The sequence below is a fragment of the Panthera leo genome, chromosome B3 (genome assembly GCF_018350215.1).
Source record: "Panthera leo isolate Ple1 chromosome B3, P.leo_Ple1_pat1.1, whole genome shotgun sequence".
NCBI lineage: Eukaryota > Metazoa > Chordata > Mammalia > Carnivora > Felidae > Panthera > Panthera leo.
The window spans coordinates 71,165,110-71,430,719 of record NC_056684.1 but is presented as its reverse complement, the minus strand read 5'-3'; the positions used below and the strand labels follow the sequence as shown (position 1 = coordinate 71,430,719).

Genomic DNA, 265,610 nt, shown 5'->3' with positions numbered 1-265,610 from the left:
CTTAGACTGATTCAGCCCTCATGGAGCAAGTGGGAACACTAACGGGGCACTGAATCTATCTGTCTCAATGGAAAGCACTTCAGTATTGCCTTTGGGACTTGATCCTAAGTGTGGGACAGCCCTCCGCCTGTATGATTCGTGTTTCATGATGGAGGTCCGTACACAGAATTTAGAGAATGAAAACATACTAGATGACTAGTATAGTAACATACCTGGAAGCATCTCAGAATGTTGCCAGGAGTCACTTTCTAGGGGACAAGACCGATAGCACCTCCACAGATCATTCAAGAAATTCACACGTACTTGGGGTTTCTCTGTGGCTTGTAGTAAGTGTGGATGGGTGGGTGTCTTCTCAGCCTCCTCCCTCCAAGCTTATCTCCCTTCTCACTCTCTTATTGTCTCTTAATTAACAATAAAGAAGGAGTCGTTCACCTGAAGGGACAGAGTATCACTGGGCGGCTTCTACTAATGAGTTTGGTGACTATACTTTAAAGTTCATCACTGCTATTCGTCATTCCCTACATTCGTTTTGCTGCAAGTCTGGACAGGGCCTACACACGGGGTCAGTTTCCTTCCTTTTTCACCTTCTTTGAGTATGCAGCCAGGTGGATAATTGGGCCAGGGCACCTGTTTTAGTCCTAGTCCTACTATGAGTTCCCTGTGCCCTGAGGCAAGTCTGTAGCCCTCTTGGGCCACCATTTTCCTCCTTTTCTCTCTTCCTTCCTTCCTTCCTTCCTTTCCTTCCTTCCTTCCTTCCTTCCTTCCTTCCTTCCTTCCTTCCTTTTTCTTTCTTTCTTTCTTTCTTTCTTTCTTTCTTTCTTTCTTTTCTCTTTTCTTTTCTTTTCTTTTCTTTTCTTTTCTTTTCTTTTCTTTCTTATAATCTCTGTACTGAATGTGGGGCTCAAACTCACAACCCTGAGATCAAAAGTTGCATGTTCCACTGACTAAGCCAGCCAAACATTCCTGGACCACAGTGTTCTAATGTGTAAAGCCAGAGGGATGGGTTTGGTAATTTCAAAGTCCCCTCACACTGATGACTTTCTAGGTGAGCAACTATTCCCTTTCTAGCTGTGCCGGCCAGTGGCATGTGGTTTTTGGTTACGTGTGAGAAGGCATCTCTAGAATAGTCACATCATTGAGATCTGGTTTCATTCAGATTTCTTCTCTCATTGTCCTAGCCAACTTCAAGCACCCTTCTAGGGCCGATTTCCCTCTCAGACAACTTTAGACAGTCTCTGAGAGTCAAAGTTGGCAGCTAGCTCCTATCGGGGCTTGTTAGGCTTTCTGGACCCTGACAGCTCATGCGGAGCCAAGATCTGGGCAGCAAACAAGAGAACGCAGAAGTGTGATCTGGAATTTCCTGCGTACCATTGGAAACACGCCTAACAGAAGTTGGGGGGCGCCTGGCCGGCCCAGTCAACAAATGGTGATTCAACATCATAAAGAACCATGCAAACTCCCCTCCCCAAATTTCTACACCCCAAATCTTCCTTCCCCTGCCCTCTGTTTCCACAGAGGCAGTCCAGTGGAGAGACCTATGATATGCTTCTTAGTACTGCACTCAGCAATACTGATACTGTACTGATCAGCTTTCAGCTGGAGATTGTACTGATCAGTATAATACAGTACTGATCGGCTTTCAGCTGGAGATTGTATAAGTGGGAGTGTTGAGGTTGGGGAGGGCAGGCAGTGGAGAAAGCAGAGGAAGTCAGAAGACGGAAGGTAGAAGGAATTAAGGATATGGCATCAAAGAAGTAGGTCTGGAGAGACTTGGAGATAAAAAGGGATAAGAAAACAAGATTAGAAAGGATGGCATAGTTGGGTGCATAGCTCCCTTGGTTCTGTTGACTTTCTGGTCTGGGAAGTTCACTGATCAAATCACTCAGGAGTAGGAAGAAAATCTATTTTTCCTCACAGGAAATATAGCTTCACTTTTCCGGAATTCTACCTTCTTTATTTGGGCTTTTAGGAATGGTGGGCCAACTCTATGGCGAGCCTTGATGTTTTACTTTAGTTCTGTAGGGTGATATCCAGTCCTTGTATTTTTTTTTTTTTTAAATCTGGCTTCTTTTATTTAGCATAAGGTATTTGAAGCTCATCCATGCTGTTGTATGTATCAGTCGTTTGTGTTCCATTATATGGGTATACCACAATTTCTTTACTCATTTGAAGGACATTTGAGATGGTAAATTTTGGCAGTTATGAATAAAGCCTATATAAATATTCAAATATGAACACGTATTTTTTTTTCTCTTGGCTACTTAACAGGATTTGGAATTCTAGATCCTATGGTAAATATATGTTTGACATAATAATAAACTATTCAGCTGTTTTCCAAAGAATCTGTACTATCTTGCCTTCCCATCATTTTCTCTGCATTCTCACCAGCTCTTGGTATTGTTTGTCCTTTTAGTTTTAGCCATTCTGACTGGCATAGGGTGGTGTATCATTGTGGCTGTAATTTGCATTTCTCTAGTGATTAATAATATTGAGCATCTTTTCCTCTGCTTGTCATCCACAACTTGAAGTGTCTATTCAAATCTTTTAACCACTTTTAATTCAGTTTTTCTTACTGTTTTCTTTTTCTTTTTTTTGATTTAAAACAACTTATTTACTACTAGTTCTGGATACAATATGATAAATGTGGTTCCAAAGCAGTTAGAAAATCCTCCCAATTCAGATCTCCCCCACTACTTCCTCAAATCACAAATTATGAGTTTGTCTTAGCTATTCTAGGTCTTCAGCACTTTATTTATTTATTTATTTATTTATTTTTTATTTTTTTAAATTTATATCCCAATTAGCATATAGTGAAACAATGATTTCAGGAGTAGATTCCTTAATTCCTCTTACCCATTTAGCCCATCCCTCCACCCACAACCCCTCCAGTAACCCTCAGTTTGTTCTCCATATTTATGAGTCTCTTCTGTTTTGTCCCCCTCCCTGTTTTTATACTATTTTTGTTTCCCTTCCCTTATGTTCATCTGTTTTGTCTTTTAATGTCCTCATATGAGTGAAGTCACATGATTTTTGTCTTTCTCTGACTAATTTCACTTAGCATAATACCCTCCAGTTCCATCCACGTAGTTGCAAATGGCAAGATTTCATTCTCTTTGATTGATTGCCGAGCAATACTCCATTATATATATATACATATACATATATATATATATCACATCTTCTTTATCCATTCATCCATCGATGGACATTTGGGCTCTTGCCATACTTTGGCTATTCCTGATAGTGCTGCTATAAACATGGGGGTGCATGTATCCCTTCAAAACAGCACACCTATATCCCGTGGATAAATGCCTAGAAGTGCAATTGCTGGGTCGTAGGGTAGTTCTATTTTTAGTTTTTTGAGGAACCTCCATGCTTTTTTCCAGAGTGGCTGCACCAGCTTGCATTGCCACCAACAATGCAAAAGAGATCCTCTTTCTCCACATCCTCACCAACATCTGTTGTTGCCTGAGTTGTTAATATTAGCCATTCTGACAGGTGTAAGGTGGTATCTCATTTTGGTTTTGATTTGTATTTCCCTGATGATGAGTGATGTTGAGCACTTTTTCATGTGTCAGTTGGCCATCTGGATGTCTTCCTTGGAGAAATGGCCCATTTCTTCACTAGATTATTTGTTTTTTGGGTGTTGAGTTTGATCAGTTCTTTATAGATTTTGGATATTAACCCTTTATCTGATATGTCATTTGCAAATATCTTCTCCCATTCTGTCAGTTGCCTTTTAGTTTTGCTGATTGTTTCCTTTACTGTGCAGAAACTTTTTTATTTTGATAAGGTCCCAGTAGTTCATTTTGCAACCCTTGTATTTTTTACAGCACCCATATGCACCTGCATTTCCTTCAGTCAGCCTAGATAATGGGAGATATAAAACCATCATTTCTTTCCTCATTTCTTTACACAACTGCTATCTGTGAAATCCTCAACACTCTTGGTAGCCACCAAATAAACAGCTGTCATAAGAGCAGAGTACAGATTAAATTTATTCATTGTATTCTCATCTCACAGAAGTAGCCAAGCTGTAATTAGAGACTAAAACACATGAATGTCTCACACCATTACTTGGTTTTTAGAGGCTTCTATAAACCACTTTTTAAAAATTTATCCATTTCTTTATACCCTCTGCTATGTGCTGAATTGTATTTTCTCAAAGGCTATATGGTGAAGCCCTAGGTTCTCAGAAACGTTTTGACTGTATCTCTGAATGTGATTATATTTGAAGTTAGGGCCTTTAAAGACATGATTAAGTCAAAATGAGGCCCTTAGGGTGGACCTTAATCCAATGTGACTGGTGTCTTTATAAGAAGAGGAAATTTGAACACACAGAGAAATGTCAGGGGTTCATGTGGGCAGAGAAGACCATGTAAGGGCACAGCAAGAAGGCAGCCTTCTGCAAGCTGCAGAAAGAGGCCTCAGAAGAAACCAAACCTTTCAAAGCCTTGGTTTTGGACTTCTGGTTTCCAGAACTGTGAGAAAATGAACATCTGTTGTTTAAGGCACTCAGTTTGTGGTATCATATTATGGTGGCCCTAGCAAACTAATAACACTCTGTCACCAATTTTTCCAGTTGTCTTGAGTTGAATCTCTTAATTTCTTGGATCAGTGCTCTGTGTGCCACCATTTCATCCCCCAGTCCCTGAAGTAACTCATCCCATCATACATCCTGCACTAAAGCACTGGAACTTGGTGTTAGTGGGGACAGAAGGGAAGGCTCCATGTTTTCCTTCATCTGAGCAATGGGAACAGATTGATGAACATATATTATGCCAAGGTGCCATAGTTTGGGACGTGCATCCTGAACCTCATCAATATTAAAAATAAAAAGATTTGCCAAGAAAATGTAAAGAGAGCTATATAATGTTCATGGGTCTAAAGACTCAGTATTATTAATATGTCAGTTTTCCCCAAATTGATCTATAGAATCAAATCATTCCTAATCAAAATCCCTGGAGGGTAAGATGATTCTAAAATTCACAGGGAAATACAAAGAACCTACAATAGCCAAAACAACTTTAAAAAGAACAAAGTTGAAAGGCTAACACCACTTGGTTTCAAAACTTATTATAAAGTTGGTGTGGGGGTGGGGGCAGTAAATCAGGAGGGAGGGATTATAAAGTAGTAGGAAGAAAATTTGGGGGAAGCATGGATATGTTTACTATCTTGATCATGGTGGTGGTTTCATGAGTGGATGCATAGGTCAAAACTTACCAGACTATACTCTTTAAATACATGTAGCATATGGTGTTTCAGCTCTATGTCAATAAAGCTTTAAACATAACTGTGAACTTCTGTTCTTTAAAAGAAGAATCAGGAGAATGAGTAGACAAGCTACTAACTAGGACAGTATTTGCAAACCAGATATCTGATTTTTATTTTTATTTTTTTAATTTTTTTTTTAAATTAAAAAAAAATTTTTTTTTAACGTTTATTTATTATTTTTGAGACAGAGAGAGAGCGAGCATGAACGGGGGAGGGTCAGAGAGAGAGGCAGACACAGAATCCGAAACAGGCTCCAGGCTCTGAGCGGTCAGCACAGAGCCCGACGCGGGGCTCGAACTCATGGACCGCGAGATCATGACCTGAGCCGAAGTCGGCCGCTTAACCGACTGAGCCACCCAGGCGCCCCTAATTTTTAAAAATATGTATCCAGAGCACATAAAGGAATCTCAAAACTCAACATTTAGTAATAGGAAATCAAACTAGCCAATTGTTCCATAACATCGGTCATTAAGGAAATGCAAATTAGAACCATTACACACTTATTATAGTGGTCAAAATTAAAATGACTGACCATACCACATATCATCAAAGATGTGGAGCGACTGTAACTCGCACACTGCTGCTCGGAAGTGGGAGACTGTGGCGAGTGCGCGCGGGGAGCACGTATCTGAATCCGGACAGAGAGCCTGGGCACAGCCCCTGGCGCACCGCGCCCCTGAAGTCTTCACCGTGGGACCCAAGATCTTTCCTGGACGCTCTTCCCACTGGGCCCTGAAGGGAGGCAGGGGTCCGGGTCTCATCTAACGGGTGCTCCTCAGAGCCAGGGGCTTCCGTGGTCCCCCACCCGGTCCCCGAGGGACGGCTGGCACCCTGAAGCAACCGTGGGAGGAGGTGCGGACCCTGCAGAGGTGCCATGTACCAGACCGACTTTGGCCGTGGGCTGGCCCAGCTGGACACAGATACCCCGGCCTGTGCTTGGCGGACACAACAGGAGGATGCAGGGTGTGATAGACTGCCCGCCCCGCGAACACGGTGGGCATAGGGGCCCTGGTCTCCGTGCACCTGCCAGAACCGGGTCATCTCTACTCTGAAAGCTGCAGGTTAAAAACGTGTCAGTGTGAAAACCAATCAATACATCAATCAATCTATCAATCACTCAGTCCCCCACTTCCAAGGATATTCCGTTGTTTATTCCTACCACAGGTCTTTTCAATGCAAAAGCCAACTATTCCTCTTTGCAGCCTGGGCCCACCAATTAATGACAATTTGAAAGAAAATTTGGTTTAATGTTTATTTATTTATTTTTGAGGGAAGGGGTAAGGGGGGTGGGGGGGGAGAGAATACCAAGCAAGCCCCGTGCTGTCAGCGCAGAGCCTGAGATCATGACCTGAGCCTAAATCAAGAGTCCGAAACTTAACCAACTGAGCCACCCAGGCACCCCAGAAAAGTTGGTTTAAAACTAGGATGATTACATTTTGCAAAACACCTGACCAGTTCTCTACAAAATTATCATGGTCCTCAAAAACAAGGATAGTTTGAAAGACTGTCATAGCCAAGAGGAGCCTAAGGACACATGACAACTAAATATAAAGTGGTGTCTTGGATGGGACCCTGGAACAGAACAAGAACATTGGTAAAATCTAAGGAAATCTGAATGAAGTATGGATTCAGTTAAATAAAAAACAAAGAAGCAAAAAACAAAAAAACAACTAAAACACTCCCCAGCTTTACTCTGTCCTTGATAGTGAACACTCTGAGACTCCTGCATGGTGAACCCTTTGATTAAAACAGTAGCTGAAACATGACATGAATGGACTTTTAGACTTTTAGACACTGAGCTGCAGCCTGCATTGCAATCTTGGCTAACGGCCGTTTATCAACTGTTGTTAGTTAACTGTTGTTAGGAGGGTGCTATACAATATGACCACAAGAGGGGAAAAAAAGAACATTTCTGCATATGTGGTAAAAACTGGGGCCGTAGGCTGTTATATTGCTCAATATTTCCCTTAGAAGGTTTGTGTGAGAAATCTCCCTCCTTTGGGTTTTTTGTTTTGTTTTATTTTGTTATAAAGAAAGGAAAAATTTGAGTGGGTCAGGAATTCAAATAGAACACAGTGAGGGCAGCTTGTCTCTGCTCCCATGTCTGAGGCCACAGCTGGAGGACTCAAAGATTAAGAGCAGGAATCACCTGAAGGCGTGTTCACCACACATGATGAGTGGTTGATAGTGGCTGAGACCTTAGCTGGGCCTGATGGCTGAAATATCTGTACCAGGCTTCTCTGGGTGGCATGAGCTTCTCTATAGCATGGAGATTGTGTCCCAAGACAGAGAAGGACAATGCAGCTGAAGCTGTATCACCTCTTATGACTTGGCGTGGACATTGTGCAGTGCTACTTTGCGTTCTATTTATTAGAAGTGAGTTCCAGGGTCCCTGGGTGGCTTAGGCATTGAGCATCTTATTTTGAATCAGGTCCTGATCTCGTGGGGGTTCGTGACTTCAGGCCCCATATGGGGCTCTCTGCTCTCATTGCGGAACCTGCTTCAAATTCTCTGTCTGTCCTCTTGTCTCTGCACCTCCCCCACTTGTGCTCTTTCTCTCAAAAATAAACATTAAAAAAATAAAATAGAAGTGAGTTCCTAAAACTAACCCATACTCAGGGAAAGGAAATACAGACCATACCTTTTAATAAAGGAGAATCAACATCACACTACAAGAAGAGCATGTAGAATGGGATATGTTGGTGTGGACATCTTTGGAAAATGCAATATGCTACGATCGGTTTGAAGAAAATATGGCAATATTCAGTAAAATTGAAAATATACATATAGCTTGACAATTCCACATCTAAATCTACATTGGTAAACATTTTCTACATATTCATCAACAGAAGATTGAGATTCTATAAGTTGCCTTTTAGTTTCGTTGATTTTTTCCTTTGCTGTGCAGAAGACTTTTATCTTGATCAAGTCCCAGTAGTTCATATTTGCTTTTGTTTCCATTTGTTCTGGAGACGTGTCTAGTAAGAAGTTGCTTCAGCTGAGGTCAAAGAGGTTACTGCCTCTGTTCTCCTCTATGATTTTTATGGTTTCCTATCTCACATATAGGTCTTTCATCCATTTTGAATTTATTTTTGTGTATGATGTAAGAAAGTGGTCCAGTTTCATTCTGCATGTTGCTGTCTAGTTTTCCAAACACCATTTGTTGAAGAGACTGTCTTTTTTTTTTCATTGGACATTCTTTCATGCTTAGTTGAAGACTAGTTGACCGTATAGTTGTGGTTCCATTTCTGGGTTTTCTATTCTATTCCATTGATCTATGTGTCTATTTTTACAGCAGTAACATACTGTCCTGATGACTACAGGTTTGTAATACATCTTGAAGTCCAGAATTGTGATGCCTCCAGGTTTGCTTTTCTTTTTCAGGATTGCTTTGGTTATTTGGGGTCCTTTGTGGCTCCATACAAATTGTAGGATTGTTTGTTCTACCTCTGTAAAAAATGCTGGTGTTCATTTGCAATTATGTGGATGAAACTAGAGGGTGTTATGCTAAGTGAAATTAGTCAGAGAAACACAAATATCAAATGACTTCACTCATATGAGAACTTTAAGACACAAAACAGATGAACATAAGGGACGAGATGCAAAAATAATATAAAAACAGGGAAGGGGAGAAAAACATAAGAGACTCTTAAATATGGAGAACAAACAGAGGGTTACTGGAGGGGTTGTGGGAGGGGGGATGGGCTAAATGGGTAAGTGGCATTAATCTACTCCTGAAATTACTGTTGCACTATATGCTAACTAACTTGGATGTATATTAAAAAAATAAATTAAAAAATGTTGGTGTTATTTTGATAGGGATTGCATTAAATGTGTAGATTGCTTTGGGTAGTATAGAGATTTTAACAATGTTTGTTCTTCCAATCCATGAGCATGGAATGCGTTTCCATTTCTTTGTGTCCTCTTCAATTTCTTTCATAAAGGTTTTATAGTTTTCAGAGTACACGGATCTTTTACTTCGTTGGTTAAATTTATTCCTAAGTATTTTATTGTTTTTGATGCAATTGTAAACGGGATCAATTACTTGATTTCTGCTGCTTCATCATTGTTGTATAGAAAGGCAACAGATTTCTGTATGTTTATTTTATATCCTGTGACTGCGTAATTTGTGTATTAGTTCTAGCAATTTTTTGGTGGAGTCTTTTGGGTTTTCTACATAGAGTATCATGTCATCTGCAAATAGTGAAGGTTTGACTTCTTCCTTGATGATTTGGATGCTTTTATTTCTTTTTGTTGTCTGATTGCTGAGGCTAGGACTTTGAGTACAATGTTAAATAACAATGAGACTGGATTTCCCTGTCTTGTTCCTGATTGTAGAGAAAAAGCTCTCAATTTTTCCTCATTGAGGACAATATTAGCTGCAGGTCTTTTGTATATGGACTTTATGACATTGAGGTATGTTGCCTCTATCCCTACTTTTTTGAGGATTTTTATCAAGAATGGATGCTGTATTTTGTCAAATGCTATTTCTGCATCTATTGAGAGTGTCATATGGTTCTTATCCTTTCTTTCATTAATGTGGTGTATCATATTGGTTGATTTGCAAATATGGAGCCACCCTTTCAGCCCAGCAATAAATCCCACTTGATTGTGGTGACTAATTTTTTAATATACTGTTGGATTTGATTTGCTTGTATCTTGTTACCAATTTTTGCATCCATGTTAATCAGGGATGTTGGCCTATAATTCTGCTTTGTCTGGCTTTGGAATCAAGATAATGCTGGCCTTGTAGAATGAGTTTGGAAGTTTTCTTTCCATTTCTATTTTTTAGAAAAGTTTGAGAAGAATAGATATTAACTCTTTATTTTTGAAAATTTATTTATTTATTTAAAGAGTATGAGTTGGGGAGGGGCAGAGAGAGAATCCCCAAGCAGACTCTGTGCTGTCAGCACAGCCCAGTATGGGGCTTGATCCCATGAACTGTGAGATCATGACCTGAGCCAAAATCAAGAGTCAGATGCTTAACTGACTGAGCCACCCAGATGCCTCTATTTCTTCTTTAAATGTCTGGTAGAATTCTCCTGGGAAGCCATCTGGCCCTGGACTTTTGTTTGTTGGGAGATTTTTGATTGCTGATTCAGTTTGTTTCCTGGTTATGTGTCTCTTCAATTTTTTGTTTCTTCCTGTTTCACTTTTGGTAATTTTTATGTTTCTTGGAAGTTATCCCTTTTTTCCAGATTGCCAAGTTTATTGGCATATAATTTTTCATAATATTCTCTTATAATTCTTACTTTTTCTGTTGTGTTGGTTGTCATCTGTCTTCTTTCATTTGTGATTTTATTTATTTGGGTCCTTTTTCTTTTCTTTTTGCTAAGTCTGGCTAGAGGTTTATCAATTTTATTAATTCTTTCAAAGAACCGGTTCTTAGTTTCATTGATCTGTTCTTCTGTTTTTGTTGTTGTTGTTGTTCCTATTGTTTCTATATCATTTATATCTACTCTATTCTTTATTATTTCCCTTCTTCTGCTGACTTTAGGCTTCATTTGCTTATCCTTTTCTATCTCCTTTAGGTGTAAGGTTAGGCTGTGTATTGAGATTTGTCTTGCTTCTTGATACAGGCCTGTATTGCTATATACTTCCCTCTTAGGACCACCTTTGGGGCATCCCAAAGGTTTTGGACTGTCCTGTTTTCATTTTCATTTGCCTTCCATTTATTTATTTATTTATTTATTCTTTAATTTTCTGGTTAACCCATTCATTCTTCAGAAGGAAGTTCTTTAAGTTCCATGTATTTGCGGTCTTTGCAAATTTTTTCTTGTGGTTGACTTCAAGTTTCATAGTATTGTGGTCTGAAAATATGCATGGCATGATCTCAATCTTTTTGTACTTGTTGAGGCCTGATTTGTGACCCAGTATGTGGTCTATGCTGGAGAATGTTCCACGTGCACTTGAAAAGAATATGTATTCTGCTTCTTTAGGATGAAATGTTTTGAATGGATCTGCTGAGTCCGTGTGGTCCAGTGTGTCATTCAAAGCCATTGTTTCCTTCTTGATTTTCTGCTTAGATGACTTGTCGGTTGCTCTAAGTGGGGGTGTTGAAGTCCCCTACTATTATTGTATTATTATCAATGAGTTTCTGTATGTTTGTGATTAATTGATTTATATATTTGGGTGTTCAAGTTAGGGGCATAAATATTTACAGTTGTTAGATCTTCTTGATGGATATATCCCTTAATTATGATGTAGTGCCCTTCTTCATCTCTTATTGCAGACTTCAGTTTAAAATCTAGTTCATCTGGGGGCACCTGGGCAGCTCAGTCAGTTAAGTGTCCAACTCCTGGGCCTCTGTCCTCCTTCCCCAGAGGAGAACCACTGAGTCGACTAGGCAGAGATGGTGTGTGATGGGGTTTTGGAATGGTGGTGGGGTCTAGAGCCCACAGCCAAGAAAGGATTCTTGAGAGATCTTTGGTGCAAAACGGTGATTTTATTAAAGCACAGGGACAAGACCCGTGGGCAGGAAGAGCCACCCCGGGACCATGAGGAGAGACTGATTATATACTTAGTAGTTGGGGGAGGTAAAGTCAAAGGGAAGTTTCCAAAGGATTTTCATATGCTAAAGAAGACTCACAGGATATTGGAGGCCTAGCTGCTGTCAGGCTAAAGTTGTTTTTCTCTCTAGCAAAGCCTTAACATTAAGACAGTAGGGAGTTCCGGGAGAAATTTTCTACTCTGCTTGCTTCCAGTATCTGTCAATGGGCTGCAGGTCATAAGGAAATATGATTTTATCTGCATTTCCTTCTGCCTTTATTTCCCACATCAGGGCGGACTTCTAAAACTTCAAACTTTGAGATCTGCTGCTTATAAAAACTTGCAATAGTCAGCCCTTCTCCTTTTCTCAGTCAATGGTTTTGGGGAAGAGTTTTTCTTGTGCAATTCCCTATGTGCTACTTTCACTCTTTCTGTCTTGCTTCCTTCTCCATGATCAGGGGTCCCTCCCCTCTGCAGCAGCCTTGATTATTTTCTCCCCCAAATCAACTCTTTGCAGCTCCTAACTACCACGATGTGGCCATTTTTCTCCCTCTGAATGTGCAGTTTTTTCTCTCAGTCCTCAGATTGATTTCTTGGGTGTTTAGAATGAGTTGATCTTTATCTGGCTATGTTGAAGGGACAAGACAAGCATAGGGTCCCCCACTACTGTGCCATCTTAACTCCTACTTCCTAAATTTTTTTCTAAGTTTTACTACTTTTTGGACCATTGTATAATGCTATCAGGTCATTTTAGCTGATTTAGGGATATACCTAAATGAGTATCTGATTTAGTCAATTATCTTGACTCTCCCAGAATACATTATTGAATGCAGAAAATAGCACAAAACTGAGAGACTCCACCATCTAGTCCATTTATTTAGAACTAACACCTTTCATCATAAGAGATTTTCCCAAAGTTATCCTCATTCTTACTCCCTCCTACAATTTCTTCAATCTATGAGTTCCCTTTAATGTATAAATAACTATAGTTGAGTAACAGTGAGTAACTGAGTGGTTTGAGTAAAGGAAATTCAGTCTTTTCTTTCTCCAAGAATCTGTGGAATTGTCCAGGTAATGTTTATGATGAGGGAGTATGAGGCAAGCTGAGGACAAAGCACAAGCTAGCACCCCTGCTCCCCACCAGTGGGATATGTATGATATTCCTCAGCCACTCCTGGCTTCCCAAGAGCAAAAGGAAAGGAAAGGAAACAAGTGGTTGACTGATAGAGATCACAGTCATGCAGGACATATCTCTATCAGTTTACAATCAATAGCCTAATCTATCAGTTTACAATCAATAGCCTAATCTCCCGAAAACTATGGATTTACTTTCCTGGAGGCCCTATTATCACCCTCCCCTCTGTAATGATGTGGGGAATAAAGGCAAGAAGGAAATGGCAGGTAGAATTAAATGTCCTTATAACCTGAGCTCATTGACAAATACTTGAGGCAAATACAGAGTATAACATTTTTCCACAAACCCCTTACCATCCTAATGATAATGCCTTACTAGAGGAAAAAACAACCTGAAGTTGACAATAGCAAGGACTCAGGTATCCCTGGAGTCCTCTTTAGTATATCAGAGTCCTTCTGGAGGCCTGCCTTTTGCCATTACCTCCCCCAACTCTGTAGTATATAACCAGGCACTCTTCACAACCCCAGTGCAGCTCTTTCTGCCCCTGGGTCCTGTCCTTGTGCTTTAATAAAATCAACTTTTTGCACCAAAGACATCTTTAAGAATTATTTCTTGGCTGTCAAGAAATACAGTATTTCTTGGCTGTCAGCTCCAAACCCCCACCACCATTCCCAAACCCCATCATTTATATTGTACATAAGTCCATTCTGATTCCCGATTAGGTCAACGCAGACCATCTGAAGATCCCTTTCCCTGAGGATGATGCTACTTTCTTACACTGGTTTACATCAAGCATGAACACAGATCCTTCTGTCCACTCCCCACAGACTTTACTTGAAGACTGAAACTATACAATGTAAATACAACACTGCTTAAAGATGAATACTATTGAAAGCTGCTCTACACTGGGTGTTGTATGGAAACAAATTTGACAATAAATTTCATATATTGGGGGAAAAAAAAAGAAAGCTGCTCTAAATTGGAGGACTGAAATCCTCTCAGAATTTCCCCTATGGGTACCCACCTTCTCAGATGCCAAGTTGTCCTGCCTTCATTTCTCTTCCCAGTGAGAAGGGCCTTAAATATTTAGCACCCTTGGAATCCATTCTCCTGAAACCTGAAACTTCATATTTCAGTCTTTGTTTCAAAGATATGATATAAATATGTGGCATAAAGGAAAGTGAGCCCAATTAGCACACCTGTTAAAGGAATAGCTTGGTTTGGAAAGAACCATTCTGCAGTACTGGTAATTGACAGACCTGAAACTATTTCAATATGTGGCCTTTCTAATATGCATTGTGTTTGGCTGCTACTCAAAGTCAGATCAGTCTACAAAACACTTTGACTTACACTGGCCTGCTAGCCCAATGAGTCTAGTAGTTGACAAGGAAACTGAAGGGTATGATGTGTAGCAGAATATGCCACCCCAAAATGTGACTCTTTGGCATAAGAATTATTTTAAGCTGCACATTTTGAGACAAAGGAGAAATTCTGAAAGCAGAGTAGAGGTTACCCTTTCATAGAGCAAATTTACATGAGAAAGGGGACCTGTACATGGAAGTGAGCTATAATAGGGATTGCTTTTTCATCTGAGTGGCTCATCAGCATGGCAGGGCAAATTTTGTTTACCAAACATTTCCTCTTCTTACCTTGCTATGAATTGCCTTCCCCCCACTCTTAAAATCCTTGACCCCTATCCTTTCCTTAGCCCAGGATGGTACATAAGCCTCAGCTGGCTGGCTGCTTTTGAGTATCTCATATTTTTGTGGGGCTCCCATATGTATGTACATAATTTAAATGATTTTTGTCTCATTAATCTGCCTTTTTATTATGGGATGGGGAGGGTCTCAGTCAAGAATCTAGGAAGATAGAGGGAAAATTATTCTTCCTCCCCTACATCTAAGACCTAAATTCTTAATCCAGCCTAATTCTTAACCCTAGTCCTTCAATTTCTAAATCCACTACCTGTTCCAAAACGCCATTATTTCTGTGATATTTCAGGATTTATGTAAGGCTTTTTTTAGTTTCCCACTGCTTTTTTTTTCTTGAATTTATGTTTTCTCTTCATTGATTCCAAAAGATTGGGAGAATTGGGGGCACCTGGGTAGCTCAGTCGGTTGAGTGTCTTGATTTCAGCTCAGGTCATGATCTCATGGTTCATGAGATTGAGCCCTCATAGGGCTCTGTGCTAATGACACAGAGCCTGCTTGGGATTCTCTCTCTTCCCCTCTCTCAGCCCCTCCCCTGCTAGTACTCTCTCTCTCAAAATAAATAAATAATCATTTAAAAAATAGTTTTTTAAAAAAATTATAATGGGAAAATTGACGCTAAGCCTATAGTGGATTATTACCCTTACTACTACCTATATTTAAAACATTATCTGATGAAATATAGAAACCAATAGTAAAGATCTACGATGCATCAGTTGTCAGTGTTAGAATCTGTGTGTGAAAGTGCTGTCAAAACAGTCTATGAGGCATCCATGCCACCTACAGATAAACATAGACAATGGTTTTAAGGGAAATATGTAAAATCTATGAACAGAGTTTGAAGGGATAGAGAACTTTCTTGCTCCAAAGTCCCAAAGACGCAGTGGTGAGAGAAGTGGCAGAGGCCCAAGGTTGCTTAATAACCTCTAAGGTTGCCTAAGACCCAAATAGTTCTGAGAATGCTGGCAAATGCAAGTCTAGGTGGCTCCAGAGTGGCAATGATGTACAGGGGCCCCAAACACACATACTCACAGTCGTTACAATGCAAAAGAAAGTGGTTTTATTGCTGTGAACACAGTGCACCAAAGCTTGGCAGAAGTTCCAAGATTAAAAATATGGAAGCCTGTGTCTTTCTTTGCCCTCTTCCCTATTGCCTTCCTTCAAAACACACAGACCTCCCAAAGCAGAAAAGAATCCCATGTCTCTTTGTCCCCAGCGCTGGTCTTGCATCCTTGGCATGTGAATCCCCCCCCCCCGCCCCCCGCCCAGTACCCTCCTTCTTTCTTCTATGGGAACCATGGAAATCAACAAAGGAAAAGAAATAGCAGAGGAGATCATAAGAAAACCTGTGCTGAATGACAGGGAAAGTGATGGAAACTTCAAATAACGTTATCTAAGTGTACAGGAACCAACCGATAGGGAGGGTCGCCCTGCTGAGGGGGATCACAGGCAATAATGAAGAATTTGTACAGGGGAGTATCTTTGTACTTGCAGTTGGGATACTTCCCTGAAGTGAGTGTGCAGTCAGTCATATTAACACGCTGTGGACTCCGGTGGCAGTTATTCATCCGATTTTTGCAGGTCACGTTGGACAAAAGACAGGTATCAGACACGTTCTCGAAGGAGTCATGCAGAAAGGTGTTGTGAACCTTACAGTTCTGAGTATAATTATTGACACCATTCATTTCTGTGTTGCACCTGACAGGGCTTGACCTTACATGCTGAATTTCAAACCACTGGGCCCTGGTGAGGGATTGACGCCAAGCACAAAGTGGACGCACTGGCCCCCATAAAGCCAGCAGCAGCAGGAGGAGAGGAAAGTGTCCCAGAAGATCCAGTCTCATCTTTTCTCTGTAAGAAGAGAGAAAAAAATGAGGTAGTGATAGTAGTAGAAGCAATAAGAGCAAAATTATTATTCACAACCATTTAGATTTTTATTGTGCCTTTTAAGATGGTCATTGGTCTTTCCTTTTTCTTTTTTTTTAGCTATCTTCTTCCTCACTTGAGTCTCACAATCCTATGAAGAGACTGAAGCCCAGTGAGGAGGAATATAAGGTAAGATGTCTTTTCCTCTGATTGGCAGATCATTTTCTTCTCTTTTTCCTATACTTATGCTTACAGAACATTGTTTCTTCCCTCCACCTTCCTGGAATATTTGTCCTCCATCTATTTGACGCAGACCTTCCAGCCATCTTCATTGCTCTACTCCCCAGCTCCCAGGCTTCTCTCCTTACCAGGTCTCCGTGTTGGGGCTCCCGCTGAGAACAGAAGCAGTGGTTAGTCCCAGACTCAGAGGCTTTTGTCTGCTGTTCCCCTCCCAGGTATGCCAGAGCCTCCTGTCCACCTGGGTGCAGATGGGTTCTGGGCCCTAGGAAAGAGAAACCTAGGACTTGAAAGGTGAAATTCTTACACACAGTGTGGATGAAACCCAGACTCTCAAACTCAACTGTTTAAAATCAGTATCACTGCAGACACAGGAGGAGTAAGCCCTATTTAAACAAACAATGTGACTCAAAGAAGTTTTGAGGAACTGATGACTTCCTGATATGGGTTGAGTGTTTCCTTCCTGATCTGAAGCTTCAGTCTTTTGAAGCTCTATGATTTCAGTTCTTTAGGACAAAGCACACCATGTAAATTTGATATAATAATTGTCATGTACTTGATAATATTGTGAATTCCAACAACAGACATGAATGAATTATTTATTTATGTGTATGTTTATTGGGGGCTAGATAATGGCTACTTAGATTCAGGAGCTCATGATTTAATGAAAGAGACAGCCAGATAAATAGAACACTACATTGTATATTAATAAATATAAATAGCATTTGCAGCTCTGGTGGAGGAAACAACAGGGGACTGTGAGGAGTGACCAGAGAGAGGGTCACAACACCTGAACTGAGTTTTGAGGATTAATTAGAAGTTAGGTGAAGAGGTGGGGTAAGGGCACCCCAAAGAGGGAACTGTGTGTGAAGATAAGGCAGGACTATTGGTTTTTGGACCTGTTTTGAAAGCATGAGCAAAACTACAGTTGAATTAATTGCATTGCTAACTCAGTTCCACGTTGTTTTGTTCTGTACTTACTTTTAACGTACCTCTTTTTTTTTTTTTAATTTTTTTTTTAATGTTTATTTGTTTTTGAGACAGAGAGAGACAGAGCATGAGCGGGGGAGGGTCAGAGAGAGGGAGACACAGAATCTGAAACAGGCTCCAGGCTCTGAGCGGTCAGCACAGAGCCCGACGCGGGGCTCGAACTCACGAACCGCGAGATCGTGACCTGAGCCGAAGTCGGACGCTTAGCCGACTGAGCCACCCAGGCGCCCCTTAACGTACCTCTTAACCCCATGCACCATCAGTCAGTTTTTCACCCCTACTCCCTGTTTACCCACCACTTGTAGAAACCTGATAGCGACCGGACAGTAACATCTATCTTGATGTGTCTGATCCCAGATCCCAAATAGTGACTCATTTTCCAGAAGAATGCTTACCTCCAGATTGTTTCAAGGCCCCCCTCCTAACAAGGGGGTTTCTTGAAACCTCATAACTTCCCCTCTCTCATGTATATAAGCTGTAGCTAAGCTCATCAGGGCAAAGCAGCTTTGGGAATGATCCTCTGACTTCTCCCTGGGCTGCCTTTCCTACAATAAAGCTTTCTTTGTTTTAAATCCAGTGTCTCAGAATTTGGCTTACTGTGCATCAGATGCACGGACAAGTTTGAGTTTGGTAACAAAGAGACCCATACACACGAAGGAAAAGGGCAAATTGAGGGTATTTGCGTCTTGAATCTGTTATTACTATTCCACTGGTGCTGCAATACCTTTATTCACAATCTTGTTGTCTCATGGAGGGCTCACATAAAAGCCTCCTGCATGGACTCCCAGCCTCAAGCTTCTTTTCCTTCCAATCTGTTGTACATATCACTCCCAGGTTAGTATTCCTGGAGCATAAATATAATAGTGGGACACTTTTATTTTTAATGGTCTCAGTTACCTACAGGATAAAAATGATGTCTATTTATAGCAAAATTGTAGCATACAAGGTTAATATACAAAAATCAATTGCTTTCTTATATACCAACAATGAACTATTGGAATTTGAAAAAAAATTTTTTTTACATTAGCATCAAAGAAAAATGAAATGTTTAGATATAAATCTAATAAAAATGTACAAGATCAATATGAGGAAAACTATAAAACTCTGATGAAAGAAATTAAAGAAAGTCTAAATAAATGAGGAGATAGTCCTTGTTCATGCTGAAGGAAACCAGACCTCCACCTCAAAATCTGGCTCTTAGACATAAAAATTATTTTTGCAGTAAAGGCAATTAGAATCAGTAAATGCAGAAAAGCTCTCTCTCTCTCTCTCTTTTCCATAAAGGCAGGAAATAAATTCTTTTACTAGAGACAAAGACATACCAGCCAGAGGTGGTACAGAGGAAACTGCAAACAAACCTTGTTAAGCTAGCCCTTGTCTTTCTAGTTACTTCCTCACCATTTAATATCCACAAACCAAACCCCTTTATCTTGTCAATTCTTCACAGATGTTTTGTTTGTTTGTCTAAAAGGTATGAAGTTTCTTGCTCTGGTCATTTCTTCAGCTCTTCATTCCCTTGTGATGGTTCCCATGTACACGTAAAAAATTCAATAAAATTCATATGCTTTTTCTCCTACTAAATCTCTCTTTGTTGGTTTAATTTTCAAACCCAGCCAGAGACCCTTAGGGAGCCAAGGAAAACTTTTTCCTCTCCTACAATGACATTATGCATGGTCGAAACCCATAGAACTATATAATGCAAAAAATTGATCCTAATTAAATTGTGGACTTCAGTTAATAATAATCAGTATGGGTTCATCAATTACAGCAAAAGGAGCACACTAACACAAGATGTTAATAGCAGGAAAACTGTGGACTGTGTGGTTAGGAGAGAGAGGAAGGGAGAAGCATAAGAGAATTTTCTATAATTTCTGCCCAATTTTTCTGCAAACCTAAAATTGCTCTGAACAAATAAGTCTATTAATTGAAAAAGAAAAGAAAAAAGATGTCTATCTGCCTAGCACTCATATATCCAATTGTACAGCCACATGTGTCAGGACAGGACCCCTTTTCTCTGCACTTCCACAACTTGACAGTACCCAAACTCACCAGCAGAGGGAAACTGTATCTGATTACCATGTCCCTAGGCAGGGCTTCCCAACCCTGGCCTCACATCAGAATTGCCTAAAGAGGGGTGCCTTGGGTGGCTCCCTTGGTTAAGTGTCTGACTTCAACTTAGCTCATGATCTCACAGTTGGTGGGTTCAAGCCCCATGTTGAGCTCTGTGCTGACAGCATGGAGCCTGCTTTGGATTCTGCATCTCCCTCTCTCTCTGCCCCTGCTCAAGCTCATGCTCTATCTCAAAAATAAACATAAAAGAAAAAGAATGGTCCAAGAAATTTTTTTTTAAATGCCAATATCCCAGGCCTTCTGAAACAGAATCTTTGGGAATGAGGTCTTTTGCACACCTATGTTTGGTTAACTCCACAGTGAATCTGATACCAATTTCTAGTTGAGAATCATTTTACTTGGCTGACATGGATTTTCACCCATTGCCCAAGTTCTCAAGACTGGGCTTTGCCTGACTCCTGAAATAAAGTTTTCACTTTGTCTTAATTCAGGCAGGTGAATTACTGCCTAGCTACCACAGATAAAGTGCAAGACAGATTGGGGAGGACATGAATGGGAGAGTCTACTTCTCCTATCTATCTTTCTGAAATTATCCCAAATCTTAGAAGTGCAGGAGAGGAAAAATATTTTTTCCTTCTACTCTTTGAAGTTCTTAGCTGGGCTCCCTATAACAACAACAGATTAACAACAGAAAAACATGCACATTTATTTAACATAAGTTTAATGTGAAATGGGAGCCTCGCTAAGGATGTGAAGACCCAAAGAAGTGGTTAAACCTGAGTGTTTTCACGCTAGGTTTGATGACAAGTGGAAAGTTGTGGAAAGATGTGATAGAACAAAGGGTATGAGCGAAGTGTAGTCAACTGGGGGAAACTCAGCAAGAAATTTGTTCTGATTCTTCTCCATGTCTCCATCTTTGGAGATAAGGATGCTCCTTTCCTCTGGGTATAGGGAGAGCACCTCTCGCGTGAGAGTTTCATGGCCTGCTTCAGGGGAAGATCAGAAAGTCTTTTCCTCACCTGTCATTTCTCAAATTTCTTTAGCTTAAAAGATTTGCTATGCCAAGATGCCATATCCTGGAGTAATGTGTCCTGAACACTGTCAGAAGCTCCTTGTGTTGGGAACAGACCCTGGTGGTTGGCTTGGCCCTTGTTCCAGCCCTACAATCGCAAAGCAAGTTTAGGGCATCTGATGTGTCCATTGTGGGCACACCTCACACACCCCGTGTGTATTTAAACACACCTGTGTCTCCTCCACTCTCCTGCTCAGCTGGAAGGGGATAGGCCTGTTATTCAGCCTATTCCTTTCTCTAGACTTATATGCTTGCTGATGGCAATAGTAAGAGTGCCAAATTCTTGTCACAGAGATAACAGATTAGTATCTTAAAAAAAAATGTTTTTAACATTTATTTATTTTTGAGAGACGGAACGTGAGCGGGGGAAGGGCATAAAGAGAGCGGGGGGACACAGAATCTGAAGTAGGTTTCAGGCTCTTAGCTGTCAGCACAAAGCCCGATGCAGGGCTCAAACCCACGGACTGCATGATCATGACCCGAACCAAGTCGAACACTTAACCGACTGAGTCACTCAGGCACCCCAGAAGATTAGTATCTTTAACCAAACAACAATGATGATTATCAGCCATATTCAGACCGCTTAGAACACTCCCCCTTCCATGGTTGCTGAGGTATTTCTGTGTCAGGCATCTGGCCAGTGAGTGGCCAGAACAGTGAGTCAGAAGCTGATGCTACGTGATGAATTCCAAGTTTCTTTGTGAGGTTTGGTTTTATGGTTTCTGCAGAGCTGGCACTCAAAATTGTCCCCAACCTTTAGCCCATTGGTCAATTTGGGCATGTAATGCCTTTTTTTTTTTTTTTTTTTTTTTTGGCCATTTACTAGGTCATACTGTTTCTTATGATTTCCTTCTTCCTTTCCATACCAGTATTAAGGAACTCTATATATTTTCCTGCATAAGTTGTCAGTTTTCCATATCTCCTGAGGGGAAAATTGTCTGAGACTTGGAAATGGACAAAAGAGATTATTGTGTGTCCTCCCATTGGAGTGCCTGGAGTTCTTTAGCAGATCTACAGGGATGGACAGACACTACAGAAGTGTATACCTTTCCTTGACCTGCAGTATAGAAATGAAGTTGTACAAAACTGAATATAATGCAGATGTTTCCTGTTCATCGCAGTGCAACTGAATTTTGTCCAGCAGAAAATATACATTTCTACAAACCAAGATCACACTTGAACCATTTTTAACATGTTACTGATTTCCTTATTAATTAATGAGTCCAATAAAATGGGCTTATTTATGAAGTTATTCAATAACATGGATTTATTTTTAAAATTTTCATGATAGTTACTCTTTTTTACTTTTAGAAAACATTATATTTAAATTTTTTTTTTAATTTATTTTTTGAGAGAGAGACAGAGCAAGCGGAAGAGGGGAAGAGAGAGTGAGAGAGAGAGAAACCCAAGCAGGCTCCACACTGTCAGCATGGAGCCCGACATGGGGCTCGAGCTCAAGATCTGCAACATCATGACCTGAGCCGAAACCAAGAGTTGGATGCTTAACCGACTGAGCTACCCAGGTACCCCGAAAACATTATATTTTAGCACTTCACACTTTCACTGGTGTTGTTTCCTTTGCTGACCTATTCTGACCTATTCTGCTTGATTACTTTTTCTGACCTATTCTGACCTATTCTGCTTGATTACTCACCTATCTTTCTAGGCTGTGCTCAGATACCCTCTCCTCTGATCTTTCCCTTCTCTAGGCACAGAACTATTGTTTCAGCCTTAATGTGTTCAGCTTTTACTAGTGCTCATTGCATTCTACTAAGATTATTAAATTACATTATAATTATACCAAAGTGCAATCAAAGGGTATATTCAGTGAGAAAACTTCACATGTGCTGTCTCACTCTTCTGTTCTTTACTGTAGCTCTTCAAGGCAGGGTGGCTTTTACTAACCACACATTTACACCCAACGCTTTCCTTCCTTCCTTCTAATTGGGTTAGAATTCCTCCGTTAAGCAAATCGATTTCTAACTTACACAGCTTTCCCATAATAAGACTACAGGGGGAAAAAATGTGTGCCTCCTGTACCTGGAATGGAAATTTAGGAATGTTAAGAGAACTGTAAGCTCAAGAGTCACTTATGCTGGGACAAGTCATCCAGCTGGGGCCTAATACCTAACCGAACTGCAATTTCAACCTCTCCCAGAAATGTAGTCTCAACTGGTCGGTTAGGAAATTTCTGGTCAGCACCAAGGCAATAATCGTTCAGATGGGCTCTTTTCACCCCCCAAAGGAAGGTGAGGTAATTGGCATGATAAGCCTCCACTGCTCTTCCCCCTAAAGGAAAGTGACCCTCCCTGAAACAATCCTTTGCTTTCTTTTGCTAAAATTCCCTTGCTCCACAGCCCTGACTAGAAAAGTCTTCCCTTTTGTACAGCTCTTTGGAGCTCCTTTCTGATGTGGTTTTGGGGTGGTGGGGGTCCGGAGCTGAAGGCCAAGAAAGAATTCTTAAGACATTTTTGGTGCAAAAAAGTGATTTTATTAAAGCATGAGGATAGGACCCACGGGCAGGAAGAGCTGCACTGGGGTTGTAAAGGATGACTGATTATATACCTTCATGTTGAGAGGGGGTGTGGGACAGCCTAAGTCTCTAAGGAATTTGGAAGCAAGTTTTCCAGGACCTTGAGGGGCTAGCTGCTGTTAGGAAAAGATCATTTACTACTGTCTAGTAAAATGTTAGCCATGAGACCCTTCAGGTGAATAGCAGTGGGCCATATGCTTGGAAGATGATTCCTAACATATACCTTGGGATGGGTAGAGAAAAAGGAAGTTTCCAAAGGGATTTTCACAGGGTCCTGGAGGCCAGGCTAATGTCAAGCTAAGGTTGCCTTTCGCCTCTAGCAAAGTATGTGCCCCAATTTTTTCCCTATATTTCTTTTGCCTTTGTTCTCCGCATCAGGATGAGTCATTCAATAAGGTGGTATGACTTTGGGCTTACATACTATTTTTAGCTAAAACAAAGGAAGAACAGTGTGAGGCTGGCAGGTTATGGAAAGATGACCAGGAAAAGTATGGTAAACAAAAGTAAAGTTTGTTATGCAGAGTTAAGTTTGTGCCTTCTCCATTGATAAAAAATAATAATCTTTATGCCAAAGAGTCATCTTTTAGGGTGGTATATTCTGGTCTCCTATAAGAAAAAATCCTGTTAGCCTAGCTCGAATCTCATGACCATCATTTGGCCCAGTAGAGGAGATTGGGAACCTTGATGGATAACTCCACCAATACTGCATGATAAGGGAGCATGAGGCAAGCTGAGGGAAAAATACAAGCTGGCATATCCCACTCCCCAGGTGGAATATGTGTGATATTCCTCAGATGCTCCTGGCTACCCAAGAACAAAGGAAAGAGGTTTAAGTGCTTGCCATGGTGATGTGGGAAACTAAGGCAAAAGCAAAATTAAATTCCCTTATTGTAAGCAGCCCATTGACAAGTCTTTGAGACCGGCAGAGTGATCTCCCTACAGGAGCTCAGCTGCCTTGATGATGACACTTTGCTTTGGGCAACAGGAACCTTGGCTTAACATTTTCCAAACCTAGGAGAGCCTGGGTGGCTCAATTGGTTAAGTGTCTGACTTTGGCTTAGGTCATGATCTCGTGGTTTGCAAGTTTGACACCTCAGCTGTGCTGACAGCCTGGACCCTGTTTCAGATTCTGTGTCTCCCTCTCTCTGTCCCTCCCTGGCTCATGCTTTGTCTCTCTCCGTTGCTCTCTCACTCTCAAAAATTACATAAACATTAAAAAATTAAACAAAACAAAACATTATCCCAACCTCCAGGATCCTGTAAGTCTACTTCCTTTATGTCAAGTGCCCCAGGATATATGCTGGCAATCATGCTCCAGGCTTATAGCCCCTCTGATATCCATCTGAAGGGTCTCATGACTGAGGTTTTATTAAATGGTAATAAGTGGTGTTTCCCTAGCAACAGCTAGCCCCTCAAGGTCCTGGAAATCTTGCTTCCAAAATTCCTTACAGACTCTATCCCTGATCCCTTCCAACCTGAGACCCTTCACAACCCCTGTGCAGCTCTTCCTGCCCATGGGTCCTGTCCTCATGCTTTAATAAAATCATCTTTTTGCACCAAAGACATCTTCAAGAATTCTTTCTTGGCCATCAGCTCTGTACCCCATGAACCCCCCCCATCACCCCAAGACTTCACCACTGCACACAAAAAGGGGAAGAATAGGAAGGGGCACATGCACCCCAATATTTATAGCAGCACTATCAACAATAGCCAATGTATGGAAAGAACCCAAATGCCCATAGATGGATGAATGGATAAAGAAGATGTGGTATATATACACAATGGAGTATTGCTTGGCAATCAAAAAGAATGAAATCTTGCCATTTGCAACTACGTGGATGGAACTGGAGGGTGTTATGCTAAGCAAAATTAGTCAGAGAAAGACAAATATCATATGACTTCACTCATATGAGGACTTTAAGAGACAAAACAGATGAACATAACAGAAGGGAAACAAAAATAATATAAAAACAGGGAGGGGGACAAAACAGAAGAGACTCATAAGTATGGAGAACAAACTGAGGGTTACTGGAGGGGTTGTGGGAGGGGGGGATGGGCGAAATGGGTAAAGGGCATCAAGGAATCTACTCCTGAAATTACTGTTTGCAGTATATGCTAACTAACTTGGATGTAAATTAAAAAAATAAATTAAAAGAGGGGGAGAAGAATAGGGGCACCGTTGACTGAGCATCTGACTCTTGGTTTTGGCTCTGGTCATGATCCCAGGGCTGTGGGATGAAGCCCTGAGTTGAGCCCTGTGGAGACCTGTGCTGAGTGTGGAGCCTGCTTAGGATTCTCTCTCTCTCTCTCTCTCTCTCTCTCTCTCTCTCTCTCTCTCTCTCTCTCCCCCTCTCCCTCTCCCTCTCCCTCTCCCTCTCCCTCTCCCTCTCCCTCTCTCTCTCCCTCTCCCTCTCTCCACTGCTTGCACACTCTCTCCCTCTAATAAAAGGATAGTTCCTGACAGGAAATGAATATGCAGCTATTCAAATGGGGTTAAAGAAGTGGATGTGGGAAAACCCAAGCAACAACATAAAGCTATTATACTAATTGGGCTTAAATCCATTTTCCTCCTATACTGTTTTGGACCATCATCTTTTTATTTTCTTTTTATTTTTTTTTATGTTTACTTATTTTTGAGAGAGAGACAGAACATGAGTCGGGGAGGGGCAGAGAGAGAAGGAGACACAGAATCCAAAGCAGGCTCCAGGCTCCGAGCTGTCAGCACAGAGCCCAATGCGGGGCTTGAACTCACGAACTGTGAGATCATGACCTAAGCTGAAGTCAGACACTTAACCGACTAAGCTGCTCAGGTGCTCCTATCATCTTTTAACACTTTAACAAAAGGAACTTTCAAAGTTTTTTAAATGGGGTATTTGTGAAAACTTACTGTGGGTGACCAGAAAAGACCATTCTGAAATATGACTATAGGAAACCAAAATATGCCGCCACAAAATATTCCACTACATTTTTAAAAGTTTATTTATTTATTTTGAGAGAAAGAGAACACAAGCAGGCTAGAGGTAGAGAGGGAGAGAGAGAATCCCACGTTGACAGTGAGGAGCCTGATGTGGGGCTCGAACTCACCATCCTGACCTGAGTCGAAATCAAGAGTGGGACTCTTAACAGGATGAACCACCCAGGCACCCCTGCCATTACATTTTGAAGCAGCTTTTATCAACTGAGAAAAGCAATCAGTATTCCTCCTCATATGTAGATTGATTATTGATACAGAACTACTGGTTTAACACTAATCTCTTGTGAGTTTGGTTTGTATAGGTCATCATCTCCCCACTGTCTGCTCATCCCCAGGTGCACTGAAAAATTGCAAACCTGAGGTGCTGCTCTTGGCACAGGATGACCAACCTAGATTCATTGGCTACTCATTGAGGCCAGACCTCTAGGACTAGGAGCACAGCCACCTCGCTGAAAATGTTCATACCTTGGTCTTTTCTCTGATTGTTTCAGGACTGGAGTCTTTCAACAATGCAAGAGGCTGAAGAACACAAGGTACTTTAGTGTTTAGTATTTCTCCTCCCCATACCTGCCTGAGGCAAAATTATATGAAGTGAAGACTTATCTTTCTCTGAATCTCTCTTCCCCATTTAGCAAACAGAATTCTCGTGGACTCTGCTTACTTGTGTCCTCGACAGTTCATTTTGCAATTCACTTCCTCTTTCCTCCAACAAAATTTAAGTCTTAAGACCCATTCTTGAAGGTTGCATTTTAAAGTCCTGTATTGGACTCTATTTCTCTGCCTAGTGAAAATGGTTATTATCAGGTAAACTCATTTCTGTGATTATCTTCTACTTAATGTATTATTCCTCAAGAAACATAATGCCTTACTTAACCTATCCAAAATGCATGCATTTCCTTAGAGATATGTTTGATGAATGAGTCCAGCAACACACACCTTAACCCTACACTCAGCACAAATCATATCCAAGCATAATCTGTATCACACACCCTGTTACACCTATACCAGTCACAGAAGACATACTCTGCACATATAGCATGTATAAATTTCGTACACATTGGAATGATACAATTTATTTAAGGAAGGGAAGATCATTTAGCGTGGGGAGGTATAAGGAGAGTCATTATCAGGAAAATCCCTGGTTCAGTAAAAAAGAAAAGCCATAAGAGCTAAATCTTAAAAAAAAAAAAAAAAAATGTAAGAGCAAATCAGGTAAATGAGGGCAGAAAGGTATTCAGGGTAGAGAAACAACGCAGGCAGTTTTAATATCAAGAAACCTTGTGGTACATAACTCCAGTCGTGAGAAAACATTAGCAAATACACGCAAAGGAAGGAGTAGCCAGCGCTGTTGATGTAGGCATCAGGCTACCACTTGGGAAGTAATGGGCACTCTACTAAAACCTGGGGGTGTGGGTAGACTTTCTAATTTTTGATGTCTAACAATTGGATGTCCTCTATGCTGTCCACATACCCATTCATGCCACAGTGGAATTCAATGTAGCTGTAGCTGCTATGTTCTCTGTAGCTCTTTTTGTTACCCTCCTGGTAGCACTGGAGGATTTTGAAGGGATGCTGGACCCATATATATACATTTCTGTAACGATCTCTCCACTTCCTGAGGCATATATGCTCGATTTTGTGCCACAAGGTATAGATGAAGGTGTGATAGTTCCTGTCTTTTGGAGCTCCTCTTTCCCTCATGAGATCATCGCATTTGTAGTCGCTGAATTTCCAGTTTGTGCTCAGGTAGTGCTGCTTCATGAATTCCCTCCAGGAAAGGTTCTGGCTGTGTATAAGCAGCCCACATAGGGGAAACAGCAGGGCCAAGATAGGGCCAAGGACCTTTAGAGAGGATGCCATCTCAGTCACCAGGGCCACCTGCGAGTCCACAGCAGGGAGAGAGGAAAGCATTATTTCAGCTGCCCTAAGAGCTGACCTCCAACTTAAAATTCCTTCCCTGCCAGTGTAGGCACTTGGGCCCAATTTTATCATTTTGTTCCCAGGCTTGAAGGTGATGAATCTCGTTAGATAATAAAGTTTATGAGAACTGAAATTATGCTAGAGCCTGAGTGAGACAAACACAAAATTGTAAAAAATAGGTGGAGTTTATTTTGAGGAATTCAAACACCTCCTGTCTGCCCTCTCTTCCACTCCAACCAATCACCCTCCAGCTAATTCTGTCTTAACGGTGCAGATCAGTTCTCAGAAGAGCGTGAGTCTGAAAAAAAAAATGGCATTTTAAGCTGTATGGCTTGAAGTGGAAAGGATTGCCACCTTTTAAGGGAATGCAGAAGATGAGTGAAGACTTGGGTGATATTTTCCAAGCAAGAAGGCTTTGGTTCCCTCAGACCCCAGGCTACAGTTACACTGATTCTGCAAGATGGTGTTTATCTAATCCTGCTTTCCTTATAACACTTCCCCAAAGCCTGTTATCACTTCTGACTACCCACATACCTTCTCAGAGGCCGTTTACCTAGTTATCATAGTTATAAACAATCTTGATCTATTGTTAAGAATGCCATCATATAGGAGCTCCAGTTCTGAAATATCATTTTAATCAATCCTGTACCAAGATTGAAACTACCCTCACAGGAGCTACCCTGGTCAAAATTAGGGCATAGAGGTGTGTGAAAAAGTTTCCCCTTTAAACCAGCTCTCTGTCCTCATTTACCATGGGGAGTGGAACTGGCCCTATGGAATCTCTAACCTGATTCTCAACTCTCTGAGCACTTGTGTCCTCAAATCTGCCTAATAATAGCTGCCTCACAGACTTGTGAGGGACTCTAACAAGATATGCATGTGAGAGCCCTTCTGAGAATTTTGTAGGAACGCAGGGTAGGCCACCCTAAAAGGTGTCACAATAGTATATTGATTGTTTTGAATTGAAGCTACTTGGAAAACAGCCAGTACAAGGACACTCAGACCCTCCTCTGTCCCCCTAAAAGCAGAAAATGAATCTCATATGAAAGGTACCCTCCTTATACTAAGAAATAAAAAGATATTCTTATCACCAAAGATAGAGATTTTACTTGCTTAAAATTATTTTTAAAGTAGGTTCTATGCCCAATGTGGGACTCGAACTTTTAACCCTGAGATCAAGAGTTGCATGCTCCACTAACTGAGCCAGCCAGGCACCCCACCAGAGATTGGAATTTTAAAGCCAAGTAAGCTGAATAAACAAACTTTATTCCTTTTTACTAATCTACTATTTCAGCCCAGATTCTGCTTAGAATTCCTTACTAATTGGAACTCCCAAACATTTGTTTTCTCTCTCCTGTCAATTCCTCACAAATGTATTGTCTCACTATTTAAAATGTATAAAAGCTGCCTGCCTCAGTCAATTACTTGGGGTCTCCATTTCATTACTGGGCCTCCATGTGCACATAATAAAACTTTGGTGTTTTTCCTTCCTGCTAAATCTTATTTCATTTTAATTCTTAAACCAGTTGGAAGTATCTTGAAGGATGGAAGGAAATTTTTTTCCTCCCCTATTGTGTAAAGTGCTACATCGAGCATAGAAGACAGAATAGGCACTTGCTCATTTCTGGCACCCTATACCTGGCCAAAGGTCCTAACCAGGATAAAAGATCAGGATTCAAGTTGCTTCAAAATATTATGCTTGGAAAGATTGGAGGGGTTGACAGGACAGACTGTATCAGAGGGATTACTCCTGAGTTGAATTCAGGTCTTTGCTTCTTACAAACTGGATCACTTTCCAATCTTAACTCTACCGTCTAGAAGTTCAGTCAGGCCCCTTCCAGTGTTCCTGGGCCTTTCCCCTCAAGCATCCTCAGTACCAACCCTAAATCTAACTCACCCTGTTCAGATCCAACACTCACGTGTCACTGGTGGTGGAAATCAGTATGTGGATCTGAAGAGCAGAGAGCCAAGAAGTCTGTAGCAGTGAAGAGAGGAATAGCAGTGAGAGGTACAGCACTCCACTGATTAATAGTGGGGGTGGGGAGAGAGGGAACAGACTTACTAAGTGAACCTGTTCCTGTACCTTCTTATCTAGAACACTTGGGTTCACTCTGAGAATAGCCTGGAGCAAAGGTGTCCAACATCAAAGACTCACTTGAGGGCACAAAGGAATGGCAAGGCTCTGGGGAGAGGTAATACTGAAGAGGGGTTGTCTGGAGTTATCAGGAGACAATCAGAGATTTATCTCCTAAATTCACATCCCAAAAAACCTCTGGGGAAAATTCCCTGGATGACTAGGCTATGGTCTATGGGAACATCAGTGAAAAACAAAACAAAACACCTCTGGAGTTGTGAACTGTGGAATCTTCATTGAGAGATAAAGAGGGTATGTAGTCCAAGGTGCAATTTATGGATAAAGTGAGATCCTTGAATGTGCTTTCCATTAATGAATTTTTTTAACCTTTTTTAATGTTTATTTATTTTTGAGAGAGGGAGAGAGAGAGAGAGAGAGAGAGAGAGAGAGAGAACACGAGCGGGGGAGAGGCAGAGAGAGAAGGAGACACGGAATCCAAAGCAGGCTCCAGGCTCTGAGCTGTCAGCACAGAGCCTGACATGGGTCTCAAACTTGCAAACCATGAGATCATGACCTGAGCCAAAGTTGGATGCTTAACCGACTGAACCACCCAGGCATCCCTATCAATGCATTTCTTTGAGGGCTACTCCCAGCTAAGCCACCTTGGTTGAGTGTCTCACTGGGCCACTTTATCATCAAATTGTCATGAAGGGTAGCAAAGCATGCCACTCCAAATTATACCTCTTTGGCATAAAGATTATTTAAGCTGGTTATTTTTAAGAAGCCACAAGCCCAGGAGAAGCTCTGAAACCCAGGAGTGGAAGTTACCCTTTTGTAAGGGACATTTAGGAAATCTCCATTTGTGAGAGTACCTCACTCTTAGTACCAGGAAGAGAAGGCTGACTCTAAATCACAAGAAACTCTTACCAATGGAGAAGGCACAGACTTAAATATACACGACAAACCTTAACTTTGCTGTGCTTTTCCTCATAACCTCCCTTAACTGGCCTCCCCACTCCCACTGCAATATCTTTCTTTTGTCCTTTTTTTTTTTTTTTTAACATTTATTCATTTTGAAAGACAGAGAGAGAGAGAAAGAGCACTAGAGGTGCAGAAAGAGAGGGAGACACAGAATCCAAAGCAGTCTCTGAGCTGTCAGCACAGAGCCCGACACAGGGCTCAAACTCACAGACTGCAAGATCATGACCTGAGCTGAAGTCAGACGCTTAACTGCTTAACCGACTGAGCCACCCAGCACCCATTTCTTTTGTCTTTAGCTGAAGATGGTATTTAAGGTGGTGGCTTGAGTCATTTTGGGAAGTTTTACTCAGTTTTTCTGACTATCCACAATATATACAAGAGATACACATGTTGTTGAATTTCTGTATGTTTTTCTTTTGTTAATCTGTTTTTATTACAGAGGTAATAAAAGAACATAGACGGTGTCAACCAAAAATTGTAAGGAGGCAATGATTAAGCAAAAGCATTTATTTGAGATCCAGAATTGTAATTTGGGGTGCTCTGATCACACAACCCAAATAGTGTCCCACAAGAGAGCAAAAGTCAGGGATTTTAGAGACAAAAGGGGAATGCTGTTATACATTGTTTACAAAGAATTTTGATTGGTGTTGTTGACAGAAAACTAATATTGGCTAAACATAATTGGTTGCTAAAGCTATCACTATGCAAATGTCCAATTGATACTGTAGCAAGTTGCAGGTGTTCTGCAGAGTCTTTAGAGTATTTATGAGTTGACCCAGTTCAAAAGTTCATGGCTCCACCGATGAGGACATACATAAAGGCCACCTCCTTAATGGTCTCCCTGCTCCATTTTACCCACCCCCTTGACCTAAGTGACTATTTATTTTTGTTTTCAAGTAAACTCTACCCCCAATATGAGGCTCAAACTCATGACCCTAACATCAAGAGTCACAATATGCACCAACTGAGCCAGCTAGTCACCCCATAAGTGACTTTATTTTATTTCACTGTTCACAGAGAGTAAAGGGAAATTTTTTGTTGTTCTTGTTTTATAGTCATCACTTTCAGTTCATACCCAAAGCTTATCTTCAAAGCATATTAGTAGCAATGCCATCCTGGTATATAGTGTCCTGATCTTCTCTTTGAATGGAAGCTATGTCATTAGGATTAGGTAGAGAAGTATTGGCACTTATAGAAACACGTTTGGATTTACAGAAACTCTGGTGCACCTCAAAGCCCAGGTCATGTCAAGTTTTCCTTGAATAATTGGTAATCGTGTGCTGAGAGACTGAATGGGAGTTGTCTCAGGGCGTACTGCAAATCCAATTACTCTCTAGTATTTTTGGGTGAAGAGGGAGAGTAAAAAGGCAGGAATTTGGGGCACCTGGGTTTGGAGGATTTGAAAGATGACTCTGAGAAGAATTAAGGTGGCCATCATGTGGCCGCATATCAACAGCCCTTTCTAACAAGTTCCTGTGATCTGCTGAATCAGGTAGTGACTCAATGAACACAGAGAGAGGCAGTGGGGAGAAACTATGAGGACTATTGTGTGAAGATGCAAGCTCACAAAGAGATCCATGGGTTTCCAATACCGTATATTTTACAGTACATTCTAGGACATGAGTGAGTAATTCTGAGAATTACAGGAAGCAATGCATGGAAAAGTAGCTTTTTTAAATTTTTTTAAAAGTTTTTTTTAAATGTTTATTTATTTTTCAGACAGAGAGAAACAGAGCATGAACGGGGGGAGGGTCAGAGAGAGGGAGACAGAGAATCTGAAACAGGCTCCAGGCTCTGAGCAGTCAGCACAGAGCATGACGTGGGGCTCGAACTCACGACCACAAGATCATGACCTGAGCCGAAGCCAGACGCCTAACCGACTGAGCAACCCAGGCGCCCCAAAAGTAGCTTTTTTAAAAAAAATTTTTTAATGTTTATTTATTTTTGAGACAGAGAGAGACAGAGTGCAAGTGGGGGAGGGGCAGAGAGAGAGGGAGACACAGAATCTGAAACAGCCTCCAGGCTCTGAGCTGTCAGCACAGAGCCCGATGCGGGGCTCAAACCCACGAACCATGAGATCATGACCTGAGCTGAAGTCGGACGCTTAACTGACTGAGCCACCCAGGCACCCCCAAAAGTAGCTTTTTTTAAACAATAAAGTGTTATGTTGATATCAGTTGTTGATAATATTGGTTGATAATATCAGGTTGTTGTAGCCCAGTCATTTCTAGTTTTAACTACTTCATCCAGTGTTTCTGAAGTAAGTGTGATATTCTACTTTTGATGTGGAAAAAAATTGTGAACCAAAGTATACATCCACACATTCAACTATGAGCTAAGCCATAAATTCTACGGCTTCTCTGAAATAAAGCCAGTTGGGAAACAACCTGAACTGAACTGTAGGAACATATCCCTTTATATCTGCAGAAATCAACTACCAAAGCAGCCCAGGAAAGTGAGTTAACCATTGTTTCTGAGAGCTGTTCATTTGGTCTGCTTCCTAGAGTTCTACCAGCTTTTGTAATAGAAGCTGCTTGGGTTGTGGCTTCTGATTTGAGTTCCTAAAGAGATATTATCCTTGAATACAAATTTAAAACCATTTGTTAATTATATTCTTTCTTTAAACATTTTCCTTGACTTTAGCTCCTTCCTATTAATTCCTTGATATATCCTTTTGTTGACCATTATTCAGTTTTTCAGTGTTTTGGTACAGCTGTTTCCCAAAAACATAGTGATAAATTTTCTCATGCAGATGATCATTATGTCTCAGGGTGTCTTAACCTGGAATCCAGGGGCTTCCAAGAACCACAGGAATGGAATTTATAGGATCCATGAACTGGTATGGGGTGTCAACCTTAAAAAACAAAACTACCAGTTATTCTACCAGCAAAAATGGGCTTATTCAGGAATAGCAGAGAATTATAATCAAGGATAAGCAAGCTACAGCAAAACCATAGGCCAGTCCCCTGAACAAAGGAGAGGAACACTTGTTTCTAGAGGAAAGGAAGAAGTTTGGAAGCCTGTTATAAACAAACAGTCCATTGGCGTAAACTAGGAATTGGAGGTGTAGTGGCTTTTCATTGGCTGGGTTGTGACAGTCTTAATTGGCTGGGCTGTTCCCTAGTAGGGAGGGAAAGCCTATCTTCCTGCTGGGATTGTCAAGTACTAAGACTTGCAAAGTAGTCTTTCCCTAGGATCTGTAATTGGCGTGAGTGGCAGGGTATGAGAGCGCCCCCTGCTGGCCTCCCCACGCCATTCTAAACCAGGTTTCCTTTTTATTTTCACGGGGGAAAATTAACATCTTTATTTTCACTAACCTGCAACTGAAATTTAACAATTCTTTCACTTTTGGGGGCGCTTGACTGGTTCAGTCGATACAGCACGTGACCCTTGATCTTGGGGTTTGAGTTCGAGTCTGATGTTGGGTGTAGAGATTACTGTAAAAAAATGAAATTAAAAAACAAAAACAAAAACAAAAAACAAAAAAAACAATTATTCACTTTTGAATTAAAAACAGTGGAAATCTTTGATATCAGTTTATAGTCATTGCAAATATCTCAAAATATTTTGCACTGATCATACTCAAAACTACAGTAGTGATTAGACCCCCATTTAGATATTATTACTTAATGCACTAATAAACACATATATTACTATATCACAAACTTTAAATATTTGATTTAATTTCATTTAAAATCCAATGTATTTTATTTTGTGCATTTAAAAATATTCTCTTGTTCTTAATTATTATTGTTATTCTCAATTATTCATTGGCTTCACCAGAATGCCAAAGGGGTGTATGATACAATTGAGCTTAACACCTCTCCCCTTGGGGATGGCAGAGTAATGTAACAGAAGAAATGGGATTCCTAAATGACTTATACCACTTACCTGGGAATTCTTAAATGGGAGACAAATAAAATGCTTTGTTCTAGCCTTTCCATAATTAACCCCATCTTGATTGTGTGGACAGTTGTGATAAATGTTATCTTTTATTATTCATAATGTTCTAATTAAAATCTTCCATAACTATTTATGCAGAGAGAAATGGTATGTGAGAAAAAAAAAGACAATTCATTATTTTTATTAGGCTTTGGATGAATTTCTGAAGTCTCAGTAAAAACACATTCAGGCAGAAATACACTTGTGACTTAATACTTCTCTTATAATTTCTCTTGCTAATTTGCTTTATGCCAGTTTATTTGTTACAACAGTCAAAGAACCTAGAAACGAAGGAGGGAAAATTTTGCTACCTCTACACTTGAAAACAGTAGGTAATACAGGGTCTGATACATTATTGAAGGATTGAAGGTCAGTAGAACATAAGCAGAGGGCATACAGACAAGAGTCGATGGTAAATTCCACAAGTGAGTTATGTGCCCAGCATGGGTTGTTTCTTTTATTCATTTATTTTTTAAGGTTGCCTTTTTTTTTTAATTGTTTTTTTTTAACGTTTATTTATTTTTGAGACAGAGAGAGACAGAGCATGAACAGGGGAAGGGCAGAGAGAGAGGGAGACACAGAATCTGAAACAGGCTCCAGGCTCTGAGCTGTCAGCACAGAACCCGACGCGGGGCTCGAACTCACGGACCGCGAGATCATGACCTGAGCCGAAGTCGGCCGCCTAACCGACTGAGCCACCCAGGCGCCCCAAGGTTGCCTTTTTTAAAGTAATCTCTACACCCAACATGGGTCTCAAGCTCATGACCCCCAGATCAAAAGTTGTATGCTCTTCCAAGTGAGCCAGCCAGGCACCTCAGATTGTTTCTTTTACTTACCGACTCTCACGACTACTTGGATTGAGCCAAGGACAGAATTCTTTTCTCATCCTTCCTCCTCACTCTAAATATACATTTCCAAACACATCTTTGGGAGGAAAATAGGTAGATTAACAGGAAAAAAAGAAAACAGGTTTAATTGTACACATGCAGGAGCATTGTGATGAGGAGATTCACTGACCAGCTAGAGATAGAAGTTTATAAACCAACTTAGTTAGGGGAAAGAGAGTGGGGAAAGACTTCCAAGGGAAAAACAAATGGGCTTTTAGGGAAGACAAATGAAGGGTTCTGATAAACCTCATTTACACAGTTTCCTTTCCTTTTCTTTCTTTCTTTCTTTCTTTCTTTCTTTCTTTCTTTCTTTCTTTCTTTCTTTCTTTCAGTTTCTTTCGACATTTTATTTATTTATTTTTGAGAGAGAGCCATGCACGAGCTGAGAAGGGACAGAGAGAGAGAGAGGAGAACAGAGGATCTGAAGCGGACTCTATGCTGACAGCAGAGAGCCTGATGTGGGGCTTGAACTCAAGAACTGTGAGATCTTGACCTGAGCTAAAGTGGGATGCTCGACTGACTGAGCCACCCAGGCAACTCTACACAGTTTTTTTGAAACACCTCCTGTCTGGAGACTGCTTTGGAGGGAAGTTAGTGGGGGCCATTTTTTCAGGAGGCTCTGCTTTAGTCAAATGATGGAAATTCAGTTAAGATTTCTTTCTGCTGATGTTCCTTTTGTTTTTTTTCCCCTGTCTTGGCTACTGTGAACAATGCTGCAATGAACATAAAGGTGTGGGTATCTCTTTGAGATCTTGATTTCAATTCCTTTGTATAAACACCCAGAAATGAGATTTCTGGATCAAAGGATAGTTCTATTTTTAATTTTTTGAGGAGTCTTCATGCTTTTTTCCATAATGGCTGCACCAGTTTACATTCCCACCAGTAGTTAGCAGGGTTCTCTTTTCTGTATATCCTCACTCTTTTGTCTTGGACTCAGCTCTTGTATTGTGATGTCATCAACTAGGGATCCCTGGAGGCATGTACATTGCCTGCATGATTTGTGTTGAGCCCCCACAGACATTTCCCCAACCAGAGCCAATCTTGTGGCTGGACTGGCCCTTGTGGCTCTTATTATGATGGCAGGATACATCTCAGCAACAACCATTGTGAACTTTGAAAAAACAAAGCTTATTAATCATATATTCTGGAAGGTACATGGCACACTCAAAGTCCTACAGTGAGCTCTTGTGTAGAGAAGGAGTGTGCAGACTCTGCCTTTGTTGGAGTCATGGGTGGTATGCCTACGATTTTGAGAGTTTAGTTTTTATTGGTGAATTTAAAATATAAGAGGGGGAATTAAAGCTTGGGAAAGGAAAAGCAGGGTCACACAAATGGTCAGTTATCTAGGTCATCCAGGGCTAAAAGGGGAAGTTCATGGGTGGGACAGCATAGCTCCTTATTTAGCTGTAAAGCTAGCAGTATGTTTATTTGAGATGGATGTCTTTGGAATGGATGCCTTGGCAATCAAAAGCTTACTGTCAGGCACCTCTGTTACAATTTAAAAAGCTAATTGTCTGGCACTTTTCACTCACCTATTATTATTTTTATTTTTTATGATGGCCATCCTATAACAGGTGTGAGGTGATATGTCAATGCAGTCTTGATTTGCACTTCCCTGATGGTTAGTGATGTTGAATGGATAAGGAAAGTGTGTGATAAAGAAAATGTGGTATTAATATACAATGGAATGTTATTCAGCCTTAAAAAGGAAGGAAATCCTGTGATTTTTGACAACATGGATGGACGTGGTGGACATTACATTGAGTGAAATAACCTAGACACAGAAAGACAAATACTGTATGATCTCACTTATATGTGGAATCTAAAATAGTCAAACTCATAGAAGCAGAGTACAGTGGTGGTTACTAGGGGCTTGGGAGGGTAGGGGAAATGGGGAGATGTTCATCATGAATAAATAAGTTCTGGAGATCTGATGTATAGCATACTGATTGTAGATATGTTAAAACAAGATAACAGGCCCAAAATGGAGTTGCTTATGCTAAGCCCCACATCATCAAATTGAGACTTAAACTAGTTTTGGCTCTCCCAGAAACCAGAAACTGTTTGATGCACTAGTTAAATAATCTGCCTAATAGATTCCTACCACTCCCTTAAAGAAAGTTACCTTGCAATATAGGACCTGCTTTTTTGCCTAGTATAACATCCTTGTTCCCGCTTCCTCCTGCCTATAAAAGTCTTTAATTTTGTATAGCTCCTTGGAGCTCCTTTCTACCTGTTAGACTGGATGCTGCCTGATCCATGAATCATTGAGTAAAGCCAATAAGATCTTCAAAATGTACTCCGTTAAGGGGCAGCTAGCTGATTCAGTCTGAGGAGTGTACAACTCTTGATCTTGGGGTTGTGGGTTTGAGCTCCATGTTGGGCGTAGAGATTACTAAAAATAAACACACAAGCTAAAAAATTTTACTCAGTTAATTTTTTTGTTTAACAGGTGGCGAAATAGTACTATATACTTGAAATTTGCTAACAGGATAAATCCTAAGTGCTCTTACCACACACACACAAAACAGTGAGGTGACAGATTTGATAATTAGCCTAATTGTAGTGATTATTTCACAATGTATATGTATACCAAATCCATTTATAAAGTGATTTCTTTCTGTATCTGCTGTAACTCAAATGATTTCAGTTTATCCTTACAAACACACACACACACACACACACACACACACACACACACACTTCCTTTCTTTAGCCCTAGCATCTTCATACATCTCCCCAGTTTGTTTAAAACAGTCAGAGGGAGAAGGAAAGGATTTAAGAATTGAGAGGGGTCTCTTCCTCTGAGTAAATGAGACAAAGGTTTCTGTGTCATGGTCATGGATCTGATAGGCATTAGTCTTTGACCAGAATTTATGAGGATATTAAGGTGTGTGCATACTTAAAACTTAAGAATGCAAAGAATTATTCCCTACCCAGAAGGGAAAAAATAATCCCCCCAAAAGAACGACAGCACAGCCTTCCCAGATACCTGCAGTTTATGTCCTTTATTACAAGGAAAACATGAAAAACATTTCAGTCAGGAAGAGTGAATAAGTCATAAATGATCTAGTACATTTTTAATATTCTGACTTATTAGAGTGATTCAAAAGTCGCGGAGAGAGAGAGAAAATTCCTCGCATCATTTCCTGATCTTATTAGAGCCCAGCATAACAAGGGAGCCAAATCACACAGATAGAGTTCTCATTTGCCAGCATACATTTCCAAATTTGTAATGCTTCTCCCAACAGCTGACTCTGGGAAACAACAAAAAGCAGTTACTTTCAAAACGCTCCTTGTGATGAAGTGGAGAAAGCCCTGGATTGGTAGTCAGTTCAACTGGATTTCTGTCTCAGTTATTCCACTAACTTCATGGTCTTCAGCAAATCTCTTAACTTTGTGCTCCTACATACAACAGGCAGCATTACAGGAGTGCTGTGCTATTAAAATGAGATAATTTAGATGAAAGCACTTTGAAATGCTTGAAGTGCTATATAAATACAGATAATGACTAAATTCCAGAGGATAGGATCTGATGAGAGAGCTCAACTGACCAGTATGATAAAAGAAAGCAAAAAAGTTTACTATAGAAAAGCCCAGCCTCATTTTATGTCTCCATTTCTCTTTGATACAATGTGCTTAACAGAATGGGTTATAAAGAGAAAAAGAATAAGAAGTAGAGGAGACAGAGCCTGGGGCAGCTCAAATGCATTACTCATTGCAGTTTACGCATTAAGTTGAAGGCCAAGGGCTGGGTTGTCACCCCTGCAGGATGGTGTCTATCTGTCAAAGTGTACAGGCATCTCGGGGTTACCCTCACAGGCAATGACCACACGCCTGGTGCTTGCCAAGGCCCTATATCTGCAGTTGGGGGTCCTGGAACTTCCTGTCTCCCTGCAGTCTGTGACCTTCACTACACCCTCATGGCAGTTCATCTTGCCATTCTTGCACTGGATATTAGTGGTGCTGCAGATACTACGAATGTTCCAGATGTCTTCGTGGATGAAAGTGTTGACATGTTTGCACTGACGCACAGTCATCTTCCGTCTTTGCATCATCAAGTTGCAGTAGGCATCGTTGCCACCTGTCCCCTCAGGGTCCACATGTTGCCGCAGGAATCGTTGGTACATGCGATCCTGGCCATAGGAGGGCTGCACCAGCACCAGCATGGTCAGCAGCAAGAGCAGAAGCAATGCATGAATCCTCTGGAGAGCCATCACGACCTTGGAGATGCCTAGAGAGAAGCCCAAGGGGAAGGAGAAAGGAAGGTAAGATTTGGGCACCGGAGAGAGGTGAAGAGAATGGCAAACTGTCATTTCCTCAACTCTAGTCTCCTCTTTCCTCCTTATCTGTACCTTATCAGCTCCTCACTCTTCTCTGCTCACGACTTTTCTTGTCTTGCTTTTGCTAGAGCAAAGAGTATGTAAACATGGCTTTTTCTGGAAGCAAGAGTCGTTCTCTTTTATGGAGAGAAGTTGCTGCACTGAGGACAATAACTCAGGATGGACACTGACCGGGTGGCTGTCCATTGTATCTGGCCTGTATGGTTAGAGCGTGAACAGGAAGAAAAGGCAGAGCTAAGTGAAACTGGAGTTGACTATTTCTTGAGGTAATTCTCCAGTCATGTGATCTTTGGAGTGTTGAGTCCTCTGGAGACTCTGATTCCCAAAAATTTGGATAGACTCAGAATATGTCTTTTTTCTCTTCTTTTCTTTTTTTTTTTTTTTTTTTTTTGAGAGAGCAGGGGAGGGGCAGACAGAAGGAGACAGAGAGACAATTCCAAGTAGACTCTGCATGGGCATTGCGGAGCTTGATGGGGGCATGAACTCACGAACTGTGAGATCATGACCTGAGCCAAAATCAAGAGTCAGACACTTAGCACTTAACTGACTGAGCCACCCAGGTGCCACTAGACTCAAGATATGTCAAAGAAAGCTGATGAACTGATTTTAATTCCTTATATCTGGAATTGAAGAAGTACAGAAAAGAGGTCGGGGCAGTATTAGGTATTAGTATTAGTATTAATATTTAATTTTCCTCTTAACTGGCTATTCTCCTATGATATTAAAATCAGGGCCTTTTGGAAATCCTGTTAATATTACATAAAGAAACCCTACAAAAGCAGACTATCAAGTCTCAGTGCACTAAAGGTAGTAAATATTGGCTGAATAAACTAATAAACGAAATGCATGAGCTTGTGAACAAATGAAGTGAAATGGATATAGAGCGCGAAGGTGTTTTCCAGGCTTGTGGAATTAACCAATAAGCTAAGAAACATTAAAAAAAATAAATCTTGGGGGGCCTGGGCGGCTCAGTCGGTTAAGCGTCCCACTTCGGCTCAGGTCATGATCTCACTGTTCGTGGGTTCAAGTCCCACATCGGGCTTTGGGCTGACAGGTCAGATTCAGAGCCTGCTCAGATTATGTCTCCCTCTCTCTCTGCTCCTCCCCCACTCACACTCTGTCTCTCTCTCACAAGAATAAATAAAACATTTAAAACAAAGTTAAAAAAAATAAATGTAGGGGCACCTGGGTGGCTCAGTCGGTTAAGCATCCAACTTCAGCTCAGGTCATGATCTCACGGTTCATGGGTTCAAGCCCCCTGCTTCAGATCCTCTGTGCCCCCTCTCTCTGCCCCTCCCTTGCTCATGCTCTCTCTTTCTCTCTCACTCTTTCAAAAATAAATAAACATTTAAAAATAAATAAAGAAATATAAATAGCACAATCTCCACATAAAAGGATGTGGATTGTGGGGTTTTCTTTTTCTGTTTCTATGTACAACCCAAAAAACTAGGCCCTGCTGATATACTCCATTGTCCTGCATCTATCCTTGATGCTCTGCCTGTCTTGTCAATAGCTGTTGGTAATTCTCTGTATTCTCTGGCTGCAGGATCTTTGTGATGGCACCTCTTGATGGTGGGAAATAAACATTTATTTTACAGAGTCAACAAACAAACACCTCTGGAGCAACAACAAAGAAAGCATTGTGATATAGTTTCAGAACATTGCTGCTAGGGACTAATTAAAGAAAGGAATCCAAGGCCTATCTGGCTCTAAAATCTGTACTCTTTCTGCCATCTTCTAATTGCCTCTCCCACCCCACGTCCCAAATATCCAAGGTACTATAGATGTTTGTGCTCAGAGTTGGTTCTCTCTAGCAACAGAATGTAATCAGGGGTGGAATAGGGTGGGAGTGGAGGTGGGAGTCACTTACCACACTAACTCACTAGCTAGATGCTGCCTTCTGGCTGTCAGTCTGGGACTGACATGAACTCAAACTGTGAACTACTTGACTCTTATGATGAGGCAGGGTTGACTCAGTAGAGGGAAAAAAAAATCTCCAATTCAACAGGGAGTGAGCATCCCAATAGCAAAGGCAATTTTTTTGAGGAAGACTGGCCCATTTCTACATGTGCAGTCCAAGGGCTGGCCTCAGCTGAACCCCTGGGTTGACATATATGGGCACTACTGGCCTTTGTTTGCAAAGGTGCTGCTTCCTGATGCCGGATCACGCGTGTAAGTGACTGAAATGGCTGATGAGGGACCTGCGATCTGTTCCACCTAAAGCCTACACTTTGGTTAGTGGTAATGACAGGATGAAACATAACCATCATTCTTTTACATGCCACCTTCTATGTTCACAGCCACCTTTTGCCTGTGCACAGAAAGTTGTAAAGCTCTATGTCATATTGCTGTGCCTGCAGCTGATATGACAGATGGAGTCAGGAAAAGAGGGAAGTGAAGGAGTCATGGGAAGAAGGATGGATGGGAGAAATGATGCTCAATTTACTCCTCACCCCAGCACCCATGGATACAACTTCTGAAGGCACACTTAGCACTTGGGTAATGGCTTCATCACAATGATGTACTTTGGGTTGTTTTTCCCAGATCTGATCTTGCACCTCTCATCTTGCACAGTTCTGTCTACTTTCTCTCATCCTTCTTTGTGACCAAGATCATGGTTCAGCAAAATAACTGACTACAGAGAAAACTTGAACTATTCATATAAGAACAAACCCATGGCTTCAGCCACAATAACGAACTGATTTAACAAGACACGGGAAAATATTTGTGAACCGAAGTCCAATGTAGATGTCAATGGGTACATCTCAGGGTGCTAGGTACTACAGAAAATCAAATGATGCCTGAATCATCCCAACACATAGTTTTTGGTCAGAGTTTGTCCCAAAGTCTTTCTCCACTGCACCAGATTGACTCTCAATAAGAACTAATTTCTATATGGTGATCCCCAAAACCTAGCTTTGCCACATTAACTGTGTGACCTTGGGGAAATTACTTAATCTCTCAGCCTATTTTCTCATAAGTAAAATGAGCATAATGGTAATACCCACCTCTTAGAGATGTTATGAAGAATTAATGATAAAATCAATGTCAAGTGCTTATCACAACGCCCAGCCCATGATAGTGTTTAGTAAATGTTGGCAATGATCTTTTCATAATTTCCATTCCTCTTGTTTTCCTTTGCTTCCTTCAATCTGATAAAAATAACGCATAACTGCACCAAACTGCATACATTTTGGATCCCTTCCCCCTTATTTTGTAGAGTACCTATATTCCCAAGAAATTACAAGGCCCCTTTTAAGCTGAAATATCTCACCTACTAGCATTTCTGCTGTGTCTCTAGAGAAATTTGTCCTGTCCAAATTGCACTGAAGTTTCTTCCTTGAATGTGACCATTCCTCAAAGGACTTGACATTTTTGAAGTTTTTCTTCTCTTTCCCTTGCAAAGTGAGTAAAGTACAGCTGACCAGTACTGCAACTCCTCAAATGATTCACTCCAGATGAAATGACTTGCCTGTGACTTGACATTTCATTCTAAACACATTTGACGGTGAGAGAACAAGAGACCCAGAGTAAAAAGTGCTAGGATTGGCCACCAAGCTGCTACTAGCTCCAAAAGCAGGACAGGAAGCACCCACAGCCCATTGCCATGTCATCTCCGGGGAAACAGTCATTTGACCCAACACTAGAGCAGAGTTTGCAATGGTAATGCTCTAAGCAGATGTTTGGAGAAGACATGAGTTTTCTCAAATATGGTGTGATCAATATAATAATGGTCTGTGCCTTTAACCTTCTATATCAAGAGAGGGGCAATGATCTGTATGGAAGTCACTTTGCCTCATATCAAGGACATAGTACTGGTTGGAGACCCTGAGAAAGCATCCAAACATTCTACCACAAATTGGAATTTTCTTACTCTTTAAGGAGTTTTTGAGGTTTTATGATAAGGCACATTTTCTAATAAGAAAGGTTCGGAAAATTCTTCTCTCTAATGACAGTGTTTTTAATTTTGAAATAGATAACTCAAGGCAGACAGATTCATGTGCTGAGTATACACCTGTAACCTACTTCTCCATCACTTCCTCCCCAAATCTGAATATTTTCAGGGAGGCTGAGCTCTCCCAGATGGCACCTAGACACTGATCTATAACCAGAGTATTGAGAAACCAGGGTTTTTGGCCCATTTAAGAGCAATGTGGGCAGCAGGGGAGGCCACCACTGGGGATACTGTGACCACGACAGTTATACACTCACAAGATGGCAAACTGTAATTTATAACTGTAATTTATTAACTGCTTTCTAAATAAAATATTGAGGCACCTGTTGATAGGAATTAGGTTAACAGGAAGTTAATCACTTAACCTGTGGACTGATAAGTATATTTTACAAAGAGAATGTCGTTAACTTAAGTTTCTGTTTACTTGAAAACCAAATCTAGTTGAAGAAGAATAAAAAATAAGCTTGGAATCTTTCTATGCCTTCCCAAAGATCTCACAGTTGCCAGACATTAATTGATAAAGTAAGAGATTAGGGAGAAAAGACTGTAATAATGAATGAATGAATGAATGATAAAGTAATCACTTTTTGATCTTTATATAAAATAGCCATGAGAATATCCGGGGAGTATTCCATTCAAGGCAACATAAAAAAATTAGCTCCTGCTTAAGATAAGAGGTGTCTACTCTGCATGGATTTTGGTATCGATGCAAGATTACATGTATGAGTGTGGGAAAGAGAGAAAGTGTGATTAATCTGTTGGTATTTAGTCCTCAACTTTTCTCAAGGTTTAACATTTGTAAAAGTAATATTGGGCTTATTATTTGCCCCTTCTGAAAATTCTGCTTAGTTACCATAAGCCCTGGAATTTTCCTAGTTCTTTCTGTAAGATGAATTTAACCACCTTCTTTTTACAAAAAGCTAAAGTCCACCTCCCTACTGACTAATGAGGAACTGACTGATAAGGAAAAGGGCATTTCTATTGTATCCATTCCTCTCAGGGAGCAGCTGAGTAGAGAAAATGGGGTTTTAATAGATTTATAGGCCAATAGTGAGAAGACTTTGATTCTTACTGATTTCAGAGTCATTTTTATTTCTTAAGCATGTTGTAAAAAGGAAAGCAAGAGATCCAGGCAGGTCATTCTCCGGGCCCCTGGCAATGAATGTTGCCACCACTGTTCTGGGGTGTGGAGGGAAATGCAAGGAAAGGGGAGCAGAGTCAGCTGTGGCCTGCTGGTTATGGACGGAAAAAGGACTCATCAAAGTGGACAGGCAGGCCATTTTCACAGGCAACAGCAATGTGTCTGAAGCCTGGTGTAGCTCTGTACCGGCAGGGAGGCCGGGGAGACCCTCCTACGTGCCTGCAGGTGGTGATCTGGAAAGGAGACTTGCTTAGTCTTAAAGCTTCTCCGTAAGGGTTTCCATTCTTATTTCCACAGATGGCCTTGATGCTGCCCTTGTTGCCATGAATAAAGGTGTTGGTGTCTTTGCAGGGTGTGGTCAGGCCTCGTCTCTCCATCATGCTTTCACAGTATCTGTCATTCCGGCCCTTTGGTTTGGCGTCATAATGCTGGGTCAGGAAGTGCTTGTACCTGGAGTCCTCCTGAGCCAGGGTTGGCGGGGTCAGACCCAGACCCAGCATGAAGACCAACAACAGGGGGCCCTGGCCCATCACCATCTCTTCCAACAGGGGCTCCTGCCAAGGGCAAAAGGAGGTGTGGTCGGGGCACAGAATGGCATTGCCAGATTAGGCTAAAAGGACAGGGACTTTCCTCTCTGACAGAGCTTCTAGAATCAGGTATCCTCAGTCACCTAATTACATCTTTCTTTTCCCTTCCTCATTAATCTCAAATGTTTCATCAGTCCATTCCTTTGCAGAGTCAAATTAAAAGTTTCCTGAACACAACTCCCTGCCCCAACCATTCTTTCCTATCCCTTAGGATCACTATTTACCTTTCTATCAATCACAGCATTACAAAATCCATCCACATTCTTTACTTCACTGATTAACATATTAACAACCTTTATGTAAGTCCCTACTGGGTACCAGACACTGTGCTAGGTCCTGGAACACAAAGACCATCAAGATACACCAAATGCCTCCCTGAAAGAGGATGGTGCATCCAGGGAGAAGGGATGGAGCTCCAATTTCCTGAGATGAGACAGTAAAATAGGAGGCAAGAGCTATGAAGAAGGGGTACTTAGAGGGAACCCTGAGCCCAGGGAAGTGTCGATCAGAGGACTATTGAAGACAGGATGCCAGATACTCAAGTCAGTTAGTAAGCCGGCTGTGAGGAGAGCAGTTGAGAGCAGTTTTATCCTCAGGAGAAAGGAGGCAGACCTAGTTCCCCAAGAAGTAGGTGTTTCATGGCCAAAGGTGGAATTATGAGGTGCTATTTAGAACGAACAGGGAGGAACATGGAAGAACCCATGTAATGCTTGGAATTGGGTCTGGGTCAACTCTTAGAGAGGACTGGAAGAAGAAGAATAAAAGCTTATCCTCAGTTGTTTTATGCATTGGGGACACTTTGAATCATTCTCAGATAACATTTTCTTTTTTTAAAAAAAATATTTATTTTGAGAGAGAGAGAGAGGGAGAGAGAGAGAGTCAGAGTCCCAAGCAGGCTCCAAGCCAAAATCAAGAGTGGGACGCTTAACTGACTGAGCCACCCCGGCGCCCCTCAGAGAATATTTTCTAATTTTTCCTGCACGTGTACACAGACTGTTACACACAGGCAAATGATGTTACCTTGTGATAAAAACAAAAACAAAATAAAAACAACTCCTTAGACACTTTTCCCCCCTTAAACTCTATGGCTCAAACTCACAACCCTGAGATCAAGAGTCCTGCCAGGCACCCCTCCTTAGATTTTTTCAAGTCAAAGGCCTTACAATTTGCTGCAATGATTTCTCAAATTTTTCGCAGAGGAAGAACAAGGAGAATAGGATCACCACCATTCTCTCTCAGGAGCTGTCAATCTCAAACTGTAGAACTCACACATCCCAGGGGCGGTGTGTCAGACACTCAAACACACCCACAGGGTAAACAAGGTGCTTTTTACCTGGAGCATGATGTTTACTCAGTGATAGATAATTAAAAATAGGATTAGGGACGCCTGGGTGGCTCAGTTGGTTAAGCATCCAACTCTTATTTTGGCTCAGGTCCTGATCTCACGGTTGTGAGATCTAGCCATGTCCAGCTGCACACTGGGCATTGGAGCCTGTTTAATATTCTCTCTCTCCCTCTCCCTCCAACCCTCTGCTTGTACTCTCTTTCTCTTTCTCTCTCTCAAGAAAAAAAAAATAGAATTAAACAAGTATAGATGATAGCAAAATAGAGAAGAAATTCTTTATGGACTTTTAAGATTGTATTTCTTATGAAATTTGTAGATTTGAGAATTGAAAGATATTTGGTGTTTGCAGCAAGTAGTTTCTGACTATACCTTTAGTTCTTTGGAGAAAACCTTAAAGAGTATTCAGTGCCTTTTAAAACCATCATAGTCCTTGAAAACAATATTACATTATATGTTTACTATCTAGAATTTAAATAAAAATTTGAGGAAAAAAATCATCTTGATTCTACATAAGTCAGAAAAAAAACCCATAGTCCTACACATTATATCAGATACATGTGAATGCCCCATATCCAACAATAAAAAAAAAATGACTTTTCACTGAATATCTGAAAGTGATTTTTATAATTTTGTTTCTCAAATTGTCTGTGAGTAATTAATTTAATTTATGAACAGCTAGGTTTTTTTGGCAATCATCACACATACTGAGAAATTCTCATAATGGGAGAAAATTTTGACCTTTGAATTATTCTTGAATGTAATATAATTCTTTTGAATACTAAATTTAATAATAGATGGTATATTATCATAGATATTAAATTAATTATTGATTTTTATGTTGTGCTTTTTTGTGTGTAAGTCAATAAACATTATTTTCATATAAAATTATTTTGGTAGACCTTACAGAGGCAATAGGTCCTAGCAGTAAGCCTGTTGCTAAACAGCCCTGGGAGTATGATCCAGGGTTTTGCTGGTTACATGGAAGGCATGTGACAGAGTAAGCAAAGTGAGCTCTCATTCTCATCAACATTTGGCATTGATCCACCTTGTCTGTTTCATAATAACTATAAACAAATTTGGTACACTGCTGAAAAATACCAGATTAGACACCGAGGAATCTTTTGACCATTCTACAATACTGAAATAACCAGCGGCTGAAAAGGTTTCCATTAAGCACACAGAGTATCATTTGTAATAGAATCAAGTGAAATTGTGTTCTTGGAAGTTTAGCAAGAAAGTGGCACATCATTGCAGGGAGGAGAGCCACTCCTAAAAGAATAACAAGTATTCCTACATGGTTGCTGCTCCAATACAGTATCTACCAAGTTCTTTACACTTACATTGAGCTTTTCATTCTCCTGGCTGTGTTTTCTTTTTCTAGTTTTTTTTGGAAGACCTCATCAAAGTTTTATTGACTTGTAATCAACTAAGTTTCCTGTTCAGCAATGCCTTCTAACATCAAAGGTATTGTAGAATAACACGATGTCAAGACAGAAGGGACGTTAGAGACCACACAGTCAACACCTCTCTGCCAGAGAGGGAGAAATCCCAGAGTTAAAAAGAAAAAAAAAAAAAAAAAAAAAAAAAAATCAGGAAGTAGAACCAGAGCTGGTAGTACCCAAAAGAGTCATTAGGTGGCAGTGGTGGATAGGAATGTTGCCAAGGGTTTCCGCGCCAGGGAGGAGACCATGGGTGCTTGTTGGAAGTGCCAGTGTTAACAGGCTGTGGGGCAGATATCACTGCTCACAGAAGGGAGTATGAGCTGGCAGGTCTGCCAAGAGTGTCTGTCCAAACACTCTATGCTTTAGATATTAAGATCAAGGACACTTTACTAGATATAAGTGTTAAAGCAAAAGTCACGAAGCTGATCTGTCCACAAGGATATAATAAAATAAAGGTTATCTCTTGTCAGGTTTCATGGGTGCCATTTCCAAGCCATTATCTATGTGATCTTGGGCCAACAATGACCTGTTTACTTGTCAGTGTTTCCTACTGGTGCGTAATCTATAGGAGGGCAGAGCCGATATTAGTCACCTTGAATCACAGTGTCTGCCTCATGGTAGACCCTCAATAATTATGTTTTTAATGGCTGACTTCATTTTCCTCTCCAGGCCTACTGTATTCATCTGTAAAACTTTTAGGGTTGCTAACTCTAAATGCCTCTTTCTCCGTGGTTCTCATTAAGCATAAAAGCCTTTTCTAGTTCCACCAGGATGGAATTGCAGAGACAAGTTTGTGTCTAAGTGTAGTTGGTGGCACAAGGCACCACCTGGAAGAAACAGACGCTAGGTTGACTGAGACACATCATCTCTTAAGGCTTCACCTCTAGTTAAGACATTGGACTGACATGACACAGGAACTTCACATCCTAAAAAACCGCTTGCTTGTTGGAGCTTGAAGGCCCTCATGTCCTAGCCTTAGAGGTAAGGAATATTTTTGTTTCTGATTTGCAGCATTTGTACATTCATTCTGTAACAACTTAGCTGAGGTTTGCCCAGGTTTACTGCAATCTTAACTCCCTCAGCCACCCAGAAACCAATCCTAGCAAGTATACACTAGGGCCACCAGTAACAACATCTGCTCTCCCACTCATAACTTCCTCACTTATATACTCAATACTAAACTTCCCCTAAAGAGAGGTCAAATGGAATTGGGATAAAACAAGTAAGAGATTATTTGTGGTGGGGAAGCAAATCTGCCTAGGCCAAGGGTACAGAGATCTGGTGGTCAAATTCATTCACATTTGTCCTTCCACACCCAAGCACATAACCATCACATTTTTCTTACTGGAATTTGTCCCACAATTTGTTTTCTAGATTAACTTTACCTTCTGCCTCAAACAATCCTTTAATCTTCACAAAAACTAATATTCTCTCTCCTCACAGGCAATGCTTTGTATTCAAGAGAGATCTATCAAACTTTATTCACTAGGGAGTTAACTAGACAGTTTATGATCAGTGACTATGGTTACAGCTTCCATAAATATGGTCTCACACTTTTATTTGTCCTAGGGCAATATTCTCCAAAGTGGAAGCAGGACACCTAATGCATATTCCTCCCTTGTCCCCTTTCCTTCCTTCTTCTGTTCAACCTGCAGTGTACCTTTTTTTTTTTTTTTTTTGCTTTTGCCATGTGTTGTTCTATTGTGCTTTCAAAAAGACCCAAAACTTTCTTAAGGAAAGAATTAACAGGAAAGATTACAAGAAAACAAATTTAAAATATACTTTGTTTCTTTCCTTGTTAAGCCACAAATGACATCAGGGGCGGAGGGTGGGGGTCCAGATACCCTTCAGCAAATGCTTTTCCCAGATCTGTGGGGACTTTATCACAATTTAGGAAACCCTTCTAAATCTCCACTTGTTCCCAGTATCACTAATTTCCTTTTATTTCTACATTTAGGCTATCCCAGAAGAAATCTGTTTGCATTTTACATTTTAGAATCTGACTTATTTCCTTCTTAATTTGTGAACTTGGACCAAGAGTTTTTAAAAGGGAAAAAATGGTTTCACTGAAGTGGATGGATGTCTATAAATAGTATACATATAAACAAACAGAAAAATAGATTACCCAGGAGGAAGAATCTTACAAAAGTCTGGAAGTTTCCCTCCAACTGAAGATGGGTTCCAGCTGTTTGTTCCTGGAGATGGGTTCCAGCTGTGTGAACCTAGAGGCCCCCCCTTTTGGTTCTGATTATATAGTGATCAGATAAATGGGGTGGGAAGACTAGATCTAAAGATCTCTGATCCTGGCAGAGGCATGAAAACCAAGGACACTGCTCTTGGACAAACAAGGAGAGTCATTCACCTTTTCCCTGGGCATGACTGGGTCAAATATTAACCCATCTGAATGGATTAGAAATTTGTTCTGGAAGGCCAAGTTTGATAAACATGGCCTTTTGTCCCATAGCTGCCTATTTCTGATGTCTGTGGTTCTGACTCTTGCCCATGACAGGACATGCAGTAATCTGGATCCAGAAGATGTTGTTTCTGATCCTATGGGCCATCTCCAAGAACCGCCTTGGAGAAAGCCTGCAGAGTAAGACGATGCTGTTTCACTGTCCTTTGTTCTTACCCACATAATTTTGTTTCATGAAAAATGCTAAGTAGGCTATTTCATCGACTTCACAGAACCAGGAAAGTATTCCCAGAGAAGGTTACGTGACAGCTATTCATACCCTGCCTGTGACCTCAACCTTCCAGCTACTAACCCTCAGAAGTTTCCTGGCTGTATTTCCTGGGCTTCTCCTTCCTTTCATCCTAACCTGTTCACAAGAGATAAATCGCAAGCACTCAATTTTCTGTTCCTTGTAACACAGTTGCGAAATTTATCTCCACCATCAGTGCAACACTGATACTGCATCTACTCACAAAGCAGATTTGGATTTGTTGCTTGAATAGAAACAAGCCAACTGAGCCAAAGGTCACTGGGGTCACTTTATAAAGATCCTATAGTTTCAAATATCAGGTAGCTGCAGGCTGCCAACTGCTTCACAGACCCTCAGCAACCATCTACACTGGTGTGGCATCTCCAACAGGGCTCTTTTTAAAAAAATCCTCAACCCTCCTTTGTCATCCATCCACCTGTTTTCCGCCTGGCTGTCTTTGAGAAGGTGTCAGTAAAGACAGGCTGCCTGCCAATAAAATAACTGTACTTGAAATCATCATAATAATCATAATAATTAGTCATTGCCTTTCGTTTTATGATGCTCTCACATACGTGATCATATTTAACTGTCACCAGGACTGTGTGAGGTAGGTGTTACGTTAAGTCAGGAAGCTCCTAGATCAAACAGCAGGGGAATGGTTTAGGCAGACTTCAAACCCCTCATCTTCGGGGAGCGGATCTACTCATCTTTCCAGACTCAGCATGAGCGGCGCCTTCTCTGAGTCCTGCCAGGTGCTTCACAGTCCCACCCATCCCAGGAGGAGTTGCCCACGTCTTCCTTTGGGGGATTCTCTGTACCCAGGACACACCGTGCTGAGGCCAGCATGGAGCAGGGGTCCCAAGCTGACTCTAGACTTCAGGTGGGTCCTGGTGTGGGTGAAAAGCTAGTGGGTCAGCCCAAGTGAAGCCTATTTGTGTCAGTCTGTGACGCTCCAGGGATGGATTCATCCATAGAGAAAGCCATGATAAGAGGTGGGAGAAAGATGCCAAGGCCGTGGACCGGTGTTGGGCAAGGAATATGGTGTGCTTCATTCACATCCCCTCTGACCTGGCCTCCTGGGGCCTACAGGGAGGGCTCTACAATAAAAAATCAAGGTTGTTTCATGAAATCTCTTTAAGATTCAGGAAGCACACAGCAAACCACTGTAAACAAGTTCACTACATGGTTGACTGCAGGTGGTGTAGGGGGTGGGGCAGGAGGCAAAATACCTTCCTGGAGGAGGCTCCTGTTGAGACAGAGTTGAGTCGAGTCTGGACAAGAACTACAGCAACAGGTCAGACCATGTGCTCTATCAAAAAGGAAGAGGACACTGTGTGTTGGCATCTTCAAGCATTCTCAGCAGTATGGGACCCTTTTAGGGCAGGGATAGACCTCCCCCAGGGAGCTGGAGTAAGAAAGAACCAAATGGCAGCCTCACTATGTTGGCTAAAGGGGCTAGTTTGCAAACATGTTTGCACCCCCTGGGAACTTCAGGAATGCTCAGGGAAGAATGCGAGCTGATCTGGAGTTCTTACAACACGAGTGGGATGGATCTGGCTTTACTTCAGGTTAGGAAACAGGTCGTTAGCCATCACCCTTTGATGATTTCTGTCTCTCCATTAGATGGAATCCTTAGAGAGGAATAATGGTTTCATTCATCTCTGCATTCTTAGTATCTAAAAGAGTGACTAACTCCTAGGCCCCAAGCTTTTTTGTTACCTCTCATTGCTTCTAGAAATATACCATCTGATCTCACTTTGGAAATCCCAACCACAAACTCTCCTGGATTCTCTTACGTCTTACAAACACAATTGGGTTCGGCAACAGCTACTGGACAAGGTGGGCCTGACTCCCACGTAGAGCAGGAAGGCTTCCAAGGTTACCAGGAAGGCTCTGCTTCTGGCTGACGGATAAATCCTGAAAGCCCATGGATAGACCTTCATTTCTTAGGTACTGGTCCCTGTTCCAATGCCAAAATTCCTAGGAGGATAAACTCCTTAAACAGCTGTCTGTGATTCACACATGCTTGGGCATGGGCTTTATGGCCCAGCTGAAGAATGGTTTTAGGCAACTGGAATGGCCCGAGGATTTGAGGAGGAAGAAGAGTGGGCAACACAGAGAGCCTGGAAAAGGACAAACTTCACTGGATTTTCAGCTGTGTTGAGGCCCAGCCCTGCCTGAGCTTCACTTTTTCCCCCGGTTCTCTTCCCTTTTCCCCGCACCTCCCAGCCAAAGTCTGAGCTAAAAGGAAAAAGTCTGGTGCCAAAGTCTGAGCTAAAAGGAAAAAAGTCTGGGGAAGTGAGAAAAGGGCCGAGCACACAACCGCAAACTGCCTCTCCCTCAGTACCTGGTGCCTCAGGGTTACTGAAGTCTCTGGAAAGGAAGGGACAGGCGTGTCCCTGATCCACACGATTGTTCTGCCAAATACCAAAGTTCAAAGTCTGTTAGGTACCAAGAGAATCAACAAGACAAGGGGCCCACAGAGTGGGGACTCTACCTGCACCTAACAGGGTGCCCTAGTCCTCACTTTCCTTTTGTGGGCAAACCTGATATTTGAGAGTGGTACCTATTTTAAATTAATCATATATCACTATTTAAAGAGATGCTGAAGAGCTGAGTTCTAAAAAGTTGTTAATGGGTTGCCTGCGTGGTTCAGCCAGTTAAGCGTCTGACTCTTGATATCAGCTCAGCTGAGGGTCAGGATCTCACGGTTCATGGGATCAAGGCCCATGTTGTTGGTCTGTGCTGGCAGTGTGGAGCCTGCTTGGGATACTCTCTCTCCATCTCTGCCCCTCCCCTGCCTTCTCTCTCTCTGTCTCTCAAAATAAACACATATTAAAAAAAAATTAAAGTTATTAGTCAGTCATTTAGTGGGGAGGACACGGCCAGGCCCATTGCAACACCCCTATGGCCTCAGCAATCCTGGACAGTGAAGCAGTAGCAAACTCCCACAGTCTGTGGAGATCAAGAGGACTTGATTAACAGGATCCTTCTCTGACAAATCACCTAAAACGCGCACGCGCGCGCACACACACACACACACACACACACCCAGTCCCATGGCCTGAAGCACCAGGCCAAACACCAACTCACACAAACAGACCAGCTTCTGATGTTAGCTTTATGCTGTATTGCTGGGAGCAGCCTCAGGCCTCTGCACACAGCCAGGTCCCTTCTTTGCCTGTGGTATTTCACCTGACAACTTGGGGAGAATTAACACCCTCCCCCACATAGGTGACAATGCAAAAAGCCAGTTAGGTGAATGGGGAATGGTTTGCTTTCGGTCCCATGGTTTTTCCTTTCTTTTCAGCTTGGCACAATGTGGTTATGATGAAAAACATAAAAGAAAGGTTTTGGGGGGGGGAGTTTGACTATTTCATTAAAATGCATTTAAGTGCGGGGTGCCTGGGTGGCTCAGTCGGTTGGGCGGCTGACTTCTGCTCAGGTCATGGTCTCATGGTCCGTGAGTTCGAGCCCCGTGTCGGGCTTTGTGCTGACAGCTCAGAGCCTGGAGCCTGTTTTGGATTCTGTGTCTCCCTCTCTCTGACCCTCCCCCATTCATGCTCTCTCTCTCTCTCTATCTCAAAAATAAATAAACGTTAAAAAAAAAAATTTTAAATGCATTTAAGTGCTTACTCATTTGTATTTCTAAATACCTACAACAAGGAATTATATCTATATTTTTCAGTAATTTTAATAGGTGTGAAGTAATTGTCAATTGAGAAAACCCCACTCATATATTTAAAAAATGTTCTGACAGCTTGAATTTGAAAGTCCTTCCCCTCTTCCTGAAATTTTTCTTGTGTCTCTTCTTCACGCCACTAGTTTCCTTGCATGTAGACACAGGAAGCCTAGGGTTCTCCTTCTAAGGACTCAAGTGCTGGTGTCCTTTACCCTTTAGACAGAGTACATATGTTTAATTCTGTCCTTAACACTAATTATAAAATTAGGTGATGGAGAGAAATGACTAATCTCTAAATTTGTTTTAACTCTAACTTTTGTTTAGGTTTATAAGCATGAAACTTATTGACTAACAGAAGTAATGGTTAAAAGAGGATGAAGCTCCAATGAAAAGAAGGATCACATCTCCAGGAATGGGTGGGTGGGGGGGCAGTATGACTGGGGGAAAATAAGCCACACTCTTGCTTACATGCCTGTGTATTTTCAAACAAAGACAAAAATTACACATGTACTGTCAACAAATGTGGGGCTTTGTGCCCATTCTCTCTCCCAGGTATCTCAAGGTGTTCTTCTAAGAATTACTATTAACAGAAATTGCTCTTTGCTCAAATATGGATTAAGTGAAAACTCCTACTGAGGGGTTTTACTGGCCTGATATGGTCCACTTTCTTAGCCATCTACTTTAATTTCTGAATCGCATGGGCAAATGCTTCCAACAATAGCTTGACAAATCTCTTACCTTTGCCTGCTTATAACCTGACATCTGTCCTTTCAACAATAGCCAGAAACATTCTTCTTTTCCTGGAATGGTTTTTCCCCATCTTCTCTGCCAAACTACAGCTCTTCTCCACATTACTAGAGTACCCTCTTTTATATAAGGGTCATTTACACACTGCCACCCCAAGATGTCCTAGAATAAGAAAGAGGGAGACCTGGAGGACTATCAAGGCCTCATTTTACAGATAAGGAAACTGAGGAACAGAGAAAGATAACATGCATTCTCCAAGGAACATCTGGTGTTCCAGGACCTAGAAGCTTTCCAGCACACTGCACAGCTTTCGTATTCCACACTAGCAATTTCTAGAAAATTAAAGCTTATTTTAAAGGTGCCACTGAAAGTTGTTGTTTAAGGGAAACCTATTGACTATTTCCATGAATTTCAAAAATATTTTACTCCCCCTTTATCTGTAAAAGAGTTGCTTAAAATAAAGTGTATCAAAATTGTCCTTCGGCACTAACTAGTTAGTAACTGTAGTTAAGGAGTTCTTTGAATACCTGAGGCTGCTTCTGGGAAGTTAGTTGGCCAGTGCTATTCAGGTAATTATGTCACTTGTGTTTCTAGTGATTACATTTATGACTTGATTATAAGGTTCTTAACAACACAGAGGGAGGGTCTTGCCTCATTTGCGATTTCCCTAGTCCCTGGCATGATGCTAAAACTGTTTTTACTGTCCTTCCTAAATAAAGATGCTCTGTTTCGCCCATGTGTTACCATGTGTTACCATATGACACGCTGTCTCAGAGTAAGAAGGCCAAGGATCCCAACATTCTAGTAAGAAAGCTTGGGGTAGAGGTTGTTCGCAGGGTCTCCAAGAAGTTCAGCCCTGGCTGAGGGTGGGTTAAGGGTGAGGAGACAGGTGTGAGTAACCAGAAAATGAAAACATCAGCCCCAAGTGCCAGTTATGCTGGCAAAAAAGAACAAGGCCTGCTTCATCAATCTGACGATCCACCTGGGTACCAGGTAAAGAATCCTTAGGTTTGAGCAAGTGCAGTCTCCCCCCCCCCCCACCCGCCCCCCACTCCCCGTCTCCATTCTGTCCGCCAATTCTGTGCTCCCCCTCTGAGCCCACATTCTAGGCAACAGATTGTCGTGCTGCCATCTCTGCTCAGCCGCGGGAAGTAAACCTCAGGGCGGGAATGTAGACTCGCTAACTCGTATGAGAACAGGACTTTTACCTTCCTTCCCATTCCTCAGCAGCTCCAACCCGATTCCGCAAACGCCTCCCCGAAGAGCCCCACACTGACTCTGCTAAGAAGGGGCTCCTCGGGCCAAAACGCTCTTGGTAAAACTACTGACAAGGAGGAGGAGCGGAATGTGAACCCACCTCGGCCTCGGAGCAAGGCTGTAGAAACGCGCAGGGCGGCGGAAAGAGAGGTTTTTCTCACCGGCTTCTTCCCCTCCCCTTGTTTGATGATAGGGAGCTGGTAGAAGACGCAAAGACGTTCTTTTGAATCCTGTTTTGGATCCTGGGTGGGGTCAGTTTGCGATTGTGTACACTGCTACACCGACGGGCGGGGGATGCAGCGGAAAGGGGGCGGGGAGGAGGACGGCGTTGGAGCCTCTGTGCAGTTGGGACCGCACCCTGTTTCCCCGAGAGGGCCCTTCCGGCCGGGACCTGCCTCTGGAGCAGGAGCTGCGGGCAGGTCCCTGCCTGGAAAAGGAGAGGGCCTTGGAGACCCGAGCCCCACGCGCCGCGGCCTCTAGGACGCGACCTCCGGGGACAGCGGGCCTTGGGACACCGGTCCCTGCTCCCAGGAGCGAGGCGGTCCCTCCGAAGTGTCCGTTGGCGGAGAGTCCAGGAGACCGGGAAGTTTCTTCCCTCATAGCTCATCAGCCTCACCTGGCACGTGTTCGTCCAGTGCACCTTTCTTTTGCAGAACAGTCGGAAAGTGAGAAAGTTTGTACAGAACTAACTTTGGCGTAGTTTGGAAGGAAGGAAGGAGAAAAAGCAAAAGTCTGGGCTCGTCCGGGATTTGAACCCGGGACCTCTCGCACCCAAAGCGAGAATCATACCCCTAGACCAACGAGCCACGACAGCAAAAGCTTGCCTATGTTTCCTCTGAACATTACTTTTCCATTCACAGTTGGCCGCCAGGCTGCTCCAGAGTTCTGATACATGTGGTGACATTACCTTTTGCCTCGCAGCCCTTTCTCCCATCTTCACAAAGTCTCACCCTTTTGAAAGCTGACACGGGTTCTAGCTTCGCTTATTCTCCCCGATCCACGTTTTGGAGCCCTCCAGAGGCCGGATAGGGTGAAGAGAGGCGACTTTTCAGACCTCAGGCGGCGTGTTGGGCTCCACCGAGCACCGCCAGACGGCTGAAGCTGCGAGCTGGATCCTGGAGAGAGCCTGGCGGGGGCCCGAGGGTCCGAGCCAACCTCGCCTGCGAGGCTGTAGGGTCCTGAGCCCAGGCCGGACACGCGTGCAGCTACCTCGCGCGAGCCTAACACCCTAGGGGCAGGAAATGGTGGGCCTCAACATATGGGGAGCCGAGGTCAGTGGGACGTGCGGCCGTCTGGCGCGTGTGGGGATAGTTCAGGCCCCTAAGGGAGAATGGACTTTTCCATCTCCCCACCTTTGCCTCACTTGTTTCCTGGGTCTGGAATTCTCTCTCCTAGGCTCAGCCCAACTCACGTCCAAACCTGTTGCAGTTAACTGCTCTGGCTCAAAATCTTTTTTGTAAAAGTATAAAAATATATAAAAGTTGTCTTGTAAGGGCCTCCCCCTGAATGGCTGTGTATATAGAGTGCGGGCGAACACTCGGGACAAGGGTCACAGTTTAGGGGTTTTCTTTTGCAAATTGGGGCCTCTCAGCCCGTAGCGCGCAGACATGTGCATACAGCGTTTATAGACAATGTTCTTCTGTACCAAACAGTGGTCTTGGGTTTTCGAACCGTAGACTTCAGGCAGCGATCTAGGATCAAATAGAAGCTAAAAGAACACATGTGAGGGAAAATTAAAATTAGCTCCCAGTCCTTCCAATTCGCTGCCAGAGTTGGCTCGCAGTCGCCTCCTCCCTAGAACCTGTGCCGAACAGGATCCACTTGTTCACACATGCTTGATGAAGCTCAAACTCTTTCTTTGGGACAGGAATAAGGTCTGGACAAAGTAACTCTAGAAGACCCCCCAAAGAAACAAGAGAGCGATGGATTCTTGGGTGACACCAAAACTGGAACTCCTCCTTCGAGCCGGAATCGAACCAGCGACCTAAGGATGACCGCACGGGGAGCGCACTACAGTCCTCCGCTCTACCAGCTGAGCTATCGAAGGGAGCACACGTAGCGCTTCTCCAGAGTCACCTATTCAGGACATCCATAAACAGAGGCGCGTGGGAAAAGATCCTCTGCCAGCGAGCGGACACTTCAGAATCACAAAGCCAGCGTGTGAAAAAAGTCCCGCTTCCGCAGTTCTGGGGACAACCCTTTTAGAGTGGGATTCCCCTCTTTCACCCAGAGGGTTCCAAAGCAGGGCCAACCCATGAGCTCTTCACAGGCACCCCCAGGTCCCTTGCATCACGTGGCCGCGCGGGGCGGGGGCATCTGCTCGCCCGGGGGCCGTTGGCTGCGGCGGTGGGAGACGCGGTTCTAGCCGCGGAACCCGGCGCCAGGCGGAGGGCGGGACTCGAGACTCAAGCCGGCGCCCCTTCCCGTTCCCTCCCTTCCTGCGCTCGCCTCCCAATCCAGGCGCGGCTGCACTGGCGAGCTGCAGCTCTCTTCCGTTTACACGTCCACAGACTCGGGGAGGCGGAGGATGTGGAATATGGCACGTACGGGTAAGCCCGATGTTTCTGTGAGAAGACTTCTGGAGAAAATATTTAAAGGTTTTTGTAAAGAGGAATCCACAGTTCCTTTGAGTCAGTAACAAACTTAGTGACCCAAGTCTCCACCTTACTTTTCCCGCTGGCATACTGAAGGTGTTCGAAAACCCACTGAAACGGTACACCTTGGTGGAGTGCCCACACTCCAGAACCCCTCGCCCGGACGGCTCCTCCCCTTTGGCGAGGGGAGCTTGTTCTGGGCTCCAAGCCTGCCAGAGGGTTGGACCCCATTCTTTTCCCCCACCGCCATCAGCCCCGCTAGGGCTCCCGCCGCCCTCAGAGAGGGCTTTCGCCGCCTGGTCAACAGACTCTGGACTTCCGCGGGGCAGGCAGCGCTTCCCGCCGCTTGTAATGGCCTCCGCCACAATCCAGGCAGCAGAGCTGCACTTGCGCAGTAGCGCCTACGAGGTGGCTTCTCTGCGTGGTTTATTCGGGTTGTCAGCACTGCGGCGAGAAGATATAAGGACCGAATTTCGTCGGAGGTCAAAGTTACTGGAGAGAGAAGGGGTCCAGGAGTGAGAGAGATTTAAAACAATAAGAAAGAACAAGCAGGCCCCAGCGAGATTTGAACTCGCGACCCCTGGTTTACAAGACCAGTGCTCTAACCCCTGAGCTATAGGGCCTCGCGGGCTAATGTCTCGCTTCTTTCTTTGAAAAGGAAAGTTTTTAATGCTGGTTCTTTGTTAGAGGATCAAGTGTAGGAGGCAGATCAAATCCGAATTTCGTTTCAATCAATTTACTTTTGGAATTCGGTCAGCAGGCTCCTGCTAGGGATAACACGGTGTGAAGGCCAGTAACAGCAACCACCACTATTTTAAGATTGGAGAAATCTGCTTAACCCAACACAATCTAACACAGTGAAACAGTCCACCTCCCCGCCCTCACACTGAAAATTAAGAGGGGAAACCAGGCGTAGAGGAAGTTGCCTACCATGGGTCTCTCAGCTGAAACTGGACCTTCCCACTGATTTTCTCTGTGACTCAGGATGGCCGCCGACTTTCAACCGCCTACCTCAAGTTCCTTACATGTAGGGACCTTTCTTACAGCTTGAGTTTCCACGCCAGAGCAAGCATTTGTTAATTCGTTATTTAATTCATTTCTTCATTCAACAGACACTGACTGAACTCTAATTCTGTGCTAGGCACGAGAAACAAGGCATCAGATAGGGTCTTGAACTTGAAGTCCCTGTCATATAGTCTTGTGGAATAAAAGAACTTTACTTTTTTATGAAAGAGAACAGTGAAAAGTAGCTGTGCCAGGTGTGAGGCGGGTAGTGGACAGGGCTGAGCTTGTGCAGATTCACAGTGAGCCATCACAGAGGCAGGCCTTCAGGTGGGGATGGGGTTTGAGCTGCGCTTCGAAGGGAGATTAAGACACAAGTCTGGGGGCGGAGTGATCTCTGGTACAAGAAAATATATGAGCAAAGTTGTGAGAGAGAAAAACTGAGGCATTTAAGGAGCCAAGGCAGAACAGCGGCTGGGGCAGATGTCTGACCTCCTGGAAGCATGGGAAGGTAAGACAGGTTAGTAGGAGACCAAGAGACTTTTGGAATGAGGTTACGCCCTTTAAAAAATTGAAAATGGAAACTCACCAGGCATTGATATGCAGAATGAATTGAAAGGAAGAGAAACCAGAGTCAAAGGAACATCAGAGACTGGCCACGGTACAGGTACTCAACCATAAAGCTGCAAGAGGGTGACAGTTATGGGACTGGAAAGGAAGGAAGGAATGAGGGAGAGAGAGGGAGAGCAGATTCAGCTGAAGTTAAATATGAATAAAGAGTCAGTCCAGAGTCAGGGAGGACTCTCAAATATTATATCTCAAAAAAGCAAGATGATATTTTCAGAGGGGGAAAAAAAAGTCCAAAGGAGAGATAGGTATTTGGAATGGACAGAGGGGTGAGTTGCTGGGATTTAGGTAGGCTGGATTTGAAGTGAGATTGGAGGAGTTTATGGGAATTGTACAATAGCTAGAATACTCGTGTCCTGAAGTCCACAGATTAATAGGCCATGATTAGATCAATTTACATGAATTATCCACTGAGTTAGAGCCTCTAAGAGTCATGTGCTCTTGAAGGAAGAGAGTACAAAAGGAAAACTGAGAAAGTCTGAACATGAACTGAATAGCTCTGTTGCAGGCATTTGTCCTATAAGTGACTCCCCAACATTTTTGAACATTGTCCTTATATTTGGTAATTTCACATAATATAAGTCTGTCTTAGAAAACTTGCTTTCCCAGCTGGGTGGACATGTGACCTAGGTTCCACCAGTAAGATTAATCCAAGGAAGATTTCAATTTAGATGTATAAAACAGGAGTGAATGACACCAGAGGGAAATCCTATGTTTTTTCAATGGTGAGATAAAGGGCTTTCGTAAGTCTGTAGACTGTTATCTTTCTTTGGGTTGGGAAAATTCTTGGTCAACTTTTCAAATGCTGTTTTGCTATATTTTTCTTTCTTCATTTATGAAACTGGAGTTAAACCTTCACACCTCGCCCTTCATTTCTTTTAACTTCTCTTCCATATTTTCTTTTTGTCTCTCCAGGTTGCATTCTGAATAACATACTCGTAATATACTGCTCTCTACAGCTGTGTTCAATCAGCTGTTATATCTGCCTACTGAGTCAATTGTACTTATAAATTCTAATTTTCAATTCTAGAAGTTCTATTTTATTCTTTTTTAAAACTATGAAGCCAAAAATTTTTCCAGTTTTACTGAGATATTATTGACATACATCACTGCATAAGTTTAAGCTGTACAGCATAATGGTTTGACTTCCATACATTGTTAAATGATCACTGCTTTGGCTTAGTAGCATCCATTATCTCATGTAGATACAATAAAAAGAGAGAGGAAAAAAAAGAAAAAAGTTTTCCTTGTGAGGAGAATTCAGGATTTATTCTTTGAGCGATTTTCATATATATCCTAGAACATGGGTAACTGTAGTCATCAGGTGTCCATTACATGTACTTAAGTACTTATTTATCTTGTAACTGGTAATTTGTACCTTTTAACCACCTTTCTCCTATCCCCCTCTCCCCAACCCCTGCCTCTGGTAACCACAAATCTGATCTCTTTTTCTATGATTTTTTTTGGGGGGGGGGGGGTTGTTTGTTTTTGTTTTTAAATTCCACATATAAGTGAGATCATATAGTACTTGCCTTTGTTTGACTAGTTTCACTTAGCATAATGCCCTCAAGGTCCATCCATGTTGTCCTAAATGGCAATATTTCCTCATTTTTATGGCTAAATAATATTCATATATTATTATATTACATGTTGTGTGAGATATTATATATTAGATACTATATATTATATATAACAACTTCTTTATTCATTCATTTGTCAGTGGACACTTAGGTAGTTTTCATGTCTTGGCTGTTGTAAATAATGCTGCCATGAACATGCAATTGCAAGTATTGTTTTAAGCTAGTGCTTTCAGGGGTGCCTGGGTGGCTCAGTCAGTTGAGTGTCTGACTCTCGATCTCAACTTAGGTCTTGATTTCATAGTTGTGACTTCAAGCCCCTGTTGCCCTCTATGCTGAGCGCAAAGCCTACTTAAGAGAAAAAAAGGCAACAAGTTGTTACTTTTGTTTCCTTTGGGTATTTTCCCAGAAGCAGAATTGTTGGATCATATGGTAGTTCTGTTTTTTATTTTTCTGATGATTCTCCATATTGTTTGCTATAGCGGCTGTACTAGTTTATAATCCCACCAACAGTAAAGCCAAATTTTGTAATTTCCTATTCCTTGCAGACATTTACCAGCTTGTTTTTTATTTCTTTAAACATAGTAATTATATTCATTTTAATATCTATAATGGATAATTCCAATAGTATTCTATCTACTGTTTTAGGTAATTCTTACTCAAGTCACTTTGTTTCACTTTGTTTCCTTGTGTAATTGGTCTTTTTCAATGAGCACTGCTCAATGTCTTTTCAAAATTATATGCAGTGAATTTTGGGGGCCAAGATGAAGGAGACTTCCTGGGGAAAAAATGTATATATATATATATATATATATATGTGTATATATATATATATATATATATATATATATATATATACACGTATATACACATATATATATACGTATATATATATATATATATATATATACACATATATGTGTGTATATATATATATATAGCTTCGGTTTCTCCCAGGCACCTGGAGCACCATCAACCTGAAAGGACACTAAAAAAATGTTAGTGGCCAGTCATTTGCTGAGCCTCCAAAATGATGTTACCAAGCTGTAAATCAGGGAGAATGGAAACCTGCAGTCACAGCTTCTCATTCTTTCTGTTTTCCCTTGCTAAGCTCAGCTGATTTCTGCTGAGCTCCATAACCATTATTGGAAGTAGGAGGATAGAGGTAGGTTTACTTCTTGTTCATCTTATGGGAACAGCTCTTTAATATTACGAATTTAAACTTAATATTTGGGGAGAGTGTCTCACCAGACTTTCTATTTTTGCTAGGTGCTGGTTCTTGACATCTGTCCCTCTTGTTTCTCCCACCCAAAGAGGCTGCCAAAATTCTAGCCCAGTTTTGCAGTAATTAGCAAGTGTCTTCAGAGCTACAAAGGTCAATGCTTCCCTTACCTCTCAGATTCTGTCTTTTGTTTAGATTCTGGCCTAGTCGTTGCTTACTACCATTTTAAGTATTTTGATGCTTTTAAGAAGATTTGGTAAAATCTTATCCAATATTCTTATCATTTTTCCTCAAAGAGTTTGGTCCAAATTAATTAGCCCACAATTACTAGAAAGGACATTAGAGTTGGAAGAGCTGTAACATCAATCATATTCTACCACATGAACTGAGAAGCAGAGAAGGCATTACTGTAGGAAGAACACAAGGGAGAGCATGGGGAGGTGATAGTGAGAGAGGGAGCCTGCCTGCACACCTTCTGAGTCCCTGGCTGTGGCCCACTCCAGAGGCCTCAGCATGCTCCACTTTTGGAATCTATGAGATTTTCCTGGATCCTTACAGAAATCCTCCTTTTTTATTTTAGCAAAAATTGTTTTCAACTTAAAGACTCTCAAGTACCCTAAAGTGCTCTCAGTCTGTGCCTCTTTACCTTACCGCTTTTGTCTTCTAATATTCAGATCAACATTTACCCAATGACAGGTGTATATTGACAACAGATCTCTGTCCCAGTCAACTTGATCCACTTATAATTCCCCAAACAGAACTCACACCTTTTTCAGTTGTGATCATTTGCTTATCATTTCTTCAACTAGAGTGATTTCCCCTTTCACCTTACCTGTCAAACACTACTTATCCTGGAAAGACCATCTCACTGTTCTAACTCAGAAAGCCTTTGCTGTTTACCAAATAGATTTCATCTCTTCTCTCCTCTGAAATCCATGATACTTTTTCTTATCCTTGCTGTTCTTTCCATTTCACTCCCACTCTCAAAAGACTGAAGAGGACAGATATAATGGAGGTGACCCATGGCACCTAGGAAGTAAGCATCCAGCCTGACATTACCCACTCAACATATATTCAGTTGCTTATGAAATTATCAAATTGTTCTGTTCCCCTTCCCATATTTCTTCATCTTATATGAAAGACTGTCAAAAGATAACACATATTTTGATTTTATTTTTTAGTCTTCCAGACCTACTTCTAAGTTGTGGTTTCCTATCTATTCCTATTTTTCTTATTTTACTTTTTAAAAAAGATTTTATTTTTAAGTAATCTCTACACCAAGGTGGGGCTTGAATTCACAACCCTGAGATCAAGAGTTGCATGTTCTACCAATGGAGCTATCCAGGCACCCCACCTGTGTCCATCTTTTTGAAAATGCAAAGAAAGACACAAAGAAAGAACAAATGAGAAGGCAAAGGAAAAGGGAAGGAGATTCTAGTGCACTTAGCTATAGACTACTAAGTTTATTTTGTTTTAAGAATCATATGCAAAAAAGTAAAAAAAAAGAATCATATGCATTAACGGGGCACCTGGGTGGCTCAGTTGGTTGAGCATCTGACTTCTAATTTCAGTTCAGGTTGTGATCTCATGGTTTGTTGAATGGAGCCCATGCACTGATGGCAAGGAGCCTGCTTAGGATTCTCTCTCTCTCTGCCCCTTCCCACAAGCATGCATGCTGTCTCTCTCTCTGTCAAAATAAATAAACATTAAAAAATCATATACATTAATATAACGTCCTCAGCTTATACCTCAGCTCCTTGAAGGGAAGGTTGTATGGTTCATACTTCTGAGTCTCCAGCTACCTAGCCAAGAGACCAGCACATCTCAGGGCATTAATAAGTATTTGAAATGGAGAGCTAACAAATGCAGATATATGTGCAAAGAAAAAAGGATATCATAACCCACAGAAATCTGGACTACCATGGAATCTTTTACTTTCCTCTTCCTGGAATTGTTGGTAAAACAAACACTAAAAATCTCCAAGGGCATTCCAGCTCTCATACAGTTTAAGTGTAAATTCCAGGAAACCAGGTGGTACCTGAATTCAGGTGCCAATTCTCATATGTATGTGGTCACTAAATGGTGTGCCAGATACCAGCACACAGAGCATCCTCATGGAAAAGTGGAGAACTTACCTAAACATAAACATATGGTTACCTACTGAGAGTGAGAATCTCTAAGGTAATGTCCTCAACCAAACACTAAGCAAACACTAAGTAGAATCAGTTTGACGTGGCATGTGCCTTCAGCCCTGCTGGGCAGGTTCCCCTGGAAAATGTCTTGCCTCCTCTCTCAAGTTAGTGCATAGTTTCAGACTCCCAAGGAAACATGCTTTCCACTGGGAGAAGCCTCATTCTGTCCTGCTAAGTGGATGACCAGTGCCAGCCACCTTTAGGCTTTTCTTCAGGCCTGAGCAATGCTGGGTGTGGTCTGAGCTGCATCTGGGTGCTCTCAGGTTTGGCAAGTAAGATAGGCAAAGGGGATGTTTCTTGGACTCAGCTTCTACAAAACTCTGCTTTTCTAAGACCTGGAGGGAATGTCCTTCCATCCCAAATAGGTTGAGCTTAATTGCAGGATTTGAGCAAGAGAGTTCATGTTTTTAACAGTGTGAGGAAACTAAGACTGAGTATTTAGGGGATCAGAGCAAATGAAAACACAGTAGAGAATGTCACAAAACTCCCCAGAAACTGACTGAGATGAGAGGCCATGGAAATGCAGGTCCTTTAAAGGATGTGCGGTTCAGTTCTTTGACTCATGATGTGATTCTCATGACATGTGATTCTCACTGTGGACACCAGAGAGCCAGGGTTCAAACCTGTAAGATCCAAACCTATGATGCTTAAACTAAAAACAATAGTTACTTCCCAAGACTTCATTTCTGCATTTCATTAGTGTCCCCACTCCCATTTTGGACCCAACAACCTTGTAAGACTGTTCTGTCCCATCTATTAAAAGATTCAAACTTTGCAGTATCCTAAACACAAAATGGAGAAATGTGGCATATAGCCATACATAACTCAGCCAGAAGAGGGGAGGACAGTAGGGCTTAGTGTATAGCTATCCTTGAGCCGCTGATTCCCTCAACCAGCTGGGGAAGGGTGGCATCTGACTTTATACAAAAGTTGATGGCTTGCTTTTTTAAATTTAAGTTCATTTATTTATTTTTGCGGGGGGAGAGAGAGAGAGAGAGAGAGAGCAAGCAAGCAGGGGAGGGGTGGAGAGAGAATCCCAAACAGGCTCTGTGCTGTCTAAAGGAAATCTTTTAAGAATTGAAAAGTCAAGCCCTACCCTACAAACATTTGCCTGGTGCCCTGGAATTCCTGCTGACTTATTCTGCTTTCCATAGCCCCTTTAAATATCACCTGCAGATTACTCTGGTCTCTGTAAAAAGCTTTCTCTTGCTACTTCTGTTCAGACCTTCCACTACTGTCTTCTTGCCTTTTATTTCTTTCTCCCTACACTGCTCATGGCTGTCCAACTTTTTTTCTATCGGGATCATTTTGTAAGCACTGTTCTCAGGCATTATGCCCAGGTGAACCACAGGAATGCAGAGGGACTGAGTGGCTGGCTAGCTGGCTACCTCACTAGAGGAAGAATGTTTAATGGAACTGAAGTTTTTAGGTATGCGAAAGAGAAAACTTGAGGGACATCATCACCATCCTCAAATACCTGATAGGCTGCCATGAGGAAAGAGGAAATAGAAGTATTCTTGGTGATAAAAGAGAACCAACTCTCAAGTTACAGGAAATTGTTATTTATAGACATGTGTATGCATATACTTCCAAAAAAATCCTTTTTACATTTATTTATTTTTTGAGAGACAGAGCACGAGTGGGGGAGGAGCAGAGAGAGAAGGAGACACAGAATCTGAAACAGACAGCACAGAGCCCAATGTAGGGCTCGAACTCACAAACCACAAGATCATGACCTAAGCCAGGGTTGGACACTTAACCAACTGAGCCACCCAGGTGCTCCTGTATATGCGTATACTTAACTAAATGTGTAAAAGACTCATACACTGAAAATTATAAAACATTAATGAAGGAAACTAAAGAGGACAGAGATAAATAGAAAAACATCCTGTGTCCATGGATTGGAAGAATCCAAACTATCCAAAATTGTTAAAATATCCAAACTGCCCAAAGTGCTCTACAGATTCAAGACAATCCATATCAAAATCCCAATGGCATTCTTTATAGAGATAGAAACAAACAATCTGAAAATTCACAGGAATTCACAAAGGTCCCTAATGTGAACTATGGTTCTGGGTGAGAATGATGTGTCAGTGTTGGTTCATCTATTGTAACAGATACACCACCGTGGTGTGGGATGTTAATAATGGAGGAGGCTGTGTATATGTGGGGGCAGGAGGTATATGGGAACTCTTTATACTTTCTTTAATTTTTTAATGCTTATTTATTTTTGAGAGAGAGACAGTGGGAGCAGGGGAGGGGTAGTGAGAGAGAGGGAGACACAGAATATGAAGCAGGCTTGAGGCTCTGAGCTCTCAGCACAGAGCCCAACGTGGGGCTCTAATCCATGGACTGGATCTCGAGATCATGACCTGAGCAGAAGTTTGACCCTTAACCTACTGAGCCACCCAAGCACCCAAACTCTTTGTACTTTCTAATCAATTTTGCTGTGAACCTAAAACTGCCCTAAAAAATAAACTCTATTTAAAAACCCCACAATATTTCTGGATTTCCATGTATCTAATAATGTAGCTTGTTATAAAACATAAATATAAAAAGCAAAATATAAGAAGCAAATATAAGAAGCAAAATATAAGAAGCATTGTAAGAATAAGATACATAAGACGCAAAAGTTGACAGAACTAAGAGGAGAAATAGAAAAATACACAGTTATCATTGGATATTTCAACAATCCTCTCTCAGTAGGTGTTAAACAAGTAGACAAAATATCAGTAAGGGCATAAAAGGTTTAATCAACACAGTAACCAATAAATATATGGTTGTGAGAGGTAATAGAATAGATTCCTCAATAAATTTTGCATAAATTTTACTATGCATCTTTGAGTAGCTCAGTTGATAGAGTGGAGGACAGTAGGATGCACATCCTGGTAGACATCCTTAGGTCTCTGATTAAGATCAAAGGAGAGTTCAGGTATTGCACACTACTGACAAGGGTGTGGACTCCACCTTGTCTAAGCCCATACAATGGACATGATAAAAAAAACACACTTGGACTTAGAAAATCAAGTGAAATAGATTGTAAATATAAACTGTATTTATAATTTGTTTTTTCTTTGAATACTGGGTACAATTGCAGGATTTCTGCCCCCATAGTCATACAGAAGTCTGTGGTAAGTCTTTGAAATTAGGAGACCAAGTATTCTACTTTTGAGAGTTGAAAAAAAAGGAACCACACAGTAGTGGGTGACATTCCCTGTTCTTGGGCTGAGATCTTGCAGGTGCATTGTTCTGGGACCTCAGCCTTCCCAGGCTTAAAGTCTCTGAAGTTCTTTCACAGATGAGAAAGATCTCCAGCAGCAAGTTTTCTGGGGGCCTCAGGCGATTGTTTTGGGCATGTACTGCACTTTCCAAATGGTCCAGGAGAGGATAAGGCTGCAAGCATTTCTCCTAGTTTCTCCTGCACCCTTGCTTATCATTATGTCTTACCCAGCAGGACAAATAAACATGCCCAGAGATCACAGAAGATAGCACCATTTTCCATTTTCTGTGGTTCATTTGAGATCTCTGTGTTTCTACAGGTGGGTATCCTTAAGTGGAAGCTCTATCGAAATCCCAAAGGGTGGTAAAGTGGCCACTACCATTGTCCAGTATTGGGAAGCCCTTTTCCCTGTCCCTAACATTAGGATTCACTAGGGGTGCCTGGGTGGCTCACTCAGTTAAGCATCTGACACTTGGTTTTGGCTTAGGTCATGATCTCTTGGTTAGTGGATTTGAGCCCCACATCGGACTCTGCACTGGTGGTGAGGAGCCTGCTTGGGATTCTCTCTCTCTCTCTCTCTCTCTCTCTCTCTCTCTCTCTCTCTCTCCCTCTCTCTCTGCCTCTCTCCTGCTTGTGCTCTTGCTCTCTCTCAAAATAAATAAACTTAAAATAATTTTAAAAAAACATTAGGCTTCACTATTTTGCTAAGCTTTTCTCCCTCACTTATAAATTTATTTTATTTGTGATTTCTCATTTATTCCCACTGCTGTCAATTAAGCACACATATCTTCCCTGGACACTGCTCTCAAGAAGTCTCAGGTCTTTGACTTCCTCAATTCTTTTTCCTCACTTCTACCAGAATTCTAAATTACAAAACTGATCTCCAGGGCGGTGGTTCTCAAAGCATGTTCCCTGGCTCAGTAACAGCATCAGCTCGCAACTTATGAGAAATGCAAGTTCTCAGGTTTACTAAATGAGAAATTGCAGGGGTTGTGTCCAGCAATGGCTTTTTAACAAACCCTGCAGGTGATTGGGTGCACGTTAAAGTTTGAGAACCACTGCTCTGTGCTTAAAACCCTGTCCCTCTCTCCAGTTATTTGTCTCCACACAAGTGGCCCCAATGTGCCTACACCTATACCCTTGAAAATGCATTGCAGTTCTTTTTCTGAGAGCCCCACAGAATATGTCAGAGTTAGCATTGCTCTCTTTATGTTGAAGCTTATGGGATTCCAGAAAGAGATCTCTGCCTCTATGCCCTTTTCCCCCTTCTTATAAGGACACCAGTCATATTAGATTAGGGCCCACACTAAAGACCTCATTTTAACTTGATTACCTCTGTATAGACCCTGCTTCTAAATATGGTCACATTTTGAGGTACTGGGGATTTGGACTCTATAGATCTTTTTTTTCGAGGGCGGGGGGCAGGGGAGAGGGGGACAGGATTCCACCCATAACAAGGACCGTAGAATTTTACAGGAGGCTCTTGGGGGGGTGGGGAATATCCTTTATGTGTCCCAACACCACCATGGGATTATTTTTCCCTTCTCTTGGGAAGCATAATTGATTAATAGACAATGACTATTGTCTATTTTTAGGAAAGTAAGCCCGGTCTGGCGGCTTCTTCCCTGACATAGGCTGTATATTTGCAAGAGAGAGGGAAGCATAAAGCATAACCATACACAACCTCCCTGTTTAAAGCTCTTTGTGTAAAGTTGCCCCCAAATATCCTCAATTTTATCAAATAAATAATGTTATCCAAATATGATTGGATGTCACCAGGGAGCCACAATTTCCACCTTCAGAAGGCAGAAAATTAGCCGAAACATCACCCAACCCACATCCCCCAGCCATTCTCTGTGACACAGGCACCTTGTTTTTCTCTGAAGACTAGGCACTAACTGTGAATTTATTTCTCTGCTACTGCCACACACTAGCAAAAGAGACACATCAGCTATTGGCATTCTGTAATTTCCACTTGGATGTAATCAAAAGGAGCATGGAAACCAAAGTTTGGTAGGCCCAGAACAGAAACGCTGACATTTGGAGAACTGAGGTGTGTCTACCTTCCCTGTGTCAAGAAGAGAATAGGTGTGAATCTTTTTTCTCCCCCATTCTGGAACCTGGCTTGGGCTTCCGGGGAAGATGAGAAGAGGGAAGTTCTCCAGAATCCTGGGTGCTAGGAGCCCCCGTGCGGGCTCAGAATCACGGCTCCGTCCCCAGGGAAGGGCGTCTCTGGCTATCTCCGTCCCTAGTCGCCCGTAATAACAGGCGCCACGTGGCTACTACTGATCAGGGGAAAGGGGACCTGTCTGGCAGACGAAGAGTTAGTTCTAAAGAAAGGGACTGAAGGCTTCCCAGCAGCAGGAACCGATCCATTCTGACACAGCCTTCCTTTCGGGCAAGCAGGACGGGGGGAGGAAGACTCTGTAGCCTCTGTTCGGTCCAGACTAGGGAGCTGGCGGAGATTGGCACCGCCTATTTGCAGTTAGGTCTCAAAGGAGCAAAAGGGAACCAGGAGGCAAGCTTTTCTTCTCGGTGGTTTTAATTCACGTCCTACGCTTCCTGGAGACTCGAAGACTTCTCTCCCGGCTTCGGAACCGAAAAGTATCAAACTCAAAATGTAGCAAAAGCTGCTGCTTTGGTCTTCTTTACCCCACCAGCCCCACCCCGAAGCTATCTGGAGTCTAAAAGAGTTCATTCATCCGTTCAATAAATACTTTCTGAGCGCTTACCAGGTGCTAGGCGGAAGCTGACGCGACCCCTGTCTTTGGAATGCTCTTAGGTTCTAGATCCCAAGAGCTTCGCTCCCGGAGCGGATGGTTTGGTTTGAAGATCTTTCCCTTTAGTTACTGGAGTGAGAAGAGCTGTTCCGAGGTGGGCGGATGCAGATTGGAATCCTAGTGGAGCGAAGCAGGGAGGGAAGAGTCTCTTCCTTAGGGTCCTTTGGTGATACCTACAATCTTGGTCCCAGGTTGAAGGTTTAAAGACCAATGCTGAAAAAAGGAGCAGAAATGTATAAGTAGGAAGTGTAGGCAGCCCACTTCCGTGGATTTGGTAGCGTGGCCGAGCGGTCTAAGGCGCTGGATTTAGGCTCCAGTCTCTTCGGGGGCGTGGGTTCGAATCCCACCGCTGCCAGGGTTTTGTTTCTAGTCCTAAGTAGTCACGGCCTTTGCCTTCACTCCAAATAAAACTATAGTACCCCTGCGGGATTTGACCAAAACTCAATGTGTGGATTTTCTGACTACTCGGCTCTTGACTGATGGGGTGGGACTAGTGAATGAAGGACTCCGTTTTACTGGCAGGGAGCTCACAAGCAGATCTTTAAAAGACGCACTCCTCCGGATCCCCGATCCCCCCGCTATTTGGAAGGGAGAGGATAAGGCCTTGCTGGCCAAAGGATGGCATTTAACCTGGGCACTTAGGAGAGGAGAGGTAGTCTTGGAATCTTGACAGAACCTTGAAAGTGCAGTAAACAGGTAAGGTGGGGCACGGAGGGGAGCAGGGAATGAAGTCAGCCTTTGCTCCTAAGGGGTAACTCGGAAAATTTCAGCAGTTCCACTCAGAGCCAAGGTAAAAAAATTCAGACAGTTGCACAGGGCGCCCAAAGTGTCCCTGTGGTCCCCGGTGCTGCCTCTCGGACCCCTAATGCGTTACCTACAGGATGTTCCGTCTTATTTCTCTTTCCAGGTGCCTCTGGTCTCTCTGCTACTACGGCACCCCCTCCCAACCCACACTCTGTCTCTCCCTCCAAGTTCACCACAGGACAGCAAAGGAGATGTGTTAAGCAGGAAGCTTATCGTCAAGGGAGGCAAGTTCTCACCAGCTCAGGTAAGTGATTCAACCACCAGACTTGAGCCAGGCCAGGAAGACCACTCTGACTCTTACCTAGCCCCCAAAGAGTCCTAGGATGGGTTTGAAGTAAGAATTTGAGCACTTTAAGGAACATTCTCACTTTCTGGCCTTTGAGGGCAATGCCTTTCCTGCACCATGTACGTGTATAGCCTTTGGTACCTAGAGGGTGCATTAGGCATGATTTGGATACATACACATGTTTATGAATATATACCGCATTCAGATTTGAATCCAGGCACTGTCCCCTCCTCAAGGCTTTGAGAAGGAGTTCTCTGCTCATTTTAGTAGATGGTGGTGGAACCTGACTGGCCTGTGCCCTAAAGGAGGCAAGAGTTAAGTTTGTCCATGTGGCTTGTTATTCTAGTCAACATCAACAATAGTGACATTTTTGGACCGGATAATTCTTTACTGTGGGGGTCAGAGGTCATGTGTAGTATAGGATGTTTAGCAGTATCCCTGGCCTTTACTCACTGGATACCAGTAATACTGTCTCAGTTATGACAACTGAAAGTGTCTCCAGACATTGTCAATGTCCCTTAGGAGACAAAATCGTTCTTAAAGACTGAGGGTACAACTATTATGTCCCACTTTGTGGCTTGTTTTCTCAGTCTCTCAACAGTGTCTTTGAAGGGCAAAGTCTCCTAATTTTGATGAAGTACAATTAATCATATTTTTCTTTTATGGATCATGCTTTTGGTGTTGCTTCTAAAAAAAATCTTTCCCTGATACAACTTGATAAAGATATCACTCTAAATATTTTATAGTTTGGGTTTATGATCCATTTTGAATTATTTTTTTATGTGGTGTTAAGTAGGGATCAAAATTATTTTTTAACATTATTGAAAAAACTACCTTTCTAAAGAATACATTTATCGTGATGAGCACTGAGTAATGTGTATAGAATTGTTGTATCACTATCTCATACACCTGAAACTAATATAACACTGTGTTAGCTATCCTGGAATTAAAATTAAAAACTTAATAAAAAATAAAAAGTAAATTAAAAAAGACTACCTGTCTCTACTGAATTGCCTTTGAAACTTTGTCAACAATCAATAGATAATTTATGTATGGTTCTATCTCTGTACTCCTGTTTTATAGATCTATTTTTTATATTTTAATACCAATACTATGGTCTTGATTAGAGCAGCTTTTATGAGTCTTGATGTCAGTCAGAGTGAGTTTGCTCCAACTTTGTTCTTCTTTTTAAAGTTGTTTTGGGCATGCTATATCTTTGAATTTCCATAGGAATTTTGGAATCAGCTAGTCAATTTCTAAAACAAAGGAAAAAGAAAAGAAAAGAAAAACCAGAGTCACATGGCTGGCTCAGTTGGAAGCACATGGGACTCTTGATATCATGAGTCATGAGTTTGAGCCCCGTTTTGGGTATAGAGACTACCAAAAATAAATAAACTTTAAATTTAAAAAAACATGTCTTAAAAATACATTTAAAAACCTTGTTATTTTGATTAGGATTGCATTGAATCTACAAATCAACTTAGGGATAATTGATATCTTTTTTTTTTTTTTTTTTTTTTTTTTTTTTTTAAATACAGATTTGAATTTTTTTTTTATTAAATTTTTTTTTTAACGTTTATTTATTTTTGAGACAGAGAGAGACAGAGCATGAACGGGGGAGGGGCAGAGAGAGAGGGAGACATAGAATCGGAAGCAGGCTCCAGGCTCTGAGCCATCGGCCCAGAGCCCGACGCGGGGCTCGAACTCACGGAGTGTGAGATCGTGACCTGAGCTGAAGTCGGACGCCCAACCGACTGAGCCACCCAGGCGCCCCAGGGATAATTGATATCTTAATGATATTGAATCTTCTCATTCACAAACGTGAAATGATCCAAGGATCCTTGTATTTAGGTTTTCTTTTATCCATCTCAGCATTTTTTTTCCTGGTGTACAAATCTTGGACATATTTTGTCCCTAAGTATCTCACATTTAATGTAAATTGGATTGTTTTTAAAATTGTCAGTTTCTGATAGTTCATTGCTAGGTACAATTATATAGATATAGATATAGTATATAGACAGTAATATATGCAATTAATTGTAATATTTACTTTCTATCCAACAACTTTGCTGGATTCACTTATTAGTTACAGCTTTCTGTAGATTCTGTAGGAATTTTACATAGATTTTCATGTTTTCTTGGGATAAAAGATACCTTTACCTGTTTGTTTAAACCTAGATGCCTCCTGGGGCCCCTGGGTGGCTCAGTCGGTTGAGTGTCTGACTTCGGTTCAGGAGCCCCATGCCGGGCTCTGTGCTGACAGCTCAGAGCCTGGAGCCTGTTTCTGATTCTGTGTCTCCCTCTCTCTGCCCCTCCCCCGCTCATGCTCTGTCTCTCTCTCTCTCTCTGTCAAAAATAAACATTAAAAAAAAAAAAACCAAAAAAAAAAACCTAGATGCCTTCCATTTCATTTTTTCCCCCATTTCCCCTGCACCTTGTTGAACAAAAGTGATGAAAGCAGATGTCCATGTTTACTCCCAATCTTACAGGGAAAACATTCAGTCTTTCATCATTGAGCATGATATTAGCAGAAGTTTTTCATAGCTTCCCTTTATCAGGTTGAGGAAGTTTCCTTCTTTTCCTAATTTGCTGTGAGTCTGTGTCTGGAATGAATGTGGACTTTGTCAAATGCTTTGTCTGCATTTTTTGGTAAGATCATATGATTTTTCTTTTTAGTCTGTTGAAATAATAAATCACATTGATTGATTTTGAATATCAAACCAACTTTGCTTTTCTGGGATAAATCCCACTTGATCCAGATGTATTGTTATTTTATATATTGTGGATTCAACTAGCTAAAGTTGTTCAACTAGGAGGAACTGGATTTCATATTTTAGCCCCTGACTGGTGCACTCACTCTTGAGTTACACCTTCTTACCCTATTCTTGTAAGAGAGATCTTCATTTTGTTGATCCACAACCAACAAAACTGGCAGAAGGAAGAAGTAACAAATACTTGTCCTTGGCTCAAGTAATTGCAACTCAACATCCCCAGGCCATCACACTCTAAGACAAAGCCCCCCACTTCCCCCTCATCCCACAACCAGACAGGAACCGAATCTTCTAAAGTGCAACCTGTGCATTTGAGTCTGGAGGAAACCTGAGCTACACTGCCCCCTGGTGTACGATTTATCCTGCACAATATCCATCAGGACCCCTAGTCTCTCCTAATGTGGAAAATCTCTGAAGTGTCCTGCAGATCACTCTAGGAGTGGCACCAAACCCTCCCCCAAGATTCCCCGCCTCCCATAGCCTCCCAGATTCCTGGGCTGAACTTTGGGAAGAACGCTGTGGCGCTGGAAGGGGCTTCTCTGTCCCATCTCTTCTATAAACTGTGTAAAAGGTCATGGAAAAGCCAATACTTTAGAATATATTGATAAAGTCAGCTCTGAGGATTAAATGAATGATTTAAGACCCATGCAATCTTGAACTGGAAGGCCCATTCTCAGCTGTCATTTCGGGTATGTATTTGGTCCTAGAACTAAGGCTAGTTCAGTCCAGAGCTCACTCCAGGTGTGTGGGAGGAGATAAGGAGGTGAGAAGCCTTGGGTCATCCTGAGATACATACAAGAACGAGGCTGAAAGACAAATAGAAGAACATGGAGGGATTAGGGAAGAACCCTTCCGATACGTGGCTCCACATTATAATCTGTGAACAACTTCACCTCTGTTCCAGCACACGGTCCTTACCAAGTCACATGGTCTGGCATGTGGTAGTCAAGCAGCATTGCCACTGCCACTCAGGCATTGAACCTGGCAACTTCTTGGCTGCGTCACAGCAGGTATCCAGAGAAACAGCCTGTGTCAAGCAGGTTTGGACATGACAGGTGGGACAAGTGAGAAGTCCTTAAAAGAAATAGAACTGCTTGTTGGAATATCCTCAGGCACTGGTTTTCTATGTTGGCTGCATGTGAGAAACTATACAATACTGATGCCTGGATACCACCCATAGAGATTATGAGGTAATTGGTCTAGAGCCCAGGTCCACGTCAGAATTTTTAAAAGTTCCACACGTGATTCTAATGCACAGAGCTAAGAACTACTGCTCTAGGGATGTCATGATTATTTTGGCTGTGATGTGCTGGAGCAAAAAACCGACAGAACCCGAAAGCTCTTTTGAAAACTGGAGGCAGCTATCAAATGAAGGCAACTTGTAAACAGGGACAGAGTATCCTGCAATAATAAAAACTGCCTGATGGGAGAGGGGAGCTGCAGGGACTGGCAGTCCCAGTCTGGCCTCTGTGCAGCTGCAGGACCGTCTCCTGTCACTTCTCACTAAAATGTTTTTCTCGGAAAAATGAGCACATCGTGTCCCTGAGCTCAGAGGAAAGCCTGGAGATGACGTTCCTTCCTGGGGCTTGGGCATAGCTCTGCAGTGTGTGTGGAGACCGGCAGAGTTGGTCAGCAGGGAACTTGAGCGCTGCTCTCTCTACTCGCCTGGACATTCCCCTGCACAAATTCTGGAGTGACAGGAGCAGTCTCAGAGGGTTGATTTTGCCATGCTTAGATGCCAATGTGGTGGCCTGGGAAACCACTAAGGTCCTAAAAGCCCTCAGATTCAAAAGAAATGAGCACCCGCTCTATGAGAGCAGAAAGAAGACATCTCCAAGTGTCTTAGGAATGGAGTGTAAAACCATATAAGGGGCTTCGCTTCCTCTGAAGAAATAATTTAGCAGAGACACATGCCTGAACTCTTTGATATCTCACCTAGTAAAAGAAAGGACTGTAGATTTCCACTGGCATCTAGGTTGTTGGTTAGATTCTAGCTCTAAGTAGGTGTTCAGGCATTTGCAAATGCCCTAGATCTCCGTTTGATAAGACATGCTCCCTCGGAGCAAGGATTTTGTGGCTTTAATTAGCTTGAATACTTCATTGATCTTCCCTAAGATATTTGTAGCAAGACGGAGAGGAAGCCAACATAGTCGACACCTGCAAAAGGCCCACAGCCTTCTCTTGTGTTACAAATTTCATTCACTTATTACTCATGTACTCTTCATTCACTCAGTAAAATATTCCTCTTTAAGCCGTGGGTGGGAGATGGACAATCCAGAGTCTGCGAGGAAAGTAAGCTTTCGCGATGAGCCCTACTGGTTCCTCCATCCCTTCCTCCATATGTTCTTGAGATTTGAGACTTCAGAACACAAATCTATGTAATAGAACGGAGATGTAAAGGAAGGTAGTTACCATCAGAAAAAACCAGGCAGAGCCGCCACAAGCCAGCGGTAGCGTGGCCGAGCGGTCTAAGGCGCTGGATTAAGGCTCCAGTCTCTTCGGGGGCGTGGGTTCGAATCCCACCGCTGCCAAGTGGAATTTTTACCAACAGCGGAACTGAGGTCAGAGGATGACGAATAATCACTCCAGTGTCTACATAGGTAGCACCGGAATGGGTCTGGGGTGAGTACACGAGGGTGAACTGTTAGGTCAAGTGCAGAGAGCGCCTGTTTTCTGGCCTGGGTAGCGCTCTGGAAAGTTTTGCCAACCCGCAACGTTTTGATAAGTCTTCAAAGACAAAGTTCACCAGGAGGTTAAGGGACGGCAAGAAACAAATGTTAAGACTTCACAGTGGCAGGTGTGTCCACAGAAGTAGCTGTCACACGCGGATTGATATAAGGATTGATAGAAAGGCTCAGAAAGGACAGGGAGTGCTTTTTTGTTTTACGTTTTTCCCACTCATAAACGGAAACGCACGGAGGCTTTGGAGCCAGTCCAGGAGCAAAACGTCCAGAGGAAACTCCTTTGGCAAGATCACAGGGCTCAGACCCTAGGGCTGTACTGTCGCCCGCACATACCTGCAACTTTTGCGCCGGCTCCTGGGTTCTTAGGTCCCCGTTGGCCTGTTTTCTGGAGCCTTCCGGCTCGCGTTTCTGCCTCCCCACTCTCAAGCCCCGTTTCTGCTATCTCGACTCAGTGTCTCCCGGTTCCTCCAGGTCTTCTCGGCCAGGAAGCGAGAAGGAAGGACACGGCTGAGCGAGACTGTCCGAAGATGCGTCTCGGAAAGGAGGCAATGCCCGCGGGAGGAGGGAGGTGTTTCGGTTTTCGCAGACCTGAGTCGGGGATCCTTGATGACCAACTTGGAAAATAAGCTCACTGCCCCCTAAGCGCTTGCTCTCAGAAAGCCCGAGAAAGTTTCGACCCCAAGTGCGAACTCCTATCAGACATTTTCACGTCTTGAACTGTCAGAACTTCCGGATCTGTGCGTGTGGTTTGGGGCCTCCCCCGAAGAGTGGATGGGTGGAACCCAAGTGCAGTCTAAGATTTGCCCCTCTCACTGTGTCTCTTTGGAGAGATTGTGGTGAGAGCGCTTTTGGGCAACGGGAAGAAACTTCCTTTCGAGGAGGGGGTGAAGAAACGGAGGGGGCCCGTGTCCTTAAAAGAATGACCAAGAGAAACTTCAAGTTTCTGGGCTGCTTCTCCATCTAGGAGTTCGAGTATGGTTGTTCCTCTTTTGCTTAAGCATACTCACTTAACAAAATCACAATCCTTATTTAAAGAAAGCCTTCTGTCCCCGCACTCACCTGGGTCATCTAGAATGGAGAGAAACAGTAATGCTAGACTGGCCTCAATTTAAATTCATGGCGGTGATCTCAAGCGTGTCTGCATGACAATCTTACAAGTTTTTGAGAGTCCTCTACTATATAGGATTCTTAAAGACTGCTGTTTCATCCCTTCTCAAAACAGCCATCACTCCGCATGCATTCTAACGCTCAGCTTTCTCCTTCACCGAGAAAACAGAAGCAGTCACAGGAGAACTTCTACAAGGTCCTCATCCACCTGCTGCTTTCTGAGTATTTTTAGGACTCCCGTTACTGTGGATGATCTATGCGAGATCCTAGCTAAGGCCATCTCTACCCTTGGTGCAGGAGATGCTGTCCTCTCTTGCTTACCCCAAAACATTCTTTCCAACACTTGTTTCTTCTCTGCTCTGCGGGATCATTCCCATCAGCCTACTGGTACGCGGCTATTAAGATCCAATTATCAAATAAAAATAGCACGTTCTGGCAGCAATGATGGGAGCAGATACAAGGCTCGCTTTATACTCACGGTCACTCTAAATCTTCATGCGGCTTTTTCTAGGTCTCTTAGTATCACGCTAATAAGTGGTGCAAAGGCCTGAAATTCGGTTGCATGGGTGGAGTGTGAGAATGGACATTTCTGTTTTCTCCTTAACCTCTTTCACCCCAACGCTGGTAGGAGGTGATGTAGATCAAGATGTATGCATCTTCCACAAATTAGTGAGTGCCTATTTTTTGCCAAGGATTGTCCTTGGCTGGAGGAGGTAAGGTTGTGATCCCAGGGAATTCACTTCCTAGAAGTCAAAGGATTATTTTCTCAAACAAACGGTGATGTTCAACCCAATCACCTTCCATCTAGATTACAAAATATGAAAATAAGTGAAGAGGTTAAGTATGAGGTAGTGTGGCAGAGTGGTCTGAGGTGCAGGGTTTAGGCTATAGTCTCTTGGATTTGTAGGTTTGAATTCCACCACTGCTAATGCTTTGGTGTTTTTAAAATAAAAAAAAAATCCATCCTTTAAACTTCTCTTACGTACTAAAAAGTTAGTACAAAAAAATGTGGTCAACAGCAGGTGTCTAGTCATTGAGGGAGACCCTCACAATCCAGCCAGGTACATATTACTGATCCCTCAGTGAGAAGACATATAAATTTCCTTTTTCTATAATTTACAGAGAAAAGGGAATTGCTGCTCCATGAAATAATTGAAATGTTGTGGTCTCCCAAAACCATTCTGATCAAAAAGAACTAGGCTGATTTCAGGTTTGGGGCAAGAAACATACATGAAGAGCTGGCAAGGAAGCAAGAATTTCTGCAAACTACTAGGCCATGGCAAAAGTTCTCAGGAGCCAACAACAAGTTTCCACTGGCCAAAGATGGAACAAATGGATGACCAAAAGGAATACCTACTCCAAAACATTGAATATAAAAACATATAATGATCTCCTAAAGGCAGAAAGAAAAACAACCCATTGATCACCAGTGGGGACAACCAGGGAGAAAATTATTTAATGTGAAATTCGGCAATTAATGGGTTAGAATCAAGCATTATCCCTACCTATTAAATGTACATTCTGTTTAAGATAACCAAGTAGCCTTAGCTGGTGAATAAAACTTCTGTGAAGAGGAAATCAAGCCAGTAAATATGGATGAAATATAAAATTGGATATCATGATTTAGCTGTGATGATATTAATATTTAAGGATAAGCTGATGGGGCAATTTGCAATGGAGGGATCAGGCTCTCTGTATGTGAACCCACTGATCAACACTAACATTTAAAATTGAAAGATTATGTGACTTTTGAGCTGATACTCAATACGTGAAGTACATAGAATTGCTTCTGAAGTACTTTTGTAAAAACTCTAACCTTAATCAAGAATTGACAGTTAATGTTCTATTTTCAAGAAATGAAAGAGCAGTATAAATTAAAATGAAGGAAAGCATTAGATTTGGAAAAACATATAACATTGTCCAAAACAACTGATTCATTTATTATCTCACTGGCAGAGAGAGAAAAGAGGAGAGACACAGAGACACTGAAAGAGACTGATCCAAAATAGAGGAGATTTACACACAAAGCAAACAAATATATGCGTAAAATCTGTTTCGCTTTTGATTATATTAAAACCTCTATGTGCCATTTTGAGAAAATCAGGGAAATTTCAATATGCATTATGTAATAAATGTTACAAAAGAATGAATATTAATTTTCTTAGGTATAAATTTGTGGATATGTAATAATGTTCATATGATTAGAGAACCATACTGAAATATAAATGGTGATAATACATGATATAGGTTTGTTTTATCATACTTCAGATAAGAGGAAATAGAAGAGGGGACCCAGGCTGGTTCAGCTGGTAAAGCATGAGACTCTTGATCTCAGGATCATGAGTTCAAGCCCCACATCCAGTATGGAGCCTACTTAAAAAAAAAAAAAAAAGAAGAAGAAGAAGAAGAAAAAGGGATAGATAAATTAGTAAAACCCTGAAGATTGTTGAATCTGGATAATGATTATGATTATGGTATCTCACCATTTACTTTATATGAAAATTGATAAAATAAAGATAAAAATGAAATTCTTTTAGACTTGTGAAAATGTTACATTATTATGCTTAGTATTTACAAAAATCTGATGCGAAACATAAACTTCACTTATGTAGTAAAAACATTCTCATTCTCTAGAACCAAGTAAGACTTACTATTCTATTTTTAGTGTCCTGATATGTATCCCCAATGTGTAGGTGTTGTTTATTTTATATTTATCCTGCTCATCTATGATTGGACTATTTCATTGTGCAGATTAGTTCCCATTGGTTCAGATTACTGTTATTTTAACTACGTTTACCAAAGTTTGTACTTCTTACTAAAACTCCTGTAACATTAGTCTTAGATATTCAGGATTAACCACTCATTATTTAAAAAAATTTTTTTAAATATTTATTTATTTTTGAGACAGAGAGAGAGAGAGAGAGCACGAACAGGGGAGGGTCAGAGGAAGAGGGAGACATAGAATCTGAAACAGGCTCCAGGCTCTGAGCTGTCAGCACAGAGCCTGACGCGGGGCTCGAACCCACAGACCGCGAGATCATGACCTGAGCCGAAGCCAGACGCTTAACCGACTGAGCCACCCAGGCGCCCCTAACCACTCATTATTTTAACATTTACATTTTATATTCTATACCTTGTTACTCTTAATGTTTTGGGGAATGGTTCTCTTAGAGATTGGTAAATCAGTATATATACATCTGAATAAATAAAATTAGTCAAATCAATTTATTAATTTTTCAATTAATACACTTTATGTTTGGGGACAGTATTATGTTAAATTAAGCACAGAGTACAGAGTTCCCATATATACTCTAACTGCCCTTCATCCACTGTTGTCTCCTATAATGATAACGTGCACTGCTGTGGTATATTTTGCTGCAGTTGATGAGACAATTTTGAGGGTTTATTAATAATTAAAATCCAAAGACACATTTTCACTATGGCAAAATACCTGGGCTCAAAATCGAAGCTTGCTCCCAACAAGACAAGAGAGGAATGCAGCACAGCCTGAGAGGACCAGAGCATGCAAAACTACAAACCCAGCCTGGCTGACCCTTTCTGCCTGGTACCACACAGAGAGAGTAGTACCGGCTCAAAGGCACTGCCCCTCACCCGGATCCTCGAAGGTGCAGACACACCTGCCGCCCACACACGCTCGAGGCAGGGGCACTTGAGTGTGGCTTGTTGTGCCTCTGGGAGACCTTCGCTGGATGGATGAGATGTCTTGGGGAGCATGGGATCTGAAACGTCTGAAAAAGACGCGGAGCTAAGGCAAAGGAGTCCAACCGGGCTCACGCCGGTGATCTCTGCCACTCTTGTCTTCGGTGCGTCTCCGGGAATCCCACAGAACCGTGAGCTATTTCGGGGAGCAGCCGCCTCCGCCACAGGAATCCAGGTCGGGGGGCAGAGGTGGGGAGACAAGTGCCCAGAATGGCCGCGACGCCGGGGCCCCGTGGCCGTGGTCTCTAAGCCTGGCCCCAGAGCCTTTCCCCATCACTTCCCAGTAAGGGTCCCCACGCCAAAAAGTGAGCCCCACTGGGGGCGCAACGCGGCAGGCGCATGGTGGGTGGGTGGCGTGGGGACGAGGCGGGGGCGGGCACTCACAACACGGGGGAGGCGAGGGCGCTGAGAGGCGTCGTTCCTTCAGGGGCCTCCACCTGAGCCTGAGGTCCTGCGGTTCGCGGCCGCCCACCCGGTGCCCATGGGGTGGGTTCTCCTTTCCCTTGCTCCGCAAGCCCTCCCCACCCGACCCATGCATCTGTTTCGCCAACGCCTCCATCTCCTCCCCCCTCCCTCTTATCCGCTTTCTGGCCCCTGACAGACGGCCTTAGTACTCACCCACCCCCCCACCCCCATTGTATTAAGGAACTCCGGGAGGGGAAATGACGCCACAGGTGAGGGCCCGGGTTGGGTATCTTGAAAATCCCGGTCCCAGGACACCTGACTACCATCACGTGGAAGCGTGTGTTTGGCTCTCTTCAAAGGGACTTTCCGACCAACCCAAGACAAACTGCACCTGTGACGGACCAGTGTCTTGGCTTCGTCATTTCCAGAAAGAGCAGTGACTCAGCTCCAGTGCCGTGCACCCTTCGATAGCTCAGCTGGTAGAGCGGAGGACTGTAGACTAGACGCGATATGGACATCCTTAGGTCGCTGGTTCGATTCCGGCTCGAAGGAGATGCCTGTCATTTTTACTGGCCCTCATGAAGGCCTCCATCGGCTAGTGTCAAAGGCCTCGCAGGAGGGACCAAAGCCAGGAAACACTTTCAGAACTCCTATACAGCTACGTGTGTGCTATCTATCCACAGGGAACACACCTGCACCTCTTTTCCGCAGTCCGCACACCCATGGCCTGCAGCGCGCAGTCTGCTTGGTACTCCTGCCTTATCAAGGAGCCCTGACGCCAGCCCTTTTTATGCACCCGGTGCTCTAGCTCCGGGATCTGCCACCACCGTTTTTGCTAAACATAGATCCCTACCAAACAGGCACTGTCCTGGGCAAGCCCTGGAGGCTGATAAGCACACAGGCCATCACACGGGTCTTGGGCATCCTTCTTGAAAACCCACTCTCTCAACGTCTCAGTCTCCTCCTCAGCTTCCTCCTAGCTTGGTCGCCGTCTCACTTCTGTCTAGCCCAACTTCAGACTCTTGAAATTGTCTTCGGTGCGTCTCCGGGAAGCCCACAGAACTGTGAGCTATTTCGGGGAGCAGCCGTCTCCGCCACAGGAATCCGGGTCTGGGGGCAGAGGCGGGGAGACAAGTGCCCAGACTGGCCGCGACGCCGGAGCCCCATGGCCGTGGTCTCTGAGCCTGGCCCCAGAGCCTTTCCCCATCACTTCCCAGTAAGGCTCCCCGCGCAGAAAAGTGAACCCCGAGGTCCTGGGGGCGCAACGCGGCAGGTGCATGGTGTGTGGGTGGCGTGGGGACGAGGCGGGGGCGGGCACTCACAACCCGGGGGAGGCGAGGGCGCTGAGAGGCGAGATTCCTCCAAGGGGCCTCCACCTGAGCCTGAGGTCCCGCGATTCGCGGCCGCCCACCCAGCGCCCATGGGGTGGGTTCTCCTTTCCCTTGCTCCGCAAGCCCTTCCCACCCGACGCACGCAACCGTTTCGCCAACGTCCCTTCCCCTCCCCCTCTTAATGACTTTCTGGCCCCGACGTAGTCCCCCCATCGTCTCCTCTCCCACTGTATTAAGGAACTCTGGGAGGCGAAAAGACGCAACAGGTGAGGGCCCCAGTCGGGAATCTTGAAAATCGCGGTCCCAGGACAGCCGGCTGCCATCACGTAGCAGCGTGTGTTTCGTTCCCTTCAAAGGCAGCTTCTGACGAATCCAAGGCAAACTGCGCCTGGGGCGGTCCAGTCTTGGCCTCGTCATTTCCAGAAAGAGCGGTGACTCAGCCCCAATGCCGTGCACCCTTCGATAGCTCAGCTGGTAGAGCGGAGGACTGTAGACGCGATGTGGACATCCTTAGGTCGCTGGTTCGATTCCGGCTCGAAGGAGGTGCCTGTCATTTTTACTGGCCCTCATGAAGGCCTCCACCAGGGGCTAGTGCTTAACTCCAAAGCCCTCCTCTGAACCTGGCAGGGTCAGGATTACAGCAAACTCACTCTCACAATCCAAAGCCAGGAGAAGCTTTCGGGAACCCCTGCACAGCCAGGCGTATGCTGTCGTTAAGGAACACCTGCACCATCTTTCTGCAGTCCACAGACGGGTGCCTTGCAGCGCAAAACAGTCCACCCTGCTGGGGCTTTATGGAGGAGCCCTGAGCAGCCACTTCCCACACCATCCAGGGCACTTTACACTCATGCACCCACCCCCTGTGTTCTGGGCTCTGCCACCAACACCAATTTGCCCAGATGGGCAGATCCCTGCCAAAGAGGTGGCCAAATAGGTGCTGCCCAGGGCAAGCCCGGGAGGCCCCCAAGCACACAGGCCAACACAGGGGTTAGAGGACAACCTTGGCATCCTTCTTGGAGACTCACTGTTTCATTCTCTGTATCTGTGCACGGGTGTACTCTGTTCTTTCCTCTATGTTTTTGCTTCCCAATTCCAATGCTGGGTAAATATTTTGACCTACAAAGACAGAAATGGCTCATCTTCGTGCTTAGCGTAGTATTTGTACAGAATTGCCCTTGGAGAACTTTCAAATAATTGCCAATTCTGGACTGCACCTTAGCTGACATTTGTAGGATGCAAATGTAATTTTGTATGTAGTTTGAAAGGGATGATTATAACTCTCAGTGGCCTATTTACGTGGGTGTCTAGATTGTTGCTCCTGACAGACACAGGTTTTATTTGTGTTGCACTTTTTGCCTCTGGAGTTTTGTGGCTTTTGTCATAAGAACAGTGATCTTTCCTACTCTGTTCACACCATTGGGCACACACAGCTGATCTACATGAAGACTTTATAACTCTTTCTCAGCAAAGAGACCTTAGGTTTGAATGTCACCATATGCAGAAATTAGCATTGTGGGATCAACGATGAAATTTTTGGCCTCTCTTTGACACCCGAGAATTCTACTTCTTTGTGCACTCAGCTAATGCTTCCACCATTACATTTAGACTTGCTTTTTCCTGTCTACTGAGAAATGTTCCCTGAGAATATGAACTGAGGCAGGTATTCATCAATAAGGGTATAGTAAGTCCTACATCCTCTTAGCTCAAGAATCTAGGTCATATTGGCTCAAAAAAGCTGTCACTCCTTAAGACTGTGTATGTTTTAGTCACAAACCCTTTAATAGGTACATAATCTGTCCCAACTACTGTGATTGTGCTGGGGAACGAGAGATTAAAACATAGGTCTTGCCCTAAATAGTTTAGTGTTTGTAGGGGACAGACAGATGGAAGCAGATAATTAAAATATAATGTCCTGAAAACTGTAGTAGAGGTACATAGGGCATTCCATGCAAATCTAAAACTAAAACTAACCTTGGAAAGTTTTAATTCAGGCTGGGGTAGAGGTCAGAGTAAAAAATGGGAGAGGTCTCCTGGTAGCACCAATGGCCTGGAGTCAGTTGATTTTTAGAACAGGAGACTAGATCTGTGATCAGGTGAGTTCAGTGGACACAGAACAGCTTTAGAAAAATACACAGAAACCTGAAGAGTGTTGATTTTGTGTGTAACTGTATATAATATCACTAGAGCATACATACAAGTCCAGGACTAGCCAGAAATGAAGTATTGATAATCATGCATGAAATTAACCCAATCTCATCATATCCCTTGGGTTTTAATTGCTACTCACTCCAGAAGCAAGGGGAAGATTTCTCAACATCCTGTTTGTCTTCATAGAGAAAGCACCATGGCTTTATCACTTGATCTATATGTTATTCTAGCAGAATGGCAAGAAGAAGAAAAATGGATAATGTTCATGTACTTCAACATTCGCCTCCACTCCCGTTATCACTTTCTCTGCACATACATTTTTGTTGCTGCCTGGCTTGGGTGAGCTGACAGATAAAGGCAGAAATATTTCTAATGTCGAGAGAGGAAAATCTTATGTTGAATGAAGGCTTTACTTCTTTTTCAGATTTGACTAGAATAGGGAATTGGGAAATTTCCATTCAAGATCTCTTGAGGGGTGCCTGGCTGGCTCAGTTGGCACATGCAATTCCTGATCTTGGGGTTGTGAGTTCAGACCCCACTTTGGGTGTAGAGATTACTTAAAAACAAAGTAAAATAAAAAAAATCCTTTGAAATTGTCTTCTTTCTTTCTTAAACCTCACCATCTCTTTACCACCTGGGTAGCCTTTCTCAGCAAGTACTTCCTCTAACTGGGTTCCTGATGCCTGGATCAATATAATTCTTGAATGCAGGTCACCCCCAGTGGTAACTAAATAGTTCCAAACAGGTTATAAATAAAAAATGTTTACTTTTCACTAATGGGATTAATTAGAAACCAAAGCTTTTGTCACTCTCCTCCATCTCTGCACTTGTGCTAATACCAGCAGTCAAGAAGGATGTAGTCCAAGACTGGCAAAAACAAACAAACAAACAAAATATATACATATATATGTATAAATGCATATATATATGTATAAATGTATATATATGTATAAATATATATATTTATATATGACTATTTGCATGTAAAATCCATAAATGAGAAACCTAAGACCTGACCTCAAGTGGGATATGTTTTCGATCAGTGTGTAAAGGAGAGTGGAAAAATGTCGGCGTCTGTTCAAGATGGAGGACAAGGGATATCTTCCTCTCAGGTACATTTTTGCCTGCTAGTCCTATATTGCACACAGACTGAAATATCTTGGGGCATTTTGTGGCAAAGCCTCCTTATTTAAATAGTAGCTTTTAGAGGGGTGCCTGGCTGGCTCAGTTGGTAGAGCACTGGACTCTTGATCTCAGGGCTTGTGAGTTCAAGCCCCATGTTGGGTGTGGGCCCTACTTTAAAAATGTCAGATAACGTATCAGATAAACTCAGAGCCTACTAAAATCATTGAGCACTGTCCAATAAATAAAACTCTCTGAAACAGGAGAGGGTGAGATCCTAGAAGTTGGTAGCCTTGAGAGATAATACAGTGACTCAGAATCAGAAGGCACCCTCCCCCCTCTTTTTTTTTTTTTTTTTTTTTTTTTAACCAGGCAGAAAAAGTGAATCTGAGAAGCCACACTTGATATTAAAACATAAAAAAACAAGCAGTTTCTTCATAGGCAGGGCTTGGTTTCCTGAGTGCTGTTCCCATCCCTGCAGCCTCACTTTCCCCCTCAGTATGTCAGATAACAGGGCAAGAATCTGGGTCACAAAAAGGGGAAATGAGTTCCTGTCCCTCTGTCCTGTAGCATGACCCACCCTCAGTGGAAGGCCAACACTGTCACAGAAGATGGCAAGTATTGCTCTTTTTACAGGTGGGCTTTTCTGCCTCTCACCTTAATATTCTAACGGGGGTGCCTGGGTGGCTCAGTCAGTTAAGTGTCTGAATTAAGTGTCCCACTTCGACTCAGGTAATGATCTCACCATTCAAATGGGTTGGAGCCCCACATCAAGCCCCGCATCGCACTCCTCACTGACGGAGCAGATCCTCCTCCGGATTCTGTCTCTCTTCTTCTCTCTCTGCCCCTTCTGCACATTCAATTCCATTCCCTCCATTCCCACCTCGGCCCAAGCTCTGTGACTCAGTCAAAATGTACCATGTTTCCTGGCTTACAAACACCAGGTGATGACAAGGTTCTCACTCTGCTTTGATCTCTCTGCCTCATCCTTTATCAAAGTCCTTCCCATTATCTCTGAATCATTTCAGGATCATCTTTTACCACAATCTTCTCCTAGCTCCTCAAGATTCAATTTGGTTCTCCTCCTCTTTGTCTCTTTGGTACTCCTTGATTACTTTCACCTTTCCACCTATCACAACATACTGATGGTATACTTTCACATCCTCTTTAGGAGTGAGCTCCTTGAAATTTGGGGCAATGCTGTATTCATTTTGCATAGGACAGACCCAGCATATATGAAAATATTAACTGGCCTAAGGCATTGCAGCATCAGTTCAAGGAAGATGAGGGTTGTGAATGAATCATTACAACTCGGAGTAATAACTAGAGACCTGCTTTATTGGAAGACCAAAAAAAGCCCCATAATTTCTTCTAAGATAACAACCAGAGATGACATATCCCATGTAAAGAGCCCAGGGTTTTCTGTGATGAAAAGCGAATGAGGAAGCATCTGGGAATCACACAGTAAGATATTCAAATTAACTCTACCCCTGAGGAAATTTGAAAGTTGAAAAAAATACATGAAAATATCTGCTTGATGACATCGGAGAGATAAAACAAATTTAAGGGTTATTTAGCCAAAATATAGGAGTGATAACAACTAGAAATCTACAGTGATATTAACTAGAAACTCCCCACGTATAAGGAAATAATTCATATTATGCTGCCAATGTGAATTGTATGTCAGAAGCAAGCAAGAACATAAGAAAATTACCATGGGCCAGTTTCATTCATAAACATAGATATAAAAAATTGTAAACAGAAAATTAGCAAACCAAATAGTGATATATATAGAAATTATAACTTATCTGACAGAACTGGAACTGTTAGATAAAAGTAGGATTGATTTAACATTAGAAAAATCAATGTTCTTCACTACACTAAGATACCAAAGGAGAAAAATAGATGCAGAAAATTTGTCTAATAAAATCCAATATCTGTCATGGTAAAAATGATAAATAAACTAGGAATAGAAGTCAATTTACTTATTTTGAGGAAGTGTTTCTGCAAAAAGGAAGTCTCATTGTATCTTGTATCTCACAATATATTTAATGGTGCAATGGTGTTAGATTTCTGTTTGAGTCTGAAACACGATTAGGATGCCCACTAATCTGCTGTTTCACATTATACTGAAGGTTTTTGTTAGAAGAAATGAAAATGAAGAAATGATTGAGTAAAAAGAAAATGTGAAGAAATCTATGAAGTAACAATACTGTGGACACCATTTGTAGGATTTAAGATCCACCAACTGAAAATCAATGAATTCCTAGGTGTCTGTCCCTCTTGGTTAGTGGGATGGCTTTTGGTGACAATAGTCTGAAACACCTTCTCTTCTCGCCTCTCTCTTCTCTCTGGTGTCTGTGGTGAGGTGTGAAGGCTCATGTACACCATGACACACACCGCCACACCCCTCCCCCACCCTTGCAGTTAACCTCATCAGTCCTGGCCAGAGATATGTGAGCACAAGTGATATAAGTGTCCTCGTATGCCAACCCTGTGCTCTCCTCCTCATCCTTGGTGACTGTGCAGACCTTACATTGAGGAGCCTGGATCTCCAAGCCACTGCTGCAGCCCACAAGACTGTGAAATGAGTGAGAAATAAATCTTCACTGCATAAAGCCAAAGAAAAAAATCTACAGGTGTATTACTAGAAATAATAAGCAATAGTCAAAGATTACTTACATTCTTCTATGCCATAATCAACTAGTTAGAATGTTAAATTTAAAAAGATTACCTTTATAATAGCATCAAACAATGAAATACCTAGAAACACATCTTTTAAAATGTGCAAAAATATCCAGGCACAAAATGCAAAATATTATTGGAGAATTAAGGGAAAGCTACACAAAGGGAAAGACAGCCCCTGTTTTTTTCCTGTACTGGAAAACTCAATACTATAAAAATGTCAAATCTTAAAGTAATCTATGATCTTAAAATCCAATAAAAATTCCACACTTAGGCAGTGCAACTTGACAATTCTAAAGTATATATGGGCACGCAAAGGGCCAAAACTAGTTTAATAGACTCTTGGAGAAAAACAAATAGAGAAGACTTGCTGTATCAGAAAGTAGTCATAATTATTATGAAGACACAATTTAGTCAGAGTGGTAGTGATATAGGATAGGCAAATATACCAATGGAACAGTACAGTTTAGAAAAATAGACGAATGGTTGGTCGCTGATTTATGACAAAGATTAGTGAGAGAGGGGAGGGAACAGACTTTTCAATAAATGGTGATGGATCATTCACCTAACATAATGGGGGAAATGAATCTTGATTTATTAAAGCACGTATCACATGTAAAATGATAAATGATAAACCCAATTGTGAAGTGTAAAATAGTAAAGCTTATTTTAAAAAACATAAGAGAATGTCTTGATGACCTTGAGACAGGCAAATATTTCTTAAACAAGACCTATAAAAACAAATATAAAGAGATAAATATGATAAATTGGGCTACATTAGAAGTAAAAACTCATTTAAAAAATTCCACTGAAAAAAATAAAAAAAAACAAAAAACAAAAAATTCCATTGAGTGAACAGTCCTGCACAGAGTGGAGAATGTATTTGTGTATACAACAAAGGATTTACATCCCAAATATGTGAAGAATGCCTACAAATTTATAAGGAAAACAATTGATAACCCATCCCAAATGCTTTTTCTTTCATCAGTTTTTAAAGCAATGTAATTCCTGAAATAATATTTTGATGACCTTTTATTCTATTAGAAAAAATAGGTTCTCCTAAAACTTTACAAACAATGTATCTATGTTCCAAAGGTTTTAAATATAACATTTTAAAAGCCTTAAATTTTTCTTTGAGGTTTTATGTGAAACATTTACTTTCTTCAGGAAAATAACTTTTAATATCTAAAGAAAAAGATATTAAACTCAATCATTTTTTTATTAAAAATGTTTTTGTAACACTTTTATTTATTTTTGAGAGACAGAGCATGAAAGGGGGGAGGGGCAAAGAGAGAGAGGTAGACACAGAATCCAAAGCAGTCTCCAGGCTCTGACAGAACAGATCCTGATGCAGGGCTTGAACCCATGAACAGTGAGATGATGACCTGAGCCAAAGTTAGATGGCTAACCAATTGAGCCACCCAAGCATCCCTAAAGTTAACTATTTTTAAAAATGGATGAATGCTCGTACAAAAATAAAAGTGGTTTTATCACCTTTTTCCTAAAGAGAAACACAAACTATTTCACTATCTTTAACAAACTCTCAAACTACAGCTGTTTAAAAACTTGAAATTACATGAATCAAATTTTTCAACTATTATGGAGCCAAAGGTGTTCAGATTTCACCTATTAAAGAACTATCTTATAGTTTTAAATAGCTCAAAAGCCAATAACAAGCAAGTGACATTGTTTCTAGATAGTCAAAAATCAGAAGGAATTGCATGGTTTGAAGGGTATTTTAAGTTATATGAGATCATTGATATCCCATACATAATTCAAGTATGATATTCTAAAGATAGGCAATTAAAAAATAAATATCACTTTACAACACAATACATGACAGTAAAGTCTGGAAACTTAGTTTTTCCTCCACCGTTAATTTATGTTGTTAGATATTGGAGCCTTAAGAATCTCTTAAAAAGTCATTAGACTACTTTTTAGAGCAGTTTTAGGTTTACGGAAAAATTGCATAGAAATTACAAGTCACCATACTCCTCAGGTTTCCCCTATTATTAAAATGTTGCATTAATGTAATACATTTGTTATAATCGATGAACCAATATTGATACATTGATATATAACTAAAGTCTATAGACATTACTCTTTGTGTTGTATAGATTTGAGAAACGCATAATTTCATGTATCCATCATTACAGTAACATACAGAGTAGTTCTTCTGCCCCCCAAATGCCTTGTGCCCCACTTATTCATCCCTCCCTTGTAAACCTCTGACTTTTTTTTTCTTTAAGATTTTTAAGTAATCTACATACCCAACATGGGGTTTGAACTCACAACCTTGAGATCAAGTGTCACATGCTCTACTGACTGAGCCAGCCAGGAACCCGACCACTGACCTTTTTACTTTTCCAATAGTTTTGCCTTTTCTAGAATATCATATTGTTATAATTACACAGTATCCTTTTTAGGCTATTTTCCCTTACTTAGCAATATGCATTTAAGTTTCCCTCCATGTCTTTTTATGGCTTGATAGCTCATTTCTTTTTTAGCACTGATGGATTTATCTGGAAGAATCCCAGTTTATTTATCCCTTCATCTACTGAAGGATATCTTGGTGGATTCTAAGTTTTGGCAGTTATGCATAAAGCTACTATAAATATTCATGTGCAGATTTTTGTGTAGTCATAGTTTTCAACTCATTTGGGTAAATACATAGGAGCATGATTGCTGGATCATATGGTAAGTCTATGTTGAGCTGTGTAAGAAACTGACAAACTGTCTTCCAAAGTGGCTGTATCCTTTTTATCCCTGCCAGCAATGAATTGCTATTCCTATTCCTATTACTAATTGCTATTCCTATTACTGCACACTCTTGTCAGCATTTGGTGTTGTCAGTGTTTTGGATTTCAGCCATTCTACTAGGTATGTAGGGTATCTCATTGTTTTAATTTGCAATTCCTAATGATGTGTGATGCTTTTTCATATGCTTATTTTCCATCTGCGTGTCTTCTTTGGTGAGATGTGTGTTCAGATCTTTTACCCATTTTTAAAACTAGGCTGCTTGTTATTTTATTGTTGAGTTTTAAGAGTTCATTTTATGTTTTGGATACAAGTTCTTTACCACACATATGTTTTGCAAATATTTTCTCCTAGTCTGTGGCTTGTGTTTTCATCCTTCTAACAGTGTCTTTCACAGAGCTAAAGCTTTCAATTTTAATGAAGTCCAATGTATCAATATTTTCTTCATAGTCTGCTTTCTGGGTTGTATTAAAAGACCCAGTGCCAAATGCAAGGTAATTTGGATTTTTTTCCTATGCTATATTCTGGAAATTTTATTTTGCATTTTACATTTAAGTCTATGATCTCTTTTGAGTTCCTTTTTGTGAAAGGTGTAAGATCTGTGTCTAGAGGCTTTTTTTTTTCTTTTGGTATGTGGATGTCTAGTTGAGCACCATTTGTTGAAAAGACTATCCCCTTTCTCTCTCTCTCTCTTTTTTAAAGTGTATTCATTTATATTTTTAGTTATCTCTACACCCAATGATGATCCCAAGATCAAGAATTGCATCCCCTTCTGACTGAGCCAGCCAGGTACCCCAAGACAGTCCCATTGAATTGCCCTTGCTACTTCTTCAAAGTACCCTTCTTCTAATCTTATATTTATGTAGGTCTATTTCTGAGTTTTTTATTCTAATCCATCGATCTGTTTGTCTGTTCTCTTGCCAATTCCATTAGTGTGTTGATCACTGTAGCTGTGTAGTAAGTCTTAAAGTTGGGTAGTGTCAGTCTTCCAACATTGATCTTCAGTGTCATGTGAATTGTGGGCCTTTCCATATAAACTTTAAGTTTTTGATACCACAAAATTTGCTGGGATTTTTATTGGGATTGTGTTGATTCTATAGGTCAAGTTCAGAAGAACTGACACCTTACTATTGAGTCTATGAAGACCCATGTACATAAAATATCTCTCCTTTAATTCTTGTTTGATTTTTTCATCAGCATTTTGTAGTTTTCCTCATACAGATCTTATACATATTTTGTTAGTCTTTCTCTCTTTCTCTCTAGCTCACCTCTCTAAGGTCAGGGCTCCCTCCCCACTCTGCTCCCATGGCTCTTTTCTCCCACAAATCAACTCTCCGCAATTCCTACGTTCCGCAGTGATTTTCCTGTTTGTAGACATGCAGCTTTGCTCTCTAAGACTTCCAATCAATTTCTTAGGTGTGCAGAATGATTTGATATTTATCCAGCTGTTCGGAGAGGAGGCAAGCTTAGGGTTGCTCTACTCCTCCTCCATCTTAACCCTTTCCCCTATACATATTTTGTTAGAATTATACCTAAAGATTTATTTTTTGTTGTGCTAATATAAATGATACTGTGTTTTAAATTTCTTTTTAACGTTTTATTATTATTTTTGAGAGAGAGAGAGAGAGAGAGAGAGAGAGAGCAGGGAGGGGCAGAGAGAGAGGAAGACACAGAACCCAAAGCAGGCTCCAGGCTCCGTCCGTCCGAGCGCAGAGCTCGACAAGGGACTGGGACTCATGAACCGTGAGATCATGATCTGAGCTGAAGTCAGCCACTCTACCGACTGAGCCACCCAGGAGCCCATTAAATTTCAAATCCCAACTGTTCCTATATACTAGCTGGTATAGAGGAAAACAATTGACTTAGGTATTAAACTTGTATCCTGTAATTGTGCTATAATTACTTAGTAATTACAAGAGGACGGTTTTTTGGTCCATTTGGAAATTTCTATATAAACAATTATATCATCAGTGCACAAAGACAGTTTTATTTCTCCCTTCTCTATCTGTATACCTTTATCTTATTGTCTGCATTAGCTAGGACTTCCAGTATGATGTTGAATATGAGTGATGAAAGAGGATATCATTGTTTTTGTTCTTGATGTTAGGGGGAAAGCATCTAGTTCCTCACAATTAAGTATGATATTAGCTATAGGTTTTTTGTAGATATTCTTCATCAAGTTGAGAAAGTTCCCCTCTATTCTTAGTTTACTGGGCATTTTTATCATGAATGAATGATGGATATGTCAGATGCTTTTTCTATATCAACTGATATGATTATATGATATTTCCTCTTTAGGCTGTTGATGTAATGGATTACATTAATTGGTTTTTTGATGTTAAATCTTCATATCTATAATAAATCCCACTTGGTCATGGTGTAAAATACATTGTTGGATTTGATTTGATAATTGTGTTGAAGATTTTTATATCTGTGTTCATGAGAGATATTCGTCGGTAATTTCCATTTATTGTTTTTGTCTGGTTTTCATATCAGGGTAATTTTGGCCTCATGGAATGACTAGGAAGTATTCCTTCTGTTTCTAACTTCTATAAGAGATTGTAGAAAACAGGTATCATTTCTTTCTTAAATGTCTGATAGAATTCACCAGTGAAACCATCCAGGAATGGTGCTTTTTTTTTTAGAAGGTTATAAATTTTTGATTCAATTTCTTTAATATAGAAAGGCCTAATCACAAGACCTACTTCTCCTTGTGTGAGTTTTGGTAAAATGTGTCTGTTAAGGATTTGGCATATTTCACCTAAGTTATCAGATTTACAGGCATAGAATTGTTAATAATATTCCCCTATAATCCTTTTAATGTCCATGAGATGAGTAGTGAATACCTCTATTTCATTTCTGACATTAATAATTTGTGTCTTTTTTCTTTCTTTCTTCCTTTCTTTCTTTCTTTCTTTCTTTCTTTCTTTCTTTCTAGTAATTTGCATCTTTTCAATTTATATTTCACTAAATAGGTTAGCTTATTTAGAAGTTTATAAATGTTACTGATCTTTTCAAAGAACCAGCCTTTGTTTTCACTGGTTTTCTCTACTAATTTCCTGTTTTCAATTTCATTGATATTTGTTCTAATTATTATTATTTCTTTTCTTCTGCTTATTTGGATCTAATTTCCTCTTCTTCTAGTTTCCTAAGATGGAAGCCTAGATTACTGATTTTAGATCTTTCTTCTTTCCTAATATGTGTATTCAATGTAATAAATTTTCCCCTAATCATTGTGTTTTCTGCATTCAACACTTTTTGACAAGCAGTGTTTTCATTTTAATTTAGTTAAAAATATTTTATTTTTATTTAAAAAAATTTTTTTAATGTTTATTTATTTTTGAGACAGAGACAGAGCATGAACGGGGGAGGGTCAGAGAGAGAGGGAGACACAGAATCTGAAACAGGCTCCAAGTGGTCAGCACAGAACCTGACGCAGGGCTGGAACTCACAGACCGCGAGATCATGACCTGAGCCAAAGTCGGACGCTCAACCGACTGAGCCACCCAGGCGCCCCTATTTGGTTTTTTTTAGAGAGAGAGAGTGTGAGCAGGGGAGAGGGGCGGAGGGAGAGAGAATCTTAAGCAGGTTCCCATGCTCAGTGCAGAGCCCAATGCTGGGCCTGATCCCACAACCCTGGGCTCATGACCTAAGCTAAAATCAAGAGTTGGACACTCAACCGACTGAGCTACCCAGGCTCCCCTAGTTCAAAATATTTTAAAACGTCCTTTCATGTTTCTTTTTTGACCCATAAGTCACTTGGAAGTGTGTTGTCCAGTCTACAAATATTTGGGGATTTTCCAGCTATCTTTGTATTATTGCTTTCTGGTTTAATTCCATTGTGGTCTGAGAGAATTATATAGTTTCTATTCTTTTAAAATTGTAAACATGTATTTTATGACCCAGACTGTGGTCCACCAAAATCAGCTTACATCAGTACAGCAAGGAGAGCACTAGAATGATTCTTTTTTTTTCCTAGCCAAAATCCTAAATTGCAAAATCCTTTTCAGTAAGGAAGGAGCTTACTCCTGTCAAACCCAGCAAGAAGGTGTTAAGAAGCTTAAAGTCTCTGGCAGTTAATGCACAATTCAGCCCTAACTCCTGAGAACACAGCCTCTTTACCAGCACCATTTGGGAGAGGTGCTAAAATTGAGATTCAGAGCAAGTTAGGATGGAGGAAACCCAACTCGAATACTTGCCCACCATGTGCAAACAATTCCAACTCCAAATTTAGAGCACAGAGAGACAGCTTGGTCTGAAAGAAACCCTGGCCTGTCAGGCAAGACTCCTACAGGAAACTGGGAATCAGCAGGCCACAGTGATCACGCTCCCTCTAGGAACGTAAGACCTCCATGGTGGCAACCTTGTAAGTCTCAATGGGGATAGACTGCTTTGAGTCAATCAAACCTTCCCCTAGAATCCCTACTAGGCACATCCACCTGGATTCCTGCGTAACAGTTTAGCGAACATATTATAGTTCCTGTGTGGGAGGTTAAGGAGGCTGAACTTCAACTTCAGAGACCATGTTGTCCTCTGGGGATCAAAGGGAAAGAGTCCACACATTCATGAAAGAGATGACTCTCCCTTGGTGGAATATTCACAAACATTATTGCTTCGGAACATGAAGGCTTCTGGTAAGGGTTAGGGACTTCTTGTCCTGTCAGGTGTGATTGGTGGAGAACATAGGTCACATGTGGTCTTAAGAAGCTGAGGCCTTCTTTATTACCCAGGCTAATTGTCATCCCTCTCACTCCCAGCAAGAGACTGGATGGTTTGTCTCTGGAACAGGTAAAGCAGAAAGTCTTTTACCTTTGAAACTAGGGGATTAAATAAATTGTATATACTGGTTACTGTGATGTCTGTTTTAGATGCCACATATTTAGCAGTTAGATAGGAAACTGAAGAATTTTCTTTGCATTATCTGACAAGTCCAAAAGGAAAAGTATGAAGATACTGGCATAGGTGCTTCCTAAGATACAAGCCAGTGGTATCACCATAGAGTGAGGCTGAGAATTATCAAGTACCATCCATGCACTCAGAGCTTCCAAATAACTACTTAGTTTCCCTCTTTTACTATAAACATTTAACCAAGGATCAGCCAATTATTGGGAAAAAATCATCTAATGTGATTTTATTTGTCTGAAACAAGTAAGCGAGAGAAGATAACTTGGAGGAAGCAGTGACCATATAGGGAGAAGATAATTTTACTTAAAAAAATTTTTCTTAAAGATTTTGTTTTTAAGTAAGCTCTACACCCAACGTACATCAAGAGTCACATGCTCAACTAAGCTTGCCAGATGCCCTGATAATTTGAAAGTGTCATTAACAGAGTGCCTGGGTGGCTCAGACGGTTAAGCATCTGACCTCAGCTCAGGTTATGATCTGACAATTTGAGTTCCAGCCCAGCGTCAGGCTCTGTGCTGACAGCTCAGAGCTTAGAGCCTGCTTTGGATTTGGTGTCTCCCTCTCTCTGCCCTCCCCTACTCCGTCTCTCCAAAGTGAATAAACGTTAAAAAAAAAAAAAAAAAAAGAAAAGTCACAGGGGAGCCTGGGTGGCTCGGTCGGTAGGTTGGACGTCTGACTTCGACACAGGTTATGATCTCACTCGGTTTGTGGACTCGAGCTCCGCGTCGGGCTTTGTGCTGATGGCTTGGAGCCTGGAGCCTCCTTTGAATTCTGTGTCTCCTCCTCTCTCTGCACCTCCCATGATCATGCTCTGTCTCTCTCTGTCTCTCAATAATAAATAAACGTTAAAAAAAATTGTTTTTAATGTCATTAATGTTCTCAGAGAGAATATGTTACAATCATAAGACAGAAAAGAGTTTTGCAAAACCAAACCAAACAAAAAAGAATTATATGAATTAAAAAATATGATAGATTTTAAAATGTGCCATAACATAAAGGCAAGTAAAGCAAATACTAATAGAGAATAAGATAGAAAAGGTAAGAACATTTGAGGATCAGTAAAGGAGGTTGTATTTCCAGTTGATAAAAGAAGAGAGGAAAAATGGAGACAGAAAAATTGCCAAAATAATCCCTGAAAATTTACTATATTTCAAGGGCATTAGTTTCTTGATGATGTTGTTTGATATTCAAAAGTCTTTATTGTTGGGGCACCTGGCTGGCTCAGTCAGTAAAGCATGTGACTCTTTTTTTTTTTTTTTTTTTTAGCATTTATTTATTTTTGAGAGACAGAGAGTGAGCAGGGGAGGGGCAGGGAGACAGACACACACACAGAATCCAAAGCAGGCTCCAGGCTCAGAGCTGTCAGCACAGAGCCCGATAAGGGCTCAAACTCACAAACCATGAGATCATGACCTGAGCCAAAGTCAGATGCTTAACTGACTGAGCCACCCAGGCACCCCACATGTGACTCTTGATCTTAGGGTTGTGAATTTGAGCCCCATTTTGGGTGTAGAGATTATTTTTAAAAAGTGTTTATTTTTGCTGAAGTACAATAGATCTATTTTTTAAAATTTTTGATACTTGTGCTTTTGGTGTTACGTCTGAGAGTCTGTTGCCAAACCAAGGTCATGAAGATTTACCCTTATGTTTTCTTTTAGCAGTTTTATAGTTTTAGCTCTCTTGTTTGGGTCTTTGGTCCATTTTGAGTTAATTTTTGTACATGGTGTGAGCTAAAAGTCCAACTTCATTCTTCATTCTTTTGCAACAATTAAATAACTAATTGTTCTAGCACCATTTGTTAAAAGACTTTTCTTCTCTCATTAAGTAGTCTTGGCACTCTTTTTTTTTTAATGTTTATTTATTTATTTTGAGAGAGAACGAATGCAGATGCACAAACTGAGGAGTGGCAGAAGGAGAGGGAGAGAGAATCATGACCTGAGCCCAAATCAAGAGTCAGATATTCAACTGACTAAGCCTCCCAGGCACCCTGGCACTCTTGACTATAGATGTATGGATTAATTTTAGACTCTCAATTCTATTCCATTGATATATATATACACACACCTGTCCTTATGCCAGTACCATACTGTTTTGAGTGCTGTAGCTTTGTAGATGATTTTAAAATCAGGAAATGTGAATCCTCCAACTTTATTTTTATTTTTCAATACTGGCTTGGCTAGTTGGGGTCTCTTGAAACCCCATAAGAATTTTAGAATCAGCATGTCCATTTCTGAAAAAAAAATGCAGTTGAGGTTTTGATAAGGATTGCGTTGAAGCTACAGATTACTTCGGTTAGTAATGCCATCTTAACAATGCAGTTGATCCTTCAACTGCATAGGTCCATTTATATTCAGATTAAAAAAAAAAAAACAAAGTACAGTACTGTAAGTGTTTTTTCTTTTCCCTGTGACTTTTTTTTTTAATTTTTAAAAAATTTTTAAGTAATCTCTACTCTGAACATGAGGCTTGAACTCACAACCCTGACATCAAGAGTCACATGCTCTACCAACTGAGCCAGTCAGGTGCCCCTTATAACTTTATTAATAACATTTTCTTTTGCTTACTCTATTGTAAATATAGCATATAAAAATACATATAACATATAAAATGTGTGTTAATTGACTGTGTATGTTATTCGTCAGGCTTCAGGTTAACAGTATGCTATTAGCAGTTAAGTTTTTAGAGAGTCAAAAATTATACTTGGATTTTCAACTGTGCAGGAGGGCCAGTATCCCTAACCCCAGTGTTGTTCAAGGGTCAACTGTATTAAGTCTTTTAAACCATGAACATGGGATGTCTTTCCATTTAATTAGGGATACTTAAATTTCTCTCAACAATATGTTTAATTTTTAGTGTACAAGTCCTACATCTCCTTGGTTAAATTTTTTTCTAAGTATTTTATTCATTATTATGCTATTGTAAATAGTAGAATTGTTTTCTCAATTTAATTGGATTATTTCTTGTTAGTGTATAGAAATACAAATGATTTTTGTATGTTGACTTTGATACCTACAGCATTGCTGAATTCATTTATTTGCTCTAATTTTTGTGTGAATATGTGTGTGGATTCCTTAGGATTTTCTATATAAAAATCATAAAATCTCCCAGTAGAGATAGTTTTAATTTCTTCCTTTCCAATTTGGATGCACTGTATATATTATATTGTTTTGTTTTGTTTCATCTCATCTTGTGTCATTTCATTGCATAGCATTCCATTCTATTCTATTTGCCTAAATGCCCTGGCTGGAATTTCTAGTTCGATATTGAATAGAAATGAAGAAAATGATCATCCTTGTCTTGTTTCTGATTTAAGGGGGAAAAAATGAAAATGAGCTTTGAAAAAGAGACTGAGATACAAAAAGAAAAGCCAACAAAGAAATTGATTTAAAAAAAGAAAATTCTTCAGTTTCTTATCTAACTGCTAAATATGTGGCATCTAAAACAGACATCACAGTAACCAGTACAAATAATTTATTTAATCCCCTAGTTTCAAAGGTATAAGACCTTCTGCTTTACCTGTCCAGAGACAAACCATCCAGTCTCTTGCTGGGAATGAGGGGGATGACAATTAGCATGGGTAATAGAGAAGGTATGTAGACCCAAACTGCTTCTTAAACATTTTTCATCCAATTCTTAATTTAGCCTTCTACTCACTCCACTTCCAAAAAGAGAGGGAGTCTGGAATAAATTGAACCGATTTTTGTTTCTTCTCACTGCTTGAAGAGAATTCATCTTTTTTGACAAATCTTTTCATGTCAGCCACTGCTAAATTATCTGCTTTTCTTCTTCTGAAATGGTGTCACTACTGTTTCCTTTTCCATGCTATGGTTTTAGTGGGGCTTCAGGAAGGAGTAGATGTAGATTTATGTCTTTTTCAAATTTGAAAAATTAAAGTTTTTTTTTCTACTTTTAAGTACGTGTTTCCTCTAAAGCCACTTGTCCTGTTTTATCCTTCTCTTTCCACTGTGGCTATATTCAAAGCCAGGTGATATTTGAGGGTCAGTTAAAATGTATCAATTAAGGACTATGGAGTGGTTATCTCCTGTTTGTATTTTAGATTTACATTGTATTTTTCTGTTCTTAATTCAATTGTCTGCCATGTTTTTTTCTCCTAGAAGTTCTTTTTACATAAACATTTAGTAGTGGCACTCTGCCTTGTTTTTTTTTTTTAATGTAGTGCAGTTATGTAGTTACCCTTTTAAAAAATGAAAAGGCAAGAAAAAGAAGAAGAGAAAACATAATTTTTATTTCATTTTAAGGAACTTGTCATAGTGAGAAAGATAGGTTTCTGTATTCAGTGTAGTATTTTGATCCAGTCTCCCGATTCTGAACTATGATTGTCTATGTGTGTGTTTTGGCATTGCCTCCATTATTTTTGGATCAGAAAACAGGGTGTTGCTGAGAGACTTGAATTCCTCTTGGAGTTAGTAGTTCATTATAGTTTTACATTTTCTGGCTCTGAGTAGCCCACATGGTATTTGATATTCCCCAGTGGCTACTTGGCTAATTTTGTGGAATTAGAGTTGCTATCTTTAAGAAAGTATTTCTGACATTAATTTTTAACTAATTTCCAAAAACTTAGAATTTTCTTTAGAGATGTGATTGTCATATCTCTGAGGCTTTTTTATTATAAAAAATTTCAAGCATACTAAAAATAGAATAATATAATGAATCACGGTGTAGCCAATGCACAGCTCCATGAATTACCAATTCAGGGCGAAGCTAATTTTACCTATCCCCCCCCCCCCCCAGTCACTTTATTTGGAAGCAAATCCCAGATATATCATTTTGCTATAACTTATTTTTTGACATAGAGTTGCAAGAGCTGCTGCTCTGAAGTTTGGGGTTCAGAGCAGTTTAGTTCACATACCATTATTGAGCACCTAATGTGTGCCAGGCACTGTGCTTGGTGCTAGAAATACAGAGGTCAAAATATAATTCCTGGGGCACCTGTGTGGCTCTGTTAGTTGAATGTCCGACTTCGGCTCAGGTCATGATCTCGCAGTTCCTGAAGTCGAGCCCCACGTCAGGCTCTGTGCTGATAGCTGAGAGCCTGGAGCCTGCTTTGGATTCTGTGTCTCCCTCTCTCTCTGCCCCTCCCCTGCTCATACTCTGTCTGTTTCTCCCTGTCTCTCAAAAAATGAATAAATGTTTTTAAAAAATTAAAAAAATATATAATTCCTACCTAGGAATTTGGAGTCTAACAGGGGATGCAGATGAGAAAGCAGAAATACAAAGAGTTAAGTATGAAGAGTGAGGTCAGCAGAACGTGCCCCAATTCAGGTTGGAGAGCAGGCAGAGTGGTGGGATAGGGAGTGGTGGGTAGGAGAAGATTCTCAGAAGAACTGATATGCACCAGAGTACATGGAGTATGAATAGGAGTTAGTCAAGTTTTCAGCCAGGGGCATAGAGTAGACACAAATGAAAAAAAAATGTGAACAACAGTCCAGAATTCTAAACATTGTTTGGGTGTGTGGTATGGTATATATTACCAGAGGACAAAGTAAAAGACTGGGAGAAGCAGAAGAAGATAGAAATGACATGAGGAATCTTTCCCTATCTTATTATACCCTGAAGGCTCCTATCACTGGCCAACCCAGAATCAAGGGTAGGGATTCCCAATATCACTTTAAGTCCTCAGGGAGAAGACACAATGTCTGTGTTACCTGGGGAGTAAACATTTCCCCTAAGTGCCATGCAGAAGAAAGTTGGATGATGACTATGGTCTTCCACACTTGGTCTGACTCAATTTTTTCTCTCATTCCCACTGTATTGCCCCAAGCCTTTTGGGGCTGCTGGGCTTGAGGGGGTTGGCAGATGGAGGCAGAAACATTCCCAGTCACCTCTTGTTGGATGAAGGATCAGCCTCTTTTTCAGATTTATCAGTAATGGAGTCTGGAAAATTTCCATTGAATTGCGTATCTCCCTTGGGTCTTTTCAGAATTATTTTCTCGTTCTCTCTAATGGTTTTACCTCAACACTTGGGTCTCACTTCTCTAGCAGGTACTGCTGCTAACCAGGCTCCCAATGTCTGGATTAATCAATCCTCATTTTAGGACATCTCCATTGGAAACTGAAGTTATGCACAAAGGATTCTGTCCTACAATACAAGGGTTAGTTAGAAACAAGTCTTCAGGCTTTTCCTTCTCTGCACTTAAGCTAATGCCAGGATTTAGGGAGGATGCATTGTAGAATAGGAAAATTGTGCATAAATGCATCAGCAAAAAAGTGAAGACCTGCCTTTAGATGGAACATTTTTCAACTATTGGAAATGAAAAGAACTATAGGTAAGTGCAGTAAGTCTTTTCATAGCTAGATGAACGATTTGACCCCTCCATATCCACCCTTTGCCTTCCAACCCCATGTTATTCTAGAGTACCATACCTTGGAGCATTGAGAGATCGTGGTCCTTCACTTGAAGTGTGCCTGTTTAAGCCTAAGACAGTGATCACATTGTAGAAGGCACTCTTTTTACAAGGAGGGAAAGGTGGGCCCTGATGGCTGACCTGTACATGGCCATACAAAGGGACAAGTGTGATGCAGCCACCCCAGGATCAGAAAGCCCATTTGTTTACAAGGCAGAATAGCATCAGAGGAATTATGCCCAAGAGGAAAACACAAGAGAAGAAGCAGATTATCTAACTGCTGCCTGTTTTCCCAAATGCTTTGCCCATCCTTAGGAACTCCAGGCTATGGTTAGCCTCACACTACAGGGTATGAAAAGGACCAGGGTGGAGCTGACCATTGGGTCATAAAAAGGGAAAGAGAATCCTTACAAGGTGATCCCCACCCTCATGGAAACATCAAGGACATTCAGGGGTAGGTAGGAGGGATTCCTTCCACATTTAAGGTTGCGACTCATCTTCCTCTTACTTAAGGTATAGTTAGGTTCAGTTCAGTGGAAATATTTTCACAGAGAGCCAGAAAGAGTCCCCTTTGAGGTGACTGGTTCTATCTCATTGCACTCCATGCATTATGTCCTGTGCTTTGGCCCAGATGTACTATGTTCACATGCTGCCCTTTTCCATTAAAAAACCTCTTTTCTCTCCTATCAAATCCATATTCACTTTTTAGTATTTATTTTAGGCATCACCTTTATCCAAAATACTTCCTATCTCTCTAAAGTCTCAGTTTGGATTTTTTCCCATGTACCCCCTTAGACCCTATTCTTACCTGTGACATTCCACCTGTGACACATATTAACTTTTCCATCATTCTCATTAGGCAGTGAGCTACATGAGAGTAGTGACAACATCTCCTTTATTTCTGAATCACCACATATAGCATCTGATACATAATCAATACAGAGCAAGAGTTGAATGATTTTACTGATAGTAAGGCAATTTCTATAGAAGCTGGAGGGACATGAGGCTCTGAATGGAATCCTTAAGGAGAAAGACCATAGAATTGCTTTATCCTAGAGAAAAGGCACAAATATTTTTCTGCTCAGGTAGGACCCACAATTGAGACACTGTAAGTAAAGAGGTTCCTGTTTGCTAGGAGCAAGGACTGCTGCGGTGTGCCAGAGAATAGTAGGGCTGAGAATCAAGGCCTTAAGGTCAAGTCTCATGCTTTGCATGGCTAAAGGGGATCAGTATTCTCCTAATAACTGAGGAGTTTTAAAAACACTTTCAGAATATCATTGATTTGGTCCTTACAACTGTTGGTGGTCTTCAAAACTAGAAGGACTTGAGTCAGATGGCAAGGACTTAATTTCTGATTTCATGAGTGATTTTCAGGAATTCCTATTTCTGTATCTGACAAGTCATCTAATAGAGCCCAAGTTTGTGAAAGGCCTTTGGATTAGTATCATGGACTGGAAAAGCATACGAAATTCATCCTAATATTACCCAGAATACTTAGCTTAAAGTTGACACTAAATAAATAGATGTGGAAACCTGACTGGATGATTCAATGTAGTTTAGCCCTATTCTCCCTTTTAAATATGCCATAACTTGCTTTAGATAGGCAAGCACTTTATGACAAGATTTCAGTTAGACCCTTGGGTTGCTGTGGAAATTCTTCACAAAAAGGGTAATTTTATGTAATAGATGTACTAATGACCTAGATTCTTATGACTCATTTCATAGCTGAACAGTTCAAGGACAAATGAGGTGGATGCATTGAACGCCTTCCAAGGCAAATGGCAAGTCAAGCCTAGAGTCTGGTGCCCTAACTTACAGGGCTTTCTATACCACAGTGTTTGTCGACTAATATCTAGAAACTTTTGAATCCTTTGCACTCTCATTTAACTTGCTTCTTTTAGCAGTTTACAATTGAGGAGCGCAGAAGTGGTTAAGTAACTTTTCTGAGGCTGCTCGGCTAGTAAATGGAGATAATGGAATTCAAAACCAGGCAGTCTGGCTCAAGTCCTGATCCTGGTAGAATGGGAATCATATTCTTCATGAAATAAGTTTTTGATATTTTTGTCCAACTCATATACTCAATGATATCAGTATTATAATAATGGGGCATCACTATTTAAGATCTGAGAAGGAGACTCCTGGCATTTTCATATCTAAGTTTTTGCCACCCTTTCTGGAAAATCTTCTCCAGCTTTAAAAGTAATTAGATGAGGACCTCAGGTTATTCAGATCTTAACAGTGATTGGAGAAAGTGGGGAAATGTGTGCCATATCACGATAAAATAAGTTTCAGGATTGTTCCGGAGATGAAGTGTCCTCGCCACGATCATGTTCATGTTGTTGCACAGGTGAGAAAGATAATGGCTCCTGGGGGGAACCAGAGCATTGGTGTTACAGAGTTCATCCTGGCAGGTTTCCCAAATCTCAACAGCACAAAAGCAGAACTGTTTTCTGCCTTCCTTCTCGTCTATCTGCTGACTCTAACAGGCAACTTGTTGATTGTTGGAGTGGTAAGAGCTGACACTCGCCTGCAGACTCCTATGTACTTCTTTCTGGGTAACTTGTCCTGCCTAGAGATCTTGCTCACTTCTGTCATCATTCCCAAGATGCTGAGCAATTTCCTATCAAGGCAACACACTATTTCCTTTGCTGCATGTATTACCCAGTTCTATTTCTACTTCTTTCTTGGGGCCTCGGAGTTCCTGCTGTTGGCTGCCATGTCTGTGGATCGTTACCTGGCCATCTGTCATCCTCTGCACTACCCCTTGCTCATGAATGGCACTGTGTGCTTTTGGGTGGCCTTGGCCTGCTGGATGGGGGGACTTTTCCCTGTGCTTGGCCCCACAGTGGCTGTGGCCTTACTTCCTTTCTGTGAACAGGACGCCATGGTGCAGCACTTCTTCTGTGACAGTGGTCCACTGCTCCGCCTGGCATGCACCGACACCGAGAAGCTGGAGGAAACAGACTTTGTACTGGCCTTTCTTGTCATTGTATCCTCACTGATGATTACTGCTGTGTCCTATGGTCACATAGTTCTGGCTGTCCTGCGCATCCCCTCTGTTTCAGGCCGACAGAGGGCCTTCTCTACCTGTACCTCCCACTTGATGGTGGTGACCCTCTTCTATGGAAGTGCCATTTTTCTTTATGTGCGACCATCACAGAGTGGCTCTGTGGATACTAACTGGGCAGTGACAGTGGTAACAACATTTGTGACACCACTGATGAATCCATTCATCTATGCCTTACGTAATGAGCGAGTCAAGGAAGCTTTGAAGGATATGTTTAGGAAAGTGGTAGCAGGCTTTTGGGGGGAACTTTTGCTTCCTAAGAGTTTCAGTAGGAAGGAGTGAAGTGAAAGTGAAGGGGGATGTAATAACCAGTCATAAGTCCAAGTCTTCTCCGTTGTCATTCTTTTTCCAGTGGTTATCGTGGACATCACCAAATGACCAAATTCTGTAATCCCAAAAGAATTCCAAAGTCATCAAGTCTACCCTTCTTCTCCTTCAGGCAAAATTTCTTGATTCTATCTCATACATACCCCCATATTATTGATGTATCATGATCAATACCATCATTACATCATAAGATCCTCCAGCCGGTGAGATCTTAACCTAAGAGTTCATGGTCACCAGGGAGTCTAAGGATGGACTTCAGAAAATTTATAAGCTGCCTTACTATTTAAATTTTATGTGTTTGACTTCATATGCATTTGTCTGGGAAGAGGATCCACAGTTTTAATCTAATTCTTGAGAGATCTGTGTGACCTTTGCCAAAAGTTAAAAACTGATTAAAATTTTCAGTAGTATCTTTTGGTTATTTATGAAAAACAAGAATTTTAAGAAAAATTTCCTTATAATCTTAAAAATAAATAAAAATAAAATAAATAGATTACCTGTGTATTTTTGTATACACTTTATGGAAAACATTGCATTTACTGTCAGGTGGAAAAGAGGTAAAGCAAACTGAGTAAGGGGCTTATGCACTTCCCCACAGTAATCCCAGTGTCTTTGCAAAAGCAGATCCAAGAGAAAGTTCATGAATATTAGCATTTAATGTGGTTTTCTAATTTGCATTTTATTATAAAGATGATTTAAAGATGTCACTCATTTTTTCACTGGATTGTGTTCCTTTCCTTTGTCCACTTTTTATATCCTTATATCTGTTGTGTTCAGTCTTGTTTTGTTTTTAGTAAAATTGGAATTGGGACAAGGACCTTTAATATCAAAGAATTACAAATGTCAACTATTGCTGTACCTGCCAGGAACCAGATTTTGTGGTACGTTTTATGTACTTCACTAGATATTTGAAAGGGAGTGAAGATTCCTATTTGTGGTACCCCTGGAAATCTTGGACAAATATTCACTTATTTCTTCATTCACTTATTTTTTTTCCATTTATTTATTCATTTGCTCCGCAAAGGTCTTTTAGGCATCTGACATATGCTATATATCATATATAGTGATATATGCTCAGAGGAACAAGAAATGGTTCCTCACCTCATGCAGCTTTGATTTTAGAGGGGAAGACTGAGAGACAAATAATAATGCAAAGGAATGAGGATGATAAAGGGGTTTATAAAACAACATTGGAAATTATATGAAAACTGATCTACCCTCTCTAGTATTTTCTTGTTAAAGAAATGTTCAGAGGCTGTCATTCATTAAATAGGGATTAATTCCATGTTAGAGTGTGTTTGTATACACAGACAACATATATATAGAAACAGTACATCAACCTCAACATTGGCAAGCTGAGCATTAGCATGCAGAGATAGCCATAAAGCTTCAGTGGGCTCTGGAAATAGTAATGCTTTCATCTAGTTCTATTAATAATACACACAAACACACACTAAATATTTCAATCCCCAAAGATTTCTGAGTGAAAACGAAAGAGATGGAAGGAATGACCAGTGGTTTGAGAGAGAAAAAGAATTCTTCAGGAGTGATCTAGGAGCGCTCCCCAGAGAGCAGATGAACTATTTATTACCTTAAAATCTACCTAATTTCATGAAGCCTAAAAACCTTCAGCCAATCCCAGACACTGACCAAAGAGAGGAATTCGTATCACAGTTTATGATATTTTTGGAAGGAACCACTCCCATATTTTGGCAATAAAGTGTGTTAAACCATCTATTTTCAAAATTATTTTATTGTAGGAAATGACTTTGGACTCAATTCAATAAAAGTTTATCGAATACCATATTCTGGGAAATAAGTTGGTATGGAGAAGTACAAATACATGATCTCTGCCATCAAGGAACTCACAGACTATATAGGTATAAATATTATAATATATAATAAAATTATATTAATAAATACAAATAAAATAAAAGTAATATATATATAACTGTGGGTCAAAATATAATAGACCATTGTAAAATTTAAAAGTGGGTCTGACAAAATGACATTTTACTAACAAAGCATAAGAACAAATATTAGGTAATTGAATGTGATTAAGAATGGAAATATCACAATAAAAATTGTACTAGGGAGCAATCTGTGATTTTATTTTTTCAATCTTACTTTACAAGTTCCTGTTCCATAGGAATTTTTTACTCTTAAAAAAATTTTTTTCTAATGTTTAGTTTTGAGCGGGTTGGTGGGGGGGGGAGGCGGGAGAGAATGAGAGGCAGGGAGAGAGTGAGACACAGAATCTGAAGTAGGCTCCAGGCTCTGAGCTGTCAGCACAGAGCCCCATGCAGGGCTTGAACTCACAAACTACAAGATCATGGAGATCATGAAGATCATGAAGATCATGACCTGAGCCAAAGTTAGACACTTAACCAACTGAGCCACCAAGTTGCCCCATGAATTTTTTACTCTTCATCTTAATCTCAACAGCACTTCGCACAACTGATCTTGGACTTGTATTGAATATAGTTTTGTTCTTTGGTTTCCCTGGGACTGCACTTGCCTGGTTTTCTGTCCACATTTCCAGCTACTTTGTTTTATTTTGCAGGTGTATCCACTTCAATAAAGCTATTAAACATTAGCTAAGTTGTAAAGTTATTTCTAGAAATCACAAATTAAGAGGACGCTGAAAATAAGAATGTATTTCCAACACCTAGAACAGAGCCTGGTCCATTGAATGTAACCAAGAAAAATTTGCTGAATGAATTAGAGACTCATGAGCAGATGATAGCCACAGCCCTGAGAGAGATGCTGAACTCAAGTATCCAGCAGCTTGAGTGTTAGTACTCATTCCCACACTCAGCCCACTCCAGTGACCATTAGAAACTGAACCTCTCACATGTAGCTAGAGCCCTTAGAGGGTTATTAACAGTAGACTAGAAAAAATTTCCTTTGCAGCAATCAACAAATTTTTCTGCCTCTAGGAAAAAGTCATCCTTGAAAATTCTCAACGGAAGCTCTTCCTTGCTACATAAAATTTGTGGCATCTGGGGTTACCAGAGGGCAGGTGGGTGGGGCGATGGGTGAAATAGGTGATGGGGATTAAGGAGTGCACTTGTAATAAGCACTGAGTGATGTACAGAATTGTTGAATCACTATATTGTACACCTGAAACTAATATAACACTGTATGTTAACTACACTAGAGTTAAAACAAAAACTTAATTAAAAAAATAAGGATTATAAAAAAACGTTAAAAATATTTGTGTCATCTGGGACACTGCAAACTAATACATTAATATAACATTATTCCCATTTTCCCAGATGACACAAATATTTTTAATGTTTTTAAAATTTTTAATATTTTAATATTTTTAATGTTCATAGGCAGTATAAATATAAACCTCAAAATGATATGAAGAGACATTTCTCCAAGGAATTTATACAAATAGTCAATAAATACATGAAACTCAGCATTATTAGTCATGAGGGAAATCAAATGAAACCACAATGAGGGACCACTTCCTACCTGCTAAGATGGTTATAATGGAAAAGACATAATAATAAGTAGTGATGAAGATGTGAAAAATTGGAACACTCATAAATTGGGAATGTAAATTCCCACGTTAGAAAACAATATGGCAGCTCCTCAAAAGTTTAAGCATAGTGTTACATATGACTCATCAATTCCACTTCTAGGTATATGCCCAGGAGAAACGAAAATTTTTGTGTCCACACAAAAACTTGGACATGGCATTCATAGCAGCATTAGAATGCCAAAAGTGGAAACAACTCAAGTGCCCGTCAACTGATGAATGGATACATAAAACGTGGTATATCCATACAACAGAATATTGCTTCACAAAAAGGAATGAAGTATTGATACATGCTACATGCAACATGGATGAATCTTAAAAACTTAATGCTAAGTGAAAGAAGCCAGTCATAAAAGACTATACATTGTATGATTCCACTCACCTAAAGTATCCAGAATAGACAAATCTGTATATAGAGAAAGTAGATTAGTAGTTGTCCTGGGCTGCAGGAGAGGGATGGGAGGAAATGAGGAGTGACTTTTAATTGGGTATAATGGGGTTTTTTGGGAGTGACAAAAATGCTGTAAAATTGATTACATTAATCTGAAAATATGCAAATATGTAAAAAACCACATTTGTGTATTTTAAGTGGATAAATTATATCAATAATTCTTATGATGAATCTTATGTTTCATCACTTATAGTGATTCTACTTTGAATCCTGATACATTTTCTCTGGTAATCAGCCCCCATTTTCCCTGTATCCCCATTATTTTTAAAAATGAAGACAGAAACTGGGTCATACCTCAGTTTGTTTTCTTGCCAATCAGAAGAGTACCTGATAATTTGGAACACAGCAAAATCTCATCACATTGTTTTTTGAAAGCACAGATTACATAAGGGTTAAATATGTATCAAATAGTCATGCTCACTGGTGATTTGCTGTGGACCCTTTTGCATGATTCAAGGGGGACAGGTCATGTTCATAATAGTGGAGAGTACTAAAGGCCCACACCAGCTCCCACAAATCAATATTATTTTTTTTTAAGGCAGTTATATTATAAAACACAAGCAATCAGGACTCTAAGAGTAAACAGATAAACAATGAAAAGCAGACTTAGACCGTTAGGAACTTCAGTTAATATAACCATTATTTGGGTTCTGAAACCCGCACTTCTCTCCCACCTAAGATTGTCTTACACCTATTTCTGCTTTTTCAGAACTGGCTTTCCTTCTTTTACCTCCCTCCTCAGGCTGTGAGCTATCATCCCCCTTTAATTGGCTCCTTTCTGCCTTTGTTCCAGTGCTGCTGAGTTCTTCCTGTCTTGATTGTCAGCCCAACCAGTATTCCTGCCTTCTACACAGTAATAGGAGCAGTAATAGTGCCACTTTCATGTGTGCTGGTCTTAAAAGTCCTTACAAGTTCTTGATAACCCACGGAACCTTTAAGGACAGGGAAAGACAAGGACTCACTAAATAATCACGAACTACCCCTAAGACCTTTGAGCCAAACATGTGAAAGGACTAGGTCTTCCCCTTCACAGCCAAGCTCCTATAAAGAATTCTTTACCTACATGGCCACACTTTCCCCCTCATTCTTCAACCCACTCAGCTCTGTCATCTTCCCTATACTTTCTGTTTTAAATGCTGATAAAGGCTGTCAACAGCCCCTGAGTAACCAAATCAGCTGTCAGAGCAAGTGACTGTCAGGAGGCTTCCTTCTCTAGTTCTTCTACTCACTGGATTCCATTCCCAACTTTTTAAACACTGATGATCACCAGGGCTGGTTCTTAAATTCTTTCTCTGCGAATGCTCTTCCCTGCACATTTTTAGCCAAAGCAACATTAACCGTCACCGTGTGTATGTGTATGCGTGTTTAATTGAAGTATAGTTGAAACCCAATATTACATTAGTTTCAGGTGTACAACACAGTGATTCAATAACTCTATACATTATATTGTGCTCACCACCAACGTAGCTACCACCTGTCACCATATATACAATTACGGTGTTTTTAATTCCTAAAATTCCTTCCTTTAGTTTGAATCTTTCTCTGGAACCCCATGCCTTTATATCCAGATTCCTACTGTGCATCTCCCCAGTAGCAAATACATCAAACACAACAAAGCCCAGGCTAGGTGTATCGCATTTCTGACGGGACAACCAACTGGAAGTCAGGGCATCCTGGAAAATTCTACTCTTTATTTTCCCGTCATCCAATAACCAATCACAAAACTCTTTATTCTTGCCTGGCCACATAACGTAACAACTCCGGAAAGGACAAAGATGATGGAGTCAGTCAGAAACTCGAAGATTCCCAGTGTACAAGCAGTTTGGGAAGATAAGTAGGTTTGAAGGCCTATCATTCCAACAGTTCACAGGTTTGGGCCACTTCTACAAGCCGGAATCAACCATACTCTAAGGTTTCAGGTAGACACCTCACACTACAGCCGGCTGGCTTTCCAGGTAAACAATCAAAGAATACCAACGGGGCTCGTGGATTCTTGCTAGAAATGGCAAGACTACTATCACTAGGTTATATTGAGTCTTGGAAAAAATTCAGTTATGCTCTCTTTGAATAGAACGGATGTCTGAGCCTTTGGAGCCCAAGGGTCCCCAGGCCGCAACTTTGCATTATTGGGAAGATTTCCAGGGCACTTGTGACTGTGCGGCAGACGGTGTCCGCAACCAAGAGCACAGCCGCGCTCCTAACCGCGCGGCTGCTCCCAGGCGGGTGCTAGATTCCGCACCGCCCAGGGATCACTGCAGGGGACCAGTGTGGCCCCAGGAAGAGGGTTCTGGCCTGGTATTGTGATCCCAGCACACCTCCAGGTACCACTCTCTTCCGTGTGAAATGCTCTAGTGAGAATTGCACGAGTTTTTTCCCGCGAAATGTGCCTCGCTAAACACTGCCGGAGCAAGCTACTCCTGACAAAAGAGCCCGTCAGAGCCAGACTGGGGCACCCCTATCTCACGAAGCCCTTGGCTCACCAGAGCATCTTCATTGTCCTTGCATCGGTCCACAGAAGTGTCCAACTTGCTCGCAAGCTGATCTCGAAACAGGTCCAGGTTGGAACGGACCTCAGCCTAGGTGGACTTAAGCTTGGGTTGTATTAGCTGTATTTGGCTCTAAAAGGACGGGGAAGAGAAGGGAAAAAACCCAAAAAGAACAGGGCTCGTCCGGGATTTGAACCCGGGACCTCTCGCACCCAAAGCGAGAATCATACCACTAGACCAACGAGCCAGCCCTGAAGGTGGGCTTTCCTCTCTTGGAATGATCATTTATCCTCGTTTGTTGCATCACATTACTGGACCGTTTTTGACGCTTCTCGTAAACCCACTGATTTCTTCCAGACCCCAAGAATATCAATGAGCGCATTCGAAGGAATCTGAGCCACAGCGTCCCAGAGATAGGAATGTTCATTATGGAGCTCAGGCTGAGCCGCGAGTCTGTCCGCGGACCCTCCTGAGGTGGGGTCTGGTTGCTTACAGGGTTAGGACCAGAACCATCGCAGGCGCACCGGGGTGTAAGGACACAGTAAAAATATGAACCACCGAGTTCACTAAGAGGCAAAGGTTACCTCCGGAACCAAGAGAGGAGCTCGACACTATGCCCCCCCCCCCCTTGGAGTCAAATCCCAAAACTACTGCTTTAGTCCACTGAGCTTGCTTTTGCTTGTTCCTTTCAGCTTTATTTAATAAACGTTGTGCTTTAGGTCTAGATTTAAGGCACCCTTCAAAGGTGGGCATAAGGTGACCTTGGGAAAGAGTTGTCCTTTCCATACCCTCTTTTTGAGAAGGCTGGACCCTCCTGCTTCTCTATCACCCAGAAGATGGTGGGTGGAAAGGGAAGGGAGGGCGTTGTCCTTGCTCTGCAGTGCTTTCTGCAAAGGGAAGGATGTTCTTGGGCTCTAGCTTGTCCGCCCTGGTCACACTGTCTACCCTGTGCTGAGCACATTTCTGGCACACTGGGTAAATAGCTACTGAATCTCCTGAACCAGGCCCCAGACTCCTGGGCGGGCTGAGACCAGAGGAGAGAAAAGGAAAAAAGGAGCGTTCCCTTTACAATCCTTTCATGAGCCTCCACTTTGTATTTGTTCTGGACTTCAGGAGAGCCTGGAGGCCCAGAGAGAAGCTGCCTCGGGGGAGTCCACGTTGTTAGCGAAGAGCGTTAAAGGACCGAGGAGAGGGTTACCCTCTTTTAGCCAGCGTCTGCTTCAGGAAACCTGGAGGAGTCTCAGGTCCAGATCGACTATGGCGGGGTCTGATTCCGATGAAAGGCTTGGGGAGGGGGCGAGGGATGTCTGGATGCCTTGGCGCCTTCACTGTGGCGGTCCCCAAATTCTGAGGGTCCGAAGGGTATGAACTGTGCTTAGAGAAAACCATCTCCATTAAAAAAAAAAAAAAAAAAAAAAAAAAGTTTTATGAGTCCAAGCAGATGGGAGACATGAGGTCGCGGACATATCTTGCATCCTCTTCTGTAAGGAGCCCTCACCCTACCCCACTTTACCCCAGGGCTCACTCGAAGCCCAGGTGTTGGCGGAGCTCAGTGACTTGTTAGGACTGAGGCTGAGGAGCCTGTGCTATGGGCTCTACCGGTGGTCTTCTAGAGACCTACATTCGAGTTTAGGCCTAGTCAGGAACATGTTTCTTAGTCATTCTCTTGTTTGAAGATGCTTCCTTCAAAACGAATTTGTTTTCATTTAGATTTATCTATTAAATTTTGTTTAGATGTAAAAGCCAGTTTGGCTGCAGTTTTTAAAACAAGGGATATAACGGTAAAAATGGAGCTGTAGGGCGGCTCCATAGCTCAGGGGTTAGAGCACTGGTCTTGTAAACCAGGGGTCGCGAGTTCAAATCTCGCTGGAGCCTTAGGCGGGTGCTTGTTTTCCCACAACGTCATTCTCCGTTTTTGTCTACTTCTTGACCCAGTCTTGATGGGGGAAGGGGGGGGGGAAGCACTGTGTAATCTTTTTGGTAAAATCAGATCCTGGAGATCTGGGGCGGAGGGTTATAGAATCGGAGCTCCTGGGATCCCAAGGAAAAGACAATGTGTGTGTGTACCTTTCGGTAAATAGGAGAGGAACCAGATTCCTCAAGTTTCTGCTAGAAGACTGGATGGGTTGGCGGAGTCCACACCTCCGTATTTGAGGAAGAGAGCAAATCAGCTCGGGCCCATTGATAGCAGTGACCCCCGGCGGCGTGGAGTCCGGCACACCTCCCAAGTGCATCAGCCGGGCGCCCAGTTTCTCCTGCGCTCCTGGAGAACTGGTTCGTGGGTTAATCGGCCAGCTTAGGCCAAAAACTAGGTAGATAAACCCCAATCGGGCTTCTGCTCTGCTTCCATACTCACTTTCTCCGACTCAGAGTCTGCTTCCTACGCCCCAGGCTACTCCTGGGATTCGATTTATTATAGATTCGACTCTCGGGCGACTTGACGAGCTTCAAGCTTAGTCTGAACCTCAAATACAAAGAAGCCAGACTTCTCACTAGCTGGTACTATATCCACAAAAATCTGCAGTAACGCGCAGGAGTCGCGCCCTTCGATAGCTCAGTTGGTAGAGCGGAGGACTGTAGAGGAACAGCGTCTGCTGTTATCCTTAGGTCGCTGGTTCGACTCCGGCTCGAAGGAGTTGCTTGCTGTTTTGATGTAATCCCGTACTCAAACTTCCTGAAACTTTTGCCCTCCGGTTTCTTTTGATTCTATTTTCAGGCAACAAGAGAAGAGCTTTCCACCTGCCAAGAAACCTAATTTCACTTATCTTTATGATCATGGAGTAGATGTGGTTCACTCAGGAAATGTGAACTAATGGCTTTCATATTAGATTTGAATCTGTTACCTTCTAATCTTTAGAACCAGTTTACATTGATTAAATATTGGGGTAACTGCGCTCCACCTCACCAGATACCTATATTTTTTCATAAGCGCAAATAATGCATACTAGGCAAATCAGGCCTTAAGGAGAAATATATTAGAAAGTCTGCCTTTGGAAAAGGTAAATACACAATAGAGAGCGAGCAATGCAAAAGACTAAATATGCACATGGAGATGTTCTTTCATTAATAAGAAAGAAATACTAATTTAAACAAGAGGATATTGTTTCATCACCAAATCAGAAAATGTTGACTAATATATAATACTGACCAAGATGCAGTGAGGACTTTCTTGTAGAATGGTACTACTTTCTGGAGGACATTGGGTGTTATAAATCAGGAACCTTGGGGTGTCTTGGGGTGACTTCAAGCCCCATGTTGGATGTAGAGATTACTTAAAAAATTTTTTTTAAATCTTTAAAAAAAGTAAATCAGGAACCTTAAAAAGATAATGTTTGATCAAGTATTCTATTCTACTCTTAGAAATTTATCGTTCATACATGAAAAAAGGATATATGGCAAAATAGTTATTTGTGGGTGATTTGTATCTTTATATTTTTATGTATTTTTTTCAAAATATATCACGTGTATACATTACATTAATAAAAAACAGTGTTTTAATCTTACAAAATGAAGTTTAAACATACTCTGTGTCACTGTGGAAGACATTTTAGCATTTTCTTATAAAACTAGACATACTGTTATCATACAATCCAGGAATCATGTTCCTAGGTAACTACTATCCCCAATGGTAGAAAGCTATGTCCACACAGAAACTTGCCCATTTATGTTTATAGCAGCTTTATGCCAAAACTTGGAAGTAATAAAGATGTCCTCTGACAGGTGATCAGGTAAATAAACTATGGTACATTGATACAAATGGAATATTCAGCACTAAGAAGAAATGGGACATTAAGCCATGAAATGATATGGAGAAACTTTAAATGCACATTCACTAAGTGAGAGAAGCCAATCTGAAAAGGCTTCATACTGCATGATTCCAAGTATATGACATTCTGGAAAATGCAAAATTATGGAGACAGTAAAAGTGGCTGCCAATGGTTGAAAGAAGGGAGGGGTGCATTGGCAGAACACAATTTTTAGGGCAGTGAAACTATTGTGTATGATACTACAGTGTACTGGTGGATATATGTCATTACACATTTGTCAAAACTCATGGAGTGCATAATACAAAGAGCAAATCCTAGTGTAAACTTATGTGGAAATGTTGGGGTTCAGAGCCTATGGCCAAGAGACAATTCTTGAGATGTCTTCAGTGCAAAAAGGTGGTTTTATTAAAGCACAGGGACAGGACCCATGGACAGAAAGAGCTGCACTGGGGTTGTGATGGGTGACTGATTATATACCTTCAGATTGGGAGAGTTTAGGGATAGCCTAAGTCTCTAAGGTGTTTTGGAAACAAGGTTTTCAGGATCCTGAGGGGGCTGCCTGTTGTTGGGAAAAGATCGTTTATTACTGTTTAGTAAAAACTCAGTCATGATACCCTTCAGATGTATATCAGGAGGCCATAAGCTTGGAGTATGATTGCCAACATATATCTTGAGGGTGGGGGGGGGGGGTAAGATACAAAGGAAGCTTCCAAAGGGATTTTTATATGTTAAAGTAGACATACAGAATCCTGAGGGGTTGGGAAAATGTTAAGCTAAGACTGCCTTTTGCCCTTAGCAAAGTGTCATCATTGAGGCAGCTGAGCCTCAGAGGAAGGTCACTCTGCCTGTTTCAAGGCTTTGTCAGTGGGCTGTAGGCAGTAAAGGAATTTAATTTTTCATTTGCCTTTGTTTCCCACATCATAAACTATGGACTTTAGTTGATAATGATGTGTAATTGTTAGTTCATTCACTGTAACAAATCTCACTAGTGCAGAATGTTGATGGTAAGGAGGCTGTGGGGTGGGCAGAGAGGAGAGAAGGTACATAGAAACTCTGTATTTTCTTACTCAATTTTGCTATAAACCTAAAACTGCTAGTCATAGTTCAGACTGCTATAACAAAAGTACCATAGACTGGGTGGCTTAAACCAAAAATGTATCGCTCACAGTTCTGGAGACTGGGAAGTCCCAGATCCAGGGGCCAACACATGGTGTCTGACAAATCCCTGCTTTTTGGCTTGTGGACAACTGCCTTGCCTCTGTAGCCTTGCATGGGTAAGAGAGAAATCTCTCAATTTCTGAGAAAAATATGGCCTCTTTTGTGAAAACCTCAGGTGGCAAAGATATTTCTTGGTGAGAGGTGGGTGAAAAGGAAGTGAACATCAAAAAGGAGTCATCAAAGTGACATGAAGGTGGCCTAGGAAACATGGAAGAGGATTTGAATGGGGAGACAGAAAGTAATAAAAAAAAAAAAAAAAAAAAAAAGAAGACACAATAAAAATGTAGCATGAAAAGCCCCAAGACCTTGATTCTTGCAGAGTCCTAGTTCCCTCCTCCATTTATTTCATTCATTCTTCATGACAGTGCTGGGAAATTGCAGGGGATTTCCTTCTTGAGGGGAGCAGCCTGCCCAAATCCAGGAATACTACTGTTAGGAAATAGGGACTGTCATGGCTGAAAAGTGCAGTGGGACAGCCCTTCTGAGAAGACACCACTAAGTAGTCCCTGAGCGTATCTTCTCTTTCCCACACTGAATCAGGTGCTGCACAGTTCTAGCAGTTGAGTGGTTTAGTCTCCAAATCTAAGTAGTCTCCAAGATAAGTAGATTCATTTGGAAGGACAGGGGAGTGGCTAAGTCAACACCATTCACAGCACACACTCCCTGGGCCAGATGCAAGGAGTCAGCCAAGAATCAGCTTGGAAGTGTTTTGGAATCAGAAACCCACCTGCAAATGAAATTCAGAATAACTGTTTACCTATCCAACCCCACCCCCATGAAGCAATCAAGCCTGAGTGAAAGCTTGAAGCCTGGTAAGTATTGGTTTTCTCATTCATTCATCATACTCAATTACAAAAGTAATGTGATTAAAATCCAAATCGGATCTGTGCAGGTTATTTTCGGAGTATAGACCTGCAGCTCTTAAACCAGTGTCAGCAGCAGGCTGATTGGGGCAACCACACAATTTCTGGGAAGTGTTCCTGACCCGATGATGCCTAAACTGGGTCAAAAGAATGTATCAGTGCGAATGTGGATTTTACAAGAGTGAGACCAAAAGAGTTGCCGAGGGAACACAAAAGCAGTGCAAAAGCCGTGACAAGGAGTAAGTCAGGTGCACATACAACCTGGAAGGGAATGTCAGAGGAGCTCGAAGTGGGAGATTATCGTGTAGTAAACCGAGGTGGTTTGATTGCAAACATAGAAATCAGTGTCCGGTGGATGGAGTACGGAAGAACGGAGAAGAGGAATTCCTATGAGTTATGCGAGTTATTGTTACGTAACCCTTCTTTCAGGGCCGAAGAACTCGGCGTTTGTAGCTAGATTAAAACACACCGATGGCAGTGGTGGGATTCGAACCCACGCCTCCGAAGAGACTGGAGCCTAAATCCAGCGCCTTAGACCGCTCGGCCACACTACCGCATGGCATGAAAGGCTTTTTTTTAACCTTTAAGTTATGTACCTATCCAGCATATGAGCTCAAAATTTGGAGTTTTCTTTGCGGTTAGTGGACTTCCCCGCAGGGTTTTCATTCAACCCTACGGATCTGAACAAGAGAGGAGTCATCGTGTTCTCACACGCCTGTGAAGTGAAACATAAAGTAGTCAACGATCATTACAGTGAATGTCCTTAGAAGATTTTTACCTTTTCTGTAACCTAGGCAATAAGACGCAGGAAAAAAAAAAAAAAATCCCGCCGGCGACTTATTGCCGTGATTAGAAGATTGAATAAGGGCCTACTTGCCGTTGCGTCGTTGGTCTGTGGCTGTGAGCCTGAGTGCAAATGGAGTCTGAGTTCAGCTCCAGAAGGAAGCGCCCTTTCCTTTACAGATCTCGCCAGCCTAACACAGAATTCCAGGGAACTCCTTGGTCGCCTCCTCCTGCAGATTCAGTCAGAATGGAGAGATTGGGTCGAGTTGCGGCCTTCTGGGTCAGTAACTACCGCACTGCTGTAGTATCGGAACTATTTCCCTTACGTAGGGACCAAAATGACCCCCCACCCCCACCTCACCAAGGGAGGTTGTGTTCCAGGAGCGTCCCCAGCCCAGGAAGGGGTGGGTTCGGGGCTTCCCTTGGGTGCAAGCGCCCCTAGCTCGTTCAATTTCTTTTAAAAGGAGCAGAGAGAAATCTAGATAAAAGTTTCATGAGTGATACCTGCGGTCTGCTGACCCAAAGTGGGATCTTGTACCTGTACGTGAACTCTACCCGGCTCAAGGCCCTGGATTCTGCCTTAGCTCTATTCTTTGCGGTTTCTGATTGGCCATTTCTGGGTCTTCAGAACCAGAAATTCTCCCAGGAATCTGTTTCCGAACTTCAAGGGCCCCTCCCCACCCACCTCCTCTTGCCTTTCCTTGCCTGAGGGTTTTCCGAGACTTGGTGGCCTGAGGGTCGGGGGCTGGGGGTGCGCCGAGAGAAGCAAAATTGTTCTTCACTGGATCTTCACGGGGCGAGTGTCCCGCTAGCTCCCGCTCTCGCTGCCACGGGTCGGGGACGATGAACAGAAAAGTTCTAGAAAAGTTGCTTGGAAATAGGGTGTCGAGAGCATTTGATGGATGTAGACCCAGGCGGGGAAATGGGGGTAGAAGGCTGGGGTCCGCGAAGGAAGAGTCCTGGACGGTCCAAGGTCAGAGGCGGGGTCTTCTTAGACGCCTCATCAGCAGCCAGGCCCGGCTGTCTGGTGGGTCATCTCCCCTCCACCCCGCCACCTCCACCCTACCCCAACCGGGTCCCTCCTTGCACACAAGAAATTAAGTGCCTCCTGGTTGCTTCTTGCCTCCTGCTTTCCTCTCTCTAGTTCGAGTTCATGGGCAATCTGAGCTCCCTGAGCAGAACTGGGTGTCCCCCAGTAGGCTCCAACCAAGTTCTCTTTCTCTCCAGAAGCTCCCAGAGTTAAGAGTGAGGTGCAGTGGTCAGCTTGGAGGTGGTCAGCATGGGAGGCCAGTGATCCACCGGTCTAGAGGACTGGTCAAGGGTGTGGCTTCTGCTCCCTACTTGCTAGAGGCAGAGGGATTCCAATACCCCTCCCTGGCCCTTTTGGCTGAAGTGTAGGACTTCTAAGAAATTTCACTTTGTGTTTCAGAATCCTCAGAAAAAAGCGAGTGTGAACTGATTGCCTTCAGCAGTGCACAAAAGTCTTTGCCACTTTGGAAAGAATGATGTGGGAAGATTGTTGTTAATCTCAAATTGTGGAGAACATAGAAGTCATGTATAGCCACCTCTGAGTGTAAGATAAGGAAGCATCAGTTTGAAAGAAAGAAAAGACCTTGGGGCTTTTCATTACTTGAAAAAAGTGGGGAGGGAGAGAACAAATATTTAAAATATAGTTTAAGGGGCACCTGGCTGGTTCAATGGGTGGAGAATGCGACCATTGATCTCAGTGACTTTAAGTCCCACGTTGGGCATGAAGCCTACTTAAAATAAAAATATTTAAATGTTAAAATAAAAAATTTAAATATTAATAAATTATTGCTAAAATGTTTTTGAAATATTAAAAATATTTAAACTATTATGCCTCCTACTGAGCCAGATAAGAAACTTGGAGTCTATGGGTAGCTCTTGGGAAGGTCTTTTTTTTTTTCTTTTGGTGATTTGGATGCTTTTTATTTCTTTGTGTTGCCTCATTGCTGCGCCTAAGACTTCCAATACTATGTTGAATTAACCGTGGCGGGAGTGGACATTCCTGTAGTGTTCCTGACCTTAGGAGGAAAGCTCTCAGTTTTTCCCCATTGAGGATGATATTAACATTGGGTCTTTCATATATGGCTTTTATGATCTCAAGGTATGATCCTTCTATCCCTACTTTCTTGAAGGTTTTTATCAAGAAAGGATGCTGTATTTTGTCAAATGCTTTCTCTGCATCTATTGAGAGGATCATGTGATTCTTTTCCTTTATTTTATTGGTGTAATGAATCACATTGTTTCGTGGATATGGAACCAGGCCTACATCCCAGGTATAAATCCCACTTGTTCATGAGTGAATAATTATTTTAATGTATTGTTGGATCCAGTTGGCTAATATCTTGTTGAGGATCTTTGCATCCATGTTCATCAGGGAAATTGGTCTATAGTTCTCCTTTTCAGTGGGGTCTTTGTCTAGTTTTGGAATCAAGGTAATGCTTCGTAGAAAGAGTTTGGAAGTTTTCCTTCCATTTCTATTTTTTGGAACAGCTTCAAGAGAATAGGTGTTAACTCTTCTTTCAATGTTTGGTAGAATTCCCCTGGAAAGCCATCTGGCCCTGGACTCTTGTTTTTTGGGAGATTTTGGATTACTAATTCGATTTCTTTGCTGGTTATGGGTCTGTTCAAATTTTCCATTTCTTCCTGTTTCAGTTTTGGTAGTTTTAGGAATTTGTTCATTTCTTCCAGATTGCCCATTTTATTGGCATGTAATTGCTCATAATATTCTCTTATTACTGTTTGTATTTCTGCTGTGTTTGTTGTGATCTCTCCTCTTTCATTCTTGATTTTATTTGGGTCCTTTCTTTTTTCTTTTTTATCAAACTGGCCAGTGGTTTATCAATTTTGTTGATTCTTTCAAAGAACCAGCTTCTGGTTTCATTGATCTGTTCTACTGTTTTTATTTTGTTTTATTTTGTTTTGGTTTAGATAGCATTAATTTCTGCTCTAATCTTTATTATTTCCTGTCTTCTGCTGGTTTGGGGTTTTATTTGCTGTTCTTTTTCCGGCTCTTTAAGGTGCAGGGTTAGGTTATGCATCTGACCTTCCTTCTTTAGGAAGGCCTGGATTGCTATATGCTTTATTCATATGACCACCTTTGGTGCATCCCAGAAGTTTGGGGCTGTGGTGTTATCATTTTCATTGACTTCTATGTAATTTTTAATTTCCTCTTTAACTTCTTGGTCAGCCCATTCATTCTTTAGTATGATGGTCTTTAGTCTCCAAGTATTTGTTGCCTTTCCAAATTTTTTCTTGTGGTTCATTTCAAGTTTCATAGTGTTGTGGTCTGAAAATATGCACGTATGATCTTTTGTACTTGTTGAGGGCTGATTTGTGTTCCAGTGTGTGATGTGATCTGTTCTGGAGAACATTCCATGTGCACTGGAGAAGAATGTATATTCCACTGCTTTAGGATGAAATGTTCTGAATATATCTGCTAAGTCCATCTGGTCCAATGTGTCATTCAAAGCCACTGTTTCCTTGTTGATTTTCTGTTTAGATGATCTATCTATTGTTGTCAGTGGGGTGTTGAAGTCCCCTACTATTATGGTATTATTATCAATGAGTTTCTTTATGTTTGTGATTAATCGATTTATATATTTGGGTGCTTTCACATTTGGAGCATAAATTTTTACGGTGATAATGCTCTTCTTCATCTCTTGTTACAGTCTTTATTTTAAAGTCTAGATTGTCTGATATAAGGATGGCTACTCCAGCTTTCTTTTGTTGACCATCAATCTGAAGGTGTCTTTAGGTCTAAAGTGGGTCTCTTGTAAACAGCATATAAATGGATCTTGTTTTCTTACCCATTCTGTTACCCTATGTCTTCTGATTCAAGCATTTAGTCCATTGATGTTTAGAGTGAGTACTGAAAGTTATGAATTTATTGCCATTATGTTTCTCATAGAGCTGGAGTTTCTCATGGTTTTCTCTGGTCTTTTCTAGTCTGTTGATTTTGGTCTTTTGTTTTTTTTTCTGTCTTTTCTCCCCTCACAGAGTCCCCCTTAAAATTTCTTGCAGGGCTGGTTTAGTGGTCACAAACTCCTTTAATTTTTGTATGTCTGGGAAAATTTTTATCTCTCCTTCTATTTTGAATGACAGCCTTGCTGGATAAAGAATTATTGGCTGCATATTTTTCTGATTCAGCACATTGAATATATCCTGCCACTCCTTTCTGGCCTGCCAAGTTTCTGTGGATAGGTCTGCTGAACCTTATCTGTCTTCCCTTGTATGTTAGGGACTTTTTTTTCCCTTGCTGCTTTCATGATTCTCTCCTTGCCTGAGTATTTTGTGAATTTGACTATGATATGCCTTGTTGATGGTTGGTTTTTGTTGAATCTAATGGGAGTCCTCTGTGCTTCCTGGATTTTGATGTCTGTGTCTTTCCCCAGGTTAGGAAAGTTTTCCACTATGATTTGCTCACATAACCCTTTTATCCCTTTTTTTCTCTCTTCATCTTCTGGGACTTCTATGATTCTGACGTTCCTTTTTAATGAGTTGCTGATTTCTCTGATTCTTAAATTGGGCTCTTTTGCCTTAGTCTACCTCTTTTTTTTTTCTGCTTCATTATTCTCCATAAATTTGTCCTCTATATCACTGATTCTCTATTCTGCCTCATCTATCCTTGCCACTGCCAAATCCATTAGAGATTGCAGCTCAGTTATAACATTTTTTATTTCATCCCAACTAACTTTTACTTCTTTTATCTCCACACAAAGGGATTCTAAACTATTTTCAACCCCAGCTAATATTATTATTATCATGATTCTGAATTCTGGTTAAGACATCTTGCTTGTATCTGTGTTGATTAAGTCCCTGGCTGTTGTTTCTTCCTGCTTTTTCTTTTGAGGTGAATTTCTTCGTTTCATCATTTTGAAGAAGAAAAGGAATTAATAAGGTAAAAAAATTAAAATTAAAAAATTAAAAACAACACACACACACACACACACAAATCAAATAAATGATGCTAGATCCTAGGTGTGTTTTGGTCTAGGTGTTGAAAGGAGGTTGATAGATTAGAGAAAAAAGGGAAAAAGAAAAAAAAAAGGAAAACGTTTGAAACTGTGAAAAAAAATGATTACAATGAAATAGAATAAAATGAAATGATGGAAGTAAAATAGAATTTGAAAAATTTACAAAAAAGTAAAAAATATACTAGAAAAAAATTTTAAATATTTTAATAAAAATTGAAAATAAAAATAAATTTTTTCTCTTTCTATATTCAAGGAAACGAAAAAGAAAAAAAAAGAAAATTGAATACATGGACCAGTGAACAGACTGAAATACGATTGAAATTACATTGTTTACTCCTAGAAGTTAAACTATGAAGCACTTTAGAGTCTGTAAACTAAGCAGGCGGAGAGACTTGTGGTGTTCCTGAAGAGCGAGGTTGGCCCAGTGGGTGGGGTTAGTGTAACGGCTCAGTTCTCCACTAGATGGCGCTGCTTAGCTTACTGGGGCGGATTGTTGCGGTGCTTGTAGGCGCATAGGCGCGTGCGCGGGAGCGGTCAAAATGGCGTCACCCAACTGCCCCGTCTCTAGTATCTGAACTCCGTTCTCCCCGACCAGCAATCGCACACCTGTCCTTTGTCTCTGGCTTTTGTCCACTCCCCGCGTTTACACTGTCCGTGACCAAGCCATCAGGTTGCCAGGCGGCACCTCCCTCGTGAGTTTTATCCCAGATGCGGCTGTGTTTCCTGGCCCCTCACTTCTGAGAGACTGCGGTTTTGACCCTTTCTGCCCCTCTGTAGGAGGGTGTCAACAAGCAATGGCCAGTGCCGGCTGCACCCAGGAACATTTATGGGACTGTGCTGCTGCTGATGCCCAGAGACTGAGGCTGGGTGCCAGCCCGCCCCAGAAAAAGTTCACGCAGTTGTGTAGCAGCAGTGTTTCAGGAATTGTGGAAAATCACAACATGCATTTGGCACCAGGCTTCACCCTTAAGGAACTTGTTCCAGCACCAGCGAATGCTGTTGTTCTTTGCGGTCAGCTGAGACCTTTGGAATCGCAGAGGTGGCCACACGGACTCTACCAAATGTCCTCCCAGCAGGGGAACCACTTCTCCCCGTGTGGCCCGAGAACTTCCCGGACCCCACTCTGCTCCTGGGAATTCGCCCTTCCCACCAGAGCACCACCAGGTATTGAGCTGAGGAGTTTCAGACTCTGCACTCCCCCTGTTTACAGTCTTAATGAAATTTAAACCCTCTCCTTTCTCCTTTCTCCCTTTTTTGTTCAGTTTCTGTGGCTGTTTCCACTCTTCCACTTTCTCTCCAGCTGCTTTTGGGGGGGGGTGCTTTTCCCGTTCTCTCCCCGCGGCCCTCCCCCCCCCCCCCCCCGCAGTCTCTGTTCTTGCTCTGCAAGCATAAACAGCTCCCCGCCCTCTGCAGCTTCTCTCTCCCCCAGTTAACCTCGCTGTGCTGCGTACCTGTTGAGTTCTGTGGTAAATGTTGTGCAGATTGTTGTGTTAATCCTCAAATCTGTTTTCTAGGTGTGCAGGATGTTTTAGTGTTGATCTGGCTGTATTTCATGAATGTGAGACACAAAAAAAAACTTCCATTCTGTTCCACCATCTTGGCGCCTCCCTTGGGAAGGTCTTTTGATGAGCTCTTACAGATGGGATTATACAGGCACACTTGTGTATGTGTATGTTAGGGCTAATTTGGTAAACACACACATTTAAATAAACCAGAGTTTATGTAACTATGTTTTAACTTAAAACACCACCACCACCAACACGTCATAAGGTGCAAGTGTTCTGGGCCCTTCTTGATCAGGCAATAAAAAGAACCAGTCAACAGGAAAGAACCTGGTTTACAGTAGAGCTCCCCTTGATCCTGGCATGTTGCATTTTCAGCATCCAAACAGACAGACTTGAAATCAGTTTCCTATCAGGAGAGAAAGTATTACCCTCTCTCATACCTGGCTGAAATTCCTTTACTGACCAGTGTGCGTGGCTTCCCCTATTGAATCACTGGATAGTGCTTGAGTACTCCTTGCTTACTTTGAACTCGCTGGATCCTTCAGTGGAGGGAGGATCCTTGGTCTACTTCCCTCAAGAAGTGGTTGCTATGTTGGATTGCACAGTAAAAGAAAGAAATGCCCAGAGACTCATAAGCCAGGTATCTCAGATTTCCTTTGTCACACATTTAATTGTCCAGTATCTGAAGCAAATGCATAACGGCCCCTTTGGAAAGAAGCCTGATACAGATAAATGTGATGGATTTATCTGACACATGGTTATTCCTTCCCTCTTCAACACAGAATGCTAGTATTCTAAGCTCTAGCATTCTGCAATAATGCCGGAGAGTTTACCCCTGAATTTCCTGCTATCTTTACCTTGTTAATAGTCCAAATGATGAAAATTTATTTACAAGCAGTAAATTCAAGACCTTGATACTCAAACTGTGGTCCAGGCACCAGCAGGATCAGCATGTCCTGGTAAGTTATTAGAAATGCAGGGTCTTAGGTCTATTGAATTGGAATCTTAATAAGCTCCCCAAAGGTTAGAGAATTTTGACAGGTACTCTCTGTTCCAATCTATGTATCAAATGCCCCCATGGTCAATTTAGGGCATTTGAAAGTTCCCACCAGAATCCTTTTAGATCAGCAGGAGACTCGCGTTACATTGCAATGTAAGATTCTGTCTCTAGCTCCAGTACAGAGCCAGCCAAGTAGTGGCCTGTACTGTAAAAATAGTGCTCAAAATTAAATACTAGCGAATGATATGTTCCTTTGGATGAATGTAATAGATAGTCTTTTGAGTATTTATTGAGCCCCTACTTAAATATTTAGTTCCTTTATGGTCTCACATGTTAATTACATTGTTCATCATAGTTCTTTTTTTTTTTTTTTTTTTTTTTTTGAGACAGAGAGAGACAGAGCATGAGCAGGGGAGGGGCAGAGAGAGGGGAAGACACAGAATCTGAAACAGGCTCCAGGCTCTGAGCTGTCAACATAGATCCTGACATGGGGCTCGAACTCACAAAGTGTGAGATCATGACCTGAGCTGAAGTCAGACATTAACCAACTGAGCCACCCAGGCGCCCCTACATTGTTCATCATAGTAATGCAAAGCACTGTGATGTACTTATTCTTGCAAGTTTTCTAAAATAAATGTTCAAAGGAAAAGGAGAGAAGGGTAATCACTTTTCTCAGTTTTGACAGGGAGAATCAAACCTCTTCTTTTTTTTTAATTTTTTTTTAATTTTATTTTTATTTAAAAAAAAATTTTTTTTTAACGTTTATTTATTTTTGAGACAGAGAGAGACAGAGCGTGAACAGGGGAGGGGCAGAGAGAGAGGGAGACACAGAATCCGAAACAGGCTCCAGGCTCTGAGCTGTCAGCACAGAGCCCGACGCGGGGCTCGAACTCACAGACTGCGAGATCATGACCTGAGCCGAAGTCGGACACTTAACCGACTGAGCCACCCAGGCGCCCCAAACCTCTTCTTTTTAACTTGTATTTTTCCCTTACAATGTTCATCAGCTCAGGAAACCATCCTACTATCTTTAAGTCAGACTTCTAGGAACTCAGACCACTATCTCTAGTAACAAGCCAGGGAGCCAAGCAAGAATTCTGTAATAATCAGCCCCAAATGGCCAAGACTTGATTAGCAACTGACAGCTTTCCTAATATTTGTCCCTGCTTCCAATTTAGGACCAACCAGAGAAAGCCAAATATGCACCCCTAACCAATCACATAGGATGCTTTGCTTCTAGGTAGACTGTCTATAGCTCCCCCATGCCAATGGCCTCCAATCAAGGCACACCTGAAGCCTTCCGCTATAAAGCTTTCCCACTTTTCTGTCTGCCTTTGAGTCTCTGACAAAACTCAAATGATGATGGCTGACTTCCTTGCTACAGCAAACTCTGAATAAATAGCCGTTGCTGTTGTCATTTACTTGGTCTTCCTTTATTTCCACACTAGAATTAAAACTTTGCACAATAAAAAGTTGAGGGGAAATGGATGAAATACAGACAAATATGCAAAAAAGTAATTAAAAATAATCCTAAGAGGGGCGCCTGGGTGGCTTGGTCGGTTAAGTGTCTGACTTCGGCTCAGGTCATGATCTCACGGTCCCTGAGTTCAAGCCCCGCGTCGGGCTCTGTGCTGACAGCTCAGAGCCTGGAGCCTGTTTCAGATTCTGTGTCTCCCTCTCTCTCTGCCCCTCCCCTGTTCATGCTCTGTCTCTCTCTGTCTCAAAAAATAAATAAATGTTAAAAAAAAAAAAAAATCCTAAGATCCCTACCAGGGGTCAAGTTGTTCTAGAGAACTTCTAATTGGCCAGAACACTCTGGAACAGGCCTTTTTAATGTTGCTCTCTGGACCGGACTAGTGGAGCAGGCTCTTGGAACCTCCTGAGTCAGGCCAACCCAAGTGAGCTGAGGGCAGTGAGTGGCTGGAAGAATGAGAGAGATTGATGTAAGGTCCTGGGACAAACTTCAGGGGTAGGAAATAGACTGAATGTAGATAGGGTCTCTTGGGCAAAGGTTTACTTATCCTGTGAAGAGAGGGAGGACCCTGAACCCAAAGACAGCCTCTGCGAAGGGGAACAAAAACCATCAGGCCCATGGTTGTTGTCCTAGCTTCTCTTTTTGGAGGCTCCTTTGAGCATTTTAAATTCCTTTCAGATGTGTAACAAGCAGTCTACAGTTATAGGGAAGAGTTCAGTCCATACAGAGAATAGAAAAGAATAGAAGCTTGCTCAGTTGTGACAGGGTGAGCATGAGGGAACAGATTTCAGGAAAAGGTTAAGAGGAGCCAAGAATGCAATGGGAGAAAAAGAGAGGAGAAACAGCAAGCAGGGAGGGGATGAGAAAGCTGTTGGGGAGCTGGTTTTGACTGTTTAGCAATTTTGCCTAAGGCCCGTGTCTCTGAATAAAATAATAATAAAGATGGCAATAACCATGATGATAGTAATGAACTCTCATTTCCAAAACAAGGATACAGCAACTTTGCAAGGTTAACTAACTGACCCAGGTGTTTTCTAACCACTATGCTACATACTCAAGTCCAAAGGGATGACCATGCTGATTACCTTGGAAGTTTCTAGCATAAAATGCCTTGTGTAGGCAAATGGGATTCAGTGACCGATTCTTGATTCTCTAAAGCAGAGCAGTCAGTTCAAAGCCTTGTAGTTGTCTTACAGACAAGGAGGATATTGTCTGGAGAAAGACTGAGGTTTGCACACCAAGGGAACATTGGGAGGAATGGCTATTGTCAAGCCACAGAAGATCCTATTACCCTCTTGGCCCTGAACAGTTGGATATGTTCCTCTCGTCTTAGGACAACCTTGTGAGGCCTCTCCGTGACTCATCCCTGAACCAAGAATATCTGCCATAAATGCCTGATTCTGCCTGTATGGAGATTTCTCTTCCTTCAAGATTTGTAAGGTTAGTGGCACCGTGTTTTACATTGATACAATGAAAAATAGTTGTTGCCAGTTGTTGCCAGGTGAACTATGTGTGGTTTCTTTCCTGATTGGATGGGGGCCCCCAAATGTGGGGCAAGGTCAGGTGGAAGCAGGTAGCCTGAGGGGTGAAAGAACACCTGAGGCAAAACAAAGGTGGTAGACATTTATTGAATACACCTCAAGGGAGAAGCAGGAGGAAGAGCAGGGGAGATATTGCTTGCAAGAGGTGGGGGGTGGGGAGGAATGTATCTAAACCGGGAAGGGGAGCATGTATGGACTTTCCCTTTTTGGCAACTGTGCCTATGTGTAAGTAGCCCATTGGTCAGTTAGGGCCTATGGATATTTTGAAGTGGGTCATCTTATGGGCCTGTCTGCATTCAGCCAGAGGGTTACTGCAGGCCCTTTTGCCTTGATCAAGTTTCCATTGCTCAAGCCTGAGCCTGAAAGGGGCCTCTAGGCTGCAGAGACTTGAGGTCCTGGGGCTTAAACCCAGGCAGACCTGAAGAAGTCTTGGAAGGTTCTTGGTCTTGTCATGAAAAATAACCCAAAGACAGAGATGCAACACAGCGGATGAGCGACACAAGCAGGAAAGTTTATTAAAGCAAAAAGTACACTCGAGATATGAGAGCAAGAGCGAATTTGAGAGAGCACTGTGTCCCTGGGGTTTGGGATTCTATCTTTTGTCAGCAGTTGTTAACTAGGGCATAGAATATTCATTACTTGGGGCTGGAAGCAGGGCTTCCCACTTTTTCTTCCTAATTGGGTCAGGGGTTTCCTGTCTTGGCATCCTCCATCTTGGGCCTGTTGGGTTTGGTCCCCCTTCGTATGGAATGCCTCCAGGACAGGCCTCTGACTTTCTTGGATCTGACCATGACTTCCTCCTTGCTGGCCTCCAGGTATCCTGTTAGAATCTAACTACTGCCTACTCTAACACAATGAATCATAAGCTTACAGATAAGCTTACAGATTTCTTAGAAACTTCATGATCTTGGACAAATGAAAACATTAAAAAATAGTGGGCACAAGAACAGGCGTGTGGACAGAGTCGAAATCTTGCTAAACAGAATTGGTCCACTTTTGGGGGTTGCATGAATCAGTGCTTTTTTCCAGTGTTCCCAGCTATGATTATATTTGCAGTAAGAAATAAGTACAAGATCTTTCTTAAATAATTTTTTTGTTCCTGTTTACTAGCTTATATAAACAAGGTTTCTAAAAAGTGAAAATCCTTTTTAAAAAGTTGTATTATTTTCATACCGAAGATGTAGGTAAATCTTCCTTTAAGGAAGGATTAAACTCTTTCTCCCCAACACCCCTTTTCCCGACATGCTCCTACCCCTAAGCCTTTGAGAGAGAGGAATCGATCCCAAAAATACTTAAGGTTTTTAGAAAGGACAAAACCATGATAAATCTTTTTTCACCTTCCCCAGATTTTATCACAATATTAAATGAAAGGAGTGTATTATAATCTGTCCATCAGACACCCTCTATAGGAGTCTCTTACTTCTCAGGTGGGTCTACCATGTGCCCAAATATCTGAGATTCTTATATCTGCATCCTTTCTGTGGCTCCAGATGCACAGGGATGCACTGTCTCAGGAGAGTATCAAGATGAAAGACAAGACAGCCTGGTGGTGGCTCTACTCGAAAGGAACTTTTTTAGAGGGTTGACAGGACATGAAGAAATTCTCATTTTATGGAAGAATATCTTGGATTTTTGCTCTGGTCAAAGTTCTTAGTGCTTTGGGATGTTAGCTTTACTGTGTGCTTCTATAAGATGAGAGGTAGAGAAAGAGCCCACAGGATGAGGCTCCATAGCTCAGGGGTTAGAGCACTGGTCTTGTAAACCAGGGGTCGCGAGTTCAAATCTCGCTGGGGCCTGTGGTCCTTTTTTCCTCCGAAAAAACCTCACTTCCAGACGCCTCAGAAGATATAGGAGGGCAGGACCCGGCAGAACCGAGGACGGTGGGTTCTAAAGCCTCAGAATCTCCCAGGTCCTCCGCACCTACTGAGACGTTGAGGCAATGCCCGATACTTTCCCTGCTTCTGTCTGGTGATTATAGCAGCTGATAAAGGAGTGTTGTGAGGCTTACGCTTTCTGGGTAAACAAACACGGATTCCTTCCAACAGAAGGCACTCGAGTGATACGATTCTGGATACGCTTAGTGACGGGAATGAGCCTTGAGGCAGAGTTAAAAGGCATTCGTAGGCTGGCTCGTTGGTCTAGGGGTATGATTCTCGCTTAGGGTGCGAGAGGTCCCGGGTTCAAATCCCGGACGAGCCCAGTTTTGCTTCCTTCAACTTGTTTACGTTTCTGTCGCTGCATTTTGTCCTCTCTTCTCTGCTTAAAATGATGCAACCGAAGGCTCCCTACGCGATGTGAAATAGCAAAGTAGAGACAGCTCCAAGCTAGCTTTTGGAATTCTGTCCCACGACGTGTTTCCTCACTCCCCTGGGCCGACAGGCCGGCGGGCAGGTCCAAGAGCAGGTCATTCTTTGGCCTCTGAGTGCCTCCATTGTGAAATGGAAATGGTAATGCATTCCCTTCCCCTGCCTGACTCCAGGGACTCATTCAGTCACATAAAACAGTGTACGGGAAATTTCTTGCAAACTTTATATGGTGCCACATATACCGAGCTGTTTTCTTTCCTGAGAGGGAACTGGGGGCTGATGCATGCTAACATTGTCATCGTTTTAAAAATGTACAATGTGTTATCCTTTACAAGGGTTTTTATGTGTTGTCACATAGCGTTGTCTCTTTTTTCCTTTTCCTCCCTCCCTCCCTTTCTCTCTCTCTCTCTTTTTTTCTCCTCCTTCTCAGTCATTCTGTTCTGGCCACACTGGCCCTCTGTTCCTCAAATACATGGCCCTGGTTTCCTGTTCTGAGCTTTACTTTCTGTTTTCTTCTCCTGGAATATTATTTCCTCAGATATTTGTATGACTTCCTCTTTAATTCCTTCTGTGCTCAAATGTCACCTCTTTAGAGACATCTTCCTTGATCACCCTTTCCAAAATAGCCCCCAATTGTCACTATTCCCTACATTATTTTTTTCCTCACAGCACTTATAATTATTTGACATGATTACACACATTTGTTTGTTTCTTTTGTCTTGTCTTTCCCCCCTATTAGGATACAAATTCCAGATATAAAGGCCTAAAGTTTTATTATGCTTGTGGCTGTGCCCTAAGCACTTAGCACTGTATACGATACATAGTAGGTGAAGAATGGATGAATGAATGAATGGATGAATGAATGTTACCATATTCCTGTACATACTTGCTGGCTTCCAGAAGCCACAATTAAACAGCATTTATTTCTGGCTTCTGTAGACTCATATTAAAGTCTTCCCAAAGGGTAGGAACCATGGCAATGAGCTTACATTAAAAATGGAAAGCCTAAACTGATCTTGATCTTTCCACTTGGGCCCAAGTACCCAATTCAGGCTTCTCCTCAGAAAGAAACTACCTAACTGCTTATCTGCAGACACCAGAATTACAAATACCTGTATTGATAATAACAAGACTATCATATAGACTTTTTCACTTCATGTAGCTTTCTGTAGACAATGTTTGATCTTTTATTATTTAATCTGTAGTGGAATTTCAACCCAGATGGGAGAAAAGAAAGGGTAGTCTTAAGTGTGGCAAAATATGTATTTAAGTAATGAAAATACTTAACATTTTTTTGACTGCCAGACTCTGTGCTAAGCACCTTTATATGTATGAACTAATTTTCATAACACTTCCATGACGTGTACAGTATTACCTGTATTTTACATATGAGGAAATTGAGGCATACAGAAGATAAGCCACCTGCCTGACACCACACAGCTAGTAACGTGAGAAATGGAGCTCTGGTAGTCTAACTGCAGAGTCCACTGTCCTCAGCATCCTCCCCAAACCCTCACATTGCCTTCCTTATAGGACATTTGCTTTCTGCTTGATGATGTCTTACCATGGTTCAACACTGTTTTGTAATTGTATGGCTTACTTTTCCAGTTTGGTCAGTGGGCTTCCCTTGTAACAGGCAGGCATTATGTTTTACTCATCTTTCCTGCACCCCTCAATAGAACAGTGCCAAAAACAAGTGATCAAAATATGCTCTTTGATTGAGTGAAGAAAGGCAAAGCAAAGGTTATAGGTATATGATATTAAAGTACTAGTACATGGGTTCAAAGGCATCATTATAATCTTGTGATGGCATCGTTTTTCACTAATAAGAACTTTGAGTTTTGAAAGAGTAAAAAATATGAAGTTACAAAACAACATATACCCATATTCCCACTAACTGGAGAAAGAGGTTGGGGCTCGAAAGGAAGGCGAAGAGATTCAGTGCTCTTATGTGGCCACACCGATGCAAACACTGCTGTCTGTTACAAATTAGCTCAAAAGCATATGGCAGCGGTGGGATTCGAACCCACGCCCCCGAAGAGACTGGAGCCTTAATCCAGCGCCTTAGACCGCTCGGCCACGCTACCTGCTGGCAGAGTGCAAGCACGCGTATTCTCTACCCTTCGATCTCTTCCCGGCTCCCCGCCCTCCACCTTCCGCCCTGTGGTTCGTAGTTTTGTCGTTTCCCCGGGTTCTTCGTATCTCTTTTTTTGCCCATTCCTTCCTGGTTTGTTTTGCTTTCTTTCGTCTTTTAAGCCGCAGTATTTGAGACTGGTGGAAAGAGCTGTAACACACGTCCTGTCCCGAGAGACAGGACCACCTCTGTTAGGTTTAGACGTTCGAAGCACCTGCCCTGGGCCAGGCGCAAGCTGGTCACCAGGAAGAGTCAGGGCCCTCTCCTGTCTCACGGCTTCCCTTCCCACCCAGGGAGGGCGTCACACGGCAGGAGCTGTCTCTCCACGAAGGATACTGAGTTTGGGGTCGTCCGGCTGCAGGGCACCCGGACGCGGCTGGCGGAGACACCACGAGAAAGCTTTCCGGAAAGCACGCTCCGTGGAGTGTGAGGCAGGGCGGGAGATGTTGGAGCGCAGGAATGGTCTGCAGAGTGCCTAGTCCGAAAGGAGCCTCCCCGTTGCCCAGCTCTCCCCCCAACCGCGGGCAGCCCTCCCCACGCCCCCGGGGTCGCCCCGCAGCCCGTGACCGTCCTGGATGCGATGGCCTCCCACCATTCCTGTATAGCATCTTTGGCTCATTCGGAAGCCAAAACGTGACGAAATATTCTCGTTGATGCCTGGGCTTTTTTTCCGAAAAAGATCTGTAGTCGAGGGGCATCGCCTTCCGGAATTTGGGCGAGAGAAACTGCAGTGATCACTTTATCCACCAGGCGTCACCCCGTGCCCACAATTGTAAAGAGGGGACTTTCGGGCCAACTGTCTACGTGGCTAAAATTTTCTTTACTAAACTTTAAAAATGAGAGGGTGGTTCTGTGTGGCTCGTTGGTCTAGGGGTATGATTCTCGCTTAGGGTGCGAGAGGTCCCGGGTTCAAATCCCGGACGAGCCCTGTTTTTCTTCTGTCTGTTGTCTTCCACCCCCAGTAGACCTTCAGCTTTCTTGGTGTTTAAACACCTTCCCACTGAAGGGAGCACCTTCTGTCTGTTGTCTTCCACCCCCAGTAGACCTTCAGCTTTCTTGGTGTTTAAACACCTTCCCACTGAAGGGAGCACCTTCTGTAGCTAAAGTCACTGGATGAAAACCATTGTATACTCTACTACTTCAGGTTTATATACTTAATCCTCAGGCAAATGTTCTTTGTGTTATTAAATCTGGATAAATACCAGATGTTATTACATATCATTTATATGGTCTTTGACAAAAATCACTATTTCTAAAATTGACCAGCATTTCACTTTTGCAGTTTTTTGTTGTTATCCAAAAATTGTTCATTCAGGACTGGGAGAGTTGTATTTTCTCTCAATCATTTTGCATAACCCTCAATTTTCCTCCACTGCAATCATGGGGGCCCTTCTTTGGGTACTGGGACCACAAAGGGTCAGCAAATGCAGCAAGATGTCTTGTCACATAAAGCCTGGGGTCCGTTCTTCCTTCGAGCCTAACATTCCAGGGACTTGGGCTATGTGCCTCTGGGAGTGGGGGAGTCTCAAGCATGGTAGCACCTTGGGAATGAACTTCTAAGCAGGATGCTCAAGCCTGCCAGCTTATTAGTCTCACCTGTGAAGCTTTTTACCATTCACTGGTTTGGGGTCCAACCCATTAAATTGGATTTTGTGAGGATAGGGCCTTGGCATGGCTATTTGTTAAAAGCTCCTCAGCTATAATTAAGGTTGGCCTAGGAACTACAGCAGCTGTGCAGTTGCTCCACAGGCCACAACTGGAGACTCTACCCAGTACCCCCAGTAACTCTACGGATCCTGTATCCCATCCACCCTCCTCAGAATCACTGCCTCCCAGCTGGGACTTCATCTTCCCTGGATAAGGGTAGTTCTGGGAGCAACCACATGCCAAATTTAGTTTCTCTGTGACCCTCCTTACTTCCCCAGGCCACAGAAACAGACTGTGCTAAGAACAGGAAACTCCAAAAGATAAGAGACGGCCCAGTAGTTCAGCCTGCTTGGTTTGAAGGGGACAGGTGGATAGGTGCATGGCTCTCATTCCTCACACAGGGTCGAGACCCTAGCTAACATCAAGCCTTCACCTGCACTCCCTGCCTGCTGGGTGTTTGGTGCTTACGTCCCCCTCAGGCAGATGTGCCCTGACTCACCTGATGAACAAGAGCTAGAAACCACAGGTATTTTTCACCTCACTCTTAGCTATACTGCTGAGTATTTAACTTCTGGTACCTCTTCAACATTTGGAAGAACTGCAAAATAATGTTGGAACCAACCCAAGATTATTTAGCATTCTCACATTCAATCCTTTAACAAATGATGTTGGCTGCACAGTTAGAACATTTCCAGAATCCAAACACTTCTCACCACCTCCACCACCACCACTGTCACATAAGCTGCCACCATTTCTGCCCGTGCTGTTGCAATGGCCCCTTCGCGGGTCTCTCTGGTTGGTCCTTGTGCCCCTTCAGTCCATTCTCAACAGAGCAGACAGAATACTCTTGTTGAAACCTAGGTCAGAGGTGGTCATTGCTTTCCTTAAAACCCTCTGTGCATCTCCATTTCATTCAGCATTAAGTCAAAGCTCCTTGCCATGGCTTAAAAAAATCTCTACATGACTTTGCTGCTTCTTGAACTCCCTTCACTTCACTGACCTCATCTCCTACAGCTCACTCCCTTTGGTGGCTGCATTCCAACTACATTAGCCTTCTGAGCACCTCAGAAATTCCTGCCTCAGTGCCTTTGCACATGCCCTTCTCTCTGTCTTGAATCTTATCTTCCTCCTGCCTGTGTAGCTCAGTTCCTCCCTGCTTTTGAGATCCCTATTCAGATGTTACCTATCAGAGAGGACTTCTCTGACCACCCACGTGAAATAGCATACACCCCCTTTGCTCTCTGTCCCCCCTTCTCTAATTTTGCACACCCCCTTTGCACATGCCACATGATTTTGGCTGCTGCTGCTGTTGCTTTTTTTAATTCTCCTCCCACCCCCCACCACTAGACTGCAAGCTCCAGGAGAACAGGTTTGGGGTTTTTTTGTTTTTTGTTTTCTTTTTCTTTTTCTCTTTCTTTCTTTCTTTCTTTCTTTCTTTCTTTCTTTCTTTTTTACTGCTGAAGTCTCAGAGGCTAGAACAGTTTTTAGCACCTAATAGATACTCAATAAATATTTGGTTAATGAGTTGCAAGAATTACTTTAAATCACAAAGTTATACAGGCTTTTAAAGAATGCCAGATCCTGTTGCACCAGGGGAGACAGGAGCATGGAGGTTCTGGGAACTTGAATAGAGAGAGCACTCTTGCAGTGTGAGGGATGGGTCATCATTGGGGCATGCCTGGAAAATATTCTGTGGCAGCCCCCCTTTTAGGCCATGATATGGCCCTGTCAATATTTTGAAGAAGTGTTGAAAGGTTCTTTTTGGTGGGGATAGGGGTAAACAGCACAGGCACTGCCCTAGATTTGTGTTTTATTAATTTTGAGAGAGAGAGAGAGCATGCACATGCTCACACAAGTGGGGAGGGGCAGAGAGAGAGAGGGAGAGAGAATCCCAAGCAGGCTCCACACTGTCAGCACAGAGCCCAATGTGGGGCTTCATCCCACAAACTGTGGGATCATGACCTGAGCTGAAATCAAGAGTTGGATGCTTAATCAACTGAGCCACCCAGGCACCCCAGAACTAGATTTGTGTTTTAAAAAGATTACTTGGTGGGGGAGGGGGAAGTACCTGGGTGGGTCAGTCGGTTAAGTGTCCAACTTTGTCTCAGGTCATAATCTCACAGTTTGTGACTTCGAGCCCTGCTTTGGCCTCTGTGGTCACAGATAGAGCCTGGAGTCTGCTCCAGATTCTGTGTCTCCCTCTCTGTCCTTTCCCTGTTTGTGTTCTGTCTCTCTCTCTCTCTTGCTTTTTCAAGGATAAATAAACGTTGAAAAAAAAATTTTTTTTAATTAAAAAATTACTGTGGTAGTAAGGTTGACAAAAAGCCACTGGGAGCTCCATTTCTGTGTCTAATAGGCCTAGAGCCCTGCATCAGGAAATGTTATGGCTGGATGTCTTTTGCCAACTCTAAAATTATTAGTTGTTTTCACCTCCTGCTTGTTTTCACCTCGTGCATTCCACCAACTCTGCCAGTTCCCAACCACTTTTAAAGAATGTTGGTGAGAACCACAGAATTAAGCTCAGGGCCACAGAGCTAGTTAGTGGCAGAGCCAGTGTCAAGACAGGAATCCAGCTTTCAGGACTCCCAGGCCGCTGCTCATTCTGCCCTGGCTGGGTGCTTCTGAAAGGGGAGACGGTTTGTTTGCTTGTTTAATGAATCTGGATTCTTTGGGGCCTTGCTGATTATTTGGGCTCGGGGGACAATCATTCATATTCTTTAAGGGCATCTTACTGATTTTCAGGGGAGCTGGAACTGGCCCAGAGAGGAGGGCAGAGACAGGAGTGGTATGAAGGATCTGAATGTCCTTCGAGGTGCTGTGGGGAAGGCTGGGTTAATGGTCCTTCCTCAATGAGGGTGCAGAGGAAGCTGCTGGGGCTCAGTCCAGGGACACACATGAGAAGCCAGATATGCTAAGATCAAAGCATTTTCAGAAGTAGAAATCTAAGGGACAGAGGGCCTACCAAGTAGCTGTTAGAAAGACATGTTTATGCAGCTTCCCTCCACCTGGCCTCCCCTGGGTTATGGCCTGCTGGCAGTCATTTCAGGGACACACATAAAGTTACCAAGAAAAAAAAAAAAAAGGCTTACTTTGCCCCCAAGGGAGAACAGGATCTCCCATGTTCACAGCTTGAGACTTTTAAGTGTAAGGCTGAGATTGATAGCCTCTGATCTGAGTCTGAACATGTCCTGCCCAAGTCAGGAGCTGCTTGTTCTTGGACACATGCAAGCTCTAGGCTGATGGTCTCACCTGGACAAAGAGACAGGTGAGGTGGTGGGAGGGCAGGTTGGCAGCTGGCCAGAGACTTAGAAAGGTATTGCGTGAATCCACTAGTTAACAGTGTGTTTAGGGAATAGCTCTCCAGTTGCCAAAGGTAGCTGATGACCCCACCAGAATAATGGTGCTTCATTCCCCCCCCCCCCTTTTTTTGGCCAATACTTAGTTTTCTTGATTTAGTGTGTGTTCTTTTGACCAAAATGTCAATTTCCTAAGCCATTTCACAGGGCTCCTCCACCTCTACCACATTCCTGAATCAGAGCCCCACCTCCCCACTTCCGGGCCTGGTAGCCAGGCTCCATCTCCGTTTCCCCACTGCTTACCTTGACTCCAGGCCAGGGGGCGGAGACCACATCTCTACCCGCCCTGTGTGTGTGGGGAGGAGAATAGAATTGGTTGCCAGAAATTTGTCGCCTTAAGAGAATAGGAATTGTGTCATTTCAGTTTAGCTCAGAAACTTAGTTTGTGATAGCAGAAAGGAACCTCAGAGTCAAACTCTTCCTTTGTTACCACGTCCGTTTTAGAAATATAGACTCAGACTTGCGAAGGAACACAACTTGCCCAAGATCGCCTAGCTAGTTCATGGCAGAGGGAGAACAAGACCTGAAGTCTTTTACTTTTTCATCTGTTGGCCAACAAAAGACAAAGCAGCAACTGCAGAATAAATGTATGCGCTGATTTGGGGTCTTGGGGATTGCCACCTGGAAGGCGCAGAGTGGAAGAAAAGTGTGCCCCGCAGAGACAATGGAGGTCAGGGTATTTCAAGAGGAAAGAGAATTTACATGAGTTGTTTTCAATGAGGTGTGATTGGTGCTAGCTGCAAAAGTGCTGAGCTGTTAGAATGCTACTGGAGAGTCACATGCAAAGGTTGCAAAAGAGTTTTTCCGGCCTTCTGGCCAAAGTGTATGGATGTTTTCCAGGATGTTGTTTGTACAGTGCTGAGGTTTGGGTTTCATCGGAGTGAGGACGTGCTTCAGACTCACTTCCCCAAAGGCTCCCAGCTCCATTTTATGGCCCCTTAGCATGTCTGACTCCATTTTACGAATTTTCTTTCACATATCCACTCTGCAAACAACTTTTGATCTCTTGTGAAGTACCAGGCAGTGTGCTAGAGCAAACAGGTCCCTTTTCCTGGCTCTCCAGAAGCCCACATGTGGGAAAGAAGGCCAAATAAACCCTTTGCTGCTCCACACAGCAATCACTAAGCCAAATTATGTACAGGGAGTGTGGAGACAGGCTTCTTATGGAGATGCAAGGAGGAGATGGAGGTGGTTAATTGAAAGAAGGCTTCCTGGAGGAGTTGGTAAGGCCTCATGCCCTTTGCCCTGCACTTAGAGATATTTCCTGACACCAGGGCTTTACTTTGGTTGCATGAAAGTTTGTGGGAACCAGCACAAATTTCCTCACCAGCAAGGCCCACTTCCAAGGTTGGAAAGAAACCCATCATCTGACTGTTCACACCAGGATAGGAGGTGAAAATGGTTTGGGAGGGTTCTTTGGTGAAAATGAATAGGGGGGAAAGAAATCAGATCCCAATTTAGAAGTGCTTCCAACCTTTCAGTCTTTAGGGAGGTGCTAAAAGGTGGCATCTGGGTGATAGAAAAGTGGGCACAAAGAAGATTAGAGAATGACGTGGGGGTGGGGGGGGGGGAGGAGTGCACCCTGTGCCCTAAGTGACCTTACTGAATCCAAGCCATTCCCAGCTTCTCACTGCCAGTGCTCTCCACCCCCCACCCCCCAGCCCTGCTTCCAGACCACAGGCATACTGTCACTTCTCCCACACTTATGCCTGGCCCCAGAAACTCTCTCCCTGGTGGAACCCAGATCATCCCAGCTCGTCTATGATCCCTGTGAAATGATCTCCAGATTTGCTGAAAGAACACAGGTAATTGAGGACAACAGCTAAGGAATACAGACCAATCCTTCCTCTTCCAAGGGTGTGGTGCATTTGGGGGCAGGCCCTCCCAGTGTCCAAGGAGGGGGCCCTCTGAGGAGCTGCTTGAGTCATGTGACGTGAGGCACTTGCACAGGCTTTGTGGGATGGAAGCTCTGCAGCAGGGCAGGAATCCAGATGTGGTGCTTTCAGACTGAGGTGTCAGGTACTCTGTATTGTTGTTTTTTTTTTTTTCCGACTGGTGCTTTCAGACTGAGGTGTCAGGTACTCTGTATTGTTGTTTTTTTTTTTTTTTCCGACGTTTTTTATTTATTTTTGGGACAGAGAGAGACAGAGCATGAATGGGGGAGGGGCAGAGAGAGAGGGAGACACAGAATCGGAAACAGGCTCCAGGCTCTGAGCCATCAGCCCAGAGCCTGACGCGGGGCTCGAACTCACGGACCGCGAGATCGTGACCTGGCTGAAGTCGGACGCTTAACCGACTGCGCCATCCAGGCGCCCAGGTACTCTGTATTGTAATGTAAAAGTCAGTTCTATCCTGGGATTGCAAGTCTTTAGAAAGTATTATGCTGCTTACCAATTTGGGGCTCATCTATTGTGGTGACCCTTAAATTTCAGTGTGCATTATAATCACCAGAGATGGCCTACTGATTACAAATGCAGATTCCAGGGCCTTACCTCCAGAGACTTGGATTCAGTAGGTCCAGGGTAAGGCCCAGGTTTCTGTAGTTTTAGTTAGTAGCCAAGAAAGGGACGCTTTCACTTAGAAACCACCTCCATTCACTATATATATTTATACATTTTTTTCTTAATGTTTATTTATTTTGAGAGAGAGAGAGAGAGAATGCCAGCATGGGGAGAGACAGAGAGAGAAGAGAGAGAGAGAGAATCCCAAGCAACCCCCACACTGTTGGCACAGAGCCCAGTGCAGGGCTCAGTCTCACTGACAGTGAGATCATGACCTGAGCCAAAATCCAGAGTCTGACACTTAACCAACTGAGCCACCATATATTTTCTTTCTTTCTTTCTTTCTTTCTTTCTTTCTTTCTTTCTTTCTTTCTTTCTTTCTTTCTTTTCTTTCCTTACTTATTTATTTTTACATGTTTATTTATTTTTGAGAGAGAGAGCACATGCATGTGAGCAGAGAAGGAGCAGAGGGAGACGGAGACAGGATCTGAAGCGGGCTAAGTGCTGACAGCAGAGAGCCCAATGTGGGGTTTGAATTCACGAACTGAACCGTGAGATCATTACCTGAGCTGAAGTTGGATGCTTAACCAACTGATCCACCCAGATGCGCCAAGCAGGGGCAGACTAAGGAGTGGTTAAGGGCTGGTGGTGAGGTCATTAACCCTTCCCTAATAACTCTGCAACCTCCACTCCCATTCTTTCCTATGGGCAGTTCATGTTTCCTCAGCTTTAGGTAAAGCACTCAGAAAATCCATCTTCAAGAAGAGTGCCCCTAGCGCCCTCTTGTGGCATGATCACTGTCTCCTGCACGCTCCTCTATGGGAACTCTGTGGTCACCACTACAAAGACAGAGGGGCCCAGGCCTTGGGGAAGAGGAGATATAAAGCAGAGGATGATAAGGGGAATAAGCAAACCCCATATGAGAATGACCAAGGAAAGGGACATTCAAAGGGAGTTCTAGTGAAGGGCTGCTGATGGCTGCTGGAAGTAGTGCATGTGAGTTAGTGTTAAAGATTTTTTTCTCAGCCCTATATGTGTTTGGTGGGCATTAAAGAAGTTAATGCAGGACTTATAAATTTAAAAAGCACTCCTCAACGAGCTTCTAAAGTGCCTTTGGGAAGGGCACTAAAATTCTAGTAGTAGTGAGTGATGGGGTTTGGATTATTTTTAAATGAATATTGAAGGGCAACCCCCCAAACCAAAAAAAAACCTGGGACTACTTAAGTTACATTCCCTTTGTTTATAGTTTCCTTGGTTTGCACTCTGGTGCCATCTATGGCTCCTAGTGCCTTGCAGCAGTTCCCAAACTGCTATTCCATAGAACCCTGTTCCTTTGGATGCTAACAGTGGTGCCACTCAAATGAAGCTTCATGCTCAAATCAGTTTGTAAAGTTCCAAATCAAAGGAAATTAGTCAAGCCTCTCAGAATCTCATGCTTTGTGAATTTCGTGACTCTTCAAGGGAAGGAATATGATAACAATGTTTCTGAAGCTTTTGATCAGGACAATTTTCTTGAAGCGCACTTATTGCCATTTTCCAGAACACTGTTTACCTGAAGGCAAGTGGGAAAAGCGCCTGCTTTTCCTCCAGTGTTTATTCCCCCTTTCTTTTTAGTAATAACAACCAGAATTTTAGCTGGGCACATGACAACCCAGAATAAATCCAGCGTTTGCCGCTACCCTTTGCAGTTGAATATGACCGTGTGACCAAGTCATTGTCAATGAGATTCAAGTGGAGATGGTGTGTGACACTTTGGGATGTACCTTTAGAAGGCACTGCCATTCCCCTTTTGTGCCTTTCTCCCTGCTGGCTGCTCCCTGCTCCCTGCTGGCTGGAGATGCTAGCTAGGGCTAAAGTGGCCATCTGGACAGTGATGTAGAAGCCACATCCTGGGATAGAAGTCCAGCACCTTGGAGCACCTCACCAATCCGGCACTAACTACCCCTGGCTTTCTTTTACATGAGAAATAAACTTCCATCTTGTTCATACTGCTGTTACTTTGTGTTTTCTGTCATTAGCCGCCATTTGGGAAATGTGTAATGATAATCTCTTTAGATTTTTTTGTAATTTTTTTTTCATGCTTATTTTTGAGAGGCGAGAGAGAGAGAGAGAGAGAGAGCACAAGTGGGGAAGGAGCAGAGAGAGCGAGATGCAGAATCTGAAGCAGGCTCCAGGCTCTGAGCTGTCAGCAAAGGGCCTGATGCGGGGCTCGAAACCACGAACTGTTAGATAATGACACCCCTTTTTTTTCTTTTTAAAAAAATTAAAAAAAAAATTTTTTTAGACAAGAGAGTGAGCGTGATCAGGAGAGGGAGAGAGAGAGAGAGAGAGAGAGAGGGAGAGAGAGAATCTTAAGCAGGCTTCATGCTCAGTACGGAGCCAGACGCAGGACTTGCTCTCATGAATATGATATGATCTGAGTGGAAATTAAGAGTCAGATGCTTAACTGACTGAGCACCTAGGCACCACTGGTTTTGGTTTTTTTTAATATTTTTTCAAAACCAGTTGTGTATTAGGATGTATGTATAGCCTGGGAATGTATATAGAAGCCAACAAAAATAATAAAGGATATTAAGAAAGATTGGAATAAGGCAAGGGCCCTTCCTATTAAAAGCATTTATGATTAAAAGATATATTCTAACAATAAATATGCTAATTGTAATAAATTGGGTTATTGAAAGTATTCTTGTAAAGTTTCTATACATAGAGAGTTTATATAAGGGAAATTAAGAAGAGTGTTTTCCCTTGGTTGGTGCTGTTGGCTAGTACAGGTCCCATAGTGAGAAGGAGCAAGAATTGTTTGCCTTCCAGATTCTCCTGGGCCCCTACCTAGGGAGGAAAAAAGAAACTTAATAATGGCATAAGTTGAATTTCTCCCCAGCTTAGTAGGACAGAAGACTTAGAATTAGATTCAACTTTATATAGAAGCAATTAAGAAATGTAATTTTCTTTCCCATGTTTGTAGAATAAGACTCATATTGGCTAGGTAGCAAAATATTTATTTACTATACTTCACTGATCTTTTAAAGTGACTGGATGCTCAGAAAAGGGTCTTTATTTGGTCATAAGTAGATTGATGGGAAGGTGGGGGGCAGGGAGGGGAAGGTGGAATCCAGGAGACCTCATGAGCTATCCCATCAAGCAAGGGAGGCTCTCAGGACAGGAATGGAGAGAGATGGAGGAGTCAAAAGGGAACTTTTGGGGTTTTTACAGCAGATGGAGATTTATAAACTAGTTTTTATTATTGTTGGTATGATAACCTATACTCTACACCTAAGAACACTTCAGTGGTATCTACAACTTGCTAAAAACTTGTGGAATTAGATTTGCTTTGGGAGATTCAGCAAAGTGATGAGCCCTCTATTCTGTTGATCTACTTGCTGTTTTACAATCACCTTAAAATGGTGACTGACAACAATAAGAATTATGTTGACCCTCAATCTGGAGGCTGACCAAGCTCAGCTAGGCAGTTCTTACTTGAGGTCATGCCTGTTTTTACTCACATGGCGGCTGGAGCTGGATGATCCCACAGGCTTTTTCACTCAGCCATCTGGCATCTGGGCTGAGAAGACCTGAGCATCAGGGAACTGGAACAGGTGGGGCAATCTGAGCATCTCTTTCTATCCATGTGGCATCTCCCTGCAGTGGCCTCAACGTTACCCGACTTCATACTTGGTGGCTGAAGGCACCCAGAGTGAATGCCCCAAGAGAGCCATGGCCAAGCAGACCTAGTCTCAGAAGTCATCAGAAGAGATGGGATTAATTGCACCAGGCTAAATTAGTGGGAGCAGGCACAAAGGCCCACCCAAGTTCTCAGGAAAGACTGTGAACTCTACCTTTTAATAGAGGAGTGGCAAGGTTCTGGAAGAGAATGTGGAATGGAAAACATTTTGTGGCCATTTTTAGAAACTACAACCTGCTCTATAGCCTTAAGTTGAGCATAGCATTGGGCAATTGCAGACGCCTTGCAAGAGTAGCCAACCACATCCACAGGACACTAATGACCTCCACAGTCTCCTGTGGGAGAGCCAAAACCGGGAGAGCTCTTTGAGCACTTCTCTCTATCCAAGTGTCCTCTTCATGCGGTGGCCTCAGCACAGTGGAACTTCGTACACAGCAGCTGAAGGCACCCAGAGTAAGTGCTCACTTCCTCTGCTGTCACTTTGAGACTCTTGCCTGGTATCATGGGATACTGGAGCTGGGTAGTTCCCCAGCTGTCCTGAAGGGCAGCTTATTCATTTGATGAAATGAGTGATTAGGGAATTGCAAATGATGTGTTACATCCTGACACTAATTTTAGTTTCCAGCAGCTATGTGCCTCCTGTAGTCCCTGGCTTTTGCCCCAAAGCTCAGCAAAGGGGGTTGGGATGTGGGGAGGAGTCTTAGGAAAAATTCAATAGTCCAAAAATAGATCCAGTTTTCCCTCCCTTTCCTTCCTTCTTCCTCTTTTTCTTCTTCCTCTTCCCCCTACCCCCTCCTTACCCTTCTCTCCCTCCCCCTCCTGCCCCTCCTCCTTCCTCCCCTCCCTCTCCTTCTGTCCCTCCTCCCCTTCCTCTCTCCCTCCTCCCCCTCCCTCTTTTCCCCTCCCCCCTTTTCCCTTCCCCCCTTCCTTCTTCCCCTCCCCCCTCTCTCCCTCCTCCCCTCCTCCCCTCCTCCCTCTCCTTCTTTCCCTCTTTCCCCTCCTTCTTCCTCCCCTCCCCCTCCCCCTCTCCCTCCTTCAACTCCTCCCTTTTCTCTTCTTCCTCCTCTAGCTCCTCCTCCTCCCCCTTCTCCTCCTCCACCCTCCCTCCATCCTTTCTTCTTTCCTTCCTCCCTTCCCTCTTCAGGCGCACAAAATTGAGTTTATCATATTCTGTTTGTAGCCTATGCTAGGCCTTTCCTTTGTTTTATTCAATTTTATTATTTCTCTTTTTATTCCTTGTGACTGCTTCTATTTCTCTCACCCTCATGGACACATGTGCTAGAGTATTTAATCCATGTTCTTCCATCCTATGTATTGTATACCCTTGGAAAATACATTGTATTATTTTGGAGCATGTATGTTTTAAATTTTAATAAATAGAACTTTCATTCTGGTTCTTACCATTTTTCACATGGCACTATGTTTTCCAGTTCTATCCATGTTGCTATTTATAAATCTATTTTTTGAAACTGCTTTATACTATTTTATTTTATGTATTCAACACATCTTCACTCATCCATTCCCCTCAAGAGGGACATATAAGTTGCCTCCAGGCCTGCTCTGCTACCAGTCATGCCATGAGCAACCATACATGTGCTCCACCTGGAAAAATTCTGGTGGAGTCTGTGCCCAGGATGGGGTCACAAGGGCTCAGCATATACACATTCATTCTAAATTAATTAATTAATTAATTAATTTGAAAGAGCATGAGTGGGGGAGAGGGTCAGAGGGAGAGAGAGAGAATCTCAATCAAGCAGGCTCCATGCTCAGCACAGAGCCTGTTATGGGGCTCAATCCTACCAGCCTGGGATCATGAGTCAGTCATTCAACTGACTGAGCCACCCAGGCGCCCCAGGTATACCCATTCTTAATTTCACTAAACACTTCCAGGTTACTTTCCAGTATCACCACACCAATTTTCATGCCCACTAATATTTTTGCCAGCACTTGATAAAAGATTTTCTTAAAATATATATATATATATATTTTTTTTTTAAATTTATTTTATTTTTTAGAGACACAGAGTCTATGTGGGGTAGGGGGCAGAGAGAGAGGGAGAGAGAGAGAAACTTAAGCAGGCTCCATGCTCAGTGCATGGAGCCCAACCTGGGGCTTGATCTCTTGACCCTGAGATCATGACCTGAGATGAAATCAAGAGTTGGTTGTATAACCAACTGAACCACCCAGGCGCCCTGAATATTTCATTTTTTTAATTAGTCTCTATACCCAACCTAGGGCTCTAACTCACAACCCTGAGGTCGAGTCACATCCTTCATTGACTTAGCCAGCCGGCAGCCCAAATATAAGATTTTCTAATTTTTGAAAACTTGATGGTTATAAACTGTTATCTCTTAGTTATCTTAATTTCTATTTATTTGATTATTAGTGAGGTTGAGCATTGTTCATCACCCATGTTGACTTTCTCTTCTCAAATTGGCTTTTATAATTTTTGACATTTTTTTCTCCTTGTAAGTTTCCTGTCTTTTTATTGCTGACACGAGGGAGTCCTTTACATCTAGATGTTAACTCTTGTTGGTTTTAGGTATTACAAGTGTTTTCTCCCAGACTGCCAGCATTATTTAACATGTGAACCCAGTCTTTGTTCAATTTCTGCAGGGTAATACTCTGAAATGTACAGACAGGTCTAGCTGCCTCAGGTGAGGACAAATTTTGTAACAAATGTTGCCTCCCCCTTCTGTAAACTTAATATAGCATCTATAGTTCAGGTACTTGGAAGTCCTGGCAGGAAATAATGAACATGCTATAATTATACATATATTTCTCTTTATAAGATGAAAATGTTTCTGCAGATAGTGTGCAAAGCAAAATTTTGTCACGAGAAGTAATTAATTATGCATTTACATCTTTGTGGCACTGTGCAACACATATCCCAAAAAGGACAGTTTGAGTTCCAAAAGAACTCCCATTCTGCAAAATTTGGGAAAGTAAATAATAACCCCTTAGTCATTCATTTCCATGGTCTGGGATTTTGCTTTGGTTGTTGATGTATAGAAAGACTTTGAAGCCTTTTCCAGTATTGCAGACCATTTTCCACCCCAAAATCACTTTCTTCTTACCAGTTAGAAAGAGGAGACTGTGTAGCTGTCTCTCGAAAAAAGAAATCACTTTGGGGCAAGAAGTAGTAAAATTAAGTCTATTTTCCCATTTCTATATCAAATGACCAGGAGATGATAGCAACAAAAAAGCTCTTATTTTCTCAGTGTCTTATACCACGGTCTTGTATCAAACCCTCGTCCACTGGTTCCCTATGTCAGTTTCCCAAGAATACCATAGGCCAGTGGTTCCCAAATTTTGTTCCATATTAGAATCATTGGGGGAGCTTTAAATATCTCAGGCTCAGGTCACAGCCAACACCAGTTAAAGCCAAATGTCGCAAGGTGGCATTTAAAAATGCCCAGGTGATTCCAGCGTTCAACAATGGGTTTGGGAATCATTGCCATACTTCCCCAGGAACCCAGAGCTTGATCAAGGCTAATCTTAATGTCAGGGAGTTGTTTCTGTCCTTCACACCACGTGGGAATGAGGCTTGCTAGGACTCGATGTTCAAGTGTTAAGTGTCAAGAGGGTGAGACTCTTGTTCCTCTTGCCCTCTTCTATCTCCACGGTAATCTATCTGCAACATTTCTTCTTGAATGAAATGGGGATAATAGCTACTTCCTAGGTTTGCAGGAAAGACTGACTGCAAATCTGGGAAATAGATGATAGTGTGTCTGACACACAGCAGGACTTTAATAAATGCTTTGGAAAATCCACGTTTGTTTAATGAGGACACATTCAGGACCTGCCTTATGTAACTCTCCCTCTGAAGATAACTTCTCGTCCTTCCCAATGACACCCAAGCACACTCTTCACAGGCTCCTCCCTTTCTGCTCTTTTCACTTTGGCCCTCCCCACACTCACCTGGCTCCCTATCAGTTATTGCCAAGGAACAGCTAGACACAAAGGACTTTCTCAGATCTATGGTCACAAGGACATGTTGCCTGTGAGAACTACAGAAAAAACACAAGGTGAGAGGAGTTAGCTTGGTAGGAGAGATTGGAAGAACTGGGAAGAAGAGATTAATAGTGCTGAAAACGTGGAAGTGGATGGAATTAGTGTTGAGACAATTAGGATAAAGGAAGTCATTCATCAGTAGGAATAAAACAATCAGCCATGGGTACTTTTGAGCATCCTTCTACATGTCCAGCTCTGTGTTAAGTACTCTGATGGATTCAGGAGAAACAGAAGATCTCAAGGAGCTTGCAGAAGCAAAACAAATACGACACAATGGGAATGACCAGAGAACAGTTCAATGCCAAACGCTGAGAGCTGAAATAGATCAAAAGGGCTTGCTTGGGGGAACTGTTCCTCCAGCTGGAGCCTGAGATTTTAATTAGCAGAGACAAGTAAAACATCCCAAGGGTGGGGGAGCAAAGTCAGGGGATGGGGCTGGAGGAATCTGATCACCTTCTGCTATGTCCTGTCTCTTCTTACTCTGTAGGGCTTACAGCAGATGTGAAGGGAATCTCACCCGTGATGATACTAATGGTGATAATTTACCTGATGCTTTTGTTCTGGGAAAACGAGCAGAATGAGGAAGGAGAGGGGTCCACCATAGAGCATCTGCATGTGGACTACCCTCAGAGTGACTCTCTTGTAAGGTACTGCAACCACATGGTCTTACAAAGAGTCATCAGGGGACCTGACAATACCTGCAAAAAGGAGCATGTTTTCATCCACGAGAGGCCTCGAAATATCAACAGTGTTTGCACCTCTCCCAAGAAAATGACTTGTCAGAACCATTCTTCCACTTTGTGTTTCCAGAGTTTGACAAAGTTCAGAATGACAGTGTGTCAGCTCATTGGAGGCACCAGATACCCTGCCTGCAGGTACCACATTTCCTCCGTGGAGGGGTTTATTGTTATCACTTGTGATAACGTGGGGCCAGTTACTTTCCAGAGATATGTTAAATAAGTTGAGACCACCACCTGGGTCTGAGGGGTACTGGTACTCTCCTCTCTTGCAAACTTCTGTATGGGGTACTGGTATATTGGTTCCTCTCTCAGGGGTACCAGTAACTGGTTCGCCCTGGAGCACACCTCAACTGTGGACATGGGGTAATGCTTTGTGTGAATTGGGTAGCCACTAGTAATTCATCTGTCCTGCTGGTACGGCTAAGCTGGAATCATTTCATTCTGGAATAATAATAATAATAATAATAATAATAATAAAAACTCGACTGAATTGAATCATAAACTCTTCATGTGTTTTAATTTCTTGTCCCTTTTCTCTGGGTCACGTGTTGAGAGCCAAGAGTGAATCCGAGGCAGAGCTGGGATTCAGGTAAAGTGAGCAAGGTGCTCACTTCATGTACACAGTTTAAAGGCGCCCAAAATCCCAGTAACCTGGATAAATAACATTTAAAAAAATCAAAATTAATGCAAAAATTTTCTGATGAATAAAATATCTGAGTTTTAAATCAAGACCCAATCTGACAGGGTTGGACTTAAGGTGACATGAATTAGTGAGTTAGCCAGTACAGGGTCAGATCCTATTATTTGACATTTTGGTATTTTTCATCAGAGATTACTTTGCATTAAATTAATATTTTTTAAGTGTTGCATTAAAATAGTATTTATCTTGATTACTGGGCTTTTGGGTACCCCCTTAAATTTCGTACCCGGAGTGAGTGCCTCCTTTTGTCTCACAATGCTCCCAGACTTGATCCTAGGTGTGGAGGCATTTGGAGTCATTGATGAGGGTCTCCTCTGAAGAGGGCATATATAATTCAAGCTGCGTCTGTTTACATTTAGCAGCTGCCTCTGTGCCTTGAAAGAAGGGGAAAGGGAGAGTGGAAGGATTGCCTGATGGGTCAGAAACCATTTCCCTTAAAGACTGTGGTGAGAAATGAATCCAGATTTCCCAGGAAGAGATTGAGACTCTCAGAGCTAAGTACCTGGATGCTTGCATCCGCAGAGGAAATAGAGAATTTGCATCCTAACTCCTGACTCTTTTCCCCTTATAGATCTTACAGTGGAACTGATTGTTTAACTCCCCCACATCCAGCTATGGGCAGGGTGTCTTTTGAGTTAGAGGGTGAGCCCAAAGAATGCAGAGGAGAGGTTCCTCATTCTGGGGGTTTGATTAAGTCCTGTTCTTCTCTGAGCATTAGCCCCCTCACCTGGGAAGTGAGGGGCTTGGACCAGCTAGTCTTTGAGGTTTCCAGGCCTATTACTCCACAATTGTGTTTCTCCTTGTTGGACGACAGGGTTAGTACTGAGGAGTATTGAGAAATAAGGGATAATTGGCAGCTGAGTGCCAGGTTACAGGGTCACTAATTCTGAGTTATGACATTTCGATCCTGTGAGAGCCAGAAACACAGTGAGCTAGAGCTGGCACAAGCTATGTACAAGCTTTAGAGGGCCCTTTCTGTTCTCATCTTTTCAGTTGAGAGATTTTAACTATTGCATTATTTATTCGAACTTAGTTCAGGGTCAGATCCAAAAAGGAGGTACACCTGTGCTAGTTGTTAACTCTGTCTTTTGCAAGCGTCAAGTTCTAACTGATTGATTTGATTGAGGGAGGGAGGACATCTACACTTGTGAATGAAGGACACTTTGCAGCCTGGGAAGTAGACAAGGCTTACTCATTACCCATTTCTCCATGGGAGTCCCACTGTCATCGTCGTCTTCGTGGAAGTTTGGATGTCACCAAGGAAGCAGAGCCCTCGGATGCTGAGTAGGAACAGGTGGTCCCTGGCAGATGACTTATTAGAGTCTAAGTAGCAGCATCATTTCTTGGGCAAAATTTTAAAGTCACTGAAATGTGTCTTTAAAGACCCTGTTTTTATATTCTGAATTCTGATTCCTTTTCCTGCCCCTCTCCCCAGGATATATTGTCCTTTTTTTTTTTTTCCTTCTCACTATTTTTCCTTCCCTTCCTCCCATAAGCCCCCTCCTTCTAAGTAGAAACAGAATTTTGCAGATAAATGCATTCTCATTAAGGTGCTAGTAACTGAGACTGTCCAGTGGAATCTATTCTCAGAATATTTTCATTCAATAGGGATCAAAACCCAATTCAAATGAATTGTGATGTTTTAGACATTTGTAGTTTGGGAGGGTTTTTTTTTTTTTAATGGGCACCTAGAAGCCCCAATCAAACCCAAGTAGCTGTGAATTCTATCCACTTGAAATGGATGTTTCAGAAAAATGATTTCAGTCAAGAATCTCTGCCTTGCTCTTCCTTTTTATTTTTCTCCCCAGTATCTTTCTGTTTTCCTGTTATCACCTCATTATTGATGTTGATAGTAGAGGATATTTAGAAAAAAAATCTAAATCCTTCTTCCCTTCTACCTTCGATCTGCAGCAAGTCTATGTTTAAGCCACACACACAAACACATCCACTTAATTCCTAATCATTTATCAATAATCAACCCAGTTATGAGGCTTATATATTCTTAGTGCTGAGTCTTTGCTCTAACTCACACACAGAACATTTTTAAATTACATATAATAAAAACCACAAGTCCATGTGTGTTAATGTCAAATGAGTGGTATAAGAAGGGAATGATTATATAGAATTATCGTATCAATATGTTGTACACCTGAAACTAATACAACATTGCATGTCAATTATACTTCAATAATAATAAAAAAGGAAATGAGTGATAAGAAGATTAGGGAAGTGAACAATAGAGTTGGTAGACATAAGTTGTGAAAAATGTGTTAAAGAAAGAATGTGATCTGAATTGGGCTTTGAAGGATTTCAAGAGGCGGAAAAGAGTAGGCACTCAAGAAAGGACCAAAAATGGAGACACAGAATAGGGTGCATTTGGAGAAGGGTGGATAGTGCTGATTTGGTTCATGTACCAAAATAATGGGAGATAAACCTTGAGAAGCTGGTTGAGATTAGATCAAGAACGCCTTGACTACATGGCCTCAGGGGATTAGATTGCCTTGAGTAGGCAATGAGGAATATTTCAAGGTTTTTGAAATAGTGTCATTGCAAGGGGTATTTTTAGAAAAGCAGTGTATTGAAGGAATTGGAGGGGCCAGGAGCAGTGGTCAGGAGGTTAGAGTGGTAATGCAGGAGATATAAGGGGATGAATCTCTCAGTGGTGGGAGGGAAAAAAATTCTTTCTAGAGCAAGAGAAGGAATCATCACCCTGAATAAGCATTTTTTCTGAGATTCTCATGATGAATTTTCCAGTATTGAGCTCAAGTAGAGGATTTTCTACATGTTATGTTGTTAACAAATGTTGAGAAACTAGCACATATACAGTTCAGTGTTTGATTCTGTACCAAATAAAAAGGAGCAGAAACAAAGTTCCAGGTTCAAGGAATTTTCAACCCTAAAAAGAGGGAGAAAAGAATTACATACATCATCTAACTTGAAAAGTAAAAAAAAAACATATAAAATGAAGTGCAATGTAATCTATGCTGTGGGGTTTCAAAAAAGCTGAAAACAAATCACTGTGGGTTAAAATATAAACAGGGATGATTTCTTCAAAGAAGAAACAATGATACCACCACTGGGCATTGCCAAATGCCCACTTTATTAAATTCTCTGAGCATCCTTGGTTCCCGTTGTCTCCTCCTTCTACCCCATACAATTCTACCTACCCCTTTCTTGCCCCTCCTTCCTCATTCAGCTAGACCAATAACAGAAACTCCCAGGAAACAAATAGTTTCACTTCTCAGCCCTGTAACCAGCTGGATTCTTTCTCTGCAGGACCAACTTGCCAGAGGAACTGGTAAAGAGAAATTCTATGACTGCGAGTGGTGGGGAAAGAAATGAGAGATGGGGGAAATAACATGTTTTGAGGCCGTAGGAAACTCAGAAGTAGTAAGGAATGTGTTGGGTGAGATTACTGTGACCACTATGTAGATGACAGTCCCTCCCAAAGAGATTATAGACAAAGAGAAAAGAGAGAAATAACTACTTCGTTTGGGGCACTTTAAACATACTATCTTGTACAATTCTCACATTCCCCCCCCCCTTTGTTTTTTCTGCATGGGGGAAACTGAGCTTAAAGGAGTTCAAGTAAATTGCGTATGAGCGGGTAAGCGGGGATTTGGAGCTAGGTCTTCAGATTCCACAGCTGAGTATCTTTTCATGCCATCATCCTTCCATAGAAGGAGCCTGAACTTACATGCAGGAGTCAATCCTGGGAATAACTGCCCTGAGGAAAAGAGAACTATCTCATTAATATTCTCCTTATTTTCATCTTTTACTTTTTTATTTTTACTGCAGAAGAGAGTACCCCAGATCTGAGATGGATTCTTTCTTTCTGCTGCTCCTCGGCCTGGGTTTGGTTCTTGCAGGAGCTCCAGAAAGCATAATGGAGATAATTAACGAAGAATTTTCGGGGGAAGAGATGTACTATGATGTGGCAAACAGGGACCAAGAAAAACGGACTAGTGAGGTATTAATGAACTTGACTCTGTTACATAAAAATACTAGTGCCAGTACGTCCAAGGATAGTTTGTCTTCCTCATTATTGACATTCAGAAGATTACATTATAGCTTCCCCGGAGGAGACAGCCCAGGTAACGACAAAGAGTATTGCAATGACGTGGTGGTCTGGAGAAAAGTTTCCGAAGCTAATGGGTCATGCAGGTTGAGCAATAACTTCATCCATGGCTCCATGGAAGTGATGCACGGGGTCCCCAAGGCCTCCAGCTGCAAGTGTGGACAGAATCTTGGCATCAACTGCTCTAGGAGCACACGTCTGGAGACCACTATGTGCCAGCTTACTATGGACAAACAGTTCGCCAGGTGCCAATACCACAGCAATACCTCATTAAAGAAAATATTGGCAATGCTGACAGGTCATTCTCTGATGAGCTGGTTAGTTAGTGGCTCCAAGTTGTAAATCCCACAGGGCTTTGAGACCAGAGTCTCTCTAAAGAAAGACATCCTTATTCTCATTATTGTTTATTTCCTTCTATTATCCGTATCTACCATTTCAGCAATATAGCAAACTCTTGGTTATCTATACTAACTGGAGGAATGAAAAATGCAAAATTGTGAATTCAATTAAAATTTATAACTGATCCTGGAGTACAGATTCTTTCTCTCCCTCTCTCTCTGCCCCACTTCTCTGTCTCTGTCTCTGTCTCTGTCTCTGTCTCTCTCTCTCTCTCTCTCTCTCACACACACACACACACACACACACACACGCTTTCTTGGAACCAGACCAAATTCTATCCTAGCTCAGCTATTAAGCCAAGAAGCAGAGTCCATCCAACCTGACAAAATTAAGAGAAAAGGCCCAAAACCAATACTGATAATTGAAAGTTAATTGTACTGCCTCTGAGACTATTCAGAGAAATAATGAATGAGCATAGGGGATATTATTATCTCCGTTTTTCAAATAAGTGTGTGCATCCATGCTCACAAATGTGAGCACCCACCCATGCAACCAGGTGCTGCCTGTCCTCCAAAAGATGCCAGAAGAAAAAGATGCTTTTTGGCTTAGCTGTTGCCCTCGGTCAACAGCTCCGGCCCTATGCAAGCTCCATTCCTCCATCCTTGTCCCTATCTATGTCACAAGTTGCTACAGATGGAATGATAAAGCTCTTATTGCAATTTTTACTCAGCATGGTCTTGATTCCCTGGGACTGTGGGAGAGGGATGCAAGCCATGGAGAAATAGAGCAGGTAGAAAGATGGGAAACAGGACATCTCTGCCAAGTACTAGGCAGGGTTAGTCTTCGATCTTGTTTCTGATGTTGTATTGGTTTTTTTTTTTTTTTCACTACCAATTGTTTATTTGTAAGTTTTAGGGTTCAACACTCTACACAAAGTATGGGCAATTATCTTGTTCCTTAGTGGGTGCTTTTGTGTTCCTGTTCCCTCCATCCTGAGACCACTCTTTTAATGTCCTGATTTTAAATAAATACATGTATAGCAAATTTTACATCACTGTAACACTTTTCTTACTGTACAGCACTCTTAATATATCAATTTTCCTAATGCTTTTCACATCATGTGCAGGATTCTCATTTTATTAACTGCAAGACTCTGACAATCAACCAATATGCAGCATTAGGGCAGATAGTTTTATATCTTTCAGCTGGGTTTTCCTTGTCAGTATGGTGCCTGCTTAAATAGTCACTATGAGCTTGGCCAAATAGGTGTGTAGTTAGCACTCAATTTTCTCTTGGCAGCCAGAGGAGAAGGTGATAGAGGGAAATGCCTGGGACCCAGAGTTTTCTTCTCCGTAGGAGGAGAACCTGGAGCCCTGGAGGAGAGGTATGCTCCCTGGGGTCCATTCTGGGGATAGTTCTATGTGGCAAGGCTGGTGCTACCAGCCACTCATCACACGTGGGACAGGTTCTCCAGAGCAGAGCGGTCCATCGGGTCTCTTCTTGGTTCCAACTTAGTTCCATTTGAGTCACTTCTTCCCTACAGTACAGTCCTACTGTAGAGTCAAGCTCTGGGTGATGGGCATGTCAGCCCCAGAGACAATAACTATTCAAGCTCTGGCAAAGTTTTTTGGTAATATGCAAAGAAAACGCAAATTCAGCCTCGTTCAGAATTTAGTACAGACTTCTTCCTTCACCAGAAGAGAAGAGCAAAGAGCCATAGTAGATACCTCTTTCTAGGCCAGGACCATCCTCTAAAGACTCTTAAGAGCAAATCTTTCCACTTCTCTGAAGGAATCGGGAGCTCCCAGGGCGTATCTAATCATCATACTGTGAAGTCTGAAAGATGTCAAATGTGGAGATGTCATCGAGAGTTGAGACTCCTAACTACTGGCATTTCCCACCCTCAAAGCCTGTCACCCCTTTGACATAATGTGCAGCCTGAGGTCCCTCATGATGATGATAGGCAAGGGATTTCACATTTTAAAACATTGAGTCTTTGTAATGTCCTTTCTCTGTTCCCAAACCACAGAGAGCTTTTTTTTTTTTTTTTTTTTCCTTTCATTTTTCTTGTAGCTTTACACCTAAATTTCTCAGCCTGGCTTCCAAGGCTACTAATGCCCCATTCTCATCTCACCTAGCCTGACCCCAGCACTGTCCATCTTCTGTTGCTTTAGGGCTGCTGTCTTCACAGTCCCCAGAACTCACCTCCTTGTCTTCACTCCGTTGGTGGGCTGGTCCTGATAGGCTTCCTCTTCATGGTCTCATTCTGTCACCTCAGCCCCTTCAACTGCACAAGCCCGCCTGGCTACAAAGGGCCAAACAAGTGTCTCTTGGACTTCCTAGAAAGATAACCGAGGGTAGATTTGTGTCATTTCTCTGCAGCTACAGAGAGACATTAGAGGGAATGAAATGAGGGAATAAAGGAGACAGATCCAATCCCAAGGGCCACAGAAGGGAGAGTTGGATAGAGAAAGGAAGCTGGGAATGTAATGATAGAGAGTTTTGAGAAAGGGATACTAAAGGGGGTATGTAGCACAAAAGTAATACCCATCTTGCCTTTAGCCATTCCCTCTGCATTCCCAACATGAAGGGCACTAAATTCCCTTTAATCAACAATTCTGAAGCGAAACAAGTCCTGGCTCCCAAGGCCCAGGGTGATGCTGAAGTAAGGGGAGCCTTTGTGACACCACAGATAAGTCCTCATATGTTTTACTGCCTCATCATGCTCCCCCACCCCCAAGTCACTTCACATCAATGTCCTTATCTACATGATGAGGAGGCTGGATTAGATCTCGGGGCTCTCTGACTTGGATAGCCATCAAGATCAGTGTGGTGGTGTTCTCTGGTTGCCTGCCCCAAACTACCCGCTCGGCCTCAAGCCAAAGAGGTACAGTGAGGCATAGAGCTGCCCAGCCAGACTTCTTTTCCCAGGATCTCTGAGCAGGAGTGATGTGTGCCACTTCTACATCCAGGTTTTGTAACATGGAACTGGCCTCCTCTGTGCTTTTTTTTTTTCTTCCCAACTGCCAGATCCCCAAAATGGACATGGCTGTGACTCACCTTTCATCCCTTAGATGATAATAGTGTTCTAGGAATGTTCTAGGAATGAGCTGAACACCAAAAGGGAAGGAAGGCATGTACCTGAATAACTGTGTGAAGCAGAGATATCTCACCAATCTGGACTGCTTAATTATATGAGAGAGAAATACATATGTATATACATTTTTTACATTTTTATTTATTTAGTTTAGAGAGAGAGAGAGAGAGAGGGAAAGAGAGAGAATCCCAAGCAGGCTCACCACTGTTAGGGCAGAGCCTGACGCAGGGCTCGAACTCACGAACTGTGAGATCATGACCTGAGCTGAAATCAAGAGTCAGATGCTTAACTGACTGACTGAGCCACCCAGGTGCCCCAATATGTATATTTTTAAATTCACCATATTTTGTTCCATTAGCCTAGCCTTACCCTAACAAATTTACTAGCTGTAGGAGCTGTTATCAAATACGAATCCCTGGGCCCTGGTCCAGGAGATTTGGGTTCTATAGTTCTGGGATACGACTACAGCATACAAGACTTTTACAAGCGTTAGGTTTGCTGATGTGGTTTGACGTTTGAACACCACTAGATTAGATGGCCTAAAATCTTTCCTTCTAGTTATAGAACATTCTAATTCTAGTCCCAGTGAGGGGAAAAAAGGTTGCTGTGTTTGTGTTCAGAGATTTTGCAGACAGCACTGGGGCAAAACAAGTCAGTTTAACTCCGACTGACTCTGAACTTCGTTCGCAGTGTCCCAAACTAGCAAGGTGGCATTGTTGTCTTCAAACTCCCTGGAAGTGAACACACTGCAAGAGGGACTCATGTTTCCAAAAACACGAGAGTGGCTGAGATGTTAGAAGAGGCGTCACACACATGGAATGCATCCTTTTTACTCTGGCAACTAGAGAACTGGCAGACCTTCATGTTTATTAATATGTTAAACTTTTCAAGATCACATATGATAATTACCACAGGGATGGTTAATAGGTAGTAGCAATATTTAATTACCAACTGAGATCTTATAATGTGCCAGGCGCTTGTCTAAAATGTACATATGGTTTCTTTATTCTCAGAGCAACCTCCATGAGGTAGATTATTATTATCCCTGCTTCAATGATGAAGAAACTGAAGCATAAAGACTTCAGGAAATATACAAAGTCACACACATAATAAGTGGTCCCCCAGGAACAAACAAGGATGGTCTGATTCCATAAATCAGGTTTTTTTTTTTTTAGTTTTTTTTATTTTTTTTCAATATATGAAATTTATTGTCAAATTGGTTTCCATACAACACCCAGTGCTCATCCCAAAAGGTGCCCTCCTCAATACCCATCCCCCACCCTCCCCTCCCTCCCACCCCCCATCAACCCTCAGTTTGTTCTCAATTTTTAAAAGTCTCTTATGCTTTGGCTCTCTCCCACTCTAACCTCTTTTTTTTTTTTTTCTTCCCCTCCCCCATGGGTTTCTGTTAAGTTTCTCAGGATCCACATAAGAGTGAAAACATATGGTATCTGTCTTTCTCTGTATGGCTTATTTCACTTAGCATCACACTCTCCAGTTCCATCCACGTTGCTACAAAGGGCCATATTTCGTTCTTTCTCATTGCCATGTAGTACTCCATTGTGTATATAAACCACAATTTCTTTATCCATTCATCAGTTGATGGACATTTAGGCCCTTTCCATAATTTGGCTATTGTTGAGAGTGCTGCTATAAACATTGGGGTACAATGCCCCTATGCATCAGTACTCCTGTATCCCTTGGGTAAATTCCTAGCAGTGCTATTGCTGGGTCATAGGGTAGGTCTATTTTTAATTTTCTGAGGAACCTCCACACTGCTTTCCAGAGCGGCTGCACCAATTTGCATTCCCACCAACAGTGCAAGAGGATTCCCGTTTCTCCACATCCTCTCCAGCATCTATAGTCTCCTGATCATAAATCAGGTTTTTAATGTTTATTTATTTATTTTTGAGAGAGAGAGAGAGAGAGAGCACAAGCAGGGATGGGGTAGAGAGAGTGAGACACAGAATCGGAAGCTGGCTCCAGGATCTGAGCTGTCATCACAGAGCCTGGCGTGGGGCTCAAACTCATGAACCAAGAGATCATGACCTGAGCCGAATTTGGAAGCTTAACTGACTGAGCCACCCAGGTGCTCCAATAATTAAATGGTATCTGCCATTATTATTTTCATTATGATTAGATCAGGGCACGGTGTTAAACACACAACTGAAGAAAAGCATTTACTATTGCTGAGAAAGGGTTTCTGTCTTGAATATGTGAAGAGTTCTGTCTATTTAATAAGTTAAAGATGAACATACCTGAAGAAAAATAAACCAGGGACACAGAAAATTAACAAAAGAAATAAATAGTCATTAAACATTTGGAGATCTTTTTTCCCCTTTCCTCTAAAGGTAATATAGATAAAAGCAGTGTGATATCATTGTTTACCTGCCCAATCAACAGAAATAACTTAAAATAATAACATAGTGGTGGCATAGGTACAGGAAAAGGGACAATTCTCGGGCACTCCTCCTGGGAAAACAAATTAGTACATTTGCCATCTCTCTGGAGAACAGATAGAACTAAGCCCTATTCTAGTTTTCAGACTCTCTGCACATTTGGTTTCTTTAGTTCACTGATGACAATCCTCCTTCCTCCTATACATCCTTTAGGTAAGAGACTCAACTCAGTTAATTCTGGCCCTTAGGACTTTGAGTTGGGGATCTCCCCAGGTGCCTGAGTGGGCCCTGGGGCTTGTCCTACAGATGGTCAAAGAACAGGGCAGAGCCCCAGGCATGAAAGCTCCAGGCTATGCTGCTTGGTTCACTTTCCTTGCTCTCCCCAGCTCAGGCTGTCCTGAGAACTCCATGTTCTTTCCAGGAACATGGGCTGAGATTTCAGACCCCATCCCATTAAGCACGCCTTCTGAGAGCTCTCATGGCCTCAGGAAGCAGGGCCTGTCAGAGGAGGAATCAGCAGGGGTAGGAGCATGAGAGCAAGGTTGGGAGGCTGTTCTCTTGGGAGATGCCCACACAAAGAGTGACCTTTACTTTTCCCCTTCTGACACTCACCTCCCCCCAACCATCCCTTCCTCATCCTACATCCGTATTCTCTTCTCTTGCCCAGACTGTGCCTGCAATACACATCTCCTTTTCGCACCTTGTCGTGGCCTCTTGCTTTCTAGTTTCCTTTTAGGCTTTGCCCCACTTGACTTTATGTGTTCTCTGTGTGTCCTGCATTCATACTCACCTGCCAGGTGTAGAGTGACAAGGGTTCTGGAATCAAGTCACCCATAAGACTTAGACCACTATTCAATCTGTCATGGTTCCAGCTCCTGTGAATCTGGGGCTCATGGAGCACATGGCTCTGAGTTGCCCAGGTGGAAAAGGACAAGAACAGTGTGAATTGATGAACTCACCCTGGGTACACATTGAGCCTTTTTAGTGGGTGCCTCAGCTAGTCTTCTAGCAACCTCCCAGTCTACTAAATTCCCCTTTGTCTTCCTTTAGAAAACACTGGAATTTCTCAGCTATATTTATAAAACTCATTGTAATCATTTTAATAAACTACATATTTTTGTGCCTAACTGCCAGACAATATGGTCATGGTTGTGAACATCGCTCAGTGTGTGGCAAATTATATTGATGTAAATTTGTTTTTATCACACTTCAAAAATCTGTCCATAATTTTTTTTTGTAGTTTTATTTCTCATGTCAGGCAGTCACCTGTCCATAAGCTATAAAAGTTGAAAGGCATGTCTATGTAGGCCCAGACTGGTTGAATAGGCATTTGGACCTAGGTGAGAGAAATGTAATGAGATTACAGTGACGTGGTCCATTACGGGGGCAGAGTAATTAGAGCAGTTAATGAGAAGATATTTATAGGCAAGCAGTTGAGAAATTTCCATATGTAAGGCTGTCCATACCAGCTGTTGTGGGGGAAAAAGCATAAATAAATGTACCCTTACTGCACAAGGTATTGAATACAGGACAGTAGAATAATATCTTAAGAGGGAGACATATCTCTTTTGTCTAGGGTGATTAGGGCAGGGACCTGTAAAAGAACTAAAATTTTGAACTTGATGGATGATCCATTCAAATAGCTAAGATTTGAATAGGAGGAAAAAAAAGGTACTAGGAATGGGAAGTAACACATAAGTACAAGTAGGTGGAAAGATTGTTATAGACAGAGGAGTATTAGAATAAATAATTTATATGTTTTTTACCTACAAGATTGTGGTTGCTGAATAATGGTTCCCAAAGATGTCCAGGTCCTAATCCCTAGAACTGGTGAGTGTTTCTTTATATAGCAAAAGAGACTTTGCAGATGTGATTAAGTTAAGGATCTTGAGATGTGGATTATCTGGGTTGCTCCTGAGTACAGTTATAAGTGCCCCTGTAAGAGGAGCCTGCGGAGATTTGACTACATCAGACGAAGGCAATTTGACTGAAGCAGGACAATTGCAGAGCACTTACATGAGCTTGCAGTTGGGAAAGTCATCTAACACAAAGCCTATTTTATAAGAAAATGTTGAATATCTCATGAAATTTATTGAATACTGAAATATCTCATGAATTTATTGAGTACTGAAAGTGAAAACAGAATGCTTGGGTGGGTACAGAATGCCAAGCATCACAAGAGTGTATCACATATCGCTAGGCAGCCCAGGAAAAGGTCCAAATTCAAAATTCAAAGTAGTTTCTACTGAATATGTATTGCTTTCACATCATCACAAAGTCAAAAAAATCATGAAGCCAAACCATCACAAGTAAAGACACAAAATAGATGAATAGTTGTCTAGGACTGGCGGGAGAATGGGGAGTGATGGAGGTGCACACGAGGGATCTTTTGAGGGTGATGGGAATGTCCTGAAAGTGGATTATGAGACAATGGCACACCTCTAAGTTTACTAAAAATCACAGAATCGTGCATTTTAAAGGAGTGACTTTTATGTTATGTGAACTATACTTCAATAAAACTGCTAAGGAAAAACCCAAGGAATTTATTGTTGACACATTTTCCTGATCTCCTTCCATCCTAACAGCAAGTCCTGTGATTTTTATGTCCTAAATAACTTAAATCTATCATTTACCTCCATTTTGTTCTTCCCAATATTTTTTAGATTTTGTTTACTTATTTTGAGAGAGAGAGCATGTGTGCATGCAGAGGAGGGGTAGAGAGAGAGGGAGAGAGAGAATCCCAAGCAGGCTCTGTGCTGACAACAGGGCTTGATCTCACGACTATGAGATAATGACCTGAGCCAATATCGAGAGTTGGGTGCTTAACCGACTGAGCCACGCAGGCGCCCCTGTTCTGCCCAGTTTTTGTTTAAGATATTCCCAATAATTGCCTATCTGATTTCTTCTGGCACCCCCTTGTGCCTGCCTAGCCGTTCTCTAGTGTGCAAACACAATTTTCTGCTAAAAATATAAATCTGTTCATGTCTACTCAAGTTGGGATTCTTTTCAGATGACATCTGGCCATTTACAAACACTCTACTTATTTTCTGTTGGGTGGCTGCTTTTTTTCTTTTAAACAAATAGGAAGTAATTTTCTTTATATATTACAGACATGGCAGGATAATTTATTAAGACACTTATTTGTTTACTTTTTTTTTTTTGGTCCTTCTCTATGAGACAAAACCAATATAATCACTTTTCTCTTTTCCATTACCAAAAAAGGCAAGTTTTTGTAAATAAACCTCGTGGGTTATTAACATCTTTTGTATTTCAGGCCAGGTAACAGCAGTGAATAGTAATGAAGAGTGTGCTAGTCTCCCAGAGATTAATTTGAGTGTTAGGGCCCCTGAAGAAAGTATGGCCAAGAGTGAAAGAAGAGAGTACATTTCCTTGAAAGTGGATAGAAAGGAGAATTATCTTTGGGGATGGTGTATTTCCTGCAACTAGAAGAAAGTAGTGACCCAGTATTCATACAGCCCCCAAATGAGGAGATGTGAGTTGGCTGGATTCTAAGTTCAGAGGTGGCGTGTGGATTTTTTTTTTCTTGTGCACTCTCAGGAGGATTCTTATTATATAAATGAACCAAACATAGTCACTGTATATAGGCCCTATGTTTACTTCTTTATAGCAAGTGGGATTCATAGGCTTAAAAGGTCACCAGGGTCAAATTCAAATTTTTACCCATCTGGTTGTCTTAAATGTCACCTTGGTAAGCATATTTTTTGCCTTTTAGAGCATGTATGCTTTGCATACCCATAAAACTACACCCAACATCTGCAAGCCACAGGGTAAAATAAGCCCTCTAGCTATAAAACAACAGCAGCAACAACAACAACCACCCACAAGCTGCTGCTGCCCTTTGGAGCTCTCTGACTCAAAGACTCCCCTTCATTCTGCTGAGCGCCATCTTTTAGACACATAAGCCCCCCTCTTAATTCCCTCTCCCCTGGGAGTTTTCTTGGTCCCCCACCCCCACCCCATCTCCCTGCCCTGGCCTTAAGGATGGTGCCTCACCACCACCACATGATGATGGTGGTCTCTGGGTGGTCTCCTGCTGAGTGGGACCTCACCCACACATCCACTTGCCCAGCGGCACCCACATAAAGCTTGTGTGCTACTGCCACACTGTGGTTGTATCTTTTTCTTTCATCAGTTCCCAGATTCCTTAGACTATAGTTCTCATCTTCATGCGGTGATCCTTGTTCCAACACCGCAGCCTCTGCCCAAGACTTTGTTTTTTTTCTCCCTGGCGACGGAATTCTAAGGGTGTGGCAAGTGTAAGCCAATCGCCACTAAGGCTTGTTATATTCCTTCACATTTTAACTTTTTGTTTTTTTAAATTTTTTAATGTTTATTTTATTTTTGAGAGAGAGAGAGAGAGAGAGCGTGAGAAGGGGAGGGGCAGAGAGACAGGGAGACACAGAATCTGAAGCAGGCTCCAGGCTCTGAGCTGTTAGCACAGAGCCCACCGCAGGGCCAAACCCACAAACCGGGAGATCATGACACGGCCAAAGTCGGATGCTTAACCGACTGAGCCACCCAGGTGCCCCACATTTTAACTTTTTAACACAGTTTTATTGAGATGTAATTGACATATGATAAACTGCACATATTTATTTGAATTGTCTAATTTCGTAAGTTTTGACATATGTCTATGCCCATTAAATCATATCCAACATTTACCAAATTTCATGCCCTTTAGTTATTCCTTCTTCTCACCTTCCCTACCCCCAATCCCCAAGCAACCACTGATCTGCTTTCTTTTCACTACAGATTAATTTCCATTTTCTAGAGTTTTATAGAAATGGAATCATACACTATGTACTATCTTTTGTTTGGCTTCTTTAACTCAATTTAATTATTTTGAGATTCATCTATGCTGTTGTGTGTATCAATAGCTCATTCCTTTTTCTTGCTGTGTGGCATTTCATTAAATGGATACACTACAATTCATTTATCCATTTACCTAATGGTAGAAATTTGAGTTGGTTCTAGTTTTTGGTGATTGCAAATAAAGCTGCTGTGAACGTTCATGTAAAAGTCTTTGTGTGACCATACGTTTCTTTTTCTCTGGAGTAAAACCTGCTAGGGGAATGGCTGGGTCAAACGGTGGATGTGTATTTACCTTTCTAAAAACCTACTGAGCTGTTTCCAAATTTGTTTGTATCATTTTATATTGTCACCAGCACTATTAGGAGAAATCCAGTTCACCGACATTCTTACTGACACTTGGTAAAGTCAGTCATTTTCATTGTAACCATTCTAGTAGGTGTCTGGGGGTATCTCATTGTGGTTTTAAGTAGCATTTCCTTGAACACTAAGGATATTGAACAACTTTTTCATGTGCTTATTTGTTTGCCATCCATATATCTTCTTTTCTGAAGTGCCTGTTAAAACATTTTCCTATTTTTTTATTGGATTATTTGCATTTTCATTGTTGCATATTCTGGATACAAGTCCTTTTTATATGTGTGTGTGTGTGTGTGTGCGTGTGTGTGTGTGTGTGTGTGTATGATGCAAATACATATGCATTCATATATATATTATAATGCATATATATGTACAGTTGTATATATATTATAATGCATATATGTGTGCATTTGTATACAATGCATATATATATGGATTCATATATATTACAATGCATATATATTATAATACACATATATGTGCATTCATATATATTATAATGGATATATATGTGCATTCATATATATATTATAATGCATATATGTGCATTCATATATATTATAATGCATATATATATGCATTGCATCTAGCATGGATGTGTAATGTTTATCAGTTTTCTCTTCAATACTGCTCTAACAGCATCCCACAAATTTTGCTATGCTATGTGATTCTTTTCAACAGTAGTCAGATCAAAATATTTTCTAATTTCCATTTTGATTTTATGTTTGTCCCATGGATTATTTAGAATTGGTTTGTTTAGTTTCTATATATTTTGAGATTTTTGAGAGGTCTTTCTCTTACTCATTTATAATTTCATTCCAATGTCAGAGAATATATTTTGTTTAACTTGGATCCTTTTGAGGTTATTAAGACTTGTTTCACGGCAGAAAGTTTGGTGTATCCTGGTAAGTGTTCTGCAGGAGCTTGAAAAAATATGTATTTGCTTTTGTTGTATGGAATGTTCTATAAATGTAACTGGTGATAAATTTGTTGTTAATTTGGTTCAAGTCCTCAATATTCTTGCTGATTTCCTGCCTACTTGACCTATCAGCTATTGAGAAATGGATATGGAAGCTCAAACTGTAATATATGGATTTCACTTCTCCTTATAGTTCTTTCTGTATTTGCATCTTGTAATTTGAAGCCCAATTTTTAGGGGCATAAAAATTTAGGATTGTTACGTCCTGTTGATTAATCGAACCTCATATTTGGAAATGACCCTCATTAGCCTTGGTAATATTCTTTGTTTTGAAATCTGCTTTATCTGATATTACTATAGCACTCCAGCTTTCTTTTGATGAACACTAGCATGGTATATGTTTCTACATCCTTTATTGTTACCTTCTTTATGTGTCTTCATATAAAGTGTATTTCTTGTAGGCAGTATATACTGAATCTTGTTTTGTTTTTTAAAATCCCAGTCTATCATTAGCTTTTAATTGGTATGCTAAGACCATTTACATTTAATGAGATTATTGATACAGTTAGTTGGAGTCTAACTCCTGCTATTTGTTCTATTTGTCCCTTCCATTTTTTCCTCCCTTTTTCTGATTTTGGGGCCTTCACTTGATTTATGAATTTTTTTTATTCCACTTTTATCTCCTTTGTTGACTTTTTAACTACAGCTCTTTGTTTTAATTCAGTGGTTGCATTAGGATATACAGTATATATCTATAAATTATAGCTTACTTTCAACTGATACTGTACTACTTCACTCAGTATAAAAACCTTATGCTAGTATACTTGGATTCCTCTCAGATTCTATGCTATTTTCATGCATTTTACTTTGGAATACGGTATAAATCCCATTATACATTGCTACTAGTTTTGGTTAGTCTGTTTTATTTTAAATAAATTTAAATTAAAAAAAAAAGCAGGGCACCTGGGTGGCTTAGTCGGCTGAGCGTCTGACTTAGGCTCAGGTCATGATCTCATAGTTCGTGAGTTCAAACCCCACGTCAGGCTCTGTGCTAACAGCTCAGAGCCTGGAGCCTGCTTTCGAATTCTGTGTCTCCTTCTCTCTCTGCTCTTCCCCCCACTCACACTTTCTCTCTCTCTCTCAAAAATAAATAAACATTAAAAAATAATAACAAAAAAATCATGTATTTTCCCATTTAATTAAATACCATTTATAATGTTCTTCATTCAAAAATAAATAAATATTAAAAAATAACAAAAAAATCATATGTATTTGCCCATTTAATTAATTACCATTTACAATGTTCTTCATTCCTTTGTGGAGATTCACATTTCCAATTGGTATAATTTTCTCTTTGCCAGTTTACCTTCCCTGTTTGCTGGTAATGACTTTTTGTAAGCTCTGCAATCTAAGAATGCTTTTATTTTGCCTTCGTTTTTTAAAGATATTTTTACCAGGTATAGAATTTCTACCTTGACAACTTTCTTACTTTGAGTACTTTAATATTTTCCTGCTCTCTTCTTACTTACATTATTTCAGAAAAGAAATCTAACATCACCCCTCTCTTTGCTTCTCCAATCCTAGCATGCCATTTTTCTGAGGCTGCTTCTAAGGTTTTCTTTTCATGACTAGGTCAGGGTTGTTTTCTTCCCAGTTTGGTTATGATGTGCCTTGGTATAGTTTTCTTCATGTTTTGTGCTTGGAGTTCATTGAGCTTTTTTTTGATTTGTGAATTTATACTTTCCATCAACTTTTGAAAGTGTTTGGCTATCACTGCTTCTAATTTTTTTTTCTATCCCCCTGCTTCTCCTTTTCAAAGACTCTAATTACTCATCTGAAGTCACTTGAATTAATTCTACAGCTTGCTGATGCTCTTTTCACTCTTTGTTTTCTTGTTTGATGTTTCATTTGGATCATTTCTATAACCTTCAGATTCACTAATCTTTGTTCTGCAATATCTAATCTGCCATTAATCTCATCCAGTGTACTTTTCATCTCACACATTTTAGTTTTTATCTTTAAAAGTTTCAAAGTTTGATTTGTTTTTTTCTATTGTCTATGAATCTACTTAATTTTTTGCACATAAGAAATCCAGTTATAATAATAATTAAAAAAAAATTTTTAATGTTTATTTATTTTTTGAGAGACAGAGCATGAGGAGGGGAGGGGCAAAAAGAGTGGGAGACACAGAATCCAAAGCAGACTCCAGGCTCTGAGCTGTCAGCACAGAGCCCAACACAGGGGCTCAAACCTGTGAACCATCAGGTCATGACCTGAGCCGAAATCAAGACTCAGATGCTTAACTAACTGAGCCACCCAGCCGCCCTTATAATAACAGTTTTAATGTCTTTATTCTATGCCTTCTTATGGCCAAATGCAATTGAATGATTATTCTCCTCAGTATGGTTTTTGTTTATCTGCTTCCTTTTTTAGTAATTTTCTAAAAGTTTTTATTTATTTATTTTGAGAGATAGACAGTGTGTGTGAGTGGGGAAGGGGCAGAGAGAGAGAGAGGGAGAGAGAATCCCAAGCAGGCTCTATTCCATCAGCATGGAGCCTGACTCAGGGCTCAATCCCATGAACTGTGAGATCATGACCTGAGCGGAAACCAGGAGTCGGACGCCTAACCGACTGAGTCACCCAGGTGCCCCCAGGCTTAGTTATTTTTGATTGGATGCCAGATGTTGTGAATTTTACCTTGTTGGTTTACCAGGTAAGGATAATTTTGCATTCCTATAAATTTTCTTGAACTATTTTCTGGGATGCACATAAGCTATTCAGAACCACTCGATCCTTTTGATTTGTTAGGCAGGTGCAGAGCAGTTGCAGCCTAAGGCTAATTATTGCCCATTACTGAGGCAAGACCTTCCTGAGTACTCTACCTAATATCCCATGCATCTTGACTTTTTCCAGCCTGGTTAGTGGGGTTAGGCACTATCTTCTCTGATCCTTTTAGATAATTCTTTCCCCAGCCTCAGGTGGTTTTCTCCCACACTCATGATAAACAGTACTCTGCTGCATACTTGAGAGAAACCCTGTGCAGATCTCCACGTTTCTGTTCAAGGCAGTGCTCTCCTTTCTAGTACTGTGTCCTGTGGACTCAAGTTTCTTGGCCTCCTTGTTTCCTCAATTCCTCCTCCTCATCTCCTGTAGTTTTCAGGCTCCTCCTGTTTGCCAACCCTTCACTTGTGCCTGAAATCTCTCTCCAGGCAGTAAGCCAGGCAAATTGTAGGACTCACCTTGTTAGTTTCCTGTATCTCAAAGATCAGTGTGTTTGGTTGTCTCATGTTAGTGTCTTGAAACTAATTTTTCCAGCATTTTATCAGTTTTAAAAATTGTTTCAGGTGGGAGGGTAAATCAGGTCCGTGTTACTCCATCTTGACTAGAAGATTATATTCATCCTTATGTATGCTTTCATTTTAAAACCAAATCTGGGGGTGTCTGGGTGGCTCAGTCAGTTAAGTGTCGGATTCTTCAACGTTTTGTTTTTTGTTTTTTATTTTTTTATTTTTTGGACAGAGAGAGACAGAGCATGAACGGGGGAGGGGCAGAGAGAGAGGGAGACACAGAATCGGAAACAGGCTCCAGGCTCCGAGCCATCAGCCCAGAGCCTGACGTGGGGCTCGAACTCACGGACCGCGAGATCGTGACCTGGCTGAAGTCGGACGCTTAACCGACTGCGCCACCCAGGCGCCCCAAGTGTCTGATTCTTGGTTTTAGCTCAGGTCATGATCTCATGGTTCACGAGTTCAAGCCCCATGTTGGACTCTGTGCTGACAGCGTGGAGTTGGTTTGGGATTCTGTCTTTCCCTCTCTCTCTGCTCCTCTCCCTCTCACTCTCTCTGTCTCTCTCTCTAAGTTAATAAATTAAAAAAAAATTTAAAAACCTGTATGTTAAAAAAACCACAAAAATTAGGGGTGCCTGGGTCGCTCAGTCAGTTAACCATCTGACTTCGGCTCAGGTCATGATCTCATGGCTGGTGAGTTCTAGTCCTGCGTTGGGCTCTGTGCTGACAGCTCAGAGCCTGGAGCCTGCTTCGGTTTCCATTTCCATCTCTCTCTGCCCCCTCCAACACTTGTGCTCTGTCTCTATCAAAAATAAATAAACATTAAAAAAAATTAAAATTAAAATTAAAATAAATAAATAAAACCAAGTCTAGGGGAGCCTGGCTGGCTCAGTCGGTAGATCCTGCAACTCTTAATCTCAGGTTTGTAGGTTTGGGCCCCACGTTGGGTGTGGAGATTGCTTGAAAATAAAATCTTAAAAAAAAAAAAAAAGTTTAAAGTGTTTTTGTCTAAACAGGCTCCTTAAAATTTTTGGAGATAAACCACCTCTCCTTGCTTTTCTAGTGAGGAGGTAAATCTATCATGGCAGAGTTGCACTCATAATGAGTTAATGATGCAAAAGCTAAGAAATATAGGAGTTTGATGAAGATCTCATAGGAAATAAGAATACTTTGTGAAGGCATAGATGAGCATTTTGCTTTTACTGCTGTAGAATATTGGGAAAGAGAGAAATTCTTTACAGCACAAGAAATTCTTTACCAAATTCTTTGGTAGCTCAAAGGGATATCAATGGCTTTTGTGTTAAGTTTCAAAAATGTTAGTTGTTTAAAAGGGGAGGAAAAAACAACCCTATGTTCCATATTAAGACAATTGATAACAGAAAGAGAAACTATGATGATAACAGAAAGAGGAACTATGAAACTATGATGATCAACACTCATGTACAAAACTGTAACTTTCTGTTTTACTAGGGCAAATGCAGATACTTTGATTTTCCTAACTATGTAAGAAAGGCAGAAGACACCTAAAATTGTAACAGAGGTAAATTGTGCTGCCACCCTTAAGAGCTAGGGTTTTGGTGCAGATACAATGGATTGAGAAAAGAAATTCATACTTTTCTTACACCTGAGTTTGAGAAGCACTTTCACACTGATCACATTTTCAAAGCACTTAAAAATTTTTTTGAACATTTTTTATCTATTTTTGAGAGGCAGAGAGAGAGACAGAGCACTAGCAGGGGATGAGCAAAGAGAGAGATGGAGAGACAGAATCTGAAGCAGGCTCCAGGCTCTGAGCTGTCAGCACAGAGCCCAACGTGGGGCTGGAACCCAGTAACCAACCGTGAGATCATGACCTGAGCTGAAGTTGGACACTTAACCAGACCCACCCAGGCACCCCCAAAGCATTTTTTTTCCCAAGCTGTTGCTGGTTTTTGAAGTTTATTTTTTTGGTGTCTTCTGCTATTAGAGATCATTGTCATGTTATTTGTTTTGGGGTCAGATTTTCTTTGTACTCATGTATACAGGTATGTAATTCAGTCTATGCATGTGTAATCAAGCTTTTCAATAATTCAATAATTTTCTTTGTGGCTGTGCTCTTGTTTGGTTTAAGAAAGACATCCTTCACTAGCTCCAAAATTGTGAAAAATATTCTACTATATATACTTGTATCATTATAATATCCTTAATGTTGTTTTAAAAATATTACTTTGACCTCTAGTCCATCATACATGGAGGAATGTGTTTGTGTGCGTATGGGTGGGTGGGTGTGAACACTGAAATCTGTTTTTTTCTTTCTTTCTTTCTTTCTTTCTTTCTTTCTTTCTTTCTTTCTTTCTTTCTTTCTTTCTTTCTTTCTTTCTTTCTTTCTTTCTTTCTTATAATCTCTACACCCAATGCAGGGCTCAAACCCATAACCCCAAGGTCAAGAGTCACATGCTCCACTGACTGAGCCAGACAGGTTCCCCTATTTTTTCTTGATATAGAACCCACTGTCTCACTGGGCTTTATTTTCCTTTTCCCTGGCAAAATCTATGAAATATTCTATCCTAATATATTCTATGCTTCTATTTTCCTGTTATTTCTGATCACTGAGAAGGACCAAATTATGAGATCAAGCCATATCAGTGGCGATATCTTAGTCTGTACCTGCTAAACTCACACTGACATTACAGAAAAAAAAATAGCAGATAACATTGTAACAAACCTCAAAAAAAATTTTTTTTATATAGAATCATACAATAAAAAAGGTAATTAAGGCATGCATAAATATAAACTTGCAGGAAACTGCAAACAAATACAAAGAGATTTTTGTCATCCCGGAGCTGGCTTGACTCCATTTTTGCAATATAAGATGTCAAAATTACTCTATATTTGTGCTCTGAAGATTGATTTTCAATTATTGGTAACTCTTATTTTGCGTACATCTATTAAGATCTGGTTTTGGACACATGTTCTTAAATATGAAGTGCCAGTATCTCAAACTGCCGCATTTGATATCAGTTAACTTCCACTTTTGCATCAGGAAGAGTCAGTTCCTTTCTGTATTCTGTCTCTGTGAGCTCAAATATTCAGGTCTTTACTAGGGCCTGGGCCCTAGTAAATGTCTTGAACAAAAGATGTGCATTTCAGGGAAGTCACTGATCCTCTTAGGACCTACAAAAATCACATTTTTCTCTAGATTTTCTCAACCTGACACCATTCTCAGTTTGGCTAGGGGTGTAAAGGTCAGAAGCATAAATATTGCCTCAAAATGTTTAAACAGTGTCTAAATTTGAGGTTAGCTAAAACCTAGATTTTCCTTATGGAATTCAACGAAGAGATATTCTGGGATTTACTCATAAAGGTAAGTCTAACTCTAAAGACTGAGTTTTTATCTTTGCTTAACCACTCAAACTAAGGAACTGACTCTTCCTGCTACTGAGCAAAAGTGGAAGTTAACTGATATCAAATGTGGCAGTCTGAGAAATTGGCACTTCATATTTACGAACACGTCCAAAACCAGATCTTAAAAATCCATTTCGTAAGTGACATTTCTTAGAACTAACTTATTTTAAATTTGAAAAATAGATAGCTTTAAAGACAACAATAAGAAATCAACCATTCAGAAATAACAGGTTATTGAGGTTTTGTTTTGGTTCCTCCGCCCCCACCACATAATCTATATTTCCATTAATTGGGATCATGTTGTAGATATAGTTCAATGTTTTATTTTTTCCCCAGCCATTTGTTATGGACATTTGCCACTGGTCTCCATCCCTTTCTTGTTTTGTAGGTAACAACCCTTCCTTTGGTCAGCAACTGGAATTCTGCTGGAATTTTAATGGTGTGGTTTTGCCTTTACTTCCCCGAGGAGGACATGTGTTACAGGTTGACCAATCAGAAGACCTCACAATCCTGGATTTACGCATGTGACAGAAACAAGGCCAATCGGTAAAGTTATTTTCTATATTGGATGAAAGTGGGAGAGGATGACACTTCCTACTGTGACCTTAAATATAGGCTATAAAGGTAACAATGATTTTCTCTGCCATTACATTGAGAGACCCTGCATGAGAATGAAGTTAGCATAGAAAACAGTGGTGGAAGAGAGAGAAAATAAGAGTGCAGTGAAAGATTTAATTTCTTCATCCTGCTGTGCCTCTTGGACTTGTTTTCTGTGAGTCAATATAGTTCCTCTTGTGTTTAAGTTAATTTGTTTGGTACTTCTATCACTTGTGACCAGATAATCCTACTACTATAATATTAAATATATTCCATATTTTTAAATTTTCATTGGTTAATTTATTTGTAAATTCTGGAAAACAATCTATTCTATAATATATAATTCTCTGACTACAGAATGCTATCTCAAATATTAGCTTTTACTACAGTGGTTATTATTGTTTTTACCATATTTATGAACATATCAGACTCAATTTAACCTTTCCTCAAATTTTTGGATATTTATGTTTTCAAATTTCAAATTTTTGTCTTTATTAAGTAAAGCTTACTGTCCATATTTCTATATAAACTATTGCTGCTTAGAATCTTAGCTATTACAAGTGGGGGGATATTATCAGGTTTTCAAAGCTTTTTATTATATTTGCCAACTTTTTCACTGTGATCACAAATGAGTGATTGCCCACCTTATCTCACTCGCCAGCATTGAGTTTATGAGGTATTGTAACTGTTACCAATTTGTAAGATACAATTTTAATTTTTCCTTTTGTGATTGAAGCTATATAACTATTACACAATCATAATCCTTTGATGCCTTATTGTAAGATCTGTTAAAAGTCTTGCATTTTAAAAATGATTTACTTTTAAAATACAACCTAATAATCTCTCTGAAATATGTATTTGTCTCCCTGGGGAGACTTTGACCCATCTTACTCTTTTATTTTATTTTTTTAAATTGTGACCAGGGACTCAAGACCTGCATAATAGAAAAGGCCCGGGATAGACAACCTCTCTCAGGCCCTTCCCTGCCTATACACCTATAAGTTACCCTAACCCTCCCAAGCACGTTTAAAAGCGGAGAGGAAAAGTGGGACTCAATCAGATATGTGCACACCCATGTTCAAAGAAGCATTATTCACTATAGCCAAACAGTGAAAGCAATTCATCTCAATTTTTTTCCAAAAACATTTACTGAAAAGGCCTAAAACTTCCCCACTATTTTGGGATGTTTTCTATGTCATAAATTACATTTTTATGTATACAAAGGCAGTGCTTCTCAAACCTTAGTGGGCTAAGACTCACCTTGTGAACTTGTTTATAGTGCAAATATATGGGCCCATTCACAGAGGTTCTGATTAATGAGGTTTGAGCAAAACCCAGGGAATCTGCAATCCACAGGGCGTCCAGGTGGTTCTGCTGTGTGAGGTTGCCAGGCAAAAACTTAAGAAGCATTGCATGAGCATGTTTCAATCCGTCTGTTCTCTGTTCTCTGTTTCTGTCTCTGTCTGTCTATCTGTCTTGCCCATTTACTGCAAATTCCCATTCCTACCCTGTGCCCCAAGCAACCACTAATCTACTTTCTGTTCTGTCTCAGTACTAATTTTTGAACAGGTAGAAGAATGAATGTGAGTTGCTTTATTAGATATTGAAATATTTTATTGAAATATTGACTTATTAGAATAAGTCAAAGCATATCACTGGCAAGTGAATAGATAAAACCATCATCAAAACACAACAGATAGTTCAGAAACAGAATTGTTTAATATATAAGCTAACTTTTAAATTAGTGATGAGGGACCCCAAATCATTGGTACTGGGATTATGGAAAAATCATGTGAAAACAAAACCCACCTCTCACTATACTTCAAAATAAATTCCAGATGGGTAAGAGACTTAACATTTTTCAAAAATCCATAAAAGTAATACAATAGAATAGAAGCAAAAATGCATATAATTTGGGGTCAGAAAGGATTTTGACAAGTATGAAACTACAATCTGAATTCATAAATAAAAAAATTAAGAAGTTTAGGATACAAAAGTCAAGGAGGTATCCTGGGCAGGCCCTGAGGCATGTCCTCAGCAGGAGCCTGAACTCTGCTCTCCATGAACCTGTTGTTCCGTTTTCTGCAGCCCAAGATGCCGCAGACACTCCAGGTTCTCATTTATGGGAATGTGTGCTAAGCTCCCTGGACTTTCACAATGGTCTCACTCTCTTGAAGAGACTCCCCAGGGGAGTCTGATAAGAGTGTAGAAGCAGGGATGGGAGGAAGGGTTCCTGCTTATGGCCACACCAAGACTGCCCAGTCTCACGTCACCACTGCAGGCCAGTTTTTCTTTCCAGTCCCATTCTCTGCTCTCCTGCCTTCAATCCTCCTGTTCTCTCTACTTTCTCATATGTGCCCCCCACATCTGCCTTTTTAAAAAAAATGTTTATTTATTTTTGAGAGAGAGAGCAAGTAGGAGGGGCAGAGAGAGAGACAGAGGATCTGAAGCGGGCTCTGCACTGACAGCAAAGAGCCAGATAATGGGTTTGAACTCACAAACCTTGAGATCATGACCTGAGCTGAAGTAAGATGCTTAACCAACTGAGCCACTCAGGCACCCCAACATCTGCCTGTCTCTAACTCCTCCATTCTCTGACTTTTTCTACTCACATATACAAAGGTTAGATCCAACCTGTTTCCATCTCCACGTAGCTCAGAGTCTCTGGGTTATGAGTATTGGAGAATCACTCAGGTTGCCTTAAGGGAAGACTTCTCTTATGCCAAGGCCACAGTGGAGTAAGAAAACCCAGGAAACTCTCCTGCAGCAGCTCAGCTAGGCTTCATGGCACGTGGGCCAGCACGTGGGCCAATTTCTTACAGCACTCCAGTGGTTCAAACACAATTCTAGTCCTCCCCACTTATTTTTTTTTTTTAGTAGGCTCCACACCCATCACAGAGCCCAATGTGGGGCTTGAACTCATGACCCTGAGATGAAGACCTGAGAACAAGAGTCAGACGCTCAACTGACGGAGCCACTCAGGCGCCCCTGGTTCTTGCCACTTTTGTGATCTCTGTGTTTCTGTTAGTTTCTTCTGACAGAGTTACAAAGACAGCCTAGAGAAGGAAGCACAGGTTAGCCTCAGGAAGGGAAACTAGACTGATAAGGGCCACAGAATAGCAGTGAAGAACCGAATTGTAGATGTCAGACAGACTTGTGACCTGAGCATGAACCAGGGTTTTGCCAGGCCCAATGTAAGATTTTAAGCAACCTCCTTTCACAAAGAGATGCTGATTACAATGAAGACAAAAACAATACTAAAAAACAACATGTCTATCATAAGGCTGTTTGGATGATGAAGATGGTAATGTATAGATAGTGCTTTGTACATCATTGCTTGTTGTGTTAGCCATTATTATTTATTATTTGTATGTATATTTATTTATGTACAAATAAATATTATTTATACATGTTACTTATGTATTTATTTCAGCTGCTCACAGTTGTTTTTCTCCCTTTCTACTCCAAGCTCCTGTGCTCTAAGGGGAGGCCAATTCCCCCAATATCAGGATCTCTGCAGCCCAGCCCTGAGGCATCCATTCTCTGAAACATAGACACCACAAGGACTGAACAAGGTCAAGAGACTCCAGGCACAGGTAGGCCTGGAAGCCTGTTCTCCAGTGTACCTAAAGCACTTGCCTTTGTCTGGGAAGTCTCCTTGGAGAATTGATTAACAGCCAGATTTGGAGTAGAAATGGAAAATGATAGATAGGCCCAGGAGTTCTCTGTGAGAGATGACAATTTGTACTAAAGGGTAGAATGTCCCCTGGTATCTAGCAGTTGGGCACAATCCCTGTAACACATGTTACTACTGTTCAGGCTCTTGCAAGGAAAGTTTTAAAATAATTATTTAACATAACGACCACAAAGCTTAGTAATAATGTGCTTCATTAGTATGTAACAAATTAAACATTTTCATTTCTTTTTAAGGTAGGACAATTTTTTAAATAATGTAAGTCATCTCAGTTTTACACATTTGTGTTGCAGAGACACTTGCTCATGTGTATTTAAAGTACTGGGGGGTATTGGGGTGCCTGGATGCCTCAGTTGGTTAAGCATCCAAGTCGTGATTTCAGCTCTGGTCTTGATCTCAGGGTTTGTGAATTCGAGCCCTGCATCAGGCTCTGCACTGGCAGTGAGGGGCCTGCTTGGGATTCTCTCACTCTCCCTTTCTCTCTGCCCCTCCCCTGCTCACACTCTCTCTCTCAAAAATAAATAAACTTAAAATAAATAAATAAATAAATAAATAAATAAATAAATAAATAAAGTACTGGGGGATTTTGGTGCAGCCTGCTGTGGGGTGAATAGACAGGCAGATGCACTGACAGCGAGGAAAGTAAGGACTGAAATATCTCCTTACTGATGAGGTAAGGAGAGGTACTGATGAGGTCACTGTAACTCTGCAGACAGGCTCACAGGGTGGAGAGAGTTTAGGGATGCAAAACCTGATCACAGCAGAAACCATGAAGTCTACCTAAGAGAAGAAAAAAATAGGATAAAAAAACACCCCCACAAGGTAAGTGATGCCCCTTGGTGGCAGAGCCATTCTGAGTGGTAACAGCAGGCAGAGGAGGCTACAAAATGGACCGAGCAGCTCCAGGCAAGGAGGTCGTGCTGAAAGCATACTCACAAAGAAAAGCAGATGGTGTTCATCTGACCCCATGTACCTTGCTTGATCCCTTCTCCCAGGGCGTCTATGGTCTGAGATGAGCAAGAGGAGAAGTCATAAGATGAAGAATTTTCCTCATAGCAGCGGGCGGAGGGGAGGGAGGATCACTTACAGCTCTCTACGGTGTGAGTTCACAACTCCTAAGAAGAGAACAGATGCATTTGTTCCGGATGGTGGGAGCCTCTTCTCTGCCTGTCTGTCTATCTGTCTGTCTGTCTCTCTCTCTCTCTCTCTCTCCCCTCTCCCCACTGCTGTCTTGACCTCCTCTCTCCTTCCCTCCTGCCCTCCATCTCTCCTTTTCTCTCTTCCTCATCCTTCCTTGTTTGCTCACTGCTCTCTCTCCTTTTCTCTCCCTCCTTCCTTCACCTTTTCCTCTCATATCGACAGTCTTCCAACTGAGTACAGGCCTAGGAAGGTTACTTTTTAGTCCATACTTCAGAAATGGTTAAATATATTCTGAATTATCAATTTGAATACTGCTCAAAGTCTTCGAGCTCAGAACCGGCGGTAAGTGGCAGAAAGGAATGTTGCCCAGCACAGGAATAGAAGTGGGCACAGTATGGAAATGGCTCACATCCCCTTAACTCTCGTAGTCCCCCCTGGAAAGCATGTGGACTCTGATCACCCTGCGGCCCCTCACTCTGCTGCTCTTGCTGCTCCTGCTACTGCAGCCACTGCAGTTGAAAATCTTGCACAAATATGTTCCGTTGTCAGCGGAAGAGATAGAGCAATTTGAAGATTATTTGGAGGAAATGCGCAGCACAGGACCTACCCTACCAACCCCTAAGGATGTTTTCAAAAGGCGCACCACTATTGATCCGGGAAGACCCTTAACTGATTCCAACTACTGCACTGATGAAATAAAGATGAAAAATGTCCACAACAGATTCCGTTGTGTAAAAGAACATTTCTTCCTCCAGATATCATTTGAGGAACTGCAAGACATCTGTAACAACCTGTTTGTGTCTTGTAAGAATGGGGTGAAGAGATGTCACAGGAGCAGGCAATCAATAAAAGGAGTGTACTGTAATTTAATCGAAGGAGTGGTAATGACAGACTGTGTCTATGAATCTTCTTACAGGCAGGGACAGGTCCTTATGACTTGTCGATGGCAAAATGATATTCAAGAAGTTATCCCTGCTTACATAAATGATATTATGGAGATAAATGATACTATCAAGGAGAAACATGTCCTCCACGGTTACTTCCAGTGACCCTTCTAAAAGAGTATTCTCTAAGACGCCAAGAGTAGGACACATCGCTCGCCATATGGATCCTTACAGTTCAAAATTGAGAACGGTAACGTTGATCCTATCAATTTTAATCATCCACCTTCTTCCCTTCTTCTCCTGACACCATGCAAACAATGTGGGCTAAGTTCGCAGACGGTGCTCTGGGATGTGGCTTCAAACAGGTCACGTCATTTACCACATTTTGGATGTGTTTGGAGGGTGAATGCCTGAAGGGAAAGGGTGGCTGGTTCCAAGAGGGACAGGAAATGGTTATCTGGAGTGTGCTCCTATGTTGTCTTCATGTACATCTCTAGCTCAGTAGAAATAATAAAGTGCATTGACCTAGTGAAGTGTCTCTGGTATGGTTATGTGGGGTTTCTGGGTTGGGAATTACTTTTCTCTGTGATGTAATTTGAAAGAAAAAGAACCTAAAGCTCCTCAAGAAATTGTGAAATTAAACTTTCTAGTGCTATATTTGTAGATATTTCACCCATTCTGTTCTTTCCACACAACAAAATACTCAACGAAAACATAAAGATGTAGATTCTAATAGAGACATCTCAGGATAAATACTGAAATATTCAGGATGGCAAGCTCCCCGAGGTACTTTTCAAGTGTCCAATAGTATTTTTGTAGATTCCCACACCTTTGCTTTAGCTTAGGCAGCAACACTGTTCACAAAACTACAAAAAATTCCTCACTTTCTGGCAGTCACATTTATTCACAATCCCTTTCCTGGCTTGCCAGTAGATGTGGCTTCATTTGAGAATACACCACTTCCAAAAAAGGCTGGAGAATCTGTATGATGAAGGAAATCTATTTGTCCAGTTCAGGTAATAATTTCTCTCCCTTTGTGAAATCTCTTAACATCTTTTTTAAAGTTTGTTTATTTATTTATTTTGAGAGAGAGAGAGAGAGAGAGAGAGAGAGAGAGAGAATGGGAGAGGGGCAGAGAGACAGGGAGAGAGAGAATCCCAAGCAGGCTCTGAGCTGTAAGTGTGGAACCCAAGGCGGGGCTCAGTCTCACAAACTATGAGATTCTGACCTGAGCCAAAATCAAATGTTGGATGCTTAATTGACTGAACCACCCAGCCCCCCCTTAATATCTTTTCGTTATTATTTTCAATAACTTAAGGCAAATGGGATAAGAAGGAGTGAAGGGAGATGGTAGGGAGAGTGTCTCTTACTTTTGCACATCGTACTGAAATCCAATCCACTTATTTCTTCCCCAGTCCTTATTCTTGTCTTCAGACTCAGAGCTAAGATCCTACTTTATCAATTAGTTGATGCAAATAAGGGTCTAGGGACAAAGATTCAGATCCCATTTCAGTGACTAAGGGGGAACCACTGTTCACATGGAGACTTGTGGCTTTTAATCGTAATGTCTGAGTGAATGAGGATCCCATCAAACTTTAGAAATTTCCATCTCTAAAAGTCAACCTTCAGCTGAAGAAGTTCTGCATATAGGCTAGCATGAGTACGTGCTATGGACCATCTCATCTGGGACATGCTCATTTCACCTATCTTGGGATTATCCAACATATAATATATTTGTGAGAGTATGGTATAGTACAGTAAATAAGGCAGGAAATGACCATAACATATCTCCTTCTCTCCAGATAAATGATCTGATCCATACACATTAGAGTCATGGAAATAGAACAAAGATTATTTATACAGATTGTTCTTTTTATCTAATAATGCATAAAAAAATCCAGGTCCTGGCCTCAATCCGTGAGATTCTTTAAGATATATCAAAACTATAATTTTTAGCTTTACCCATTGTATGATTTCAAAAGATTATCATCCTGTCTCCATTAGCATTCTCTCTTCCTTAATACCAAATTAATAAGATGAATATTGTCCATAACCTTGACTCATATCACAATTCATTCTTTATGTTAGAATCCCTTGAGTTGATGCAACATTAATTTTTTTAATTGTTATAAAATATACATAGCACAAAATTTACTACTTAAGCCACTTTTTAAAAAAGTGCTTATTTTTGAGAGAGAGATCATGAGCAGCAGAGGGGCAGAGAGAGAAGGACACAGAGGATCTGAAGCGGGCTCTGTGCTGGGAGCGGAGAGCTCCATGCAGGGCTTAAACTCATGAACCATGAGATCATGACCTGAGCCAAAGTCGGACACTTAACCAACCGAGCCACCCAGGCGCCCCTACTTTAGCCATTTTTAAGTGTATACTTCAGTGGCAGTAAGTGCATTCACACTGTTGTGCAACCATCACACCAGCCAGCTCCAGAAAATTTTCATCTTGCAAAGCAAAACTCTGTGTACGTTAAACAATGACTCCCCCATTTACCCCTCCTCTCAGCCACAGGCAACCCCCATTCCACTTTGTCTCTTATGAATTTGACTATTCTAGATACCCCATATGAGTAGAACCATACAGTATTTGTCCTTCTGTGACTGTCTTATTCCATGTCTTCAGGATTCATCTATATTTTAGCATGTGTCAGAAGTTGTTTCCTTTTTAAGGTTGAATAGTATTCCATTGGATGTATACACTACAGGTTGTTTATCCATTCATCCATCAATGAACACTTACTTGGGTTGCTTCTACTTTTTGGCTATTGTGAACAATGCTGTTTTGAGCAAGCATGTACAAATATCTGTTTGAGCCTTTGCTTTCTATTCTTTTGGGCCTATGACTGGAAATGAAATTGCTGGATAATATAGTAATTCTATTTTTAATTTTTTGAGAAACCACCACACTCTTTTCCATAGCAGCTACACCATTTGACATCCCACTATCAGTGCACTAAGTTTTCAGTTTCTCCAATCTTATCTTCACCAAAACTTGTCAGTTTCTTTCTTTCTTTTTTTTAATAATAGCAATCCTAATGGGTGTGAAGTGGTGATACAACATTAATTTTAAATTTTAATTATTCAGTGAAGGAATGTAGGCCACCACATTTGTAACAGTAAGAAAAAAAAATTGTGTTTGTTTCCTAACCAAAATAAACCCTAATCGGTATTGTCTTTAGAAAATTTATGATGCACATAATGTTGTTGAATAAGAGTGGAAGAGTAGAATCCAATACGCAGAGAGCACGGTGGTTCCATATCTTCTATTCTAGCACAACATTCTCCAACAACATTAGGGGGAGTATAGAACCAAAGCTTGTCGCTATCCCTATCCTGCTCCTTACTGAAGAAAACTGATGATGCCTAGTTGAACCCTATTCATTTGCCCCTGCATACTTTTGTGCGAAGTTGAATTTGTATTTCTGGTTGACTTGAAGCATACAAGAACGGTTTTTCAATTATAATGTATATAGCAGTCATAATACCTCACACTGTATATGCTCTATAATATAAAGATTTCAAAGTGCTTTCATGTACTTGTTCATTGTTGGTCATCATAACCCTGTGTCACAAATGAAGGAGACATATTCTCTGTCCACTGTTTGCTCAGAAATATGCTTGGTCACTTGTCCTGATCACACACAACTTAGGATCAGCAATGAGATCACACACTTTATCCAAACCTTTCTTTTCTTTCTTTCTTTAAGATGGATATCTTTCACATGTATGAAATATAAAGATCTTGATATCTATGAGCTATCATATTTTTTGAAACACAAGAAAGAAATTGTTTGTCCCTTATTGCATTTGGTGCATTCTATGATTTGCATTGAGTATGAGATAAATATTCCACCCCAGTTTTCATAGTCAGAAGATTACAAAAGCTAGTAATATTATCAAGTTCTTCTCTAAGAGATCAAAGGAGATACCTCCAGTGACATAGAGCCTCTCCAGACATGACTCTAATCTATCAAAACAAAAAGTAGAAGATACTTTATCCAAATGAGATTTTGAACTCAGGAACACCTTTTCTGTAAGACTGGACTCTGAGACTATGTTTTCCAACTACTAGAATATAAACTTCAGGAGAACAAGGACATTCACAGTGATAATGAGTATATATACAAATTGACATTTCAAAAATGTCAATATTTGACATTATTCAGTTGTTGAAGATTGTCTTCCTTCTCTTATTAAAATATATTCTGGGGTGCCTGGGTAGCTCAATCCGTTAAGTATCTGACTATTGGTTTCAGCTCAGGTAATGACCTTGTGGTTCGTGTGTTCAAGCCCCGCCTTGGATTCTGCACAGACAGTGCGGAGCCTGCTTGGATTCTCTCTCTCCCCCTTTCTCTGCCCCTCCCACATGTGTGCAAGCTCTCTCTCTCTCAAAATAAATAAACTTTTTAAAAAATGAAAAAAATCTTCATTATAAGTAAGTATAAGCAATTCACCACTTTAATATATGCTCTAACAGTAGTGCCAGAGCAGAGGGAAGAGCAGCAGGTTTTGAGGATTTCAGGAAGCAAAACATTTTATGGATATTGGGCTAGAAGCTTGTGAAACAAATGTCAAAACGGAGGGAGCACTTCTAAGAAAGAGTAGACATTAAGAATATGAAAGGGAGAAATTTCGAGGAGGAAGCAAGAGTAAGAGAAAGAGGTAGAGAGGGAAGATGAAAGCAAGTCCTGGTCACGAGGAGGCCTTCATACCAGGAATAAAGGTTATGTCAATAAAGGGCAATTTTAAGGGGCGCTGTTAGCACATGGGAAGTCATTAGTGAACGTTATCCAGTGTCTGTGTCTTCACACCTTCTGTGCCTTTATGTGCTGACAGCCTGGAGGTCTGAAAGAATATTTCTAGAGAAGGCAGAGGGAGACAGACCGAGGCCTCATTTCTAATAGCACACATTCCCTTGCTGATCTTCAACAGGGTGTTGAACACTCACTAAGAGATGGAGTTGCCATAATCCATTGCCACTTAAAGATGTTAGGTTGCACATTTAGACAAATGGGTGGTGAAAGTTTTTTAGTGTCTCATTTGTTGACATTCTGACCCTGGCATTTTGGAGAAGGGGATAGTGACAAGAATTCAGCAAGTGAGTAAATATCTAAGACTACTGGTCCTGTGACCTTCTGTTATAATTATGGCATAGATGAATCTGATGCAACAAAGATTCTAAAATACAGTACCTCAAACAGATAAAAGTTTATTTCTCCTTTCTATGACAATCCAGGGGAGGCAATTTGTCCGGGGTGGGAAGGTGACGGTGCTCTATGTGATCACTGAAGGACTGGGGTTCCTTCCACATGATCCACATGATCATTTCCCCAGCTCCGAGGTGTTGTCTTTGTCCAGTTGGCCTCAGCCAACTCACCACAGATCTGTACTCCAGTGCACAGGAATGGGAACAGGTAGAGGGAAGCCAGCTTTCTCTGAAGGGGACATGGCTAAGAATTTGCTCATATTTCTTCAGCTCATATCACACTGGCCAGAACTTAGTGCCAAGGGCACACTTAAGGTGAGAAATCTGCAGAATGTGGTTTGATACTAAAAGGAAGAATAGAAAAATGTATCTAGGGAAGCAATTATTGGTCTGTCAAACATCTGATCTGACCTAAGGAAATGTTTTTCTCAATGCAGTTGATCATCATTGTTGCTATTATTCAGTCTTTAAACATCTGCCTTGACCAGCTGCAGACCTCTATAGGAATTCAAGGAATGTACTCACTACTTACTGGCCTTCAAGTATGAGCATTTCTAGGTAGGATTATTATTGAGGAATAGAGTGTTGGCTCCTTGTGCAGAATCTTATTTCAGTCAACCTGGAACAGTACAGAATCAATGACCAGTAATGTCAGCCTAAAGTGATTGCTAAAACCCACCAGCAAAGGTTTGGTCCATTGATTTTCAACTCTCACTCATGAACCAGAATCTTTAGTAAAACTTTAACAAAATTGCTGAAGCTCCTGGAGATTTATTTGATTCACTAGGTATGGATGAGACCTAGCCATATGTATCTTTCACAACCTCCACAGGCAATTCTAAGATTCAGCCAGAGTTCAGGATAACTGAAAATAGCGTCCATGCCAAAAGTCTAACTATTGAAACAAACCGGCAAGATGATTATACCGAAGATAGGAGATTCCTTTTACTAGAGGTGTGTGCATCAGGCTATCACGGATGGCTGAGAAAATTCACTAACATCCTACACCTAAGTCTCCTTGCTCTGGTGGAAGAAAGCAACCCATTGAAAAATAATATGGGACCAATGACCAAGGGAAGAGAATTAGTCTTTCTGGCAGTTCTGGTTCTCATTATAAATTTGTATGGTTTCATTATAAGTTAATATATGAATGACGCCTAACAATAAATCTCAATTTGCTTAATTTGGGGTGTGTTAATAAAATTAAGTGTCTGGAAAGCAAAGCTAAGAACAGATGCTCACTTGTAGCAGTTTTACCAAGGTAATTGTAGCCAGCCTCAATTAGGGACATTTTTGTCACATCTCTAACCTAAGTGCAATAATCATCATAGAGAACGATCTCAAAATTAACCTTTTGCTACAACTCCGATGTGTAGAAAAGAAGGCAAAGTCTTCATTTTGTGGATAACTAATCTGCCGTTCTCACGAGACACCACTCATGGGGAATTTGGTTGGGTCTCCCTTCCTTTTCCACTTCTCTGTGGAAAGGAACTATGTGAGGGGAGAGGAGTTTCTGTTTCTGCACCGTGGCAGGAGAGAAGGCAAAGACTGGAGCAGACATTTGTACACCAATATTCATAGCAGCATTATTCACAATAGCCCAAAGATGGAAAAAACCTCAAATGTCTATCTGTGAATGAATGGATAAACAAAATGTGGCACATACACATGGTAGAATATTATTTCACTTTGAAAAGGAATGAAATTCTGATACAGGCTACAACATGGATGGATCTTGAAATGTTATGTTAAGTAAATAAGCCAGACTCAAAAGAACAAATAATGTATGGTTCCACTTATACGAGGAACCTAGAATCAAATTCATAGAGACAAAGTAGAATGGCGGTGTAGCTCCTGTTTCTGGACGCAAGGTGTTCCTTCCACGTGTAAAGAGGTTGGAAGCTGTCAGTGCTCCCTAACAACAAGTAAAAAGCTGAACAGACTAAAAAAATCAGCAACTCTTTTAGGATCTGTAAAAGAGTTGAGGAGAGGACAAACCACTGCCCCCAAGATTGGAGAGATTGACAGGCAAATACAGAGAATAGCAACTTAATGGAGGAGAGGCTCATGAAGTGTTAAATTAACTAGACAAGGAGGCCATTAGACTGAAGTGGCTTTAATTCCTGAGTACCCTAGGTAAGCACTACAAAACCTAAGACTGGAATGCCTCAAGGTGAAAAAATTAAAACCTAAGGACAATCGATCACAAGCAGCCAACTTGGCTTTCCCAAAGAAGGTGACCGCGTGGGAAATAGCCAATTAAATAATTTCCCTCCTGGGGCGGCTGGGTGGCTCAGTCAGATAAGCATCTGGCTTCCACTCAGGTCATGATCTCCCGGTTTGTGAGTTCGCTCTGGCTCTGTGCTGACAGCTCAGAGCCTGGAGCCTGCTTCAGATTCTGTGTCTCCCTCACTCTCTGCTCCTCCCGTGTTCACGCTCTGTGTGTGTCTCTCTCTCAAAAAATAAGTAAAAACATTTTCAAAAATAAACAAATAATTTCCCTGCTTTGCTTCTTACCTCTTCTCTATAAAAGTCTTTCCCCTAGCTCCTTTTGGTGAAGCGCTTCTAACCACTTCTAACTGGGCACATGATTTGAATTGGTTTTTGATCAAATAAACTGAAAAATTCAGTGTGCCTCAATTTATCATTAACAGGGGAAACCACTGTGGGAACCAGTGCAGGGGTAGGAAAATCAGAACTGTCACTGATACATTGCTGGAGGCAATGTTGTATGGACAACTCTGAGAGTTAAAAATTTCAGGAGAAATTTTTCATGAGAAGGTCCCAAGTTTTGTGAGATTTACCTCCCCATGCTTGAGCAGGTTCCCTGAACAGGTTTCCCGTATCACAAAAAAATCTCCTAGTGCTTCTGGCAGGGAGAGGAGGAAAGGAAACATTTTTCTCTGTTCTTAACGTTCTGTTTTCTTAACAGAAGCACCCTGTTCTTCTTAATGAGTCTTGCCCTCTGGAGAAACTAGTTAAACCGAAGCTAATCTGCTGGGGAATTATCAGAGTCTAACTGACCTGGGGGAAAGAAAGTATCCAACTCCAAAACACTCTACCCATCCTCTCCCCTGGAGAATCCAAGATATGACAGACATGACACAAGTGAGATTTTAAGAGCCTCTGCAGAGTGTATAGTAGAGGAAACACTATCTGTTGTCCCTTAATATTGGTAATTCCTTTCTTCCACTGGGGTTCATAATAGGAACCTCAAGTTTTACCTGAGCACATAGTCAGTCACCCAAAATAAAAGAGGTAGTTTTCAGTTTTCTTTGCAAGTAAAATTGGCCATCTGACTAATTTCTAGACAGGGGATGTCTATGGAAAATAACTGAAATGAGTGTAACTTCTGAGACATATTCTTGAAGGGGAGGGGAATGCCCCTATTTTCCTTTTCTTATTCCTAATGGTTGGAACATGGACACGATGACTGAAGGTATAGAATAGCCATCTTAGACCCTGACATGGAAGCCACATGCCTGGTTTGAACAAAATAAAACTGAACAACAAAATAGAAAGAACCTGGATATCTTACACCATGGAGCACCATAATAGACCTAAACTGTCTGTTCCTAGACTTTAGAAAAAGAAATGTGAGAGAAATAAACACCTATCTGGTTTCAACCATTGTTATTTGAAATTTCTGTCTCCTGCACAATAATTCCAATTGATACATGCAGGATTTGGGGAGGAGGGAACATAATCACGTGAGATGTAGGTGGTTACTATTAAAACAATTACATCAATAACCACCGACTGGTGAGGCTTGAGATCTAGGTTGTCCAAAGTATATGCCTGGTGTTAATTTTAAGAATTACATGTAATGATACAATTGGAAAAATAGAAGCACAATAGCTATGCTATGTTAGAGAAGTGTCAACCCTCTTAACTACTGCTCAATCCCCATGCTTTACCTCAAATATGCTGGCATGGGAGAACAACAAAAGAACATTCAAATATAAGGATTAGCAGAAACAACTCTTAGATTGGGAATTACATATTTAGCTGCATCACTGACTTATTTATGAGCCTGGAGGACCACGGAAATTCTTTGTGTTTCATTAGCTAGCCAGAGATGAATCTTCTTAATTCGAAGGCAATTGCAGGCAGAAGTGAGGCTCTTTGGTCAACCTTTTGGCTCTGTAAGCGCCAGCCAAGACCCAAACTGAGATCCCTCCATATCCATCTCATGATTTATGACCATACTCAAAAACAGCTTTGTGAGATATTCAAAACTCAATAAGGTATCTACTGACTTAAATAATAACATTTGCGATTTAAACTTAAAAGACTGAGGAAGAACTATGGCTTTTCATTTTGTTTGTTTTTAAAAAAAATTTTTTTTAATGTTTATTTTGAGAGAGAGAGACAGAGCATGAGCAGGGGAAGGGAAGACAGAGGTGGAGACACAGAACCCAAAGCAAATTCCAGGCTCTGAGCTGTCAGCACAGAGCCCGATGCGGGGCTTGAATTCACGAGAATTCATGAGATCATGATCTGAGCCGAAGTCGGATGCTTAACTGACTGAGCCACCTAGGAGCCCCTGGGTTTTCATTTTGAATTGTAACCAATTTAATTCCCACTGTTAAAACCAAAATGAAATTCTTTTTTTTTTTTTTGCTTTTATTTTTATTTTTCTTCTATAATTTATTTATTTTTTATAATTTACATCCAAGTTAGTTAGCACATGGTGCAACAATGATTTCAGAAGTAGTTTCCTTAAACCCCTTACCCATGTAGCCCATCCCATCTCCCACAACCCCTCCAGCAACCCTCTGTTTGTTCTCCATATTTAAGAGTCTCTTATGTTTTGTCCCCCTTCCTGTTTTTATATTATTTTTGCTTCCATTTGCTTCCATTACCTATGTTCATTTGTTTTGTATCTTAAAGTCCTCATATGAATGAAGTCATATGATATTTGTCTTTCTCTGACTGACTAATTTCCCTTGGCATAATACCCTCTAGTTCCATCCACATAGTTGCAAATGGCAAGATTTCATTCTTTTTGATTCCGAGTAATACTCCATATATATATATACACATATATACGTATATGTATATATATGTATATATGTGTATACATATATATGTGTGTGTGTGTGTATATATATATATATATATATATATATATATATATATATGACATCTTCTTTATTGATTCATCCATAGATGGACATTTGGGCTCTTTCCATATGTTGTCTATTGTTGATAGTGCTGCTATAAACATTGAGGTGCATGTGGCCCTTTGAAACAGCATACCTGTATCCCTTGGATAAATATCTAGTAGTGCAATTGCTGGGTCGTAGGGTAGTTATTTTTTTATTTTTTTAATGTTTATTTATTTTTGAGAGACAGAGACAGAGACAGAGCATGAGAAGTGGAAGGGCAGAGAAAGAGGGAGACACAGAATCCAAAGCAGGCTCCAGGCTCTGAGCTGTCAGCACAGAGCCTGACACGGGGCTCAAACACACAAACCACGAGATCATGACCTGAGCTGAAGTCGGACACTTAAATTACTGAGCCACCCATGCGCCCCAGGGCAGTTCTTTTTTTAATTTTTTTAGGAACCTCCATACTGTTTCCCAGAATGTCTGCACCAGTTTGCATTCCCACCAGCAGTGCAAAAGTGATCCTCTTTCTCCACATCCTCGCCAACATCTGTTGTTGCCTGAATTGTTAATGTTAGCCATTCTGACAGGTGTGAAGTGATATGTCAGTGTGGTTTTGATTTGTATTTCCCGGATGATGAGTGATATTGAACATTTTTTCATGTGTCGGTTGGCCATCTGGATGTCTTCTTTGGAGAAATGTCTATTCATGTCTTTTGCTCATTTCTTCACTGGATTATTTGTTTTTTGGGTGTTGAGTTCGGTAAGTTCTCTATAGATTTTGGATACTATCCCTTCATCTGATATGTAATTTATAAATATCTTCTCCCATTCTGTCGGTTGCCTTTTAGTTTTGCTGATTGTTTCCTTTACTGAGCAGAAGCATTTTATTTTGATGAGGTCCTGATAGTTCAGTCTTGCTTTGGTTTCCCTTGCCTCTGGAAACCTATTGAGTAAGAAGTTGCTGCCTCCAAAATCAAAGAGGTTTTTGCCTGGCTTCTCCTCGAGGATTTTGATGGCTTCCTGTCTTACATTGAGGTCTTTCACCCATTTTGAGTTTATTTTTGTGTATGGTGTAAGAAAGTGGTCCAGGTTCATTTTTCTGCATGTCGCTGTCCAGTTTTCCCAGCACTATTTGCTGAAGAGACTATCTTTTTTCCATTGGATATTCTTTCCTGCTTTGTCAAAGATGAGTTGGCCATATGTTTCTGGGTCCATTTCTCTATTCTGTTCCATTGATCTGAGTGTCTGTTTTTGTGCCAGTACCATACTGTCTTAGTGATTACAGCTTGGTAATACATCTTAAAGTCCGGGATTGTGATGCCTCCAGCTTTGGTTTCCTTTTTCAAGAATGCTTTGGCTATTCAGGGTCTTTTCTGGTTCCATACAAATTTTAGGATTGTTTGTTCTAGCTCTGTGAAGAATGCTGGTGTTATTTTGATAGGGATTGCATTGAATATGCAGATTGCTATGGGTAGTAAGTATTGACATTTTAACAATGTTTGTTCTTCCTATCCAGGAGCATGAAATACTTTTCCATTTTTGTGTGTCTTCTTCCATTTCTTTCATAAACTTCCTATAGTTTTCAGTGTATAGATTTTTCACCTCTTTGGTTAGATTTAGTCCTAGGTATTTTATGGTTTTTTGTGCAATTGTAAATGGGATAAATTCCTTGATTTCTCTTTCTGTTGCTTCATTGTTGGTGTATAGGAATGCAACTGATTTCTGAGCATTGATTTTATATCCTGTGACTTTGCTGAATTCATGAATCAGTTCTAACAGTTTTTTGGTGGAATGTTTTGGGTTTTCCATATAGAGTATCATATCATCTGTGAAGAGTGAAAGTTGGACCTCCTCCTGGATGATTTGTATGCCTTTTATTTCTTTGTGTTGTCTGATTGCTGAGGCTAAGATTTCCAATACAATATGAATAACAGTGGCGAGAGTGGACATCCTGTCGTGTTCCTGACCTTAGGGGGAAAGCTCTCAGTTTTCCCCCATTGAGGATGATATTAGTGTTGGGTCTTTCATATATGGCTTTTATGATCTCAAGGTATGATCCTTCTATCACTACTTTCTTGAGGGTTTTTATCAAGAAAGGATGATGTGTTTTGTCAAATGCTTTCTCTGCATCTGTTGAGAGGATCATGTGGTTCTTGTTCTTTCTTTTATTGATGTGATGAATCACATTGATTGTTTTGCAGATATTAAACCAGCCCTACATCCCAGATATAAATCCCACTTGGTCTTGGTGAATATTTCTTTTAATGTATTGTTGGATCTAGTTGGCTAGTATCTTGTTGAGGATTTTTGCATCCATGTTAATCAGGGAAATTGGTCTATAGTTCTCCTTTTGAGTGTGGTTTTGTCTGGTTTTGGAATCAGGGTAATGCTGGCTTCATAGAAAGAGTTTGGAAGTTTTCCTTCCATTTTCTATTTTTTTGGAACAGCTTCAAGAGAATAGGTGTTAACTCTTCCTTAAATGTTTGCTAGAATTCCCCTGGAAAGCCATCAGGCCCTGGACTATTGTTTTTTGGGAGATTTTTGATTCCCAGTTTGATTTCTTTACTGGTTATGGGTCTGTTAAAATTTTCCATTTCTTCCTGTTTCAGTTTTGGTAGTTTATATGTTTCTAGGAATTTGTCCATTTCTTCCAGATTGCCCATTTTATTGGCATACAATTGCTCGTAATATTCTCTTGTATTTCTGTTGTGTTGGTGGTGATATCTCCTCTTTCATTCTTGATTTTATTTATTTGGGTCCTTTCCTTTTTCTTTTTGATCAAACTGGCTAGTGGTTTATCAATTCTGTTAATTCTTTCAAAGAACCAGCGTCTGGTTTCATTGATCTGTTCTACTGGTTTTTTTTTTTTGTTTTGTTTTTGGTTTTTGGTTTTGGTAGCATTAATTTCTGCCTTAATCTTTATTATTTCCTGTCTTTTGCTGGTTTTGGGTTTTATTTGCTGTTCTTTTTCCAGCTCTTTAAGTTGTAAGGTTAGGTTGTGTATCTATGACCTTTCTTCCTTCTTTAGGAAGGCCTGGATTGCTATATACTTCCCTCTTAAGACTACCTTTGGTGTGTTTCAAAGGTTTCAGGCTGTGATGTTATCATTTTCATTGACTTCTGTGTACTTTTTAATTTCCTCTTTAACTTCTTGGTTATCCCATTCATTGTTTAGTAGGATCGTCTTTAGTCTCCAAGTATTTGTTACCTTTCCAAATTTTTTCTTGTGATTGATTTTGAGTTTCATAGCCTTGTGGTCTGAAAATATGCACAATATAATCTCGATCTTTTCATACTTGCTGAGGGATGATTAGTGGACCAGTACGTGATCCATTCTGAAGAACGTTCTATGTGCACTGGAGAAGAATGTGTATTCCACTGCTTTAAGATGAAATGTTCTGAATATACCTTTTAAGTCCATCCAGTTCAGTGTGTCATTCAAAGCCATTGTTTCCCTGTTGATTATCTGTTTAGATGATCTGTCCATTGTTGTAAGTGGGGTGTTGAAGTCCCCTACTATTATGGTATTATTATCAATGAGTTTCTTTATGTTTGTGATTAATTGACTTGTATATTTGGGTGGTTCCACATTTGAAGCATAAATGTTTACAATTGTTAGATCTTCTTGGTAGATAGACCCGTTAATTATGATATAATGCCCTTCTTCATCTCTTGTTACAGTCTTTAAAGTCTAGATTGTCTGATATAAGTATGGCTACTCTGGCATTGTTTCAGTGACCATTAGCAAGATAGATGGTTCTCCATCCCCTTACTTTCAATCTTAAGCCGTCTTTAGGTCTAAAGTGCATCTCTTGTAAACGGCATATAGATGCATTGTGTTTTCTTATCCATTCTGTTACCCTTTGTCTTTTGAGTGGAGTATTTAGTCCATTGACGTTTAGAGTACTGAAAGATATGAACTTATTGCCATTATGTTGCTTGTAGAGTTGGAGTTTCTCATGGTGTTCTCTGGTCCTTTCTAGTCTTTGTTGTTTTTGGTCTTTTTTTTTTTTCCTCCGTCTTTTCTCCCCTCAGAGAGTCTCTCTTAAAATTTCTTGCAGGGCTGGTTTAGTGGTCACAAACTCCTTTAATTTTTTATCTCTCCTTCTGTTTTGAATGACAGCCTTTCTGGATAAAGAATTCTTGACTGTATATTTTCCTGATTCAGCTCATTGAATATATCCTGCCACTCCTTTCTGGCCTGCCAAGTTTCTGTGGATAGGTCTGCTGCACACATGATCTGTCTTTCCTTGTAGCTTAAGGACTTTTGTTCCCTTGCTGCTTGCATGATTCTTTCCCTGCCTGAGTATTTTGTGAATTTGTCTTGATATGACTTGTTGATGGTTAGTTTTTGTTGAATCTAATGGGAGTCATCTGTGCTTCCTGGGTTTAGATGTCTGTGTCTTTCCCCAGGTTAGGAAAGTTTTCCACTATGATTTGCTCACATAACCCTTCTACCCCCTCTTCTCTCTCTTCATCTTCTGGGACCCCTATGATTCTGATGTTGTTCCTTTTTAATGAGTCACTGATTTCTCTAATTCTTAAATCATGCTTTTTTGCCTTAGTCTACGTCTTTTTTTCTGCTTCATTGTTCTCCATAAGTTTGTCCTCTATATCATTGATTCTCTTTTCTGTCTCATCCATCCTTGCTGCTGTGACAATCATTAGAGATTGCAGTTCAGTTATAGCATTTTTTATTTCATCATGACTAGCTTTTATCTCCACAGAAAGGGATTCTAATCTGTTTTCAACGCAGCTGGTATTCTTATTATTGTGATTCTAAATTCTGGTTCAGACATCTTGCTTGTATCTGCATTGATGAAGTCCCTGGGTGTCATTTCTTCCTGTTGTTCTTTTGGGGTGAATTTCTTCCATTTGTCATTTTGAAGGAAGAAAAGGAATTAATAAGGTAAAAAAAATTAAAATTAAAAAATTTAAAACAACACAAAAAATTAAATAAGGTTGCTAGATCCTAGGTGTGTTCTGGTGGTTGTTGAAAGGAGGTTGATAGATTAGAGAAAAAAGGGATAGATAAGAAAAGACAAAAAAGGAAAGCATTTGAAAATTTGAAAAAATGAATACAATGAAATGGAATAAAATGAAATGATGGAAGTAAAAAAATAGATTTAAAAATTTACAAAAAAGTAAAAAATATAGTGGAGAAAATTAAAGATAAACATTTAAAAAAATTTTTTTAAATGTTTTTATTTATTTTTGAGACAGAGAGAGACAGAGCATGAGCAGGGGAGGGGCAGAGAGAGAGAGGGAGACACAGAATCTGAAGCAGGCTCCAAGCTCTGAGCTGTCAGAACAGAGCCTGACATGGGGCTCGAACTCGCAGACTGTGAGATCATGACCTGAGCTGAAGTCAGATGCTTAACCGACTGAGCCACCCAGGTGCCCCAAAGAAAAATAATTTTAATCGAAATATTAAAAAAAGATAATTTTTTTCTCTTTCTGTATTCAAGAATAAGAAAAGAAAAAAAATCGAATAGATGGTCCAGCAAACCGACTGAAGTATGATTGAAATTACATTGGTTTCCCCTAGAAGTCAAACTATGAAGCACTTTATAGTCCATAAACTAAATGTGCAGAGAGATGTGTGTTGTTCCTGAAGAGCGAGGTTGGCCCAGTTGGGCGGAGCTTAGTGTAATGGCTCCATTCTCCCATAGATGGCGCTGCTTAGCTTACTCGGGTGGATTGTTGTGGTGCCTGTAGGTGTGTATACGCATGCTCAGGAGGGGTGAAAATGGCATCAACCAGCTACCCAGTCTCTTGTATCAGAACTCTGTACTCTCCCCAACCAGCAGTCGTGTACCCCTCCTTTGCTTCCAGCCTCCGTCCACTCCTGCTTTTACACCGTCACCAAGCCATCACTGCTTTGTCTGTAATGAAGCCGTCAGGTTGCCAGGTGGCACCTCCCTCCTGAGTTTTATCTCAGATGTGGCTATTTCCTGACCCCCTTACTTCTGTGGGACTGTGGCTTTGACCTGCTCAGACCTTCTGGGGGAGGGTCTCACTGAGCAAGGCCAGGGACCAGACCGCCCCCAGGAACATTCTGGAGACCACGCTGCTGCTGATGCCCAGAGACTGAGGCTGGGTGCCAGCCTGCTCCAGAAAAAGTTCACATGATCATGTAGCAGCAGCATTTCAGGGATTATGGCAAATCACAACACGCATCTGGCTGCAGGCTTCACCCTTAACGTCCTTGTTCCAGCACCAGTGAATGTAGTTGTTCTCTGGGGTCCACTGGGGCCTTTGCCTATGGGGAGTCCTTCCAGCAGGGGAACTGCCTCTCCCTGTTTGGCCCAAAGAACTTCGGACTTCATTCCGTTCCTGGAGATTCGCCCTTCTTACAAGAGCACCACCAGGTATCAAGCTGCGGAGTTTTAGACTCTGCACTGCCCCTGTGTATGAAGTCTTAATGGAATTTAAATCCTTTCCTTTCTCCTTTATCCCTTTTTTGTTCAGTCCCTTGCATATTCTTTCTTTTCTCTCCAGCTGCTTTCAGGCGGCGGGATGCTTTCCATACTCCCCCTCTCCCCCTGCCGGCTCCATCCTGTCTCCACATGCAAAAACAGGTTCCTGCCCTCTGTGGCTTCTCTCTCCCAGTTCACCTCTCCGTTCCGTGTACCTGCTGAGTTCTCTGGTTCAGGTTGTGCAGATTGTTGTGTTAATCCTCAAATCAGTTTTCGAGGTGTGCAGGATGGTTTAGTGTTGATCTGGCTGTGTTTCAAGGGACAAGAGATGCAAAAAAACCTTCCATGCTGTTCCCCCATCTTGGTCCTTCCCAAAATAAAATTCTTAATAGGCATTCTGGAAAAACTGCCTTGAGTGCAACAAAAAAACCTCACATCCACGCTCACACCCCTGCTCCTTAACAGTCTGTACTGTCTGCATGCCCTCAGTTGCTGCTCAGTGCCAAGCATACAGAAAAATCTTAATGATGCTAGGGCCTAGTGCCTGCCCTGGGACTTCTGTTTCTAGCTGAGGGCCAAGACAAGTAGAATGATGATTCTGGACCTTACTGGAGACCTTGGGAAACCCCTGGGGCAGAGCTTGGGCATGATCAAAGGACAGAGTTGATGGGTTAAAAAAAAATAATGTAGGAAATTAGGAACATTCTGATATGTGTAGTCCATGCACACACTGACCTCATTTGCCTCATTATTCAGGAGGTATCAGAGGTCAGGTGTTCTCCCTACATGGGAACAGGTACTGATTTCCTTCCAATTTCAAATAGTAATGATAAAAATCATGAAAATCATAAAAAATCATGAAAGCTAAATTTCCAGGCTTCAATAGCCTCTAAGTATAAAATAAAGCTACACTTCCAATACAAAAGCTCATTTTAAAGACTTTTAAGTGCTCATTTCCCCAGACAGGCATGTAATCTCTCTTTACTGTCTTTGGGGAACTTCTGAATCTCCTGGGGTTGCTGACTTCTTGCAATCTCACAGATCCTTCAGGTCCTTCTCTCTGTTCAGGGGTCATGTCCACTGACTGTCCTGTCAGAGGATGTTGCAAGCTTGCCTCCACACTGGTGCTTCTGCTTCCAGCACTGCCTTGGCTTCAAGGGAGAGAACACAGCTTCCCCTTGACTCCTAGGCCCTAAGATCTACTATTTCATTCCCCTACTTATCCAAAGCAGAGCTGTGATTAGTCAGAGACAGCTTAAAAAATTAAATGTTAAGATAATTGGAATTAAAAAAAAAATTCAAACAGCAATAAACTATGTGGCAGTCAGCATCCTTAAATAAACCTCTTTGTCTTTGGAGATATTTCCAAGAAGTAGAGTCCTAGAAGTAAACTTTACTGGTTATGTGAGTATTTGATTTGTGATTGTCACCGAAATGTACACATATTTTACATGCTTTTCTATAACTGTGTTATACTTCAACTTTAATGGGTCTTACATTTGTTTCTGGATCAAAGAAAAATTACATTTTTAAACCTAATGTATATTCACATATTTTCTCCCAAAAAAGCAATGTCAATGCATACTCTTATAGAGAGTCTATTTAAATCCTTCTAACATTGCTATCAAAGATATCATATTCCATTCTGATAGAAAAAATCTGTTTTTTGGTTATGGTTATTAGTGAGGTTAAATATCTCAAATGTTTACTGACAGTTTATTCTTTTCTTTTGTGAATTCCCTATTCATACACTTTGCATATTTTTCTACTGGGTTATTTATATTTATTGATTGATCTTAAGAGCACTTTACATACAATAGGTATCAATCCTTCTAGTGTATGCTGCAAATAGTTTTTCTGTTTAGATGTTTCTTTTACAAATTAGTTTATGGTATCTTTCATCATCCAGAGGTCTTAAAATTTATGCAGTGAATTACAACTAATGATTTGCATATCCTTTAACATTATAAATACATTTTCCTTTATCTTCTGCTTTGCTTTTATAATGTAATTTTTCAATGTCTTCAATTTTTAATTCATATTAAATCTTTTTTAGTGTACGTTGCAAGATAGAAACCCAATTGTACTGATGTTTAAGAAATACTCCAACATGTTTTCACTAGTTTCAGCTGCTGGGCGTAGAACCCAGTTGAGCCAAAATTCAGACCTACTGAATTGTGAAATAATAAATAGGTATTGTTTCAAGCCACTAAATTTGCGGTAATTTGTTATACAGCAGTAAAATGACAAATATAGTAAGACTAAGAATTTTGGCAGCAACAAAAAACAATGTTATAGAAAGGCATCATGTTGAAACTCACTTTTAAATGGTTGCCCCCAAAATTATAGATAGAATTCTGAAATCAAATGTGAAATGTTAACAATTAGGGAAATGGGGTTAAAGATGTATAGAAAGTTGTGATTTTTTTTTTTTTTAGTATTTTTACAAATTTTCTCTAAGTCTGATATGAACTAGCAATTCTCAGAGTAGCAGAAGCAGTAATATGTATGGTCATTAAGCACTTGAGGGGATGTTCAATCCCACTGGCAATGTGGGAAATGTAAACTATTATGATAAAGAGATACAATTGCATACATATTATAATTTGGAATTCTTCCAAGTATATACCCAAGAGAAACACACATACAGGCAAAGGAAGATGCACAAAAAAGTTCATTAAAGCGCTATTTATATAATTACTATTTGGAAGCTTAAATGCCCATTTATAAAGGAACAAATACATAATCCAGTATACTTATAGAATACACTAATAAAAAAAATCAACAAATGGGATCTACATACAGTAGTGTTGATAATCCCAGTAACGATGTTGGTTGTTAATTGCAAGTGGCAAAAGGATATGCACAACATGAATTAAGTTATGTACATTTTAAAAACACAAAGTGGTATACTTTATGTATTTATATATATATAATATATATATATAATATATATATATATATATAGTTTGTGGTATATGCAAAGCTAGTAAAAGCATAAAAATATCCACAGGGAAAATAGTACTAATGTCTCTGGAGTAGTTACAGCTGGAAAATGAAGAGAAAACAATGGGGGAATAACATTAGCTGCATCTGCAGTCTCTTAATTCTTTTAAAAAATAGTAAGGGGCGCCTGGGTGGCTCAGTCAGTTGAGAGTCAGACTCTTGATTTCCGCTCAGGTCATGATCCCAGGCTCAGTGGGATGGAGCCCTGAGTCCAGCTCCATGCTGAGCGTGGAGACTGCTTGGGATTCTCTCTCTCCCTCTGCCCCTCTCCCCCACTCACACTCTCTCTCTAAAAGTAAAATAATAAAATTAAATTAAATTAAATTAAATTAAATTAAATTAAATTAAAAAAAAAGATCTGAACCACATATGGCCAATCATTTACATTTTAAAAGTATTGATGGAAAGGTGTGTGTTCTAGTATTATTTTTATTCTTTTCTATATCGTCGATTTATATTATTGTTTTTTGAAAGAGATCAAAGAGACTTAATTATAGAGTCCTTAAATGTGGAGACAGGAGGCAGAGGAGATGGAAGTGCTTTTAATTTTTTTTTAATAGAATTAGGTGAAAAAGAACATTCTGATGAGTCTGTTCATGAGATTAGCTTTGGAGTAATAATTTAAAATAGTGACAAGGAAATAATTAATGAGTCAGCAATTTGTACCTTTATGTTAGTTTCTTTCCCTTCCAAATGTTAAGAGCTGTATTGTAACATCTGATTTTGAAACTGAACTGTTTTACAGAGGTATATCATTTTGATTTTAATCTCTTGAGTAATGCATATTAATTGTTGAAGACTAAGATACTATTGAAACAATTAACCATATTCTATCATCCAGAGAAAATTATGATTAACTTATTGGTTAATCTTCACAGATAATTCTGTCATCCAGAGAAAATTATGATTAACTTATTGGTTAATCTTATTCAGTAAAATGAGAGCCCATGTCTCAAATTTTTAAAGAAAGCTTGGGACCCGTTTTTATAGTTCCAATCATGAGACTTGTGCACTGGTGCCATCTGCTGGCACACCTCATACACATTGTAGATGCTGTGGGGTTATTTTTGAGAAGTGAACACATAAAAAAAAAAAAAAAATTAGACTCACCATAAATTCAGCATCTACCATTTCCCTTGTATTGCACAGACACGCACACACACACACACACACATCTGAACACATATGTATATACTTATATACATATATTAATATATATGTACATATAATCCAAGTAGGCTCTGAATTGTCCGCATGGAGCCCGATGTAGGGTTGGAACTCACGAATCATGAGATCATGACCTGAGTCAAAACCAAGAGTCAGACACTTAACTGACTGAGCTACCTAGGCACCCCTGAGCTCCCTTTATTTTAAAGAGAAATTTACTTTTCCAAGGGCTACAAAATTAGTCCTATTTGTTTGCAAAGTCAATTTTCTTCACATATTGAGTGGTTTCCATATCTCTTTAAAATTGCAGTTAAAAAAAAACATGAAGTAAAAGCAAACATCACGAGGCAGGAACTATGGGATAAAATCATAATAATTAATAATTAGACCTCAAGTTAGTGGATTCTGAGTTATCAGAGGAGCTATTGCTTTCATAAAACAAAAACAAATTGTTATGAAAAAGTAACAATAGAAAAAGGATAAACACTTGTAAAATAAATATAGAAATGTCATGGGGAACAAAAGAATCAGTGTCTGGATCAAAAGATAAGGTTAAGCAAATTACCCAGAGCTGGAAGTGGTGCCTCTTAGGACTTGGACTGGAGTCAGAAAGTGGTGAGGAAAGAGACTGTAGCTTTTAACTCTGTGTGTGTGTTCCTTTGATAAATACAAGATGCGACCTGAGTGACAGAGTTTTTGTTTAGGATGATGAAAAAGTTTTAGAAATAGATGGTAGTGATGGTTTCACAGCATTTTGAATGTAGTTAATGCCACTGAACTGTATACTTTAAAATGGCAATTTTTATGTTTACATACGGTTTACCACAATTTAAAAAAAAAAAAAAAAAAAAGCATGACCAGAGATAAGATTCGTCTTCTGCCAAGTCTGTGTCCTAACAACACCCGTGCTTAGGGAAATGCCAAGTCCAGGATTCCACAAGATGGATTGAAGTGACCACAGCTGTGAAGAATTAAAGAACTATGGAAGTGGGGAATTGTAGTGATCCCAATGAGGATATTTGCTTATTTCTGGATGTGATGCTGCCTGTTCAGAATAAAAAACATGAGTCACCATTAAACAGGGGCTTCCAAGGGGAAAAGTTCCGATTTTACAAATGGCTTGTCTTTTTTTTTTTTTAAATCTAGTCTTGGGATTTTAACTAAATCTTTTTCCATCCTAGGATTAACATTAAAAAAGTCACTTCAAAAGTGGTTGAGGTGACTAATCTGGGCAAAACAAATAGATTCTAAGAGAAGAGGCAGTGAGGAGAAGCCTGGGTGTGGGAGCAGCCTGTCCAGGCTGGTATAGATAATCTTAGGAACAGTAAACACTGATGCTGACATTACCCACAGAAGGGTGTGTGGCAAGACTAAACATGGGTGAATAAGGAGACATTCATGGTGCTTACACAAACTGAACACTATGATATAATTTCCCTCGAGGAAAATTTCCTCCAGGAGAAATTCCTGAGCCATATCTTCTCTGGATATCTTCCTAAATGATTCCAAATTCAACGTGCGGAGGGCATGACCGAAGATACAGTGCAGCCATCATGAATAATCCACTCAGATTTAAAGAGTTTTAAATTTTTGTTTACAGGGTATAAGAGTGTGTGTGTGAAAATCAGATTCATGAAGCTTTGTGTCAGGAAGTGGAGAGAGTCTCAGGGGAGAGGAGACACTGAATCATTAAGAATTTGTTTAGAAATGGCCCATTCAAAAGACAGAGAGAGAGAGAGAGAAATGGCCTGTTCAGTAAAAGGTATGCAAAGTTATGTTATAATGAGAAGTTATATTTTGCCTATCAAACTGTCAGAGATTAAAATAAAAGATAATACCAAATTATGCAAAGGATATAGAGGGCACAGATCCAGTCTGTATACTGGTAATGGGGTTATAAGTACAACTTTGCTAAAAGGGAATGTGTGAAAACCTAAAAGTACCTATAACTTTAAGATTATTTATACTCTGACCTAATAATTACACTCAGAAGAATTTGTTTTAAGGAAAAGCATCAGTGCAAATTATTTATCATTGGAAGTCACTTCAATGTCCAGAAGTAGGGAAAGAGTTAAATAAATCATATTTCATTAATAAAATAATATACAGCTAGTAATTTTTTTATTTATAAAATGCTAATGCATAATTTTAACTTTCAAAAAATACACTTCTTCCCTTTCATTTGCTTATTTTCACTTCCCTTCCATTCTCTTTGCTTTCCTCCCTTTATTTCCCCTTTCTTCCCTTTGTATACAATTTTGTCTTGAAGCCATTAGATGCAGTAGAGCAAGGTAGGCATCCACAAGGAGGGTTGGGCTGGCATGGAGAATAGGAAGTCAGAGCCTGAAACAGGTGAATGGAGCATTCATATAGGGGGTGAGATGGAGTTGGGGTGAGGTATGAGGAGGGGGATGAAACATGGAGAGTTAGAGCTTGAGTAGCTAGAGGAGGTGACCACTCAGAGGGTGACCTGGTGTGGGGTTTGGAAACTGAGATGGGGAGCATCCATGGCAGGAGGCAGCCTCGCACAGAGTGTCAGAATCAGAGTAGGCAAAGAGCATCCTTATGGAAGGGGGACAGTGGCAGCAATGGAAGATTGGTTGCATACATGGAGATTGATCAAATAAGTCAATATATGAAAGAAAATAAGGAAGAAGGGTGTTATAACTATGGAAATGGAGATATAAATATGGAAGGGGAGAAAACTAATATGAGCTCTCAGGTTAGACTGGAATTGGAGGTATTGGTGTGAACTCATGGTTTTTAGTGTAAACAAATAAAATACGTGTGTGTGTGTGTGTGTGTGTGTGTGTGCAATTGGATCTTTTTGCTATATTCCCAAGCTCTGTCAGTGTTGGAGCTCTCTTGGAGCTCTCTCACCCGAACAACCATAAATACAAAACACTGTTCTCCACTGAAACAACCAGGTGTCTTTGGAGAAATGGCTGGTTCAACGGCAAGGGAAATATAAGATGAGCTTGGACCATTATGTTGTTTCTCAAAGCAAGGAAGTGCCTAAAGAATAATGGGGGCATGGCAACAGTATCCAGAAGCCAGATTTAAAGGATTGCACTGACCAGTTTGGGGACAGATTATATAACTCCTTGAACAAAACAAGAAACCATGAGTTCCTATTGATATAAATAAATAAATAAATAAATGATTTAAAATGTGAAAAGGAATTAAATACTTCCAGTTTCAAAGTACATCACCACAAAATATTTATTACTTATTGTTAGTTACAAGAGAAAAATAATGGTAACTTTAGTAGAGAAACCTGGCAAATTCTGCCTTAATCAAGTGAACAAAGTAAACATCACTTCACTGATTGCAGTGGGAAGAACACACATCACTTCTATGTACAATCTGATTCTAATCAGGACAAACCCACAGTGAGGGACATTCTACAAAACTGGCTGGGGCGCTTGGGTGGTTCAGTTGGCTAAGCATCTAACTCTTGATCTCAGTTCAGGTCTTGATCTCACCGTTGTGAGTTTGAACCCCAACCCCATGTTGGGCTCCACGCTGGGGGAGACGCCTACTTAGGAAAAAAAAATAGGTACAAAATAAGCTTCCAAGGAGTCAGTAATGAATCGAAGAAAGCCTGAAGATCTAGATCAGAGCCAAGGAGAATAAAGAGACATGACAGCTAAAAGAAATACACGATTCTGAATTAGATTATTTTTGCTAAAAAAGGACGTTTTGGGGACAAATGGTAAAGTTGGAGTAGAGTCTCATTATCAACCATAGCCAAACTATGGAGAGAGCCCAAATGTCCATCAACTGATGAATGAGTAAAGAAGATGTGGTATTTATATAATGGAATATTACTCAGCCATCAAGCATGAAATCTTGCCATTTGCAACTACGTGGATGGAGCTAGAGTGTACTATGCTAAGTGAAAGAAGTCAACCACAGAAAGACAAATGCCGTATGACTTCACTCATATATGGAATTTAAGAAAGAAAACAGATGAACATATGGAAAGGGGGGAAAGAGAAGAGAGGGAAACAAACCACAAGATACTCTTAAAAATAGAGAACAAACTGAGCGTTGATGGAGTGAGGTAGGTGTGTAGGAGGTGGGCTAAATGGGTGATGGGTATTAAGGAGGGCACTTGTGATGAGCACTGGCTGTTGTATGTAAGTGATGAATCACTGAATTCTACTCCTGACACCAATATTGCACTGTATGTTAATTAACTAAAACTTAAATTAAGAAAAAAATGTGAATAGAGTCTGAACTAGATGGTAGCATAACATTAGTGTTAATGTCCTGGTGTGGACAGTTGCGTTGCGGTTATGTAAGCAAATATCCTTGTTTGTATGAAAGATACACTAATGTATTCAGGGGTGAAGGAGCAAATGGTTTAGGAAAAAGCATTCTTTGTACTGTACTTGAAACTTCTCTCTGAGTTTGGTATTATTTCAGACACCTCAAAAATATTTTTAAAATATAATAGAAAACTGCAATAATATTTCATTTCAATCATGCTTTTAAAGGTATATATGTTTGTATGTATATTTGCACATACAAAAGATAAAAGTATATGTCCCAAAACATTGAGTGATTAACTTTGAATAGTATAAGTACATTTGACTATGACTTTCCTTTGTTCTGTATTTTTCTAATTATCTATGATGAATTTTATTACCTTTTTTCTTGATTCATTAAATCGCTATAAGAAAAAGTAGAAAATACAGATGTACAAACAAAAAAAATAATCGATCAATTAAAATTGACCTAAATCTCATCACTGAAAGTTAACCACTGATGATATTTTGACATATGTCCTTCCAAGATTTTTTACATATATATATAGTGGAATCTTAATAAACACACATATATAAACAAACACATATATATAAATAAACACACACACACACACACACACACACACACACACACACACACATATATATATATATATATATATATATATATATATATATATACATATAGTGGAATCTTAATAAACACACTATAAACTTTTTTTCATTGAACTTATCTACATTCTTCCATGTTAATAAATGTAGGTGTTTATTATCACTTTAAGGTGCTAAGTAGTATTTTACTGTGGCATTACTATTACTTATTTAATGATCCCTGTTATTGGACATTTAGGATTTTCTACTTTTTACTATTATAAACCATACTGCATCCTTGTTCATATAATTTTATGCACTTGCCAAATTAAGTCCTTAGGATAAATTATGAAAAGTAGAGTCCATGGGTCAAAGGGTATGCAAAAAAAATTTAGGAGCTTTTACTGCACATCGTTCTTGGATAATTTCACATCTCCCACCACAAGAAAAAGGAAGTACAATTACCCTCTGGAACTATGTATCAGTTTACATTCTTACAGGCCAGGACATCATTGGATATTGTCATTTTTTTTTCTTTGTGAAGAACTTATATAGTCCAAATAAATAATAATCTTCAACATTTCTGGAGACATCTTGATATACAGATGCATTTCAAAAGTTTATAAATGTCCTGCAAGTGATAGATAACCTGTGGTTTTTAACTAAGTTGGTAGGTCAATTATTAGTCGTGAAGTTGAGGGAGTATAATCATTCTTTAGGTCCCAGATAAAGAAAAGAAAATAATGATCATAAATAGAGAAATGTAAAACACCACAATGAGCCATTCCAGAACAGAAATCTTTCATTTCCTAACTATATTCATCACTTATTGCTGTGTAACAAATTACCCTAAAACTTAGCAGCTTAACGCAACAAATATTTATTATGTCACAGTTTCTAAGGGTCAGGAGTTTGAAAGCAGGATAGCTGGGTGTTTCTGGTTCAGGGTTTCTCATGAAGTTGCCATCAAGATTTTAGCCTGGGTTACAGTCATCGAGAAGCTTTGTTGGGGCTGGAGAATCCACTTCCAAGAGAGCTCATTCACCTGGCTTTTGGAAGAAGCCTTGTTCCTTACTAATATTACCAGGAGACCTCAGTTCCTCACCACAAGGGCTGTTTGAGTGTCCTCATAAGACATGGCAGCTAGCTTACCCCAGAACAAGTGATTCAAGAGCAAGAATAAGGAGGAAGCCTTGGTTTTTATTTTTTATTTTTTATTTTTTCAGCTTATCTTAGAAGTAGTATGCTATCGCTTTGATCACAAGGTGTCACATTCGATCAACTAGAAATGAATCACTGGGGTGCCTAGGTGGTTCAGTTGGTTAAGGGTCCGACTTTGGCTCCAGGTCATGATCTCACAGTTCGTGAGTTCGAGCCCCGCATCGGGCTCAGTGATGACAACTTGGAACCTGCTTCAGATTCTGTGTCTCCCTCTCTCTCTCAGCTTTGCCCCCCCCCTCTCTCTCTCTCCCTCTCTCTTTCTCTCAAAAATAAATAAACATTAAAAAAAAAAAAGAAATAAATCACTAAGTTCAGCCCATACTTCAAGACAGGGGAATTAAGTTCAGTGAATATGTAGACATTAAATCACCACAGTGACTAGAAACCATGAAGCTCTTATCAAGGCATCTCTGGAAAGTCTCAGATATTGATGACAAGTGGCTGACTATCCCCAGACCAAGAAAATTGGAAACATGGTATAGTGGTAACACTGTTGATTTAAGGGTCAGGAGATCTAGACCATCTTTCTCTTAAGTGGTATTGATTAGTTATAAAAGGAGGATCAGGACATATCAGGCAATGTTTGAGAATGGGCCATGCAAAAAAATATGAGTTCAATTTAATACATATACATTGAGCACCTAAAAATGTATGAGGTATTGTTAGTTCTGCTGAAGATATTCCTCACTTGCTGATAAACAAGAACTAGAGAGGTTACTTGCCCAAGATCAGATAGTAAATGTTTGAACTTGGATTTGAACACAGGCTGTGAAGTTCCATATTCTCTGTGCCTAACTAACCATGATGCCACCCTGACATTCTAGAGTCTACCCTGCCTGCTTGTTTGCCTGAAGTAATCTTCAACCTGGGCCCTTGGCCTTCAGCTCCTTAGAGACTTTCAAGTAAAATGAGTTCTTTATTCTTTCCTAGAATACGTAGGTCCTAAAGAATCAGCTTCTTTCAAGGCTTGCTCTTTGCAAAAGTATTAGGCCAGGTGGCCAAAAAGCAGATCCTATGATGGAAATTCTTGAGTTAGTAATTCATTGAGAGAATACTCTCAGGAGATACCTGTAAGGAAATAACTGAAGCAGGATAGGGCAGAAGAAGTTGAACAAAGATGTGATTTTAGCTAAAGTCCAGCCTCAAACCTGACCCCGTGGAGAGCTCTGGAACATAACTGACATAAAATTAAGGCAAGAGGAAAAAAATTAAGGTAAGAGGTCCAGGTTCTTGTTCATCTGTATCAATCAGTCATTGGCTATGAGCTACCCTGATGGAATGACATAACTCTTAGGCATCACCTATGAGGAAGCCCCCCTCACCCTTGCCCTCTTTGCAGGTGATTCCTCAGAGAAGGGTGCAACTGTGCTGGGGCAAAGGATATCTGTCTTTATCATGTGACCCTTTGGAATCCCTTTCCTTTGCTTTGGAAATACATTCTTCTAACCCCAGTCTCCTAATGGAGTTGTTTGACGTATGTTGGTCCTTAGCCAGACCAGCTTTCCAGAGCAGTGCCACGTACTGGATCAATTCACATCATCTCCCCTCTTCCTTTCACAATTTTTCCCTATGGGTCTCATTTGTGGATATGCTATAATGGCAGACACAATAACTGGTTTTAGTTTTTTGCTTTTATTAAAAAAAAAGAATGCATAACCAGTAACCAGCACACTGCTGAACCCTTGTAAAAGAGTTCATAAAGTAGAGGCACCTGGTCCATTGAGTGTCCAATTGAGTGTCCGACTTTGGACACGAGTTTGAGCCCCACATTGAGCTCGTTGTTATTGACGTGGAGCCCACTTTTCCTCTGTCCCTCTCTCTCTGCCCCTTCCCCCCTCTCAAAAGTAAATAAACATAAAAAAAACCAATATATCTTTTAAAAAAGAATTCATAGTGAGTACTGTTTTCTTGTTGCTTTTCTTGTCATCTTATAAAGGTACTGAAACTCCCACTCATTCTTTGAAGCTAAAAATTTTATACCCCTATATATAGGAATGCACAATAAGTTCATAAAGGTATAATTCCAGACACTAGTCTCACATCAGTGATGGAGATCTGACACTTTCAAACAGTGGGGCACCCACTGCCTCCTAAAATCCTGTATCCTGTACAAATAGGTGAAGAGCTATCATGCCCTATGAGCTCTCACAATTTCCCTCATCATGCCTTCTGCTTAGCCTTATTTCCACCATATTCCTCGTCTCTTTTATTCTTCCCCTAAATCCATATTTTACTTGGTCTTTGAGTCATAAGTCTAATAAAGAGACAGCCCAGTTGCTCTTAGAGGCGGCATCTCTGATTTGAGTCACTTCCTAGAAACTAACGGAAGTCAAGTTTGCACACATGAAGAAGAAATGGTGGACCTATGGGTAGGGTGCAGGGTACAGAGGCAAGAGCATCAGCAAATTACATGCTAAAGCAAAGGATTGCTGAACATAATGATAAGTCTGTCCCTTGGACTCCCTTCACATCCCACCAAGAATGAGTCTCTGCCAGATGTTATAACTTTATCACCTTGGGAAGGAGAAGGGTTGAAGAGGGCCAGCTCATTTTACTCTGCCTGCCAAGACTGAGCACTCGAGGGAGCTGAGGAAGAGTCTCCATGTCAGAAGTATAGTGATTTATTGCTGAAGATGTAGAATTATAGGTAGAGAAAAGATTATACATATGTTTATTGTCCAATCAGTGCACATGCAGATTCTTTGTGGTATCTTGGGCACCATATCTTCCTGCTAGACCTAGGAACCATTTCTTTGTGTTCTTTACTGACAAATGTTATCATTCTTGGATAATTTTACATTTCCCACCATAAGAAAAAGGAAGTAAAATTTCATGACCTTTCAAAACTTGCCTGAATTTAAACAATGGAGATCTTCCTACCTCTGCAGTTTCCTAATGCTGTTTATTTAGTGCTGACTATATCATGATTCATGACACTGTATCATCCACTGAGCTGCCTGTAAGCACCAGCTTCTAATGACTTTCTCTGGAAGTTTATTTTGTTACCTTACATTGTTGTCAATAACCACAAATGCAAGTCTTACCCAGTGACTTAGTCCATTCAGGCTGCTATAATAAGTAGTACAGATAAGGTGTCTTACAAGCAACAGAAATTTATTTCTTACAGTGCTGGATGCTGAAAGTCCAAGGTCAGAGTGCCAGCATGGTCTGTTAGGGCCTTCTTCTGGGTTGTATACTTCTCATAGTATCCTCACATGGCAGAAGGGGCTAGAGAGCTCTGGGGGATCTCTTTTATAACAGCACTAATCCCATTCATAAGTGCTCCATGACCTAATCCCCTGGGATAGACCCTACCTTCTTTTTTTTTTAATATATTTTTTTAATATTTATTCACTTTTGAGAGAGAAAGAGCATGAGCATGCATGAATGCAGAGGGGTAGAGAGAGAGAGAGAAACAGAAGATCCCAAGTGGTCTCTGCACTGACAGTGGAGAGCTTGATGTGGGGCTCAAACCCACAAACTGCGAGATCATGACCTGAGCCAAAGTTGATGCTTAACCAAGTCAACCAGGTGCCCCGATAGGGCCTACCTTCTAATACTATCACATTCGGCATTAGGATTACATTTTGTGAATTTAGGAGTGACACATATTCAGACCATGGCACCCAGAGTATGCAGGAAAATGAGAATGATAATTCATTTTCTGGTCATATGGAATTTGTCATTGGTAATTTTATAATATAAACATAAAACAATATATCCTCCAACCACATCTTCTCTTGAACTCTGTGGGTCATAATCACTGCATTCCTAGGATGTGACCTCTTGTATAACTAACAACACTACACTCCTGCCTTCTGCACATAGCCACCAGCAAGGAGGATAGGCAAGGGGCCCATGGGCAGAGTAAGAAGAGCAGTACTGTTTACATAAGGAACGACAATTATTCATCTTTATCAAGACCAACCCAAGAGAGTACATCATCACCTATCGATCAGAGGTGAGAGAAGACATTGATTAGAAGTACCCCATGGGTCCTACAAAGCAATGGCCTCAAAGCCCTTACAGGAGACAGGAATAGCTATTCCCTATCTCCACATGGTGTGGAGCTTGCAAACAGTGGAGTAACCACCCTGGGTGCCAGCAGTGGGGGGCTCACAGGGCAAGGAACAGGTGCTGCTATCCCTGCCCCCCTCAAGTATTATAGGCTAGAAGTAGCAGAGCAGTAATAACATGAATGGGTAAAAGCCTCCCACAACGCATCAACTCCAAGAGTCAGTAGTGACCACTGGTGACTCAGAATGCTAAATTCATACTGTGTCTGGGATGTGTTTTAACAAATTCATATGTGAGCACCATTCTGGTGACCCACTTTCATGTGAACCCACAAAAGAAATACCATGCCAGCCAGAGGGAGTGATCCACTTTCCAGGCCACCCTCCTAGAACCAGGGCTTGGCTTTAGGCCTCTAGGATGACTGTGTATGTGCAAGTCTCAGAACTCTTGGAGAGGCAGCTGGTTGGCCCTACACATGGGATAGGGGAGCAGTGCCCTCAAGGGGATAAATGGGACTAAAGCCTACACAGGTCCCAGTTCAAGCTTGGAGCACCTGATCTAGATGGTACTGTTGGTCCCAGTCAGTACCAGACACAAGAGGAGGACCTCCTATGTGAAAGGCACTCCAAAAGTGTAGTGTAGTTCTGAGGGGTTGGGCCCAGGGCAGAGGCCCTGTTAGCTGAGTTCTAAGGACTGCACTAGCCCCAAGTATATAAATTTTGTGGCTATCCAAGGGATGGAATTTGAGGAGTTTTACAGGACCCCACATATCCACATAGTAGCCAACATGCCCAAAATTCTAAGACGTGCCAATGGTATTGCATTTTGTATTATAGTACTGCTTCCAGATGGAGCCTGTCAAAATGCTTAGGTGCTTGGGGCACCTGGGTGGCTCAGTTGATCAAGCGTTCGGCTCAGGTCATGATCTTGTGGTTCTTGAGTTTGAGCCCTGTGTTGGACTCTGGGCTGACAGCTTGGATCCTGCTTCGGATTCTGTGCCTCCCTCTCTCTGCCCCTCCCCCTGCTCATGCTCCTCTGTCTCTCTCAAAAATAAACATTAAAATTTTTTTTAAAGAAATGGTTAGGTACTCAATGAGCACCGAGCCCAGCAACATCACCACCAAATGCAGCTGCCACTTACTGAACCCTATTATGGGCCGTTTAACCTCATATAATTCTCATAGCTACCCTATGAAGTAGGTACTACTATCTCATTTTACAAAGAAGGGACTGAAGTTCTGAGACCCAAGAACTATTATCCATGATCACAACTGCTTTTAAGTGTCAGAGCTTCAATTTCATGCCATGATTATATGATTCTCAAGAACTGGCTCCTTTCTCCTACAGCAGCATATCACATGAGATTGACTTATAGTCTAAACACAGATTACTTTATCATCTTATCTAGTTGTTAGTCTCTAAGGTAGGCCCAGTGATAGCTATACTAAATGAACAAAGCCAGAAGAAAGGCTTAGAAAATTCTAGGACAACTTTTCCCAACTAGAAACATAAGTTCTAGAAGATGTTATTAAATGATTAAGGGAAGGGTGGATTTCATGGTAAAATCAATTTAGCAATACTGAATATGATCTGAACTCTGCCTATTAGAGATTCACAGCCACGCTAATAGTAAAGGTTGTGAGATCTGCATAAAACAAACTTAACTCTGTTTCACCCAGCATCTCCCAAATCATTTTCACATGTCTGTTAACAGCCTTTGACACCAATTCACAGAAAAACTGCTGTAAGAGGAATTGTAACAGAAGCCTCAAAATGCTTGGATTCCACTTGGTGTGCAGACCCAAACTCAGACTAATTGAATCGATATCCCTGGAATTATACTTATTGGGATTATATGTGTTGTATTTTTAACAAGGAGATTCTAATGAACAGCCAAGGTTGAGAGAAACTTGTACAGGGTGTTCTGAAGATGATGTTTCAGTGCCTTGCAAATCATAAAGTGATTTTTTTGGCCTTAGTCCCTCCCTTCCAGCAGCTTATTATGTTCAGTGCTATATTACCCAACAGGCAGAGTAAGATCACTAGCAAAATAGGGGCCAAAAAGAAAAAGAGAATATTAGTGAGAGCAAGGAGATTGATTTTGAAAAAAATGTATTTATATTTTTTTCAAAAGGATTTGTGTAGTAATTTGGGTAAAAATCCAAACTTTGTTGAACTTTCATATAAATGTACTATGTTTTAGTTGGGTTTCTTTCTTTCTTTCTTTCTTTCTTTCTTTCTTTTCTTGAGATGGAGAGTACACAAGCAGGGAAGAGGGGAAGAGGTAGAGGGAGAGAGAGAGAGAGGGAGAATTCTAATCAAGCTCCATGTTCAGTGCAGAGTCTGACATGGGGCTCAAACCCATGACTCTGGGAACATGACCTAAGCAAAAATCAAGAGTAGGACGCTCAACCAACTGAGCCACCCAGGTGCCCCAGGTCTCTCTCTCTATCTCTCTCTGGTTTTTTTTTTTTTTTTTTTTTTTTTTTAAGTATTTTGGGTAGAATCCATAATCATCCAGGATGTTGGGCCTCTAAAGTCACAGTCTGGCTCTGTGTTCATGTCCTGAGAGAAGGACTCAAAACCTAGAGATTCTCTCCTGAACATCGTCTCTCTCTCTCTCTCTCTCTCTCTCTCTCTGTCTCTCTCTCTGTCTCTCTCATTTTCCTATAGTATATAGTACATATGTACTTATCACAAGACAAAGAATCCAGAATCCAGGCCCTAACCTCTAGTGAGTTGAATTTCACCCTTTGGGGTCCAGGAGAGCAAACTGAAGGGTGCTGCAAATCGGGAAGCAGCAAATGAAGGGAAGGGCAGGAACACCCCATTTGAATTATAGATCAACCATTTATAAGTGGGGTGATCTTGGTCAAGGTGAAATTGGCCTCTCTGAGCCTGTTACTTCTCATCTGTAAAGTGGAGCTTATCTACTGTCCCTCTTTATAGGGATTATGTAAAACCAAGTAGGTGACAGCATCTTGTAGAGTGTCCACATAGAAGGATAGCTTCCTTCCTGCTTGTCTGGAAGAGAAAAGAACACATTGAGCCCTCTGAAATGTGAATCAGGCTACTCAGCAGTTTTTATTGACTGCATAGTGTTTGACAGGGGTCAGAAAACTTGCTCCTCTTGAATGATTCTATGTTTCATACAATTTTTATAACTCCTGAAGAGGTCCCAGATAATCAACAAGCAGATAATCAATAAATGTGCCAAAGAAGAATATAGGAGAAACTTATAATATAGTTGCTTCTACAAAGATGCTTATGACTTCATAGGGTCATATATTGTATACTCAAATTAATTAAAGGCTAATTAAATCATGTATACAGGTCCACAATTCTTTACCTGAAACTTATATTTTGGGTAACTCAAGAAAAAAAACCTTATCCACATGGTTCACCAGATGCAGTCCTACAGTCCTAGATACAGTCACTGATTTGCTTCTGCAGTGCAGGGGTGCTGTGTGGAAAGCCCAAGGGGCTCACGTGATTGTCCTAGAGGCTCATGGATCACAGGGAAGGACATGGGACTACAGTGAGCTCCTGTAGTCCATATCCAAAGGCAAACATACCAGGGAACAGACTGGTCACAGCAGATACTAGAGAATCTCTTCACTGATCCCTTTCCAGGGCAGGAGTGATGGAGGGCCTGGAGAGACCATATATCATTACCCTATTTTGCCACCTGTAACCCCAGCAAAAAAAAAATGCAGGGTGGGTGAAACCTAGGACAATGAAGAATTGTGTTTTCAGGGGACAGTGGTAAGGAATAGGTCAGCCTCTCTTCCCAGAACCTTTTTTGCAGAACACCTAACAGGAGGAAAAGGGTATGAGAAGGAAGTGGGAAGGAAGGGAAAGAGGAGAAGGGGAAGGGGAAGAAGAAGGGAAGTTGCTTCATTGTCCAGACATCACCTGGACCTTCATGTCATTACAGGATATAATAATAAACTTTTCAAAAATGAAAGTGAGGTAATTACAGTGAGGAGTGACTTGACCTGGTTTGGATAACTTGCAGAATGTCAAATCAAAAGGACGAGAGCTTTTGTGGCATTTGCCTCCCTTGAGTTCACAGGCAACAACAGGATTATTACAGACAGCTCTGACTGTATCTAGATCCTCGTGGATGAATGTGTACTGGGCTATGCATGTGTGGTTGTGTTCCTTCACCTTGTGTGCCATCAGAGCATTGCATTCCCTGGCCATCAGGTCAAACCTGAGATAGTCTTTGTTGCTCTGCAAGGGAGCTTCAGCTCTGAGCATCTTGTTCCCTCCAACTTCGTCTTCACCAAGGATTGTCTCTTCTGGCCAGCCAGGTTGCACTATTCCTTTGTTGCTAAGCAGCATGGTTTCTGTAGTTCGGATGCCCTCTCCTTTAGTGGCTTTGGTGTTGTCCTCTGAATCGCTAGACAAAAACTCACTCAGGGGCTCATCACTATCCTCGAGGACTGCGGCAGCCATCTGAAGTCCCAAGCCCAGACCCACCCCCAGGCCCAGTAACAGCAGCAACATCATAAAGAAGATCTGTACCAGAGTCAGCTTCATCTTTCCTGGAGGGAGAAGGGAAACAGAAGGACTGACTTTGAGATGAAAATTGGCTCCATCGGGGACCCCAGACTCCCTAAACCCTGACAACTTGGTCTTTGGGGTCTCCTCTCCTTTCTCCGCACTACCCAATCCCCTCAAGGGAGAGATTCTTGCTTGTTCTTTTCCCATTTCTCTGGTCACTCCCCACAACATTCCTGTTGCTGTGTGATAAGCCACAGCTTATCCTGCAGAACAGGAAGATGGTGGGGAGAAGCAGCCCTAAAATTGGTTCACATATGGGGAGTCAGTGGGGAAAGTTGACATCCAGTGACTCTTAAACAGAAATTAGTTCCAAATAACCCAAGAGAATGGTTGAGAAGACAAATAAGTACAGTGTCACACTTTCCTTGAGAGAAATTCCTAGAGAAAGCCTTATTCTCAGTAAAGGACTAGAATTGTCATAGGAGACGATCTCTCTATTTTTATCCCAAGTCAATTTTTGCTCCTTCAAGCATCTATTACTCTCCTTTCTACCCACCCCTCCCCTCAAAAGATAAAAAGAAATAGAAGAAGTACCATGGTCCATTCTTACTCCTAAGCTTAGACTGTGTGGTAGGGACAGGTGGGGTGTTGGCAGGGAGGCTATGCCCAATTTCGCATCCCAGGACCCTGTTAAAACCACACGATGTCATGCCAGAGACCTTCTACTACTAAAGATCTCTTGGGGCACCTGGGTGGCTCAGTCGGTTGAGCATCCAACTTCAACTCAGGTCATGATCTCACGGCTTGTGGGTTTGAACCCTGGCTCGGACTCTGTGCTGACAGCTCAGAGCCTGGAGCCTGCTTCAGATTCTGTATCTCCCTCTCTCTCTCTGCCCCTCCTGCCTATATACATATATATATATATATATATATATATATATATATATATATATATATATATATATATTCTTATATATATTCTTTATATATAATATTCTTATATATATATTCTTATATATATTCTTTAGCACTTGGATATTTCCTGCTGATTAGTTTTGTACTCTCAGAGAGGAAATGGAGTAAGAATGAAACAAACAAAAAAAACCCAAAACAACCAAACAACTGATCTTCTGGGGTTCCCCTGCTAATAAAGATCCCAATGAGTGCTGAGAGTAGGAACATGTATTTTTGTCCTGCTAGGCCAATTTCATCCCCCAGTCAAAGAGAGATCTTCCTGGGGTGCCTGGGTGGCCCAATCGGTTAACCATCTGGCTCTTGGTTTTGGCTCAGGTCATGACCTTGCGGTTTCATGAGTTTAAGCCCCATGTCAGGATCTGCATTGGCAGCACATAGACTGCTTGGGATTCTCTCTCTCCCTCTTTGTCTGCCCCTCCCCCACTCACACTATCTCTGTCTCGCAAAACAACTAAATAAACTTAGAGAGAGAGAGAGAGAGAGAGAGAGAGAGAGAGAGAGACCTTCCCTACTAGAAAAGAAAATTGCTGTAAAGAGCATTGAGACAATTGATAAAATTAGAATATAGTCTGTGGAGTAGATAGGAGTGTTCTATCAATCTTTGATATACTAAAGTTGAAATAGTATCCTATGATTATTTAAAAGAATATCTTCTTGGGGCACCTGGGTGGCTCAGTCGGTTGAGCGTCCGACTTCGGCTCGGGTCATGATCTCGCGGTCTGTGAGTTCAAGCCCCGCATCAGGCTCATGCTGACAGCTCAGAGCCTGGAGCCTGTTTCAGATTCTGTGTCTCCCTCTCTCTGACCCTCCCCTGTTCATGCTCTGTCTCTCCCTGTCTCAAAAATAAATAAGCGTTAAAAAAAAAAAAAATTAAAAAAAAAAAAAAGAATATCTTCTTAAAAATGAAACCTGAAATATTAAGGAATAAAGGGGTACAATGTTTGCAACTTACCCTCAAATGGTTCAAAATATAGGTTATATGTATGTATATACATGCCTTTACAGAGAAAGAAAGAAAATGATTTTTTTTAATATAGGGGGCAAGTTTTTGTTTATTTTATTTATTTTTAAAGTTTATTTATTTATTTTGAGAGAGAGATAGGGAGAGTGAGGGAGGGGCAGAGAGAAAGGGAGAGAGAGAATCTCAAACAGACTCCATTCTGTCAGCACAGAGGCTGACTTGCGGCTGGAACTTATGAACTGTGAGATAATGACCTGAACGGAAATCAAGAGTCTGATGTTTAACTAACTGAGCTACCCAGGTGCCCCAGGGGGAAAGCTTTTAAAATTATGTATCTGAATAGAGAGCATTCAGGAGTTCTTTGTAATATTGTTGTAACTTTAAAGTAAAAAATATGTCAATATTAAAAAAAAATTTTTTTTAAGTAAAAGAACTTCCCATGTTGTTCCCTAGGGCACTCAATACCACTGTGACTTACCTCCACACCTAAGTAGCCTCAAAGATTTTTGTGTTCTCCTGTTCCCCAAGTTCTTCCCTCCCAGGGTTTCCTTCTTCCTGAAAAGTGACCTGGATGCTCGTCTGTAGAAAAATGGTTAGCTCCTGCTGGTCCATGTGCTCTTAAACCCAGACTTAATTCCCAAGCCCAACCTCCTTCCATTCCTCCCACCAGCACTGAATAAACACACTCACCCAATTCTCTCTGCTCCCACAAACACTTTGAAGTAAGGCTATTTGGACATTGAGACAGACCCAGACGTCCAAGGCAGGAAACGTCTCCAGCCTAGGAAAATCAGACAGTTTCATTTGGTCAATTGTCCAACTCCTGAGTTACACCCACTATCCTGAGGTTTATAGCAGCCTTATTTTGTCATGAATTTCAGATCAAGTCATTTTTTAATATTCTCCGCATGTACTTCCTTTAACCCTTTCCTGTCATTTCTGGAACATTGAGATCTTTGGCCTTTATATGGACCGACATGGCTATTTTGCTTTTTACATTATAGAATTGTGTCATGACTTAATTTGAACACTTGGAATATTTGTGTCAGTCATAATTTGCACATAACTTAACTTATGAAGCTTATCCCTGTCCTCCACTCCCTGCTCCCTATTTGCAACCCAGCCAAAAACCACATTCCCATAAGAACAGACAGATTTTGCGAACCTGACAATTTAGCCCTAGATAAGACCTTATCCAAAGCAGCACTACCTCTGTCAGTTCCTGCAGCCTGAGTGAGTAAAACCCGGAGGGTTACAATGTTGATTCTCTTCTCTTCCTTAGCTAAAAGTGCCATCATGAGATAATAGTTTTTAAAACACTCTGGAGATTGTGAAAACACTATGCAAACCTTCTCTGGACGCAAACAAGTCTCTTCAGGAGGATCTTTTGCTTTGTCATGCAGGCAGGGGTTTTCAAATTGTCTCTGGGAACTGCCTCTGTGATTGGCAAGGTATGCCTCGCTGACCTTCTGCAGTGCTGAGGATGATCATTTACAATAAGTGTAATAACAACTAACCAACACTTAGCATCTACTTCACTCCAGGTGTTTATTACATTTCACCCTCTTTTTGCCTGTGCTATCCTTCTCTGGTGTCCATTCTGCCCATCTGTTCTGGTAAGGTCTATTTGGAACATGAAGAGGCCATAAAGAATCCTCTGCTGAACCCAGTAGCTGTCTAGAGTCAGCAAAGATAATATATTCAACCACACTCATCACCTTCTTCTTTATAATCAGGTGTTTTGGTTACTATTAGGAATTGTCTGAAATTAACCTCGATTAAAGGAAAAAAGGACATACGTCTGTGGTCTAAGTATAACCTTTAGACTGACAGCGTTTTGGTTTTGTTTTTCCCTTTTCTAGGCCATGGTTTTCTCATCTTCTAAAGAATTTGTTTTTAATTTTATTTTTAAGCAATCTCCACCCCCAATGTGGGACTCTAGCTCACAACCCTGAGGTCAAGAGTCACAGGCTCTACCTACTGAGCCAGAAGGTGCCCTGAGCTTTCTCATCTTCTAAATTTGAGTAATAGTAGCTTTTACCCCACAGAGATGTTGTCAAGATTACACAAGACACTGCATGTAAAAGGATCACTATATTAGCTATTGTAGTTATTATTACATAGCAATTATCAATACATGCTCATTACCTGCTCAATACATTTTCCTATCAGAAATAACACATCCTAGAGCTGCAGCTAACAACAGTGCTCACTGCTTCTCCAAGAAGGCAAACAACATCTAGAATCTCAGAGAAGGAATTATGGCTCATATAGACCAACAATTCATTTTACAAATAAAGTGACTCAAGGGGCGACTGAGTGGCTCAGTTCATTGAGCATTCGACTTCGGCTCAGGCCATGATCTCATGGTTCATGGGTTCGGGCCCCACATCAGGCTCTGTGCTGACAGCTCAGGGCCTGGAGCCTGCTTTGGATTCTGTGTCTCCCTCTCTCTCTGCCCCTCCCCTGCTTGTGCTCTCTCTCTCAAATAAATAAATAAATAAATAAATAAATAAATAAATAAAATGTTTAAAAAAAACAAATAAAGTGACCCGAAGAGGTTAATGTCTCAGATGCTACAGGTAAGTATTGGCAGTTCTGATATTAGAACTTTGACTTCTAGCTAAGCAAAATTTATGATAGACCAATGATTGGCAAGCAGGAAGGTAGATAGATTAGAGAGGTAGATAGATAGATGATAGGTAGATAGATAGATAGATAGATAAAAGGCAGGTAGATATATATAGAGAGATACAGATAGAATAGATGCTCTGATAAGAAAATTGACAATGAATCCATCTAAGACTTAGATTCTAAGTATAAGTGCTATTTCTCATAAATCAATCTAAAATATGGACTTCCACTTATAGTCAGGATAGAGGAACAGCGATTGGATTTTGCCTGAAACTGCTAAAAAAAAAATGAATTATATGAAATGATAGATTTTCAAGGCATTGACAAGAGACAATGAAGTACAGTGATCATTGAGAGAGGGGCCACCAAACGGGATGAGCTTACTCCCCCAGCCTCCCCCCTGGGGAGAGTTTCTAGGCCAGGTGGTACGGAGGGGGTACCCAGGCAGAGTCTGTCAGTCTCCCTGAGTTGAGGCGATAGAATTGAGAGTCCAAGGAGGCCCAGGCAACTAGAGTTCATGGGGCAGAATACCAGGGGGCACAAGACTGCGGAGAAAGAATTCCAGTGACCTGCAATGAGGAAGATATCACTACACATCTATCAGAATTGCTATAATGAAAAAATAGTGAGACTGCGAAAGCCTGGAGAGATCCAGAAAAACTGGATCTGTCATACATTGCTGATCGGAATATAAGTGGTACAATTACCCTGGAAAACAGTTTGGAAGGTTCTTAAAATACTAACTATATATTATAATACAACTTGGTAATCACACTCTGGGGTGTTTATCCCAGAGAAATGAAAACATATGTCTACACAAAAACCTGTACACAAATATTAACAGCAGTTTCATTTGCATCAGCCAAAAACTGGAAGCAGCCCAAATATCCTCCACCAAGTGAAGGGCTAAACAAACTGTAGTACATGTGTACCATGGAATACCACTCAGCAATAAAGAGGGACGATCTGCTGATACAACAACCTGGATGAATTTCAAAGGCATTATGCTGAGCGAAAAAAAAATAATAATATCACATGGTCATGTACCGTATGACTCCATTTAGATGAGATCATATAATATGGAGAACATGGTAGTGTTCGTCAGGGGTTTAGAATGGTGGGGATAAGGACACAGATGTGACTATACAGAGGTACCACAAGGGAGATCTTTTTGTAAGTTTTTTTTTTTTTTTAGCTACTGTCTATGCCTATGAGTGTGGGGCTCAAACTCACAACCCTGAGATCAAGAGTTGCATGCTGTACTGAATGAGCCAGCCAGGCGCCCCCACAGGGAGACCTTTGTGGTGATGAAATAGTTTTGTATCTTGATTGCAGTGGTGATTGCATGAATCTACACATAAAATGAAATGACACAGAACTATACTCACACACATTATGCTAATGTCAATCTTACACATCATGCTAATGTGTAAGATGTAATCACCAGAGGAGACAGGTGAAAGGTACGTTAGACCTGTACTATCTTTGCAGCTCCCTGTGAATCAATATTTTTTTTTCAGAATAAAAACTTGTTTTAAGTGTTAAGGCTCATTACAGATGTTTTACATAATAGTATAGAGAAACACACGTATGCACACCCAAGACCCCCATCTAGACGGTTATTTACACTTAGTGTATATCCTTGTGGTCTTCTCCCACCCCACTCAGCCCTGTGTTGATGTTAAGTTCAACATGTCCATAAAAATTACAAGTTGAGGAGTGCCTGGCTGGCTCAGTCTATTGAGCCCCCAGCTCTTGATTTTAGCTCAGGTCATGATCTTGCAGTTTATGGGATTGGGCCCCACATCAGGCTCTGTGCTGACAGTGTGAAGCCTGTTTGGGATTCTCTCTCTCCCTCTCTCTCTCTGCCCCTCCCCCACTCATGTGCTGTCTTTCTCTCCCTCTCTCGCTCTCTCTCTCTCTCTCTCAAAACAAGTAAACATTTTTTTTTTTTTTAATTACAAGTTGCGATGTCAGATGGTAGTTAAGTATAGTGAATATAGGAGCCTGTATTAGCAGGCGAGTCTGATGTGGAGATACACATTTGGGAGACATCAGCTTATGACCAGGTACCTAAAGTATGAGACTAAATGAGCATAAGTGTCAAGAGAAGTTTGGTTTTCTACTTTGTTTTGTTTTTAAGAAAAGAAAAACAACAGCTTGTTTATTGATAATAAAGACTAAGCAGAGAGGAAAACCAATAATGCAGGAGCAAAAGGCAAGATTTGTTGGAGCAGTGGTGTTTTTTGTTTTTTTTTTTTTAATTTTTTTTTTTCAACGTTTTTTATTTATTTTTGGGACAGAGAGAGACAGAGCATGAACGGGGGAGGGGCAGAGAGAGAGAGAGACACAGAATCGGAAACAGGCTCCAGGCTCCGAGCCATCAGCCCAGAGCCTGACGCGGGGCTCGAACTCACAGACCGGGAGATCGTGACCTGGCTGAAGTCGGACGCTTAACCGACTGCGCCACCCAGGCGCCCGAGCAGTGGTGTTTGAGTGCTCAGACTGAAGACAAATTGCCTGGGTTTATGCATAAACATGTGTTATTGTATCTGTGAATTGAGAGGCCTGAGAAAACTGAAACTTAAAAGCTTAAGTTACGGGAAACTGAAACCTAACCAAGCCTAACCAGCTTGTTCTGCTTCTGTACAATTGCTTGGCCCACCCGTGTATTCCTGATCAATCATTGTTGCTTGGCACATCCGTGTATTCCTGATCAATCATTGTTGATACCCGTACCCCCAGTTGTGGTCTGATCTAAAGGCAGGAACCAATCGAATACTGCTAAGTGTCCAACTTTAAACACCAACCAATCGCAGCTCTGTAACTGTGGAAAATTCCTGATTTCCCCATGACTTGTTTGTACCTGTCTACAAAAGGGGTGTAAAAACCTCTCTCGGGGCCTCTTAGCGTCACCGGCAACAGGTGCGCAGAGGTCCAGGTTCGAACCTGCAATAAATGACCCTTGCTGCTTAGCTCTGACTCTGGACTCTGGTGGTTCGTTTTGGGGGGTCTCTTAGACTCTGGGCATTTCAGAATCACACTTCAGGAGAGTGAAAGGGACATACAACATATTTTCTATAAAAGCTTGGATCTGGAGACATGGTTGAGAATCACTGGTTTACACAAGAATTAGTAATGGCCAGGGATCTTGCTACACTGTGCACTTGGGAGCTTTTTCTTCATTCTGTGGTTGCAGCTGCTACTGCCCAGTGACAGCTGACTGGATGGATAGTGCCGCTCAGCTCTGGGCTGGATGCTCTCCAGCTATGAGGAGTTTCTTAAGAGGAGACACAAAAGGGAAAGGGAACAACATTTCACTAATAAGGAATTTGACTCTGCTGTGGATCCCAAATAAACCATTGGCTTTTATCCCCAGGTTTTGGTCATGCACTTGTCCAGCAGATATACAAAAGTCCAGAGTGGGGACAGTGGGGTGGGGAGGCATTTTTCAGAGATGGACATGTTATTTGAGATGACCCAGTGTTTAAATTCTGGCATCTGTTAGGACTCCAGTGTGCTCCATCAGTTTAGCCTGACCCACCAAACACAAAGGGCTCTAGACTATTAAGGATATGCGACAAACATCTTGAGAGTAAACACTTCCTTATGATATCATGTAATGTAATTTTTCTTACAGAAACAGTTCTGAAAGTTCTGCTCTACTCAAGGGTGGCCAGCCACGGAGGTAAGTAGAGACTGAACCTTAACTGAGCTCTGCTCAACACACCGTACAAACAGGCACAGAGCCGACTTCACCCAGAGGAACTGGCTTTTCTTCCAGCTCATACAAAGGTGTTTTTTTAGGCTTTCTAGGGATCTAAATCGAGGGCTTTTCATTTTGGTTCATTTTCACCTAAATTACCTTATATGACCCTTACAACTTCCCCAACAAGTAAGAAGAGCTAGAATTATTTCTCCTGTTTTATAATAACATTGAGGCCTTAAGATGTTAAGTGACTCACGTAAGGCCACGTAGGTAGCAGGTACCAGAACAGGAGCAGGACTTTGATCTACAGGCTCCCACCTGTTGTTCCCTCTCTCATACCATCTGTCTCGCCCCTGATGGTCTGTTCCAGTTGAGGTCCTTTCCTCATGGAACTAGAGAATAACTGGCTACCATTGATGCCCAAAACAATCTTATAAACATCCATCTAATATAAGATGGACATTTTCTGTTATTAAAAATCAGTTATTACACTTATTAAAAATTGTATTAAAATTGTTATCAAATTCTTATTAAAAATTACAATTCACATTTGTAAAATGAACTCACATAAAGCTGCTCACTGTCTACAGAAATCAACCCCTCTAACTTCTGCCAGATCTTTCATTCTTATAATCTTTTCATCCTCTTGAATTGCTGCAGTTCCCTTGGTTTGGTCTTGTCTTGTTCAGTCCCTGCGTAGCCCTGGTTTCATTTGGTAGATGATCCTCTGGGGGAGTTACAGTACTATGTCTTATTCTTTCTGACTGAGTGGTTTTGGCAGTTTCTCTAATGTTGGGGGAGTTTTGTTAATAATATATGACCAATAAAACAGACCACAAGCACTATTCTGGTGCAACAGGAACTTCCAGAACCAACAAAGTCTACAGAAAGAGCTCCCCCCAAATCACACTTAACATTCTACACCTCTACTAGGAAAGATGCCAGCTCACCAACATGATGGGTTGCATTTGCAATAAAAATTATGTTATCCATGTTTATCAATCAGCATAAGAAACATTCACTGACTTCTTTAAAATTGACTTAATTATCGTTAAAGACATATTGTCTAATTTTTTTTTTGAAATGGCTTTATTATCTGATTTACATGCCACAGAAACAACCAAATGTCCTTGTGAGTTGCATTATTCTTAGTATGAAACTTCATAAGGTTTCACATTTGAAAATTATCAGCTATAGGGGCGCCTGGGTGGCTCAGTCGGTTAAGCGTCTGACTTCGGCTCAGGTCACGATCTCACAGTCTGTGAGTTCGAGCCCCACGTCGGGCTCTGGGCTGATGGCTCAGAGCCTGGAGCCTGCTTCCGATTCTGTGTCTCCCTCTCTCTCTGCCCCTCCCCCATTCATGCTCTGTCTCTCTCTGTCTCAAAATAAATAAAAAAGTGAAAATTATCAGCTATAAACTAACCACAGGCATTTTGAAGCTCTGTCACCTACAGATAGTTTTTATTTTACTCTATTGCTTGCCTGGAGGCTCTGTTATAAACTAGACTGAAATTGTGCCTTTAATAAAGGACAGTGTCAGAGCCTCATGAAAAAGGATTTGTACCAGATACTTAAAGCTATTGACTATTTATTTGTTTGTTTGTTTGTTTGTTTATTTATTTCAAGTAGGCTTCATCCCCCGTGTTAAGCCCAACACAGGGCTTGAACTCAAAACCTTGATCAAGGCCTGAGCTGGGATTAAGAGTCAGACATTTAACCGACTGAGTCATCCAGGTGCCCCTGTTGACACTTTAAAGCATAGATTCTTAAGAACAGGATTTTGAGTTAACACCACTTAGTCAACTTTCATACCAAGCCTGTGGACTGACCCAAGATTTCCAGAACTCCTTTTAGTCAATAAGCAGACAACTTCATGAGACTGCTTACTCAAGATCCAGCAGAACAAGAATTAGTTGTATGGGACTGAATGAACTGATAAGGAAAGTTTGCAGAAAAAAAAAAAAAGAAGAAGAAAGAAGAAAGAAAATTTGTAGTTGTTTGTATGGAATATTGTTTTATTTTATTTTATTTTTTAATTTACATCCAAGTTAGTTAGCATATAGTACAACAGTGATTTCAGGAGTAGATTCCTTAAGGCACTTGCCCATTTAGCCCATCCCACCTCCCACAACTCCCCAGCAAACCTCTGTTTGTTCCCCATATTTAAGAGTCTCTTATGTTTTGTTCCCCTCCCTGTTTTTATATTATTTTTACTTCCCTTCCCTTATGTTCATCTGTTTTGTATATTAAATTCCTCATATGAGTGAAGTCATATGATATTTGTCTTTCTCTGACTGATTAATTTCACTTAGCATAATACCCTCTAGTTCCATCCACGTAGTTGCAAATGGCAAGATTTCATTCTTTTTGATTGCCGAGTAATACTCCATTGTATATATATACCACATCTTCTTTATTCATTCATCCAAGATGGACATTTGGGCTCTTTCAATACATTGGCTATTGTTGATAGTGCTGCTATAAACATTGGGGTGCATGTGTCCCTTCGAAACAGCACACCTGTATCCCGTGGATAAATGCCTAGTAGTGCAATTGCTGGGTCGTAGGGTTGTTCTATTTTTAATTTTTTGAGGAACTTCCATACTGTTTTCCAGAATGCCTGCACCAGTTTGCATTCCCACCAGCAGTGCAAAAGAGATCCTCTTTCTCCACATCCTCACCAACATCTGTTGTTGCCTGAGTTGTTGATGTTAGCCATTTTAACAAGTATGAGGTGGTATCTCATTGTGGTTTTTATTTGTATTTCCCAGATGATGAGGGATATTGAGCATTTTTTCATGTGTCGGTTGGCCATCTGGATGTCCTCTTTGGAGATGTGTCTATTCATGTCTTTTGCCCATTTCTTCACTGGATTGTTTTTGGGGTGTTGAGTTTGATAGCAAAATATTGTTTTAAAGCTTTTTTGTTGTTGTTTATTTTTGAGAAGGAGAAAGAGAGAATGCACACAAGGAAGGGGGAGAGGGAGAGAGGGAAACAGAGAATCCCAAACAGACTCTGCACCGCCAGCCAGAGCCTGAGGCAGGACTCAAACTCACAAACTGTGAGATCATGACCTGTGCCGAAGTCAGACGCTTAACCAACTTGAGCCACCCAAGCGGCCTTGTTCAGAATACTGTCTTAACGTTCTACTTCAGTGTTGATATTGTTTTAATGTTCTATTTTGAAAATCAAAATAAGGCTTTTTTCTTTCTTCTTAAACTCTCTATAATCTATAACAAGTTACTAGATTCTACTTTTTAAAACTGAAACAAACATTCTTAAATGATATCTGATTTTTACTGACTCACACACCACTGCCAAGAATTCAGGAAGTCTCCTTACCTTTTTTTAGTACTTAAGTATTTTACCAGGTCTCCTTACTTCTCATGGCAGTATAGTTATTTGCATAAGTCCAGTAAAAATTTGTCCTCCTTTTCTGGAACTCAGTTGGGTAAGCATCCTACTTCAGCTCAGGTCATGAACTCACAGTTCATGTGTTCGAGCCCCAGGTAGGGCTCTGTGTTGACAGCTCAGATCCTGAAGCCTGCTTTGGATTCTGTGTCTTCCTCTCTTTCTGCCTGTCTCCCACTTGTACCCTGTCTCTCTCACTCTCTCTCAAAAATAAGTAAACATTAAAAAAAATTTTTTTTTAAGAATTTGTCCTCCTTTTTACCAGAATATCATAGAAAAATCAGTTATGCAACCAAGTTCTTGCCCAGATGTCATTTTTGAGAATGATCTTTGTTTAATCCAGTATGATGAACTAATGTCTACAAAGTCATCTCAGGAAAACTTGTGTAGTACCTGGTTTACAGGGTCCCAGTTTTGCAGTAGATGAGGAAGATCTCTTCTTGTCAGGCCAGGAACTTTAGGAAGTTGTGGGGACCTTGAGAAGAAAGGAATTCACCCAAATTTGTGGGTACAATGGGTGAAACCTAGTGGAAAGGGTTTCTTGGGCTTGGTTTTTCTAAACCGAAGGTAGCAAACAGTAGAGGTTTTTAAAAGTCCAATCTGAGATTCTGAAGGAAGCCTCCAGAAAAAAGTAAATTTTGTGGCCTAGTCAATAATAATATGGCTCTAGATTTACGAAGCAGATTAAGAAGACCTATGTGGTAAATGAACACTCTTTCTGCAAGTGTATAAATAATCAGACGAAACCAACAGTATTGCCCCTTACTTTTTTTCTTTCCCACTGAACTGAGAGTTTCTTAACTTCTCTCTTATCCTCAGTGCCTAGCACAGTGTTTGGAATGAAGAAGGTAGTCAACATTATTTATTGGAAGAATAAAAATCAGGTTATGGAATTGTATTTGTGCCTGATTCCGCCCACGAGGCAGTGATGGAGGGTTGGGGAGGTAGGGCAGGGGCCTGAGCCCACCAAGTATGGTGTCCTCTGCCCACTTCCAGCTGTAACTTGGGGGAGGGGTAGCATCCATTAAAAATAAACTCATAATTAGCTTCAAAAATACTCCCGGAATAAATGAACACATAAGTAAAAACAATAAAATAGGGAGGAGAGATGAAACAAGATGGGCAAAATGTTGATTATCATTGAGTTGCAGGTGGTGGGCACTTGGGGATTAATTATACCCTTCTCTCACACTTCAATGCAGGTTTGAAGTTTTCCACACTAAAAAGTTTTTAAAAATCGCCTTGGAGGAGAAGAAAATTACACAAATTAAGTCTGAGGGCTCTGTGAGAAATGGAAATGAGGGATGAGTGAGTTCGGGCAGTTTCTTGGTTTTGTTTTTGGATTTTTGCATCCACTAATTCAAACCACTCCCTGACCCACTTTTGCCTTCCTCTTCTGGCTATCCACTCCTGGGACATTTGCAGAACACCAGAGATTTCCTGGAAGAGTGAGCATAGGGAGGGAAGTGCTCAAGTAGATTATTTCAGCACTGAATGCTGGCAAACCTCACCCACACACTGGTCTTTCAGCTGAGCCATGCCAGATCTGAGACTGGGCAGCAGCCAGATATTGCCATGAGTAGAATGGGAATGGAATGTTCTCAGGGCTTAAGAGGGGGCAGGAGAGGGGGGTATATATGTGTGAATCAATGCTGGAGACCAGAGAAGAGACACCAAGAAAGTGGGAAGCACTGTGCCCTCTGTTTGTCATTCCCTCCCCCAACAGTGACACTGGAGGAAATCAGGATCAAATGTAGTCAATCTGGCCCCAGGAAAGAGGAAGCTGGACAAAAAAATGAGCATTGTTCATTTGTGTTAGACAAATGCTCTTTCAGATTATCTTCAGGTCAACATGGCTGCATGTGGGGCCAGTTATTGGGAAACACAGGGTAAAACTCACCTCATGACACCTCATGACTCTTGAGATTTCTTTCCATTACATTCCAACAAAATTCTCTCCTACTAGCTTGTCATACTGTGTAAGATTCCACTGTTTGAGATTCATTTCTTTAACATTCATCTCCTTCCCCTGCCTTTTTTTTTTTTAAACAAAATTACTCCCAAAATGCTTGACACATTCAATTGGGCTTGCAGTCAATATCAACTTAGTGTGATTCCTTCTAACAAAACGCGTTGTCTCTGAGAAATGATAGCTAGCATATAAGGTGCTAAGTACCAGAGAATTGTGTCAAGCGCTCTATTTACATTTTCTCATCTAGCACTGTGAGGTAAATGATACTATAGCTCCATTTTATAAATGTGGAAAGAAGGCTTTAGGAACTTTCAGTAAAATGACTAAGTGACAAGGGCAGCATTTGAACTCAGACCAGTATGACCAAAAATCTCTGTTCTTAGGGCACCTGGGTGGCTTAGTCAGTTGAGTGTCCTACTTTGGCTCAGGTCATGATCTCACAGGTCATGAATTCAAACCCCACGTCAGGCTCTGTACTGACAGCTCAGAGCCTAGAGCCTGCTTTGGATTCTGTGTCTCCCCCTCTCTCTGCTCCTCCCCTGCTCGTGCTCTGTCTCTCTCTCTCTCTCTTTCTCAAAAATAAATAAACATTTAAAAAAATTAAAAATCTCTGCTCCAGGAAGCCAAGTATGGAAATAGACTGTCAGGTTGGGGGGATTCTTGACAATCCCTGAGGTGCATGATGGTACTAGACACTGGGAGTGAGAAGGAAAGAGCACTAATAAAGAAATGTGTGAGTGTGTGTGTGTGTGTGTGTGTGTGTGTGTGTCTCTTCTGGAGTGGAAATTAACCACTTGTGAAATGGTTGATAGGTAATAACAACTCAACTCTTTTAGCATGTCCACAAAATACTGAAAGAATGAACTTCACAGAGAAAGAACCAAACTTTCAAACAATTGTCATTATGTGATATTTCAACCTGAGGTAGTTGTCAAACAAGCTTTAGTGGAACCCCATTTAACTCAATTAGCAAAAAGCCTCTGAAGTCAAAAGAAGACATACCAGCTAAACTGGTGGCTTCTAATCTTTTAATCACAAGGACAATTTATTATTCCCAGCCCTTTTGAGTCCCTACAAGTAATATTATAACATGTAGCATTGTAACATTAAATTGCAATTATTTCTCCTGCTTAGACCGAGATTAGATAACAAAGGCATCCGGAAAGGCTGGATGGCCACCAGAAAGGACTTCCGGAGGTGGAAGCAGTACAATTACCCGAGCCCCCTTGGGTCCTGTCCTCAACTCACACATCCACACATGATTTTGTCTGTACGTCTGGGGCTTTTCCATCTCACAGGATTGACTCATATGAACCACTCCCAAAATAAAACTATAAACAAGAGCTGCACTGAAAAATACATACAGTGGGAAATAAACCACCGATGACTTAAGAGAGAGATCAAATAGTGAAGAGATATTTGCTGAGTAAGCAGGAGTGGTGAGCAGTTTTGGGGTTCAGTCAGGCCAGGATGAGGATAAGGAAACATTTCTGACTCCAAATTAAGCACTAAACCAGCATCTTAACCCTGAGATGTGGCTTATAGAGAAGCAATTCCCCAAATGTAGAATTTCTCTTTCTAATCTCCAAGCTCCCCCCAATCTCCTTCTTACAATATATCTGCACGCTTGTTGGTTTGTATCCTTTTATACTTTACCTTGCTCCAAGAAAAGATTAAAGACAGCTTGCAAAACTATCTACAATGAATGATAACACAACTCGAATTTAGGGAAAAGGAAAGAGGAAGAATACAGCTTTATGGATTAAACTTTAGTTGTGAGGATGCTAAAGTCACTATACTTGCCTAAGCCTGCATTTTGGTCCCCAAAAGCTGGAGTCTGTGGGTTCTCAGTCCATCCCATTGACAGATTAAGAGTTTGGGTAGATTAGGAGTTTGATTTTACAAATGGTGGTTACTATTTACCAAATGCTGATCTGACATGATGTAATTCGCAGACAGTACCAAACATTTTTAGTTTTGAGATTTTGCTATTATATTTATGAATCACAATTTAATTTTCTAATTTATATTAATGAAAAAAACTTACCAGAGTTTTTAATGAGAAGGAGATAACCAGGGTTGTATCAATGGGTTGATACAATTCAAATAAACTTAGTTTTAGTTAGCATGTCATAGGCTTATTTACAGTAAACTTGTGGTTTTCATAAAGATTTCTAAAATGTTAAAATTAGCTCACAGACCTCAATATTTACAATCTTTCATGTAAGAAAACAATCTTGAAAGGACAAAAGACAGTCAACAACAGTATGAAAGAAGGAAAGAAAGGAAGGAGAAAGAGAAAGAAAGAAAAGAAGGATCCTAGGTCAAGAAAGTAAACACAGGTGCCCCTCAATCTGCAAATGAGATACTTTCCCAGTGCAAAGAATCATCCCATGTGAAAACAATAAAACTAAAACTTCAGAGTAAAGGGGCTTGCTTTCTCTTCATGAAACTGTCTCTGGTGCCCTGGTCAAGTAATGATTGTTGGGGCAACTAGTGGTCCAAGGAGCAGAGGCTTTTTCCATGGGAAGCCCCTACACCCTGGTAAGGTCCCCAGATGGACAAGCCAGTCCTATAGGCATGATGCTGTTATATGGCAAATTACAAAGCCCAGGACAGAAACCATGCACCAAAGAGAAACTCTGCCTTTTCTGTACTTTCTTGAAATTAGAGATCAAGTTCACTTGGGTCGGCAGACGTTGGTGCAGAATTAGCATAGAAGAGGTACTCAGTAAGATTTGGTGAAGCAGAGGTGAAATGAGGGAAGAGAGAATGAGAAAAAGAGGGAGAGATCCCAAAGCAAAGCTCTAGCCCACAGCCTGGAAGATGAGCTCGGGGGAAAGGAAGCATCCTAGACTCCTGGACTTCTGACAGTCTTCCCAGTTTCTATGCCCTTAGAGAGTCTCTTTCTTTCCTCCCCTAGCATACGGTTGCTTTGGCTTAGCCAGCCAGGTAAGTGATTGAAGTTCTGCCTTCAAAGATAAGACAAGTAAGAAAAGGGAAAACATTTAGAATCTGTAGTAAGACATATTGATAAGTAAGACATTCAGATCTTCCTGAATTCATATTGATCTTCTCAGCTGAGATACTGTTATTATGTAGGAGAATGGGTGCCTGGGTGGCTTAGTGCCAGACTTCAGCTCAGGTCATGATCTCATGGTCCTTGAGTTTGAGCCCAGCGTCGGACTCTGTGCTGACAGCTTAGAGCCTGGAACCTGCTTTGGATTCTGTGACTCTGTCTCTGCCCCTCCCCCACTCGTGCTCTCTCTCTCCCTCTCTCTCTCAAAAATAAATTAAACATTAAAAAAAGAAAGAAAGAAGAAAGAAAGAAAGAAAGAAAGAAAGAAAGAAAGAAAGAAAGAAAGAAAGAAAGAAAGAAATTCATGCCAAGGTATTTAAAAATGAACTGATGGAGGGCGCCTGGGTGGCTCAGTCAGTTAAGCGTTCAACTTTGGCTCAGGTCATGATCTCACAGTTTGTGAATTCAAGTTCCGCGCTGGGCTTGCTGCTGTCAGCACAGAGCCCTCTTCAGATCCTCTGTCTCCCTCTCTCTCTTCCCCTCCCTGACTTGCACAAGCTCTCTCTCTCTTTCAAAAATAAACTTCGGGGGGGAAAAGAAGTGAACTGATGTGATATCTGCAACATCTTACTTTCAAATGGCTCAGGAAAAAAAAGAAGTGTGTATGTGGTACAATACTAAAAATTGATGGTGGAAGGCACGCTAGTGTTTATCACATTATTCTTTTGACTTCTCTACAGTCTTCAAGATTTTCAAAGTAAAAGGTTGGGGACAAAGTGGATGTTAAAATTTCCAAAAAATATGTCAAATCCGTTGTCTGTACACCAAACCCGTAATAGTGCCTATCTTGACTGAGGCATTCTTTTTTGCCCTTTTTCTTGTTGTGGTTTTTTTGTATCGTCCAACTAGTCTACATTAATATGTATTGTTTTTGTAATCATGTAAGACTTTTATTCTATTTATTCTTATTTAAAATTTATTTTTAATAATAAAATAAAGATTAAAACAATAAAATAAATTTATTTTAAAGCTGCATATCTATTTTTAAAGGCCAAAGCAAGGACTCTTCCTTCTGCCCCAGTGGCCTCTCTCACCAAACCCCCTGCTCTGTTGCCCCAAACCCAGAGCCAGCCAAGCAAGCTCCCTACATACCATATTTCTTGCCTGTGCTCCCATGCGTATCACTAGCTCCATAACCTTCCTCCCCACAAACACTTCCCTCATAAGCTACTGCCCACACAAAACATACTCCATCTAAATTTCTCTCCTGGAACAAATGGCTTCTGTCACCACTGACTACACCTCTGTGCAAAGCTTCCATCCATAAATCAGTCCTTCCCCAAATTTCCTGTATAACACTTTCCCCACCTATGCCTCTGAGTCAGTCCCTGATGAATTTCTCCTGGTGTGCTGCTGAAGATTTCTCAATTGCTGACACAAAAGGTTGCCCTTCCCTGCCGGATAAAGCAGCCAATTGCTTCCACTTTTGTCTGGGATCAGTCACAGCTCCCTAGTCTTCCTGACCTAGCACCCCAGCTCCTCAGCTCCCATCCTAAAGCAGGTCAAGCAGAAATGGACACACATGGATATACAATCATTGCAGCAGGAGCACCTGCCTACATCTTCAGCCTTATCTCCCACAATCCCATTGTTCACTCCACTCTAATGCCATGGCCTTCTTGCTGCTCCTAAATTGCTAAGTCCTCCTAGAACCCTGATGCTAACTGTACCTTCTGCGTCTACACTCTTCCCTAATCATTGCATTGCTCATCCCCTCATTTATTCAGGCCTCTGGTCACATGACAGCTCTTCAGGGAGGACTTCCCTGCACTAATCCACTTGAAATTGTTCTCCCCTTTATTACTTTTTTTTTTTTAATAACCTTACTGAGGCATATTTTACATATCATAAAATTCACCCTTTTCAAGTGTGTAATTCAATGACTTTTCGTAACTTTACTCAGTGATGCAACCATCACCATAAATTAGTTTGGGAACATTTTCACCCCTGAATAAGATCCTTTATGCCCATTTAATTTTCATTTCCACCCTGAGCCCCAAGAAACTACTAATCTACTTTCAGACTCTATAAGTCTGTCTTTTTTGGACATTTCATATAAGTAGAATAAGAGTAAAGGTTCTTTTTTTTTTGTATCTGAATTATTTTAGTCAGCATGTTTTGAGATTCATCCATGACATAACATGTGTCAGTAGTTTGTTTCCTTTTATTGCTGAACATATTCCATATATTTTGTTCATCAGTTTTTTGTTTTCTGGTTATTATGAGTAATGTTGCTGTGAACATTTGTGTGTAAGTCTTTATGTGTTTATGTTTTTTTATTATTTTAAAGATTTTATTTTTAAGTAATCTCTATACTCAACAAAGAGCTCAAACTCACAATCCCAAGATTATGAGTCGCATGCTCTACTGACTGAGCCAGCCAGGGCGCCTCTATATGGATATGTTTTTATTTCTCTTTGGTAGATACCTAGAAGTGAAATCGCTGGGTCGTATGGTAGGATTATGCTTAACTTTTTGAGAAACTGCCAAATATTAAAGTGGCAATACTATTTTACGTTCCCATGAGCGATGCATGAGGGTTCTTGTTTCTCTGTATCCTTGCCAACATTTTCGATGTCTGCCTTATCTATTATAGACATCTGGTGACTTGAAATGGCATCTGATTGTAGTTTTAACTTGCGTTTCCTTCCTCTATTACTATCCATTCCTTCACTTTGATTATTTTTTCTTAACATTTACCATTACCTTAGATTTTTTTACATTTGTATTTATTTGCAAATTGACTCCCCCAATTTAAGGTAAACTCCATGAAGGCAGGAGTATTTTCTTGTTCTTCTCTGTTCTCTAATCCCTGGGACATTTATTAAGTTAGTGAATAAACATACCCTCCTCATGTGTTCCTCTTTTTCTTGCCAAGAAGCCCAGAAAAATACACTTGATGAATGCCTGTCTGAGACACTGAAAAGCTTCAAGCTTCTTCAAGGCTTCAATGGGCAGGCAACAGTTTATAAGTTAATAATTTTGGTTTTTGCATACATGTGCATACATGCACATGCACACACACACACACACACACACATACCAGTATTTCTGTGTATGGCATAATACATCTGATTATCAAAAAGACAAATTTCAAAATAAATGGAGGGGAAAAAATGGACAAAAGCAATACAGGGTGGTCAGGTAAAAGCTATGGTTATCTGAGTGGCCATTATGTTGCTAAATGTCAATACTAGGTGCAGACTGATGACAAGACCTGACACAGACATACTCCGAATAAAAACTGAGCAGGATTATTTATCTAAAGGTTGCAAAATAACTCAGAGAGATGAACATATTTTCCAACTCAGACAGGACTACAAACATCTTGACTCCAATACCTTTACCAGAAGGGTGTATTATCACTGAAACTCTAAGTAAATGAAGGCCACATTAGACTCTATGGAAAATATAGCAGTATCTCTCAGTCCAGCCTAGTTGTACTCATAAGTGAGTGTGAATATGCCCAAAGCCCCTCCTTGGCTGGAGGCACTTCATGTGGCTAAGAGTCATATGATACATAATACTACTGCAGAATGCAGTTTGGCTCTTTAAGGCATCTCTCTTGGACTCTCCAAGCTAGTAGATCCTGGTCTGAGAACATTCCTGAATTGAGTATTTTGGAACCATAACAGGGATCAGTTTCCTAGATCTTGGGAATCCTGCTAACAAGTCTTTAGACCAGCCATAGAGCTATCTTGAAATGAAGTATCAGTAGGTAGGAAATATTCTAGAAGACAGACAGTCAAAAAGAATGACAGAGTAGCAGAAAATATCCAAAATTACTTGTACCATAACTCTATCCTAGTTTTTTTTAAGCACTAGTGGTTCCTATCCATTTATGAAGGAGGAGGAAGAGTTGGCAGAGTAAGCATCCAAGGAAATGACCCTCTCCTGGGCCCCAAATTCAGAAAGTCACATAATTTTGCATTTCAGGAGCTTCACAGGCTCCCTTACATCCTATCCATGGGTCCAGAGTGAGAACCTTTCCACTCCAAAACAAGTATATTAACAACAACACTGTGCCAAGTATTGACATCATCCCCTGACAGCAATCAAATTGTTTTCATACTTTGTTTGATGGACTGAGTGGGATACTAACAATGATGGTAACTGTATATTATGATTGGGGGGAGGGGAGCAGTGAGATATTGAGAGCTGGAATTGACCCCAGGCAACCTTTGATGGTTTGCATTGATAGAACTAGAGCAGATCAGGCTACACATAGTGTAGTACTATATTCCTACTAATCTTTTATAGCAGGAGCTCAGGTAGAAATAGTTCCAAATAAAATAGGAAAAAGGAAGACTAAGGCCAAAAATCAAATAGCCAACAAGCGAAATGGCATTTTAAAAAATATGAGGGGTGCCTGAGTGTCTCAGTTGCTTAAGTGTCCAACTTTGGCTCAGGTCATGACCTCAGGGTTTGTGAGTTAGAGCCCCACAAGGGCCTCTGGGCTGTCAGCCCAGAGCTCTGAGCCTGGAGCCTGCTACAGATTGTGTGTCCCTCTCTCTCTACCCCTCCCACCCTGCTCACGCTCTCTCTCTCTCAAAAATAAACATTAAAAAAAAAAAAACACGAATAACAGAGAGAAAAGAAAGAAAACAAGAAAAAAAGAGAGATTGGCAAGAGAGATCATAAATTTCCTAAGATGAAAAAACTCAGAACGGAAGTGAAAATGAAAAACAAATAGAAGAGTAGGGGGTTTTGACCTGAAAACCAGAGACTAAGGATTCACTCCAAACAATATCAGATCTGATTTCTTCCAAACCTAAATTCTGACAAAAAGATTAAGGACTGGAAATTTTCCATTTTCATTAAAGTTCAAGTTTACAATAACAGAAAAACCAGGCAGAGAGCCAGTGTTTGTTCAAAAGATATCCTTTAGAAACACAAAGTAGTTATGAAAAGCAGATGCATGTTTACAAAGGAAAAATGAATGCAAATCTAAGCCAAATCAGATTTAGACCAGAGGGCACAGCAGAGGAAGAACAATTGTGGTCTCTCCCACCTTCTTCTTTTAAAGGGACAGCAGTGGTATTATCTCTTTGTCTCTATTCCTTTATTTTTTCAAAGTCCTAATGTCCAGCAATGGTATTATCTCTGTCTCTAGTCCTTTATTTTTTTAAAGTCCTAATGTCTATCCCTTCCATACACTTTTATTTATTTATTTATTTATTTATTTACTTACTTACTTACTTACTTATTTATGGGGGAGGGGAAGAAAGAGAGAGACAGAGAAAGAGAGTGGGGAGGAGGGGTAGAAAGAGGCGGGGGAAGAGAGAGGCTCTTAAGCAGGCTCCACACTCAGCTCAGAGTCCAGTGTGGGGCTCTGTCTCACAAACCCAGAGATCATGACCTGAGTTGAAATTAAGAATTGGACACTCAACCAACTACTGAGCCACCCAGGTACCCCTCTTTGTCTCTATTCCTAAAGGCAACCAACAAATGGACTGGGAATTGGCTAAAAACAAAAAACATTAAAGCCATATTCTTCCTTTGCTTCTAAAAATGTTGAGGTGATAGACATGTGTCCTTGAGAGCACTGACCTAAGTCAATAAAAAAACACACTAATTATGATGCAAAAACATCTCTAAGGCATTAAAGAAAATAGCATGATGCAGAACACATATAATGTATTAACTTCTGTGGACCATAAGAGGAAGAGAAAAAAATAACGTGTATTTGTATTTGTTAATATTTTTATAGATACTGGAAGAATGTGTGAGAAACTATTAAGTCGTTACCAGTGGGGTGGGGAAGGAAAGGCAGATGAAGGACAGGATGGAGTTAAAACTTTACACATTTTATGTTGAGTAAGTTTTTAAGTATGTGTTCAAAATTTTAATCTGAAAAAGGAGAAAACTACTAATTTGACTTAAGTGTATGTATTTTTCATTTCCAAATTGCTTGCGCTTTTGCCTTTACGTTTTGCTTTATAACAGCATATTCTTTTAAATACTGCAAAAGTCTCCAACCTGATTAAAAAATTCTAAACACCGGTTCTGTTATTCTATACGGCTAGTTTGGGGTGAAAGTACTTCTACCATCAGAACAACTCTTTCTGCTTCTCGTTAGGCTTCAATCCATCAAAATAGTAACATGATTTTCACCCATCAATTCCTACTTAAAAAGCCTTAAATGGCTTGTCATATTGCCTAGAGAAGGTTCTTACTCCTCAGCCTGAAAAGAGACCCCCGAACAATCTAGCCTTGTCCACCTTATTTCCCAGTGCTCCTATTCACAATGTCTTTAATTTCACCATTTTGTTCTGTTCAATGATCAAACATTCTCGAATTTGCCTGCATGCAGTAACTTCTGCCATGTCCTCTTCACCAATGTTTTCTGTAAGGTCTAACTCAGTCTCACCGGTCCTTCCTACTCCCCATCCCAGGTTGGTTCCCTTTGAATACCCATAGCATATTTTATCATTGGCACTTAGCATGTGCTACTTCTCACACATTATTCCTTTTTCAAAAATTTCCCAAATGGTGACAATATAACATAGGAAAAGACTAAAAGTAGGCATAGAGGGCACAACTAATTCAGCTTTTAATGCATATATCCTGTCTCCCCCTTAGATTGGAAGCTCTTTGTCTTATTAGCAGTTTATTTTATGGCTTTAAGACAATGTTGTATGCAATGTATATGATTAATAAACATTATTGGTATTGATAAAGATGACCATGACAGGGCCAGGGTAGAAAGCCCTAACTTGAAGTGTGTGTGTTTTTTGCCACCTATCCTGAGATGCAGGAAAATGTCCATTTTGTAGGCCCCTCTAGAGAGCAATAGTGTCATCACCAGTTGTTTTCAAGAACTACCCTTTTCTGGGTCCTCCTCCCAGACCCATCTCCCTTGACTTTTGCTTTTATTTTCTTGCTCATCTAAACTGGTACATTCATTTTGGTTGAGTTGGTTGGCACTTTGAAGACACTTGATAAGCAAAATGTAGTGTATCCATACTGTGGAATAGTACTCAATTATGAAAATAAATGAAGTACTGATACATGCTACAACTTGGATGAACCTTGAAAACATTATACTAAGAGAAAGAAGCCAGTTAAAGTCCATATGATCCTATTTACAATTCCCTTCATATGAAGGCCCAAAATAGTTCTATCTTACAGAGCAGAGAGTAGATTAGTGGTTTTCAGGAGGGTTGGGAGCAGAATAACTAAAAGGTACAAGGTTTTCTTTTGAGTTGATGAAAATGTTCCAAAATGGACTGTGGGGATGATTGCACTTATGTGTGAAAATACTAAAAGCCATTGAGCTGCACACTTTAAATGTGTGAATTTTATTGTATGTAAATTATCTCACCGAATAAGCCTTCAAAAAAGAAATTAAGGGGTGCCTGGGTGGCTCAGTCAATTAAGCGTCCTACTCTTGATCTCGGCTCAGGTCATAATCTCAAGTTCATGAGTTTAAGTCCCACACCTGACCTGGCTCTGTGCTGATGGTAAGAAGCCTGCTTGGGATTTCCCCCTTCTCTCTGCCCTCCCCCCCTGCCCCCCGTTTGTGCTCTCTCTCTCTCTCAAAATAAACTTTAAAAGAGAAATCAAAGGCAATGTGTTTGTGTTTTCTTTCTCCAGCCCATATGGCCTTGAACCTAGTATTCCAGTGCATTTAGGATACTCATTACCTATAATTAAATAGTACTTGCCTGTAGCTACTTTCCTTGTCATATCTTAGTTTTCCTATAAAGAATGTACAATTTTGTTACTACAGGAGATATTCAATGTCCTAACATGAGTATAATAATAAACACTTCTGTAAAGTCAGTAAGCCTTATTCTTCATACTTAGAACTAAAATATTAGACTCTTGCATGAGGACAACAAATGAATATTCTTCTTGAATCTAGTATTCTATCACAAAATTTATGATGCCCTTTACAGGGTAAATGGGCAAACCCATATACTAAGTCTAAACACCAAAGATGTGCTTAAATATTCCACCTGAGTCTCTCTGGGACATGTTTTTCAGATGGCACCATTCTCATTCCTGAGCCATCTCACCAAGAGCCAGATCAGGGTGAGAAAGCTGAGCACCACATGCACTCTCTTGTAACTTCCAAGTATTTGCCCATATCTCATTAGAGCCCTGCATGTCCTCTGTTCTAATCACACCTGTTGTGATAATGACCCACGGAACATGACTACATTTTATAGCTCTGTGCTTTCACTCACCTGGTGTGAAATCCTTTTCCTGCCTTCCGTCCTTTAGGACTGAACTCAAAAGTTTTCTATGAAACTTCCCTTACCCAACCCAATTCTCAAGGTCCAGTGTATACAACTGGTCTATCCTTTGGGCTCCCATTGTATGTAATGTGTAGAATATCCTATACTGTCTTATAGTAACAGTTAATGGTTTCACAAATATATCTCTTAAGATTAAAGGGCAGTTAAAGAGAACCTTTGTTATATTCTCAATTTAACATTCTTAGCTGAGTGTTATAGAGGTAATTCAATAACTTGATTAAAAGAAATGTTTATAAACCATCTCATTAGATGAACAAGTTGCATATATATCTGAAGGACACAGTACTTTCCTCTAAACCAGCTTGCTTATGGACAAATGGCAGATGCTAGCAGTTTGTCTCAAGGTCCAGGTAGGGTTTTAGAGCTGGTGGGGGTGGTGACAGGGCCACTCCAGAATGCTTTTTGTGTTAGGCTCAGGTAAGTTGGTTAGTTACCAAAGGATTTAAAAGAGGTTTTAAAAGCTTTCTATTGTAAATTTCTATTGAAATGCCATTACTATTAGAGGCTCATCCAGCTAGATCTTTTATCAAAAGGTAAAGAGGCCTGGGAGGGTAGTGTGGTTTTGAAACATGCCATCCAGTCAGCTGAATGCAAACTGGTAAGTGAAAAATAGTGCAGTGAACCAACAAAGGGCAACACCTAGATGCTGTGTGACAGGGGGGTTCTGACTGAGCAAAAGTCAAAAGACTAGAACCCAGAAAGGAAACGAGGAGGGAAGGAAAGGAAGTGCTCTAAGAAGTGAAGTATGAGTCAACTTCACAGGTTTGCCTGGGGCTGGCAGGACTCTAATCTGCATGGAGTGGCTGCTGGCAGAGAAAGATGTAGTATTCTAGTATTCAGTATTTGCTACAGCATTGTCAGAATGCAGAGAAGGAATGTTGGGTTGTCCTTAATTATGGCAGAAGTTAGGGTAGGGAGGAGAAAGAAAACAACAGGAAACAGTTAAGGCTTAAGAAGTAGCCACTGTGGAACAGTGAGACCAGTGAGACGGTTCAGATATTCATGAGGGCATAGACAGGGAGCAGCACAATCAGAAGGCTAAGGTCAGAGGCAAGACTGGTCTGAGGAAAGCTGCCATCTTGTGCCAGGTGTTAGCTCTTCCTTATTCATCTTCTGACATCTTTATCTCTCATCTTTGGCTTTCCTTCATCCTTTCCTGCATTTACACACCACCTCATCTCAGTTTTTAGTAGCTCGTCTCAGAAGCAGATCACACTGGACATGTGATCTCAGTCTTTCATGCCAAACTTGGCCTGTGCTCCAAGCCTTATCCCAAAATGCACTAAACATTAAATTATTTCATCTTTTTTATTCTCAAAATATGAATAGTATTCGAGTCCAAGAGGTATTGGACTTGTGCGAGGCAGACTGAGTCTTCAGGAATGTGAAATCATCTTATCTCAGAAAGATAGTAGTAGGTACCTGTGCCAAGTTCAACAGCCCAAATCACACCTAGGGCATATACATGGCTGTGTGATAGGGCTTGGGCCCCAGCTCTTGAGGAAGAACAGGGGTGGAAACTATTCAGACAACTGAGCAAAAGAGGAGCCAGCACAGAAGAGTCTGGTGGGAGAAATGGTGGATCTTCCTCTCCTTTCTCCTACTACTTAAGGGCAGAGGCACATGACCCCAGCAAGGGGCCAAAGCAGGTAGTAGCTACTTGGATCCTATTAGGGAGAGGCCAGACCACTCCAGGGCTGGTTAATTGCCTTTGCCAGGCAGTGGAATACTAGCCATAAGAATAGAGACGAACTGTTCCAATTTCTGTGCAGCTTTTTTCCCGGACTCTAATACTTCCTCATGATTGGCCTTCTCCTTGGTTTCATAATCCTGGATGACTTTGTTAGTGATGAGGGAGAAGCCAAAGACTCGAAGTCCACAGTGCCTTGCAACTATAACTTCTGGTACTGTGCTCATGCCTGATGAGAAGAGAGAGGGAAAACAACTGTCAGGACCCTCAAATGACTCTTTTCTTTACCCTCTGCCCTCATCCCCATTCATTACCTCATTGACAATTCCACATCTCAAAAAAACATCCAAAGAAACAGCTGATTTCTTGTCTAGCTTAGGTTATTCTGTATTGCTTAAAAGAGTGGGGCCTCAGAGGACCTTACACATTTCTTATAAGTATTACCACTGCAATGCTTTATTTCTGTTTGTGGTCATTTTGAAGTCAGTTCTAATGATGCGGTTTCATCTTCCAGCCAGAGGTACAGAAAGCGGCTATATTTTTTAGAACAATCTTCAGAAACATCAAATCATGGATGGGTCGTTAGCATTATAGCTGTTAAAGCCCTAGGTGCTGGGTAGGGAGGTTTAATGCTATAACACACCAAACCCCAACACCTTTAAAGTCAGTTTAACTCAATCTTCCCTTAAGTCAGATCTCTCACTTTACGGTCTAGGTCTACAATCTTACACCTTTCCATCCCTATTTTACCAGATCCCTCCCTGTTCAAGCCTCCAGTCGGTTCCCCTTCTCACCAACAGCATCTGCCCCCAGCTTCTGCAGCAGCCGACACTCGGCCACAGTCTCAAAGGAGGGGCCTGCCAACATCACATAGGTGCCTTCCTGAAGCTCTCTCTGCTCCCCCATTTGTTTCCAGACACTGTGAGCCTTCTGCCTCATATCCCGGTCATAGGCATCAGACATGGCAGGGAAACGAACTCCGAACCTAGGGCACAGGTTGGACTCTCAGATTACTGGAACATAATGAGTTCTGACCCCCAGACAAGTCCTTAAACTGTACCCAGCTATTAAAAAAAAAATTTGCAAGATACATACCTATCCTCATTGGGCCCTCTGAGAGGGTTCAAACCACAGAAACCAGGTAGGTTGATGTGGTCGCGGATCAGCATGATATCTCCAACCTCAAATTTGGGGTTGAGTCCTCCAGCTGCATTGGTGACCACTAGGGTGTCCACACCCAGAAGGTAGAAAACCCTCACTGGGAATGTCACCTTACAAACAAAACATAAAAGATCAGAAAGAGTTCTTTAAAATTTCACCAATCTACCCACAGACATGCATGATACACACCACGAAAGAGAAAGGAGGGGACCAAAGTCAACCTAGCCCAGGTAGATAGGTCATAAAAAGAGACTGAGAACTCTCTCCCCCTTCTTCCAGACCAGGCTTATGCCCCTGAATTACCTTTGAGAGTGGGTAGCCTTCATACATGTGGAACCTGCCCTGCATCATCACACAGGCTCTGCCATTCAGGAACCCAAACACCAGTCGACCAACATGACCTGGCACTGTGTACAAAATAGAAAGAAAGAAGAACAGGATGATGTTTTCATACAACACATATCCACTGAGCACCTAGTACAAGCCAACTCATGGTGCTCAACATGAGAGGGTATAATTAAGCAAAGGATGACATTACTAACTCCACTTTCAGAAAGCTGAAGTCTGGTGGAGACAGGAACAAATCATAAGCTTACAAATGAGTATATAAGTACATCCTGAGATTAGAGCTAATGGATAAGGATGCTCAATGTGAACCACATATCAAAAGAAAGATTTTTTGTTATTTTATTATTTTTTTAATGTTTATTTATTTTTGAGAGAGAGAGAGAGAGCATAGCAGGGGAAGGGTAGAGAGAGGAGACATAGACTCTGAAGCAGGCTCCAGGCTCGGAGCTGTCAGTGCCAAGCCCAATGTGGGGCTCGAACTCACAAACCGTGAGATCATGACCTAAGCTGAAGTCACATGCTTAACCAACTGAGCCACCCAGGCACCCCTTAATTGTTTTTACAGAGAGAGAGTGTGTGAGTGGGGGAGGGGAACAGAGGGAGAGAGAGAAATCTTAAGCTAAAATTCTCTTAAGCTTAAACTAAAGATTCTCCATGCTAAGCATGGAGCCTGACACGGGGGTCGATCCCACAACCCTGGGATCATGACCTGAGCCAATATCAAGTTGGCTCAACTGAACCACCCAGGTGCCTTAAGGAAAGGTTTTTTTTCTTTTTAAGAAACTTCAAAAGAATGAGAAAGCCATATTGTAAGAGAATAAAAGTGAGCAAAAAAAAAAAAAAAGAAAAAAGAAAAAGTGGGTAATAATAAATGTAGCAAATGCAGTCCTTATAGACTTTTCCAAAATTTTTAAATTCTCCAAATATGTCTCCATATTTATTACCCTAACTAAACCATGTGCCTCCTCACTCTTGAAAGGGAGTTCATAGTATATGAGGGTCCTGAAGAGATTACTGAACAACAGGGGGAGGGGCTGAGTTTGGACCCCTACAAGGCTTCTCCATTATGACCCACAAAACAGTCCTGTGGTAATACATAGCCCAAATGGGCCCTGCAGGGGTGTGGGAATGCAAAAATAACTCCCCACACAGACATAATAACCATTATTACCATTTCCCTTATCTAGCATTTCTCCTCTAATGGAGGCAGCCAACCTATCCCCTAGGGAATGGGTGGTCCAAGAGAGAGGGACCAAAATCAAGAGGAAGAGTTCAGGGAGAGTCAGAGACAAAAGAGCTTATTTAAAAAAAAAAAATTCCAGTAATAGAGCAGAGGTGGCAGAGTTAGGAAAACCTGAGTATAAAAAATAGGCTAATAAAGTTTAAAAATTAATCCACTAATCACTTACTGCAGTGCCCTTCTCAGTGGGAAGAAGGAGTGGCAGGTGGGGTCAATGTCATTGCTCTTTCCCTTAGGAAACTTTTTGCCCTTTGCCCTCCCTCTCGGTTTAATATTTCTTTACCCAACCCCCACCCCCACTTCCCTGCTTTGGTCTTCCAATCTTGCTCCAACGGGTTTGGAAAAATATATGTGCAAAGTCTTAACTCTCTGGGGAAAAGAGGACAGAAGGTAGAAATTTATAAAATTAATAAATCATGGGAAGTTAGTTATCTGAGAATTAATAAGTAAACCAAATAAACTACCCTTTTCCTTAATTTACTTGGTCCCTCCCACCCCTTTTTTCCAGAGAACTGGCTAAGGTTGTTAACCTAACGTTCATGAATCATAGGTGAAAACAGTTTCACAGGCCATTAGAAAATTTCAGTAAATTTAGAAGATTCAGCCAACATGGGAGGGGTGGGGGGCAGTGGCGGAGGTGCCTGGGTGGCTCAGTGAGTTAGGCATCTGACTCTTGATTTTGGCTCAGGTCATGATGTCACAGGTCCTGGGATCCAGCCCTGAGTCAGGCTCCTCGCTGAGCGTATCAGATCCTGCTTGAGAGTCTCTCTCCCTCTCTACCCCTCCCCTGCTCTCTCAAAATATCTTAAAAAAAAAAAAAAAAAAAGAAGGGGACACCTGGGGGTCTCGGTTAAGTGACCGACTTCGGCTCAGGATATGATCTCAGTTTGTGGGTTCAAGCCCCACAAGGACTCTGTGCTGACAGCTCAGAGCCTGGAGCTTGCTGGGGATTCTGGGTCTCCCCCTCTCTCTGCCCTTCCCCCACTTGTGCTTTGTCTCTCTCTCTCTCAAAAATAATAAACATTAAAAAAATTATATATAAAAAAAAAGATTCAGCCAACATGGCTAATAGTGAAGGGAAGTGGAGAGTAGTGAAGGAAAGTGCAGGGCCACTCCAGGAGTTGCCCACAGTGGACCCATAAACCCTCAGGGTTAATCCAAGTTATCACTTATAGGAAACAAGCACCTTCTCAACCTCATTTTTCTTTCATACCAGTCTACTTTTTCAGTATTAAAAGGGGATGGACAGATCGTGACTCTCAAACATCTCACAAAGTAGGTGAGTCACATTAGGGGCAACCTTTACTTGCTCAAAAATCCATCTCACATTAGCTGGGAGGATTCAGGTGTCACCCTGAATTGTTATTTTCCTTACTCATGAAGTTTAAGGCATGGCCTTTCCCTTTTTTTTTTTAAATAAAGGCTACCCCCAAAATGGGACTCGAACTCATGACCTGAGACCAAGAGTTGCATGCTTTACCCACTGAACCAGCCAGGTACCCCACACCTGGCTCTTTTCTAAACCACGGCTTTAGAGTTTTCTGGCAGCTATTAGGATGCTGGATATGCTACCCTCAGATCCATCATTGCTCCACAGTGCACAGGTAACACCTGCTTCCTTCCCTCCTTCAAAGGGACAGTGTGAATCAGGTCTTGTGTGTTCATGTGTTATCTGTGTATTTTGTCTGCAAGAACATGGCAGTGTTCATTTGTTGCTGCGCACCAGTGAGTGCCTTATCATGGGACAAGAGCTAGAGCTGGGGAGATTGGGAATGGCAGGAAGACATAGGACAGGGGTCGCCTGACTTTGTCCCGGGAAGTTATAGGCACTACTTTGTCCATTTAACCTGCAGACTGAAAGAAATGGGAGGGATATGTGCAAGTGGTGGGTATCCTGGTGTGGATGGGGGAGGAGAGTGTGAGTGAGGTGCTGTAAAGCTTTAAGGGGCTCTGGATCATTACAGCATAGGAAATATGTCATCATATGGTATCATTGCCACACACATGCCCAATCTATCATGAAATTTCTACTGGGGGAGTTTCCTTCTAAAGTCATTCTGATTCATAGTGGTCTTTTTCCCTCTCTTAAACAAGTTGTCTTTAGTCAAATGCTATACAGGATAATCAGGTGCAGGCCTGGTGAAAGCAGACCTTCTCATCAGAATCCCATCAGTATCCCTCAGTTCAATCCCTCACTCCCCTTTGCCAGTACCTGTACTTTGGGAAAAGTTTGGTATCTCACTGTAGTCAAAGCTCTCGGCCTCAGTTAATTTATTGACCAGATTTCCTAACCCAGAACCACAGATCACTGCCACTTGAGGTCGGTGGTTGGTGCGGCACAGAAGCCATTTTGCAGTGTTCTGATAATCTTCATATGTAAATCTAGGAAAAAGGAAAATGAAAGTTAAGTTTTGCTCCCCTCCCAAGGGCATCATAGACTAATGACCTTCAGTGCAGAAAGGCTACTAGGAGTGCTGGGGTGGGAAGGGACACAGAAGGGGCCAAAGAGCTGCCCCAGAAGGGAGGATCCTCTCTCAGCAGGGTCCACGCTAAGCTCATCCACCTACCCACTCCTCTTTCTGAATCAGACCCACTTTCTGAATCAGACCCACTGAAAGTCTGATGGGAAAGTCCCTCCTCATTCTATAGCCTGGCAAAAGCTAATGGTGCCTATGTTTCCACCCCCAACCCCAACTTCAGTTTTGCTACCACTAGCAGGTTTAATTATCTCTCTTTATGACAAAGATTTAGAGAGGAAGGGATGATAAGTCTACATAGAAGTACAGGGAAATAATCGAATCAAAGAAGTAAAAGGGCTGGATTTGAGGATGAAGGCTAAAGAGTATATTCAAAATGGCATTAAGACCTTCCTTAGGGCAGTGACAAACCCAATATAATCCTCCTACCCTACTTATCAGTAAGGACACTCAAAATGTGATTAACACTACCCTGAGGGCAGGGATAAACCCAATTTCCTTTTGGACCCTTGCCCTCCAATTCCTCCCTCAGACACTTTTATTGATTGACCAAAAAAAAAAAAAAAAAAAAAAAAAAAAGGCAATGGGAACACTCCAGAGTAGAAATCTATGTGCCAGTTAGTTCCCCCAGATCCCTATTCTGGGATACCCAGACCAATAAAATACAGATCCCTGTCAAATGAAATTGCAAGCAGTAATTCAAGACCAGTGACTAGACAAGCATAAAAAAGCAGATGGAGTAGTCCACAACTTTGGTGGTCAGTGGCTGAAACAGAACTATTTCAGCATCTGCTTGAAAATACAAATTCTAGGGGCGCCCGGGTGGCTCAGTCGGTTGAGCGTCCGACTTCGGCTCATGTCATGATCTCATGGTCTGTGAGTTCCAGCCCCCGTTGGGCTCTATGCTGACAGCTCAGAGCCTGGAGCCTGTTTCAGATTCTGTGTCTCCCTCTCTCTCTGCCCCTCCCCCGCTCATGTTCTGTCTCTGTCAAAAATAAACATTAAAAAAAATTTTTTTTAAAGAAAGAAAGAAAATACAAATTCTGGAGCCCAATCCTAGAGATCCATAATTCTGGGGATCCACAATAGTGTCCTAGGTAATTCTCATTCAAAAACCAGGCTTACTTATTTCTGGTCAAGAGGAAGGCAGAACTCAACCTGGGTTCTAGTCTCAATTCTGTCTTTTTAAGCAAATAAATGTGTTTCAAATTCTTTCCTCGGGTAAAAAGGAAGTAATTGGCAGCACCTGTCTTGACCCCGCCTGTCTTATAGGTACAGTTTTAAAATTAATTAAAAACTTATCAGTAAGTTCCAAAACCTTACCAGTTAAGACTCTATTATGTCAGGGTTTGAGTCCAAAGCACTTGAATCTTCCTCCCTGCCTTTGTTCTCCTCCCTGCCCTCTCCCATCTCCCTTCTCTTCACCAAGGTTCTTTGCCCTTCAGAGACCTAACCACATACACTTGTCATACCCATACATCTTAACCACATACACTTACCGTGCCCATACATCCCCAAGAACCAACCCAGAATTTTTCTCACAATTCCAGTCCAATTCTCAAACCCCTATCTGGAAAAATGAAATGTTGAAGTGGGGGACAAGTGGAACTGAGGTATGACAGAGCTGAACACAGCTAACCAAGCCTCCAAAGGAAATCCTTCTCTTCAAAAGCAGAGCCTTTGAAACCAGATGACTCTACAACAGGCTACCCTCAGGGAAGTAGCTGGGTAAGGGACAGGGGAGATGGAATCACAGGATGATGGAGAGAGAAGCAATGAAATGATTAAAAGTTAATCAAATGGCATCCCCAAGAGGTGCAAAAAAAAAAAAAAAAAAAGAAAGAAAGAAAGAAGTATGAAGCCCTGGCCACCTAGCATATCTAGCAACGACTTATAGGACTTCTTCAATGGGCCATCAGTTCCCCAAGAACACCCTGGATCCCTGTGCATCCAAAAGCCACTGTGGTCCCTGATTCTGGTGACTTGGACTGGGATTTCTGGGGCCAAAGCAGACAGAAGAATTTTCAGAGGTGGGAGGTAGGAGGAAAGGGCAGAGTCTATTGTTCAGTCCAATTAATAAGGATTTCCTTCTCTCCTTGGAGACTTCATCCCCAACTTATTTAAAATGTTTCTTTTTCTTTTTTTAAAAAAATTTTTTAATGCTTATTTATTTTTGAAAGAGAGAGAGAGAGACAGACAGAGCGTGAGCAGGGGAGGGGCAGAGAAAGAGGAGACACAGAATCCAAAGCAGGCTCCAGGCTCTGAGCTGTCAGCACAGATCCCGACGTGTGGCTCCAACCTACGAACTGTGAGATCATGACCTCAGCCGAAGTCGGACACCCAACCAACTGAGCCATCCAGGTGCCCCTAAAACTTTTCTTTTAGGGGCGCCTGGGTGGCTCAGTCGGTTAAGCTTGGGACTTCCGCACAGGTCATGATCTCACGGTTCATGAGTTCGAGCCCGTGCTGGTCTCTGTGCTGACAGCTCAGAGCCTGGAGCCTGCTTGGGAGTCTGTGTCTCCCTCTTTCTGCCCCTCCCCCGCTCACGTTACGTTTCTCTCAAAAATAAACATTAAAAATTTTTTCCTAAATAAAAAAAATAAATTTTTATTTTAAATTGTGAGTAGGCTCCACGCCCAACGTGAGGCTTGAACTCACGACTCTGAGATCAAGAGTCACATACTCTGAGATCAAGAATCACAGCCAGCCGCCCAGTCCCCAACTTATTTTAATTGGATCTCCAATTTGGTGGGAAGAAAGGTGTTGAGAGAACTTCAGACATCTCTCCTCTGAAGGAGGAACTCCAGATACGGGCACCAAAAGAGCCTCGCAGCTTTACCTAGACTCTGCAAAGGGAGTGAAAAGCACAAGGGGTGGGTTGACCTCTTCCCGGTATGCCGGTCGGGGTGGCTGGGGGAGAGAGAGTACGCTTCCCCTACAACTTGCACCTCAGTGCCGGCGCACACGCACATAAACACACCCGCCCCCTTTCCCAAGTAGAGTGCACGGTACCACACCGTGTCCCCTTCCTGCTCCGGTGGGGCCATCACTACCCGATTCCCGCGTGCGCCCCGGCTGTCGCTGGCCGCCTCACTGCTCTGCCGCCCTGCCGCGACACGGGCTCCCCCGCCAGCGGTCTCTACATCTCCAGAGCATTCGCTCTCTCTCCTGGCCCTCTCGGGGCCCAGGTGCCGGGCTTCCAGGTCTCAGTGACAGCCATTCCCCTTCCCGGGTTGCCCGGGCCTGGTGCTCGTCTCACCCGTTCTCCATGGTGCCACCGCCGCCCTCTCGAGGAGCCCGCCCTTCTCCGCTCGGATCCGGTCTGCTGAGCTGCGCCGCCCTGCGCTGAGCTGTCCTCGCCGGGTGCGGTGTATACTGTGAGTGTACTGTTACTCGCAGCTGGCTTATATCCCAGCCTGGAGTCCCCAGCCAATAGCAGCCGAACACGCAGGCCGGCCCCCATTTCCATGGCGACACACCCAGATTCAATCGCCCGAGGCTAGGCTAACAACTTAATCTGCATTCTTTGCAGAGCTGGAACCTGACTCGCGCCGCACCCTACTCCCTGGGGAAGTCTACCAAAGCATCCCTGCACCCACTTTCGTCCTCAGGGCCGAAGTTTCCCTCAAGGAAGCCTATTCGAGATGAGGGCTGGAACCCGGAAGAGGGCCCCGAAAACCTTTTATCTGGAACCTCATTCCCGATTGTGTCTAGAGCAAACCATGAGGGATTTGAAAAGAGAAATATTTAAACCTTGTATCCTGCAACTCCAGAAGAAAATTAAATGAGCCTGTGTCTGAGATGTGTCAAACAAAATTTGCATCAAGGCGGCAAATTTTTTTTTTGCAGTCCTAGGAACTGCAATTTGGAAGACTTAGATTTGGGAGGAAAACCAAACAGTGCTCCACTGACGGGGGGGAAAAAGCAGAGGGTCTTTAAAGGCAAAAAAAAAAAGGGGGGGGGGTGTGCAGAGGGGGGATTCCAAGAAGACTTACATATGATGTAACTTACATACAATGATTAGCTAAAACAGTCTAATTTCTGTTAAATTTCCAGCTTGCTTTCTGGGACTGCAGGAAGCCAAGATGTTGCAGTTTGGCAGTGAACTATACTTAAAGTTCATGTTCCCTGCAGAGGTGGACTTGCATAAGCCCCACTTCCCTAATGGCCTTCTGGCTCCATTTTTCCTGACAGGAGTAATTCCATTTCAATTTTTTCTTTTCATGTTTTCCCCTTTTGACCAAGATTTTTCCTTGGAAAGCATTAATGATCAACCATTGGATCATCTGTTGTCTACTTATCTAGGAAGGTTCATTCCTAGAAGGTCATGTCCCACAGAGGAGGGAAAATGAAATGTTATAAAGAATGTCACTAAGACCATACAGTCACAGCAACAAAGAGGTTTTCAGGAAGCAAGTCTTGGGCATTGTCCTCATCTTAAAAGTCCATGAAGTTGATAGTTGACTTGTCTTCAGGGGTTGCCAATGGATAGCCATGGTTGATCATTTTATTTTAAGCCTTAGTGTGTCCATAATTTTGACATTTTAGATGGTCAAACAACAGTGAGACATACAAAGCATCAGTAATGTAATTATAATTAAAAAGGAACACATAAGAACAATAATAAGTATGATTATTTGTAATCCAGATCTTAGAAGGGGAGTCCTGTGGGGAGTCAACTGAAAAAGTCTGAAAACTTAAAATTAAACTGAGTTAGAGGGCTGAAAGAAACTCCTTTTAATGATGGCCAGTTTAAGTTTCCAATTCAGCCTGCTATGAGGTGTTAATCTAGTTGCGCAGCAGGAAGTATTAGCGATGGCACAGACTCAGTCAACAGCCAGGAAGTAATCCAAATCTCTTTTGTTGTCTTGTACAACTCAGGCAAGGGAATCTAGAGACCACTGAGCTCTAATGGCCCTAGCAGTGGATCAGGCTATTCTTTTTTTTTTCTTTTTAAAGTAGGCTCCAAGCCCAGCAGGGTCACAACCCTAGATCAAGACCTGAGCTGAGATCAAGAGTCGGATGCTTAACCAGCTGAGCCACCCAGCCCCCCCACCCCACCCCCAGATCTGGCTATTCTATTAACAGTCTAGGGCAGATTCTTAACCATGGCCTCATTTGCAGCAGATCCTGCCAGGAAAAAGGATTCCAAAAAAGGATCCCAAAATGGATCCCCAAATCCATTCTTTCATTAGGGTTGTACCCTGTGGGAGGTCACAGTCCTGAGAATGTGTGTAGCCATTGTCTTCCTATTTGGAGGAGTTGTCATCTGGGTAGTCATTTATAATGGATAGAAAACTCTCTTGTTTCTATGGTAAGTGTTTAGGGCAGGAAAGATCCCTGTGACCAATTGAAGTATAGTGAAGGGAGAAATTGAATAACCTAGGAGATATTGTCCCATTCTTTTCTGACTGTCTAGGCAGGTAAATGTCCAAGGTTGTCACTTATAGGCATGGGCAAAAATATATTCTGTGGGAGTGCAAAATATTCCTTTTTAAGTCTGATTATCAACAGACTCATTTGTAGGTATGGAGGGTAAGACAGGACAAAACCAGGGGTCTGTTTTATTCAAGCAGCCAGATAAATGCTTCTTTTGATATCATAGCTTAGTTGAAAGAACCTTGTGCAAAAGAGGGTCTTACAGCCAGAAGAGTCTGTTGGAAAACTAGTCAGGCTTCAATGTGTTTTTATGAGGCAAGGGCTAGTGGCAGATAATTCTTTTTTTTTTTTTAATCTTTTTTTTTAAGTTTATTTACTTATTTTGAGAAAGAGAGAGAGAGAGCACAAGCGGGGGAGGGCAGAGATAAGGAGAGACAGAATCCCAAGCCGGCTCCTTGCCATCAGCACGAAGCTGGACTGGAGCTCAAACTCACAAACCAAACGGTGAGATCATGACCTGGTCAAAAGTCAGTTGCTTAACCGACTGTTCCACCCAGGCACCCCTGGCAGGTAATTCTTCATGAAGTTTAGAACAAGATTGGAGGGTGACTATCCATGGGAGATGTTGCCCAGGTCAGTTCTTGGGCAGGGATTAGGGTAAAGCAAGGAGAGTTTCCCTTTCGAAGGAGGTAAGGCTATTTTAACATGGTAAGTAAGGTCAAAAGGGGCTGTCTGATTTATGGTGACATTGGAGAGAAAAGAGAGGTTGTAAACAGGGATGACCAAAGGGGCACTGTATCCTCCATAGCCTGTAGTGGCCTGATGGTGGCAGATCCAACAGTCAGAAAGATTTCCTGCCTGTGCTAAACTCTGGGATATTTGTGTGACTGTTTTTCCTCTGTGACAAAACAGGGAGGAGGCATCAAGTCAGGAAAATAATTTCTTTAAATGAAATAAAGGAAAAGAAACTAAAGGAGGATAATAGCAGCACCAATTTAAGAGTAAGAAGATACTATAGTAGTAGAATGGGTTTTTAGCCAAAGGAGGGATTTTTACCACCAGTGGAGAATCCCAACTTTGTGTGAAAGAGCAAAGATCATAAGGATTCTTAGAAGGAACAATAATCTAAGAATTTCAACCAGCTTAATTGTCTTCATATATCATTGCAATAACTGGCATCTCTGGATTTTGTTTTGTTTTGGGAAGTGGCAAACAATAATGTAATTAGAATAACGTAATCAAAGAGCTTTCAGCAGTAAAGGGAAATCAAAGAGCTAAACAGTGGGTAATAACTATGACAAAGGATTGATACACTGGTCTGGTCCTGACTCTTGCAAAAGCAGTTTACATCAGATGCCGGTGGCTTCCAGTCCAGGACTCAAAGAGTCATTTGGAATAAGTTTAAGTTTTCTGGAAATTCTTAGTTGGCTGCCTCTGGTAGGTAGAGAAGACCATTTAGGAGGAGGAGCCTTTTCTTTAGTAAAAGGCGAAAGATTTATACGATCTGAAGAGAAACCAGAGCATGGGAGGAGCCTTTTCTAAATGAGAAGTATGAATCCATGAGTCAGTGTTTCCTCAGCTTGGCAGCATAAGGACTGGTTAATTAATACCTGGTATGTCCCCTTCCATCAGGGCTTTAGAGTATCCTTATGAAGGTGTCTTTTTCAGCGAACATAATCTCCAGGTTGGAGGTCATGATGGTGTATGTCTTTGTTTCCCCAGGGCAAGTTATATAAAGATTGTTCTAGAAGCTGGGAGTTAGCCTTTATTTTCAAAAAAAAATTTTAATGTGTATTTATTTTTGAGAGAGAGAGACAGAGTGCTAGCAGGGGAGGGGCAGAGAGAGAGGGAGACACAGAATCCCAAGCAGGCTCCAGGCTCCAAGCTGTCAGCACAGAGCCCAACGTGTGGCTCCAACCTATGAACCGTGAAATCATGACCTGGGCCGAAGTCAGAGGCTTAACTGACTGAGCCACCCAGGCACCCCAAGAAGCTGGGTGTTAGCCTTTAAAGCTTTAACAAGTTCCTTGCACTACATTAGGAATTTCTTTTAAGCAAAACTAGTTGATACATGCTTTTATCTAGCCTCATAAGCCTGCCAGTAGTAAGTTCAATAAGAGATTATCTGTTCTTTCCAGGACAAGTTAAGCAAGACCAGTTGCAGAACTTTAGGCCAAGGCAGTTTAAAAGACTCTATTAGTTTAGCTAATTTAATGATTCCATTAATACATTCTATCAATCCTAAAGATTGGGGCTGATAAGCACAATGGAAATGCTGCAGAATGGGCCACATTTTGCAGATAGATTGGATTACTCAGCTAGTAAAATGAGATCCCAAATCGCTATGAAGTTCAGAGGGAACTCTCCAGGTAGGAATAATCTTTTCTAACAATGTCTTGCCTGCTGCTCTGGTGGTGGGTTTCCAACATGGAAATGAACTCAACCTACCTACTGAGAAAACATATAAATCATTGCTAGTATATATTTATATCCTTGGCAGGGCAGCAACAGGATGAAATCCATTTGCCATAGCGTGAAAGGTCCAGAAGGCAAAGGGGAATGTCCCATACAAGTATGAATAGGCTTTCCAGAATTCTGTTTTGGGTAAATCTGACAACTAGGGTATACCTGTGAGATGATTTTTGGTGATGGCTTCTAGTAGTGTTGTCTTCCCAATGAGACCATCTTATCAGTATTCTAATGTGTCAAATCATGTATATATTGCGGGACATGTCTCTGTAGGCAATCGGAGGATGGGTTGATAGGATTTATCCATTGATTTTATCTGAGGTCAGATTTATAACCTTGTTCCGTCCATTTCTTTCTATTTTGCCAAACAGTTAACTGTTGGGCTTCTGTTATTTTACGTTTTTGATTGTCAGCAAATTCAGGAGACATGGAAGTTTCAGGTGCCTTTATTAAAGGTGAGGGCTGACTTAAAGCTGCTGAGTTAGTAATTGCATCAGGCAAATGACTTCCTTTGCTTTTCTCTGTTTGCCATAGAGTGTCCTAGAATTTTAATGATCACCAAATCTGGGTAGTTGAATAACATTTAAAAAATTTGTAATGTTTATTTATTTGGGGGGTGGGGAGGCAGAGAGAGAGGGAGACACAGAATCCAAAGTAGGCTCCAGGCTCTGAGCTGTTAGCACAAAGCCCAACGTGGGGCTCAAACTCATGAGCTGTGAGATTATAACCTGAGCTGAAGTTGGACACTCAGCCGGCTGAGCCACCAGGCACCCTAGATACCATTTAATAGATCTAATACATAAGAACTATTTTTTATTTTCTGTTCAGAAGAAGTCAAGAAACCTCTTTGTTTCCAGAGCATACCAAAATCATGAGCAACACCAAAGGCGTATGTACTATTGGAATAGATGTTAGCAGCTTTATCTTTACCTAGAAAATAGGCTCTAGTTAAGGCAAAGACTTCTGCCTGCTGAACAGAAGTGGCCGTTGGTATGGGTTTAGCTTCAGCGGTTTCAGTTAGATATTATAGCATAAGTGTCTAGATAGAGACCGGTTTTATCCTTTAAATAGGATCTGTCAGTAAGCCAGATTAATTCAGCATTCTTGAGATAAATTTCCTATAAATCAATCCAAGGGGTTAAAAGTTGATTAGTCAGCCTTAAACAGTCATGAGAGGTTTCATCAGTTGGCAGAGGAAGAAGTGTGGCTGGGTTTAAGGTGTTACAGGAAGCAATGGTCATGGTGAGGGGGTGGGGAGCAAAAGTCCTTCATTGGAGGTTAGCCTGCTGGTAGATAAGAGCTGAATGTGAGGAGAGTGAAGCAAAGCTTCTACTGAGTGGATGGTAACTAGAGAACCCATCACTCTTTCCTTTATGCGTTGCGGCAAGTTGGCAGTAGCTGCTGTTGGCCTCATATGAGGAGGGAGGACCTTAGCTACTAGATCTAATTGTTGGCTCTAATAACCTATGGGCCTATGTTGACCCCCATGGCATTGAGTAAGTACACATATGGCATTTCCCATAATTTTGTAGAAAAAAAGGAAAAAAGCAACTTGTAATTAAGATGACCCAGTGCAGGTAAGTCATGAAGGCTGTCTTTTTTTTTTTTTTTTAATTTTTTTTTTCAACGTTTTTTTATTTATTTTTGGGACAGAGAGAGACATAGCATGAACAGGGGAGGGGCAGAGAGAGAGGGAGACACAGAATCGGAAACAGGCTCCAGGCTCCGAGCCGTCCATCAGCCCAGAGCCTGACGCGGGGCTCGAACTCATGGACCGCGAGATCGTGACCTGGCTGAAGTCGGATGCTTAACCGACTGCGCCACCCAGGCGCCCCCGTGAAGGCTGTCTTTAATGAGGAATCTTGAGCCTTTTTGACCAGATGAGAAGTTTAGTCCGATCAGCTTTAGGAAGAGTATAAACACTGGGCTATGGCAAAAACAAACAAACAAACAAACAAACAAACAAACAGTGAAATCCAGTTCCTACACTACACTGCTAGTCTCCCCGATCCTCTGAGCTTTTTGTGCTACGGCAAGGGAAGGATAAAATGCCCTGACTCCTGTCTGGATCTAGATGGAGGCCATGATCAATAATTAGATGCCCCAGTATTTAACTTGAATTTGCAACTCTGGAGTTTCTCTTTTGACATTTTATGTCCTTTTTTTTTTTTTTTTTTTGCTAATTCTCAGAGGAGATGGACAGTGTCTTCCAAGGATGTCTCTTCTGAGGGGGAACAGAGGAGGAGATCATACACATATTGCAAAAAGGAAGAATTCTGAAAAAAAAAATGATATCAGCAAATCAGCCTTCAGAATTTGAGAAAAATAGGTAGGGCTTTTGGCAGAGCCCTGAGGCATAACAGTCCAGGTAAATTGTTGATTTTCCCATGTAAAGGCAAACAGGTATTGGCTTTCAGGGTCGGTACAAAGATCTATGACAGTGAAGGTTGTGCTTTCTGAAGATAAGACTGAAAGTAGAGTATGAAGATTTGGCACAACTGGGTGCTGAAGAATAACGATATTGTTGATAACGCTTAACTCCTGAACAAACCTCCATTCTCTTCCATGGGATTTTTGTACAGGAAGGAAGGGGATATTACAAGGGCTTGTATATTGAACAGTTAGGCTTTGTGTGTGTTTTAAAAAAATTTTTTTTGGCCTTATTTAATATATTCCTCAATTATGGGCTTGATTCCTTGAACAGCCTCTGTATATAATGGATGTTGGCAGGGGCACCTGGGTGGCTCAGTCGGTTAAGTGTCTGACTTCAGCTCGGGTCACGATCTCACAGTTTGTGAGTTTGAGCCCCGCATCAGGCTCTGTGCTGACAGCTTAGAGCCTGGAGCCTGCTTTGGATTCTGTGTCTCCCTCTCTCTCTGCTCCTCCCCTCTCATGCTCTGTCTGTCTCTCCTTCAAAAATAAATAAATAAAAATATTTTTTAAAATGGATGTTGGTAAATATTTGTCAGAGGCTTTCTTTCATCCACTAGAATTTTTATAGGTGGTGCAGAGTGGATGTGGCCTCTATCAGTGGCATTTTTTTTGCCAAAAGTTTCTCATGGATAGAATCTTGGAGACAGATGGGTGTATGAGCTATGTTATTAAAGAACACAGGGACAGGGGATGCCTGGCTGACTCAGTCCATGGAGCATGCAACTCTTGATCTCAGGGTTGTGAGTTTGAGCCCCAGGTTGAGTGTAGAGATTACCTAAACATTTAAAAAAAAAAAAAAAGATAAAGAACACAGGGACAGTAACCAAGAAATCATCTTGAGATTTTTCATCAGGTTAAAATTTAAAAATATTTCCTTTTTTTGGAAAAAAGATGTGTGTCAATTGTTGTAATTGCATGTTCCTAATTTGGGTTGCTTATACTTGAATATTTAGGGCTTGTGTGGGTTTCTTTTTTGTATCTTTTTGAATAGCTTTGGAGAGCTGCCCAGCAGTAATTGACTAGGTCATGGAGTTTCATAGTAACCCAGTTAAGTTGCAGGGGTGGTTTTTGTTTTTGTTTGGTTTAAGTTGCAGGTTTTGAAAAATTAATTAATTAATTAAAAATTTTTAAATCTGAGTTGCAGGTTCCTCTTGCAAACCTTCAATAAAAGCACAATTTAACAAGGTGGAGGTGTGATGGTCAACTTTTTCAATGCCAGATGATTGCTTAAAAATGTTCTCACATCTTTCAAAATCATACAAAACCCATTCATCAGATCTTTGGACACATTTTTTGGATTTTTTTTTCCCAGTCAATAGTATGGGGAAAACCATCAAGAATCTCTTTGTGGAGGCTTGTAGCTAATTTTGAGGCTTCTTTCATGTCTACAGCCTTTTTGTGGGGAAGTCCAATAAAAGATCTGTCCATACTCCTTTTTGCATCCATTCTCTAGCAAGTCTTTCATCTACTAACATGAGAATGAGCTGATAAAGATCAGAGAATCCTGGCTTATAAATTTGGACTACAATCAAGAATTGTCTAGCAAACCCAATAGGGTTTTCTCTAGGGTTAGGAAACTCCTTGCTAATAGCTCATAGTTCAGCTTTACTCCAAGGAGAACGAGAGAGCTGGGATCCTAAAATATCATCTCCTGGCTTAACTATAAAAGATGCTACAGGTAGGGGTGGGTCCTGAGAAGTCTCCAGATAATCATAGAAAGGAAGTTCAGCAAGAAAATGAGAGAGGGATGGTGGACAGATAAGCAGTGGGGAGCAAATGGAGGGAGTGATGGAGCAGCAGAAGACTCTTCGAGTTTAGTAAGTCTCTGAGACAATTCAGAATTTGCCTTAGTTTAGAATTAGTATCCTGGAAGGAAGCAATTTTTGAGTCATGAACACATTTTGAAGACTTGAAATGATAATTAAAATAAGCTTCCCATGGGGCACCTTGGTGGCTCCATTCGGTTGAGCACCCGACTCTTGATTTCAGCTCAGGTCATGATCCCAGGGTCATGGGATCAAGCTCCACATCAGGTTCCTTGCTGAGTGTGGAACCTGCTTCTGATTCTCTCTCTCTCTCTCTCTCTCTCTCTCTCTCTCTCTCTCTCTCTTCCTCTGCCCCTCTCCCCTGCTCACTCTCTCTCTTTCACACAAACAAATTCCTCATATGGATTATTTAGTCTTCTATTCTTTCTCTAATTGATTGCACATATAAACTAACATAGGAATTTTGAAAGAGCCCCAGGTTGGCCAATTAAATTTTAAATCATCCCAGGTAATCATTGTCCAGAGAGACAGGAATTTGCAGGATGAGGGCCCATAATTCTTATACATAAAACCAGTAGGATTTCCAGACGAAGGCTGCCCAGCAGCCTATCTCTCAAAAAGCAAACTGCATTTTCAAGAGGAACTAAGTACTCACCAGGGCAACAGACAGGAAGTGAAGTCCTGAGAACAAAAGTGGCAACAGAGGACACTCAAAGCAGAACCTCAGACTGGGAAATTTGGATTACAAGAAGACTCATCAGACTCTGACTGGGACCACTGGGGAGATGACAGGGCACAACGGACCCTTGTAAGTACCTCATTTGAATCTATGAGAGAGCCAGAGGAAGGAGATGAGATGCTCTCTGGTCCCACTTCTGACGTCATGTAATGTCAAACAAAATTTGCAGTGAAGCTGCAAGGCAAACAAAAATTTATTTGGGGACTTAAGAATTGCAATTTGGGAGACACAGATTGGGAGAAAATCCAAATTGTGCTCTGCTGATGGGTAAAAGCAGTGGGTCTCTAATGGCAAAAAAAGAGCATTCCAAGATGGCTTACATAAATTGTTTTGCAAAATTATAATTGGCTAAAAGAGTCTAATTCCTGTTGAATTCCAGCTTTCCATCTGGGGCTGCAAGAAGCAGTATATTGCAATGAACTATATTTATTATTAAAAAAATTTTTTATATTTATTTATTTTTGAGAGAGAGAGAGAGAGAGAGAGAGAGAGAGAGAGAGAGAGAGACATAAACATATAAACATTCTGGTCACCAAAGAAATGTACTGTTATGTGACAGGCAAAGACAGTTTGCCAGACTGCTCCTTGGCCAGGGTGACATTACCTTTAGAACTTCACAACATACTTTATTCTGAATTCAAGTTCAGCAACCCACCTCCAGCACAATCACTTAGACCCCCAATCTCATTGGTTTCACCCATGGCCCAGAGAAGAGTCTACCCTATGAGACTCAGCAGGCCTCCTCAGACCACATCTTTATCTTGTGGCCTATCCAACAAGAGGGCTCAGGGTCCAGGTCACATCAGACCCTACCTTGAATCCCATCCTACCCCTAACCTTGGCTAGTTTACATCTCTTACTGCCTACCTCACAAATTTTTGACCTCTAAAGGGCACAGACTCAGGCATTTTGAGTGTGTATATCTGCTGCACTGTGAACACTGTATACAGCAGATACTTAACGGTCAAATATATGAAATGTTTATTATTTCTCTTTAAGCCATCTCAAGCCAAGTCCCCATACTCTAATCATTTATGACCATTTTGATCTGTTTTCAACATCCCAGTCAAGAGGTTCCCAGTTTCTCAGTTTACAGTGCACTTAGTATCTCAGCAATTTTTTATAGCCCCCTTAGTTCAAAATAAATACTTAACACATTTACTTTTTAAGTAGTTGGTTCCTAACAACTTAGCAACCATTTAGAAAAAATAATACACACACTGAATGAAAAAAAATATTTGTTTATATTTCTTAGATAACTGCAAATAATCCCTAAGGGGATGTGTGTGCCTGTTGGGCATTGAACAACTTCTCAAACCTTGGAATCCAATACTGCTACCCTCATTTCCTGTTCTGGGATAATTTTCATGCAGTACTTATTTTTTTTATCAGAGGGACCTCCTAAAACCCAACTTCACAAAGATATTTTGTCATCAAAAGGAATGTTGCAACAATCTAATGTTCATATTATGAGTTACTTTGAACTGGTAGTTTGCAGAGTATACAGAGATATTGAATATGGCTGTGTTTCCCTTAAAATCTTTAAATATCCCATGGTACCCCTGAGAATTTGTACCGGGGCACTGAGTTTGGAAACTATGGCTCCAGTCACTCCATGCCACTTCCATTCCCGAGTTTATGTAGTATAGATGAGTAGACTCTGTAATCAAACTACCTGTGTATGAATTCCTTCTCCACCCCTTACTTACTGGCTGTGTGATCCAAGGCAAGTGAAAGTCTCATTCTGCCTCAGTATTCTCATCTGTAAGGTAGTGATAATAACAGTACTTACTGTTGTTGCAAGAAGTGTATAAAATGCTTGTTAAGTGTTTAGATAAGTGCCTGGAATTATAGTAATTATAATTATAGTAAATTATAGTAAATGTTGGCTATTATTATTCCCCATTGTCTCTTTTCTTTCTGGTTTCTCTAGGTCCGCCTAACCATAAATGGGGTAAGAAGAACAACCAGAGGTGCACCCAGCCCATCAACATCAACTCTTATTGTGCACTGTTCAAAACAGTAACCACTAGCCAAATGTGGCTATGTAAATGTAAGAACATTAAGATGAAATAAAAACAAAAATTCAGTTCCTTAGTTATACTAGCCACACTGCAACTGCTCAACAGCCAGATGAGGCTAGTGGCTACCATTATCCATGGTAGAGAAACATTTCCATCATCACAGAAATTTTTATTGCACAGCATTGTTCTTATCTTTTCTAGACACTGCTACCCTGTATGTACCTAAAAGAAGCTAGAACTATGTCCATGAGGTCATGAGTTCAAGTCCTGCATTGGGCTCCACACCCAGCATGGAGCCTACTTAAACAAGAACAACAATAAACAACTAGACTATACCCTCTCCCACCTCACCCAAACTCCCATACTACCCTGCATCTTGATTAACTCACTCACTCTGGGTATAACTGAAAACATTCTTTGCCCTGGAAATGGAGTCAGGAACTGTGGTCTTTTCACACAAGTGTAAACTACCACTTCAGGAAAGGGGAAAGAAGAAACAGGGTATATGAAGAAGAGAAATCAAATTGGGACACTGTGGGTCACAGAAGCTAGGCCGATGTTTCTCA

At 41.3% G+C, this 265,610-nt stretch overlaps 10 protein-coding genes, 3 long non-coding RNA genes and 16 other non-coding genes across 58 annotated transcripts; 14 read left to right on the top strand and 15 right to left on the bottom strand.

The window, feature by feature from the left end:
* Positions 1-15,605: 15,605 nt before the first annotated feature.
* On the bottom strand, positions 15,606-17,116 carry LOC122221262 (ribonuclease K6-like). Its single transcript, XM_042940577.1, has 2 exons — positions 16,842-17,116; positions 15,606-16,458 (listed from the first exon to the last, which is right to left on the bottom strand). The coding sequence occupies exon 2, from the start codon at positions 16,449-16,451 to the stop codon at positions 15,987-15,989; it is 465 nt and encodes a 154-aa protein (XP_042796511.1). The 5' UTR covers positions 16,452-16,458; positions 16,842-17,116; the 3' UTR covers positions 15,606-15,986.
* Positions 17,117-27,660: 10,544 nt separating this feature from the next.
* On the bottom strand, positions 27,661-28,209 carry EDDM3B (epididymal protein 3B). The gene has a single exon (XM_042940575.1). The coding sequence runs from the start codon at positions 28,207-28,209 to the stop codon at positions 27,772-27,774; it is 438 nt and encodes a 145-aa protein (XP_042796509.1). The 3' UTR covers positions 27,661-27,771.
* A 10,933-nt stretch (positions 28,210-39,142) lies between these two features.
* On the bottom strand, positions 39,143-57,619 carry RNASE4 (ribonuclease A family member 4). 3 transcript variants are annotated; one of them, XM_042942606.1, is made up of 3 exons: positions 43,771-43,878; positions 43,505-43,648; positions 39,143-40,387 (listed from the first exon to the last, which is right to left on the bottom strand). In XM_042942606.1, exon 3 carries the CDS (start codon positions 40,368-40,370, stop codon positions 39,933-39,935), a length of 438 nt encoding a protein of 145 aa, XP_042798540.1. In that variant the 5' UTR covers positions 40,371-40,387; positions 43,505-43,648; positions 43,771-43,878; the 3' UTR covers positions 39,143-39,932. The 3 variants fall into 3 exon arrangements, with proteins under 3 accessions (XP_042798540.1, XP_042798541.1, XP_042798539.1); XM_042942607.1 differs by lacking the exons at positions 43,505-43,648; positions 43,771-43,878 and adding an exon at positions 57,455-57,619; XM_042942605.1 differs by lacking the exons at positions 43,505-43,648; positions 43,771-43,878 and adding an exon at positions 52,898-52,971.
* On the top strand, positions 40,331-42,976 carry LOC122222279. The gene is made up of 3 exons (XR_006203687.1): positions 40,331-40,421; positions 40,565-40,762; positions 42,043-42,976. It is a non-coding gene; the product is annotated as an uncharacterized LOC122222279 (long non-coding RNA).
* On the bottom strand, positions 44,483-57,528 carry ANG (angiogenin). 2 transcript variants are annotated; one of them, XM_042942604.1, is made up of 2 exons: positions 57,455-57,528; positions 44,483-46,146 (listed from the first exon to the last, which is right to left on the bottom strand). In XM_042942604.1, exon 2 carries the CDS (start codon positions 46,126-46,128, stop codon positions 45,688-45,690), a length of 441 nt encoding a protein of 146 aa, XP_042798538.1. In that variant the 5' UTR covers positions 46,129-46,146; positions 57,455-57,528; the 3' UTR covers positions 44,483-45,687. The 2 variants fall into 2 exon arrangements, with proteins under 2 accessions (XP_042798538.1, XP_042798537.1); XM_042942603.1 differs by lacking the exon at positions 57,455-57,528 and adding an exon at positions 52,898-52,977.
* Positions 57,620-58,088: 469 nt separating the features above from the next.
* On the bottom strand, positions 58,089-58,160 carry TRNAP-UGG. Its single transcript has one exon. It is a non-coding gene; the product is annotated as a tRNA-Pro (tRNA).
* Positions 58,161-59,310: 1,150 nt separating this feature from the next.
* On the bottom strand, positions 59,311-59,401 carry TRNAY-GUA. Its single transcript is given in 2 exon segments — positions 59,311-59,346; positions 59,365-59,401. It is a non-coding gene; the product is annotated as a tRNA-Tyr (tRNA).
* Positions 59,402-59,675: 274 nt separating this feature from the next.
* RNASE9 (ribonuclease A family member 9 (inactive)) lies at positions 59,676-232,406 on the top strand. 24 transcript variants are annotated; one of them, XR_006203676.1, is made up of 7 exons: positions 59,676-59,903; positions 73,476-73,616; positions 132,483-132,589; positions 176,852-177,009; positions 180,530-180,656; positions 226,524-226,571; positions 231,206-232,406. XR_006203676.1 is itself a non-coding variant. In XM_042942592.1 (7 exons), exon 7 carries the CDS (start codon positions 182,338-182,340, stop codon positions 182,941-182,943), a length of 606 nt encoding a protein of 201 aa, XP_042798526.1. In that variant the 5' UTR covers positions 59,676-59,903; positions 73,476-73,616; positions 165,457-165,513; positions 176,852-177,009; positions 180,530-180,656; positions 181,750-181,854; positions 182,323-182,337; the 3' UTR covers positions 182,944-183,307. The 24 variants fall into 24 exon arrangements, 17 of the variants coding, with proteins under 17 accessions (XP_042798526.1, XP_042798528.1, XP_042798515.1 ...); XR_006203675.1 differs by lacking the exon at positions 231,206-232,406 and adding an exon at positions 229,208-229,237; XM_042942592.1 differs by lacking the exons at positions 132,483-132,589; positions 226,524-226,571; positions 231,206-232,406 and adding exons at positions 165,457-165,513; positions 181,750-181,854; positions 182,323-183,307.
* TRNAT-UGU lies at positions 60,499-60,571 on the bottom strand. Its single transcript has one exon. It is a non-coding gene; the product is annotated as a tRNA-Thr (tRNA).
* On the bottom strand, positions 71,674-77,436 carry LOC122222278. The gene is made up of 3 exons (XR_006203686.1): positions 77,348-77,436; positions 72,521-72,781; positions 71,674-72,377 (listed from the first exon to the last, which is right to left on the bottom strand). It is a non-coding gene; the product is annotated as an uncharacterized LOC122222278 (long non-coding RNA).
* TRNAL-UAG lies at positions 72,842-72,923 on the top strand. Its single transcript has one exon. It is a non-coding gene; the product is annotated as a tRNA-Leu (tRNA).
* Positions 78,879-78,960, top strand: TRNAL-AAG. Its single transcript has one exon. It is a non-coding gene; the product is annotated as a tRNA-Leu (tRNA).
* On the top strand, positions 84,807-84,897 carry TRNAY-GUA. The gene is given in 2 exon segments: positions 84,807-84,843; positions 84,862-84,897. It is a non-coding gene; the product is annotated as a tRNA-Tyr (tRNA).
* Positions 86,133-86,218, top strand: TRNAY-GUA. Its single transcript is given in 2 exon segments — positions 86,133-86,169; positions 86,183-86,218. It is a non-coding gene; the product is annotated as a tRNA-Tyr (tRNA).
* On the top strand, positions 107,964-109,007 carry LOC122222269 (olfactory receptor 6S1). The gene has a single exon (XM_042942579.1). It carries the CDS (start codon positions 107,964-107,966, stop codon positions 109,005-109,007), a length of 1,044 nt encoding a protein of 347 aa, XP_042798513.1.
* Positions 115,715-115,786, bottom strand: TRNAP-UGG. Its single transcript has one exon. It is a non-coding gene; the product is annotated as a tRNA-Pro (tRNA).
* Positions 117,342-117,414, top strand: TRNAT-UGU. Its single transcript has one exon. It is a non-coding gene; the product is annotated as a tRNA-Thr (tRNA).
* On the top strand, positions 118,083-118,174 carry TRNAY-GUA. The gene is given in 2 exon segments: positions 118,083-118,119; positions 118,139-118,174. It is a non-coding gene; the product is annotated as a tRNA-Tyr (tRNA).
* TRNAL-UAG lies at positions 121,860-121,941 on the bottom strand. The gene has a single exon. It is a non-coding gene; the product is annotated as a tRNA-Leu (tRNA).
* TRNAT-UGU lies at positions 134,414-134,486 on the top strand. Its single transcript has one exon. It is a non-coding gene; the product is annotated as a tRNA-Thr (tRNA).
* TRNAP-AGG lies at positions 134,818-134,889 on the top strand. The gene has a single exon. It is a non-coding gene; the product is annotated as a tRNA-Pro (tRNA).
* On the bottom strand, positions 137,002-137,083 carry TRNAL-AAG. Its single transcript has one exon. It is a non-coding gene; the product is annotated as a tRNA-Leu (tRNA).
* Positions 137,987-138,058, top strand: TRNAP-AGG. Its single transcript has one exon. It is a non-coding gene; the product is annotated as a tRNA-Pro (tRNA).
* LOC122222276 lies at positions 147,441-160,905 on the bottom strand. Of its 4 annotated transcripts, none has more exons than XR_006203684.1 (4): positions 160,735-160,905; positions 160,393-160,526; positions 159,915-160,023; positions 147,441-147,463 (listed from the first exon to the last, which is right to left on the bottom strand). It is a non-coding gene; the product is annotated as an uncharacterized LOC122222276 (long non-coding RNA). The 4 variants fall into 4 exon arrangements; XR_006203683.1 differs by lacking the exon at positions 147,441-147,463 and adding an exon at positions 157,721-157,997; XR_006203685.1 differs by lacking the exon at positions 147,441-147,463 and adding an exon at positions 158,198-158,220.
* RNASE12 (ribonuclease A family member 12 (inactive)) lies at positions 152,819-153,290 on the top strand. The gene has a single exon (XM_042942602.1). It carries the CDS (start codon positions 152,853-152,855, stop codon positions 153,288-153,290), a length of 438 nt encoding a protein of 145 aa, XP_042798536.1. The 5' UTR covers positions 152,819-152,852.
* Positions 157,022-158,220, top strand: RNASE11 (ribonuclease A family member 11 (inactive)). Its single transcript, XM_042942601.1, has 2 exons — positions 157,022-157,068; positions 157,569-158,220. The coding sequence occupies exon 2, from the start codon at positions 157,591-157,593 to the stop codon at positions 158,188-158,190; it is 600 nt and encodes a 199-aa protein (XP_042798535.1). The 5' UTR covers positions 157,022-157,068; positions 157,569-157,590; the 3' UTR covers positions 158,191-158,220.
* RNASE10 (ribonuclease A family member 10 (inactive)) lies at positions 217,654-220,761 on the bottom strand. The gene is made up of 2 exons (XM_042942580.1): positions 220,728-220,761; positions 217,654-218,354 (listed from the first exon to the last, which is right to left on the bottom strand). The coding sequence occupies exon 2, from the start codon at positions 218,347-218,349 to the stop codon at positions 217,702-217,704; it is 648 nt and encodes a 215-aa protein (XP_042798514.1). The 5' UTR covers positions 218,350-218,354; positions 220,728-220,761; the 3' UTR covers positions 217,654-217,701.
* Positions 232,407-244,612: 12,206 nt separating the features above from the next.
* Positions 244,613-253,636, bottom strand: LOC122222267 (purine nucleoside phosphorylase). The gene is made up of 6 exons (XM_042942578.1): positions 253,494-253,636; positions 249,970-250,139; positions 246,473-246,576; positions 246,104-246,279; positions 245,803-245,993; positions 244,613-245,237 (listed from the first exon to the last, which is right to left on the bottom strand). The coding sequence occupies exons 1-6, from the start codon at positions 253,502-253,504 to the stop codon at positions 245,020-245,022; spliced, it is 870 nt and encodes a 289-aa protein (XP_042798512.1). The 5' UTR covers positions 253,505-253,636; the 3' UTR covers positions 244,613-245,019.
* On the bottom strand, positions 249,000-249,150 carry LOC122223508. The gene has a single exon (XR_006204357.1). It is a non-coding gene; the product is annotated as a U12 minor spliceosomal RNA (small nuclear RNA).
* Positions 253,637-265,610: the final 11,974 nt, after the last annotated feature.

What these genes read in the sequence shown, in the direction of transcription:
- ANG (XM_042942604.1), bottom strand. Translation starts at nt 46,128, where the DNA reads ATGGTGATGGGCCAGGGCCCCCTGTTGTTGGTCTTCATGCTGGGTCTG.
- LOC122221262 (XM_042940577.1), bottom strand. Translation starts at nt 16,451, where the DNA reads ATGAGACTGGATCTTCTGGGACACTTTCCTCTCCTCCTGCTGCTGCTG.
- RNASE9 (XM_042942595.1), top strand. Translation starts at nt 182,338, where the DNA reads ATGTGGACTCTGATCACCCTGCGGCCCCTCACTCTGCTGCTCTTGCTG.
- RNASE4 (XM_042942607.1), bottom strand. Translation starts at nt 40,370, where the DNA reads ATGGCTCTCCAGAGGATTCATGCATTGCTTCTGCTCTTGCTGCTGACC.
- RNASE12 (XM_042942602.1), top strand. Translation starts at nt 152,853, where the DNA reads ATGATACTAATGGTGATAATTTACCTGATGCTTTTGTTCTGGGAAAAC.
- RNASE11 (XM_042942601.1), top strand. Translation starts at nt 157,591, where the DNA reads ATGGATTCTTTCTTTCTGCTGCTCCTCGGCCTGGGTTTGGTTCTTGCA.
- EDDM3B (XM_042940575.1), bottom strand. Translation starts at nt 28,209, where the DNA reads ATGGCATCCTCTCTAAAGGTCCTTGGCCCTATCTTGGCCCTGCTGTTT.
- LOC122222269 (XM_042942579.1), top strand. Translation starts at nt 107,964, where the DNA reads ATGAAGTGTCCTCGCCACGATCATGTTCATGTTGTTGCACAGGTGAGA.
- LOC122222267 (XM_042942578.1), bottom strand. An exon ending in AAGGCTACCCACTCTCAAAG is followed by an intron (nt 246,280 to 246,472) that starts GTAATTCAGGGG and finishes TTTGTTTGTAAG; the next exon opens with GTGACATTCCCAGTGAGGGT. An exon ending in GCTGGGGGCAGATGCTGTTG is followed by an intron (nt 245,238 to 245,802) that starts GTGAGAAGGGGA and finishes TCTTCTCATCAG; the next exon opens with GCATGAGCACAGTACCAGAA.
- RNASE10 (XM_042942580.1), bottom strand. Translation starts at nt 218,349, where the DNA reads ATGAAGCTGACTCTGGTACAGATCTTCTTTATGATGTTGCTGCTGTTA.